Here is a 288358-nt window from a genome sequence, read left to right as displayed (position 1 = left end):
AAAAATTAGTTTTCTGTCCGTTAAATGACATAATTTCTCTTATTTTTCGCTTAACAAAGGTGAAGATGCTCTCGTTCGGTATTTGGACATCTAAAAGAAATTATAGTTATTAATTTGGAGTGCTATATGCTTAAATATTCAGTATACTGTATTGGTATGCTTTGTGCTTATTGCTGTTATGTGTATTATAATTAACATATTTGTTGAGTACTATGTCTTTTAGATATTCCAAATACATTATGACCAGACGTCTATACAATATTTATTAAACCTCATTTTTCAGTGAATTTCACAATTTCGTGTAAGCATATTTTAATGTCTATATTGATGCTTTCCAAGTGACTTCTGAGTGGATCAGATTAATTTTAATAAAATTTACTGTTCGGGTTGTTTACAAATATAAGTCCACTCAATTTTTATTTTTACTCCCAAAATTAACCTATGCTTAGGAATCATTTTATTTTGCAGTTAGTGCTACATTACCCATCAAAATCTTAATACTGACATTTCGTTTTTCTCCCCTCCAAAATCACACATTTTCAGAGTAAATTTTAATGACAACTAGGTGCAATAAAAAGGGGGGGTACTTTTAAACTAAACTTATCTCAGTAAAAGTATTTTTTATTTTAATTAATTTATCAAATCAAAAAAATCAGCTAACGCCTTTTTATTCCCGTATACGGGGAGTAGGCGAGGCCATTTAGCCCTATCTAACTTTTGGAGACTGAGTGGGCAGTTCAATCTCCACTGGTACCAATCAGAGATAGATGGCCCAAGGCTATCACTAATTAAGCGGTACTCAGTGAAGGGAGACAGGCTGAAGAGAGAAATATGCCGCCATCTCGTGGTCCCTAACCCTAACACAATATATTTAATGTCTGAAAATAATGTGGGTTCTACGGTCGATTTTCTTGAGTTTACAGGACGATAAACCTGCTTGCCCGTGCCAGAGATCGACTAACTAGGGAACCGGTCGAAAAAAGGCTTAGAAAAATTTCCTCTAGTCGCCGACTAGACTCGAAACCAAGTCTTCCTTCGTGCGGCCAAGCGCCGTGGTTGGCAAACGCCACATCCACTGAGCTACACAGGCTCCTTAATTTATTATTATTATTATTATTATTATTATTATTTATTATTATTATTATTTATTTATTTATTTATTTATTTATTTATTTATTTATTTTTTGCTAAACACAAACATGCAAAGCAATAAGTAGTGTTACCGTTTAAACTGGATATAATATTAGTACATAACAATACAATTTCCATAGATAAACCCTGGTTTATCTATGGAAATTGTGTACCAGTGTGGTTAGCAAGAGTGTTAGGACTAGACTTTTTGCTTGGAGGTGGTGACTAGATGAAATGGGATGCCAGAGGTGGTTATAAGTGCTTTATCAGTGAATGAGGTTAAGAATAGATATGATAGGTATTGTATTAATAATGGCCTGTGAGTGAATAATGGATCTCTTGCGATGAGTGTTCTGCATCGAGATATCTCCGTAATAAGATTAATTTTGGTGCGGGTTTTATCACCCAGAAACTCGAGTTTGTTTGTCCCATAAACTCAAGAAATTCGGCCGTAGAGCCCACGCTATTTCAGACAATAACATATCATGTTAGGTACCAAGAAATGGAAGCACTTGTTTGTCAGTCTCATTATCGGTTGCTGCTTATATAATTAGTGATAGTCTTGGGCCAGTTATATCTGATTACCTACCAGTGGAAATCGAACTACCCATTCAGTCTCCAAATGCTAGATAGGGTTAAAAAAAAAAGGTCTCACCTACCCCATATAAGAGAATAAAAGTTTCGCCGATTTACTTTATTTTATAATTTGAGTACATATTTCATTAATGGCAGAAAAAAGCCTTTTCGGATTCCATGTTAAATGGTGCTCTACCCCCCCACCCCATTTTATCTCCAAAAAATTTACTTTTTTAGCCATATACTCTAGAATTTGAGTTTTTATGGGGAAAGAACAGTTAAGTCTTCATTAATTGACTTGGGTTTATATTTTAATAATTACAATATGTTGTGGTGTTGTAGCTATAAAATGTAGGACGGCATGTACTTCCATCCACAATGACCAGCAGAATTTGAGAAATAAGCTTTTATATGGTGACAAAAATCCAGCAGGGGATGCACTTTCGCTACCCTTTGTGCTTCTTTCTTCCTGATCCTTATCTAAGCTGCAGTCTGTATATGCGTTATCTCATCTAGCGATTTTGCAGAAATATTATTTTTCAACAAACATGCTTAATTTCGCTTGAGATTTAAGATATTAATATTCCCATGCTCGATGTCTTTCAAAGATTTCACATTTCCAGTAATGTCTTGAACCTAATGGGGTTGTTATGTTAAGACGAATTGTATTCGTTTATACTTTCAGAGGACTGTAATTATCACAAAGGGAGAACCTTCTGCGTTTTATTTTATTTGTGTGTATGTGTCAGCCGGTTGTTAAAAATTTACAACCCAGTTGTTGAGTGTTGCGTCTTGTTTTAGTGGAAAATATATCATTGCCATCACACATTGTTTATATAAAACTCTCGCTAGCAGAAAAAAATATTTCATAAAATTTCTATTTTTATTCTATTTTAATTTTTAACTAATACAGCATTTTTACTTTAATATAACCACAGATACAAACTTACAATATTGAAGATAACAAAATGATTTTTTTTTTTTTTTTGTATATTGATCGAATGCAGCCCTTGTAAATGTGTCGCCTCAAAGCATGTACTTGATTCCTCATGCCTAGAACCGGTCCTCTGATATCATTTCTCTACAAGAGAGAGAGATTATACATCCTACAGAATATTAGCACCATGTTTGGGTGAGAAGAGAGAGAGAAGAAATTAGTCGATGTTCTTTTTGCGTTTAGCCATCTGAAAGCTACCTTGTGAAATATTAAGTGAGAAAAGTGAGAATACAAGCGAATGATACGAAAAAAAGAGGCGAAACAACTGATTTAATGAGTTTGCATTTGTACTGTATGAAAGATGGCTCACCGTCACTAGCGTTTTTATATGCTCACTAAAGAACCTTTATAATGAGAATAAGCTAGAAACACATCCACTGGAATATGACATGGTATTGTGGCGGCTACTCCGAAGGAATCCTATTGGATGTTAATTAACAATGGAAGAATTATTAGAATTGGTGGATATAGTCAGAAAATCTCACTTTAAAGGATGTGACTCAAAGTATGTTGCATCAGCTTTCATTATTATTTCATTTACAAATTATTTTTTTTTAAGCCGTTCATCATGCACAAAGTTTCCTCCGAAGAATTTCCGTGTTTTAAATGCAAATATTCGAAACAAATCAGCTAGAGCCTTTTATTCCCTTAAAGGGAGTAGGCAAGAACTTTTAACCCTTTTGCAGACTGAGTGGACAGTTCAAACTCCACCAATAGACAATTGGAGATGGCTGGCTCAAGACTATCACTAATTATAAGCGCCAACCGATGAAGAGACTAGCAAACAAGTGTTACTTACCATTTCTTGGAACGTAATTCTAACAGGATATGTTATTGTCTGAAATAGAGCGAATTATACGGTCGATTTTCGTGGGTTTCCAGGACGAAAAATTGCCGAGTTTCCGGAGAGAAAACTCTCTTGTTCGTGTTATAGATTGAATAACTCGGGAACCGATCGAAGAAAGGCTTAGAAAAAGTTCCTCCGGTTGGTGACTAGACTTGGAAATAAGTCTATCTTCCTGTGGTCAAGTGCAGAGGACAACACTACTTCCACTGAAGACTTTCAGTGCAAATATTTATTGACATAAACTTAGATACAGGACTAACTAATGTTGAAAGTGAATCAGTGTGAAATATGTTTTTTTTTTTTTTGGTGGGGGGGATCAAAAGTTCGCATAGCTTGGTACACATTCAACCATGAACTCAGCTATGATATGTACATTCCAATATTTCCAAAGTAGCTAAGAAATCTCTGATTTTGTCGATTTTCTCTTACAATCTACTCACCTATGAAATGTATACACTTATCTTTTAGTAACCTGACTGAAACAAAATTTAAGCATATAATTATTGGACTGAAAAATAGCTAGGAATTCGAACCTTTTCCCTAACTACCCATTCAAGAAAGAAGCAACAACGTTCTTTGGAGTCTTCATTTGGTTATGTTGTAATTATGGTTGAAGCAGCTATGGCTGGGAGGAGGCGAGGCCAGTATATTGCCCATTTGTTCTGCGACCAGTTTGCCTGTTTTTCTTTCATTTTTTTTATCCAATCTTTCAGTTGCTTTTGCTTTCTTGTTTAGTTGAAAGTTGTTATATACTCGATAGGCAGACTAACGAGATCTCATAGAATGCATTCAAAACCGTTGTGATCGGAGTTTTCAATCCTATAGCTTTTACGACGCCATTTCTTGTGGATGATCTAATTGTAAGTTGAAAAAGCACACGAGTAGATTGTGATAAACTTGTTTTTTTTTAGAATAATCAGTATATGAAGTGAGCAGCTTTTTGTTCTTAAGTAGTGCTTTGAAAAGACTTGAAATTGGGATTTTAGGAATGAGTGAAGTTAGGTGGCCAGGATCAGGCAATATTCATGTTAATGATATGACAATGTATCACTCTGGAAGTAGTGAAAACAACCATCAAAATGCTGTTGGAATAATATTGAACAAAGATGTCAGTAAGTCACTGTTCAGCTTCATCCCTTACTCAGATAGGATGATGTTATTAACACTGAAAAGTCAACCACTAGATGTTAATCTTATATAGGTCTATGCTTCTACTGCTGACAAGAGTGATACCGAGATCGAAGAATTTTATGATATTAAAAGAACTAATGAAAAACACAAAAAAAACATGAAATGACATCGTCATGGGTGATTTCAATGCTAAAGTCGGGAAAGGTAGAAGTGGAGATATAGTTGGCGAACATGGACTGGGAACAAGAAATAAGAGAGGAGACCATCTTATTCAATTCTGCCAAGAAGAGGAGCTAATCACAAACACGTGGTTTAAGCTATCATCCCGAAGTCTATGTACTTTTCATCACTACAGGCTAATAATGGAAATATAGTCCGAAACCAAATTGATTACTTTTCTAATTATTCAACGATTTCGAAGGTCTATGAAGAATACAAAACCTTTCCTAGTGCAGATATTTCTTCTGGTCATAATCTACTGGTGGCAGAGTTATAATGTAGACTGAAAGCTATACTTAAGAAACATAAACAAAAAAAGATTTGATTTAGGAAAATTAAAAAAAACAGGGATAAGAAATAAATTGAGTCAAGTTCTGAATCAAGAACTAGCACCTAACAAGAATGATGACATCATGAGGGTTGACAAATCATGGGGAAAATTAAAATCTGTCTTCATAAAGAAATGTACCAATATCTTGTGTTTTGATAGAGCAGTAAAAAAGAAAGATTGGATAGCTGACGAAATTCTTTCTATCATGGATCAACGCAGATCGTATAAAAATCATACTCCAACAAAATATAAAGAGGTTTAGAAAATTATTGAACGCAAGATCAAAGAAGAAAAAGAAATCTGGATGAATGAAAAATGTAAAAAAATAGAAATTCTACAGGAAAAGCACTGCAATTTTAATCTACACAAAAAGCTGAATGAAATCTCATGTATATTTAAGAAAAAACAACTAAGTATCCTTCGAAACAAAAAGAGAGAAATAATATCCGAAAAGGATGCAAGAATGAGTAAAATATATAGAACTCTTCACTGATAACATACAGAACCCAGAAAATATTTATGAGCTGATGGAAGATCCATGCATTCTAAAATCAGAGGTAAAATGTGCACTGAACTCAGCTAAAAATGGTAAAAGATTATGCCCGAATAGAATACCAGTAGAAATAGTAAAGTTATTAGAAGGTGACAACATTAATATATTAGTAAAGCTATTTAATAAGATCTACGATATAGCCATAATCCCTCAAGACTGGTTGCAGCCGACCTTCATCATGCTACCTAAAAAAGTAAATGCGAAAACTTGTAATGACTATAGAATGATCAGCCTAATGAGTCATGTTCTCAAAATGTTTCTGAAAATAATTTTAAAAAAATATACAGAAAATTTGAAGACACCATCAGTGATACCCAATTCGGCTTTAGAAACGGTTTGGGAACAAGAGAGGCTCTTTTCTGTTCTCAAATCTTATTCCAAAAATTTATTGACCAAAACAAGGAAGTATTCATTTGCTTCATCGACTTTGGGAAAGCATTTGACAAAGCCTAACATGCTAAAATGATTGCAGTATTAAAAAGAATTGGATTAGTTGGTAAAGTCATCAAGATCATTAAAAACTTATATTGGAACCAAAAGCCATCTGTTCAAGTTGATAACATTATCAGACTCCATTAACATCAAACGAGGAGTAAGGCAAGGATGTGTGCTATCACCTTTTCGTTTTAACATCTATTCAGAAGCCATTTTTAAAAAATCTTAAAAGGAAGAAAGGAAGAGATTAATGTAAATGGTGAAATCATCAAGGATATCTGATATGCTAATGACACAGCTCTCCTGGCTGACAATATTCAGGATCTTCAAAATCTTCTGGAACTAGTGAATGAAGAGAGTGAAAAAATGGAATTAAAAATAAATATCACCAAAATTAAACTCATAGTCATAAGAAACCAATTCTTAATTCAGCACTTTCTTTAAATAGGAAACAAATAGAAAGAGTGTAAATATCTCGGAGGTTGGTTTAATGAAGATTGCAATCCAGAAATGGAAATAAAAGTTAGAATTGAAATGGCAAGAAAAATTTTTTTCTTGACGAAATCAACACTATGTGACCGCAGTTTAAATTTAGAGCTTAGAGTATGCCTGGTTAAATGCTATGCATGGTCTGTACTGCTGTACTGTGCAGAAAATTGGACCTTGAAGAAAACATCAATAAAAAGCCTTTGAGATGTGGTTATGCAGACGAATGTTAAAAATCCCATGGACAGCAAAACGTCCAATCAGGAAGTACTGGAACAAATGGGGAAATCACGTGAACTTTTAGATACCATAAAAAGAAAGAAAACTGCATATCCTGGTCACTTACTTCATAATGAAAAATAAAAGATATTTCTTTAAGTTAAGGGATATTGTTTCTTAGCCGAATAAGAAACTCAAAGAGTTACATGCCGAATATAGAAACTATATAAAGTTCGGCAATTCCAAGTGTAAGCAAATACCTGGATAGTGCAGCACCTGACCCATTTGGTAGTGCAAGCTGAGGCAACTCATAGTAAGGGTGGAGCAAGCTCTGATCACTATTCTTGGTATTTACCCATAATGTGAATTTAGCTCCTAGGAGCTGAATTACTGTTCTACATTATGAGAGAAGGTCACCACCCAGACCGGTTTCAACCGTTATTGTGGTCTCATCAGTGAGTAGGTAGACCTAGTTAATACCAAGTTTGTAGCAAACAGAATTTACATCCCTTTATGAGAATTGGCAAGGTGTCCTAAGAGTCCTATAGTGATCGGAGCTTGCTCCACCCTTACTATGAGTTGCCTCAGCTTGCACTACCAAATGGGTCAGGTGCTGCACTATCCAGGTATTTCTATATAAATTTCGACTATTCCAAGCGTAAGCTTGGAATCGCCGAACTTTATATAGTTTCTATATTCGGCATGAAACTGTTTCAATTTCTTATTTGGCTAAGAAACAATATGGGATGTAATATCCCTTAACTTAAATAAGTTCGTGTCGTCGAATTGAAGCCTTGGCTCTTCATATAATTAGTATTTTAATAGGACACCTTCTTGGCAATTCTCATAAAAGGGATGTAAGTTCTGTTCGCTACAAACTTGGTATTAACTAGGTCTACCTACTCACTGATGAGACCTCAATAAATGTTGAAACCGGTGTGGGACGGATCTGGCTTTGAGAGGCTCCGCTTGGAGGTAGGTTTTTGCCTGTCTCTGAGTGGGGCCACCACTGAGATTATGGCTCTGCTTGGTGGTGGGGTGAGCCTGCCACTGGGTAGAGCCAATGCTGAGAAGTTCTTCTCGGTGATAGGGTGAGCCTGTCACTGAGTAGAACAATGCTGAGTTGGGCGATCTTTCGGGATCGTCTTATTTTTAGAGCCCGCTTCACCTATACATAAGGTTGAAACCGGTCTGGGTAGTGACCTCTCATAATGTAGAACAGTAATACAGCTCCTAGGAGCTATGTTCACATTATAGGTAAATACCAAGAATAGTGATCAGAACTTGCGTCACCCTTACTATGAGTTGCCTCAGCTTGCACTACCAAATGGGTCAGGTGCTGCACTATCCAGGTATTTGCTAACGCTTGGAATCGCCGAAATTTATATAGTTTCTATATTCGGCATGAAATTCTTTGAGTTTCTTATTCGGCTAAGAAACAATATGGATGTAATATCCCTTAACTTAAATAAGTTCATGTTGCCGAATTGAAGGCTTTGGCTCTTCATATAATTAGTAATAAGATACTTCAATTGATTATAAAGGGGAAGATAAATGGAAGAAGAGGACAAGGAAGATGAAGAAAATCGTGACTGGCAGTGGACTGGCATGAGCTTTGAGAGACTGCTCAGAGTAGCTAAAGATCGCTCAAAAATTACCAAAGTGGTCGCTGACATACGATAGGAGAAGGCACTCAAAGAAGAACAAGAAGTAGTAGTAGTGCCTAGGCCTAAAAAAATTATAAGCTGATTTCATTAAATATTTATGAATCATTGATTATAATTTCTAAATTCTGTGGATATTATTCAAATATGTTTAACTTAATTAAACACGATTCATAATTTTACCTTCGTGCTTCTGTCTGTTTTCTGCTTCTATCTTCACTAAAAATATAAACACTATACCCAGCAGTAGTAGGCACGTCACTTTCGGGCCAACCTGACTGATTTCTACCATTATGACAAGGAAATAAACCCTGATTTGTTAATGAAACATGAACTCCACAGAACACGTGAGTTTGTTTTTTTGCATGTCAGTTCTGCTTTTCTCAAAGTGCCACTGTTTTTATCTCAGTGTAGCATTAATAACAAAAAATATAGGCAGAACCTATTGCGCTCATTAATTACTTACATAGCCGATCACTTAAACAGTAGTTTTCCAGTATCTGTTATTCAACAATGATCCTCATAGTTGTATTGTGTCAATAATCCAACAGGAAAGAATAGCTTCTTGAAAATTATAACAATAATAATTCAAACTATATTTTTGTTTGTATTTGGTCACTTAAACATTAAAACTTGAGCTTTTTCTTGGTTTTATTCGTTGACTAGATATTAATCAATGATATACACAAATTGTCAACAAGTTTCTCCAGCTATTTGGTCTGGCCTCTTCAGCACAAGTATAACGGTTCATACTAACGTTTGCTAGTAAAAATGAAGAATGGAGTAACACAGTTAGATAAATTATAAATGACGCGTAACATCATAAGCATGGAGAGTGGTGTCTCAGTCATTGTTTATTGAGCGCGTTATATAGCTTAAAAACAGACATCCTTGCAAGCTTAGACGTGATTTCGTTATTCACCAACGTGCCTGTTGAAGAAGTTATCAAGATCATAGACAATCTCTATCCACATGACACAGCTCAGCTTTTTCGCCATTGCCTCAAATCTAATTATTTCAAAGTGAATAACACAATTTATGAACAACTTGATGGCTTAACAATTGGCAGTCCCTTATCACCTTCCTGCGTTGATCTGTTCGTGGAAAAACTAGAAGCTGAGATCCTTTCCAAAGTAAATCCAAAGCTGTTGGTTTGGTGGAGATACGTAGATGATGTTTTCATAATTTGGAAATGCACAGAAACTACCATATTTGATTTACTTGCAAACATAAATTCCTTTCATCAAAAAAACAAAGTTCACGTTAGAACTTGAAAAGAATAACCAATTGCCTTTTCTAGATACACTAATAAAAAAACTAGAGAATGGACAAATCGAGCTCACAATCTATCGAGCCAATAGTTCGTCTCACCATATTGCCCAAAAACTCGTCATAATACATATGCTTAAAAATAGAGCGACCAATATTATCTCAGAAGAAAAAGATATTCTTGATGAACTCACTCTCATATCTCAAACACTAGTAAACAACGTTACCCAAAAAATATAATCAAAAAGATTCTTCATAGAAACCTTCCACAGCCACAACCTCCTGAAGCGCAATATACATCGTCCATCGTCATCTCTTATGCAGGCTCAGTTTCAACAAAAATAGCCAAACTCCTGAAGTCTTTCAACGTCAGAGTTGCTCTCAAACCTATCAAAACTATATGCCACATTTTAAGATCTCCTAAGCACATTAATGTTTTCTTCGAATACGTAGGTGTATACAACATCCCGTGTTCCTGTGAATTAAATTGCATAGGCCAATCATCAAGAAACCTGAAAATTCGAAAAAAAAGAACACATAGGGGACCTGAATAACAACAGAACAGATACCTTAGGATTAGCTCATGAGTTCTCGATTTCTAACCATCGATGGATAACAGATCCATGCCTTATATAGAAGAAGATTTTCGATGTATAAACTTCAAAGAAGCCGCCGTTGTACTCCTTTCGGGAGAAAATCTAAACAGAAATCAAGGAATGATTCTGAAAGACATCTGGAAAAGCATAATAAATTCATCAGCTTACCAACGCTCCATGCTTATGATGTTGCAGGTCAGTTTTAATTTATTTGAGTGTGTTACTCCATTCTTCTTTTTTACTAGCAAACGTTAGTGTGTACCGTTTGTCCTGAAGAAGCCAGACAGAACAGCTGCTGAAACTTGTTCACAATTTGTGTATACCATTGATTAACATCTGGTCAACGAATAAAACCAAGAAAAATCTCAAGTTTTAATTCAAACTATATTTATTGTTACTCGTTGCTTAGGCTTGTGTGAGAACATATGCAAGGAATATAATTTTCTGTATTACTCCACAAAAATAAAATATCACATAGAATAAGAAACAATTTTTATTATTTTCTTTACTAGATTCGTGATTTTTTTTATTTCACATAATCAGGATCAGGGCGGTTTTAAGGTAACGGCGAACCCGTCCCCGTTCTTTAGAGGTCCCTATTCTCTTATTTTTTAAACTAGAGAAACCAAACAAGTTTTCAGTGTTCGATATGGGCGGGTTAAAATGTTACATAACCCTAATATAACTTGATGCAAAGTATTTTATGAAAATGCTATGAGGAAAGAACATAGAATTACGTTCAAAAGCTTAATTTAGTTTTGTCGATTGTCGTTTTCAAACTCCGGTTACAAGAAACCAGGAGGATTTTTTCAAGAACGAGTGAATTGTTGTGTTATTTTTGTTTTAAATATCGCTTTCACATCCACCAATTGACTTACTTGGGACTTCAAAATCGATGAGTATATTATTACTGAACATTAGGAAATGTGATAGGGGGCCTCACATTTCTCTCCCCGCCGGAGCACCAAGAAGGTGTTGATCGGCCCTGATCAGGATAATCACTTCAAAAAAAAAAAAAAAAAATCAGCTAACGCCTTGTTATTCCCGTATACTGGGGTAGGCGAGGCCATTTAGCCCTATCTAACTTTTGGAGACTGAGTGGGCAGTTCAATCCCCACTGGTACCAATCAGAGATAGATGGCCCAAGGCTATCACTAATTAAGCGGTACACAGTGAAGAGAGACGGCTCGAATGTGCCGCCATCTCGTGGTTCCTAACCCTAACACAATATATTTAATGTCTGAAATAATGTGGGTTCTACGGTCGATTTTCTTGAGTTTACGGGACGAAAAACCCGAGTTTCCGGGAGGAAAAACCCGCTTGCCCGTGCCAGAGATCGACTAACTCGGGAACCGGTCGAAAAAAGGCTTAGAAAAATTTCCTCTAGTCGCCGACTAGACTCGAAACCAAGTCTTCCTTCGTGCGGCCAAGCGCGGCGGTGTGCAAACGCCACATCCGCTGAGCTAGACAGGCTCCTGTGTATAATTACTGGATAATTACTTGGATAAATTAAAAATCTATGAACAGGAAATAACACTTTAAAACATAGAAAAAATATTTCAGCATAATTAACAATGGAAAGTGTGCATATGCTATGATTGTTTGCTCGTTCGTGGACTGCTGTATAATACTGCTAAATGCGAGTGTGTCGTGATGAATTAGTGAAGATCAAACCTGAAGTAAAATTATCCCTTTTTGCACTCTAGAGGGCGTTTCATCATTTCAGCTGATTCTTTGAACACTCTTTAGAAAACACGGTAATCTATTATTGTTATTTTACGGACACCTCCATGGAGTCCGAAGACTCATCGCAGGAGATTCAATTTATCCGCACAATATATATCATACCTTTCCTGGAACCCATTAACAGACAAAGGGCTAATAACTGACTCTGGCAACCCATCCCATTTGTTCACAACTCTACAAGTGACAAATATAGTTTTCATTCCCATACTAACAACACTTTTACTAAACATCTAGAGTGACCTCCTGTTCTGCCCACTCTAGCTAAGGCTAAAACATGTCCTGCATCAGTCGTATAAAAGTCTTTAAATAACTTAAATATTTCTACCATATCCTCCTATTTTGCCTATCAACCAGCTTCTGCAACCCACGAATCAAATCTATCCTCATAGGGAGCATTCCACAGACTATTCACCATCTTGGTCACTCTCTTCTAGATTTTCTCAACCAATACTCTTGCACCTCGGGTCACCTCTATCACATGCTCCTTCAAGTAATTCCCCCATAATAATTACTCGACCTGCACTCATTGTACTAATTTACTGATGCATGTCTTGCAGATCATCTGTAGAACACTGTGGCTTATAGCAGCAACCAACTGCATATCTTGTTTTATTGGCGATGTGGAGAGTTTGCAGAATGATTTATATAGGGTGTCAGAATGGGTAAAATTTAATGGGTACCAAATTTGGTGAAATATAGTTACGCCTTTTGGGATAAATAGATCACAAGCTCGGTGCCATATTGTTTTAAATGAACAGCGAATCTCCCCATATCTCATTATTTTTGGCGGCAATTCATTTGCTATCATCAGCAGTACTCCTCCCCATTCTATCTTCTCTGAAAACACTGAATCCTTCACATTCTATCGTAACTACATCATCTGCTGTTAGCCAAGTCTCACTAATGCCTATACCATTTGGTGAGGATGCAGTAACACCCAAAACTCTTCCCTCTTTTTCTTGATATGCCTGGCATTAATATATAGAAACTACAGCATCCCTTTAGGCCCCTAACCACCTTTATGTCCTTGGTCATTCTCACACTGAATTGCCTCATGGGTGCTTTCACACACATATTCACTTCCGTCCACCCTAATTGCTTAAGTTTTCCCGAATTTGCGCTTGAGCATGCTTAGTGAACAAATTTCTTTCTATACACTGTCAGATTTAATAAAATTCTTCTTTCCATCAAACAACGATGTCCATGAGATGCATATCATTCCTTCTGCACAATCGGTCTATTGATTTGTCTTATTTCAACGCCCTTCTCCTTCTCAATTCGCCTCTATCATTGCATGGCAGGAGATTTGAAATTTTTTCCTTCTGGCTCGTCATTTTTGTTTCGTCCAAAAACTCTTTCAAATTCTCCCTCATAGAATGGCCCTCACCTCTCAAATCATTAGCATGAACCAATACAGGTAGTTCTTTCTTTCACCTTAACTTTTTTGTATCCGGAGGACATGACTAATATCATTAATTTTTGCCTCAGGGTAAACATGATTTTGTTATATGGTCTTAAGTACTCCTGTGATAATTGAGTTCCTGTACATACTTTTCTTCTTAGTATGTTTTCTTCCATTGTCGACAGGATCTCAATTTTTACCTCGGACCATCTGCTTTTTTCTCTAAGCCTTAATAATCTCTTATCGCTTCTGCAACTTTTCGATTTCGTGCCCAGTCCTGTGAAGGACTGGGCGCGAAATTCATGCGCGCAATTTCTTTATTTATGTAAATTTCGTTATTAATTCCTACTTAACTGTTTTCCGTTTTATCGGCGATATTATATGCTCCACCAACATTCTTTTCGTTCTTGCAACCTAAGCTGTTATTATTATTATTATTTTTTTTTTTTAAAAAAAAAACCTTTTATTTCTTTTTTTTTTTTTTTTTGGAGTAGGCGAGACCGCTTTATTTTTATGTCGCTTTTGGAGGCTACTCCCAAGGAATCCTATCGGGTATTAATTTAACAATGGAAGAATTATTGGAATTGGTGGATATAGTCCGAAAATCCCACTTTAAAGGGGTGATTCAAAATCATTTACAAATGAATTTTTTTTAAAACTCTCCATCATATTACAAGGTTACCTCAAAAGAATTGCTGTATTTTAAATGCAAATATTTAGGGGGAAAAAATTCAGCTAATGCCTTTTATTCTCTTATAGGGAGTAGGCTAGAACTTTTAACACTATCTTGTTGCTTTTGGAAGCTAAGTATAGCTGGAACCGAAGAAGAGACTGGCAAACAAGTGCTGTCATCTCATGGTTCCTACCTAACAGGATATGTTTTCTGAAAATGGCTCTCGTCTGAGAATATGACCTTCCACTTCTCAACAGTCCAATCTTTGTACACTTTTGCCCACTGGAGCCTCCTTTCTGCATAGCCTTCACCAACTGTTGTTTCTCTTTTGGTCTATGGGCAGTCCTTCCTGCTTCCAACAATCTTCGATGGCTGCCATGTCAAAAACATTAATCCCACCACCTGGCAGGTCTCTATTTAAGTCTACAGCAGACTTTGTGTGATTCATTTTGCTTTACCTAACTAGTAAATGATCTTGAATAAGTGTAGTTTTCTTTTTTGGCCCCACATGATCTGATCCTCTGTGAATTCAAGCTTTGGGTATTTCTCAAAGGAGTTCATCGGATCATTCTTATGAATTTCCAGCACTGAAAGACAGCATAACGCAGCAAATGCGCGACATCAGGCCCGACCAGGTGCGTTGTGGCGTTGAACACACTATGCAAAGAATACAGTTTGTGACATACCGGAAAGGGCAGCACAGCCAATGAATACATAATGGAAGTGAATAAAAATGGATTATTTATGCCTGTGTCGTTTTGTTTCCTTCTCACACACAGAAAACTTACTATATCTGCATTCGGTACATCACACAGCTCCACCTGGTGGTGTAATGCGAAAGTACAACTCTCCCCCCTCTCCGATATCGCTTTCACAAGATGCGCAACGTATTCCTGCAAAGTTTCGCAACATTTGGATCACTTCACAAAGTTTTAAACACGAATACTGTAATTTTGATAACCCTGTACAGCTGAAACAAAGCATCAAGTAGTATGATAACAAGCAAAATTGCTCTAATGCTACAAAAAACAAGGGAGATAGTTTTATATTTGGTTTCGTCTTCGCTAATACGCTCGTATTTACCAGTAATATACAGCAGTCTACGAACAAGCAAAACTATCATAACAAATGCACCCTTTCCATTGTTAATTTAGGTACGAGTACAAATATTTTCACTCTGGTTATTAACTGCTATATCCCGTTTATAGTTGTTGTTTTCTTTTAGTTTATTCAGTTAGTTATCCTGATGATGTGGAACAAAAGAATTTCACGAAACTAGTCGAGAAATGTTGGCTCTTTATATTAATATAAAAAATAGTTTATTATTCCGTGTGATACTTTATTTTTGTGGAATAATACCGGAACTCATAGTCCTAGCATTTATTGTTACTGTTCAATTATTTTATTTTCCTGCCATCTATTGTCGTGAGTTGTTAAAATGTTTCCCATAATGCATAACTAGTGCAGCCACGTCATTTTCGCTAAACGCCGGGAATACGTGTAGTAAGTTGGGTGGCACTTGAACCGGGCTGGAAAATGAACGTATTCCGGTTAGCCGGGGATTTATCACATCTCTTGGCTATCATCATACTTCTGGTAAAAATATGGAAAACAAGATCATGTGCAGGTAATAATCACATGATACCTTTTAAGATGTTTTTTTTTTCTAAACTCGAATGTAGCATGCCTTCCTATACCAATAACCCTTCTGAATGATATGCTCTTTACTGTAGTCTGTTAATGTGAAGTAATATTTTACCTAGAATACTTTCTTGGAGATGCAGTTTTGAATTCTCGTGGTGATGTTTTCCTTTCTTAAACATATATTTACTTTTTTTTTTTTTTTGCTGGATTCTGATAATTAAAGTTCTTTCTTTATTATTTTTTTTAAAGGAAATTATATGAGAACACCATCGTACCAGATTGCTTTCCTGATGTTTACTCTTTCATTCCAGTTGGGTTCAACACTGCTTAGAGGATTTTCGACCTGTTTGTTTATTTTACCATCCCCCTACTTTTAATTTGCAACTTTTACATTAAACATTTTCTAGCAGATGAAAATTTGTCATGTTAAGAATTAACAAACTTGTTACCTGAGACAGGTAATTGTTTTGAATTGGTATTTAAAAATACATGTTTGTTCATGTTTAAATGAACAAACATGGATTTTTAATTGCCTTTAATTTTAAAATCATGGATTCTGTAATTGCCTTTAAGGAATTCATGAAATTGAATGAGGTCTATTAAAAAAAAAATGGTATCCAAATATGATGCCATGAGGCAAGGATATCCCATCATTTTATATAAAAACGTTTGCCCAAATTTCCTTGAATATTTTCATGAAAAAATATCAGAACATATATAATACAAATCTATGAAAACTTGCACATCTGATTCAGTATATTAGTTCAGTTTCATAAGTAAGCCCAGGGTTAGATGATCCAGAACATTTCTTGAAAGACCAAGCATGGTCTCTTTCCCAGTCATTTCAGGCCATCAATTTAATTTACCATATGAAATCCTGTTATTTGAACTGAGTCTTGTTTGTTAGAAATTGAACTGTCCACTCTCAGTAAAGTTGGTTAACTTGTTGAATGTACAATTTTCAGACATACATTAACTAACAGAAATGCAGTGGTAAAACATAGATCTGAAGACGGAAAAAGATAATGAATACCAGAACACATTTTGCATGATAAACAAAACATATGAGGTTAATAACATTTTAGGAGAGAGAGGTGGGGGGGGATAAGTAATATTTCAGATTCAGTATGCTTACAGGATTCATTTCCTGCTGATAAAATCTATGTCAGCAAAGAAATTACTTTGGTGGAAAGTGTAAGAAATGTAAAAATCTCAAATATTAAATAAAAATCAAAAAATTCAGAACCAAGAAACTTAACATTTTGATACAATAATGCAGTGGCTGTTTATATATCATGCAACATCTATTTCTGTTGTTCAAAACATGAAATATAAATGCTTGAAAGCTATCAGTTTAAGAAATTTTTCATTCCTTTTTTTTTTTTTTTGGCTATCAGAATAAGTACCAAAATGCAGTGGCCAAATTGACGAAACACTTGAGGGGTAGTTGCAATGAAGTGAGCAACACAGATTTATCATTCCTCAAGTAAAGCCATAATATTTAATGTATTGTCAGAGTGTTGTGAATACATAATATTTAATGTTTTACCAGCCATTGTGAGAGTCCAGAAGTTCAGTAAAAATTCCTTGACAATTATTCATATTGTTTAGATGAGAATACTATCCAGTAGGTGTTATTTGTGCATAATACTCTAGGATATTATGCACAAATTTGGTCATTCAGTTTTCATAGTGATGGGGAAATTAGAGCCGAAGATGAATAGCTAAGGCAATATCAGGATACTACAAATATCGATTATGATGAGAGGTTTGCAGGATATAGATGAAGTTTATGTGGTTGAAGATGACATGATACTTTTAGGTCATATAGATTAGTTGGAGATTTTTGCCAGATTAATATAAAATGGATTATTTATAGCATGAGGAGATACAAGGAAAGACGACAGGCTGTTCCTGGAAATGTTATACAAGTTGAGTAAAGCAGTGAGGAATGCATTTACTGTACGGTGAGTGGGAGATGAGTAGAATATATTGTCGGTGTGTCGGAATGTAGAAAATGTGAATGAGTTCAATATACATGACAGATGCTAGTGGATATTTCTCCCTTGACTGATATCTGTTCCATGGTGGTTGGTTACTAATATACCTATTTCAGAATTTCATTAGCACAGCTTCAGTAAGATTTATTTTCATTTATATGAAAATAGGTTAGTGTACAGTTTCTTTTTGTTTCATTTAAGGAAATTGTTCCACCAATTTCTTTTTTTTTGATAATATAGATTGTTTCTAAAATATGAGAATCTTTAGAGATTAAGTGTATACAAAACATGAGATCAGAAAGTAGGAATTGGATGGAAAGACATATCATTGAGGAGGAGGAAAAACTTGGTATTACAGATTTCATTAATTATACTTCAGAGACAAGATCTTCAATTTATAACTGTTGATCTTTGACTATTTCCAGAAAATCGAGCCTGGTGTAAGCAGAGAAAAATTGATATTGTCAAAAATTTCAGCATCATTATAGACGATGTGCATCTGATTATTACTCTTAAGAGATTAAAGTGCTTCTTTTTTAACTATTGAATAGATTTTTAATTGTTACATCTCTCTCTCTCTCTCTCTCTCCTACATGCAAGCCCTTGGATTGTAAAGATTATTATTACAGGCGACTCCAGGGAGTCCTTAGACTCATCGAGGGAGGTCCTAAACATCATGTCCACACAACTATACGACATTCTCACAGTATCTATCATACCTTGCCTTGAACTCGCTCACCGTCATAGCACCCACAACAGACTCTGGCAGCTTATTCCACTCATTTACCACTCTGAAAGTAAAGAACCCAGCTCTAACACCCCTGCTAACCACGCTCTTGCCCAGCTTCCATAGGTGTCTCCTAGTTCTCCTACCACCAGTCCTGATCTCAAAAATATCCTCTGAATTAATCCTATAGAAACCCTTTAGCAATTTGAATGTCTCAATCATATCTCCCCTTTTCTGCCTATCAACTAATTTCTGCAACCGACAAATCTTCAACCTGTACTCATATGGTTCATTCCATAGACCCGCTATCATCTTAGTCACTTGTCTCTGGATCCTCTCCACCTCCTCCCCATCAAAAAGGAACCTAGGTGACCAAATCTGGGCACAGTAGTCGAGATGAGGTCTTATCAAGGCTCGGTTCAGAGGTACAATAACTTGCTTGTCTCTGCTCATCAAGGTATTTTTCAACAACCAAGTGAGTTGATGAGCTGATTTAGCTACTTTTTGCAATGTGCCCGCTAAACTTCATCTCCCTATCCACCAACACTCCCAAGTCCCTGGCCTGATCAATCTCCTGGAGTACAGTTCCACCAATGTGGTATACTGCTCCTAATCTTTTCACACCAAAATGCATAACCTTACATTTTGTCACATTAAATTGACATCCATTCTCCTTAGCCCAGAACTCCAATCTATCAGTCATCCTGCAAGATTTTGACATCTAATGCATTCACTATCACCCTACCCAACTTTGCATCATCAGCAAACAAATGAACTGTTCCTCATAGATCCTTCCCTATATCGTTAATGAACAAATTAAACAGCAGTGGTCCAAGAACAGAACCCTGCGGCACACCACTAGTCACAGGCCATCTTTTGGACTCTACTCCTGAATAAGCTACTATCTCTCCATCAACCACCCACCTATCCATCTCACCAACCCTGTATCCATTCCCATATTTTGTAGTTTTGTAGTTTACGGATTAGAATTCCATGTGGTATCCTGTCAAATGCCTTTGCCAGGTCCAGCAATATCACTGTAAACCCATTACCCTTACCCAGTTCAGCTGTCACCTTGTTATAAAACTTGAGCAAGTTACTGAGGCATGATCTACCCTTCACAAAGCCATGCCCTCCACCGTACTGTATCTCATTTTCATCAATCCATTCCTGTATTTTCCCTTGACTACTTTCTCCAAAACCTTGACAACGACTTCTGATATGCTGATTGGTCGGTAATTTGCAACATTAGTCTTGGATCCTCCTTTATGCAGTGAAACCATTTTCCCCTCTTTCCACACCTTCGGGACTAAACCAGACCCGAGATTCAGATTAAACAACATGGTCAAGGGCACTGATATTCCTTAGCCGCTTCACGCAAGACCCGTGCCGGTATACCATCCAATCCCACAGATGTATTCACATTAAGGTTTTGTAATAGATAGACTATTCACCTCCACTTCATTCATCACAATTCCCGTATAAACTAATGGTTCCTTCATTTTTTCAGTGTCACCACCTGGATGATATACTTTTGCAAAGTGCTCGCTCAGTAACTCCACTATATTGACTGATTCATTGACCTCCTTACTATTGTCATTCCTTAAAATCATTTTGTCGTGTACAGTTTTTTCTTGCTTGCAGCATGTTGAAAGAACTGTTTGGGATTCTCTTTAACTTGCATAGCTAGTTTCCTTTCATAATCAGCTTTTGCTTTTTTTTACCACACTTGTTACCCTTCTGGCCTGCACTTTATACTGTTCGTGTGCCTGCAGGTCACCCCTTTCTTTAAATTCCCTCCACAGTTGTTTCTTTTTTTGCAGCTCAAGCTTAATGATGTTATTCATCCATTTAACCCCTACTTGTTTTACTATTCGGACCCTAGGTATACAATCAGCCATAACCTCCTGTAAATGCTCCTGGACCACTTCCCATGCTCTATCGACATCCAGCCCTTGCAGTTGTACATGCCATGGCACTGATCCAAGCAATCTCCTAAGCTTGTCATACTTGCCAGCACGGTAATTCCACATATACCCTGTCTTAATCGAAAATTCCACACCTTTAGCCACCTCCCAGGTCAAGACCTTATGATCACTCTCACCAATAGGTAACGTGGTCATATTCATTACAGTCAAATTCTGAGATGCTATTACCAGGTCAAGCACTCTCACACCCCTAGTATTTTCAATTAAATGCTGTCTCAGATAGTTATCTCTTAATAATTGAATAAAATCCATTTCCTTCCTCACATGTGGCCTCTCCTCCTTCCAATCAATGTTACCATAGTTGAAATCCCCCATAATAATTACCCTCCTTCCACTCATTTCATCAATTTGTTTATGCATACTGTCTCCACCATCTATTCCATCACCTAGTCTATAGCAGCACCCAACTGTATATTTTATTCTGCCAGTCTCAATCTCAAACCAAATAGCCTCAAATGAGCTCTTTTCAACTATCCTGCGATACAACTTCAATTCTCCTTGACCGCAGTTCATCAGCTATCATCAATAACACCCCTCCCCCATTTTATTCTCTCTGTCCCTCCTAAACACACTATAACCTACACATTCTATCACACTAACTATACCATCTTCCGTCAGCCATGTTTCACTAATGGTAATAACCCGTGGCCAGGAAGAGCCGATGAAGGCCAATAAGTCTTCCTTCTTGTTCCTAATACTCCTGGTATTAGTATACATGAAATGCAGTGATCCCTTTGTCCCACCCCTATCTTGATGCGTTATTCTAAATATCCCATTCCCATTTTTTGTTCTTAGTGCTGGCTCGGATACATTCTTACACTCAACTCTCTCACTGATGTCTGCATATCCATTTCCCCCCCCCCCCTCCTTGGTAGTTCTTGTTTCCCTGGTTCTGCACATCCATTTTCACTTCATTCAGCAAATTCAATTCAAATGCAGGCCATCCATCTTGTATAAATCCTTTTGCCCATCAAACTCATTCCACACCGTCTGCATAACCTGCGCAAGATGCCACAAACTATTCCAGAGAAATTAAAGAAATATATATGATTAAAGGATGCCTACATAGAACAGTATTTTTAATTAATCTTTAATAAAACTCAGTTTTCTGCGTGAAGGAGAGAGGATGCGAGATAATAAGAACTTATTAAATATTATTGATAATCAGCCAAACTTAGGACATTTTATTGAAACATAGGCATAAATGTCTCGTGGTCTGGCACTTTCGTTAAGTCAGTGAGCTAATTTCACTAGAATTTGTGAATGATGACAAATCAAACAAGTCATTAGTATCTACAATTGCAAGTAATCAGCAAATTAGTTGAGCCACTACAGCAGTTGAATGAATTTGGCAAATTCGTCTGGTTAACTTTCCAAATTGCCATTTTAGGATTTGATTTTGATAAAGGATCAGAAAAATTTTGACAACATAGTAAACTGAACTTGAAGTATGTGATAGGTATGTTAAGATACCAAGTTATTTTAAATATAAACCTGGTTTTTTTACTCCATTTTCCAAGTAAGCAAACAGACAAGTCAGTCAAGTTTGCACCTGTAAATGTTGCAAGTCTAGCTGACCCTGACGTAGTGCAAGTCCAAGGCAACTCGTGGAAAAGGTAGAATAAACTCTGATCAGTATGCTTAATATTTACCCTTAACGCAAAGCACATTTCCTGGAGGAGATGTATGATGCTATGTATTAAAGGCAAGGGGCCACTACCCAGACCGGTTTTGACCTTGATTGAGGTCTCATCAGTGGGAGACAGGCTAAGAAATACTAAGTTTTTAAGTAATACAGAGCGTATTTATATTTTACCAACACAAGTTACCATAAGGTGCTTTGACCTTATTAAATAAAAATCTCAGAATGAGAGATAGATGTAGAAAGTTTTTTACTTGGGTATAATATATGTTAAAGATACCAAGTTATTTTAAATATAAACTTGGTTTTTTAATTCCATTTCCCAAGTAAGCAAACAGACAAGTCAGTCAAGTTTGCGCCTGCAAGTGTTGCAAGTCTAGCTGACCCTGTATGTAGTGCAAATCCAAGGCAACTCGTGGTAAAGGTAGAATAAGCTCTGATCACTATTCTTAATATTTACCCTTAATGCAAAGCACATCTCCTGGAGATGTATGATGCTATGTATTAAAGGCAAGGGGCCACTACCCAGTGGCCCCTTGCTTTTATAATATATATGTGATAGGTAGTTAACACTTTTAATTTTTATGTAAGAGTTATTTATTTTTTGCACTTTAGAAAAGTTACATTGTACACAGTCTTGCACTTCAGTGGTCCTAAATGCTAAACAGGCATGGGCAACCTTTCCTAGTTCGGGGACCAAATTATCATTCTGTCTCCAAGTCAAGGGCTGGACCAAATTATTAAATAAAATAAATTAATACTAAATGAATTAAAACAAGTTGCTACTTCATATTTCATTTATTTATAATACAATGCTTTAGTATAAAGCTCTACATAAATTTTATATAATGAACAACATAACAATTTAATATGAAGATTGGCCTTGTACTTCAACTACGAGACTATCAATATTGACGTTAATATTACTTAAGGATAATCGCATAGAATTTTTGAGGTTTTCATCAGTTATTCTTGTCCGAATTTTTGATTTATTGTATTTCATTCTCGAAAAAAACTGTTCACACATATATGTGCTGCCGAAAAGAGAATTTTTCTTGAAAAGGCGCGTAAATTTTTATATTTTTCCTGCACCAAATAAAATTTATAAAAATCCGTCAAAGCATTGTTATTAAATTGTGATTTTAGCACTAAATCCGCCTGAATCTTAATAAATTCCATCTGTAAGTTTTCTGGCATATTATTTACATCAGCATCCATCGGATGAGCAAATATAGCGAATGTGGAGTCTTTGTTTTTGAAGTCGGCAAACCTTGTATCAAATTGCTCTATTAGTGCCTTCAGTTCATCTCCATAACAATTATAAGGGATATTTTTATAAGTTGCTAGAGTAGGAAAATGATAACAATTTTTAGCTCTTATCTGATTTTCCAACAATCTTAGTTTATTACAAAAAGCTTTGACATATCCATGCAGTTCATGAACCAATTGTCTTTGTTTATGCAAGTTCGTTTAGGTATCCGGTGACATCTACAAGGAATGCTAAATCACACACACCCACTCATCTTTTACTTGATTAATTGTGTTTCCTTTTATATCCATAAAATCTGCAATGTCTTGTCTCAGATCATAAAATCGTTTTAAAATTTTACCTTTACTCAATCACCTCACTTCACAATAATAAGACACATCTTCATAATCCAAAAATAGGTCTGCGAAATACTCCTTAAATTTGCGGCGATTAAGTGCACGTGACTTAATAAAGTTAATACTGGCTACTACAACTTCCATAACATTTGTGAATTTAATCGATTTTGCACACAGATTTTGTTGGTGGATAATGCAGTGAAAATTCGTTAAAATTTCCAGATGGATCTGTAGTTCTTTGCTCTTTCATGAACTATTCCAAGAAATCCCTTTTGTGCACCAACCATTGCAGCGGCTCCATCAGTGCATATGCTAGATAGTGAACTCCATTTAAGCCCAAATCTCTCGAAGACTGTGTTGACTGTTTCAAATATATCTTCACCGTTAGTTGTTCCTTTTAACAGCCGAAGTGCCAATAATTCTTCTGTGATGTTGAAATTCACATCAACTCCGCGAATAAATATTGTTAGTAGTTGTGCTGTATCGGAGGCATCGGTGCTGTCATCCAAAGCAATTGAAAATGCTTCCAATCTAGCAATCTTCTCTTTTAAACTTTTTTTGATATCATCAGCCATAATTTCTATCCGTCGGACAAAAGTACGTCTCGACAAACGAATATTCTCGAAGTCTTTTTTTCTTTTCAGGACATATTATACTTGCAACATCCAGCAGACATTCTTTGATAAATTTTCCTTCACCAAATGACTTAGAATGCTTAGCGATTTTTTTGCTTACCACAAAGCTGCCTTTGACAATGCTGTGGTGCTGCGTTCTTTGCTTGTTGAACATTTGCTGCTGGGTATCCAAGTTCTTCTTCAACTTCTGTATTTCATCTTTTCGTAGTTGTCCATCAATTTTTGGGTGATCCGCATGTCTCGAAGTAAAGTGTCTCTTTAAGTTGTATTCTTTGTTGATGGATACGTTGCATAGCAAACATACAGGCAAACCTTTATTCAGAATAAAATAATAATTCTCCGTCCAGTTGTCTTGAAATTGATGATTCTCTGCATCTACTTTTCTTTTTTTTGCAATAACCTGACATTGTCTCAAATTTATAAGCGATATTCAGAACTGTCAAACAAAACTGTCTTCTACTCCGCAGGCACTGAACAGAACACAACATCAACACAGGCACCGAACAGAGCATAACATCAATGCAGGCATTGAACTAAGCACAACACCAATGCAAGTACCGAACTGACACGTTCACACACGCTGCTAGTCAAAGTGAGAAAGAGACCTTGGTTGGAGAAAACAGTGTGTTTTGTGCAAGTCATGTGACGTCAGCTTAATGTGAGTTAGTAGAACACACCATGTTTTCTCCCACCATGAATCAGACAAACTTCGCTGAAATAGATTAGGGCCGGATCAAAAGAAGTAGAGGACTGGATCTGGGCCGGGGGTTGCCCATGTGTGTGCTAAACCTTGCATTTATCTGTGTGTCATCAGCAGCACTCTTTATAATTGTTTCCAGCTATGCATTATCAAACAGAATATCCCTTTTCATTGTGCATGAAATATTGTTCACAAGTATTTTGAACAGTAGTGGTTCAAAAACAACCTCTAGCATTTCACTTGGTTGCGTTGCTTTTCTGAAATGTTCCTTCCCCATATGCAACTTGCATGTATCTTTAGGATCAATCTCTTGTCCATCTTGCTAATCTCCTTCAGTTTGCCATATGGCAGTCTGTCACATGCCTTTGTGAAGTCTAACGATAACACCATATTGGTGTCCTTTATACAGCACATTTGTCACCTTTTGTATTAAATGAGTTGATTGCTGAAGCAAGATCCACCTTTTGTCTTTTACAAATCCATTCTGGTTTTAATGACAATCTTGTATTCTAGTTCTAACCTATCTCATATCTTAGATCTGTCTGTATGTGTGTACAGTTGTTTATAAATGCAAACCTGTCTTAGCTTGTTTAGTGGCACTATTAGGTTTATGAACATGTACTATACTCCTCAGTTGGTCATTTCCTGCTTTGTAGTTTAGCATGTAACCTTTTCTGAATGGAACATTCATAAACCTAGTCACTTTCCAATGAGTACTGCATGATCACTGTCACCATTTGGAGGCAGAATAGTTACATCTTTAACTTAAATGCCCTCTGACACTAGAATGAAATCTAACACTCTTCGACCTACAGTTCCTTCTGTCACTTGCTACCTGAAGTTGTCCTGCAGCAGCTCAATAAATGCACTTTCATTGCATTCATTGCACCTATCGCACAGCTAATCCTGAATCCAGTTGACCAATCTGCACTATTACTAATAACCCTTCCCAGCTTCGCATCATCTGCAAACAACTGAATATCCCCTTGCAATCCACGGACAATATCATTGGTAAAGGTTAAACAATATAGGTCCCAGTACTGAGCCCTGTGGAACCCCACTTGTAACCTTCTGCCTCTTTGATATTACTCCACCATACACAACTCTCTGATACCTATTGGACAGCTAATCCTGAATCCAGTTGACCAATCTGACATCCAGACCCATGTGCTGCAACTTGAATATCAGCTTGTCATGTGGCACCCTGTCAAATGCCTTTGCTAAGTCTAGGAAAATGGCAGTATATGCCTTTCCCTTTTTCTTAATTCATTTTTATCATATCGAGATAAAATACTTATTTTTACTTATTATAAACCTATTTATTTATATTTTCTTTTTAATAATATATTTTGGGACAGATTTGTCCAGATGGTGATGTACTGTAATTTCTGGATTTACACATTTTTGTCAGCCAGGTGGAAGAATTAATAACATATCTATCAGCTTATAAAAATATCTTGAGCACTGACTTATTAGGGCTGATAGTCTGATGTGAAGAATAAAACATGGAAGACATATATAATGAAATTACTTGAATTTGGCAGCGACATTTATAAGCTACTAGGAGACAAAAAATGATTTCCAGCACAGCTCCGTGCCATTTGAAAGTACTAGGTGTTTCAATTAATACACATTGAAAAAAAAAAAAAAAAAAAAAAGAAAGAAAGAATGCCAGTCATATGATCTTATGCAATAATGTTTATGTCTAGTTATTTTTCTAGCCTTAACAGTGGTTACTTGGCATCTTGATGGGTTCGAACTGGACGAACACAAACTTGAAATCGTTGAAAACTTAAAAACTTCCCTGCTTCACTTTTAGCTCTGATTCACCATTCCAAAGTCTGAGTAAGGATGGAATAAAATATCATAAAATGCCTTAAGGAAATGCTCATTAAATATGACAGCTATATCTCCCATAGTGACTGCTATTTCTATATACTTTTTTATGATAGCTGTACTTTTTTTCTCCTCCTTCCTAGTGGCCATGTCCTGGAAAGTTTTTTTTTTCTTAACCTAATTGGCTGGGGGCATCATATTGCACTTTGGTTCCTTACATACATGTCACCTTTGTAGTCGTTCTTTCTCTTCATCCAGCAAACTACTTCATGCTTTTGATAATGGGATGAGTAGAGATAACGGCTATCAGGCATGGGCAGGTATGAAGAAATTGCATCTGATAGGTGGCATCAATAGGATTATAGACCAAGAAATGAATCTGCTCTGCTTATTGAAAAATGGCAGGAGCATTAGAAGTAAGGGTGATAAATTATTTCACTGATTGAGATTATTCACCCAAAAATTGTTGGGTGAATAATCTCAATCAGTGAATTATGGTTGGATGAGGATGATATCCTAATAGAAATGAGAGAGTTCAATTTTTTTTTTTTTTTTCAAGAATAGAAAGAAAAAATGGGGTGAAGTGCTGTTGTGAAGACAGCAGAGAAATTATGTGCACACATGGTGGAGATGAATAAATGGTGGCAGTGGTTGTCATTATGATCTGAAGTGGAGATTGGCAGGAAGTGATGTTTACTTGGATATTACTGTAGACCAGAGACTGGATGGTGGTGGAATGAAGAAATGTACATGCAGCTTAGGTTAATGAACAAAGAAAGGGCGATCATTATAGGTAATTTTTATGGTAATACTGATTGGAATGAAAAGACAGAGCATCTAGAGTACAGAAAATGAATTTTTTGTTCTTGAAAGAGAACTGTTGTAAGCATTATGTAATGATGGACACACAAGGATTGATAGTCTTAAATCTGATTATTATTTTTATTTTATCTGATATATATTTTTTACAGCATCTCCATGGAATCCGGATACTCATCGACAGAGACCCAAATCAACCATCATACACACAAATCCTATCATACCCCATCCTTGAACCCATTCACTGTCAGATAACTGACAATTCTGGCAACCCATTCCACTGACTCGCCACTCTCCATGCAAAAATCTGGTCTGCACACTCCTGTTAACCACGCTCTTACACAACTTCCATGGATGTTGTGTAACTTCCAGGGAGTATTCCACAGACTTGTCACTATCTTGGTCACTCTTCTCTGAACCCTTTCTACCATCTCCTGGTCCCCAAGAAACCTAGATGACCAAATCTGTGTGTAGTAGTCAAGATGTGGCTGAATCATAGCCCTTATAAAGAGGGATAATAACTTCCTTATGTTTACTCATTAGTGTGTTTTTCATCATTCCAGTAATTCGTTGAGCTATTTTACCAATGTTTGCAATATGCCCTCTGAACTTCAACTGTTTGTCCACTATTATCCCCAAGTCCCTAGCCTCATCAATTTCCTGCAATCCATTTCAACCCAAAGTGCATGATCTTGCATTTCACAACATTAAATTGACAAAAATTATCCTTTGCCCACAATGGCAATTTATTTAAATCATCCTGCAGAATATTTGAATATTCCCTCTTAAATCCTTTCAAGTGTCATATTGATATACAAATTAAAGAGTAGAGATCCTAGTATTGAGCCTTGAGATACTCCACTAGTCACCATCATTCTCCTAGACTCCACTTCACCATATACTGCTGTTTGGCTGTTTGTCAGCCCCCCCCTCCCTGAATCCATGCTACTGGCCTCATATCCATTTCCATCCTCTCCAGTTTTTGTAATAGTTTTCCATATAGTATTGTGTCAAATGTCTTGGCAAAGTCGAGCAGTATCATGATGTAGTCATTACCTTTATCCAGTTCTGCTGTCACTTTATTATGAACTGTGAATAAGTTACTAAGACAGGACTACACTTTATAAAGCAATGCTGCTTTATAAAGTGTAGAGTATTGTATCTCTATCCACCCACTGTTGTATTTTACCTTTTACCAACTATTCCAATACTGTAATAGCCACTCCTAATATTTTAATTGATCTGTAGTGTGCTACCTTTGTCTTGGTAGCACACTACAGATCAATTTGCCTTGGTAGCACACTACAGACCTAGATTGAACAACTTTGTCAGAGGCAATGCCAATTCTCTTTGCACATTCACATAGTACACTAGCTGATATGCTATCCAGTCCCACTGCTGTGTTTACATTCATATTTTTTAATATGCTGAACACCTGTTCATCTTCCTCAATGTTGATATGCATCTTCGTAACATCAGCCACTCTCTAATCACCACCTGGATGATACACCTTTGCAAAATGCTCACTCAGCAACTCAGTTATTTCTTTTGGTTCAGTCGCCTTCGTATATTGTTTAAAGCCATTCTACTGTAGTCATTTTCCCCTCTTACTTGCTACATAACAACAAAAAAATTCTTTTGGGTTTACTTTGACATGTTTGGCTAATTCTCTCTCATAGTCTGATTTGGCCTTCCTTACCATACTAGTCACCCTTCTTGCTTGCGGTTTGTACTGCTCAGTGAGTATACTGATCACTTTTTTCTTTATATTTCCTCCACAGTGGTTCTTTTTTTTGCAGCTCTTGCTTTATATTCCTACTCATCTACTTAATCCCATCAGAGACTATGATTGTGAATGGATTGTTGCATTTCCTTCCAGTTGGTGAGAGTGATCATGATGTGATCACCTAGATAGTGCCCAGCCATAAGAAGACCTCTGTGAGGAAAAGGTATATGTGAATTTGCAATACTGGTGATTATGAAAAGCTTAGGCGATGGTTTGAAGCTTTATATATCATGAAATGAGGAGTTAAGTGGAAAGAAAATAAATGCTCTTCTGCACTGACTGAGAACTGATTAATAGCATTGATGTGTATTCTGTGTATTATATTTAGCTATTCAACTATTCAGCCTTTTGATCTTCAAAATGTATTCTGAAGATCAGAAGGTTGAAAAAGGTAATGTAGCATGAATGCAGATATTAATTAAATCTAGAAGAAGGCATTGTGGAGGTAACACAAAATGAATTTATCCACATTAAACTGATACTCATTATCTTTTGCCCACACTGACAGCCTATTTAAATTGCCCTGCTTCCTCTCCACATTGCTTTATTACTCTGACTGAGAACTGATTAATAGCATTGATGTGTATTCTATGTATTATATTTAGCTATTCAACTATTCAGCCTTTTGATCTTCAAAATGTATTCTGAAGATCAGAAGGTTGAAAAAGGTAATGTAGCATGATTTTGATATTTGTCCAGCAGCCACTCTCTTATCCATATAACCAATGTCATATTCATCCTCATTTGTTCTAATTTACGTAACAAGAGTTCCACATGGTATTCTGTCAGATGCCTTTGCAAAATCTAATTTCACATCATCAGCAAACAACTGAATATTTCCTTTCAGGTTATTTCCTGTATCAGTGCTGGGACTACTATAAACAGTAGTAGTCCCAGCACTGAACCTTGTGACAGACCACTAGTGTCCTGTTTTTGGCTTGATTTTGCACATCGCTATACACTTTTTGATATTTGTCCAGCAGCCACCCTCTTATCCATATAGCCAATGTCATATTCATCCTCATTTGTTCTAATTTACGTAACAAGAGTTCCACATGGTATTCTGTCAGATGCCTTTGCAAAATCTAGTAGAACCAATTAATCAATTGTTACTCTATTATAAAAAAAAAAAAGTTAGTAAATTACTAAGGCATGACTGACCCTACACAAAGCCTTGTTTCCCCTAATGCATTATCATATTCCTATCCACCCATTCTGAAATTCTCTTTTTTGACCAATTTTTCCATTATTTTTACTGCCATTTTCTACTGCAGTCTTAGAACCTCCCTTATGCAAGATAGTAATTATTTTGTCCTCTTTCTACTCCCTTAGAACTCTACCAGAGCTGAGGCTTAAAGCCATATATATCATGAAAGCTATATATATCATGAAATGAGGAGTTAAGTGGATGGCCTAGTCAAAGATATTTCCAGTTCCCTTGCACATTCATGCAAAACCTGAGTTAATATCCCATCTAATCCCACAGCTGTATTTACATCATGATTTGCAGTATCCTAAGAACCTCTAGTTTATCCACCTTTGTTCCCACATCAGTGTTACATATGTTACAGCAGTAACCTCATAGGATGATACATCCTTGCAAAGTGATCACTAAGTAACTGAACTATTTTATCTGCTTATATCAGCATTTTTACCATCAGCACTCATTAAGGCTAATCTTGCATAGACTTTCTTCCTCTTACTTGCCGCGTAATAAAAAACAAAAAACTATTATTTTTAACGCTATTTTGCCTGCTTTCATTAAAAAAAAAAAAAACCGTGATTTTTTTGACCTGCTCAACTAGATTCTTCTTGTAATCTGATTTTGTCTTCCTTACCATGCTGGTCACCTTTCTTGCTTGAGCCTTGTATTGTTCATGAGTTTGCTGGTCACCTTTCTCCTTATATACCCTTCACAGCATTTTCTTCTGCAGCTCATGCTCAATGATATTACTCATCCATCTCACTCCTACCTGATTAACCCTCCTTACCTTAGGTATACAATTTAATACTGCTTTTTTTTGGATGCTCCTTAACTATTTCCCGTGTACTACTAACATGCTTCCCTTGCAGAGTTTTATGCCATGGCACAGCTTCCTAAGCTTGTGATAATTGACTACCTTGTAATTCCACAAATACTCCTCAGAATATTCATGTTTTGCAATCTTCCATGTCAAGACTGCATGGCCACTCTTTCCAGTGAATATCTCTCTGATCCTGTGACCAGTTCCAATACTCTTGCACCTCAAGTCCCCTCTGTCACATGCTGCCTCAAGTAAACATCCTTAGTAGGTGTATAAATTCCATTTCCTTTCTGTCATGTGATCTTTCTTCATTCCAGTCTATATCTCCATAGTTGGAGTCCCCCATAATAATCACTTGATCTGCACTCATTGTGCTAGTTTACTGATCCATGTCTTTCAGATCATCCGTGGAACCCCCTGGCTTATAGGTACAACCAACTGTATATTTTGTCTTACTAGCCTTGATCTCACACTAGACATTGAAGTAAAGTTTCACACGTTTCTTTATAAAGATGTTCTATGAGGAAATGACTTATGAAAGACTTGTCTTGTTCCAATGAACTCTGTTTAGCGTCGATAGCATACTTCACAAGTCCATTCTGTTCAGGCTCGTGATATTTAATATACGACTGTTCTTCAAGACAGATAATAGCACATATTTCTGTTTGTCCAAAATAAGATAACCCACAAGAGCAAGGAATCTGGTATGAGTGTGGTCTGAAAAGTTCTTGGCCTTGACCATAGATAGAAACACTATCGGCACGATTTTTTATTTTTTTTCTAAGTTGGTACATCTGTCATAAGCATCCATGTGAAATTGCAAGTCATTCTATCAAGTAGTTTGTTTTATACAGCTGTCTGAAGCAAAAGTGTTGTCTGTATCTCTTGAAATTAATAAAATTGAGTATCCTGCGGTTATAAAATTCTTTGCAAAAGGTTTAATGCGAAAAGAAATTCATTTAAAGTTCATAAAAGTTTATGGCACTTTTCTCCTTCATTTTAGACAAATAAGAAATAGGCTGCCGAGTTTGATCATGGTCGTACCAGCTTTCAAGATGATCCAAGTGAAGGATGTCCAAAAAAGTGTAACAACACCAGAAATCATTGATCAAGTGCACGATATGGTACTGGGTGACCGGTGAGTCAAAGTGCATGAAATTGCTGAGACCATAGGCATTTCAAAAGAATGTGTAGGATATATTTTGCATAACGAATTGCAAATGAAAAAGCTTTGCGCAAGATGGGTGCTGCGCTTTCTCCCAGAAGACCAAAAACGCCCTCACATGAAAATCTCTGAACAGTGCTTGGAGTGTTTTAACAAGAATAAAACTAATTTTGTGCATCAATTTATTACTATGGATGAAACTTGGATTCACCATTACACACCAGAATCCAAATAGCAGTCAAAACAGTGGATAGAAGCCGGTTGTTCAAAAAGAAGACAAAGTTGGTTCCATCAGCAGGAATGGTCATGGCATCGGTGTTTTGGGATACTAAAGGCATTTTGTTGATTAATTATCTTGAAAAGGGTAAAACAATAACCAGGGAACAGTATTCCGATCTTTTAACCAGACTGGACGAAAAAATTTGTGAGAAAAGACCCGGTTTGCAGAAGAAAAAATCATCTTTCATCAGGATAATGCACCTGCCCATAAAGGTGTTTTGGCAATTGGAAAATTAAGGGCTCTGCACTTTGAATTGTTGGAACATCCACCTTATTCCTCAAATTTGACTCCCTCTGACTTCTATCGCTTCCCAAAACTCTTCTTTGCTGTTCAGCATTTTTCTTCGAATCAAGAAGTGATTGCAGCTGTAGAGGGGTATTTTGCAGATCTTACTGAGAACAACTACAGGAACGGGATAATGGCACTGGAGCTTTGCTGGAATAAATGTATTAGTCTTGGTGTAAAGTTTTTTTAAAACACCCAATCACTTCTTGATCCATGGGTTGGATCAGTGACGTCGTGTTTGGAGGCAAGAACTGGACTTGGATGAAGTCAAAGTCAATTTCAAGAATGTCCTCTAAATCTTGACAGTGGGCACTGGCATTGTCAAGGATCAGCAGTGCTTTCAAAGGCAAATTGTTGTCAGTGAGGAACTTCTTCATGCTCAGGGCAAATACCTCAAAAATCCAATCTTTTAAAACTTGGTTTACCCAGGCTTTTGCATTTGATTTCCACATCACTGGCAGTTTGGACTTAATGATTTTCTTCCCAAAACACTGAGGATTTTCTGAGTGGTAGACCAGAAGTGGCTTTAGTTTAAAGTCTCCACTTGCATTTGCTGCCAAGAGATAGTTGCTAGAGGGCTACATGGTGTGTAGTGTTTGTAGAGAACTCCTGAACAAATAAGTGTTATTTTAAGTAATAATTGGTAAATTTGCTTGAATCTTATGTAGTATTATTTACTTTTCATATCTTAGCATGCCTGGGTGATTTTTGTGTATTTTCTGAGTTTCCAATTAGTAATTTGATAGATACGATTATTTGTGCACTTGGTGCCAATAAGGAGGAATACAATGGCGTCCAGGTCGCCATCTTTGTCTAAAAATTTTAATTTAAAGGATTTTATTCAGTGTACTGTTTGTGAAATGTATGCTTTGAGGAGAGCGGTTGGTGTCTGGTTAGACAATGATAGTGGAGTGAATGTGTGCAGAAAATGTAAGGAATGTGAAGATTTAAAGAGTGTTTCGGGTCGTGAGAGTGATATTGTTGTTGAAAGTGAGAATGTAGAAAATAGTGATATGCGAGGTATGAATAGTGATATTTGCGAGGTAGTACCAGATAGTTGTGAGAGTGGCGTTGAAAGTGAGAATGAAGGTAAACATACAGAATGAATGAACGAATTAACAGATAATAAAAATGATGAGACAGATGCAGTGAGTGAGATCGCACGGTTATGTGGAGCGATACACGACAAATCGGCAGCTGGAGCGTTGGCAAAAATGTTTACCAAGCGTACCAACTAATAAACGGCAAAAGTATGATAAGAAAAATAAGAGTATGATAGTGAGCGTAAACAAAATGAAAGAGCGAGTGTTGTATGGAGATTCTTTAGTAAGAGGTGTGATAGATGAGAGTTTAACAAAATCGTACTAACCTGGTGCGAATGTTAAGGATGTAAGGGAGTCAGTTAGAATGCAAAAACAGAGGGTGAAAGAATTGATAGTAGTAGCAAGAATGAATGATTTGAAAGAAGACAAAATGGCTGTGAGAGAGGATTTGAAGGAATTGCTTGAGGTAGCAAAAGAGAAGAGTGAGAGAGTCAGGATGGTGAGTCTGTTGCTGCGCTATGACAGTGAAGAGTATAGGAGGAGGGCCAAAATTGCTAATGACTTTATGTGCGGATTATGCAGGAGGAGTGGTGTGGAATTTGTGGATGTGTGGAGTGAGTTCGTTGGGCGAAAGAATTTATATAAGATGGATGGTTTACATTTGAATGGATTTGGTGTACAGAGACTTGAAAAGGTGTTGTTGAATGAAGTGGAAGTGGATGTGTAGAATCAGGGAAACTAGAGTTATTAAGGGGGGGGGAGGTAGATATGCAGACTTTAGGGAGACAGTTGAGTGCATGAATGTGTGTAATATGCCTGAGCGAGTATGAAGGACAACAAATCAGAATGGAATAGTTAGTATAAGGCATCAAAATAGGGATGGGACAAATGGGCTTCTGCAAATCATGTATACTAATGCCAGAAGTATTAGGAACAAGAAGAAAGTATTTTTGGCCTTGGTTAGCACTTCCAGGCCACAGGTTATTGGCATTAGTGAAACATGGCTGACAGAAGATGATATAGCTAGTGGGATTGAATGTGAGGGGTATGGTGTGTTCAGGAGTGACAGAGAGAATAAAATTGGGGGAGGAGTGTTATTGATGATAGCTGATGAGCTACAGCCAAGGAGAATAGAAGTGGAACTGCACGATAAAGAAAAGAGCACATTTGAGGCTATTTGGTGCGAGATTGAGGCTAGCAGAACAAAATATACAGTTGGGTGCTGGTATAGACTAGGTGATGAAATAGATGGTGGAGATAGTATGCATAAGCAAATAGAAGAAATGAGTGGAAGGAAGGTAATTATTATGGGAGATTTCAACTATGGTAACATTGATTGGAAGGAGGAGAGGACACATGGGAGGAAGGAATTGGATTTTATGCGGTTATTAAGGGATAACTATCTGCGACAGCGTGTAATGGAAAATACTAGGGGTCAGAGAGTGCTTGACCTAGTAATTGTATCTGAGAATATGACCACGTTGCCACTAATTGGTGAGAGTGATCATAGGGTCTTGACTTGGGAGGTGGCTAAAGGTGTGGAATTTACAATTAAGACAGGATATGTGTGAAATTATCGGGCTGGTAAGTATGACAAGCTTAGGAGTTTGATTGGTTCAGTGCCATGGCATGTGAAACTGCAAGGGCTGGATGTTGATAGTGCATGGGAGGCAGTTAAGAAGTGTTTGCATGAGGCAATGGCTGACTGTATACCTAGAGTCCGAATAATAAATCAAGTAGGGGTTAAATGGATGAATAACACCATTAAGCTTGAGCTGCAAAAAAAGAAACAACTGTGGAGGGAATTTAAGGAGAAAGGTGACCGGCAGGCACATGAACGGTATAAAGTGCAGGCCAGGAAGGTAACGAGTGTGGTAAGAAAAGCAAAAGCGGATTATGAAAGAACATTAGCCATGCAGGCTAAAGAGAATTCCAAACAGTTTTTTCAATATTTTGCAAGTAAAAGAAAAAATGTATATGGCAGAATGATTTTAAAGAATGCTGATGGTAGAGAGGTAACCAAATCAGTTGATATAGTTGAATTACTGAGCGAGCACTTTGCAAGAGTATATCATCCAGGTGGTGTCATTACAGGAATGAATAAACCAATAGCTTATATGGGAATTGTGGTGAATGAAGTCGAGGTGAATAGTCTATTACAAAACCTCAATGTCGATACATCTGTGGGATTGGATGGTATAGCAGCTCGTGTCGTATGTTAAGCGGTTAGAGAATTGTCAGTGTCCTTGACCATTTTGTTTAATTTGAGTCTCGGGTCTGGGTTAGTCCCGAGGGGATGGAAAAAGGGGAAAATAGTTCCACTGCATAACGGAGGTTACAAGACTGCTTTGTAAATTACCGACCGATCAGCATATCAGGAATCGTTGTCAAGGTCTTGGAGAAAATACTCGAGAAAAATACAGGAATGGATACATGAAAATTGGATACTGTATGGGGGGACACACATGGTTTTGTGAAGGGTAGATCATGCCTCAGTAACTTGCTCATGTTTTATAAAACAGTGACGGCTGAACTGGATAAGGGTAATGGGTTTACAGTGATTCTACTGGACCTTGCTAAAGCCTTTGACAGTATACTACATGGAATTCTAATCAGTAAACTGCAGCATATGGGGATGGATATAGGGTTGGTGAGATGGATAGGAGGGTGGTTCATGGAGAGATATCAGAGAGTGATTTATTCAGGAGTAGAGTCCAAAAGACGGCCTGACTAGTGGTGTGCCACAGGGTTCTGTTCTTGGACCACTACTTTTCAATTTGTTCATTAACAATATAGGAAAGGATCTGAGAGGAAGTGTTCATTTGTTTGCTGATGATACAAAGTTGGGTAGAGCAATAGTGAGTGCATGGGATGTCAAAATTTTGCAAGATGATTTGGATAGTTTGGAGGACTGGGCTAAGGCGAATGGATGTCATTTTAATGTGGTAAAGTGTAAGGTTATGCATTTTTGGGGTGAAAAGATTAGCAGCAGTATATCATATTGGTGGAACCGTACTCCAGGAGATTGACGAGGCCAGGGGAGTGTTGGTAGATAGGCAGTTGAAGTTTAGGGGGCATATCGCAAAAGTGGCTAAATTAGCTCATCAAATCACTTGGTTGCTGAAAAAATACTTTAACAAGCAGAGACAAACAGGTTATTGTTCCTCTGTATCGAGCCTTGATAAAACCCCATCTAGACTACTGTGCCTAGATATGGGCACCAAGGTTTCTTCTTGATGGGGAGGAGGTGGAGAGGATCCAGAGACGAGTGACTAAGATGATAGCAGGTCTATGGAATGAACCTTATGAGAACAGGTTGAAGATTTGTGGGTTGCAGAAATTGGTTGATAGGCAGAAAAGGGATGATTTGATTGAGACATTCAAATTACTGAAGGGTTTCTATAAGATTAATTCAGAAGATATTTTTGAGAATAGGACTGGTGATGGGAGGACTTGGGGCCATACATGGAAGCTGGACAAGAGTGTGGTTAGCAAGGGTGTTAGAGCTAGGTTTTTTACTTGGAGAGTGGTGAATGAGTGGAATAAGCTGCCAGAGTCTGTTGTGGGTGCCATGACTGTGAATGAGTTCACGGCGAGGTATGATAGATACTGTGTGAATGTCGAATAGTTGTTCTTGACATCATATCTGACGACGTCAAGAATATTGACTGATGATATATTAGGGCCTCTCTCGATGAGTCTGTTGACTCCTTGGAGTTGCCCATAATAATAATAAGATAAGCCTATTACTGAAATAAGAGCCAACAGGCTTCACTTCGGCGAAGTAAAATTATTCAAAATTAAGTGGATATTGAATACCACATTATTTCTTAGCCGAATAAGAAACTCAAAGATAGGAAATCTAATCTAAGAGTTTCATGCTGAATATAGAAAACTGTATAAAGTTCGCTGAGTCCAAACATAAGCCAACACCTGAATGTGGTATTCAATATCCACTTAATTTTGAATAAGGTAAGCCTATCTTTCATAGGCTTATGTCTGGAGCTTCACTTCTTCTTGCGTGATGTAAGTTCAATTTGGCAAACGCTTCCAAAATAACCCAGTTTCATCCGTTAAAAATTTGCTGTAGCAGGTAGCTTTCCTTCCTTCCTGATTAAATCTTCAAATTTTTTCACAAACTTTTCTGCAGCCTCTTTATCTGCACTCTTTAGCAGCTTCCCCCTGTCTGAGAACACTATGGATGCCTGCTCTACCTTGGAATCTGTGAAACCAGCCTCAACTTGCTTTGAATTCCTCAGTTTGATGTGAGGTACGTCCTGGAGTTTTCTTTTGCAATTCGTCAAAAATTAACCTAGCCTTCTCACAGATCGTTGCCTGATGGATCTCCCTTCATCTGTCTTTCTCTAATCCAGGTAATAAGCATCTTTTTCATCCCTTCATTGATTGAAGATCTATTCTTGTCAGAAATCTTCATTGCACCAGCAGACACCCTAGCATCCATAATCTTCTCTCTCTCTCTCTCTCTCTGTTGCCACAGTTGACCTAGGAACTCCCTACTCTCGAGCTACATCTGTAATTGTTCTACCTTTCTGCACTTTATCTACAATTTCTTTCTTCTTCTCTATGCTCAACCAAGTGTGCTTCTTTCCTGAATTATTCCTCTGTTCACTTCTCTTTGAACCCATTCTTAAATTTCACTCAAAAAAATAACTGCAGATGCACAAAATTTTTACTTTCTGAAAAATGCAGAATTGAAAATTAGCACAAACAATATGAGCAAACACCAACGCAGCCCAACAAGAAATAACATCGCACAATTCCATGCACGTGCTGGCCTGCGAAATTCAACTGCCGAATTGCAGGATGTTGAATTGTGAGGCGCACAATTTACAAACAGAACTTTGGTTAGGCCATTTGGTGTATATTCAGACAAGCATTCCACTTCTGATGACATATCAGAAGTGGAATATACAAAGATTAGTTAGTGAATCCACAAACACTTCAAGATCAATTGTCAAAAATCTGAGATACTTGGAACTTAGGTGTTGTCAATTTCCAATTTTTTTGAGTAATAATTGTCTCTACTAATCAGTTTTATGCTGTGTAGAAGGGGGACTGGTCTAGTTGGTCAAAGGTAACATGTTTGTTCTTTAATCAACAAGCCATCGGTACAAATTCCATTACAGAGGGGGGGGGATGTTTGTGAATGCTTTTAGATGTTAGATTAATTTCATCATCCAATATAAACTCATTTCCCTTGCTTAATATCTTTCATGGGTGTGATTCATGTTAAAATATGTTTAGTGCTACAAATAAAAATATTTATTATTAATATTGAATTCTGTAGTAGTTAATTCAGTCTGAAGAGCTTCAAAAATGAGGGAGGGGAATTCATTTGGTGGATATGAAATCTGCTAATTTTAAATACCTTATTTCAGCTGTATAAAATTATGTAAATCGAATTCGTATATTTAGAATGATCTTAATCTGCAGAGTGTGGAAGAGAGATATAAGTGCCAGAAATAGGGCATGGGTAAAGGCTGCTTGAGCAATGAACAAAAGCTTTTTCAACAGCATCGTGGTCTGCATATTCTAAAGGTCAGAAGGCTAAATAAGGTATGTTTAAAATGGATGAATGAAGAGATTAAGCATACAGTCTGTAAAACAAAGATATTATGTCAGCAGCAGTAGGAAGGGTAATAATCAGTTGCATGAGGAGTACTAAGAACAGCAAAAGCACAGTATGAGCAGATATTTTTCAATCAGGCCATGAAAAATCCTCAAGAGCTCATTCAATATGTGACACGTAGAAGTAAGTATGAAGTAGATGAAAATGGATTGGCAACTTATTCAAGTAATATGAGCAGTTCAAGTTATTTCATCCTCATAAGTGTGATACATCATGAGGAGCCTGAGTGTCGAAGTTTATGCCATAGAAAAGACTGATGGTGAGTGAGCAGGAGATAGGAGGAATTAAGTGAACTTCAAGTTAATAAAACAGTAGGACTCAATGATACTACAACTTGATGATTCTGGATGCTGGCCTAGCTCTCACCAAAAATACAACTGGTATCCACAATTCCAGCATGGTAAATACTGCTAATAATGTTGGAAATAGTTTAACTGGATATATGCAGTTTTATATTGCTCTCACACATAGAATATTGCAAGGCCTATAATAAATGCTGTATATGGGCTGGCATCAAGAACAAAATGTTTGTTCTTTCTGAAGAACTGAAAGTAGTAGTATTTGGGATATACCTCATGGAGAAGGCGCTTCCACGGAACTGAGATAGATCAGATGGAAATGAATGGGAGTAGTAGGTTTGGTGACAGCAGTTCAACAGTGAAAGGATGCTGAGTGACTGTTGCTCCTGTTACTTCGCTGGCCTGGTTGGCCAAGTGATTAGTGTACCCACTTTTTAACCAACAGGTTGCAGGTTCGAATCCTGTTGTGGGCATGGATGTTTGCGATTTGTCTTACCTTGTGTACTGCTATAACCTTTGATATGGTGCAGTATGACCTTTGTTGTCCTCACACCATTAAAACCATAAATCATCATCATCAGCTCCTGTTACTTCGGGTTTAGCAGAAATGGAGGGTACGATGGATGCCATTTCTGTTGAACAGTGTTCATGGAAATGTCTAGAAGAGACACAGTGTGAAAATTGACAATCTCTGAGATAGTGGCAGAACAGTGAGAGGGGTCATCATACAACCAAACTATCCTCTTAGTGAGATTTTAGATACACCACTCCAAATGATATACAAAATAATTTGCATGGAAATATTCAGTTTTGCTGATAATGCAAAATTGGGTCGTGTAGAGAACTTGCAGGATGATTTAAATAGAATGAGGAAATATTATAGGCAAATGATTCTAATGGATGGCAGCTTAATTTGGAAATGGTAAAGTTATGCATTTTGGGTTCAAAAGATTCCAAGCTGTATGTGATGTTGATGGAATTGTACTCTAGGAAATTGATGAAGTTAAGGATTTTGAGTTGTTAGTAGATAGGGAGTTGAATTTAAGAGGCCGTATTACAAAACTGGCCAAGGTAGTACCTTATAGGATTGCTTTTTGAAGAGCAAAGAACACTCAAGCAGATATATGATTATCATTCCTCCTTATAAGGCTTTGATATATTGTCATATCTGGATACTGTGCTCTGGTCTGCTCACCTGAGTTTTTTAGGAGATGAAGTAGTGGAGATGGATCAAAGACAAATGATCTAGATAAGGAGCACTCCAAGAAGATTCACTATGAGGATAGTTTGGGAGTTTGTGGATTGCAAGGGTTGGTTGATAAAGGCAGGAAAGTGGAAGATTTGAAAACATTAAAAGGGTTTTATAGGATTAATGCAGAGGAAATTTTTCAGCACTTGGCTACTAGGTTTTTTTTTTTTTTTGCTTGAGAGTGGGAATGGGTTACCAGAATATTGAGTGCTTCGTTGATGGCATATTCAGGGAGAGGTACAATAGCTATTGTTGTGGGTGTGGGTCTCTTGCAAAGAGTCTTTGGACCCCATGGAGGTTTCTGTGCAATAATCTGAAGTGGATCAAACCATGGCACAAGAAGTTGGAAAATGTTCAGATGGGTGCAGTGAATAGACGGCTGCAACCTTTGATTGCACCTTACTGTTTTCAAATTTGCAGTACTACATTGCATTTACACTGATGTGACACTATGACTATACATTAGTGAGTTCGTAATGCCCTTCTGGTGGTGGCAAATGCTTCGCCCACAGAAATCAATTTATGCTCCACTTTTTTTTCGTAAACAAGTATAGTATTGGTTGTCATGCAAAGTTGATAAATGTTATACATTGACAGAATTGCAACTGAGTTACACCTCTCAGTGACAATTTGTTAGATGAGAAAATAATCAGTATCCTCAGGCTGCATAATTTTTCATTAAAATTATGCACTTCTGGTACACTTCTGGTGTAAATATTTTTCAGCACTTGGCTTGTCATTATGTACACCTTCTGGCTAATTTATTAGGTATATCCAACTGAGAGCCAGTTTGCACCCTTTTTAGTACTCGATCCTTTTTTTGGGGTGAAGTTGGGTTCATGAAACATTACAAGCAGGTTGGTCGATTGGTAGAGCCTCTGCTACTAATGGCTCAGTTAAGTAAGTTTGAGTGCCGTTAGTAGTTGGAAGGGGACCAATCGTTCGGTGTTGTTGGCACACTCTCCCTCGATGAGTCTTTGGACTCCCTGGAGGTGTCAAATAATAATAATAATAATAATAATAAATTGTGGCTCACAGTTCTGCCTCATTCGAAATTATCAGATGGATTGAGATCTGACTGAGAATTTAGGATGAATATGATTTACTCATCCTCATGATCTGGAACACGTTTCAAATAGTCTCTGCTCTGTACGATGCTGTTATACTGCTGGATACATGTTCATGAGAGTACATTGCTTAAAGCTTATCAACTTGATAAACTATGGGCATGAAAGGCTTTCACCTGATTGGCAGTTATGTTCAAGTAAGCTGTGCCATTCTGGTTGCTTCATCTTATCATGGGACTTGATGTGGTAAGAAAAGGCTATTGGGCATTGCAACCTGATTTTTCTGTCAATGATTCATTGGACCAAGTAACCTTTTATTCTCTTCTCCCCCTCCCTCCCCCCATGCTCTATATATCCATTGTCTGTGTTGTTGTATCACTTCTAGCTTCAATGGAAAAGGGATGGAACTAGCAGAATTGGATAAGTACCAGATTGACATAATACGTGTTACCAAAACAAACAAGACAGAACAGGCGGGATTTTTCTAAGCAAATACAAGACAATTGGGAAAAGGAGTACAATAGCATTCAGTGCTACATCGGAGGATAATCTTCATGAATGGCAGGCAGTATCAAGAAGAGTGACGTGAGAAAATATCAGAACTGGGAACTGGAAAATTAGAATTATTTGTGCCTATGGCCACACAGAAGGTTGCACCAAGGAAGACGTAGAGCAATTTTTTTTTAAGACATTAGAAAGTCATCTGACAAAAAAATATTTCATCATCCCAAAACATTTCTGTGTCTTGTAAAATCAGAGAAAAGAGCAAAGCTAATAAGTACCTATTGGATTTCTGTTGAGGATATGAACTAGTTATTACTAATGTCAAAATATCTGTTGGATTTCTGCTCAGGACATGGACTAGTTATTACTAACATCATGTTCCATCATAAAAATGTGCACAAATTCACATGGAGAGAAGAGGCTAGGAATAAGAAAAGTCTCATTGACTATATTATTGATAGTGATGTTTTCTACCTGGTGCAGGACACCAGAGTGTACAGAGGATTTGAAATTGGAAGTGATCACTATTTAGTCTTGAGCAGGATAAAATTGAATTTCATATTGAAAAGAATAACATGTTAGAAAGTGTTAAAGCGAATAAAAGTTGAGCAGCCCTCAGATGTGAACTGTAGACTAAAATACACAAAAAAAAGATTATTGAAGAAAAAATGAAAGAGTTTGAGAACAGGAATCAGACCTTGGAGATTCAGTGGCAAACTCTGAAGAAAACATTGATTGATTCTGCCAGAGAGGCATGTGGTGAGGTCTGTAAGGATAAAAAATCAGAACTCCCTGGTGGACACAGGAAGTTATGGAGGCAGTGAAGGAAAAGAAGAAAGCATATCAAAAGTTCCTGTCAAATAAGTCAGCTTGTGCTCTTAGGGAATATAGAGACAAATGCAAGAATATAGAAAATAAATATCAAGAAGGTGGCAAAATATTCTGGAGGTTGTTGAAGAAGCTTAAGAATGGAGGAAAGCGTGCTGTAAAAGGAATTAGAGATGATAAAGGTGACATGAAAACGGGAGAAAAAGATATCCTTGAAGTATGGAGTAATTACTTTGAAAAACTGCTAAATGACACAAGCAATGATGACAGCACAGTGGTAAAAAACACTGACCAAGCATGCAGTCAGGAATACATATCTATACTTGAAGTAGAAAAAGCCATCAAAGGCTTGAAATGTGGAAAGGCAGCAGGAGTAGATGATATTCGACCAGAAATGCTGAAGTATGGTGGTATAAGAGTCTTACAGTGGCTGCACTGCATAGTTCAGAAGGCCTGGACAGAGGGACGAATTCCCGATGATTGGAGTAGAGCTCTCATAGTACCCATATATAAAAAGGGAAATAAAACTGCATGTTAGAATTACAGAGGTATTTCCCTACTGAGTGTTCCTGGCAAGATCTATGCAAGTATACTTGAGAAACGGTTGAGAAGAATTGTGGAAGAAAAACTTGGTGAAGAACACGCTGGATTCAGGCCAAATAGAGGCTGTCAGGATCAGATTTTCACTTTATGACAAATAGTCGAGAAAGCATGGGAATATAACAAAGATCTGTATTTAAGTTTTGTCGATTTGGAAAAGGCATATGACAAGGTGCCAAGAGAGAAGCTATTCGATACGCTGCAGTTATATGGTGTCAGTGGGACATTATATCAAGCAATACTTAGTCTTTATTTGAGTTGTAAGTCAGCGGTTAGAATTTAAGGAAGTACAGGAAGATAGTTTAATGTTAAATCTGGTGTGAGACAAGGATGTGCATTATCCCCTCTGTTATTCATTATCTATATGGATCACATTGTGAAGGAAAGTGGTATTAAACATGATATCAAAATTGGAGATGTTAATGTCAGCTCTTTGCTTTATGCAGATGATATTATACTTCTAAATAAATCCGCTACAAGTCTGCATGATTCTCTGACTAAATTGAATAGCTGTTGTAATAAATATGGTATGAAGGTAAGCAATAAAAAGACAAAGACAATGAAAATAGGCAGAATCATTGAAAATGTCAATTGTGTTGTGAATGGAGAACCTGTGGAACAAGTAAAACATTTCGGCTATTTAGGCACGATTTTTACTGAAGATGGTAAATTAAATATAGAAATAGACAACAGAATCAGAAAAACTGGTATGGTGGGAAGTCAACTGAATAATTTCATATGGAATAAGAGAGAAATTAGTCGGGACACTAAATTAGCTGTATACAAGACAGTGTTCAAACCAGTTTTAACTTATGGATCTGAGAGCTGGGTCAGAAGTAAAACACTTGACCAAAGACTAGAGACCACAGATATGAGAGTCCTGAGACAGATTATAGGAGTGAACAGATGGCATCAGTGGCAATATCATATTAAAAACGAGGATATTAGGAAAGAACTTGACATTGTCAGCATCCAGGAATGTGTTAGCGGAGCTAATCTCAGGTGGTATGGTCACTTAAACAGAATGGGCGAGGAAAGATTAGCAAAACAAGTGTTCTCTGCCAGGTTGGCAGCAAAACGACCCAGAGGAAGACCAAGAAATAGGTGGATTGATATGGTACAAAGTGCTTTAGACAATAGAAATATAAGATCTGATAATGTTGGAGTCTTGACAAGTAACAGACTGATTTGGAGGAAAATTGTAGATAGGAAATTAATAATTATGTAATTTTTTTCATGTAGTACTATCATATCCTGTACATCCCTTGAGGGTACATGGCAAGAATTTGATGATTATGATGATGATGATATTCCATCATAAAGATGTACACATGAAGAGATGACACAAATATCTCACTGATTGTTATAATTGATAATAATATCTTCGTGTTTGTTCAGGACACAAGAGGATACATAGGATTTGAAATAAGAAGAGATCACCATTTAGTTTTAAGAAGGATAAAATTGAATATCATATCATGAGAAAGTTATAAAAAGAATCAAAATTGAATAGCTTTCAGAGGAGAACTGTAGACTCAAACACAAATATTCAAAAAAATTAAGTTTGAAAACAAGAACCAAACCTGGTTTAGAGTCAAACTCTAAAGAAAACATTGAGTCAACTATCAGTATTTCACAACTTCATGGTGGATTCAGGAAGTTAGAGCTACAAAGGAAAAGAAGAAAGCTTATTGAAAGTTCCTAGCAAGACAGTCAGTATATGCCCTAAAAGAGTACAGAGAAAAATATAAATAAGCTAAGCTATGTGTAAAAGAAGCTAAACAAAAGTCATGAGTAAGACTTGAGTAAGAATATAGCAAACAAATGTCATGAATGTGACAAAATGTTCTGGAAGCTATCAAAAAATCTTTGAAATAGAAAAAAAAAAAGTATACTGTAAAAGAAATCAGATGATAAAGGCAACATGAAAACTGAAAATAAAGATATTCTGAATGTCTGGAGTAATTAATTTATTTTGAAAATTGCTAAATGAAACAAGCAGTGATAGCACGGTGGTAGAAAAATTCAAGAGTAATGCTATCATTAGTATATATGAATACTTGGGTAGAAAAATCCATCAAAAATCTGAAATATGGAAAGACAGCTGGAATAGATGAAATTTGAAATAATGGGAATATAACAGGGATATGTATACACATTGTAGATATGGAAAAGGCATATGACAAGAGTGCCAAGAGAAAAGCTGTTGAAAACTACAGTTGTATGGTGTAAATGGAGCATTATATTGAACAATGTATAGTCCATATTTAAGTTGCAAGTCAGCAGTTACAATTAAAGGTACAGGAAGATGGTTAAATGTTAAATCAGATGTGAGACAAAGGTACCACATTATCTCCACTGTTATTCATCATCTATATGGATCACATTATGAAGGAAACTGGCATTAAACCTGATATCAAAACTGGAGGTGTTAATCTCAGTTACTTTATGCAGATGATATTATACTCATAAATAAATCCACTAGATTTTCTAACTAAATTTCATAACTGTAATAAGTCATTTTCCTGATATGTCTTGCATGGATGTCCTGCTTACTGTGAGCAGTACATGATTAGTTTTACATTATTAACTATCTCTTATCAACAATTTTCCTCCAAATCATTCAGTTACTTGAGCACTCTGGTATTCCAACATTTTTTACTTTAAAGGCACTTCTGACTGAATCAATCTACCTGGACCTTGGTATTTCTCTGGGTCTTTTTCCTGCCACCTTTGTATCAAACACTAGTTTTGCTAATCTTTCCTATCCCATTCTATTTAAGTGGCAATGTTGCCTTAGATTAGCCCTGCTAATCTAAGTTTACATTCTTGAATGTAAACAATGTCAAGTTGCATTCTAATAGCTTCATTTTTAATATGATTCTGCCATTCATACTATCTGTTCACTCCCTGATTTTTCTTGGACCTCTCATATCTGTGGTCTCTAATCTTTGATCACATGCGTTATTTATAACCCAATTTTCCAATCCATAACTGAAAACTGGTTTGAACACTGTCTTGTATACTGTTAGTTTAGTTTTGGCTAATTTCTCTTTTAGTTCATATAAATATTCATCTGGCTCTGTACCTTACCAGCTTTGTTTATTCTGTTTATTTCCAGATTTAACTTGGTATCTGCACTAAAAACTGTGCCTAAATAGTTGAAATATTTTACTTGTTCTATAGATTCTCCATTCAAATTACAGCTGAAGTTTTCTATGTTCCTGCCTAGTTTCATAGTTTCTCATTTTCATGCGAAATTCATTACAGCTGTTATTCACTTTAGTTAGATAATTCTGGAAACTTGCACTTGATGTGTTTAGGAGTACATCATGTGTATAAAGCCAAAAGCTAAGTTTGATATTGCCAATTCTAATATCAAGTTTAATGCCACTTTCTTTCATTTTATGTGATCCATATAGATGATGAATAAGAGTGGAGATAATGTACATCCTTGTCTTACACCTGATTTTACACCAAACTATCTTCCTGTATTTCCTTCAATTCTAACTGCTGACTTACCCCTTAAATATAGACTATGTATTGCTCTTTACAGTACTCTTTCCTCCATTTCTAAGCTTTTTCAATAGCCTCCAGAATATTTTGCTTCCTGATAATTTTCCTACCTCACAATTTATTGCGAATTCATTTTGTTTATTAAATCCAAAATTATTCTGTATATTTTTTATAATTTAAAATAAGTTCCATTAATATTTTTGTTATTTGAAGAAATAAGTGCAATATTGTTCTGATTTGTTTTTTGAAATACTATGTTCTCTATGAAATTAAATGATGGTTTTATTATATTGAAATGGAGGATATTATGGTTCAATCTATATTGTTTAGTCAGAATTTACCAGTTAGCTTACGAGAACAAGACCAGGATTTTATGCATTGGTTGCACTATTTAAAAACATGAACTCTACCCACAATCCTTATATTCACCTTTTATTAATGCATTGAATAAGTTTCACCAGCCTGGAGTTCAAAAAAATAACAAGTGGAAGTGAAGATAAAAGCTCATTAAACACAGTAAATAAGCTATGTTAAAAAAAAAAAATTCATAAGTGATCTCTAGGTGGGTGCATAATAAAATATTAAACTATAGAGCTTAGAAGCTTATATTTGTCTTACATACATACTATAATAGACAGTATTACAGATTCGTCTTTATTTTATAGCAAAATGTGGAAACGAGAAAGTAAGAAATCTACAAAAAGTTTCCTACTTTTTGATATTTTTATAGGAAGCTTATGAGAAGGGTATGTTCACAAACTCTCTGGTAAATTTTTGATAATTAAGTTTCTTTCTACATTTGGCTATAAAATATGGATGAATCTGCAATATCCTCCATTATAATATCTTATTTCAAATTGAAGAATCCCAGCTTTATACTTAAAACTTGACAGTTATTATATTTATCATTATCAAATTCCTGCCATATACCCTCAAGGGTGTACAGGATATGATAGTACTACATGAAAAATTTACATCATTACTAACTTCCTATCTACAATTTTCCTCCAAATCAATCTGTTACTTGTCAAGACTCCAACATTATCAGATCTTATATTTCTATTGTCTAAGTTACTTTGTTATTATATTTAAGGAAAGCAAAATTTTATTTTCCCTTTTTATTAAAGAAATTCTAAAAATCTTCATTTTGGCTATGTAAAATAAACAAATAGGAGATATTAAAAATGCATTCTTATTTCATAACAGAATATATATATGTTACATTTAAAGTGATAAATTCAGTTATTATTAATAATTACCAGTTAAAGTGAATAATTCCTAGAGGAGTCTGGTACATGTAATAAAACATGTCTATAGGTTTTATATATAGGTTTTCATTCTCAGTAGAAATTATAACAGCTTAGTTTACGTTAGTTTATAATGAAAAAAGTAAGGAAAGTACTTCTTTTGCACTCAATAAAATCAGAAATCATTATAAACTAACCTAACCTAAACTAACCTGGATGTCGCATGTTGAACCAGAGTGTAGTCGTAGTTTGTCGTGGGCATATTAATGAGGATAAAAGATAAACGTTGTTGTGGGCCGAGCTTAATAATTGTGGTCAGATAAATGGGAATAACAAATAAAAGTTGTTGTGAGCAGATGAATGGAGATAATAGATAAATCAGAGAGGAACTGATCAGTGTTTTTCTCCATTGATGAGGAAAGAGGTACAGCAACGACGTTTATCTATTATCCCCATTCATCTGCCCACAACAACTTTTATTTGTTATTCCCATTTATCTGCCCGCAATCATTAAGCTCGGCCCACAACAAACTACGACTACACTCTGATTCGACATGCGGCATCCAGGTTAGTTTAGGTTATAATGATTTCTGATTTCATTGAGTGCAAAAGAAGTACTTTCCTTTCTTTTTTCATTATAAACTAACCTAAGCTGTTATAATTTCTGTTGAGAATGAATGCCTATATGCAGGACCAGTGCCTAGTATTTTTCTTGTGCATGCGATTAATGTTTGGCGCTTTACCAAAAACGTTTTTTTTTTTTAAATCAAGTGTGAATAAAATGAACAGCAAATGAAAACTGCTTTACAGTATAATGTTGCCTACGGATTAGTCCTGCTTGTACAAATTTTTTTTTACACGGAACTCAACAATTAATCATAAGTTGATTTATGATACATCAAAAAATAAAGAACTATTTTAGGTATATTTTCGTAAATTTTAATCAAAAATTATAGTGATATAATCGGGTCCAGGATACAATTCCAGAATTTATTTGTTCGTTTCCGGGAAGATCTGAAGGGGCCCAAACGGAAGATGACGTACATTCATAATTATATGTACCATTCGTTGTTCATTTAAACTCTTATCTCATATTTTTTTGACATCTTTTAGGCACCTTTTCTTCTGCAGCGCCTGTGTATATTGCACACTTCGCAAATGCCACCAGCCGGGCCTGCCTATACACAAAACCTATAAACATGTTTTTATTACATTTACCAGACTCCTCTAGAAATTATTCACTTTAACTGGTTAGAGTGATTAATTCTAATTATTCACTTTAACCGGTTATTATTAATAATAACCGGATTTATCACTTTAACCGTAACATATATACTGCTCAAAACAGTTAGGGGATATTTTGGTTTTCTTGTAAATTATAAAGTTATAAAAATAATTTACAAATGTAACACATTTATTTAAAAATCTTAATCTACAACAGTAGAACATGCAACTGCATACAAAATCATGTTAAGACTTGTCGAAATGTGTCTTAGCTGTATTAGCATGTGGGGGTATAAAAGCATGACTTATTGCCCTCACTTTCACAGTCCATAATTAAGACTTCAGTTGTAAACTTGCGTCACCTACTACCCATTATTTTGTTTAAAATGGCAGAGCAACATAATATCCCGGAATCCATGGCTTGGAGAGCCATTGGTCGATTAGAAGCTAGACAAACTCAGCGAGTTGTTGCTGAAGCATGTTGTGTATCTCAAAGTGTAATTTCACGACTTTGGAATCACTTTCTGGAGATGGGAAATGTTTGCCAAAGACAAGGTCACTCAACAACTCCAAGAGACGATCAGTATTTGTCATTACTTGCCAGAAGAAATCGAACATTTAATGCAACACAATTTCGAAGCGAACTTGCCGCAGCAACAGGAAAGCTGGTATCAATACAGACAGTACGAAATCATCTTCATGCCATGCTCGAAGACCAATGGTTTGCATTCCACTTACTGCAAATCACAAAAGAGCTCGAAGAATTTGGGCACAGGAACACTGCAATTGGACAAATGAGGATTGAGCTCATATACTTTTTAGTGATGAGTCCAGGTTCAGTCTGCAACCAGATGACTGACAATTATCTTGATATGGCCTGAAATTGGAACAAGAAATAATCCACAGTTTGTTCGTGAAAGACCCTAACATCAATGTGGGAGTTTGATGGTATGGGCTGGAATAAGTATAGGTGGCCATACTGATCTGTATTTTATCAAAAATGGTTTGTTAACAGCCTAAAGGTATCGCAATGAGATTTTGGAACCTATAGTTCGTCCATATGCTGCTGCAATTGGCCAAGAATTCATTTTTATGGATGGCAGTGCTCGTCCACACTATGCATATTTGGTACAAGAGTGGCTCGAGGAAGAAGGTATTGAACGAACGGACTGGCCTGCCTATTCACCAGATTGTAATCCAATCGAACATGCCTAGGATGCTTTAGGTAGGTGCGTTTCTGCTCGACTGGTGCCACCACGATCGCTTCAAGAGCTCGAAATTGCTTTCACAGAAGAGTGGGGAAATATCCCATAAGAACTGTTTGATCATCTTATCTGGTCCATGCAATCAAGATGTACCTCTGTTTTTGCTATTCCTGTTGTTATTCTTGTGAAAATTATTATTATTACGGGCAACTCCAAGGAGTCGACAGACTCATTGAGGGAGACCCTAACAGCATGTCAAGAACAACTATTCGTCTTTCACACAGTATCTATCATACCTCGCCTTAAACTCATTCACGGTCATAGCACCCACAACAGACTCTGGCAGCTTATTCCACTCATTTACCCCTCTCCAAGTAAAGAACCTAGCTCTAACACCCCTGTTAACCAAGTTTTTTTGCCCAGCTTCCATGTATGGCCCCTAGTCCTCTCACCACCAGCCCTATTCTCAAAAATATCTTCGGGATTAATCTTATAGAAACCCTTCAGTAATTTGAATGTCTCAATCAAATCACCCCTTTTCTGCCTATCAACCAATTTTTGCAACCCACAAATCTTCAGTCTGTTCTCATAAGGTTCATTCCACAGACCTGCCACCATCTTGGTCACTCGTCTCTGGATCATCTCCACCTCCTCCCCATCAAGAAGAAACTCTGGCGCCCATATTACGCTAAAATGTATAATTTGTTAAATTTGTAATAAATATCGATATTTTAAACAATATGTCATCAATTACACCCTATCCATAAATAAGAAATATTTATTCATGTATAAAATACCCAATAGTTATAATTATTTGCAGAAATTTATAATTATCCAACAGAAACTAAAATATCCCTTAATTGTTTTGAGCAGTGTGTGTGTGTGTGTGTGTGTGTGTGTGTGTGTGTATGTACACAAGGGCTCACTCTAGTGAGTATGGGAATGCAAACCCGAGGTACCTGATGCTGGACCATGCCTTACTTCATGTAATGTACGTCTGTTATATTATCTGTAGACTGGTTCCTATCTTCTTTGTTTATACTTCCTCTCTTCTTCTTGTTCCTTCCCAATGCTATTAGAGTAATTCGAGGGCTAGGGGTGAATCTTTTCTATTTACTTTATTTTCTACCTTTAGTAGTGAGAGGAGTAGCCTATTTTAAGCAGTGGGAGTCTGCTGCTCTCCCAGGTTTGAAACCATACCATAATGGTTTCCTGAGGAAGGCAACAGGAAACCACCTCAGTATTATTTCCAAGAAAATATGGTGAACTCGGCAAATTTAGTTTCCACAACTGGCAAAAATTGGGTCTATCGGCAAACGATGGATGTCATGCCTGGCAGAAGAAGAAATGAGGCTTCTCAGGTCGTTAACCTACGAAATCCTCAAATGGACAATGAGGATGGGATCCCAAGTATTGAGGAAAATAGGAAGAAAATGAGACATACAAGAGAGAATGAGATAGAAACTATACATGTTGCAACTTGGAATATAAGAACAATGTTAAGAGCTGGTAAATTAGAGAACTTGAAGAAAGAAATGGAGAGGAATAAATTGGATGTGGTTGGTCTAAATGAAGTCAGGTGGGAAGATATAGGAGATTTTGAAAGTGATGGTTATAGAATTATATATTCCTGTAGAACATGGGGGGAAATGGAGTAGCGTTTGTTTTGAATGAAAAGGTTAAAAATTCAGTAGAAAAAATAATATATAAAAGTGACAGGGTGATTGAGATTAAACTGAAAGCAAAGCCTGTGGACATAATGATTATACAGATATATATATGCCCACAAGTGACCATGATGAAAATGAAGTAGAAGAGATAATGGAAGAAGACAGAACTAAAAGGTGTACCATCTGGATGGGAGACTGGAATGCGGTGGTAAGTGAAAAGGTAGAGAAGGGAATAACAGAAAGATATGGCCTTGGAAAAAGGAATGAGAGAGGTGAAAGACTTATAGAGTTTTGTAAAAGACACAAGCTAATCATTGGTAATACTTAGCTTAAACTTCCAAAGAGAAGAAGATATACATGGAAAATGCCAGGTGATATCGCAAGATACCAGATTGATTATATGTTAATACAAAACAGGTACAGAAACAGTGCAAAAAGGATATCAACATATCCAGGAGCTGATATCGACTCAGATCATAATTTGCTTGTTATGGAATTAAGAATACGATATAAGAAAATAAACAAAGGTAAAAACAAGAAAAGGTGGAACCTAGAAAAACTCAAAGGAGATGTAGGTAGGAAATTCAGAGAAGAACCGGAAAATAAAATAAGTAACAAAGAGAATATATCTGAAGAAACTATGGATGTTAATGCAAAATGGAATCAACTGAAAAACTTGATATATGAAACAGCTGCTGAAGAGATAGGTTTTGTGGAAGGGAAAAGAATTAAAAAGCCATGGATTACAAATGAAATAAGAAAAATGGAAGAAAGAAGAAGATGGAAAAATGTAAACACTGAAGAGGGAAGAAGAAAATACAAAGTATTAAATAATGAACTGAGAAGAGAAACTGATAAAGCAAGAGAGGAATGGTTGAAAACAGAATGCAAAGAAATTGAAGAAATGGAAAAAAGGGGGCGATATGATAAAATGTTTGAAAAAGCAAAAGAAATTTCAAATATTAAAAAAAAAAGCATAAGAAATCTATCATCAGAAGATAAGCAAGGAAAACTGATTTATGATATTGAAATGCAGGGTGAAAGATGGAAGGAATACATCGAAGAACTTTACGCAAAAAATTAAAGATCAACAAAAATTGAATTGGAAGAACAAAATGAAATCTCAACAGAAGAAAGAGGTGAAATACTAAAGAGAGAAGTAGAAACAGCAATTAAGGAATTAAAAAGTGGAAAGATGGAAGGAGTGGATGGAAATAAAAGAAAGAGTTAACAAAGGAAAATATGCCTTTTATAGCAAGAAAAATTTGTTTATTAATAAAATGAATAAAAATCTAAAGAAAAGGCTTATTAAGTGCTATATTTGGAGTATGACCTTATATGGGTCAGAAACATGGACAATTAGGAAGAAAGAAGCTAAAATGTTGGAGGCATTTGAAATGTGGTTATGGAGAAAATAAAGTGAACTGAAAAAATCACCAATGAAGAAGTATTACAAAGAGTTGAAGAAGAAAGGAATTTACTAAAGACCATAAGAAGAAGAAAGCATAACTGGATAGGACATGGATAATTTCAGTAGGAAACAGCCTACTGAAAAAAATGATAGAAGAGAAAATTGAAGGAAAGCGACCAAGAGGAAGAAGACGACTAATGATGCTTGATGATATAACGGGAACAAGAAGATATCAGGAAATGAAGGAGGAAGCAAGAGACAGAGGAAATTGGGGGAAGAGAATCTGCTGAGTTATATCATTGGACCTATCAAGAGACAGAACACTAATGATGATGATATATATATATATATATATATATATATACATATACAGGGTGATTATAAAATAACATCAAGTGTTCAGAGCCCTCTAGCGAGTAATGTATTGGATGAAACACACCAATATTTGGTAGACGTACACCGTGGAACATGGGGATTCGATTTAACGAGAAAAAAATAGTACCAAAAGTTGCCAACAGGGGAGATTTTAGCGCATTATCGCATTTCTTGTGAACGATCATGTAATGATCAAGGAAAGCATGTGAGATTTCTTATCGTTTGTAGACGAACTGCTTTTCGATTCCTCTTATCTTATGTGAGTGTGCTTTGTTAGTCTGTTGGTGATTGATTGGTTTGTGTCCTCCTGCCTACCTGCACTGCTAGAGTTCCAGTAGTTTCAAATCGGCGAATCAGTTTTTGTAAGTTTGTTATGCTAATCGGTGCTTTTTGTAAATTTTTCATACGCTGAAAATCATGAAGACAAGCACTGGCATTATTGTTCCGCTGATAATAGAGTTTGACTAACAAAGCACGCTCGCATAAGGTAAGAGGCATCAAAAAGCAGTTCATCTACGAATGATAAGAAATCTCACAGGCTTTCCTTTTATTGCATGATCACTCACGAGAAACGCGATAATGCAAATTAATGCATTTTACTCAGAAAAACAGCGAGTAAAATGTGAGTATATTCCAGGAATATTCCAGATGGGTTAGGTGTGCGGTGTTCATCCACCAAATAGCAATATCACCGATATGATATTTTTACATTTATTCCCGTTAAAGACTCCCCTAATTGTTTCCAGACTGCGTGATCCCCAAAAGTAAACACAACATATTAATGCTTCATAAAGAGGAAACTTTTCTATGCGTAAACACAGTGGTGTAGCTTGAGCTTTTGCCACCCGGGCCTGTCCCTGAGTTTTCCGCCCTCTCAATACACATCGAAAATATTACAGAAAAGTCAAAACGACGTATAGGGAAATAAATTAAAGCACTGTGTTTATTTTTGAAGTAAAACTTTAATTCTAACATTCTAAAATGTTATTTTTCTTGCTTTTCTGTTAGCAAAATCGTCGATGACATTGGCGAAGCCTATTTCATAGTAATGTAGGTAATTCTTAATCAATTTTAATTAGAAAAACTCCTCTCACAACTAGCAACACTTACAGCAATTGTGAGGAAAATTCGCAGTAGTATCACAATATTTGGAAATGAGTTCTCGAGACTGTATTTTAGAATTAACTGCAAAAGTTCAAAAAGGTTCAAAGTGCCGCCTGGGGTGGACCACCCCCTCTAGCTACGTCTCTGCTTAAACATTGCATTATGTTCCCGTTCATAGCCCGGATGTGCATTCAAAATACATACATACGTACACCTTTGAAAAGATATATAGATGGTGCAGTGGGTCAAATTTTTAGCATTCTAGCAGTTTTAAACCACTCAGAAGGTGAGGCAGGGTGAGTTCTGAGAAAATAGCACCTAGAGGCTATAATTGGTTAGTGTGAGTCGAAGGAGGTAAGCCTTGTCCTCCTCTTCCAAATTTTACACCTTTGAGTAATTCAAATATACCAACCAAAAATAGCATTCTCCTTCATTATTGTTTTCTAATATGCAGTATCTTAAAACAAACATTGTTCCCCACTCTCTGCAGATTTGGTTACAGTTAATTGACAAATTAAAGTATTCAAAGTTATCCTACAAATAATTGCATTAGACCAATTAAGATGAGCACTGATGCACTATGCACTATTAAAACTTTCATACATCATAAAAGATTTAGAAATGCAATCATACAGTCAAACTGGCATGAATTTTGTAGCATTGGTTGCACAAACCACGACAGCATGCGATGCCACTGAGAATACACTATTGGCCAAGATTGTGGAAACCTTTTGGTAAAAGTGTATTTTTGAGGTTTGATCTCTCATAACCACTTATTTTTGGTGTAATACCATAAAATTATATATCGATTGAAAGATAATTTAATCAAGAATGTAATGCAACAAAGTTGGTTCAATTATCTGTATTCTGTGGAAAGGTATAGCCAAATAACCAGAAAAAAGAAGCACAACTTGCTTAGGTTGACATGAAGTAGCTTTCCTTCATTTGAATGTAGCCAATGATCATGAGTGTTTAGAGGGCCAATCCGGTGTCATCTTGTTTTGGCAATGAGCCAGTAAGGTCACAGTAGGATTCAGCTATTGATGTCATGTATTGGAGCTGAGAGGAGGACATTTGTCAGTGTGTTATGTGATTTTTTTTTGTTTTGTTCTTTCATTTAGTGAGCTTGTAAAACGTAATAAAATTAAAGAAATGGTGCCAAGAGTTGACTGGTCACCCAGAAAGCGATGTAAAATAGTACTATTAAGTGAACAAGGCTACAGTTATGAAGAAATTAGAAGAAAAATTGGTGGAAACTTAACCAAAGGTGGCATTTCTAAATTTTTGAAGTGGTATAAGGAGACTCAGTCACTACAAAACCAGACTGGTAAAGACAGGAAAAGGTGCACAACAGCAACTGCAATTGGACAAATGAGGATTGAGCTCGTATACTTTTTAGTGACAAGTCCATGTTCAGTCTGCAACCAGATGATAGAAGAATTGAGAGACTGTGCCTACGTGTCAGAAGAAAATCATCTGGGTGTATACAAGATGAAATGGCGCAATTCAATGTGAAGTTGAGTGCAAGGACTGTTCGGCGCAGACTGCAGGAATTTGGTCTAAATGCTAGAATTCCATCAAAAAAGACATTTTTATCTCTCAAACAAAGTTTCAAAAGATTAAACTGGGAGCTAAAACCCATGTTAACTGAACAGCGGAACAATGGAACAGTGTTATTTGGAGTGATGAGACCAAAATCTCCCTGTTTGGTAGTGACGGCATAAAATACGTAAGGAGAAGATTTGCATCCTAATTACATTACAACCGTGAAACACCCACTCAGTGTTATGATCTGGGGTTGTATGACATCAAAAGGTGTGGGCAGAATTTGCATGATTAATGGGAATATAAATGCCCAAAAATACATAAATGAAATACTTGAGCCCAAACAGAAGCCTTTCGCACGTGATCTTTTCCAAGATAATGAAGCATTTATATTTCAACAGGATTCAACTCCATGTCATGTTGCTGCTGTGTGCAAAAAGTGGTTTCAAGATAACCATATTCCACTGCTGGAATGGCCTGGGAATAGCCCAGACCCAATCGAAAATCTGTTGAGCCGACTAAAGAAACTTGTTAGTCAGAAGCAACCCACCAATAAAACCCAATTAATAGAAGCAATAATTCAATCTTGGTTTTACGTTATAACAGCTGCAGAACTAAAAAACTTGATTCACTTCAAGGGAAGGCGTTGTAAGGCCGTAATTAACGCTAAAGGTTACCCAACTAAGTATTAACTCACATTGTGAGAATTTTTGTATATCTCATTTTTTCTACATATTTCACTTTTCTTCTTTATAACTGCTGTTCTAATAAAAAAATCTTTCATAAAAGTTACTGCATTACATTCTTCATTAAATTATCTTTCCATTGATATATAAGTTTATGGTATTACTCAAAAAAAAAAGTGCTGCTATGAGCCATCAAACCTCATAAATACACTTTTTCCAAAAGGTTTCCACAATTTTGGCCACTAGTGTACAATCCTCAACATCAGAATTGCCTTAGTTTGTTTTACTTAAGAAACTAAGTTTCTTAAATAGTGCATGAAACAATGGATTGATCTGTGTATTTTACAACTCCAAAATGAATACATTTAAACTCTTCTTTGATAATTACTCTAAAGCATTAACTGCTGTTCACTTACAAAAAATACTGTCCTCTGAAACAGAACTGCTTTGATATTGAATGAGGATTGTTGTAATTTAAAGTTTCTACCTGATCTCCAATGAGAACCAACAGTTCAAAACAGCAGTCAGACCAGTAAAACCTTAATCAAAAGGCCTGGTTGGCCGAGTGGTCAGTGTATCCGCTCTCCAGCCGAAAGGCTGCGGGTTCGAATCTTGCTGTGAGCATGGATGTTTGTGATTGTGAAATTACTAGTGATGATGATGGGTGGTAGTTGGTGGATTGAGCAGTGGAGACAGCATTGTAGAGTGCCCTTCCTCGATATGTTAGATGATAATAATAAAGAACCAATTACAGGCAGATACCTCGGTATTGCACGCCTTAAGTAGTTCAAACTAAGATAACTCCAGTGCCAAAGAATGTATTCTCATAAGCTCTCCAGTCAGTTTTTGAAACTTTCATAGTTTATGTTGCTCCCTCCAATGGGAGGTTATTATCTTTAGCACACCCACAGTACATTTTGTACTGTGGGTGTGCTAAGGATATTCTCCCCCTCCCCCCATTTTTATCAATTATTTGTATTGTATTTTTAATTTATTTTTTACATAGTTCAGAAACCCTGCTTTAAAGACCAAAGAGGAAACTTTTTCAAGCCACTTCAGGCCTGCAATAACCAGGATGATGGTCTCACACTGGTCAATGAAATTCATTTGCCATCTAAAGGCAGTCACAAACATCCATGCCCAAGGTGGGATTCAAAGCCACAGCCTATTGGTTGGAGAGCAGGTACACTAACCACTTGGCCAACCAGGCTGATATATGTATTTATTTATTCAATTATTTTCATGGGATCACATGATTATTACGTGATTTTTATTCTTCCTTCATTCTGCAATTTGGCTGAAGTGCTGAATATTCAGCTGAAGCATAATTAATTAAATTTTAAACATACGAATAAAATTTTATAAACAAATACCTTGGGGGGTGGGAAATGTTTATAAAAGTGCACCTGTGTAGCTCAGTGGAAGTGGTGTATTTCATCCACGCTACTAGATCGTCTGAAGAAAGAGCATCATAGGTCAATTCTGCTTGCTGAGTAGAGGAACTTTTACTAAGCCTTTTTTTTTTTTTTTCACAGATAGAAACTTTTTTTTTTGATTTTGACTTATTGAAAACATCATCTGTATCCTGAATGGAGTATCTATGGAATTAGACATTTCAGCTATTTAGAAAGTTTTTGGTGTAGATGTGATTACAATATGGAAATAAACCGAATTAAGAAAGCCAATATGGGAGAAAGTTAACTGAAGAAATATATATAGGGAAAAAGAGAAAAATTAGTCAAAACATTAAACTTGCTGTATACAAGACAGTGTCCAGTCTTGTAAGCCTATAAAAAGACCATCAGGTAGGAGTTAGATGAATCAGTAGTATCAGCAGGCGTTGCAGAAAAAAATGCTATGGAAGGGTATGTAAAAGGAAAGGTAATCAGCAAACTCATGAGCAATACACAGCAACAAAGGTGACCAGCATGGTACAGAAGGCAAAATCAGATGATGTGGAGAAATTAGCCAGAATAGGCCCAAAGAAATATTTTTGCTGATGTGGCAAATAAAAGGAAGTATGACTTTGAAGGATGAGTGCTCTAATGAGTGCTGATGGTAGCGAGGTGACAGAAGCAAACAAAACAGTTGTCACCTAGTAAACCACTTTGCAAGGATTTATCATCCAAGTGAAGATATAACAGAAAGTAATGTGGGAATAACAGTTGATAAATTGGAAGTACTTAGAGTATTTCTGGATGTCAGTGCAAATATGGCTGTGGAGTTAGGATGGGATATCAGTTCATATATTACAAGAAGGCATTAAGGAAAATTGGTAGTACTTCTGATTAAGTTGTTTATGTTATGTCTAGGCTCTTGTAAAGTCCCAAACTGGGCAGCATAGATTTGTGAAAGAGTTTTGCCCTTAGTAATTTACTTACTTTTTATAATAGTGATAATTGAGTTGATAAAAGGAGTGATATTGCTGGATTTTGTGAAGATGATTGACAGGATACTACATGGAACTGTTACATAAATTCTGGCGGTAAGGCTTATACATTGGCTATTCATTACTGTATTTTTTAAAGGAAATTACAAGTTAGACTAATATTAACGAAAATATATTTAATTAATATTCCAATACTTTGGCAAAGTCAAATTGCCATCTTCACAAAAGAAGATATGTACATGCAGGCACTATGCTAAGTAATGAAGATGAAGCATGTCAAGTGAGAGTAGGCCCAGAGGCGTAGCTTGGGGGTGGTTGGGTGGGAGGGGGCATTTTCAACCTTTTTGAACTTTTGCAGTTAATTCTAAAATACAGTCTCTGGAACTTATTTTCAATTATTGTAATACCACTGCTAATTTTTGTCACAATTGCTGTAAGTGTCGCTATTTTGAGAGGACTTTTTCTAAATAAAATTGATTAAGAATTACCTACATTACTATGAAGGATTATTACATTAGATTCTGCTAACAGAAAAGCAAGAAAAATAACATTCTAGAATTTTGAAATTAAAGTTTTACTTCAAAAATAAACAGTGTTTTAATTTATTTCCCTATATGTCGTTTTGACTTTTTGTGTATTGAAAGGGGCAGCAAAAGCTCTAGCTACACTACTGAGTAGGCCTAAATAGCACACCCTAGTGGGCTAATTTGGACTTTAGACCTACTCTCAATTGACATGCTTCATTACTTAGTGAACTTATATTTTGTTCCCTGACAGTGGCAATTTGACTTTGCCAAAATGGAATATTAATTAAATTTTTTTCAGTTAATATTAGTCTGTTTTCATTTCTTTAAAAAATGCCATTATGTCATAAATTGGAACATAGAAGGATGGATATGAAGCTAGTGATCTGGATATGAGGGTGGATGATGGACAGAAAGCAGTTTGACTAGTGGTATGGTGCAAGGCTATACTTTAACTATACTGTTTTTTTTTAGTTATAGATTGATATAGGAAATATTCAGCGCAAAATTGGATAACATAATATTTAATCAAGGTGATGTGGAGAGCTTGCAGAATGATTTAAATATGCTGACAATATGGCAAAAGATAATAGGTGCCATTTTAATGCAGAAAGGTGTAAAGTTATGCTTTTTGGGATGAAAAGATTACATGATGTGTACAACATTGATGGGACTGTACTCCAAGAAATTGATGAAGCTAAGGATTTGGGAGTGGTGTGGTGGTGGATAAGGAATTGAAGTTCAGAGGGCATATTGCAAAGATGGCCAAGGTAGCTCATAGGATTACTTGGTTATTAAAGAACATACAAGTAGAGATAAGAAGTTGTCATTCCTCTTTATAAGTCCATGATACTGCCAGATCTGAGTTGCTAGCAGGTTTAATTACTTAGGTTTCTTGTGATGAAATGGTGGAGAGAATCTTGAAAGCGCCTGACTAAGATAGTGACGGTGTGTAGAATACTCTCCATGGTAATAGATTGAGGATTTGTGGGTTTCAGAAGTTGGATAGACAGGAGAGGAGGATAATAGCAACATTTAAGCTACTGAAAGAGTTTTATAGGATTGATGCAGAAGAAATTTTTCAGTTCTTGGTTAGCAGAGACAAAACAGTGAGTCATCCCTGGAGTAAGAGTGTGGTTAACATGAGTGTAAGGACTAGATTTTTTGCTTGGTTAGTGGTGAACGAATGCGATTGGGATGCCAGAGTATTGTAACTGCTTTGTCAGTCATTTTGTTCAGGGAGAGGTAGATATTGTGTGGGTAGCAAGGGGAATTTCCTATGTTGTCTTCGGACTCCATGGGGGTTCCTGTGAAGTGGTAATTAGTTTTGTTAGCAAAATAGTAATTTGTTTTGCTTACAAAGTGAAATTTGCAAACAGTGCTATAAATATTTGATCTTGGAAAGTAAAGTAAAATGGAGGGTGAAACATTTTTAATTTTGCATTGAAGCCAAATATCGAGGTAAGAGATGAAAATTCATTTCACTTTTTTCTTTTTTTTGCTAGTTTTATTTTTTACACAAACATAAGTTTGAGTTATTTTCTAAACAAAAGTTAATGTGTAATTTTTTTTCCTCAGGTATATCTGGAAGGAGTCAAATATTATTTGCCTTGGTTTATACCACTCGTTACTTAGACCTTTTAACGAATTTCATATCATTCTATAATTCTTTTATGAAAGTAATTTTCATTGCTACATCATATGCAACAATTTACATGATGTATGTCAAATTTAAGGGGACCTATGACCGTAATCATGATACATTTCGTATCGAGTTTCTTCTCATTCCAGTTTCTCTATTGGGACTTCTTGTAAATCATGACTTTACTCCCCTAGAGGTAAGTAATTTACTTTTTGAATTAAATATCTTTGCATAAGTCAAAATTACAAGTTATGCATAAACTTTTGATTAATTTATGTAACAGCATTAACATGTTCAAGGTTGTCATGTAATTCTCTGTAATCAATATAAATTCTTAACACAGATTCAGCACTATTGTTCAGAGCAACTCTTTTCTTATTACAAATAACTTTAGACTGCACATGATTTAGTAAATAACCTTTTTTGGATGGTTTGTCTAAAACATGCTTTGAATTATACTCTATTTAAAATCGAAGTACAAAGAATATTCTTAGTGAATTATTATAAACACTAGTATTATCAAGAACAGGTTTGCCATTTCCTTGCTGATGACCATGTTTTGCTTATTGACCTTGTATTATAATTTTTGTGACATGTAACATTATAGCAAACTCATAAACATGCATAAAAAAAAAAGATAGCGAATTTGGGCAAAAATATTTTTCTTTAGACTAGTTCTTTGGCATAAATACCCTCAAAACTACTTGCACCTCTGAGATAAAGTATTTTGCTCCCATACAGAACTCTTCAATGTTGACAATTGTGCATATAATACATTAATTTCTGAACATGTAGAGCAGTGTTTCCCAAACTTTTTCTACGACGGAATACTTCACAAATCCTGAAATTTTCATGGAACACCTTGGTTCTTTTGTAATGTATTAATTAATAATTGTTAGTTTATCTGATTTTTATTATTAATTAATAATTGATCATTAATTAATTAAACATCATTTGAATATAAACATCATTAGATTAATTTGTGCTGATTTTCATTGACATATCCCATTCTGATCACCAAAAATTTATAATATTATAAGTACTTACGAGTGAATGCAGACTTTTTCTCCTGTGTGCTGGTAGTTTTCCCCCTCCTTTTGTACATCCTAGAGTGCTTTGTAGGCTGGGTAGTGGATGACTCGCTCTCTGCAACAGAGAGCGAGTCATCCAATTTAAATAGAATAACAGATGTTATTTCTATTTAAATTATTCCTATTTGGTCATGAAGTGTTAAAATATAAGACTTATTATTGTTTATGTGACCATAGGTTTTTTTAATTACTATATATGTTCATATAATAACACCTACCACTTTCGCTAGCAACTATCTAGCTTTCTCATGGCTTGAACGGTAAACACAAAAAAATTATAAATGCACAAAGTATAAAGAATACAAAACGGTTAGTAACTATAAGGTAGCTAAGTTGATATATTCGCATGACAATGTCAGCATGTATTGCGAATCTTTAGTCCGTGTCCTGAACACGCGTTGCATGCGTTATATGATTGTCAGCGTACTGTAGTTCCGTCAAACTGAGTAAATTGATTAAATTTTTCCAAGTCTTATTCAGTATAGCACCTTGATTTCTGTTTAGGTTGCTGCCTGTTCGTAGGGCTATTGTTGCTTCTTAGAATAATCGTTGTCTGAAATCATCATCTATGTAGGGCATAGAACTATTTTTCCAGTCTATAGAATGGTTAGAAGTTGAAAAGTGATGCGCTAAACCAGAGGTGATCGTCCTGTTATGATTGACATCTCCAACATGTTCTTTCTGTCCGATTTCGAGGCTTCTTGAAGTTTGTCCAATGTAGGAGAGGCCACACGTACATGGAATATTATACACACCTGGATATTTGTAAAATGGAACACTATCCTTAGGAGATCTTAACACCTGTCTAATGCTAGTAGTTGGTTTAAATACAACTGTTTATTTAATCTGTAGATACATCCAGTATCTGTAGGCTTTTTGTAAATGGACAGATGGGTTCGGTTTCCACCAATATAGCGAGATTGTTGAGCTTTTAACAATCTCGCTATGTTGGTGGAAACCGAACCCATCTGTCCATTTACAAAAAGCCTACAGATACTGGATGATATCTACATTATTCTTCAAACCATCATACTAATGGCTTTGTATTCTTTATACTTTGTGCATTTATCATTTTTTGTGTTTACTGTTCAAGCCTTGAGAAAGCTAGACAGTTGCTAGCGAAACTGGTAGGCATTATTATATGAACATATATAGTAATTAAAAAAACCTATGGTCACATAAACAATAATCAGTCATATTTTAGATGTTATTTCTTTCAGTTTTGAGAACAGAGCATACGCCGCCCATTGTTGTAATCAGCTTGCAGGCAATTTTTATGATCTATGAAGTAGAGGTCTTTGATTCATGAATACTTGCATGTTTAAAAATACAAGGGGCTTGGTCACTAACATTTGCTACACAGATGTTATTAGGTGTTCTGGCTCTGAGCTTTTCTAATATTATTCTCCTCAGAATATTTCCATTATAAAATATTTATTTTATAGTGGATGACAAATTCGAGAAGAAATTCGAAAATGACAAAGTTAAGGAGAACTTCTCACGGAACACTGGTGTTCCACAGAACACAGTTTGGGAAACCCTGATAGAATCGTCCATAACATCTGGATTATCCACATTAAGAAAGATGTATACTTCTGCCAAAAGAAGTTGAACACTAAAATGGTTTCTTGCTTTGATTTGCATAGTATTGAATTTTAAGAATCAGTGGCATATTTGTAGATAATGGCAGAAAAGTTAATTCATTATTAATAGTTGGATCCACTTATTTAGAAAAATCCTATATAACCTCACCTCATCATTGGAAGAATGATGAGATGTTCACCCTTCAATTGCAAAAACCTGAATTCGATTCTTTTTGTGACGAGAGAATCTCAATGTGTGTTTTTCAGTTGAAGGTGTGTTAACTAATCTCATGGAGGTAGCAGGTTTTTCCTCTTGAAACTGAATTTTTCATCTCGTGTGCAGGCAATTCAGACAGAGAATGCATACAGACAAAAAAAAATATTAGTGAGCAGTAGATGTTTTGTGTATGTGGTGGATAATGGCATTGTGTGTAGATGAACAGTAGTGTGGACACTGTATTAGTGGAGTACAATACTCTCTTGTGATGAGCCCTTGGAGGTGTTTGTAATAATAATAACTTAGAACTGAACTCAAATTCTTTTGCCTTTCATTTATTTAAATAATAAATTTAGAATATGACATTGACAAAGCTTCATTTAAATTAGTAGTTCAGTGCAACCTTTATTACTGGCATTGTTATTCATGTGACATGTAAATATAATTCAGATTGTAGGCTACTGCTTAATTTTATTAACCTGCCATTAGTAAGGTGGGGTGTCACAGACTCCAAAGGTCCTTACTAACCCCACCTTACTGCCACCACCTTACTAACACCAGGATAAATCACTAACAGTAACATTCTGTTGCAGAATCAATTATGTCTCCACCACCGTTCGTGGTAGGTAGGATCCCCCAGTGATGATGCTAGCCATCTTTTTTTTCTGTGTTTTTCACTATATTTCTGAGTCTCTTACTTCCTTGTTCTTGAGACTACTCACTAGGATCCACTGCCCATCATCCTGTTTGCTGTGCATTACATTTCATACATGTTCAGAGAGGTGATCCTGATGCTGTCATGCACAGCTTTGATACTTTAGCAAGAAAGGTGACCCTGGGTGTTCTAGCCTGGATTATTCAGCTAATGGATACCTGTAAGAATTAGAGATTGCAGTAAGTCTCCATCCCCACAGTCCATAGGATTCACATTTTTTTTTTTGCTGCAGTGCAGGCAGACTGACTGGAGTGATCCTGGTGTTCTACTTCCATGCATATTTATTACTGGCCAAATGTCTGCGCGGTTAGCCTAGCAGCTATGTGCTTTGCAACCATATGACTGGGGAAGGAGTGTCCCAGGTTCGATTCCCGTCAAATACACGAGGAATTTGAGAATCTCCCTCAGCCATAGCCAAGTTAGCCGGTCTTGGGCGCGGGCAGTAGGGGTTTTTCCGCCAGTTTATCTGGCATTTTTCATCCCGCAAGCAGGCAAACCGGCCCTGTGAACACACATGGATCTACAGCCATAAATACTTAACCCCCCATGAGGGGTCTCAACTCGCCCCAATAGGGACAGGGAAGAAAAGGGGAGGAAACTCCATAAGAATAAATAAATAAAAATCTGGCCAAATAGTGGGAATCCTTGTTTTCTCTGTGGTGAGTCAGGATTTCTTGTGCTGAGTCTAAAATCCCTTTGAGCATAAATCCTTTATCCTCAAAGTTAACAAGTTATCACAAGTCCCCAACCAACTGCAGAAACCTCATCATCAAATTCTTGACATGTACCCTCAAGGGGGTGTACAGGATATGATAGTACTACATGAAAAATTTACATCCTTACTAACTTCCTATCTACAATTTTCCTCCAAATCAGTCTCTTACTTGTCAAGACTGCAACATTATCAGATTTTATATTTCTATTGTCTAAGGCACTTTGTACCGTATCAATCCACCTATATCTTGGTCTTCCTCTGAGTCGTTTTCCTGCCAACCTGGCAGAGAACACTTGTTTTGCTGAACTTTCCTCACCCATTCCTCAGATTAGCTCTACTAACACATTCCTGGATGCTGACAATGTCAAGTTCTTTCCTAATATCCTCGTTTTAAATATGATATTGCCATTAATGCCATCTGTTCACCCCTCTAATCTTTCTCAGGACTCTCATATCTGCAGTCTTTGGTCAAGTGTTTTACTTCTGACCCAGCTCTCAGATCCATAAGTTAAAACAGATTTGAATACTTACTTGTATACAGCTAATTTAGTATTCTGACTAATTTCTCTCTTATTCCATATGAATTTATTCAATTTACTTCCTACCATACCAGCTTTGTTGATTCTGTTGTCTATTTCCATATTTAATTTACCATCTTCACTAAAAATCGTACCTAAGTAGCTGAAATGTTTTACGTGTTCCACAGGTTCTCCGTTCACAACGCAGTTGACATTTTCAATGATTCTACCTATTTTCATTGTCTTTGTCTTTTTAGTGCTGACCTTCATACCATATCTATTACAACAGTTATTCAATTTAGTCAGGGAATCTTGCAAACTTGTAGCGGATTTATTTAGAAGTATAACATTGTCCACATAAAGCAAAGAGTTGACATTAACATCTCCAATTCTGATATCATGTTTAATACCAGTTTCCTTCATAATGTGATCCATATAGATAATAAATAACAGAGGGGATAATGTGCATCCTTGTCTAACACAGATTTAACATTAAGCCATCTTCCTGTACTTCCTTCAATTCTAACTGCTGACTTACAACTCAAATAAAGACTAAGTATTACTTGATATAATGCCCCATTGACACCATATAACTGTAGCGTATTGAATAGCTTCTCTCGACACCTTGTCATATGCCTTTTCCAAATCGACAAAACTTAAATACAGATCTTTGTTATATTCCCATGATTTCTCGACTATTTGTCATAAAGTGAAAATCTGATCCTGACAGGCTCTATTTGGCCTGAATCCAGCTTGTTCTTCACCAAGCTTTTCTTCCACAATTCTTCTCAACTGTTTCTCAAGTATACTTGCATATATCTTACCAGGAACACTCAATAGGGATATACCTCTGTAATTCTCACATTCAGTTTTATTTCCCTTTTTATATATAGGTACTATGAGAGCTCTACTCCAATCACTGGGAATTCGTCCCTCTGTCCAGGCATTCTGAACTATGCAGTGCAGCCACTGTAAGACTTTTATACCACCATACTTCAGCATTTCTGGTCGAATATCATCTACTCCTGCTGCCTTTCCACATTTCAAGCCTTTGATGGCTTTTTCTACTTCAAGTATGGATATGTATTCCTGACTGTATGCTTGTTGAGTGTTTTTTACCACTGTGCTATCACTGCTTGTTTCATTTAGAAATTTTTCAAAGTAATTACTCTATACTTGAAGGATTTCTTTATCTCCCATTTTCATGTTACCTTTATCGTCTCTAATTCCTTTTACAGCACTCTTTCCTCCATTTCTAATCTTCTTCAACAGCCTCCAGAATATCTTGCCACCTTCGTGATATTTATTTTCTATGTTCTTGCCAAAGCCCTCCCATGACTTTTGTTTACCTAGTTTTAAACAGTGTTTAGATTTCTTACATTTGTCTCTGTATTCTCTAAGAGCACAAGCTGACTTATTTGCCAGGAACTTTTGATATGCTTTCTTCTTTTCCTTCACTGCCTCTTTAACTTCCTGTGTCCACCATGGACTTATGATTTTTCTATCCTTGCGGACAACCTCACCACATGCCTCTCTGGCTGAATCAATCAGGGTTTTCAACTCTTGCCACTGAATCTCCAAGGTTTGGTACCTGTTCTCAAACTCTTTTATTTTTTCTTCAATAATGTTTGTGTATTTTAGTCTACAGTTCACATCTAAGAGCTGCTCAATTTTTATTTGCTGTAAAACTTTCTTACATGTTATTCTTTTCAATATGAAATTCAATTTTATTCTGCTCAAGACTAAATAGTGATCACTTCCAATTTCAAATCTTTTGTACACTCTGGTGTCCTGCACCAGGGAGAAAACATCATTATCAACAATAACATAGTCAATGAGACTTTCCTTATTCCTTGCCTCTTCTCTCCATGTGAATTTGTGCACATTTTTATGTTGGAACATTGTGTTAGTTATAACCAGTCCATGTCCTGAGCAGAAATCCAACAGGTATTTGCAATTATTATTAGCTTTGCACTTTTCTCCAAATTTTCCCAAAATATTTTTGTATATCTCACAATCATATCACATTACGCTATTTAGAGCCCCAATGAGGACCAACTTTTCCTTTTTCATTGTGTCAGTTGCTTTCTCTAAAGCATGAAAAAATTCCTCCGCTTCTACCTTAGTAGAACCTTCGGTGGGATGATAGTCACAAATAAGTCTCATTGTCCAATTCCCCATTCTGATATTTGCCCACATCACTCTACTTGAGACTGCCTGCCTGCCTGCCATTCAATTAGCCTCGTATTCTGTGTTGAGTACTATGACTACCCCTTCTTTTCCTTGATTGTCATTGCCTGAATATAACATTTTGTATTTATTGCTCAGATAGATCTCACCAGTTTTTGTCTTTTTTGTTTGTCACCCCTATTATGTCGATCTGGTACTCATCTAATTCCTCAGCTAGCTCCATTTCTTTGCTCTTCAGGCTTCTTATGTTGATAGTATCAATCATTAATTCCTGTGATGTTGAGTTGGGTGTGCTTTCAGATTTGTTCCAGTAGCTGATTTTTCACTGTTCGCACTTTCCGTGGCAAAAACAACGGGGGGGGGGGGCTTGTTTAACGGGGCAACACCCTAGCTGGTATGAAATTTTGTCATGGTGTACCATCATTTTGTATATTGGTTTAACCAATAAGAATACAATTTGGTCAGCTAAATCCCAAATTGCCAGCCCATCCTCGTTCTTTCAGTATCCAGGTAGATACCCAACAGGGTGCACCACGCGAAGGTAAGGATTGGACATTAGGTCAGAAGCCCTGGTCAGTTTTCTTTATTCCTTTCAAGGCTATGTGGAGGTCTCCTCTCAGTTATACAGCTTTGATCCTTTAACACCTCCTGCAGAAACCTTAGATGCATCATTTATTAACAGAAGATAAACACAAGTGTTTAAAAGAATTTTTGTAATGTGCCTGTTCATTGTAATATATCGGTGTTATTTCTGCAACAAGTGACATCCAATAGGAGAAATGTCACTTATGCAAAAAAAAAAGGTTAAGAAGAATTGGCAAAGGTCTCCCTTCAAAAGTGTGTTTGTGTGTGTGTGTGGGGGGGGTTAGCTACATTTAGAGTAGCTTATCCCCATTTAGTAGTATGGATAAGCATGTCAGCAACCTTCAGAACAAGTGATCTGAGCAACATCCATAGAGGAATACTAATTACAGGAACACCACATAAAACATTTATTATAGTGTAGTCATATCAAATGAGACTTTCTGGATCAGAAGATATGTTCAGAACTTAGACCAACTGTTGACAGCTATTAGTTGTCACTCTTCACAAAGATGAGAAGAGAATTTCAGCCAATTCCTGATTATGTCAAAGGTAGGAGGATGAAAAAGAGACAGAAGATAATGACAGCAGAACTTCTTGTCAGGAGACAAAGGACTTACTACCATGGTATCTACTTGGAAGTCTTCTTGAGTTGAGAAGGTGACAAAGAAAACATCAAAAGAAGGAGACTAATATGCGACTCCCATCTCGCATACCAGAATTCGACAGTTCTCATCTGCTTCACCAAAACAAATGAAAGCCATACAGAGGTAAGCTCTCATGCTTGGGAACTGGGCATCTACAAACCGAGAGATTTGGTAATTTTTTAAAAATTTTTTTTTTATTATTAGAGAACTGTTGTAGATTCTGTCAATTTCAGTATCATGGTCCTTTTACAGAAATATTACTAAATGTTTCATTCTGCAGAGATATTTCTAAAACCTAGTGAGGACTGAGCTTTGAGGTAAATAGTGGACTTGCCATAGAGTGTAGGAGTTGACATACTTGTCAGAAATAAAATCTTATTGAAACAAGTCCCAATTAACCGCCATCCTTGAGGCTGTAGCTGTTCATCTCTATGAGATTCCTTATTGCATTATGTTCCTCCATATGTTTATCACCAAGCCCATGTTAACTCAGCTTACCTTAATAAATTGCAACTACCTCCTCTTATTTTTTGTCTGTCACTTTAATGGATGCAATTCTTTGTGGGAAAGTGGTAGCTAGTGGGATTGGATGATTGAATGAATGCTTGCACTAGGTCTGTTCTGCTCTCCTGCTGTCTTTCCCTGTTTGGGAAGTAGTGAACATATAGCAGTGATCAATCATCTGTTATGTCATCAGATGAACAGTATACACCTTTATGGATGGTACAGTGTAAATTCACCAGACTGACTGGCATACACTTTCATAGTTTGCAGAAGAACAAAAATGATATTAAAGCAAATGATATAACCACAAGAAAGAACATACTAATAGCAGAGTTATGAAGGTAACTTATGTTTGTATATTCTTATATCTTCGTATGTTCTTCCTTGTGGTTATATCAGTTGCTTTAATATCATATTTGTTCTAGGTGTTTATCAGAGTTTTCCTGACCCCCCCCCCCTCTCCCCACATATAAATCATGGGCTGTATTTTGTAGATTTGGAAATTAGCCCACATTCAACCCATCCCTAAAATGGGCAACAAATCTATACCTTCAAACTACCACGCAATTTCTTTCACTCCAATTTTTTTCTAAAGTAATGGAAAGAGCCATTGATGCTCAACTGCTATACTCCCCAAGACTCAACTAATGGAGTCCATTACTGTTTATCAACAGGCAATCTACCTACTTGTGTCACCCATATCTGGACAAATGCCATAGAAATGTTTGGTGAGTCTCAAGTGGTTCCCCTTTGATATCTTCAAGGCTTTTGATTGGGTATGGCACAAAGACCTGTTAACTCCCATCATTTGGTCTGCCCTGTGATTTCTGCAGTTGAACTGCCACCTTTCTGACTGAATGCTTGTTTGCTTGTGATGGTGGATAGTTCCCTAACTTCTAACTATACAGCCAATGCCAGGGTCCCACAAGGCTCTGTTCTCATACCCACCCTTTTTCCTTCTATATATGTAATCTACTCCAGCAGGCGATTGATCCAATACATACAGCCACATAGTTTTACTGATGATAGCACGTTAAATTCCTTCTTCTCATTTGACGAAACAAAATTTGGCAATGCACAAATCACCACAATCTCCAGAGTACCTTAACCACTACCACTTTAAATTCATATCTCCAGTAGGTTTGGATAATCTTGTCAATTTTAATTCTAACAAAACGCAGCTTTTCTTTAATTCCCACCAAAAAGAACCTTATTTTTGATAGCATTAACCGCAAATCTCTCTTGGCACCAACATATTACAAATGTTTTTGTAATATGTTTGTGCTCCAAAGTTAGATGTTAACTCCAAACATCTAACTTTATAGAAATCACAAATCCATCTGACCATTGAATATCACTCTCAAATCTGGGGTGATGCTCCCTAATAGTTCAAGATACTGAATTCTATACAGAATAGGGTGGTCAGATTGTCTCCTTTCTCACTAACACACTCAACTCACTTGCACATAGGTGCTCAATTTCGGCTGCTTGCATCTTCTGCAAATAGTGTTATGGCCATTGTTAAAATTACACAATAATACCTCTCCCACTCAATAAGGGATCTGTACTATGAATTGTTGGAACATCCACCCTATTCCCTAGATTTGGCTCCCTCTGACTTCTATCTCTTCCCAAAACTAAAACTCTTCCTGACTGGTCAGCATTTTCTTCGAATCAAGAGGTGATTGCTGTAGATGGGTATTTTGCAGATCTTACTGAGAACCACTACAGGAACAGGGTAATGGTGCTGGAGCATCGCTGGAATAAATGTGTTAGTCTTAAGGGAGATTATGTTGAAAAATAAAAATAATTTTGAAATTATAAATTAGTTTTTTCTTGTTAGGCCAAGAAATTTTCAGACCACCCTCATACATGTCTGTAAGGATATGTGCATTATGGGATACTAAGGTAATTGATGTGAAGTCATTAGCCTCTATATACAATTAGCCCATTTGTGAAGATACTTCATGTGCAAACTTTATTTGCTTATAATTGGATAAAGGATGAAACCAAAAATATAATTTCTTGAATGAAAGACAGTCTGGATCAAGTTGTCAGATTGAAGACGGATGTGCTTCAGCAGGATGTGGAGCACAGTGATGGTATTGGTGGAATGGCATTGAAAATGGAATTATGTTTGTATACTAATGTAATGAGAAATTAAAAGATGCCATTTTCGATGCCATTCCACAAATACCATCGCTGTGGCCCCGCCTGCTGTAGCACATCTGTCTTCAATCTGACAACTTGATCCTGACTCTCTTTCATTCATATCTACCTCATTCTCACCTTTGCATTATATTCATCTTACCTTTCCAATCTTTACAACCTGCTTTACAATCTTTCTCTCGCTCTTAGCTACTGTTACACTACCTTAAGTGTATCTTGAATCTGCACTCTCAGCAACCAAATGTCCAAAACCAAACCCATTCAAATACAGTTTATTAATCTTAAATAATTCCAACTTCTCTGTTTATTTCATACATTTGAAAACTGAACATTGTTGTGCCTTTCACAACTCAGCCATCTTGCCATTCATTATCTCTGCTCTCCTTCTCAACTGACTGTTGTCGTATCTGCACAGCATAACCACTTTTCTAACAACATTATTATCCTTTACCTCCTGCAACAAAGATAGACGATAGTGATTAGAGAATCTAATCCCCCCCCCCTTTTTTTTTTCACCATCCAATTAATTTTTGAATACAACTATCACTATTTCTGACGTTCATTTCTTCCTTTCGTGTAGAGCGTCAGTTATTTGTTTCAATGTTCCATCTGAAAAACATGTCTTATGTACCATGCTATTCACTAATATCTTTATTGAATCTCTGTATAATGCTACATGATTATCCTTGGACAGTTGCTTCATATACACCAACTTCCTCATTCACATCAGCCAGTGCTTTAGATGTTAAATCTCATCCTCTAGATTCTTCATTGCACTCTTCCTTTTTATCATCTCTTTCCTAAGTGCTTCCAGTATGTTCACCTTGCTATTATCATTACCAGTACTTTTATCACTTTCTTGACATCACTATTCTTCTGTTTGGGAATACTCTTATCATCACACCTCTCATACACATTAATAGTTTCCTTCTTTTCATTCACCTTACACAGTCCACAAACCATTTATCTATTTTTATGCATAATTTTAAGTTTTCCATCCTGAATGTGGAAACGCAGCTGGAGTAGATATTGACCAGAAATGCTCCAGTATGGTGATATAAAAATTTTCTAGTGACAGCATTGCATAATTCAGAGGGTTGAATTCTGAATTATTGGAATAGAGCTCTCATAGTACCCATCTGTGAAAAAGGAAATAAAACTGCTGGCTTGAGAATTAGAATTACAGAGTAGCTTCAGATAAGCCTCATGCAGTCATTCTTGGAGAAAAAAAAAGTTGAAAGAAAAACCTTGGAGTGCATCAAGGATTCAGACCAAATAGGAGAAATGCAAGGATTAAATTTTCACCAAGATAAATAGGTTAGAAAGCACGAGAATATAACAAAGATCTGTATTTAAGTTTTGTGGATCTAGAAAAGTCATATGATAAGGTGTTAAGAGAACAACTGTTCAGAATGCTACAGTTATGTGGTGTAAATGGAATATTATGTTAAGCAGTACATGGTTTGTATTTAAATTAGCAGTTAAAATTAAAGGAGGTACAGGAAGATTTTTTTATTGTAAAAATCAAATGTGCGAGACAAGAGTGAATGCTAATTATTTATCTCTATGGATCACATTATGAAGAAGAATAGCATTAAACCAGATATCAAGATTAGAGATGTTGATCTCTGCATTTTATGCAGATGTGATACTCAAATCCAGTATCAGACTGCAAGATTTGTAATCGAAATTGAGTAATGTAACACATTTGGTATGAAATTATCATAAGTATTGGAGAAAAGAGTCACAAAAGCTTCAACAGATATTTAAAATGATTGAAATAAATAACTATCCATTATTTTATAACCAAGTAATAAGCAATCAGTGTTTGCCTTTTGGAACTTGACATTTTGAAAGTGATCTAGAATTTATGAAGATACAATGGATACATGCTTCAGCATGAGTAGTTACCAATTTAGTATTGTGCTGCTAAAAAGAAGCCTTCATATTTACTATTTATTAGTTCTTTTAAGTTTGCTCTCCTTTATTTATTTATTTGTGTGGGGTTCCTCCTAGTGACTGTAGATCCGTGTGTGTTCACAGGCCGATTTGCCTGTTCTGAGGGACAAAAAACCTGAGTTTCCAGAGGTAGGGGATGAAACCCCACCTCCATATGGATTGGCTAACTCACCTGTAGTTGAAAGAGACCAGATAAAGCTGCCTCATGTCATGGATGGGAATTGAACCCAGGTCTTTCCGACCAAAGGGCTAACTCGTCTATATCAACTGAGCTAGAGGCTCCAATTTGCTCTCCTGACAGCTGTAATGTGTTTTACCTATAGCATGCCACTAGTCACAGGCTTTCTACTTGACTACTCATGAATAAACTACTAGCTGGCATTTCTCCATCAACCACCTTGTTATCAACTTTATATCTATCCCTATGTGCTGCAATTTATTGATTAGAATTCCATGCAATATGTTGTCAAAAGCTTTTGCAAAGTTGCTCACACACTTAGTATCTCATTCCTATATTTTGCTCAACGAACTTCTCCAATACCTTGATTTCAGTCTTGAGATGCTGATCAGTCAAGAATTTGCTACTTTGGTCTCAGATTCTCTCCTCTATGCAATGGAACTATTTCCCTCTTTCCACCCCCTTGGGATCAACCCAGAGGTGAGACTGAAACAATTTGGTGAAAGGCACTGCCAGTTCCCTAGCACCTCGTAAAAACTAGCTGGTATACCATCTAATCCCATAGCTCTATTACATAAAGGTTCTTTAATATCCTATGAACCTCCAGTTCATTCATCTCTAATTCCATAAGTTTTTTCCCTCTCTTGTTACTACAATATCCCTGCCTGGATGATGCACTCCTGCAGTGTTCAGTTAGTAATTCATTTACTTTGTCTGATTCAGTTACCTCTCTACATGCATTTTTAATACATGAATATGCTAATGCTTGTAGAGAAGTAACTGAATCAGACAAAACAAATGAATTATTAACTGAACACTTTGCAAGAGTGCATCATCCAGGAAGGGATATTATAAGGCATATTCCGGTAATTGGACCACATTTTTTTTTTTTTTTATTAAGCTAAAAGCACAATAAAGAAATGAAACCCGACAAGTTTCATATTCCGTTTGACTTACATCTTCAGAGGTAAAAGGTAACTGAAAGTTAAAACAACAAAAAAGAGAAATTAATAGTTCATACTATACAGTTGTAGCCGTTTGACTGTTTATAAAATTAAAAAATCAGAATGCAGATTCAAAGCAGTGCTAAGTTTAAATAATGCTGGATGATGCCACGTTCTGTTATTCACTATCATAATGTCTGAGGTCTGACTGAAGTATATTTTTTATCAAAGCTGACCAAACTTGGTGTAGAATTAAGCCTTGGTTTTTATTGCATTGTGTTGGAATTCTAAGCATGTTTGCAGCTGCTTTAAATTTCCTTATGTAACAGTTTTTTTCTATATAAGACATGTTTGTTTTTCTGCCAGAGTACACTGTGGCCAGTGGAAATGGAAGGGATATTATAGTAACAAGACAAAATCAGAGAGTATGTGAAGAAATTAGCAATACAGGCCAAAGATAATACCAAAGAGTTCTTTCAGTATAAGGCAAGTAAAAGGAAGAATGTTATGGCAGACTAATTCATTAAAATTATTTTGCCATAAACATTCTTCCTTTTACTTGCCGTATACTGAAAGAACTGTTTGGTATTATCTTTGGCCTGTACTGGTAATTTCTTCGCATACTACTGTGATTTTGTCTTTCTGAGGCATGTCCTGCCCTTCACAAAACCAAACCATGTTTCTTCCTCTCCCATATAGTATCCCAATTTTGTCTACCCATCCTTATATTTTGCTCTTAACCAACATCTCTGATACATATTGGCCATCCTTCTGGCCTGTGCTTTGCACTGCTCATGCATGCTGGTCACCTTTCCTTAATGAATTCCCTCCATCAATTTTTCTTTTTTTGATGATGGTTTCATCTATTTAGCTCCCACCTGATTTGTCCTTCTAAATCTTGGTATGTATTCTGCTATTACTTCTCTCAAATATCCCTTTACCATCTCCCATCACCATCCAGGCCTTTCAGTTTCCCATGCCATGACACTGCTCCAAGCAGTTGCCCAAGTTAGTCATACTTATCAGTCCTTTAATCCCACATCCCTCTCTCTTAACTGCTACTTCCACACATTTAGCCACCTCCCAGGTCAAGACCATATGATCACTTTCATTAGCTGGTGGCAGTGTGGTCATCTTGGTTATATTTCTCTGATGCAATTACTAGATCTAGCACTCTCAAATCCCTAGTACATTCCATCACATGGTGCCTCCATTTCCTTCCTCTTCCTAATCTATGTTCCCATAGTTGAAATCTCCCATAATAATTACCTGCCCTCCATTCATTGAGCTTATTTGTTAATGCATACCATCCACATCATCTGGTAAATATATCCTAATTTCATGGAATTACGCATGCTTTTAAGTATAACTGCAGCACTTTTTAAAAAATTTTTTTTTATTATTATTGATGTGCAGTTTCACTAATTCACTACAAACAAGATACTTTGTAAGGATACTTAGACTCCTTTAACACCTTTTAACAGCATTAGTCATAGATTTTACAACTGATTTCACATAATTGACAGAAATCTCATGATAATCAAATGATAATCGAATTTTAGGTTTATTTTCAGCTACCTTGACTTGAGGCAAAGATTTTTTCCCTGCTAGTACAGTGAATCAGATGAATTGGTTCGCATGCTGCTGTTCTGGCTATTATTTGAAATATTTTTTTGTGATATCAATGAAGTGATATCTGGAGGATAAAGTGTTTACAGAAATACCATCATCAAATTACTGCCTTGTACCCTCAAGGGGTGTACAGGATATGATAGTACTACATGAAAGATGCCGACAGTGTCAAGTTCTTTTCTAATATCCTCGTTTTTTAATATGATATTGCCATTGATACCATCTGTTCATGCCCCTAATCTTTCTCAGGACTCATATCTGCAGTCTCTAGTCTTTGGTCAAGTGTTTTACTTCTAACCCAGCTCTCAGATCCATAAGTTAAAACTGGTTTGAACATTGTCTTGTTCACAGCTAATTTAGTGTTCCGACTAATTTCTCTCTTATTCCATATGAATTTATTCAGTTGACTTCCTACCATACTAGCTTTGTTGATTCTATTGTCTATTTCCATATTTAATTTGCCATCTTCACTAAAAATCATGCCTAAGTAGCTGAAATGTTTTACTTGTTCCACAGGTTCTCCATTCACAACACACTTGACATTTTCAATGCTTCTGCCTATTTTCATTATCTTTGTCTTGTTATTTCTGACCATACCATATCTATTACAACAGTTATTCAGTTTAGTGAGGGAATCTTGCAGACTTGTAGCGGATTTATTTAGAAGTATAACATCGTCTACATAAAGCAAAGAGCTGACATTAACATCTCCAATTTTGATATCAGGTTTAATACCACTTTCCTTCATAATGTGATCCATATAGATAATGAATAACAGAGGGGATAATTGTCTGACACCAGATTTAACATTAAACCATCTTCCTTCAATTCTAGCTGCTGACTTACAACTCAAATAAAGACTAAGTATTGCTTGATATAATACCCCATTGACATCATATAACTGTAGCGTATTGAATAGTTTCTCTCTTAGATCTGCAAAACTTAAATACAGATCTTTTTTATATTCCCATGATTTCTCAACTATTTGTTGTAAAGTGAAAATCTGATCCTGACACCCTCTATTTGGCCTGAATCCAGCTTGCTCTTCACCAAGCTTTTCTTCCACAATTCTTCTCAACCCATTTCTCAAGTATACTTGCATAAATCTTACCAGGAACTCAGTAGAGAAATACCTCTGTAATTCTCACATTTACACCCTCTGTCCAAAAAGAAACCGAACGTTTCGAAAATAGAGGAAACTAGTAGCTTCACCTGTTGTATCTTTTTGTTGTCGAAAGTGGTAAATTCATTAGTGTTGTGTCAACTGTTTATGACATTTGTTTCATTAGAATCTGAGTTATAGTGCCAAGAGTGACAGTGTGTTTTGACAAACAGTCAGAAAATGAGTTTCAAACAGAGAGCTGCGATTGACTTTTGTGTTAAACTTGGTAAACATTTTGCTGAAACGCATCAAATGCTTCAAAAAGCATACGGTGATGAATGCTTATCCAGTATTCAATTTTACGAGTGGTTTAAGCGATTTCAAAGTGGTCGTGAGATGCTTGAGGACGAAGAAAAGCTGGGCCATCCAAAAACTGGACAAAGTTAACATCCAAAAAGTGCGTAATTTCATCAAAGAAAACCCGAAATCGTCCGTGAGATTGATTGAAGATGAATTGAGGATTCCAAAATGAACTGTGCACCTCATTTTGACCGAGTGTTTGGGCCTTCGTAAATTGAATTTGCAATTTGTTCCCCACAAGTTGACTGACACAAGTATCGAATTGAACACTGCGAGGACCTCATTAAAACCACTCAAACTTCCTTGAAATGATCGTTACTGGTGACGAAACATAGTGTTTTGAGTATGAGCCCGAAACAAAGCGCAGGAGTGCTGACTGGAGACCACCATAAGAGGGACATTAGAAAAAAAGTCGCTTGGGGAAGTCAAAAGTAAAGACAATGCTGATTTGTTTCTACAATTCCAAGGACATTATCTATAAAGAATTTATTTTGCCTGGCCAAATGGTGAATGGTGAGTCTTATCTCTAAGTTTTGAAGCGATTGATAGCGAGAATTTGTCGCGTACAGCATGAATATCGTGATGACCGACTGTTCGTCAAAACACAATGTCACTCTAACTCTGCTTCTAATGAAACAAATGTCATAAACAGTTGACACAACATTAATGAAGGTTGCTGCTTTAAACAACAAAAAGATAAAACAGGTTTCGCCTTCAGTTTTATTTACCTTTTTATATATATATAGGTACTATAAGAGCTCTGCTCCAATCATCTGGAATTCGTCCCTCTGTCCAGGCCTTCTGAACTATGCAGTGCAGCCACTGTAAGACTTTTATACCTCCATACTCGTGCATTTCTGGTCAAATATCACCTGCAGCCTTTCCACATTTCAGGCCTTTGATAGCTTTTTCTACTTCAAGTATGTATATGTATTCCTGACTGCATCTCTGTTAGTGTTTTTTACCTCTGTGCTATCACTGCTTGTTTCATTTAGCAATTTTTCTAAGTAATTACTCCATACTTCAATGATATCTTTTTTTCTCATTTTCATGTCATCTCTAATTCCTTTTACATCATTCTTTCCTCCATTTTTGAGCTTCAACAAATTCCAGAATATCTTGCCACCTTGATATTTATTTTCTATGTTCTTACCCAAGTATTCCCATGACTTTTGTTTACCTAGTTTTACATAGTGTTTAGCTTTCTGACATTTGTCTCTGTACTCTCTAAGAACACAAGCTGACTTATATGCCAAGAACTTTTGATATTCTTTCTTCTTTTTCTTCACTACCTGTTTAACTTCCCGTGTCCATGAGTTCCGATTTTTCTATCCTTGCAGACAACTTCTCCACATTGCCCCTCTGGCTGAATCAATCAGTGTTATTGAACCACCTTATTGATTCTCCAAGGTTTGGTTCCTGTTCTCAAACTGTTTCATTTTTTCTTGAATAATGTTTGTGTATTTTAGTCTACAGTTCACATCTGAGAGCTGCTCAACTTTTATTCACTTTAAAACTTTCTTACATGTTATTCTTTTCAATATGAAATTCAGTTTTATCCTGCTTAAGACTAAGTAGTGATCAATTCCAATTTTAAATCCTCTGTACACTCTGGTGTCTTGCACCAGAGAGAAAACATCACTATCAACATAGTCAATGAGACTTGTCTTATTCCTTGCCTCTTCTCTCCATGTGAATTTGTGCACATTTTTATGTTGGAACATGGTATTAGTAATAACCAGTCCATGTCCTGAGCAGAAGTCCAACAAGTATTTGCCATTATTATTAGCTTTGCTCTTTTCTCCAAATTTTTCCCAAATATTTTTGTATGTTTGACAATCATTTTTCACTCCATTGTTGGGGATCTAAATAGATCCCCAACAAGGACCAACTTTTCCTTTTTCATTGTGTCAGTTGCTTTCTCTAAAGCATGAAAAAATTCCTCCACTTCTACCTTAGTAGAACCTTCTGTGGGACCATAGGCACAAATAAGTCTCGTTGTCCAACTCCCCATTCTGATATTTGCCCACATCACTCTAATTGAGACTGTCTGCCATTCAAGTTGATTAGCTTTTTCTCATATTTAGTGTTGAATACTATGACTACTCCTTCTTTTCCTTGATTGTCATTGCCTGAATATAACATTTTGTAATTATTGCTTAGAAAGATATCACCAGTTTGTCTTTTTTGTTTCAGTCATCCCTATTATGTCTGGTACTTATCTAATTCCTCAGCTAGCTCTATTTCTTTGGCATTCAGGCTGTTGATAGTACTGATCTTGGACTCTGGTGATGTTGAGTTGGGGTGGATTTACCATCATTAGGAAAAAATTGTTCTCAGAAAATTAAACACTCAACTGTGCAGTCTAGTATCATTGCTTCATTAGTCATATGAACCCAGAATCTTCTATCTGCATTAAACTTGGACTTATCTTAAAATTACATTAGTCTCCAATGAACATGGTATTTGCTAGTCCAATCTAGTCTTTGTGAAGAGTTGGACTTGCCAAATTTTTCTGAATAGATTTATGTTGCATTCCTTGAAGTTGTACCTGGCGAATCTTACCACTGTATCTGTTTTGATTATATGAATTAGGTTAGTTTTTTGTAGTATTCCCATGGACAGTGGGAATATCATAAAATTGTTCAGGCTATAGTAAATTAGTACTATGTATGCACAGTAAGTCAGGGGGAAAAAAAAGAACATTGGGATTTGAAGACCTCATGCCTGTTAGACTCCTTTGGACCTGTTCCAAAAGACATGAAAAGAGAGAATGAAGAGGTTGAAAATTTGTTCTATGAGTTTGGAGTTGAACTGTGAAAGGGTTCAATAACTGCTGCATGTGTATTAACAGACTCAGAGGAGACCGGGAGAATTTTACACCAATTCTATTAACCAGTGTCGATGGAAATTTGAAGAAAATGCAGGCAGCAGAAACTGAACATCTGAAAGACACTAGAGTGGATGAGTTTAGCAGCATGTCATTACCTAATTACTTTTTACTGATCAAATATTTTTAGGCCACTCTTAGGGGATACCATCCTGGAATTTGTATAGTGTTAACAGGTATCCAGAAGTAAAATATTGCATTGATGTGAAAGAGATCTGATCTCTTGGATTCTGAAGAAATGATATGTTTCCATGCCAAGAAAGATTGAAGATTAGTTATCCCAAGAAAAGAGATTTGAGTGTTGTCATAAGTAACACTGACGAAAAGAGCTCTTTATGCAAGAAATAAGACAGATTTAAGTTAAGTTTTGTTGGCATTGAAGCTAACAAGGTTATCAAAATCCAACTAAGAATGGTTTTAGAGATAAGAATTTTATCATAGAAGTTTGTTGATGCATGGTAGATTGTCACTTGAGAATTTTAATGATGAATAGCCATTTGAAGGTAAATATCTTTTGCCCTTCTTAGGAGTGAGTTGAATATGGGCTAATTTCCAAGCTGCAGAATCGATACCATTGTAGCAGAAGAGAAAAAAGTGACATAGAACACCAGAGTCTACTCTGGAGCATGAAGCTCCAGAGGTCAGCTGGGATTGATGAGTATTATCAAGAAAGGTGCAAAGTTTTCCTAGTTAGTTTACTATGAAGCTGACCTCTTATAATAGAAAACTAAAACAGAAAATTGAGTATCATGTATTAAATAAAAAGCAAAAAAAAAATTCAAATAGACAGACACATAAACACAGTTTAAAAATGATGTTTTTTTATTAAGTTTTTTAGTCATTCTAACACAAATGAAAAAGTTTAATATGTTCGATTGCTTAAAGAAATTTATCTTTTTAGATACTGTGGACATTTTCTATATATTTGGAGTCTGTTGCCATTTTGCCTCAGCTCTTCATGGTATCAAAAACTGGAGAAGCAGAAACTATAACTTCCCATTATCTTTTCTGTTTGGGTTTATACCGAGCACTTTATATCCTTAACTGGATGTATCGCTATTATCTTGAAGGATTCTATGATCTTATTGCTATTATAGCTGGAGTGGTACAGACTGTATTGTATTGCGACTTTTTCTATTTATATGTTACCAAAGGTAAGTTTTTTTTTTTTCCCTAGTATTTTATTGGAAGTATAATAACATTAGACAGCAGTTTCATCTCCTTCCCTGGATGATATAAGATTATGGTGTATAAATTCTATTAACTCAGAACTCTCCTCCAGTTGAATAGAAATGGATGTGGAAATGAAAACATTTGGGATTTGTGTAGAGTTAGAGCTGGAGAAATGAAAAGTAACACCTTGTGTGAAAAAGGATGATTGCAATTTTTTTTTTTTTGGTAGAGTCAGTCCAAGAAGAGAGAAATCTGGTCTTGGTTGGTCAGCTAAGCATTAACAAAAATAAGAAGAGTACCACGGCCTTTTTTGCAAGAAAATGACAAAATTGTGTTTTGAAAGCACAAAAGATGACTAGGTTTTTATCCTCCCATTGAAGAATGATATAGATAAATGTTATAGTAATGAGGAATGTATATAATGTAGTAGAAAGTTTTTTATCTTGGGTATATTATGTTAAAGATTCCAAGCAATTTTATAAGCTAGGTTTTTTAATCCTTTTTCCCAAGTAAGCAAACAGACAAGTAAGTCAAGTTTGCGGCTGCACATAGTACAACTCGTTGTAAAGGTGGAGTAAGCTCTGATCACTTTCCTTAGAATTTTCCCTAATGCAAAGCACATTTCCTTGCTGAGATGTATGATGCTATTAAGGTAATGGTCACTACCCAGACCAGTTTCTACCTTTATTGAGGTTTTGTCAGTGGGAGCCAGACCTAAAAAAATGCCAAGGGCAAAGTAATACAGAGCTTATAAATTTTACCTAAACAAGTTGCCATAAGGTGATCTGACCTCATTAAATAAAAATCTCAGGATGAGAGTAAGATGTAGAAAGTTTCTTACCTTGGATCACTTTATATACATTCCTTTAATATATTATGTAAAAGATACCAAGCAATTTTATAAGCTAGGTTTTTTAATCCTTTTTCCCAAGTAAGCAAACAGACAAGTAAGTCAAGTTTGCGGCTGCAAGTAGTGCAACACTAGATAACTCGTTGTAAAGGTAGAGTAAGCTCTGATCACTTTCCTTAGAATTTTCCCTAATGCAAAGCACATTTCCTTGCAGAGATGTATGATGCTATGCATTAAGAGGTAATGGTCACTACACAGACCGGTTTCAACCTTTATTGTAATATATAATATATACCCAAGGTAAAAATCTTTCTACGTCTTACTCTCTCCTGAGATTTTTATTTAATGAGGTCAAAGCACCTTATGGCAACTTGTTTAGGTAAAATTTGTAATCTCTGTATTACTTCACCCTTGGCATTTTTTAGGTCTAGCTCCCACTGACGAGACCTCAATAAAGGTCGAAACCGGTCTGGATAGTGACCACTTCCTTAATGCAAAGCATCATACATCTCTGCATCGAAATGTGCTCTACATTAGGGAAAATTCTGAGAAAGTGAACAGAGCTTACTCCACCTTTACAACGAGTTGCCTAGTGTTACACTACGTGCAGCCACAAACTTGACTTACTTGGGAAAAAGGATTAAAAAAACCTAGTTTATAAAATTGCTTGGTATATCTTTAACATAGTATATAATGTAGGTATGCATGTAATGTGTGTGTTATGTATGTATGTAATGTACACTGCTTGGAAAGAAGTCAATTGTGACACCCCCATAGGCAAGGTGCATTGTGTCATGTAACATGTCATATGTTTGTAGCTGATATAAATTGGAGGAATATGATGCATCCAAGTCAGTGCAACTGTGTCTGGGTGAAATGGCTGATGTATGGTGGATGCCCAGTTAACGTATCTTAACGGAGCATGTAACCCCACCATTGAAATTCGGAGGTGGTGGTTGATGGTATGGTCCTATTTTTCCTGGTTTGGCCTCAAACCTTTGTTTGTGATGTCACAAACATTGAACTCAGAGAGGTGTCTGAATATTCTGGACAGTGCAGTACTTCCTACTTTGTGTGTTTCTACGGAACTGACCATTGTCTCAGCAAGACATGTCATAAGGCTGCTGCTGTAACTGCATCGTTTGTGGGCGTGAACATCACCACACTTGACTTGCCTTCACAGACCCCTGATCTCAACCCCATTGAACATCTGTTTGATGGACTGGAGCATCAGGTGAGGTCAAGTGATGTCTGCTCCACAACATTCCAGGACCTCATTACATGTCTACAGGTAGAATGATCCAAAATTCCCTGAGGATTGCTGCAGTCATTGCAGCTAAAGGAGATCCCACATCTTATTAAGGTGGGCATCATGACTGTTTGTTCCTCATGCTATATAATGTACATATGCATGTAGTGTGGGTGGGTGTATATGTAATGTATATATTGATGAGGAATGGTGTGGTTCAATGAAGAATGGTATAGATCAAAGCCACTGGTTGCATAAATTCTTGAAGCTTGAGATATTTGCGCACCGCAAAGGTTTATCATATGAGTAAGAGGAATGGAGAGTGTTCTCATTAACAAAATTATGGATAGGTTTCAGATAGTTAGAAGGTTATGTACAGTTGACTCATTGCAGCAAACTTGTAGGATTAGAGGAATAGTGCTATATGAACTTTTTTAGCCTAGTCTAAGGCACTTTGGTTGGGACTTCTTGGTAGTTATTGTGAATTATTTATTTCTATTATGTCCTCGTTCCACAGACTTCTGTGAAATGAGAACATCTTCTTCTTCCTATCATGGAATATAGGCCATGTGGCCTGTTCCGGTCTCATGCCATCTCTTTCTTGGTCTTCCGATTCTTCTTTTTCCACTTATTTTGTATCTGTATAATATTTTTGGTAGTCTGCTGTTGTCCATTCGATTTAAATGTTCTAGCCATTTTTGTTTATACTGTCTTATGTAGTAATTAATTGGTTTAATTTTTAGGGATTGTAAGATTTCTTCATTTGTTTTGTGGTCCCACTTGGTATATCCAGCTGTTTTTCTGAGGAACTTCATTTCTGCTGTTTGAATTCGTTTTTCATCTTTCCTTTTCATGGTCTATGTTTCGCTTCCGTATAGTAGAGTTGGTTTTGACAAGACATTATATAGTCTGATTCTAGTGTGTTTTTGTACCAGGGATGGCTTAAATATACTATTTATTATGCCATTTACTTTGACAAAGTTTGATATTTTAGTGTCTGTCTTTTTCTTCTTCGTATGATAGATCACATCCCAAGTATCTGAAAGTGTTTACTTGTTCTAGTATTGTATTATCTATCACTATTTTACTTCTTATTGGGTTTTCTCCTTTGAATGCCATTATTTTTGTTTTTTCTTTGGATATTGTCATATTATATTGCTTTGAGATATCATTTAATGATTTTAATGATCTTTGTAAGTCATCTTCTGATGTAGCTAATACTATTTGATCATCTGCAAATAGTAGTGTATCTATCTTCATTTGCGGGGTCATTTGTATACCAAATGGGTTATGCTGTTTCCAGATTGTTAATATTTCATTTATATATATATTGAAAAGCAGAGGTGAGAGGGTACATCCTTGTCATACTCCTTGATATATCTTTCCATTCTGAGGTGTGTTCTAATTTAACTGCTATTTTATTTCCTGTATATATTTCTTGAATAGATTGTAAAAGTTGGTTTGGTATGTTTAAATTGGTTAATATTTTAAACAATTTTTGTCGACTAATTTTGTCAAATGCTTTTTCATAATCAATAAATGCCACATGTGTTTCTTTTTGAAATTCTCTTCTCTTTTCTATTAATAATTTTAAAGTAAAAATTGGATCTATGCAGGATCGGCCTTTTCGGAAGCCATTTTGTTCTTCTAGTAATTTGTTTTCTACGATGCTGCTTAGTTTCTCTTTTAATATTCCTGCATATATTTTATATCCTGTATTCAGCAGGCTAATTCCCCTATAATTATTGCAATTGTCTTTATTTCCTTTTTTATAGATTGGGATGACCAGTGCTTTTTTCCAAGAGTTAGGGGTTTTTCCGGACATCCAAACCATATTAAAAAATTTCAAAAGTCTTTCATTAAATTTTTCACCTGCATTTTTGTATAGTTCTATATTTATATTGTCTTCTCCTGGCATTTTCCTATTTTTCATCTTCTTTATTATATTTTTCAGTTCTAACATTGTGATATTTTCTATTAGGTCATTCTTTGTCTTATAAAATTTTAATTCATTGTTCTCATCTGTCCAGAGATTTTGGAAATAGGTCACCCATTTTTCTAAATCTATTGTTTGTATTTTTATCTTTTCTTTTATTTCTTTATTCATGTATTTTATTACTTTATAGGTTTTGGGTTGTGGCTTAAATAAATCCTTTTCTAGTTCTGTTATTACGAAATTGTTCCATCTTTCTCTATGTTTTTTCCTTACTTCTCGTTTTGCAATTGCACTGTTTCTTTTATACTCTATTTCTGCTTGTATTGTTTTGGAATTTAGCCATTTCTGGTAACTGTCCTTTTTGGTTTTTATTATATTTTCTATTTCTTTGTTCCAGTCTCGTAGTCCTCTTTTTCTAATCCATTTGTGCTTTATTCCTAAGGTTTCTGTTGCTGCTTTTGTGAGAATTTGTTTCAAATTTTCCCATTCATCTTCTATGTCACTTAATTCATGTGTGGTTTCTGTTTTTAAGTTTGTGCATTTTTGATATTGTAGTCTAACTTGAGGATCCTGTAATGAAGAAATTTTGTAGCTCGGCTGGTAAGAATTTTCAATTCTATGTGTTTTTAGCTACTTTGGTTTAAAATGAATTTTTGCTGATACCATATAATGATCAGAGTTTAATTCAAAGCCTCGATATGCTCTTACGTCTAAAATTAACTCCGCTAATTTAAAATTTGTGATAACGTAGTCAATTACTGATTTGTATCTTCTGGCTGACCAAGTATATTTATGTATTTCCTTGTGTTTAAACATTGAATTCATTATTCTCATATTATTATAAATGACAAAATCGCGCAATCTGCGACCATTTTGATTACATGTATCTTTGCCAAATTTACCTATGTTTGTTTTGTATTTTTTGTTTCCTATTCTGCCATTTAAATCTCCTGCTAGCAGTAAATAGTCAGTTTTGTTTGTTTTATCTATGGCATTCTGTAATTCTTTATAAAATATATTACTGTCTTCTTCTTTTCCCTCTTCTGGTGCATATGCACCAATTATTGTTATGTGGCCTCTTAATGTCTTGAGTCTAATTTCTATTAGTCTTTCATTCAAATAGTTGTAATATACAATATTGTTCTTTAGGGATTTATGTACCATAATCATTATACCTGCTTTTGCTCTTTCTTCTTTTTTTACCCCACTGTAGATTTATATATAGTTGTTTGTTTCTTTTTTACCTTTTTGTTTTTTCTTTGTTTCTGTTACTATACATATCTTTATGTTAGCTTGGTTTAGTTGTTTATCAAGTTCTTCTTTGTGTGCAATGCTTCTCACATTCCATGTTGCAATCTTCATTATGTGTTCCTTTTTCCAATTTCGTTTACCGTTTCCTGGGTTGTGGTCTTTTCCCTGACAGTCTGTCCGGCTTTTCTTTGCATGAAACTTGAAAGTATTTTGAATTTCCCCAGGGCAGGTTACTAACCTGTCGCTGGGTAAGTCCAGTGGTAGGGCTGCTACCTAACGCCTCTGGACAGGCAGATCTAACAGCATTTACTCTGTTAGGGTGTTAAGGTTATACCGCCCATACTCGGTCGCCAGTGCCTCGTTTGTACTTTTAGAACAGGATGGACCACGGGAAGGTGAGGTTGACATTTGAGTGGGAGAGGCTATGTATTGCGCTTCACCACCCCTTCCACCCCGAAATGAGAACATAATAGAAATAATTTGATTACCCACCTAGTTTTGTGAAATTCATGTCTCATTCATCAGGAGAAATAAGCAAATAAATTAAAAAATCAGATTACAAGCAGGTAATGTACAGAATGAAATATTCTAAAACAGGAATAACAATTGGAAGTGCACATTTACTATGAATGTATATGCTGGTTTGTGGTCTGCTGTCATGTTAACTGAAATCATCCCTTTTTGTTGCACTGTTAGGGTGTTTAATTATTTCAGCTGACTCCTTGAATGCTCTTAAGAAAAATCTATAAAGGAAAAAAAATGCATATTCTACTGAGTAATCTTATATTAAACTTGATCATGACTGAATGGGTGATTCTCTTCTTAAGACAATTACCATATTTTTTCGTCTATAAGACGGTACTTTTTTCTAAAATTTTTAGACCAAAAATTGGGGGTCGTCTTATACACACGGGGATAACCGGTTGAGAGACCTGCAGTTGCTGTAGTGAAACTGCCGGTACCATGTCTCTGCAAACAGGCTTCCTCCAGTCACTAGCCTTTGTTAACTCTGTCGATTGACATCATTAACGCCTGTGAATAAACCAATCAGAACTCTGAAAGTATTCATATGTCTGCAACTCATTGGTGGAGTAAGTTAATGCATTAACAATATTTTGAGCACTAGCCCATCATCTGGACAAAATATGAACAAACCAAAATGCTCTACATAGATTAATTACAGATTTTTCTGAAGCTCGTTCAAGTAGTCATCTGAAATGATTAAACATCCTCAACAGTGCAGCAAAAAACAAGGGGTGATTTTACATTAAATCTGGTCTTCTCGAGTTAAATACATGCAGTTACCATCATAGCAGAAGTGCGATTTTCATTGTCATTGCTGTTTTCAAATATTTCATTGTATACATTACCTGTTTTGTAATCTGATTTGTAATCTTTTTTTTTTTTTTTTTAGTTTATTCACTTCTCTGTGTGACACTTGAATTTCCCAAAACTAGTCTGAGTAATCATAAATTATTTCTATCCCATCTGTTTTGTGGTAAAAATACTGTATCACATTTCTATTATATGCACCACAAAGTTTAACAAATGAAGAAGAGCAATGTAGTGTATTGTCATTAGCAAAGATATGCGTTCAATTTGTGGTTACTAAAAGAAAGAATGAATGTGGAAGAATAACTTTACTGAATGTAGGTGGTACTCTGTCAAAAGCTAATGAGATTGTTCAGTTAATTAGTGTGCTCACTTTGCTAAGATATCTCAAATAGGTGTATATAAATTGGTGCACAGTGTTACTGCTGCATTGGATGAACATGAGAATGAGGTCGAAGAGCTATTGCATAACCTGGATAAGAATTTATCAATAGGGACAGATGGAATATCAGCACATTTGCTAAAGGAATGTTCAGCCGAATTGGCTAGGCATCTCAAGTTATACCTAAGCATTTCACGTGTTGGTATAACTTGAGTTTCAGCTCAATAATGATACCACATGAATGGAAGGAATGTATGATAGTTCTGTTGTACAAGGGTGGTTCAATAATGGATGTCTGACTACCGACCTATTAATATCTCTGTGCTGAAGATTTTAGAGAAATTGGTAAGAACTAAAGGAAAGTCCTGTTTTTTCAATTTGCTGATATTTTATTACAATGTTATGGCAAGTTGGATAAAGGGAATGAATACACTATGATAATGTTGAATTTTGGTAAAGCATTTGATAGAATAACACATGAAAGACTGTTGCATAAACTGGAGAATATGAGATTGGAATATAAACTCTTGACTTGGATAAGTGGATGGTGGTTGACAGACAGATTTCAAAAAGAAAGAATGAAGAATGATGTGGAAGAAAAACTTTACTGAATGCAAGTGAGTTTGAACGTGCCAGATTTTAGATGACCAAATGTACCTTAGGGTTCATTCCTTGAGCCTTTGTTGTTAAATTTATACATTAATGACATTAGGAAGGGTCTAACAGGATATGTGCAATTGTTTACTGAGGATGCAAAGCAATCAGGAATGCTACTGATATTCAGCACTTACAGAATGATTTGAATAGGCAAATGAAATTTGAATTTGGGCAAATGAAAATATCTATCAGTCTTTAATTAGCAGGGTTGTGCAAGACTAGAGTGGCTTAAGGATGTTCCATAGGAAAGAAAAACTCAGACAAAGTTATGGTGTGAGTTTCCTAGAGGAGAGCTGACATCCACAGTAAATTAGCAAAAAGAACTAGTTAACCTCAGGAGTGTTGTGAGAATAATTGAGAGTTGTCAGGTATGTGGTGGGTAGTAGTTAAACAATTAGTGTTAGATCATAGCTAACAGCAAATACTCTGACACTTCTTCCATCTTGATTGTGGGATTGAAGAATATAATTCAATTTGAGTTGTGGACATTGTACTTTCCAAGGAAGATGATCCCACTCTGAGCTTTTAGACTGCAAAATATGATTCATAATAATCAGAGAAAGAATAGTGATTATCAACATCAGCAAATGAATGTAACATAATGCAAGAACGTTTTGAACCAGAGTAAATCAAAATGAGAGATTTCTAAGTTTAGTATTTTCTGATATTAGATGTCAGATTTGATGAATATCACCTTTGTTCCAGGAGGAATCATGCAGAAAGTTGGAGCAGAGGTGGGAATTGATTATTTCAGATTCTCATAGAAGTTACAGATGGGGTTTAGATTTAGATTGTTATACAAATCATTTGTTGGTGTTAAGATCATGAATCTGGGAATTTTTTTTTGTATCGATGTTTTTATATTTTGGTGGTATTTTTTGTGGGAGTTTTTTTTATCTGCAATGTCACTATATATATTTATGCCTTTCATGGTTGGTGATGGCAGAGAATGAGAGTAGAACCATGGAGTTCAGTGGCAATTTTTTCCACACAAAGCAAGTCTCCTGTCCATTTCCTTGTTTTACCAGTGCTCTTAGTGTTACAGTTCTGGATGTGATTCCAGTGTATCTGAATGGGGTCACTTGAATGGTTGTTGCCATCCACAGTAAATGTAAGAAAAAAGTAGGGACAGAAACCAGAAGTGATATTGGTATCATACCAGGTGAAGGTAATCTGCAACCTTAGAGGTATAGTTTGCATTTCTTCCAACTAGTGTACTACTACTAGTATACTAGTTGGAACTAGGGAAAGTTCCAACTAGTATACTAGTAGTAGTACACTTAATTCATCAAGAAGTAGTTGATAAATGCAGTATGATAAATATAGATGCAAACTGAAGTGTTTTACTATTCAAGAAATATTAATATAAAGTAGTATTAATAAAAACAAATTCAAATTGCTATTATGTTATAGTAGTTATTCATTTTCATTTATTTTTCTTTCAGTGATCAAGGGGAAAGCTCTGAAGTTGCCAGCATGAACATATTCAACAGTTGGTCTTTTCTTCTGACTGCTTTATATATACATATATACAAACATACACACAGTTGGATTTTAAAATAACAAAACTGTGCAATGTTATTTACATTGGTGAAAAAAGGAATATATGAAATATATCACATACTATCATGTGTGGTGAACTGTTAACAGTGTTCCAGCATTTGCATGTGTATGCTCAATACACGGCAACTAACTTCCATCAGTGCTGGCTAATCTTTTATGAAAACTGGTTTGAATTTGAGGAAGTTTATTATGTAAATTGTCTTATAATGCCTAAATTTTGTGCTGTTGAAGTTTTGTGTGAAACTTTTGTTATCCAACTGCATAGATAACTTCGAACACTTTTATATGTAATTTTCATAAGCAGTTTTTTTTTTCCTTAATGATAGAAGAAGAGATTTACTGAATTATATGAGAACATGCATTCATTAAGGGTGGGATATCTTTTATGACATGGTAGCTACTGGTTAGTCAGAAGCATACAGCCATTTTCATTGTCATTTTTGTGTAATAGCTTAATGTTCTTTTTATGATATTTATAATATGTTCTTAAAGTAAATGGATTATTTTCAAATTTTTATTTATGCTTTAATTTAAATGAGAAGCATGATAAATTTTACATTTATTCTAGAGAATAAATGTAATATGTAGAATTTATTTTAAAATAAAACTGAAAAAATATGTATGGTGCACTGCTTCAGATCTTTCAGATTTAAAAAAAGTTCCAAAAAAATTTTTTTTTCCAGTTCATTCAGCATAAGTGTATTTCAAAATTTCCAGCTCTAGTGGTGGCCATGGTGGTGAAATTAATATTTTCTTTCTTTTTTGATCTCTTGCTGAAAATTTTCATTATACTGAGAAAGAATTTAAAAAAAAGTAATTTCATTAAAATGGTGAGTGATGAACATTATTGAATTTCAGTAGGTAGAAATTTCATATTCACACTTCATTTCAAAACACAAATAATTAAAACAAATTAACATGTGAAATTCAAATAAGGAATATATTATAAATAAGTAATATTGAACTACATAAAGGAAGATGAAAACATGTTATGGTTACTGAGAAAGCTGGAGAAAGATATAAATTAATCCAAAAGATCAAAAGTTGAATTGACTGTTAATATATATATAGATATATAAAACCAGTGCAGTGTGAAAAATGTTGCCTAAGAAATCTTTTAACAGTTTGAAGTTGAGTTTTGTTTTGACATTCTATCTATTAACAATAAATGATTTTTTTAATCAAATAATTGTTTTTATTTTCTCATCGTCAAATTCCTGACATGTACCCTCAAGGGGTGTACAGGATATTATGATAGTACTATATGAAGAAATTTCATCATTACTAACTTCCTATCAACAATTTTCCTCCAAATCAGTCTGTTATCTATTAAGACTTCAACATTATCAGATCTTATATTTCTGTCTTCTAAGGCACTTTTTACTGTATCAATCCACATACATCTTGGTCTTCCTCTGTGTCTTTTCCTGGTAAAGAACACTTGTTTTGCTTTTCTCTCCCATTCTGTTTAAGTGAGCATTTTTTTTTTCTACTTATGCTGTATACACACCAATTGGATTTTAAATATATATATATATATATATATATATATATATATATATATATATATATATATATTGTGCCTTTATTAAATTTGGTTAATGCCAGCACAAAAATTTGTGTACTTATTGTGTAGCAATATTCATTATTACTAAGGTGTGGATTTTTATATGGTGTACAGTTAACAACCATCAAGTCATGTCATCCTGTTGTATTTTTTTAAATTAAATATTTGTTTGGATTATATTGGCATGTGTGTTTTTTATACCTTAACAATTGACTTGTGTTGGATGCATAATTTATTATATCATTTAGCTATCTTGTGTTCAAATAGTTTTACTGATAGCACACTAATAACTGTCATTATATATGGAACAGATATAAATAAAGAAAAATAAATCAGGAATGACTGTATTTGATAGCCATTCTGTGTATAGCTATGTATATGCTGGTTTTACAGTGGGATTCACCAGTAATATTTTACTAATTTTGATATTAAAGAACTTTGGAAATTCATTTTGCTGATATTTCTCCTCCCTTATGTACATTATCTACATAAGCTAATAATAAAACAAAATGTTTTTTTTTTTCTTTTCCCTTTCTTTAATTACCTAGTCTACAGATTATTTCTGGATATAAAAAAGAGTGATATGGAATCTATAATTTTAACAACTGATTGCTTGTAAACTTGATATATTTATTCAGCAATAGCATTTATTTGTTGCTAAAATGTGGATAGTGATTTTGAGTGTTTGCAAATTAGATAATTGCTCTCTCTTTCTCTCTCTCTATATATAACTATTTATCACATATCATATTCATTTTGATACTGAATATTATATTATTAACTGAGGAAGCAATTGTTTTTTGTGTTAGTAGTTATAATAAGGTAACTGGAGTAATCAAAAATTTGTTCATAATTTCATGGATTATATCAGCTTAATTCTGTAATCTTCAGAATTTCTTACTTTTGCAATGGCAAGGTAGTTCTTTCTTTTCTCCAAAAAAAGTCTTAGATATGTGTTTAATGTTATATGCAAATCATCAAAAAAACTTGTTCTTGAAATTCAGTTATTATTTATTTCATTATTTTTCAGCTGTGTTTATGGTTATTATAATATAATCCCATTTAACATTTGGTATTCAGGATTTAAAATTTGTCTCATTTCCTTTAAAAAAACAAATTCAGTAACTGCTAAGGTATAAACCATAAGCTTTTTATTATGTGTATTGATTTCAAGTTAATTTAGCACATTATAAAATTATGCTTTATACATTTCCAATTTTTAAATTATAATGCTAAATGTAATTTTTTGAAACTCGCACTTAGTGTAAAGAGCCTTCATCTGATTGACTTTTAAAAATATGGGATGAGTTCTTTATATTCAAGTTTCATGATAACATGTATATCATTATTAATGTAGGTAGAGTTTCAGTAGAATTTTGCAAATTAAAAATTGTATGGTTCTAAATATATAAGGAAAGAATCCTTAAATTGTTTTGAAACATTTTGCATAGTTTTATATGAAGAGCAATAAAAATGCATTTTGATAATTTCAATTTATGACTTTTTTGAAGATCTTTATTGCTTTCTTTAATTTAAAGAATAATATTAAGAAGAATGAGTCACAATATTTTATTGATAAGAATGCAAAATGAAAATCAAATAGTTAAATACTTTGATAAAGGGATGGAATAATGTCTGCATATAGTGTATTAAAACAAAAAGTTTGCAATTCTTTCATTGTAACATAATTATTTCTGATTTTCTTAAAAATGATGTCTGTTATTATTGTATGATGAATATGGTGCTAAAAAGATTATTAGAAGATGGTAGAAAGAGGGCTTAATTATATTGTCCGTCTTAAAAGTCCAGCCTGATTGGCTGAGTGGTTAGCATAACCACTCTCACTCTCTAACCAACAGGTTGTGGATTCAAATTCCACTGTGGACATGGATGTTTGTAAAAGCATGCTCTGGATGAACTTGTATGGCTCTTTGAATTTATAAGGCTTTTTTTTAACTCTTTCAAGGTATTGAAAGGTATATATTTTAGGTAGGTGTCACTTAAGGTCAGAGCTAGATAACTGGAGGAGACCTCCATATAGGAATATGGACAGCCCTTTTGTTTTCTACATTCCTTTTTAATTAATGTTCAATAACAGTCGGAGCTTCTTATCTAGTCTTCACCTTCTTGTGATGCACCTCATTAGTTGGTATCTACCTGAATACCAGGAACGAATATTCCGGGTGTGCTAGGTGTGCGATGCTCATCAACGAAATATCAGTATCACCCATATTATATTTTTGCATTTATTCCTGTTAAAGACTCTCCCAGTTGTTTGCAGACTTCGCGCAATTCCTAAAATTGAACACAATATACTGTACTAATGCTTCATTGTCCTCTTCAGGAGGATAATAAAGCATTAGTGCTTCATGAAGAAGGCACTTTTCACCATGTAACCGTTGCATCACATTCACGTTAATAGCCTGGGTGTGCTTTCGAAATGCACACACCTTTGAGCTATTCGAAAAGATGTAAAGAAGGTGCAGCGGGTCAAATTCTTAGCTTTCTAATATTTTTAAACCACTGAGAAGGTGAGCTAAAATTTTGAGCTCGCTCAGCACCTAGCATCTGATTGGTTATTGTGTCAACCAATCCAATTGAACATTGTCACTTGTCATGAGTTAAGTGCTTTTTGTATCCAATGTATATTGCAAACAATTGTTATGCATGTTTTCTGAAACTGAAAATTTGAAAGTGGATGTTAGGAGAAAAATGCTAATTGTGTTTTCTTTTGCTTGTGCAGTATAGCATCTGTTGAGGTTGCAAAGATTTTTAATGTTATATAGAGACATTTTTTATTATAGTCTTCAGAAACAACAGACAGTAAAAAATATCTATTCCTGAATCATCATCATCATCATGCATATCAAGGATTTAGGCCTAGCATGGCCTGTTCCGGCCTTAGAAGTCATTGAATCTTTTAAGAGGATATCCTGGTTTTCTTTTTCCTAATGGCTTGTTTTGGTAATCTTTCTGTTTTCATTCTTTGAACATGTTCCATCCATTTATGTTGATATTTTTTAATTTTTTCTATTACTGGTTCTTGGTTTAATTCTTTCATAATTTCTTCATTTCTTTTGTGATCAAATAGAGTATACTTTGTTTTCATCTTCCGGCCTTAGAAGTCATTGAATCTTTTAAGAGGATATCCTGGTTTTCTTTTTCCTAATGGCTTGTTTTGGTAATCTTTCTGTTTTCATTCTTTAAACATGTTCCATCCATTTATGTTGATATTTTTTAATTTTTTCTATTACTGGTTCTTGGTTTAATTCTTTCATAATTTCTTCATTTCTTTTGTGATCAAATAGAGTATACTTTGCAGTTTTTCTCATAAACTTCATGAATTTATTCTGTGTGTTATAAAACGTTGATCTACAACAAAATACCAGCATATGTGAGATTGATAAGACAGAAGAACCGCTGATACTAAAAAAAAAAAAAAACTAATGAATTTAGGATTCCCGAAAGTGTGGATAATTCCGATAATGATATGTATACTGAGTCTCAGTAACAAAATAAAATTCTTGGAAAATGGAGCGAAATATACATAAACCATCTCATAAAATTTGTTACACATAATATGTGCAACAAATTTTATGAGATGATTTGCTGCTCCATCAAACCATATTTATTCCTGCAATACTCTCCCTCTCTTCATAAGTTTTTTTTTTAATTATGCCATCATAAATTCACTTATTCATGTTTCGAATTTATAGGATCGTGCTATTCGCTCTACCCAGCAACTTATAGGACACACATATCACAAATGATAATTATTAATTATTCTTTACCATTAATGAAAGTGGTTCTACTCACTTATTCTTGCCTATTCTCACATGTCTTATAAATAATGGTTCACATGTTTTCATCTTTGAGTATTTCAAATATATCAACCAAACATAGCATTTTCCTTCATTGTTGTTTTCTAATAAATCCTAAAACAGATTGTTCCCCCACTCTACGCAGAAGTATTTCAAGTTATCCTGCAATTAATTGCATTGGACCAATTAAGATGAGCACTGATGTGCTATGACCTCTCAAAACTTTCATGCATCGATAAAATGCAATCACATGGTCATGGGAGGAGGGATTTCCCCCGGGATCGATTAAAAAAATTCCACAAATTATAATTGTAAAATTGATTGAGATATATAATCTTACACCTTCGACCCTGGGAACGCTTTGTCAGTCTTAAAATTTTATTATGGATTGGCCTATTTCGGCCCACGGCAGGGAGCCATAGTACATGTTTTATTGCAGCAATAAAATATGTTCCTGTTTTTGGTTCATTGTTTTCGAATTTGTGAACTAGTGAGTTAGTGAGTTACTGAGTGAAGTGTGAATTGTAAATTTATAGTGAAACAAATTTAAACAAAAATACATTTTTAAAAGGTAAGTGTATGTAAATTAATATTATTTTATTTGTTAGTTATGATTGTTTTGCTTTTAAACTGAAATAATTTAATTTAGGATAAATTAGTTCATTTTTAATAAAATATGATGGTCAATTTTTTTTATATGAAATTGTGCTAAAAACTATTAATTCTGAATACCTTTTTTTTCCCAAGAATTAAAGATCAGTAAACTCAATACAAAACGAAAATAATATATTTATATTAATTAAATTAAGGGGATATTAGATCCCACATTGTTTTAAAACCGAATAAGAAACTCAAGGATTGGAATCAGAGAGTTTCATGCTGAATATAGTATAAAAAAACTATAAAAGTATCAGCGAATACTAGTGTGAGCTGAATGCAAGTAGTCCTAGAACGTAGTACAAACATGGGCAACTTGTTGCAAAGGTGGGGAAAGTTCTGATCGCTAATCTTGGTATTTTCCATAATGTAAAAACACATTTCCTAGGAAATGTATGCTGTTATTACATTATGGTAGGGAGGTCACTACCCAGACCAGTTTCAGCCTTTTTTGAGGCTTCATCAGTGAGTAGCTAGACCAAATTAATACCAAAGGGTATAGCAAAAAGAACTTATATACTCTGCTATACGAGTTGTCCAAAAAGGTGCCCCCATTAAGTTACTTAAAATATAAAGAGCCAACAGGCTTCATTTTGGCGATATAAACATTAATTAAATTAAGGGGATATTAGATCCCACATTGTTTTAAAACAGAATAAGAAACTCAAGGATTGGAATCAGAGTTTCATGCCGAATATAGTATAAAAAAAACTAGTTGCAACGAGTTGCCCGTGTTTGGACTACGTTCTAGGACTACTTGCATTCAGCTCACGCTGGTATTCGCCGATACTTTTATAGTTTTTTATACTATATTCGGCATGAAACTCTCTGATTCCAATCCTTAAGTTTCTTATTTGGTTTTAAAACAATGTGGGATCTAATATCCCTTAATTTAATTAATGTTTATATCGCCGAAATGAAGCCTGTTGGCTCTTTATATTTAAGTAAACAATTTATAGTTTACATCGACAAATAATAATTACATCAAAAAAAAGCTAAAAGACATTTATTGATGTAATTATTTGTCTCCAAGCTTTGCCCTCCCCCCTTGGAACATGTTTTGTGGACGCACGCCCATGCATACGGTCAAATTCACGTGAAGTTTGTAGCGTGTGTTGCATAACCCACATGACAGCACACCCAACCAAAATGAGCACTCGATGCCACTGCTGAATACATAATGAATGAGGATAGGTTGGGATTTAAGATTGGAGATGGGGCATTGCTTGGTTAAACAAGGAAACCAAGGCAATCAGGAAAAAATGAGCTACTGGAACAAACCTAACATCAGCACAAAGATATGCACATCTTTCTATTGGAAAGATTTTAATGAGTAACCTTTAGAGATGAATTGTAACTTCACATAGGAAAATATTATTCAAGAAGAAATGAAAGTTTGAAAAGAAAATCAAACATTACTCATTGCAAATTGAATTCCTTGGTTGACTTGGGGAGTTAGAGGCAATCATGATATGCATTATGGGAAAAGCCACTGTCCAGATTGATTTTGATCTTTATTGAAGTCTCATCAGTGAATGATGAGAAGTGATATCACACCCAGAAGTGATACTAAGGTTAAAGTAAGTCATATTTCCATATACACGTAGCCAAAGGTATCGCACTTTATGATTAAAATACTCTGGATTAGAGGTAGATGTCGAAAGTTTTTCCATTTGGTGATATTATAAATTAAAGATGCCAAGAAATTATATTCTTCGTTGCATCCTTTATCCAAGTGTAAGCAAACAAAGTTTGTGCATGAAGTAAGTTCGTGACAGGGCAACTCATACATAGACTAATGATGTGAAATCAACTCACAAGGGGGACCGAAAAGTAATCAATTATTTTTAATAGTTCATTTTTAGCCGATTTTTATTTAAATATCAGAATTACTTTTTTATTTAAAAAAAATTTTTTTTTTTATTTCAGATTATTTTTTTTAATATGGCTGACTTGAAAGTTGAAGAGCAGCTTATGTCATTGTATGCTGTTTTTGTTTCACCAAGGAAAGAATGCTACTGGGGCTACCAAAATCATTTGCTTAACTTATGGAGATGTATTGAAGGTTAACAAATGTCAGCAATGGTTTAGGAGATTTGCAGGAAAAAATTTTGATCTCTCTGATCGTCCTCGATCTGGAAGACCTCTTACTCTAGATGACGATGCTCTTAAGACTCTCGTTGAATCAGATCCAAAACAAACCATACAAGAATTAGCAGAGAAACTTAATTCATCATGGTCAACTGTCCAAGAGCACTTACATAAGCATGGCAGGGTTCTTAAACAGGGTGTACGGGTACCACATGAACTGTCAGACAACAATAAAGCACAGAGACGGACGATTTGCAATTCATTGTTGACCAGACAACAAAATGACCTCTTTTTTGGAACAAGTCATAACTGGTGACGAAAAATGGGTGCTGTATAAGAATATTAAATGCAAAAAACAGTTCATTCTCTAAATCAAACTCCAATTCCAACACCTAAAGATGGACTTCATCCACAAAAGGTTCTGTTTTACGTTTGGTGGGGATATTCATTGAATTATTCATTACGAACTCGTGGAACAAGGTAAGACTATCACAGCAGCCATCTACTGTGAACAATTAGAGCAACTACATCAAGCATTGTTAATCAAACGTCCTGTGCTTGTCAATCAAAAAGGGGTAATTTTGCAGCAAGATAATGCAAAACCACATTCTGCAAGAATGACTCAAGAAAAAATTAGGCAGTTAGGATTGGAACTTCTACCACATCCTCCATATTTGCCGGATATTGCCCCTAGTGACTATCACTTATTCAGGTCCTTAGAACACAACATAAGAAATAAAACCTTCCGTTCGCAAGATGATGTCCAAAGGAGTTTGATATCATTTTTTGCCTCCAAAGAAAAAACTTTTTTCAAAAAAGGAATTCTAAACTTAGTAGATCGTTGGAATAATGTTATAATTAACGTTGCCGATTATGTAATTGAATAATGTTAATTTTTTCTTTAATAAAATTTATATTAAAAATGTAGTTCAAAAAAGTGATTACTTTCTGGTCCCCCTTATATATAGAGGCTAATGATGTGAAGTCATTAGCCTCTATATACAAGTTAGCTCATTCATGAAGTTACTTCATGTGCAAACTTTGTTTGCTTCCACTTGGATAAAGGATGCAACCAAGATTATAATTTCTTGGCATCTTTAATTTATAATATAACCAGTGGAAAAACTTGCAAAAGTGAAGCAAAAAAAAAATGTGTAAAAGTAGCTAAACAAGTCATGGAAGGACTGGTAACAATATAGAAGATAAGTATTAGGAAGTTAGCAAAATGATCTGGAGGATATTGAAAAAGATTAGAAATTGAGGGAAACATAGTAGTATAAATGGAATCTGAAGATAAAGATTTATCATTAGTATCAAAGGCATTCTTTCAAAATAATTACCACAAATGTCTGGAGTAATTATTTTGTAAGATATTAAATGAAACAAGTGAGAGAATGGTGGTAGAAAAATGTTTGAGAAATTAAGTCAGTGTAGATGATATTCAACCTGATATGCTCAAATATGGAGATATAGAAGTTTACAGTGTAATTCAGAAAGCCTGGCAGAAGGTCAAATTTCAGGGCATTTCTGCTTTCTGGTCTGCATTAATCTGTATCTCTTGGTCTTCCACTGGATATTTTCTCTGCCAGTTTTGCTTCCAACACCTGTTCTGGTAATCTTTTGTTTCCTATTCTGTTTGCTGATATTAATTTTATGGGTTTTGATAAAATGTTAGCAACATTCATATTGTGAGTTGTGTGATTTCAGAGCAAATTATTATAATTTTTATGTTTCAGATATTATGCAAGGAGTGTGAATAACAGCTAAATAAGTGAGATGTCACATTACCCTGTGTAAGCGATTAGGAAGTGGATAGTAAATATGAAAAGCAAACTCCCCAATATCTATCAGTTTTAAAGTGAATCTACTGTTTGGTTCTGTACCATCTCCAAAGTGTAGCCTGAATTAAGGCCTCATCAAAAGGTAGTGGAGTAATATTATGGAATAATATTACTGGAATAATATTCCAGTAATGTGACATATTATTACTGGAATAATATTCCAGTAATAATATTACTGGAATAGTAATAACATGGAAGAACCCATAGAAGATTCCCTAGAATCTTTGAGCTGACTCATTTATGAAACATAAAGAATTTATAACAGAACATAGTTCCAAGATACATGACTTACTTCTTTAGTACAGTACAGTGTAGGAAATTGCTCATTATAACAGACTATTGAAAAGTTCACATTAAGTCCCATAGCATTAATGTTCTAAAGATTTATTATAGCAATAATAGACTTTAGTATACTCACTATTTCTCATCTAAAAGTAGATGAGAAAGTAAATCTGTATCTTTCAGTATGTTTCTAGATAGTTTAAAATTGCTAATTAAAATATTTCTTTAACTATGTAGCAAGTATAGCCTCTTTTATGGATTGGGAAATCACAGCCACAAATAGTTGAAAACCTATAACATATTAGTACTGAGGATGGGCTTAGGTAATAGGAATCCTCTGAGTTTTTTAATACCACTTCAGGCCTCCATTATAAGTAGGTGATCTAACACTGTCTTACTTCCCTTCCATTTGGGGCACTTATTTGTGGTGGTGACCTTCCAGTGAATAGTACTGGCCCTTTTCATGTTTTCTCTTCTACACTTTTCTTCTTGTATTTTTCTTTACCTTTTTCAAGTCTTGTTTTACTTTCCTGTTTCCTTTTCTAGAATCCACTCACTGGAATCCAATGCCCTGTCACCATGTTTGCGGTGGAGTGTGACCTGTGGATGTCTAGAAACAGTGATCTGGTAGTTTTGCATTACTTTGTCCTGGATGTCTGCCCAGATCATTTGGCTAGTGGGCTTGTTTGCAGAAGGTCAGCAATGTTGCAGTAAGTCTCCTTCCCCAGGGACAGTACCTGATACTTTCTTTCAATTTCAATAATGCCATTCTTCTGGGCTGTTGAAGAGAACATATGTTTATAAGTGATTTCCCTGTGAACACACTACATCCTCACAGGGCCCATGCTCTTCAGCACAGCCAAACATAACCTATCAGTGAACTGGTGATGTATGTATATAACAATGTATTGTCCAGATAGCAACAACTACACTTTCAGAAACATCTTGATTTCCACTTGGTCCAAAGACATCGTGGAACCCTGAGTGTTGAGCAGCCAAAAAAATATCGACCAAACATGGTGGTATATATGTTGGAGACATCCTATCACATCAAATCCCACAGCTTTTAAACATACTTGGGCCAAAGCATATTATATTATGTGTCAGGTTGTCATCTCAATTATGCAACTAGTGCAAAAGTTGAATTGGATAAAATCCCATACAATCCAGAAAAAATGGAGTATAAATATAGAACATACCATTTGCCTACCCTGGAATATAATGGATGTATAGTTGCTGAACCCAAAGCAATTGCAGACACTATTCAAGACCTTTGCTAGAATCTCAGCATCAGCTTTGTGTCTTCCTGTGAGAAACAAGAAGCAGCAGCTTTAACTACTCTACAAATGGAATAGAGCTATATAATCAGCCATTCATTGAGGAGGAACTAAAAGATCTTTTATTTTAATGCTAGTGATGCAGGGCCTGATGACATCCATTATGAGATAAAATATCTCTCCCACATCTGTACATCTCCTTTTCTTATTATACAAGAATACTTACTGAGAAGGAATAGCTGTTTAATTCCCACAAAGCACTCTTATTTCTTGTTTGTCTATACTGACAGTTTGAGATCTGAGACCTCTATTCATTATGCTGCTGTTTTTCTCAGCTGCTTTGTATCCAGTCCGATTCCACTTGAATACAATAATTGTGCTGTTGCTCTTTAGCTGCATCCATTTAGCTTGCAGTTGTGGTACAGAATAAACCGCTATCAAAAATTAGTTATACAGACTTCAGTCCTTTATAGGCCAATTCTTTTCATGTCCACATCCACTGCTTGGTTACACACTTGTATAAAATGAATACCAATTTTAATCTTCAGTTTTGTCGGATTCCCAGCCATGTTGACATCAAGGGAAATGAAAATGAGACTAGTTGCAGCTGCTAATCAGTTCATACTTTCTCCATGTATAAAGACTACAGACAGTTAATAAGAGCAAAGTTAATCACTGGCAGTCATGGTGGCAGGAATCACTAACAAATAAATTGCATGAGATTAAGCTTCGGCAGTCTAGTCAACATGAAGTTGTTCTTGCTAGGCCCCACGTAGGTTAGTCACTTTACTGTTGAGGACTGATGACCCACTTATCTGTGAACAATGTAGCACTCATCTTTCCATTTGCCATATTATGGTGGAGTGCCAGAATTTCACTCAAGAAATGAATGCAATTTTTACTAAACTGGCTAAGCCACAGTTGTATACATGCTCTTGCAGATCTTTCCAGACTGCATGATTTTTTTTTTTTAATTTAAAAAAATTATTTTATGCAGAAACATTTGATTAGAAATGTGATTTATATGCAGATATGGTAACAGAATTTTATTACCTTATGTATTGGTGTAACTTTTGCAATGGTGCACTATGACCTTTGCTTTTCTTACACCATAAACCTCAAACCATCACCATCTTACTTATTGGACCAAATTAAGCCTCCAATATGAAGCTTTGTTAATTAAACATCAGCCCAATAATGTGTATTTCCATATATAGTACTACCATTCTTTACACAAGTGTACTCTGCACCACTGATTGCTGTAGTTGATATTTGGCTTGTGTTGTAGCTAGCTCCTCCCTTAGAACCAAGATCATGCAGCTCTTTATATGATATCCTACTATTAACTTGAACCCCTATAGACTTCTTGAATTTCTGGTTTGTTTACACATTGCACTGCCAAGATTTCCATACCATCATTCCAAGCTAAGCAGCAACCTTCAGACTCTGAGTGTTGGCTTCATGAATCTTTCTGTGCAATTTATGGTTGGTGAGGCACTCTTACATTTTCATCGGCTGATTGATTTGTCTGCTATTGGTTTGAATGATTGATAAGTCCTTGTGACACCACCTCTTTCAAAATCTGAGTTCTCTGTGTACTATTGACTTATAGATGTACAGTTGATTCTGGGAGTGTATCTTTTGCCTTTATATAGGTGACATGATATGAACATATATCAGTTTTTCATTTAAAAATGGAATTGCCACTGTACATTTTTCAACATTGACATTTCTTTTGCCTTTATATATGTGATATGACTTGAACATGTCAGTTTTTTATTTTAAAATGGAGAGGTGAATTGCTGCTTTACATTTTTCAACATTGTGCATATGCAGTATTGAAGTATGTATTGCAGTGAGATTGCTATCAATACACAGTTTACTACTGCAGAAAATGGAAAATCCTAGTATATGATGTATACCTTATTTCTGGAATGTTGTTATTTGCAGGAATTTCATGTTCCTCATCTACTTTGAATATTGGCATAAACAGACAAGGCTGTGTGGTGGTTTAGATTATCCAAAAGTCAGATTCTAATGTGAGTATATTAATATGTCATGTTCTCTTTCCACTTTGCATGTCACATATGTGGGTGGTCTGAAAAGTTCTCAGACTAACAATGAAAAAACGAATTTATAATTTCAAAATTATTTTTATTTTTCAACATAATCTCCCTTAAGACTAATTTATTTATTCCAGCGATGCTCCAGTGCCATTATCCCGTCCCTGTAGTGGGTCTCAGTAAAATCTGCAAAATACACCTCTACACCTGCAATCACCTCTTGATTCGAAGAAAAACGCTGACCAACGAAGAACAGTTTTAGTTTTGGGAAGAGATAGAAGTCAGAGGGAGCCAAATCTGGGGAATAGCGTGGATGCTCCAACAATGCCAAAACATCCTTGTGGGCAGGTGCATTGTCCTGATGAAAAATGATTTTTTTCTTCTGCAAACCAGGTCTTTTCTCATGAATTTTTTCATCTAGTCTGGTTAAAAGATCGGAATAATATTCCTCGGTTATTCATTTACCCTTTTCAAGATAATTAATAAACAAAATGCCTTTAGCATCCCAAAACACTGATGCCATGACCATTCCTACTGATGGAACCAACTTTCTCTTCTTTGGCATTGAACAACCAGCTTCTGTCCATTGTTTTGACTGCTGTTTGGATTCTGTCTAATGGTGAATCCAAGTCTCATCCATAGTAATGAATCGATGCACAAAATCAGTTTTATTCGTGTTAAAATGCTCCGAGCACTGTTCAGAGATTTTCATGAGAGTGTGTTTTTGATCAGTGCGGCACCCATCTTGTGCAAAGCTTTTTCATTTGCAATTCTTCATACAAAATGTATCCTACCCGTTCTTTTGAAATGCCTATAGTCTCAGCAATTTCATGCACTTTGATTTGCCGGTCACTCAATACCACATCGTTCACTGATTAATGATTTCTGGTGTTGTTCCACTTTTTGGACATCCTTAATGTGGATCATCTTCAAGTCTGGTATGGCCACATTTAAAATCGGCAGCCCATTTCTTAATTGTTGAAAACGAAGGAGAAGAGTGGCAATAAACTTTTATGATCTTCGAATGAATTTCTTTTGGTGTTAAACCTTCTTTTACAAAGAATTTTATAACTGCACAATACTCAGTTTTATCCATTTCAAGGGATATGGACGACACTTTGGCTTCCGACAGCTGTATAAAAAAGACTACTTGATAGAATGACTTGCAATTTTACTTAGAAAAAACAAATCGTGCCGATAGTGTTGCCATTAATGGTCGAGGCCGAGAACTTTTCAGCCCACCTATGTAGTTTGAAAAACTCTGTCATCTCTTCACAAGCAAAATATACATTGAAAACAAAATATTTAGAGGATTAAGGTGTATTGTAGAGTTCAACTAGTGAGTGCCTCTATAAGCACAATTGAAAAAATGTGATTCCTAATTATGAATGGCTTAAATTTGTATCTTGTATCGTGAGTGGGCTAAGATATTTTTTTAAATTTCTTTTTTGTGTTTTTTCATACTCTCAAAATTATGATCTAGAGGACAGATATTAGACTTTATGCCACTTCAGGCATCCACTGGGGTTGTGGTCTCTCACCTTAAGACATTCACAACTATCCTTGCCTACAACAGGATCCGATCGTACACCTTTTGAGTTGAAGAGTGTGTATGTATACTTGTGTGTATATATTTTATGTAACTGCAAAATACTATAAACCTATGTTACATTACTACTTTGGGTGGAATAAGGATTTTTTTTACCTCCCAGTGTTTTATTATATGTATAAAAGGCTCCAGAAATCCCCTTGCCACAGGCGAGTTATCAGAAATAAGTGGTATGAATTTTCAACATCATTTTAAATGCATTCAAAATATTTTTTTCATGTTGTTTACATTTTTTTATTTTATTTTAAGCATCTTTCACTGTGAAGTTATTTTATCATGGTGGGAAATAAAACTTCTAGATCTGAAATCCTTAATTTGAATGCTACAGCATTCCCTTTCAAAGAAAAAAAAATTAATTTTTCTTTTTTTACCTCCCAGTGTTTCATTATATGTATAAAAATCCTCATAATTTCTCTCACAATAGTATCATTCAGTGTACACACTCCACACATGCTCCACTGTGCATCATACTTTTGGTTTTCATTTCAGTCATGAAGTGAGAAAAATGAGCTGCCATTACATGCTATCATTATGGTGCTTTACTTTAAAACAGTAAATGTCACACACTTCAAGTCAGTTTTTAATATCATTAATACGTTTAGATTAAATTACAGTGATCAATGAATTTGATTATAAATAGGTTTTATAATCAAATTCATTCATCAGTTCCATATTAACCTTACACATATACGAGGTGCTATCAAAAAAGAAACTGGACTGTGTTGGATACTCGGTGACAGATCGCGTTAGTCTTGTGCTGCCAGGTGTCAGTGGCATAGACATTTTTGAGTCCGTCTGTCTCAATTCTTATGTGTTTGTGCTGTTCTGCAATTTTGCCACGAAACCTAAACAATTTAATTAACTGGGGAAATCTTCCACAGAAACACTTGAATTACTTAAGGCATATGAAAATGAAGCCATCAGCCAAACTCAGTGTTTTGAGTGGCACTTGTGTTTTAAGAAGGGCAGAACCACCTTGGAGGATGACAAGAAGCTGGGATGACTGTTTAACTAGCACAACCCATGAAAATGTTGAAAAAATTTGACAGATGATCCATGCAGATTGATGCATCACCATTCCAGAAAGTTGCTGACAGAGTTGGGATTTCATATGGAGCAACTCAAGTGATCACGACAGATTTGAACGTGTAAAGCTTCGCTGCCAAATTTATTCCCCATCTCTTGACCAGAAGGAACATTGTGTGAACATTCGTCAAGATCTTTGTCAAAAGGCCATTGATGACCCAACCTCCATCTCACGGCTCATCACCAGGGACAAGGTTTGAGTTTAAGCTATGACCCAGAGACAAAACAGTAATCGTCACAGTGGAAGAGTCTACATTCCCCAAGACTGAAGAAGGCAAGGCAAGCCAGGAGTGTAACAAAGAGCATGTTGATCATCTTTTTTGATATTAAGGGATTGTACACTGAGAATTTGTCCAAGACAGTGGCAGAATTCTACTGCAACATTTTAAGGTGGTTGAGAGAAAACATTTGTCACAAAAGACCAGAACTGTGGTGAAGTTGCAACTGACTCTTCCACCATGACAGTTCTCCCCTCTTCTTTTTGACTTCTCCAAAAATGAAATTGAAGCCGAAGGGGCAACAGTTTGACACTGTTAAGGAGATCCAAGACAAATTGCAAGCAATGCATGATGTGCTTCGACAAAAATACTTCCAGGAAGCATTTGGAGAATGGCAAAAGCAGTGGGATTGCTTCATGAGAGTTCAAATTTAAATTGGGTTGTAAAGGTTTTATTAGCCTAGTTCAATTTCTTTTTGATAGCACACCTTGTATACAGTATGCCTGGCCTATGTAATAGACAATTGTTAAAAAAAAATTAATTGTGCTTTTCTCACAATTTAATGTGACAAAAGAAACAGATAATTATAAACAAATTAAAATTGACACAATTTGATTAAATACTGTGGTCCTTTAAGTAGGCTTGCAGTTTTAATATACTTTTGTCCTAAGCTTATTTTCACAGCCCATAACAAGAATTAGCTTAGTAGAATTAAATACTTGAACATTTTACATAACGAAAAGGCTTTAAAATTATCTTGCAAAGACAAGTTAAAAGTGAGTCTGGCTCCACAGCAAGTGCTACCTACTGTCTTGCTATTTTTGTAAATTTTATTATTTCTCTTCATAACATTTAGTCTTTTAACGCATCACCTATAATGATAGTTATATAAAGTAGACTTTGGGCAAGTAAAATGTTTTTGTGGCTAGTAGATTTGTTATATTTCTATAATACTCTGTGTACATTTTCTCTCTCTCTCTATATATATATATATATATAGACTTTTTTTTATACAATCAGGAAATCAAACATTGAACTTTTTCAAGCCACTTCAGGCCTCCAATAAGTGGTACAGTTGCTCATACCAGGCAAAACAATTATTAGAATGTTTACAGTCGATGGTGACTTATGTGACCTTATGTGGAGTATACATTTTCCTCCTGAAAATCCATGTTTCCAAACTAAACATATGCTACTCAGCTGTTTTGGTGGAGTCCTAAACAAAGAGTAATAACAGCAGCCTTTGCAAAATATTTTTTGTTTTAAGTGCAAAATAAATTGATGTTTCCCCAACACTCTTTACTGTGTTGTAATCTTCACTCTATATTTAAGATGTTACGTTTGACATGTATAATGTTTCTAGGTTACTAATAAAAACTACATTAAATTATTTACTTCAGCAAATGATGCATAAATTGAATTACCATCTCATTAACAATCTAGAACTTAGCAGATGGGAATCATGTTCTGTTATTTTTAAAATTAATTAAAACACTAAAGTGCCCAACACCTTTAACTATTAGTGAAATAATATTAGAAATTCTAGTGGGATAATAATTTTGATGTTAGTGGAATAATGCTAGAAATACTATGAGTGAATAAAGCTTAAGTAGCCTGATTCTGGATCAGGTTGACTATTTTTTCCCTCTAAACAAATCTTATTTTATACGTACCTGACCACTGTTGATCTAGTACCGATGAGAAAATAAAGTACTTTTTTGGTTAAGGGATATTAATGTTTATCATAGGTAGACCAGATCTAATTATTATTATTATTATTATTATATCACACCTCCAGGGAGTCCAAAGACTCATCGAGCGAGGGCATCTACTCTACAACTCTTCGTGTTACTACTCCTTCAACCTTCATCACCTAACACAAACTTTTTCTTTGTTTATAATTTTTTGGGATATCTGCTATGAAAGCCAAAAGTTATTTATAAATACCAAATAGCATATAACTAATTATAATTCAGTATAATTTCATCCACAAAAGCTTGGAAACCTGTATCATACTACAGTAATGGTTCTAAGAATTAACTAATGCAGTTCTACTCTACAAAGTAATTTTTTTTAGTCACTTGAAGTCACTAATAAGCAGAAGGATGTTGATCTCACACTGGGTGATTAAAATCATCTGTTTTTATCACATAAAAGTTAAAAATTTACTGCAATGTAATTAAAAATTATTTTATATTTTAATAAAACATGAACCTCTCTACCTCTTCAGTAATATCCTTTGCAGTAAAGAGTTGGATTTGAATCTCATCTAGGATATGGTTTTATGGACTTATAGTTTTATTTTAAAGACTATTATATGGTTTTCAAACTAAAGGTATGTTAGCCAATCTTATATGAAGATTGCAGGGTTTTCCCTCCCAAAAAGTGGGTTTTTTCATCCTGCAAGATAGACAGATCAGCCATATCAGAGCATTAATTAGGTCCATGTGAGCTGTGATAGGTCATTGACAACTTATGGTTAAGTCCTCAAAGAAGTTAAATAAAGATGCATTCCATTTGCTTAGGAGTAGGTGTTGTTTAGCTATTTTTTTTACTTCAAAACACTCATCTAGTCTCTTGTCTTCTGGTGTCTTAAAAAATTCCCCATATTTATTTATTTTAAGCATTAGCAAATCCAAGGTGTCTTTGTGTTTCAGAGAACGGCAAGACTAGTCTATGTAATCTGGTAGAGTTAGAAAAAGCTGAAGCTTGATGCTTATGATGCAGGACAGTCTGAAACCTAGTCAAATAGAAAACTAATTCCATGTGTCTTAAATATTTTGCCAGCCTTGAAGTCAAGATTGGTATATCAACAGAGTTATAAAAAGGAAAAAAAATCTAATACATTTTAATTCTCTGAGGGAGTAGGTGGCACTGTTTTAGTCATAATTTTTGAGAAATTCATAGATAGCCAGTCTCTTATTTTCATCATTGCTTGTAGCTGATCTCATTTCTGTGGCATGATACTTTATTCCACTAATGAAAGGCTGTAAACGTACTGCACATTAGCATGACGGGTTGACCAAGGGTTGAAACTAAAATTTTTGCACAACTTCAGGTCTCCAGTAGTTGTGGTTGCATACCATGTTGATAATTGGATGCTGAATTTTTAGCAATGAAATTCATTTTCTACTTAAAAACAAACATTAGTTTCACAATAGGATTCAAACTAGCATCCTGAACAGACTTTAACTAATTTTGACTTATTGCTGATATTTTGCTGCTGTTATAACCAGCATCTTCAAAGCACAAAAACACAGTTTGTCACAGTATGCAAGACTACAACAACATGGTGTAACAAAGGGACTAGTTTAACAAAATTGTAGCAACGACACAAAGACTAAAGTCCTAATTAGGCACCCTTTATCTTAAAAAAAAAAAAAAAAAATATATATATATATATATATATATATATATATATATATATATATATATATATATATATATATATATAGCAATAATACAAAGACTAAAGTCCTAAAAAACAGAGAGAGAAAGCAGGTACTAGTTATGTCTCAAGTCAGTGGTCTCAAATTTGAATTGCATGTGGGCCGAATGCACGATGTGAAAGCAGCTGACAGGCCGGAATTTTTTTTTTAACATGAGAGTGAATATATATATTGAACCGTACTTACCCCTAATGTATGGATACCACCTCTTTATAACTTGAGAATAAATAATGACAACCTATTCTCTTTCTTTTATTTATTAAATTTTTCTTCACCACATACAGAAAAAATACATACGTTGGTATGTAAATAATTAAACTTCTTTATTTCTTACTGCAACTTGACACTTGACGGCGTTTCGATTCTGATAAAGTTGGAGAAAAATTACTAGAAACTATCTTCATCACGGATTCTAGAAGCTCATCGGTCAATCGGGTTCTTTTCTTAGACTTATTCATTTTCAACTGTGAAAAAACTGTTCACATATAAATGTACTCCCAAACAAAGCGATTATTCTTATTGCAAAAATTCGTAACTGAGGGTATTTATCTACAAGTACGAATAAAAGTTAATCAAATCTGCATCTTCAAATCTTACCATAACAGCTGCACCATCACTTGCAAATCCAACCATTTTATCCCAACTTAATTTATATTTATCTATTACAGTTTTTATTTCAGAAAAAATATCCTGTGCACCAGTTTTTCCTTTCATAGGAATTATTTCCAATAATTACTCAATTACTTCAAATTCATCAGTATCACCTCATACAAAAACGGCAAGTTGTGCTATATCTGTGATGTCAGTACTCTCATCAACTGCTATTGAGAATGCTGCAAAATCTATACTTTTTTCTTTTAACTGACATCGTAAATCACTAGCGATTTCGTTAATATGTTCCGTTACCGTGTTGGCTGACAAACTAATATTTTTAAATAATTGTTGTTGTCAGGACAAAGAAGTTCAGTAGACTTAATCAAACAATCTTTAAGGAATTCGCCATCAGTAAATGGTTTCGATTGTTTTGCAATGATGTGCGTGAGAGCAAAACTTGCGTGAACTGTTGCTTCACTGGATTTATTTGCTTCAGTAAAAAAAATTTGTTGTCGTTGTAAGCCAGATTTCAGAAACTGTAACTTTTCTTCCCTCAATTTGCCTTCCAACATTACTAATTTTTCTTCATGATTCGTTTTGTAATGGCGACGTAAATTGTATTCTTTTCGAACTGATATTCCCTTATTACAAATAAAACATACAATTTTATTGCACACAACACCACAAAAGTATATAATTTCCCATTTATCTTGAAAAACGTCCTTCTTCATCCACTTTTCTTTTACTCTTTGTTAAAGACATGGCTTGCAGTTTAATCTCTTAATTAAAATCACTATTATAATTTTATTTACAACTTTAATTCAACAAGATGAATTTTTGTATGAAAACTACACTCAAAAGTTATGCACAATTCTGAACGATAGGTGTTGATGTTGAAAGTTTATTTTTCACTTGGTTAGACTATAATAAATTTAGTTTAATCCTTTATCCAAGTGTGAGCAAATAAAGTTAGCGCCTGAAAGTATCTTCAGGACTGGGGTAAGGTGGTACAACACCGGACAACTTGTTGCAAAGGTGGAGCAAGCTAACATCTCTCCTATCTCAGTATCTCCCATAATGCAAAACACATCTTACTGATATGTCTAATGTTATGCATTAAGGGAAGGGCCACTACCCAGACTCGTTTTGACCTTTATTGAGGTCTCTTCAGTGGGAGCCAGGCCCAAGTGGAGATACCAGGCAGAAGCATTAGCAAGGTCATCTCTACCTATAGGAGTTGCCAAACAGTGTGCCACATTTTTAATAAATTACTCTGGATTTAGAGAGAGATGATGAAAGTTTATTTTTCACTTGGTTAGACTATAATAAATTTAGTTTAATCCTTTATCCAAGTGTGAGCAAACAAAGTTTGCGCCTGAAGATACTTTCGGGTGCAAACTTTGTTTGCTCACACTTGGATAAATGGTGTTACTGTAATATTCCATTGTTCTGAATAGAGCCTGATCTGTTGTAGTCTTCCTGCAATCTGTGTTATAAATTGTGAGTTGTGTATACCCACTGATTTTCAAGCAGTCACTGTCCATATAATCTTGTTTATTTTTTAGTGAGGTTTTAGGGTTTTAAGATTATCCCCATTTAGAGGTTGTTAAGCAAATAGTATTGTGGATGGGTAGAAAGATGAGGAAAAAAGAAGAAACTTTGTTTACATTGGATTTGATGACCTATATAGGAAGACTTTAAAAAAAAAAAAAAAACAGGAATGAATGAAGATGAAGAGAAATTTGCTCTGTAAGTTTCACGTTGAACCGAAATGGTGTTGAATAGTTGCTTGTGTTTATGGTTTTAAGATAATTCCATTTAGAGGTTGTTAAGCAAATAGTATTGTGGATGGGTAGAAAGATGAGGAAAAAAGAAGAAACTTTGTTTACATTGGATTTGATGACCTATGTAGGAAGACTTAAAAAAAAAAAAAAAAAAACAGGAATGAATGAAGATGAAGAGAAATTTGCTTTGTAAGTTTCAAGTTGAACCGAAATGGTGTTGAATAGTTGCTTGTGTTTTAACAGATTTAGAAGAGAGTTGGAGAATTTTTGGTAATTCTGATAGTGTTTATGGAAACATTTGTAGCAATTGTAAACAGCAGAAATTGTGTAAAAGAGATTATTCATTAATCAACGTAATTGCTTTCTTCTGCACTGAATCAATCTCTTAGAGGTACCCCAAATATGAGAGCAGTATTCAGTTGGACAGATTTGCAATTCATACAGTTAAGCTGTTCAGTGGTAAGTAAAAGAGAGTACTAATCTCAGAAAAACTGTGTATTGGATTTTTGGTTGGGGAATCCTGTTACTATTCACTGTCTATTCACTTACTATTCACTATACCAAGTAGTAATATTGAGACTGATAAGTTAAAGAAAAGATCTTGAAATAAAGAATAGAAATAGATCAGAAGGAACTGTAGGGACATAAACCTGTATCCAGGTTTATACCCTTTCAATGATCACAATGATGAAGAAATAGATTTTTATAATAACTTACAAAATCTATAGAATATGTAAAATGTGTAATCATGGGCAATAGCCATCTAGTTAGTAGTAAAATATAAATATAGGCAATACAATCACTACAAAATGAAATGACTGTTTGTGAGGCACAACATGTATTTGAGATAGAATATTATTATTATTATTATATTAAATTAGCCTCAAAGCCTTTGAGCATCATAATTATCCAGGTTTATGCCCCTACAATGACTCACAATGATGAAGAAATAGAAGATTTTTATAATAACTTACAAAAATCTATAGAATATGTAAAATCAAATGAGATAATAATAGTGATGGATGACTTGAATGCAAAGGTTGGAGAAGGGGAAGAAAATCCAGTTGTTGGAAAATTTGGATTGGGCAAAAGAAATGAAAGAGGCAAGAGATTGATACAATTCTGCATTCAAAACAACTTACGTATAATGAATACTTTCTTTCTACATCCAAAGCGCAGACTATATATACTTGGACAAACCCAGATAACTCTATAAGAAACCAAATAGATTTCACAATGATAAATAATAGATACAAAAATAATATAACCAACATTAAAACATACCCAGTTGCTGATATAGGTTCAGACCATAACCCTGTTTGTGTCTACTTTAAAAATTAAACTAAAAATCATTTCTAAAAACAATCATACTCAAAGACTTGACAGCTCTGAATATACCTGACAACATAATGGTGTATTATTCAGAAATTAAGAAAAATTTAGATCATCATCATAAATTCCTGACATGTACCCTCAAGGGGTGTATAGGATATGATAGTACTACATGAAAAATTTACATCATTACTAACTTCCTATCTATAATTTTCCTCCAAATCAGTCTCTTACTTGTCAAGACTCCAACATTATCAGATTTTATATTTCTATTGTCTAAGGCACTTGGTACCGTATCAATCCACCTATATCTTGGTCTTCCTCTGGGTCGTTTTCCTGCCAACCTGGCAGAGAACACTTGTTTTGCTAATCTTTCCTTGCCCATTCTGTTTAAGTGACCATACCACCTGAGATTACTCTGCTAATGCATTCCTGGATGCTAACAGTGTCAAGTTCTTTCCTAATAACCTCTTTTTTTAATATGATATTGCCATTGATGCATCTGTTCACACCTCTAATCTTTCTCAGGACTCTCATATCTGCGGTCTCTAGTCTTTGGTCAAGTGTTTTACTTCTGACCCAGCTCTCCGATCCATAAGTTAAAACTGGTTTGAACACTGTATACAGCTAATTTAGTGTTCCGACTAATTTCTCTCTTATTCCATATGAATTTATTCAATTGACTTCTTACCATACCAGCTTTATTGATTCTGTTGTCTATTTCCATATTTAATTTACCATCTTCAGTAAAAATCGTGCCTAAGTAGCTGAAATGTTTTACTTGTTCCACAGGTTCCCCGTTCACAACACAGTTGACATTTTCAACGATCCTACCTATTTTCATTGTCTTTGTCTTTTTAGTGCTGACCTTCATACAAAATCTATTACAACAGTTATTCAATTTAGTCAGGGAATCTTGCAGACTTGAAGCGGATTTATTTAGAAGTATAACATCATCTGCATAAAGCAAAGAGCTGACATTAACATCTCCAATTCTGATATCATGTTTAATACCACTTTCCTTCATAATGTGATCCATATAGATAATGAATAACACAGGGGATAATATCTCACACCAGATTTAACATTAAACCATCTTCCTGTACTTCAATTCTAACTGCTGACTTGCAACTCAAATAAAGACTAAGTATTGCTTGATATAATGTCCCATTGACACCATACAACTGTAGCGTATTGAATAGCTTCTCTCTTGGAACCTTGTCATATGCCTTTTCCAGGTCGACAAAACTTAAATACAGATCTTTGTTATATTCCCATGATTTCTCAACTTTGTTGTAAAGTGAAGATCTGATCCTGACAGTCTCTATTTGGCCTGAATCCAGCTTGTTCTTCACCAAGCTTTTCTTCCACAATTCTTCTCAACCGTTTCTCAAGTATACTTGCATAGATCTTGCCAGGAACACTAAGTAGGGAAATACCTCTGTAATTCTCACATTCAGTTTTATTTCCCTTTTTATATATGGGTACTATTAGAGCTCTACTCCAATCATCAGGAATTAGTCCCTCTGTCCAGGCATTCTGAACTATGCAGTGCAGCCACTGTAAGACTTTTATACCACCATACTTCAGCATTTCTGGTTGAATATCATCTACTCCTGCTGCTTTTCCACATTTCAAGCCTTTGATGGCTTTTTCTACTTCACGTATTGATATGTATTCCTGACTATATGCCTGTTGAGTGTTTTTTACCACTGTGCTATCACTGCTTGTTTCATTTAGAAATTTTTCGAAGTAATTGCTCCATACCTCAAGGATATCTTTTTCTCCTGTTTTCATGTCACGTTTATCATCTCTAACTCCTTTTACAGCACTCTTTCCTCCATTTCTAAGCTTCTTCAACAACTTCCAGAATATCTTACCACCTTCTTGATATTTATTTTCTATGTTCTTGTCAAAGTCCTCCCATGACTTTTGTTTAGCTAGTTTTACACAGTTTTTTGCTAGTTTTGCTTTCTTACATTTGTCTCTGTATTCTCTAAGAGCAAAAGGTGACTTATTTGTCAGGAACTTTTGATGTGCTTTCTTCTTTTCCTTCATTGCCTCTTTAACTTCCTGTGTCCACCATGGCATTCTGATTTTTCTATCCTTGCAGACAACCTCACCACATGCCTCTCTGGCTGAATCAGTCAGGGTTTTCTTCAAGGCTTGCCACTGAATCTCCAAGGTTTGGTTCCTGTTCTCAAACTCTTTCATTTTTTCTTCAATAATATTTGTGTATTTTAATCCACAGTTCACATCTGAGAGCTGCTCAACTTTTATTTGCTTTAAAACTTTCTTACATGTTATTCTTTTCAATATGAAATTCAGTTTTATCCTGCTTAAGACTAAATAGTGATCGCTTCCAATTTCAAATCCTCTGTACACTCTGGTGTCCTGCACCAGGGAGAAAAACATCACTATCAACAATAACATAGTCAATGAGACTTTTCTTATTTCTTGCCTCTTCTCTCCATATGAATTTGTGCACATTTTTATGTTGGAACATGGTGTTAGTAATAATCAGTCCATGTCCTGAGCAGAAATCCAACAGGTATTTGCCATTATTATTAGCTTTGCTCTTTTCTACAAATTTCCCCAAAATATTTTTGTATGTCTGACAGTCATTTCCTACTCTGCTATTTAGATCCCCAACAAGGACCAACTTTTCATTTTTCATTGTGTCAGTTGCTTCTCTAAAGCATCAAAAAATTCCTCCACTTCTACCTTAGTAGAACCTTCTGTGGGACCATGGGCACAAATAAGTCTCATTGTCCAATTCCCCATTCTGATATTTGCCCACATCACTCTACTTGAGACTGCCTGCCATTCAAGAAGATTAGCCTCGTATTTAGTGTTGAATACTATAACTACTTCTTCTTTTCCTTGATTGTCATTTCCTGAATATAACATTTTGTATTTATTGCTCAGAAAGATCTCACCATTTTTTGTCTTTTTTGTTTCAGTCACCGCTATTATGTCGATCTGGTACTTATCTAATTCTTCAGCTAGCTGCATTTCTTTGCCATTCTGGCTTCTTATGTTGATAGTTCCGATCTTTAACTCTGGTGATGTTGAGTTGGAGTGTGCTTTCAGATTTGTTCCAGTAGCTGACTTTTCGCTGTTCACCCTGGCTCCCTGGCAAAAACAACGGGGGCCTTGTTTAACCGGGCGATGTCCCAGCCGGCATGAAATTTTGTCATGTTGTACCATCATTTTCTATATTGGTTTAAGCCAATAAGAATACAATTTGGTCTGCTAAATCCCAAATTGCCAGCCCATCCTCGTTCGTTCAGTATCCAGGTAGATACCCAATAGGGCGCACCCTGAGAAGGTGAGGATTGGACATTAGGTCAGAAGCCCTGGTCGGGTCTCCGCATTCCTTTAAAGGCTATGTGGAGGTCTCCTCTCAGTTATACAGCTTTGACCCTTAAGCACCCCAAAATTAGATCATGTAGGATATAAAACAGAAGATAATATACTTTGCAACACAGAGAAAATTGAAAACAGATGGTCAAATTTTAGAAGTGCAATATATAAGATCAGGTAGCAAGATTATTCCAAAAATGAAATACAGTCATACCCTAAAGTTACGCGGTAGGTGGGACCAACAAAAAAGCACGTAACTCGGGTATAATTTTGCATACAAACATACAAAATATTAGTTAATTGGGACCAAAGGTATACAAAAACATCTATATTTTTTAAGAAACAATCATAATTGTAGTTTTGTGTACATAAAAATAGAAGAAAGTTATTTCAAAGTCAGTGGTTTCATAAAATCTAATAGATTCGTCTGACGGCATAATGTCTTTTTCTTGTTACGCAAAATTTCTTCATAGCCAGCTAATGATTTTTTTATTCCTTGCCTTCTGGCTACAGTTCATTCCTCGTTAGAATCTATGTTCTCCAAAATCTGTAAACCTTTATTTTATGATTGTTCTTACTGTGGATTCCTGTAGATCAAACTTCTTTGCTAGCTCACAAAATTTCATTCCGCCTTCAAAATCCTTAATAATGTTAAGTTTTGTTTCCAAAGTTAATGTTTTTCTTTTCTTGCTAGCTGTAGAAGATTCGGACTTGCTTCCTTTGGACGACATTATTATTTTTTATGTGATAAAATTTTTATCAAGTACATAACATTAAACAATCGCAAGGTTTGTAAACTATAAAAATCGTGTATGAATGGAGACCGCGCCAAACACGTCAGTGCTTGTTCACAACAGCATGTGCGACACTGGCGAATGCAGTCTGTGCCAGAAAGATACGACTAGTGGTGAAGCGGGACGGGAATACATACATATATGAAACTGCGTAAATTGGGGCTATGTACAATAAGAAAAAACACTGGATGACAGAATCAATATTATAACTTATGAATGAAAGATGAAAAAATAAAAGTACATAACAGTATAGAATACTCAGTAAAATTATATAAAATGAATGCAGGAAGGCTAAAGACAAGTGGCTAAATGAAAAATGTGAAGAAATAGAGGAATTGGACAACAAACACAATACTAAAGAAATGCATAAGTCAATCTAAGCTCTGACAAATAAAAAGAAAAATTTCAATCATAATCTTTGTATAAAAGATCAATGAAAAAATGCTACTAGAGACACAAGATATCTTAAAAAGATGAAAAGAATATGGAAAAAAAACTTTTCAACTCTGATCACACAGATGCACCAGATATACAAAGTATGGATGGTGAACCAATTACATAAGAAGAAATAGAATATGCTCTAAGTCAAATGAAAACAGGTAAAACACCAGGCCCTGATCAGATCCCTATCGAATTGTTAAAGAAATTAAACGAAAACACAATTAATGACCTAAAGGTTATTTTTAATAACATCTATGATACAGGATACATCCCTGATGATCTAAGGAAATCCATCTTTGTCACTATTCCCAAAATTCCAAGAAGTGAATATTCACTAATAAGTTTAACAAGCCATGTTGCAAAATTACTACTGAGAATAATCCTAGAAAGAATAAAAGGCACTTTGTCAATAGAAATAGAAGACACTCAATCAGGTTTTCAAAAAGACAATGGTACAAGAGAAGGAATTTTCAATTTGAAAATATTGTGAAAGAAGTCTCGATAATCAGAAAAGCATATGTCTTTGTTTTATTGATACACCCAAGCATTTGATTCAATAGATCACAAGAAATTAATACGCATCCTACAGAATAATGGGTTAAAAGGAAAAGATCTATGTATAATTACAAATATATGCTGGAATCAAATGGCCTCAATAAGATATAAAAATGCATATTCTGACAACTTTGAAATCAAAAAGGAGTAAGACAAGGATGTGTCTTATCACCCTTACTGTATAATATATATAGTGAGCAAGTTTTTAAAGATTGAAGATCTGAATTTCAGAATTGATTGGTGGTGGTAGGAACTTCGGGTATTTCAGATGACACAGTCCTTATAGCTGAATCTGAAGATGATCTTTCAGAACTTAGTCACAGAAATTTACAACAGAAGCTCAGACAGGGTCTTAATTAATAATTATTAATCTAAAAAAAAAGTGCATGATTATATCAAAAGAACCAATAAATAGGAAATTAAACATAACTGCTAACAAAAAGAACAGATTGTCTTATATATTTGTGACAAATGTTTACAGATGGAGGAAATTCCCTTAGAGAAATAAAAAGAAGAATAGAGAGAGCAAAAAAATTCTTTATTGCTTTATTGATATGAAAACTGTTCTAACATCCAGAGACATTAACATAGACACAAGAAAAAGATTAATAAAATACTATATCTGATCAAGTCTTCTCTACAGTGAAACATGTTCTCTAATTAAAGAAGCAGAGAAAATTAGAACAGGCGTTCCCAACATTTTTGTTTCCTAGAGCACATTGTAAAATACCGATAGGGTGACGGGCACCATCTATTTTTTCAAGCAGATTTTTTGAATTCTTTTGTTAAATGAATACATACAAAGTTTACATTATAATCAAATGTTTTATTACTTAAAAGTTTACATTATATAAAAATTTAAATATATGTAAGTTAGTGTGATCTTTGGCATTGCATTTCATTGGCCAGTGCTTCATAATTAGGAGAATATGATGATATTCCAGTTCTTAAACTGGAATGAACAACTTCGAATGCGCATCTACTTTATATTGTATGCGTTTAATACTCATGTGTCATTAACGCATGCGTCATATAGCATGGCATGAATTGTTGCGTGATTATTTCAAACTATATGGCACACGGTTGAACAGCGGCAGGCACACACACAAATTGGTCGACGGGTGCCATGGTGCTCGCGGGCATAGGATTGGGAACCCCTGAATTAGAAGCTTTCAAAATGTGGACTATCAGAAGAATGTTGAAAATATCATGGACAAAGAAAATGAAAAATGAAGATGTTTTAAAGAAAGCAAAAATGAAAAGAACATTAATGAAAATAATTAAAGAATGAAAACTTAAATATTTTGGACATCTAACTAGACAAGAAGGCATTCAGAAATTAATATTAGAAGGGAAACTGGATGGAAAAAGAGGAGAGGTAGACCCAGGAGAATGTGGTTTGAAGACATTAAGTATTGGACTGGCTTGAATTACCATAAATGTTCCAGAGCAGCAAAAGAAAGAAAATAGTTCCATGACATGATTGCCAACCTCCTTCTAGGAGATGACACTTGAAGGATACCTCCAGGGAGTCCAAAGACTCATCGAGTGGGGCACCTACTCTTAGTAGGTCCCCCTCCCCTCGATGTAAGTCTCCACCAACTACAACAAACTGCAACTACCATCATCATCACCACCACCACCACCTAGTATTTTCACAGACAAACACATGTTGTGATACGTAGCCCATGTTGGGATATGAACCTGCAGCCTTTTGGCTGGAGAGCAGATATGCTAACCACTTGGCCAACCAAGCCAACATTATATAACAGTTAAGTGGTGCCTCTTATAATACACCTTTAAAATAAGGAACATTATTTTTAAGGGATTGGATTTTAAATTAGAATGGGGAATAAATGCTTCCATACCAATAATTGTTTTAGTAATGTGTTCAAGTCAGATATTTGGAAACTGAATGGAAAAAGAGGAGAGGTAGACCAGGAGAATGTGGTTAATATTGTTTTAAGAAATTAGTTAAAAGAATGGTATAAACATAAAATTTGAAAAATCTCGCTTATAATTAAGTTTATTTTTATTGTGTAGAATTTCGAATTGTATAGAAGTTATATTGAAATTTCCCATACAAAAAAAGAGTCAGCTAGTTAATAAATATTTATATTATATATTTTTGTTTATATCATATCAAAATTTGTAGGATCGTTTAAGAAAGAAATGGTTAAAAAGAGTGGTCCGAAAATGATTTAAAAATGAAAAGGTATAATTGCACAGTATTAAAATAAAGAAAAAATATAGTTTTTAAAAATTTATTTATTAATATTATTTTGTAATTAATCAACATATTTACAAATATTACATATATACACTAAAACAAAAAAGTATATGAAATTCAAGACAATTTTTTTGAATTTATTAATTCATATTATAGTTATATGCAATACCACGTAAATATTCTATTATATTTTCCCTATCATAATTAAGAACTTTTTCAAAATTCTTTGGTCAGCTTCATCGTAAAGTCTACGTTTGTGCTCATGTTGAAAACCTGCTACTGCTCTTTCATAATCAACATATGTTTTTTGAATTTTTTGTAGTCCATTTATAAAAATCCATAAATTTGGATGACGTGCTGCTGCTGCCAAAGCTCAATTACAGTTTTCGATGACAGGCTTCCGCAAAATTATTTGTCCTATCGCTTCTATTTATCGTTCTTTGGTACGCAGACCAAACGTTTGAGGGAAAAATCGGTGGAGCCCTGGTTCTGTTATTCCTTAGACGACCTATGTATGTGTTCGTAAACCATTCTAAAATTGGTTCAAATTCATTGGATAAATGATTCTCAAGTTCAGAAATAGCGTAAATAATATCTTGTTCTGGAACGAAAGCAAGCGAAGTGATCATTTTTGAATTTAAAGCGAATTGCGCATCAGAATTATATCTGGTTAAAAGACTGCATGAAGCTAAATGCTTATGAAGATTTTGTACGAGATGAAAAAAGCAACCATTTATGTTAGCATGTGTAAATACTATATGTAATGTTTGATGAATGACAATTTCAAAATCAACATTTATATTTTCAGGATCTAGTAATGGCCACATTTCATGTATCATATAAAATAATTTTGTGTATGTTTCAAGAGTCTTATTAGGTAATAAACAATATAAAAGAGGGAAAACAGGACCTCCATCCTTTCTAGCCAAAATAACAAAAATTTAGCAAAAAGAGGGGGAGAAAGTAAAAATGTACCATCCATAAATAATTCATTCATGCTTTGGCTCCATACTGCATGGCTTTCATGGCCAAAAATTAATATTCTCATGGGGTCGACCTGTTCTGATCCAGAATCAGCCAATAAAAAATGTTCAAATTGTGATGAACTGAATTCATAATTTAAGTATTCTTCAGGAATAAATATTGTTTCTCTAGAATCAGGATTAATTGAATTTTTTAATCTTCTTCTTTGAATATTTCTTCACAGACTGCTATGATTTGGAAGCATTCCTTCTACCATAGAAGAAACATTTTATAGAACTTGAGTTCTGATTTGTGATGGGTTGTTCATTGTCGTATCCACTAATTTTTTGGCTGTTGTACTAACTTCTTGCATTATTACTCTGGCCGCATTTCCAGAACTGCTACATGTGTGTTCCTGTTTTTCAGAAATTAGTGATCCATCACTGACACTTGTCCAGCTTTGCATCCTTTGTTTTTATTTTCACGTCGCCAAAATTGAATTGAACCCTTCTTATCAGTCTTGTCTTTAACATAAAGATATCCATTCCAAGTATATTTTTCCTTGTCTCTTTGACTTAATATTAAGTCATATTCAAGAATATTCTTGAATTATCCATTTCTGAAGAATTGAAACAAGAAATATAAATATAAAAATAAAATTTAAAAAAAATTTCACTATTGATATAATTAAGAATTTTTTCAGTACTATTTGAAAAATAGTACTGAAAAAATTCATATCAATAGTGAAATATTTCTATACTTCTATATAATTGTACTTAGCAATTTGTTTCATTTGAGAGATGATCAAGAGTTTGAAATTTATTTAAATTAATTTAGATGTCATGTATACAATTTAGTATATGATTAAGATTATAAATTTTGAATACATACCTTTTATTTACTGAAACTTGTTCTTTGCACGTGGTAACTGTAACGTTGATACAAATATCGGAAACAATGTAATAAACAAACAACTAGTCTTACTGTTTAATAGAAGTCAAAATATCTTGCGAATGCGTATTAAACTAAATAACCGCACACAAAACACCCAAATAACTTGTTCCTTGCACGTGGTAACTGTAACGTTGATACAAATATCGGAAATGTAATAAACAACTAGTCTTACTGTTGAAAGTTTTTCACTTGGTTAGACTATAATAAATTTAGTTTAATCCTTTATCCAAGTGTGAGCAAATAAAGTTAGCGCCTGAAAGTATCTTCAGGACTGGGGTAAGGTGGTACAACACCGGACAACTTGTTGCAAAGGTGGAGCAAGCTAACATCTCTCCTATCTCAGTATCTTCCATAATGCAAAACACATCTTACGGATATGTCTAATGTTATGCATTAAGGGAATGGCCACTACCCAGACTAGTTTTGACCTTTATTGAGGTCTCTTCAGTGGGAGCCAGGCCCAAGTGGAGATATCAGGCAGAAACAACTTTCAACATCTTTCTCTAAATCCAGAGTAATTTAATAAAAAGGTGGCACACCGTTTGGCAGCTCCTATAGGTGGAGATGACCTTGCTAATGCTTCTGCCTGGTATCTCCACTTGGGCCTGGCTCCCACTGAAGAGACCTCAATAAAGGTTGAAACTAGTCTGGGTAGTGGCCCTTCCCTTAATGCATAACATTATACATCTCCGCAAGGAGATGTGTTTTGCATTATGGGAGATACTGAGATAGGAGTGATGTTAGCTTGCTCCACCTTTGCAACGAGTTGCCAGTTTCAGCCGCAAACTTTGTTTGCTCACACTTGGATATAGGAATAAACTAAATTTAAAACTAGTCTTACTGTTTAATAGAATTCAAAATATCTTGCCAATGCGTATTAAACTAAATAACTGCACACAAAACGCCCAAAGGATAAATTGCCAAACAAGACACCTTACACAGTGAAGCTCAGAAATACTTCTTCAGACAATAAAAATAAAGTTAATTATAAGCGAGATTTTTCAAATTTTATGTTTGTACCGTAATTCTATGAGAAATTTCAATACAATTCGTAATTCTACACAATAAAAAATAAACTTAATTATAAGCAAGATTTTTCAATTTTTTTGTTTATACCGTTCTTTTAACTCATTAGCTGGTAATAGATCAACAGAATAGAATTGCATATTTCATCTTTTATTCCGTCGCCCACTTGGTCATCGCCCAGTTGACTGAGTCCCCCATTAGGAGAATGATAGAATGAACCTGTTTTAGCAAAAGAGGAAATTCTAAGTGAGGAACTCTGACATGGTTTATCCAGTGAACATATGCATAAATATCACCTTTGAGATGAAAAGAATCGAGAGTAATTTGCTAGCATAGTTTACTGAATTGGATGTTTGTGATCGTCATTAGGTGGAAGATCAATTTCATTCCCAGGTGTGAGACCACCACTTTGCTTATTGGATGCCTGAAGTGGCTTGAAATAATTCCATGTTTGGTCTCTAGAGCAGGGTTTCTGGACTATATAAAATATGAATTTTAAACAATACAAATATGTAACAGTAGTAGAAAAATTGAAGAAAAATCCTTACCCACCCATGGCACAAAATGAACTATAAGTTTGCAAAAAACTTTCGTGGGTGGGGACAGCATAAAATTATACTTTGAAATGAATATATTTGTCAAAAATGCATCATATTTAAGCACTATTTGACTTGCATGGAAACCTTTATAAGGAATTAACCACATAAGTGGGACTTACTAAGGATTTTTCTTATTTTAAAAATAAGAAAAATCCTTAGCTCACCCATGACACTAATATGCTATAGGTTTAACCTTAATGGTGGGAATAATAACAAAAAAAAAAAAAAAGAAGCAAAATCGAGGTGACTAGTGCCTGCAGAATCTCAGATTTGAGATTGTTAGGAAAACTATGTTTTCCAGAATGGAGGTAACAATGAACATCATTGAGGTTGGAGCTTAGACTATATTTATGAAGTGAATCTGGAAGGTTTTGGGAGATTTGCCTTAATCTGCATGTAAACTGTTTCTCTTTGCTTGACCTTTTATAGTTGTTTTTAGATAAGTTGTAGGAGACGTGGAATATACATTCATTAGGTTCCTTACTAAGCCTTACACATGGAGAATTTCATCCAACTCTCTTGCAAATCTTGGTCTTTGCAGTGTTCCACATACTACTACATGAGACCTCTGTTAGATGTGCCTAGTGGCCAATCTATGGAATGACCATTTTGAAGCTGTACCTTTGAGAAGAAGAAGAGAATGATTCCTCTTGTCAAAGCTAGATATTCCCAACTCTTGTAAGGTGAAGGTGGCTATCTACTTGATCTTCAGATGCTAATGGTAAGAACTCCATTCACCCACCTTCTTTCAAGCTTAATCCTGAATGAAGTCTGTGATTGCTTACTTGCCTATTTGATGATAATTAGATAATAAGGTTTCCTTTTCTCAGATTAATTTTTGCAAGAATAGTCATTAAATATCTCACACAAAGTGCAATTATAACTGTTCTTTATTCCTTTTGAACTCAGTTGTTTATGCTGACTAAGCTTCCTCCTACTTTGCGACGCATATATTGTGTAACATTTTTTTTATACATTTATTCTATTTGTTACTTTTTTTAGCATTAGCAATTAAGACAGTCATGAAACTCAGCTGAGAATTTTAAGTAAAACTTTGTGTTTGCCCTTGCACTTTATTCATAGGTTTCAAACTTAACTCTGTAAAATTTTAATATCTCATTGTATATTTCTTATTATCTTTTATTATCTACTCTCTTAATTATACTTATTGTACTTATCTCTAACACTTAATTTATCCTATAAGTATCAACATTCTCACTGGGCTGATCTTTAACTATAAGAACGATGCTAGTGGTTTTGGGGGACAAAGGGAATTCTAATGGCCAATACCAATTCCTTTGTCTCAACACTGGTTCTAATTCCTTTTTCAGATTCAGGAAAAATTTATTTGTTCTGCTGCACCACCCTGAATCCTAGATTATCCAAGAGTGTAGAATCAAGGAACCAGAACTCAGTTTAGCATGCAATCTTACTTCACTATAAATTACTATTGCAGTCGTAGCCTCTCTATAAATTAATCTCCTGCTGTGGTCCGTATTTTATGAGAGAGTGCAATAGAGAAGAAAATCAAGCAAGTCATCAGTTAAACTTAAAAAGCAAAGCATTTAATTCAATTGAAACATCTTACACATTATGGTTCTACACAGAATTAAGTAATCTGTTATTTCTAAGGAATAAGTATTAATTATTCAATTCTCTATCATAGTATGCACAACAAAGAACTTCATACATAGTTAACAAATTCTACTTGATAGATCCAACTCATTCTCCAATACTAAGGACATTTGTTAATTGAATTACTAAGATAATTCAATTAACAAATTGAATTACCACGTGCTCTCACACTATTTCATTTACAAAATTCTCAAGCTTTCTTTATCATTAAAAGAAACAATCTCTTGGCTCCACGTGCTCTCGCACTAATTCATTCACAAAGTTCTCATAATTACTCTATCATTAAAAGAAACAATCTCTAGAGTCCTTCCTAAAGTTACAGACATTCTTCTTATTACAATTTACTATAAAAAAAAACAACATAGACTGTATGTTACCAACTGCTGGGGAATCGTTTGGCCACATCACATATCTCGTCTGGACAATCACTTTCGACTCCAAGTTCATTCTGCTTTTTTTTCTGAGGCATTCTTCAAGATTTTGAACTGTACTTATCTCTGCCGTCTAAATTAGGTAGATGTTGTTCTCTGGTGAACTGGCTTAACATCACAGTGATATTTCCATAAGCATCAGTGACAATCTTCTGCTGAGCTGATTGCCGACCGGTAAACTTTCCAGAATTTCACGGCATAGTTCCTCAGTCATTGTCTCGAATCCGCGTCGAAAACGGGGAACTAAAAGTTGCCACGAGGAGGTTCCACACACAACAGCATAACTGCAGGAAGGCACGAGATCCCAAGCAAAAAGCGAGCATAAGAGAATTCTTCTAGGCGCGACCTATTTAAATTGTGCGCCACATGTTCACTCCTATGTCATCGATTTCTCCCCCACAATTTCCATGTCACTCTACGTCACCCAGTACTCAGCGCCACACATGGAATCCTAACGCATTCTTCGGAGTGTATGAGTGGGGGGAAGCTTGCTTACCAAAAGGGTGCACGTGTACTACTTGTTGCATGTGTTTAGATTCCGGCTACTTTTACCTAATCGGATTATCTTTTTCTCCCAGCAATTTATAAGTACTTACACAAAAGCAGTAATCTTTAAGCAATTTACAATACTTTACATTATAACATAATCAAATAAAAGATTCTCAGTTTAGTACTATTTTGGTAAATTACAAGAATTTAGTATATCTGATATATCAATAATTGATTCAAATTACAAGCCCATGTTAAGTCTGTATGAAACATGAATTAATTTAATTTAAGTTTCATTCAGAACTTAACAACTCTGAAGTTATTTATCAAAAGAATTTTTACATTGTAGGGGAACAAAACCCAAAGTATCATTGTGTGCAAAGATCTTTTAAAAATAATGAGTTACTAGATTGATGGTTATTATGAGAACTCTTCCAGCAGTTATGTCAATAACTGAACAGCTCTTGATGTTTCTTGAAATTTTTTCTCCTCAAATTCATTCTAATTTTGATTTTTATTTCTGAAATTTTGATACAGATCAGAAGCATTTTTTAAACTAGTAAAATTACATTTATTCTGATAACACTAACAGCTCGTAAAAGATAATTATTGTTCTTTATTAATGAGGAAGCGGTGTATGGTGTGAAGAAGTAAGTCTGAATTTTACTAAGGATATATATGGTGTACAAAGAAACTTACATGATAGAAATATTTTATTTATAATACATTAATGCCTGTATATAAGCAATATTATTGATGTTGCTCATATTCATTACCATCCCTAATACTGATGTTGCCATACATTGCTGATCCTTACTGAATCAATAAAGTCTACTGTTAACCCTATTTGTTTGCCTTGCACCTTGATTTAGAAAAGTGAATGCTGGTCAGATATGAATTGCAATCACTGAATTCAAATGCCATTATCAGCTGATATTAGTGGAATGCATGGTATTCATACATTTTCACCCATGTCACTAGTTGCTTCATTTATATTTTGCATAGTTGCTTAATATATAACATTGCCCAATCCCTTTGCATCTGGAGAGCTTCATATTCAATAAAATCTAAAAGAACAAATTTTTATTAAAAACGAATTGTAGTAAAGCTTGCATTTGAAGTTTTTTTACTTCATAGGTGTGGGATTTTGTGTTTTATTACTGTATTATATATCGGGAGTAACTCCAGTGACCATTATGATTACATGTGATAGATATGCAGATATATAAGCTACTCATTCTATCAATGTTTTATACACGGATATATAATAGCTTTCTATGAGTATAAAATATTTCTTTAAGTATAAAACATGTTTGCAATCTGTAAAGAAAGTCCTCTGAAATTTTGTTATTCAGGAAGTGCACTGAGACTGGTTTGCATATGAGAAAAGACTGCAGCAATGTAGGTTTTTCAGAGATACTGTTTTATACATTTTGGCCTCTGCACAGTAAGTTTTACATACATTCAAGTATTTGACAATCAGAGTGCCAAGAGTCAATACAGGTTGAAAGGAATAAGGGATATACAAGGTCATCACCAACACATGAAATCACATACTTTCTTGTTCGTTGCTGTACTAGCTTGATTATCGCTTTCTTGCATTGAATCATATGTTTAGTTGTATGGTAAATCCAGTACCGTCAACAAGTTCTAGTGTTAAATCTTTTAGTAACACTTGCAAAAGAATATTGCATAATGTGTTGACATTCTGCAAAAAAGAATATTTAGAAAGCAGTTTCCTTGTTCCAGTTTCTCAGGCCTCATGCGAGTGAAATTGTGGGTATATCATAGTCGACTGTTAAAAGAATTCATAGGGAACTGGAAATAAGAATTTTTTATTATTATGCACTGCTTGTATAACAACTGTTATACAAGCAAAATAGTTATTACTTTAAAAACTAGAATGTTCATAAAAGAAAAGCTAATTTTCTGACGTGTAATAATAAACTCATCCCATGAGACAGATTGATTACCATTTATTATCGGAATGGATTCACCTTCTGCCATGCAAAGAAGTGTCGAGGGTTCTCTTATCTGTGGTCAAACAGTATATTACTTTATCAAAATGAAAATGACTCTTATGTGTAAGGTGTTTAAAATTCAAAAATAGGTTTATTTGAATTTACTAAGATAACTGGAGGGCGAAGTTTATCATGCCAGATGATAAATGCAAAAGAAATCTTCACATTTTCTAATCCTCATAAGCTTTATATACTTGATGTACCTTATTATCAACAAACACAGTGTTATGGAATCTACATATACACACACTTATATACATGTGACACAATGTATAGTTAACAAAGACTGTTCATATTAATTGTCCACAGGTTCATTAATTGTAGCACAGTTGAAGCAGAAGTCAGCTGGTTGATATCGTTAAAAAGATAGAAATATGGAAAGAGGTAGTGAGGCGTATCACATCAACTGGCAGGAAAAGATAGTTCTCAAAAAGGTTGTTTTTTGTGAATCCATCAAAGAAAGGTTGTAATCCTATATTACATTAGTCTAAGGGCAAGTAGATGTACATTAGACAAAAGAATATTTTTTATTTAATAAAACATCTCCAAATATAGTACAATACTATTAAATATTTTGTGGTACTCCTATTCACTTATTGGAACACATTAAAAAACACAGCAAGGAGAGAATCTTGGGCAAGTAGGGTTTTTGCATAATTTGTTGAGCCCTTGGTTAGTTAATTCAGGAATACAGCGGTGCCTTGGTTAACGACAGTAATCCGTTCCAGGATTACCGTCGTTATCCAAGGCGCGATTCCCCATAAGATTTAATTGAAAATCGATTAATTTGTTCCGGCTCCATCCCACAACCATAGTACATATTAAAAATGCAGATAAAACTCATTTAAAATGTCATAAAAATATGTTAATTTTAACATTTATTTATTACACAGTACTGTATATGTATTTGATAAAAAAAAATTAACATTAATAAAATGAATTGTTCATAAAAACATTTTTTAATTATCAATCTTCACCAGAAGGACAATTGGGCTCACTTTGGAGTTTTTTGACAAATGGACCTGTAAAAAACATGTCTAGGGTTGTTTGCTTCTGCCTCTTTTTTAAAATGTTTCTGAAAAACTGCATAGACTTTTTATTAAATAGATCTGCAGTTCTGATAACCTCAGATTTGTTTGGATTCCATTTCATAGCAACATTTTGAACTTCCTCCCACTTTTCCAAAACATTTTTGATTTCAGCAGTCATAATTTGATCTTTCTCTTCATCCTCATCTTCAGAATGAAATTTCCATTTCCTTTTCTTCACATTACTGCTTGAAAAGTTCTTTTAGCTCGTCAGTAGTCAGTTCTCAGTCATACACCTCCAATAATTCTTCAACATCTTCCTCTACTTCCAAATTAAGATCATGAGCAGTTGCCACAATATCCTTTCCCAATTTGTGTCCTTCATCTGAAGTTTCTTCATTACCAAAGGAAGGACACAGTTTCCTCCATGCTGCTTTGAGACATTTCATTGTTACTTCTTGCCAAGCCTTTACAATTAGCCTAATTGCTATGACAATGTTGAATTCTTCCTTCCAAAATTTTCTTGGGGTTATGTTGATAGCCTCACACATTTCAAAGCACCTGGTAAAAAGTGCCCTTGTGTAAAGTTTTTTAAAATTTGCAATTATCAGCTGATCCATAGGTTGAATCAGAGATGTAGTCTTGGGTGGAAGAAAAATCACCTTGATAAAATCTAATTCCTCTGGTAGCTCTTCTTGGATGGCCAGGTGTGTTATCCAAGGTTAAAATGGCTTTTAGAGGCAGATTGTTTTGCTCAAGATGGACTTTGACAGTTGGTCTGAACACTTTGCTAATCCAGTCTCTAAATTCTATTCTTGTGACCCAGGCTTTACTGTTAGACTTCCACAAAACACAGATTGGATTTAGAGACATTGAACTTTTTGAATGCTCTGGGATTCTCTGAGTGGTAGATTAACATTGGTTTTACCTTGCAGTCTCCACTTGCATTTGCTGCTAAAAGCAATGTTAACCTATCATTCATTGGTTTATGCCCAGGAAGTGTTTTTTCTTCTTTTGTGATAAATGTCCTGTTGGGCATTTTCTTCCCAAATAACCCAGTCTCATCGCAATTGAAGACTTGTTGAGGTAGGTATTCTCCTTCTATAATTCTTGTAAAGCTATTGACAAATTTATCTGCTGCTGCTTTGTCAGCACTAGCTGCCTCTCCGTGTCTGACCACACTATGAATTCGTGTTCTTTTTTTAAAGTGGTCAAGCCAACCTCTGCTACCTTTGAAATCATCATCTACCTCAGAACTTCATCCCGAAGTCTTCTTTTTCAAATCTTGATAAATCTGTTTAGCTTTCTGACAGATTACATTTTGGGATGTAGTATCACCTGCCATTTTTCTCTTTCTTTGATCCAAATTAGTAATAGATTTTCTATTTGCTCAAATGTCAGAGGGCTTCTTTGACAAAAAGAAGCCCTCTGACATTCAACCTTGAAGTTCCCTTAGCAACGTTAGTTACCATAAGTTCTTTCTTAGCCAAAATGGTTGATATTGTAGAATGACTGGTTTCATATATTCGTGCTAGCTGCATAACTTTCACACCTTCATGATGTTTTGCTATTATTTCTTTCTTCTGTTCAATAGAGAAAATTTATCTGTTTTTTTTTTTCCCTCACTAACTTTCTTTTTGGGACCCATTTTGTAAAAGTATAAAAAATTCACTCTAAAAAAAAAAGACACGCAAAATACGGTATTATTACAAATTGCACACTAAGACAAGGGATACAAAGAACATATCGTCACCCGAAAATAAAAGTAAAAGTTCAAAAAAAAAAAACTTTGAAATAAAAGTTAACAGTTAAATTCGAAACCTGCAATTTTTGACTTAGTACATTTTGCTTGTAAGGTGACGATATTAGATACAGCACTTACCGTAACATACACTGATTAGCAGCTTATAGATACAACGATTATTATACAGATGAGATATTTGATTTTGCCTTTTGAGGGCAGTGAGACGCACCCGCCGATTTATTGTCTATATGAACCAACACACAAAAAATAAATGCTTCAATACTCATTTTCGTCATAAAACGCATTTATAACCACAAATTTTAAAATAAAGCACAGTACACTACAAGAAAAGAAACAATAAACGGAAAACGTAAACAGCTGGCTATGATGGGTCAAATATATCTGAGTTTCACAGCTATGCCGTGTGGCTGTTCTCTATTCCAGTGCTTCCCAAACTTCTGGATGTCAGGGCCCCCTTTGCAAAAATTAAAATATTTCCCGGCCCCCCTCGAAAAAAATCGTAATAGAGATATATTATAATATTTATTGTATTTATATTCAATACAAAACATACACAGCGAATATTGCAAAAATCAAATGCATATATTACATTTTTTGCCTCATCGTTTCGTTCTGAAGACGATGCGGGCTATTCTGATAAAATATGAAATGCTGTCCTTTTTTTTTTTTTTTTTTTTTTTTTTTTTTTTTTTTTTTTTTTTAAGTCTGCTTCTGATTGTTCGCGGGAATTTTTTTTTTATTTTTGATCAGCCACTTATCCATCTCAGGGTTAAATTTTTTTAACGTAATATATCAAATAATATCACCACTTACCGATACTGGCACACCACAGACTGATAACATGAAATTAGTGAATATTACCTGAATAAGGGAATCCCCGGACCAGGAACATTTTTCTCTTTTGTGACTTTTGTCCCTTTAAAGTAATTAAGCCTAACGCGAAACAGACAGCAAAGGCAGGTTATTAAAACATGCATCTGATTGGTGTGGTATTAACAAAAGATCGCGCAACCGAAAGATAAAAGCATAGCTGACAATTGAGTTGAAATGCTAACTCTCTTCAACCGAATTCCATATGTGAAACTGCCATAATATTCATTATATATATATATATATATATATATATATATATATATATATATATATATATATATATATACACACACATATATTAGTTAGTTTTAACACTTTTACTAAGTTTAACACGTTCGGTTGAATTTTATTGCTGCCTTGGGAAATCGAACTCACACACATCTAATTAATAACAATAGTTTTTAGTTAGATACTGTGTTTGCCCATGCAACATATGGTTTTGTTTCAGTCTATACAGCATAGTTTCTGTATGAAGGGACATGTGATTCATTAATTAGTGTTTTTTTATCCCAGTTGCCTCTAATTGCACTATTTGTTGAGAAATATATTACACAGACTCCTCATACCTTATTCACTGGCATAATAAAAGTACTCGTTTTTATTGCCTCTGCAGTATAGTGGCTGTTAGGGAGGGCGTGTTGTTTACCATTGCAAGCGAGTTACTATCTCCCCACACGAACTTGTTTAAGCTTTTTTTCATATGAAGTATATGCGAAACTTTTATTGGTAACAGAAAACTAGCTCGGATGACAGTGATAATATAAAACGAGTTTTGATATGTATATAAAGTCAATATCAACAGTCCCTAATTACGAACACGTGATGAAAGGGACAGGAAGATTTGGAGCTTCCCTGGAGAGCATTCGAAGTAAATACAATTAACCACTGCTTTGAAATGAAACATGAATAAGTGATATTTACTAATAGTCATTAAGCGTCGAAATATGCAGGAAGCAAAGTTTGTGAACCAATACCAATGTGCACATTTTTCCATTAAAATATAAAAAATAACAAAAAATAAAAGTTAAATACGTTTCTTTTAAAATAAAAAAATCTACTTAATCTTAAAACATTTTAAATTTGTTTTCATTATTTCACGGCCACCCTAAACAAAACCTACGGCTCCCAAGGGGGCCGTGGCCCACAGTTTCGGAAGCGCTGCTCTATTCGACAATGCCTTCCTGCTGGCTGAGTGCGATCGGAAAATTACGGTTTTTTAGATCGGATAGAGGTTCACATAATCGAGAGTCGTTAACCAAGAGATTTTTTTTCTTACAGCTACTCGTCGTTATCTGAGGCCGTTGTTAACCAAGGCACCACTGTACTGCTTTATAGATCAAACATGATACTTTATTTTGCAAACCACTTCAATCTCCATTAAGCAGGGTGGAAATCTCATGTTTCACATTGAATTTCATGTTAAATATGCATATCTCCCTTGCATGTATTTGTGGATTCTCTCATGTAGCAGTTCAGGAACTCCATATGGCCACAGAGGTTTGACAGAATATTATATCATGCTTATTAGAAATGTTATAAGTGACAGTTGCTGTTTAGAAACCAAACACAGTCCCCAAATAATGCTTGAGTTCATTGAAAATGTTGTGCTATAGAGTGACAAATTGAAAGTTGTTCTCTTGTACATCTGATGTATGAGGTGTGACTATTAAATAACGAGACTGGTTGCAAAAATGTTGTTTATTATTACAATTGTACAACTTAATTGTTATCCCCTTGAACATACTCCCCTACTCTATCACCGTTGCATATGAATTTTCCATTGTTGGAAGCAGTGCTGCAAGTCATCAGGTGTTATCTGCTTCAGTAGCACTGCCGTTTTCTCTTTACCTCATCCATTGACTGAAAATTGATGCCCTTCGGTGCGGATTTCAACTTTGGAAAAAGGGAAAAGTCGCATGGGATCTTATCAGCCAGATACTGCTTTACAGACAGTGGGCTGGAGCGTTATCCTGATGGAGGATCAAAGCGTTGTTCTTCTGCAGATCAGGTCTCTTCTTCCTCACTCGTTCTCTCAGCTTGGCCAAAACCTCAAGGTAACAATGTTGGGTAACTGTCTGACCTTCTGGTACCCATTCAACCATTACCACGCCATTGATATATATATATAGCCTTTAGTTTTGACTTGCTTTTTCCCTTCTCGGTGACGGAGTTTTCCAGTGCATCAATGGTCTCTTTCTTTCTGGATCATACTGGAAAATCCATGTCTCATCACATGTGATGATCTTCTGCAAGTCTGGCTCCGCTGTCAGCCGTTCCATGATGTCAGTGCAGATTTGTTTCTGGACGTCTTTCTGCTCCTGACACAAGTTTTTGGGAACCATTTTGGTGCAGACTTTGTTCATGTTCAATTGCGCATGCAAAATTTGTTATACAGTCTCGTTATCAATGTGCACCATGTCTACTATCATCCGAATGCTTAATCGGCGATCGTTGCAGACAGCATTAATTTTCATTGTTCGGTTGCTGCTGTGACAGGGCGACCTGGTCGTTCATCATCTTCAATGTTTTCACGACCTTCAGCAAAGCATTTGTGCGACTCAAACATTTGCGCACGTGACATTACATTATTCCCTACACCTGCAACAGTTTCACACATTCGGTCAGCGATTTCTTCAATTTCACATGGAATTTGAGATTAATGTGTTGCAAAGCAACTTCACACGTGTTTGTTTTATTACTGCCTACAGACTAACTACAAGCGACAGCGAACAATGCTCATCTCTGCTTCTTGAACCTTCAAAGTCATTCACGGCGCAAGTGCATCCCGCTGCTATGAGTACATGATTCACAGTGCACCTTGTCTCGTTATTTAATAGCCACACCTCGTACATGTTCGGGTTTTATATTTATATATTTTATATTTATATATATATATATATATATCGTAGCTGGTGCCTGGATGGGGATGTCCCCCATAACCAGTATACTGCTGTGGATGCGGTTGGGCTATTTGTTCATTGTCTTCTTGCCTTGTATGTCTCTCAGAATGGGGCCAACTGTAGTTCAGGAAAATGCTTTTTATGCATTTTTGTTTAAAATGCTTAAATGTACAATCTGGTCTTCAAAATGATTTATTAAAATAATCTTTTGTTATTCCCACCTTGAAGGGATGTTGCATTATACATTAGTACTGTCAGCAGGCTAAAGGTTTTCTCTTTTTCTCAATCCACTTCAAATCTAATAAGCAGTGGCGGCTTATGGCTTGAAATCGTGGGGGTGCTTCAACTTTCGAAATATACATATACACTAAGTATAGTGTATACGTTTGGATAAAATATCAAAATTATGGTCAAAATTAAACATGAAAAAATATTGTTTATTATTGATAAAATTGTACAGTTTGGTATAATTTAAAATTATTTACAAATAAAATATATAATCGATAATGTTCTAAAATAAAAACAATAACAAATGGTATGTCTTTAATTGTAATGTCCAAATATTTAAAGAGACGGAGTAAACACGATAAGCGCACTATGAACACTCCTATTAGCGCAAACTGCATATAAACAACAGTGGAACTTGCCGACGAACAGTGCTGCACTACGCTAATAGCTTGCATCTTACTATGACATATATATGCTTGCGTGCATAGCAATATGACACTGGTAAACAGTGCTGCTAGCGTCCTTCGCCCTTCTAAGTGCTACAAGATGGATTTTTATTATTTTTTATACAAAATAAGATAATTGTATAGGTTTGTCGATTAAATTAAATATTACAAGCAAATATAAATAAGTTAATATATTTATATATCAAGAAAAATTGGGGGTGCTGTATTTCCGCAGTGCCTATGCACGAGCCGTCCCGTCCTTGCTAATAAGCATGTAATCTTACACACACCAGACTAATTCATGTACTGGCAAACATCCTTACATACACTGGAATTTGAAACAACAGTTGGAGATAAGTAAGAGCACATCCACTGGGCCAGCAAACTAGTGATCTCACTAACTGTCTGTTTTATTTGTTTTTTCACTTTTATTACAGATTTGATTACTGAAACATTTTCCTCAAGTGGAATTGATGGCACTTTAGTTGATTTATATCCTTTATTATGCTACATTAGGAATAATGCCATAATCTGAAATATCCGAGTTTGCATACCCAAAATGTTTCAGGAAAATTCAATACTTTACACACTGGAACATCCACATCCATTATAGAGCACAAAATGGTGCGTTATTGGTATATGTTAGCAACTAGAAATGAAAAGTAAGTGATGACACTAGTAAGAAAAAAAAAATTCTTACTAGTGTCAGAAATCAACTAACTTGAGGAACCAGGTGAAAAATGACCCAAAAAGTTACTTGAGATTGTTCTGATGATGTATTATCATATTACTACAAAGAGCCGAGAGCACACCTATGCTTTATAAATGTCTCTCCAAATTAATTGTCACTGAAAGTACAGGGAGTGCACTCAACTGCTTGTAATACATATGATGCATGAATTTTAAATTATCTATATAATTTTAATTATTTTATTTTTATATTTTTATATATTATATTTTAAATCTATATAATTATAAAAAATCTCTAACTTTATGCACATGTTGCAACTATAATATAGATTTTGAACTGTTATCATAGCTGCATAGTTTGATCTAAATAAATTTTGGATAATGTGCATATTGCTAAATGAGGAATGACTTGGAGATTGCAGCTGAAGGCTTCGGGGCCCTATTGGGCCCCGAAGCCTTCAGCTCAATAATCACACGATGTAATACATCGTGTGATTATGAACCACTTGTTAAAAAAATAATTGGCTATTCTCTGAATCTTGACTTCAGTAAGTGGTAGGAAGTATATGTACGAGGTGGTATCAAAAAGTTTCAAGACCAGCTCTTTTTTTAAGAAATTACTTTATTTATCTACGTTTACACACTATCACCTTCAAAATAGTCCTCTTGCATAGCAATACAGCGTTCCTGTCACTTCTGGAATGTGTTCTGGAAGTCTTCTTTTCGAAGCTTATCAAGCACCTTCTGCAATTCGCGCTGGATCTCCGCATTGGTGTCAAAACGGCGACCTTTGAGATGGATCTTCATCTTTGGGAAGAGGGCGAAGTCCGCAGGAGCCAAATCTGGCGGGTGCGGAAGTGAGATCATGTTGTTTCCAGAGAGAAACGTGTGAGGAGAGCTCGGTGACGGGGTGCATTGTCGGCGTGGAGTATCCAGTTTTTCGCGCAACACAGATCCGGTCGCTTTTGCCGAATGTCCTCCCTCGCACTTCTTAAAACCTGGCACTAGAACTCACTATTGACGGTCTGGCCCCTGCGGACGAATTCTCGATTCACAATGCCCAAAAAGGCAATGAGCATGCTTGGTTGAGCTGCTGACCTGCCTCGCCTTTTTAGGTCATGGAGATGGGCTCTTCCACTGTGAAGACTTACTTCATCTCAGCATCGTACCCATACACCCAAGTTTCGGCACTTGTAATGATCCTCGACATAAAGGACGGGTCACCCACGGCACACTGACGGAGTTCTTGGCAGACTTCGACATGGTGTTCCTTCTGCTCCTGAGGACGAACTTGTCAGCAACACGGCGCATGTTCAAATCACACGTGAGGATCGCCTAGACTGTTGCGTATGACACCGCCAATGGCAGCAATGCTGTGGAGTGTTCTCCGACGATCCTCATGCACAAGTTACCGAATGGTTTCGACATTTTGGGGGTTGAGCTCGTTGAAGGTCTTCCAGTGATGTTCTTCCGCTCTTGAAGCACGCGTACCGCAAAACACTTCGAACGACTCATTACAGCATCGCTCTAAACTTGCCGAATCATGTCAAACGTCTCTGTGGCAGATTAGCCCAGTTTCACGCAGAATTTCACGTTTGCTCTTTGTTCTAACTTGCTGTCCATGATAAAATCGCAGACGTGGTCAGAATAGCACCAGTTGCACAGCTCCCGATGTACACAGGATGATGTCTTTTGGCACACTGACTTATTAAGGTCGGTGCTCCCTGTGACTGCGTGCAGCCTTGTGCTGCCATCTATTAGCGTGTTACAAAACTAGTCTCGAACCTTTTTGATACCACATCGTACATATGCAAAGGCATGTATATGTGAATTATAATTCTGAAAAAAATTTATTTTAAAATTAATTTTAATGGCTGTAGAATTCTGCGTGCAGCTTTTTTTTATTGGTCATTGAAATTGTTAGCTAATAAAGGCATTTGTTCCCCAATGTGTTCATTTATCACCTATTTAGTGCATATGTATCCGTAATGGTGGCAAAATAAAACTCTGAATCCTTTTATTCAGAGGAGTTTTATTTCAAAACTCAGTCAGCTTATTTCATTTCAAATGAAACTTTTATTTCAAAAATCAGTCAATCAGCTTAACATGGGATGTTGTGATTATTTTCTTACATCTCCGATGCAAGAAAATAACTACGACATCGTACATGTTTTCTTATAGTTTTGTATAGTAAATGCTTCCACAATATTACAGTAACTTCAATCTTTGGAAATTTTTAATAATTTATTTTATTAAGTTACTTTTAGGAGGAAAATGAATTTCATCGTCCGGTTTGAGAAGACTACTTCACCCGCACTCGAAAAAAGTTTTCTAAGTATAGTCTGGAAGGAAGGATTTCTTGACTGTAAAAATTAATAATATATATATATACAGTATATACAGTATAATAAGTGAACATTAATTAACAAACCCTTAACTCGCACAAATGTGTTGGAATCTCGCAAACTTTGAGGGGTGACAAAAAAATTAAAAAAAATTTGCTCTGACAAAAATGTTATTTCTTATATTTTTGTTTTTATTGTCATGTTTTAACTTATTGTGAGAATGACGAATTTGCATGACTGGAACAATTTGAAATTCTAGTTGTATAATTATTGAAAATAATCCGTGTGGTATACTGTATATACCTGACCAAGCTAACTAAGGCGGCAGAGAGCCGAAATACTCGTATGAAAGATTTTCCCATTCGTCCACTGCTATTTCATTCTTGTGGAGGTTTCTTTTTCCCTCTCTCATACTGCAGCTTAACATTGGAATCTTGCAACGAAGAAATTTTGTAACTTTGTAGTAGCATTTTTCATTTTACTTGTTATTGTAAGCCATCTTGGTTTAAATTGGATTCTTACCATCGATATGCTCGTACATCTAGGATTAACTCAGACAGTTTAAAATTTCCGATAATGTAATCAATAATTATTTATATCTTCTACTTTAGTAGAGATATACAGTAGACACCCCCCCCGTATCCGCGGTTCGAAAAAAGCGCGCGAAACGGTCGAGCGCCAGGCCGTTTGCAACATGTATATCCGCATGCTGAAAACTTGTCGAACACGCTTGTTTTGCTAGGCGCGTGGACTTAAACGTGCGTGTTCATGTTTAGTTTTACTCGAATTGTCGAAGAAAGCAGTCAATTGTCTGTCATTGCAATTAAAAAATGCGTTTAAATTCAAGAAAATAAATTGTGAAAAATTTAAAAGTGGTTTCAAAACCGAAGAGAAGACGTGAAGTGCTCAGTATTAGTGAAAAATCAAAGATTATCAATATGATTGAAGTAGAAAAAAGTCAATTGCAACCCTTGCCAAGATATATAATAAAAGCGAATCTTCGATACGTGAAGTCTTCAAGATCAAAGAAACAATTCGTATCGTCTTTCCATTGCGCCCAAATCTGCCAAAGTTACGGGTACAGTGCGTGATAAGGCGTTACTCAAGGTCGAGAAAGCTTTGAATTTGTGGGTGGAAGACATGCCAAGGAAAAGGATTCCTATTGACGGTAACACGTTACGACAAAAAGCATTGATCCTATATGAAGGCATGCTGCCGCAAGATATGATTCGTTGAGGATTCTGCTGATACCGGAGTCATGGAATGCTGGAAATCATTGACAAATGCAGATGCAATTGTATTCATCAAGGGAGCAATGGACAAATTGAAACTAGACGCGGTAACTGCATGCTGGAAGAATTTGTGGGGTGATCCCGTTCATTATTCCCAAGACGCCCCTAATATTAACTCAGAGATAACAACGATAATTAACACAGCACGGAAAATAGGTGGAGAGGAATTTGACGATACGACAGAAGAATTGAATGATTACATAGATGGACATCGTGAGGTGCTCACTAACAAGGAGTTGAAAGATATCTTGCCAAATCTTCTACAAAAGAAGATGAGGATGAAAGTGAACAAGAACCACCAGCGTGGACACTCGAAAAATTTGCGACGATATTTCGAACGGCTCAAACATTAAAGGAACAGATGGATTATGATTCAATGATGAAGCGCAGCATAAAAATCACTCGCACAATAACAGAAGCTTTGGAACCCTTGCAGAACCTGTTTACTGAACTGAAGAGACAAAAACGGCAGCTTCCAATAATGTTTTTTTTAAAAAAGTCGACAAAGCTTCTACTATCGATGATCCTCAGCCGTCCACATCATTTGCTCAGTAGGCAAGCAAACAGCCGACTGCCAAAGATTCGGAAGATGAATAAATATTGGCTGAATACAACGAGGTGTTCTGATCTCAGTTGATTCCTCGTAATAAGAATAAAAATGTTAAGATTTTATTAACAATTACATTTCATTAGCATATTTTCTCTTCGTTCTACATAATTATGTGAGTTAAATTTTATTTGTCTAAAGACGAAGTTTTATTGAATGAGGCGATGGTTTGCCACTTCACCCGTACTACTTAGGGGTGCTTTCTACCGCATTTGGACACACATTCCATTGCTCCTCGTAGATTCTAAAGACGTAAAAATTGTTTCATGATAATTATAAATATGTAATATTATTATCGAGGAGCAATGGAATGTGTATCCAAATGCGGTAGATAGCATCCCTGAATAGTACAGGTGAAGTGGTAGTCTAGAAATTACCTCATTTAATAAAAATATAACTCTTTTTATTATTTATTTAGCCATACAATTTAGTGTATATATTATATATTAACTACATAACATACTCACTAAAGAACCCTACAGTCCTAGCGCGTGAGACAGTCAATTTTGCTAATAATTTCCTGCTTCAATTTTGCTATATATATGCAAAAATCTGGGTCTCACTAGTGGTTTGCTACCATCTGCGGTTTCAGGTATCAGCGGAAGACGATGGAACCAAACCCCGCGGATACGGGGGGGGGGCTGCTGTATTTGTATATATATTTCTTTATGTTCATCATCTGAGATCATAAATCACAAAATCTCTTAGCATCAAACGCCTTCATTACTAATACCGAAATCTTCAGCAAATATACCTAGTTTGATTTGAATTTTCTGTTTCCTAATGTAAGCACGTAAATCTACCGCAAGTAATAAATCTGTTTTTGTTCGTTTTAAATATTACATTTTGTATTTCTTTATAAAATGTATCGTTTTCATCTTCTTTCCTCTCTTCTGCTGCAGAAACAACGAATATTGTTTTCAGTGTAACTTTAACTTCTATGAATTTTCCGTGCAGTATATTTTTCTCACAAATGTATCTATCATAAACATGTTCTCTCTTTTTAACTGCACTTATAGATTTGTATAAAGTTATTCGTTGTTTGTAACTTTATTTCTTTGCTTACGCTGATAGACATACTTTTTGTTTCTTGGTTTAGTCAATCATCAGGTTCAACTCAGTTGTGCAATACTTCTCATATTCCATGTTGCAAGTTTCAATATGTTATTTTTTTTCCGGTGTCATAAGCTTTTCACTGAAAATCATCAGCATTTCTTTCACTCAGATCAAATTTCCCCAAGACATCTTTAATAGCCACTCATTGGGTAGGTCCAGATGTACGGTTGCTACGAACAGTTTCTGGCCAGCGTATTTGTTAGAATTTTCTCTCATTCGCGCGGAGGGGGGGGGGGGGTGCATGAGAGTTTTACTACTTAATCGGTTATATATGTACGTCGATTCGTATTTTAGGAGAAGGTGTAAGATTCATTTCAGATTTATAACAGATATACACTGTACATTTGCAGATATAATTGCTAGCACATGCACGAATTATGAACTCGAAGTAAAATACACAGTGTACCCATTAAGTAACGAGATTGATTTTTTTTACAGGACAGTCCTTTGAATAAAAGTAACAAACGTGTTTATAGTTTTGACCGCTAGAGTGTGTTGTAATCTCAGGTACGACTTTCGAGTCGGGTGACGCAGTGTCAGAAGAAGTTGGGTTATGGTTCCTGTAAATTAGGAAAAACTGCTACAGAAGTGTACCAAGACCTAAAAAGAGTTTAAGGCAATGAGTGTCTGAGCCGTGCACAGGTGATAAAAGTTGATTATTTCAATCTGATGCGGAAACGAAACGCCAGAGCATGGAATGACAGGGAACGTCATCTCCTCGGCAGAAGAAAGTCAGGTTGCAAAAGTCACTTGTCGAGACAGTGGTCATTGTTTTTTCAATGGTGCTGGAATTATCCACCGCGAATTTGTTCCTGAGGGCACCAAGTGTCAGTATTATTTAGGGGTAATGCAACGTCTGTACGCCCGCATGCGATGTGTCAGGAAAGAACTGTTGCATGACAACGCGCTCGTGCACTATGCACTGTTGCCTGTGAAGCAGTTTCTGGCTTCTAAGTCGATCTTTATGCTCGAACATTCCCCTCCCCCCCTTCTCCAAATTTGGCTCTCGCAAACTTTTCTTCTTCCCAAAGATGAAGTGTACCTCGAAAGAGAAATGCTTCTCTTTCAAGCACTTCTCTTTCAAGGTACACTTGAAAGAGAAGTGCTTCAGCGACATTGAGGACATCCAACGCGGTGTGAACCACTGGAGGAGGTTTACACAGGTGTTCGAAGGAACTACCGTGCCTTCGAACACCTGTGTGACAGATGTAAACGTTGGAGTTGGAGGGAGATCATTTTGAATCTGTGTAATTCACAATTCCGAATATAGTTCTTTGTTTTGATATAATTGTCTCATTACTTAACAGACACACTCATTTTACTATATATATATATATATATATATATATATATTAAAGATACCAAGCTATTTCGAACCTGGATTTAATCCATTTCCTATGGAAGCAAACAGACAAGTAAGCCAAGTTTGCGCCTGCAAGTATTGCAAGTGTGGGTGACCCGTACGTTGTGCAAGTCTTAGGCAACTCGTGGTAAAGGTGGAATAAGCTCTGATCACTATTCTTAATATTTACCCTTAATGCAAAGCACATCTCCTTGAGGAGATGTCTGTTTGCTTACTTGGGAAATGGATTAAAACCAGGTTTAAAATAGCTTGGTATCTTTAACGTATATTATCTTCTTCTTCTTCTACGCGTTATTCCCGCTTCCTATGCAGGGTCCGCGTGTTACTTTTAGATGCGACTTCTTGTTAGTACTACTCCCAACCGACCCGTCGCCTGGTCTGCCGCTGGGGGGAAGGATATATTTTTTGACTGTAGAGGCGTATGTTCACGGGACCGGTTTGCCTGTTTGCGGGATGAAAAACGCCAGATAAACTGGCGGAAAAAACCCTACTGACCACGCCCAAGACCGGCTAACTTGGTTATGCCGGAGGAAGATCCTCATCCTCAAATTCCTCACGTCTACAACGGGAATCGAACCTGGGACACTCCTTCCCTAGGCATATGGTTGCGAAGCGCAAAGCCACTAGGCTAACCGCGCGGTATCTTTAACGTATATTATACCCAAGGTAAAAAACTTTCTACATCTATCTCTCATCCTGAGATCTTTATTCAATAAGGTCAAAGCACCTTATGGTAACTTGTTTTGGTAAAATACTTATAAACTCTGTATTACTTAAACCTTGGTATTTCTAAGCCTGGCTCCCACTGATGAGACCTCAATAAAGGTCGAAACCGGTCTGGGTAGTGGCCCCTTGCCTTTAGTGCATAGCATCATATATCTCTTCAAGGAGACGTGCTTTGCATTAAGGGTAAATATTAAGAATAGTGATCAGAGCTTATTCCACCTTTACCACGAGTTGCCTAAGACTTGCACTACGTGCAAGCAAAAACTTGACTTAGTTCTGTTTGCTTACTTGGGAAATGGATTAAAACCAGGTTTAAAATAGCTTGGTATCTATAACGTATATTATACCCGAGGTAAAAAAACTTTCTACACACACACACACACACACACATATATGATGAACAGCCTATTTTTTCTACCCACTGAAGGCCTCTCCCATTGAGGGAGATTTGGGTCTACTACTCCCATGGTGACGGCATACATATATATGTTGCCGCTAAAGTGCAGAAATCAGTTATTCTACAGATTATCTAGGTATTGTGCAGATTAACTAGGGTGACCCGTTAACGTGCAGAAAAGTGTTTCATTTCTCAAATTACCTAGGTAATCTGCACATTACCTACTAGGCACTCGTTAAAGTGAAAATAAGATCTTTGCTGGAACAACAGCAATTAAAAAACTATAATACAAGGAATCAAACGGTTTAAAATATTATTGCAATTAAGGAAATGAATTTGCAAAACATATAAAATGATGTTTACTTATTAGTGCAATCTAAAGATCGGTGACACTTTGAATTACATAGCAATTGGTTTTTGCGCCAAGCACACCTATTTGTGGTACATTTAGATTTACAGTCACATTTTCTGAAACCCTGCTCAGTACCAAGGGATTGTTTTATTGCTGTTTGACGTAAAGATATTTCTACACCAGGGCCATCTTCTTTCGACGACAAGACACTGGCGAAACCAAACTAAAAGTGGGGGGAAGGAGTAGGGAAAGGAAATGAGAGAAACAAACTTTTGAACTTTAACGATATGGAAGCCATTAATCTGCACATTACCTAGGTAAAATGCGGAAAACTCTTGATTCCGCACGTTAACGGAACAAATCAGTTAATCTGCAGATTATCTAGGTAATGTGCACATTAACGGCTTTCGAGCTTTAGCGGTAACATATATATGAAGTAAAGGGCAAGTAGTAAATACGCACAGATAAAAGGACAACGTATCATGCAAAAGGCTGAGTGAGTATATCTTATTATCAAGTTATTTATAAGATGCCATGTAAACGTCTGCTGATATATAGTAATAACATTGTACACATAACCAGTATAAGATTTTTAGGATAAATATATATATATTTAGTTATATTTATCATAATATGTATTTGGAAAGAAGTCAACGGGTAAGGTGCATGGTGCCATGTAACGAGTCACGTTTTTTTTTTTTTTCTTGTTGTTGTTATACTAAGCTGCTGGTACAACGTTCCGCGCTACGAGATTACAAGAGTCGCACGACTCTTAGTTTCTTTCTTTTTGCAGACGTAGAGATACAGGAATGAGCAACATGATCCCTGTCCCACCTAGTCCTCGGTGGGACGGGGATCAATATGAAACCAGTATGAAAAACATCGCTTCGAGAGAGAAACTTTTAGAGGGTTCCCCTGTCCAGGGGAAGCAAATAACACCTGAATGAGCAAATAATGCTCATTCAAACTTTCAGCAAATGGGGAAAAGTGAGCAACATTAAAAAGAGCGTCTCGAAGGAAGACCCCGCGTGGTGCTCCGGTGAATGCACCACCCGGAGCAATCTTGTTAACATGGGCACGTCGCTGGTAATGGTGAACTATCCCTGGGTACAAAGACTGTTTGCGTTGCAGCTCAACTGAACATCTGGGTAGTGACTGACCCCGAGCCAAGTGCTCGTAATTGCGTAGGAGTTGGGTACATCTCCAGCCAGTACCCACACCCCTGCCGAAAATGCTCCAGCACTGAGCACAAGATCACATCAAGTCTTCTGCGTATATTTGCAGGCAGGGACACCGATTGAACCACTCAACCCGCAATCTGTCCAAGATGCCGGTGAATTTCCGAAACTGTAACAGATGAAGACGACAAAGTCAGCAACATAAGCGAAAACCACATCTATTACTGAAGATCCCAAGACCCTCCTTGCGGTAGCTTGCGTCCGCCCTGCACAAGAAATTCAAGTTGAGGAGGGGGAAAAACAACTGCCACCCCCATGGAACCACCAAAGAAAAGAAAGGAGGAGGCTTCTAAAACGGAGAAAAACCGTCACAGCCACTTCAAAAAATCAGAAACAACATCGGAATCTGAAATGGAGGTTGAAAACCCTTCTTACAGACAGGAAAGCATCAACAGCAAGATAAAAAAAAATACTCTGGTTCCCAGTTTAACGGATACGGCAACAAATAATCAGACAGCAAGATCACCAGTTTTAAAATAAAAAATGGTCGTCACGAGTTCGAGGGTTCTCTCGAGTTCGTATTCAAAGCTGGAAGCCAGTCTGCACGGCGCTGGATATTTTGCTTCCCCCTACGGATTGACTCTCTAATAAATTACGTAAAACAACTGAAAATTTAAAGACCTAGGTCGGGTGTAACATCCAACATCATAATGCCGTCACCTACCCCCTTTCTGTGTTTCCTCCCTTAATATCGGAGGGCTTCGTTCGATATCAAAAAAAGAGGTGTGGAAGCTAATGCTAGCTTTTAACATCTGGTTCTTGTTCCTGCAAGAAACGCATTTCTTTCATTACAGAGATATGCAGGAACTGAGCCAAAAGTACCCCTTAACATCATTTTAGAGCTTCGGAAACAGGGCCGAGTCCGGGGACTTATACTAGCCTTCCATAACATTCAGAAGGATGCAGAAGGGAGAGTTCTAGCCATTGACTGGAAGTACGGGGGGTTGTACCACTAGGTTAATCAACATCTACTCCCCGGTAGATTCAAGATCAAGACTCTTCCAGTCACTCGATACCTACATGTATGGAGCCCATCATGATGGGGGAGGGGTGGAACTCAACTGTGTGTGGCTTACACGGCCTGGGATAAAGTAGGGGGTAATCCCAACTTGCTGGCTACAGGCACCTGGAAGTTTGCTTAAGGAATCTCCATTTTACTGACATCTGGAGAGCTCACAATCACTACTGTCGGGATTACACATGAAATGGCCAAGGAATCGGCACAAGACTCAACTGCTTCTATCTGTCACCATCCCTTGTCTCCAAAGTCGAGACCATAAAGGACGTTAACATCAGTACTACCATCTCGGACCACACAATGGTTGTGCTCACCTACCAGCATTTAGAAACAGAAGTTGGCCCAGGCCCCTGGAAGTTACCACCAAACTTCCTGTATCTGTTCTCTGCCAAGCTTCACCGAATGTGCTCCACTTGAGGCACTGCTTGCTGGGACAAGTGGGCAGAACTAAAAATCACCATCAAAGAAAACATGATCAAATGGGGCCAAGAACGTGCCTTCCTTAGAAGATCTCGGCTCTGTGATCTTTACAAGGAGAGAAGCTGGTTCGTGGCCAGCCAACGACAAGGCTTTTCATGTCAGAATATCATCCGTGACATTAATCTCGACATCGAAATGGAGAAACAGCAACAAGTGAAACGAAAAGAGTATCAAGATCAGACTTCACCTGAGCTAGGAAGATAGACAGTTGGCTGCATTCTACAACATGCGAGACGTCGATTTTCGACAGCAGCGAACCATCACCACCATCACTGAAGGCAGGTGTGTAAACACCACAACACCTGAAAGCCTTCTGTGGCTACTACTCAACTCTATCAAGACGACAGTATCCTCCAGGATTACTCCTGTTGGAACATTGACTCCCTCCCTCCCCACATCGAAGCAGGGTTAGATCGACTAATAACAGCAGCTGAAGTATTTAGCAACTTCCTCAACACTGGAAATATGCCGCTGGAATTTGTGGAATGCCATATGGTCTTCATCCACATGTAAGTAAAACGGAAAGAAGAACTAAATAAAAACCTTGAGGAGAAGCAGAAAAATTTTAAATAAATCTAAGAAAAAAAAGAGCAAGTAAAAAATCTAAAACAAGAGGAACACAAGTCATATGATGAAGACTCACCCTATTCTGCAGAGGGAATGGAATTAGAAGAGATGTCCGCACAGGTGGAAATACCAGCAGACTCAACTACTGCAAAGATCAAAGAATACACCGAGGAACAATTTAACAGCTACTTCTATACAACAGAAGGAGAGGACATAACCATCTTCTAAATTTTAAATGCAAAACATCAATTCGAAATAAAGAAAATAGTACCTACGCAAAGCTACAACAGGACTTGCAAAAGGCTAGCTATGTGGCTTCCCTCCCTGCATATTGAAGCTTTAATAAGACTAATAAAGAACCTGGAAGTTAAAGATCTTTCTTGCTGCTAAGCGAAACATGCAGCTCCCTTTCGGTATTGCCACATTGAACGTAAAAGGATTTCGCAACTCCCAAAAACAGCATGCTGTATGGGAATTGATGCTAAAACATAACATCCGTTTCTGCTTCCTGCAAGAAACACATTTCTGCAATTTCCGAGACATTATGAGACTAGAGAGCAAACATTCGCTCATTTCCTTTTGGAGTTTCGGAAAGCGTGACCTGGCCGGAGTAGGGATTTTAATTTTCACCTCCTATTCTAGGAACCTTCCGTAACGTCCAGAAGGACATGGCAAGAAGAGTGCCAAGCATCGATTGGGAAAGCCAGGACACTACCACCACCACCACCAGGCTCATGAATGTCTATGCACCGGCCGTCACGTTGGAAAGATCAGGGTTTTTCCCAACCCTGCAGCCCTATTTGCAATGTGCTCACCATGCAGTCGTCGGGGGGATTGGAATTGTATGTAAAACCCACACGTTGGCAAGGTTGCGGGTAATCCACAAAAAGGAACTAACGGATATTATCATTTGGCCAAGTGTCTGAAAGTGTTTCAGCTGACTGACACCTGGCGCGAGAGATACCCAAACACCTGCGCCTACATTTGGTCGACAGGAACCTGCAAGAGGTATTGAAATGCCTCTTGCAGGTCCCATTTCAACCTATTTCAAAGATTGCAAGAGGCATTGAAATTGCACTTGGACCATGGAGGCTCGCACCAAACCTTCTGACAATCCTCTCTGACAAACTATAAGCCCATTGTGACGATTGGAAAACAACTCTATTGGTTAGTGTTTTAATTATACCATTTTGTTGAAGGTGGGGGTGATGAGAAAGTTTGTGAATGTATCTACCTTTGTGGATAGGCTTCCTGTATATACTGAAGAGGGCAAGTTACCATTGGGCAGACGTGTTACCTAGGTGTCTAGAAAGGCTAAATTATTATTAGTTTCTTTTTTTCTAAGTAAACTGACTGGATTCTAGGGTGAAGGCAAATAGAGGTGAGAGAGGAAAGAGTTTAACGTGTCTGGGCCATGATAATCAGCATACCCTATGATGATAATCAACATAGGGCATGTTGATTATACTCAACATACCCTATGTTGAAAATAGTATTTGGGCACCTTACATGCAATGCTAATTTCGGATCTTACCACATGCAGATATGTAGGGAGAGTCTGGTATTAAAAGGTGGACGGTGCGGTATGTCATCATGCACTGTACTCAATGTCAAGATGCCACGTTCAGCTGAATTGACAGACTTCCGGCATGTAATGGTAGTTTGGTGACTACAGCGAGAAACCACCCTGGGAGTCCACCGACGAACTCACTGACCGAGATCGAGCAGCTCTCTCTCTCGGAATGTTTGAGCACCCCGCACGTCATGACTTGCGGATCTCGCAGTCAACCTGAAAAATGTTGCAGGGACATCAGCCAGCAATAGAACTGTCTACAAAACGTTGAATGCCTTAGGTTAGGTTACCACGGCAGAGATGCTGCAAACAAGTCACACATACCCCCCCCCCCCTCAACGCCAGACAACGTTTGGATATATGTCCTTCATATCGTTTCTGGACCATAGATGATGGAGAAAAGAGTTCTGTGGAGAGAGACGAATCACACGTCCGGATATTTAACTTTGATGGTCGTGTTTGGATCTGGACATTATCCGGGAAGCGGATAAGCTACCTGGACACGATAGTGCTCCATGCTATGCCATACCATATTGCACCGGGTGTCCGAGACTGGCTTCCACAATACAACATTGAAGTGTTTGGCTGACTGAAAGTCCAGACCTCAATCTAATCGAACATCTTTGTCACAAATTAAAACGCCGAATTTGCTCCCGACCACAGCTGCCGTCATGGGCATCAGCAACTGGGTAGCTTTGCACGAGGAATGGAAGAATATTCGTATTGTGCGTATCAGACATTGGTTGAAAGCGAGGCCCGAAGAGTAGTCCCTGTCATCTAGGCCAAAGGTAGTCCCACTCGGTCCTAGAAATGTTTTTTTTTTACCACAACTAGGTGCCCAAATGCTTTTTGTCAAACATAGTGTATCTTAAAAGGTTTGAGAGGGTCGAGTCAACAAGAGCTTGTTTTTCAAAAAATTCCATAAAATATTGGCAAGGGGAGGGGAGGACCCATAGATGTGCCCTCTATCTGTTTATGAGTTTTGTGCTTCCAAGAGAAATATCGAGAACTGATATCAGAGGAAATCAGATCGGTAATATCAAGAGGAAAAACTATTTTTTTTTTTATAAGTGATAAGTGGCATTTAAGGGAGTATTTGCGAACAATGAGGTGATATCAAAGCTAACTAAAATACTTATATTATTTAGCGTTAAATTTTCATAGGGTAGTTTTAAAATTGATAGTTTTTTTTATATAGGAAGTGATATGACCAGTGGAAGTGGGGGGGAGTGAGAGAGCTTGCTAACTGTTTTGCTAATTTACGGCATGGGAAATCTGTTGCATCTGCTATAGGTCTTGGAGAGAATTGAATTTGTGTAACTTTGATAATCTGTATATTCTGGGAGGGGGGGGGGGGAAACCGAAACTGAAGGATTGGAGAGTTTTTTTTTGTGTGTGTGATATTAGGAGGCCAAGAAGAAACTTTTTTGAGCAGACTTTTAATATTTTTTTTATCTGAGATTTAGTGGGATCATAATCTAAAGGTATGGTAGGTGAAGGGGTCTCTGAGAATGATGTCGATATTTTTATTGTATTCACTGGCAGTAAGAACGGTAGCACTCTCCCTTATCAGCTCTGGTGATGACCATGCGGGGTATCTTTGCGTTGTTTCTCGAGGGCACCAAATTGACAAGAAGATAGATTTCCTTCAGGAGGCGAAAATCGAGAAAGAATGCTGGCGACGTCAAGCCTAATGTTGTTAGCTATTTCCACAGCTAAGTTACAGATACCGCATTCAATGTTGAACATTAGGTCTATTGCCGGTACAGTTACACCCCCGACTTACGTAACAGGCGACCTACGTAAATTCGCAGTTACATAATAAATCTACTAGTGCGTATGAACACGTTTGCGGCTTTGCGCGAGTGTGTCTTTGACAGCCTTATTGCAATACAGTAGTAGATGCCTCACGCGGTTAGCTCAGTCAGTCGTTATCACTGCTCGTTTCGGTTTTGTTGTTTTTTACCCTTGAAATGGAATGCAAACACAAAACCGAATGCACTTGTAATAAATCTAGAAAAACAAAGGTCTGCAATTACTTTAGAAGGAAAGAGTTGAAAATAATTCGTATGTATGAAGGCGGGAAAATTCTATCAACAATAGCTCGGGAAATAAATCGACCTATTTCGACAGTGAATACAATAGTGAAGGATAAAGTTCGCATTGCTGAAAGCACGAGAGGTGCGGTAGCGTTGAAGGGCACAATTATTGGAGGCTGGGCCTGATATCAGACATGGAGAAATTGTTGTCTCACTGGATCGATGATCTGACACAGAAGTAGATACCGTTGAGTTTACTGATTATTGAGGAGAAGGCTATGTCCATATATAAGGATTTAAAAGAGCAGGCCGGTATCATGGATGCGGAGACTACATTTAAAGCTATTGCTGGATGGTTCGAACGAATTGCAAGTAACGTACAAATCTGCCCAGCATCAATTGAGGAGGGGAAATATTTGCCTGAGCAAATATTTAATGTCGACGAAACGGCTCTGTTTTGTAAGAGGGTGCCAACACGGACATTTATTGTAAAAGAGGACAAATCTATGATTGGATTCAAGGTCTCAAAAGATCGGATCACTTTTATGATTGGCGGCAAAATTTCAGGGGACTTAAAACTTAAACTGCTTACAGTGTACCATTCCCAGAGACCGCGCGTCTTTAAGACCATAAACGCGAGTGCTTCCCATAATCTGGAAATCCAACACCAAGACTTGGGTTACACGTGCGCTGTTCGGAACTGGTTCAATAACCATTTCGTTCACCAGGTGATGGAATATTGTGCCGAGAAAGAAATCCCGTTTAAAGTGCTTCTCGTCCTGGACAATGTCCCCGGTCACCGAGATTCAGTTCAATTCATTCTAAATTCAACTAAATTCAAATCCAGAAAAATTCACTTATGCATTTTTTTATAATTGAATTTTTTTTAATCACCCCAATAATGGAAAATATCTGATTAATGGCAAAAAAAATTAATGTAAGACAGCGGTATGAGTAGCCAGTGGACATTTTATTGTATGTATGTAATTTACAAATTCGACTTACGTAAAATCCGAGTTACGTAAAGGCTTACGGAAGGCATTTCTTACGTATCTGTGACTGACTTGTTTATGATCAATGGGAAAATTATGGACGAGACCAACTAAGGGCGCACTGACGGCAGCATCGTTCAACCTCTTCAAACATGTCGTCAAAAAAGACTTAGCAATGTTGCCGTTAGTAGAAATTAGTTTCATTTGAGTTTTTTTTATTATTATTATTATTTTAAATCAGGACAAATCATAAAACGGTATTAACTGTGTGACACGTGCTCGCTCTTATTAGAACTACTGTACTTTAATTACAAATGACAGCGTACAGTACCGTTTGCTTCTTGAGTTGTTAGGATTTTTTTTTTTTTTTTTTTTTGTTAGAAACCCAATTCTAAAATTTCTCCTTATCGTTCTTTCAGATGATGATGATATAACTCTTCAGTCGTGTCCAATTCTTGGTAACTTTGTTGTAAGTGTTTCTGCTGAGATTTTTACTGGGTAGTTCACCATTGCTTTCCCCCATTTTTATCCGGTCTTGGGACCGGCATATAACTAACGAATCTGTCCTATGGCTGGCTCGTAAGTATTCATTGCTGTAAATCAGCTTGTGTTCACGTGGCTGGTTTGCCTGTTCTGGGGAACGAAAAACCCGAGTTTCCGGGTGAAAAATCCTCTACCTCCGTATGAGACCAGCTAACTCGCCTTTAGTTGAAAGAGACCAGATAAAGGTTCCTCACGTCATGGACGGGAATATAATCCAGGTCTTTCCGACCAAAGGGCTTCGTCTATACTGACTGAGCTACGGAGGCTCTCTTCCTTCAGAAAAACGTAACAGAAAGAATAATGAAGTTCTGTTTTATTCCACATTTGGAATTTTGTGGAATAGTTAGGTTACTGCCCGCATTACTGGATTTTAAAGATGCCATTTCAAGATCGGCTAAGAAGGAGGCAATTTCTATGCTTTTTCCAATCTAGGCTGAGATAACAGAATTACAGGAGCATATTGCAGGGATTTTCTTCCCGCAAAACAGACCAACTTCTCTTAAAACACCATTGACTGATATAATGCAGAAAACAGCCATATTCAGGTGTTTTCTTTCAAATTCCTTGTCAATGATGTATGCTATTGGAATCCTGTTAGTCTCTGCAAGAAACTAGATGAAATAAGTAGCGGACGAAATCTGAGATTGAAAATCCAAACGAACGATAACAACTGTAGAGATTTGCTTCTTACTGATTTCTAATGCAGCGTAACTATACGTATAATTCTCAACTCAAAGGACAATATGTGTCACTATGTGCATTCAAATGTTTGTTTACTTAGTAAGCGAAATATTTAAACAAATAGGTGATGCTCTTTTATCGCTCATCTCTAACGGGTCACTGTGAATAGGTCACATGCCATAATCACTAAGACTTAGGATTTCTGTCCTGGGAATTCCCAAGATAAAATTCCCGGAAAATTTTATAATCTTTCTTGTTTTGAGTTCCGGAAAAAACAACTCGAAATTCGAGAACTATCATAAGTTTAAAATTTATAAATCTGAAACAGAAAAGTCTAATTTATTATAATTTTAAGTTTTAAGTAAAATGAGTATTGTATCATATAGATTATGGAAGTTGATTAAAATTCTATTAATGTAATGAAACTGGAATGAATGTAATGTCACCCTTTATTTTATACTTCGGTTTATTACTATTATTATTATTCGTGACACCTCCAAGGAGTCCGAAGACTCATCGTGGGAGGACACCCAATTTTTATGTTTCCTTTCAATAAAATACAATAATTATTTAGGACTATAAACCAAGTGCAACGAAATAGGCACACTTAATAGATGTTTCCATTATACTTAGCCGCTCCGAGTAGGTTCTTTCGCAACGGTACTCCTATCAGGTGGTTATTTGTTAGTTAAACGGAAAGAAAAAAAAATCACTACCAGTAGCCAACAGAGTTTTATGCTGTAATGTATAATGAAGTTATTATTCTTAATTTTTTTCTTTTAAAATTTTATAATTTTAATATTTGTAAATGGAGGATATTATGGATCCATCCATATTTTATAGTAAAATATAAAAAGACGCTTTAAAAAAGTTCCGAAGATTTACAGAAGAGTTTATGAGAATATAACTTAAGGATAGGAGTTGACTTAGTTTGCACTACTTAAAAGTTACAAACTATCCAAGAGCACTTATGTTTGTCTTTTATTAGTACTTAAATTAGGTTTCACTGGCCTGGGAGCTGTTTCGAGCTGTTGATTCCCATCAGAAATGAGGAGAGAGCAAAAATCCTCAGTACATAGTAATCTTACGTCAGAAAGTTAAATTTCATCACCAGTGAACTCCCGGCAGGTGCATAAACAGTTACCGAAACAAAGAATCGAAAGGCTACAATTTAACTTTCTGATAGGATTGCTACTGTATTGTAAGTTTCGGCCTGGTCTCTGATGAAATAGTTCTAAACCAGTCTGGCCAGTCACATATACAAAAAATAAAAATGAAAAATTAACAGAATTGGATCACTGTTTCAGTCTTACTGTAGATAAGTGGACTGGTATTTGAAATAAAATACATTTCAGTTTTGTTGTTCATTCAGATGACGCCAAAATTTTAATTTAAGAACGAATGCAAGCATTTGGAATAATGTGGAAAAAAGATGCTGTGGCTATGCCGACAGATGAATTCAGAAATACAGATGGATGTGGAAAGCTGAGATGAAAATTTACCCTGGCTTAATCATGCAATTGTCATTTAATAAAAATGCGTTTGCAATTCATGTTTTAAAATTTTAAATATAACATTATATTAAACATATAAAAATATTTATATGTTTAATATAATGTTATTAGAAATTTAAATATATTTAAAAATAATATTTTTCATGAGCGAAATTGTATAGTCTCAGTAATTCCCGGGATTGGGGAGGGGAATAAATAAAAATGTCTCGAGTCTCAGAAATAGGAAAATAGCCGAGACTCAGAAACCCTAGCCTGGAACGTATCTACGATCCATGCCATGACGAGAGGAATCCTTATACAAGCTTGACCTTTTTTTTTTTTTCTTTTCTTTATTTCAGTGTTCTCATATGGAATAGAAGGAACGTTTCTCCGGCAGACTAGGCATTTTTCGTCCCTCAAAATGCAGATTCAGCCAAACAACGCATGCAGTTAAACAGACAAAAGTGCTAAATACAGTGTAGTGGATGGTGTGAGGCACAGTGGCGTCCCGTGATGAGTTCTATCATATAATAATATTGGATATCTGCGCGTTCCATTAATGAGATGAAACACCTTTCTGAGCTCGTTTTAATTATATGTTAAGGCCAATTGTTAAAGTTTCATTATGGTTTGATTCAGAAACAAACCTAAAACTTTATGTAACTAGGCTCGAGTTTACAATAATTTAAAAGTAGACTAAAGGTTCCGAGACCTGGCTTCAGGGATTTGCGTAGATAAGACCCGTACTTGGAGACCGTAAAAATTGTTCTAGGTACTAAAAATATTGACAATTTGAATTTAAGGAAAGTGAATTATCAGTCTTTAATAGAAAGATGCCTGCAAGTGAAACTGAAGACTGATATATCATTGGGATAAGTACTCTCTACGCCTTGTTTAAGTAATAACTAAATAAACTGTTTGATTAATTATTACATTCCCAAACCACTTAACTGACTTCTGTTTTCGTATGCCATTCACATTAAACTTTATGCAGAATTCAATATTAAGAGTTCAGTGAAATACAACAGCGAATACCACTGTCTTGTAAAATTGATTACTACATAACAAAAGAAGAAAAAAACTGAAGAATATACTTAAAATATTGACGTATATAAATAAAATAAACATTTTGAAGTCTTTTATTTGTAGTAGGCAAAGCTCTTTTAGCCCTAACCAACTTTTTTTTTTTTTTTGGAAGATAAGTTGCCGGCAAGTCTTGACTGTTAGTTCTCACTGATGGCTGAGCCGAAGGTTAACGACAATTTCATAGGCATCGGGCGTGAAGAGTATCGTCAAACAACTGCTACCACCTCGTGGTCATAAATCCTAACAGGTGTATATTATCTGAAAAAAAAAGAGTTCTAAGATTTTTTTTTTTTTTTTTGAGTTATGAACTTAAAACAATTACAGGGAGGGAACCTTACTTGTCTCTAAAATGATCAAGCTCGGATCTTGCTGAAAAGAAGCCTAGAGAAAGTCGTCTATTCGGAGACTAGAATTGAACTTACAACGGTATTTTAATTTTATTTTATTTTTCTAGTGCTTAGTAGACAGATGCTATTTCCACAGGATTGCACAGGCACTGCTGACAAATGAAACAAGCCGGCTCCAGTAGGACTTTCGGGCTTAAGTAGTGTTTGGACAAAGAAGTGAGAATCTCTTTGTGGAAACTTTATATATGCATGCACACAGCGTTACCATTTGCTGGATGCTATAGCTGTCAATATCGCTGGTCTTTCGAGTACCCAGACTAATATTTGTTCAGAAATTTTCACGAAAAGAAAATTATACTCTTTGGTTTTGATTTGAGTTCAAATTCTGTCTAGTATACGAGAAAATTAAAAAAAAAAAAAAAAAACCAGAAAATCGAATTTTTCATCCCGCAAATTGGCAGACCAACTCTGGAATATGCTCATTTAACAAACATACACGGAATACATAGCTTTGGTCTGAATTACGTCAGAAACAACCAATGTTCCCCCTCTCTCCAAAATGTAATAATGGTTTTATTCACACAAGATATTAGCTTATCTCTCTCTTACTATGAAAACTTGTTTCACAAAGAATGTATTCTGAAAGATAAATTCTTTCAGCACATTCTAGCGTTTAAAAATCATCGGTGAATAAAAGGCGCCAGGGAATTTATTTCATTTACAAAGGGAATTATTCACTGCATTCCATCTCTCTTTTGTTACTCTGGATTCAGCGTATTATAGATTGTGGTGCCATTTAACGTTCTTTTATTTCAGCATCCCCACTTCTGAGCAGTGTTGAGTTTGATTTTGCATAAAGCGGTTGTTAACTTTCTTCACTTCCCCATTCGGATCTCAGATGCCTCAAACTGTGCTGAATTCGTACGAATTGATCGATGTCTAATTTAGCAGCCTATGATAACACCTCGCCATTTTGTTTGTAAACCATAAACTATTACTTTCCAGCTGTAAAGACACGGGTCGTGATAAAGTGTCATTTAGCATGCGCTCTTGCCTTTTGTACCACGTCATTCATGACTAATATGCAGTATTTTCTCTAGAAAATGGGAGTGTCTGTATAACAGTTATAATTTAATATATACTGTGTATATTAAATTAAAGAAAATAACTACTCGTGGCTTTTTATTCTTCAAAAGGGAGTTAACATTACTGATTTAGCATTTAACTTTTTCGAAATCGGTGATAAATGATTTCCACATTTCATTCTATCTCTTACTCTGCTAGACGGAATGCGAAGTTCTTATCAATAAACACATGATCTAAGAAATAGGCCATTACTACTTCATAAAGAGTCTTGTATAGAATGTTTACTCTTCTATCATGTACTCCTATGCTGTACGCTTATAATGGATTATACTGAATCAGTATCGCACTCAGGATCAGGGACGCGCCGACACAGTGTGCAGTGTGTGCAACGCACACAGGCGCCAAAGAGGAGGAAATATTTTTTAAAAAAAAAAACGTTTTTTAAAAGTGATTTATTCATTGGGCTGGGGAATAGGGGGCGCCAACTTAAGTTTTGCACACAGGCGCCGGACACTACTGGCGCCCCCTGCTCAGGATTTAATCTTTTTTTGGGGGGGGGGGAGAGTTGAGTAGACGATTTGAGAATACACACTACGCATCGCATACGACCTATGAATGAGCATCTGCGATGATCGCCAATTCATAAGTAGTATAGAAATAGAAGACACGACACAACATAAATAAAAAAAATGAATTTTAATTAGGAAAAGATTTTTGGAAATTTTTCTAGTGTTTTTTTTTCCTTTTTCTTTGGGGGGCCAGGGTCCCTTGTCCCCAATTTGGATGCGCCACTATACTGAATCAAATTCTGAATCAGTGGTGAAGGCAGTTGGGTGGGCTTTTACTTTTATGATGAAAGTAACTGCATCAAACTCTCACTCCTTTGGACAGATTTAAGTTGATAGTATTGGGGATAGCAGCGCTAAAAGTTATTTTAACAAAGTTGGGCCTTCTTAGGAAACTCGGACCAGCCCATTCCCTTCTTTTTATGAGAATCCTGTGATTTTCCTAAAGAGAAAGGGGGGCGGGAGCTTCTATTGCTAAGAATGGTGTGCAATTGAAAGCATTCGTTGATAGTAAGAAAGATTATATTTCTGGATCAACCTGGAAGTCTATTATAGTGACTCATACCGCAGGAGTAAAGTAGTAAAAATTGAGTAAGATTCCCACCTTTTGCATATTATTAGCTCGTGTGGCAATTGACCTAGTAGGCAGTGATGAAAGATGGAGGTTAACCTTCTGTGCATTTTGTGTTTAGCACACGTGATTCGATTTGTTCCTCTAAAAATTGATATTCGCAACGTCAGGATTCAATAACATAAGCTGACGCCCTGTTACTGTTTGCCGTTCTCTCATGCGAGTCTCAGTAAACGAATAATAATCCTTCCGCCACATTTAGTAAAAAGGGTGTAGTCAGTCGCTTGCAAAGGCGTCCACCATTTTAATACATCTGACAAGACTTCGTTTTGGCTCGGGATGTGAAGGTTACAGTCGAACAGCCAACTTCTCACTTATACGCTTACTTCATCATTCTCGTTTGCGAAGGTCAGCAACTATACATACATCTCATAATTACGCCCTAAGGTCGCTGACAATTCTAACGATGGCCAAGTAACGCCGCAGGTATAGGCGTGTCCTTCAGTGTAATAATGTTTCGTTTTTAGACTATTTGCATCCTTTCACGAAGTCGAGTTACCACTTCCCAGTGGAAGTTAATTCTCTCTGAGATGGCACTTACCAAACCGATTTTTGCGTTGTCAAGATGGTAGAGGGAAGATAAAAGTACAGCTTGAATCCCTTCATCAAGCTTGAACGCGTATAAATCAAACTTAGACTTTTAAGGGGCATATTAATGGTTACGTGGGGATTTAATGCTGTTTTTTATTTTATATATAAAGGATCTTTAGGCTCATTATACTAAATATTTTAATATACTCTAGTTTGTTTGCCTTTCCCTCAGTAATGCATTCGCGAGAACGAGACCTGGCAGAAGAATTTACTCACAACTTGCAGACAGCAATACTTAACCGCAGTTGCTTCGGCCGTAAATCCAAAACAATCTTCCGGTCGGTATTAAATAAAATGTCTAATTAATAAGCAGCTAATATTCTTTCGACATTCGCTATTTTAATAAGCTTTGATTCATTTTTTAATTCAAAATTTAAGTTTTATAAATTCAGTCATAGGCAAGATGGAGTAATGAAAAATCTCAGTCAAAATGCGATAATATTACGTTTATGAAAATTCCTTCGAAAAGATCGAAACCGGTAGCAACATATTAATATCTTAGATGGGTTGAAGGATTAGTTAAAACCGGCGGTCTGCTGTAGAGGCCAGTCGTGGTACTTTTAAAAATCACTTCAGGTTTATTTATAATAAATCAACTTCACTTATAAGATATATATATATGCTGATATATTTATAAGCATTGGTATTGTTTAAAAAAAGTTTAGTAGCGCTACTAACCATAAAAAATTCGTTGTACGATTTTTTATAGTTAGTAGCGTTACCCCCCCCCCCCTTATTCAAAAAATCAAAGAAAAGAGAATTTTTAGTCAAGTAATAAAAAATCTTTCGGCACTTTTTTATTATTATAAAGGAAATTTTTAAAATAAATATTAGGGAAAAGTTGAAATATGTTAAGCAAACAAGGAACGGTAAGGCTTTTTTATTTTTATTTATTTATTTTTTTGTTTTCTGCAACTAACATCTGAATATTTCATTGTGAGCAGAGATATCGTTTACAGTTACACCATATCGGTAAATTCAGTGTGAGTAGAATTATCAACTTCAGTATCAAATAATAATTTAGTGATTATCAAATGAATGTAATATTAAATTGCCAAATAACTTCAAATATAAATCAAACAAGCCTATGCATTCCCGCATCACACAACTGCTAGTAGTAACTTGTTTTCGTTTTATTTTAACTACTTGAACAGATTTAGAGAAGAAGGTAGGGCGAAGGGGAATTACCATCAACTTCCTATAAAATGCTTGTCGCAAAAATTTAACGTATGTATGAAAGAAAGAAGAATGAATTGGTGAGCGATGATCCATTGCTTAACCGAATAGCCCTTTTCCCCTAATTCGATAATCTTTAGGCAGCTCTCAGGAACGCCGCTCCAAATGTTAGAATGGAAAGCAATAGTTTGGACGCATTTTTGATTTGTGCTGTTAAGTTAATAGTCAAGAAAGACTGAAGGATAGAGCAAGACATTTCTTGTTTAAAGATTCGGTATTGTCCGAGGGGAGCGAATTTCTTAGCTGTAGATGACAGCCATATTAACAAACAAACAAAACACGTGGCACTAATTTCTCAGATGGACGGCGGGGTATCATAGAAATTAAACGAAGATGCAATAAAAAATAAAAATAGTAACTTGTTTATTCACTGATCTATAAAAAAGAGTGGCATGTAGCAAAGAGAGAGAGAGAGTGAGAGTGTGTGTTCTTGTCGACCAATAAATAGACTCTCGCTCTCCATCTGTTTTGTGGTGTAGCAGTGTCAGAAAATTTGGTTCACAAAAGAATCGCGAAATCACCGTTCATGATTAATGTAGTATATTTCATAATAACCGAGAGAGAGAGAGAATTATCAATTCTACCTCTCTGTAATTATAAACGAGTAAATACCTGACAGGATCAGACAGCAAATACACTAATTTTGTTTCATAAATACTTCTCATTTATCAATAGCAGTTTACAGTCGATTGTTTAAAGCTGTGGAAGTTCCTACTTCGAAAGTAATGTGAACATTTGGAACAAACAAATCATACACAAGAGTGCATGTGCACAAAAGTGAAAAAAACAGCAGTTGGGTATATTATGCACAATATGGATCCCCTATAGCTCAGTCAGTATCGACGATGCCCTTTGGTTGGAAAGACTTCGGTTCGACTGCCATTTCTAGGATATGAAAGTACCTTCTTTAAGGACTTTTCAACTGAAGTGTGTTAGCCGGTTATTATAGGATGCGGAGGTCTTTCTTTCTCTCTCTCTCTCTCTCTCTCTCTCTCTCTCGGGAAGCTCGGGTTTTTCATCTGCAAAACAAACTTGCTGCACACATGCAGTTTACATGCAGACATAATACGTTGGCTTTATAGTATTAAGTTGATACCTTCGACTGATACTCCAAAATACCAACAACTCATTCCAGTATTTTATATATATATCACTCAACAGTTATTTCATACAACACATTACACTAACAGAGAATCCATTCATTATAGAGATATTTCGATAGCGCAATGTGACAAATACAATGTGTTAAACCGAAAGACCACTCTGAAATAAACATATTATGAACGATTAAATGCACTGATTGCAAGTGAGATTAAGGGAAGGAGGAGGCATGCGTTCTTTCGTGTTAATTTTGTTATCAATAAATAGCAGTACTCCGACGAACGATTACGCTGCATTGGCAGAGATATTATTCACCGAGCTATTAAAAAACAACAACCAAAGTGCTGGACGGAACAAAAAATAATTAAGTTCTCGTATAACCAGAAAATACCCCGTGTTCAACATTACTACATCTTGTTTGTCATCTCGTTGCACGAGACTTACTTTACGATCGAACATTCGTTACCATGGAAACTTGATCCAACTAAGTGTTGACCTTTTTCTTTATATCTGGACTTATCTTAACGCAATGATAATAGTTCTTGCACGTGTCTAATGCAAAGCTGCAAGGCTTAAGCAGTATCTACATAACGACCTACCTTAATTGTCATTTTTTAATGTCTTGCACTCACACGATGTTGTAAGCCTACATTAGTACGGTGGGTGGGCTAAGGATTTTTTTCTATGATTTAAATTAATTTTATAATTTATTGCATTTTTATTGCTTTTTGTATAGCATAAACCCTGCTCTGGAGACCAAACATGGAACTTTTTCAAGCCACTTCAGGCCTTCAATATGCAGAGAGATAGTCTCACACCGGGAGACGAAATTCATCTAATTTAGGATACCCGAGCGTTGCTTTCATCTGAATCCCTTGGAAAATCCCGAGTTTTAGTATAATAGTTTGTATCCCGTAAATATTATACAGTCAAAGGTTATGATAATAAAAGTTCCAATACCTGATCTAGTGAAAAAAATAGCTGAAAAGAATAGAAAATTATTATTTTTCCATAAAGGATATTTCTTCTTAGTCTTTATGTTCGGCATTTCTGAATAAACTTCGGATCTCAAACTCCTGTCAGTTATTGGGTAGTCATTAGATGTGTTGGTCGCAGTCAGAATTTTTATAGTGAATGTCCCCGACTTTTTTTTTTTTTTTTCAGTAAAATGTTCCATTGTCTTGAAGAAAGTTTTCAGTGAAAAGAGGGCATAACTACCATAGCCGAGGCAAGAGTTTTAGTGGATGAGATCGACAACAGTTCTCTTTTCAAAAACATCTGTGAAAAGTTTATTGCGAGGAAACCAACAGTTTTAGTTATGGCTGCGCCATGAAAAACCAGTATATAATGGGAGTGGAGAATATAATAATTCCTCGATGTTACATTTTTTTTTCTGATGCGCTAGCTGAAAGAAATTTCCATAAACTAATTATTCGTAGCTTTTCAGTTTAATTAATTATTACAGCGCTTGCACTGATGCTTTCATTTTATGTAACCTCATTCCAGAAAATCTGATATATTTAGGTGAACGAGCAGCAGACTGTGCTACGTTCATAAGCGGCTAGTCCTCAATCCAATAAACGCCCATTTATAGAAAGAGGCAAAACTGAAGTTTTGGGACAATAAAGAAGGAGAGGTTAATGTCATTGCTAGAGGTATTTTCTGATGAAGACGAGGGTGACTTTGGTTTGTTTTCGACGTAGAAACATCCAAGACAGAGGGAAGAGCAAATGTCAGTAGGTCTGTAGGTCGGGGTTACGTTGTACCATTCACCTCCGCTTAGCCCTACTTTATTTCCGAAACAGTGCTGCATGTTTATCGGGAAGTAAAATATTGCACGGGATGGGAGGAGTTTCAGTTGCTTTACGGTTTAGCTCATAAATTTCAGGGGAACATTTGGTTTCCTAAACTTTTATCGGTATAGCTACGCACATGCTCCTTATTATTTACGAAGTAGTTAAAAGTGTAACAAATTCAATTATTATTTTTGTTTAATTAAAAGAATGAATATGAAAAAGAGGCCTCAATGAAATGAACACCTGAGATGAGGAAGAAAATCTCTTTTAAAGCAACAGAAAAATATTTCTTTATAAAACTAATATTGTACAGGTCATCTGTTATCTGCACAAAAAATACATCGAAGATTTTGGTGATGTAATGAGGCCCTATATGCAGGGCCGACGACATGGATCCAATCTTCCGTGAAAAAAGAAAAAAAAACTTCCCAGCAATGGCGTACCGACTAATGATCCAACTGAGAAAGACAAAACAATATGCCGCATAGTCGGGCCCACGCTTTTTAATCCCCCACCTTGTTGATGGCCTTGGAGACAGTTATGCCATTGTAGGTATGCCATTCGCTGAATCGGGGCAGGGCGAGGGACAAGATTGTCTCATTCTCCGTAGTTTCTTCAGTGGGTTCAAGGTTAAAATGTTGAATACATAAACACGAACAGCATCAAGAATTTTAGGGAGGTTTTTGGTGACGCATCCCAAATATGACAACAATATTCTAAAGCTGTGCGGATCTGGGATTTGTATCCGCTGTCCAATCCACAGGCTGTGGGATCGAATCCCACCTTGGGCATGGATATTTGTGATCGTCTTACTAATTTTGTGTGGAAAGGACATCTTCGACCCTACCACTTCTTCATTCAGCAGAGAGTTCACTCCCCAAACTGTATAATGCACAGATTTAACTATACGACAAATAATAAACGACATTAGTTGTATAAAAAAAAAGCAGCTGGACAGGTGAAAAGTATCTTCTTAATCTGAAAAAGTCAGCAACTTGTTTAAAGGATGGAGGTAAAGACGTCATCATAAATTCATTGCACGTTTTTGCAGATTTAAATGAAAAATATTTTTTAAATATTAATGACTGAAGAATCTCCATCATTTTATTTCTTATTCTGCAACAGTAATAATTACTAAAATTAATTTGCCCACTGTTTGCAATTAATTAACCACGGGACAGGTGTGCCAGAAATTATAAAGTTAATGGGTTTATAATCAGCAATCAAGATTTGGAGGGAGAGGCTATTCAATCTCTGTCCTCCGATGGCTTCATGCGTTGTGGAAGATTTACTTGTTAATGGCTTCACTGATTCCGATATTCTCTCGAACTCAAGGCTATTTGCCTGCTTGCTCTTGAATAGCTTACTGAGTACTCTCTCTATCTCTCTCTCTCTCTCTCTCTCTCTCATATCACATATATTTCCTAATAGCGTGGTAGTTATTGGATTCTTAAAGAGCCCGTTTGAAACAATCTCCATGTTACATTCTTGTTTTGAGAAAGATTCCGCAATCGTGGTATCTGCCTCTTCAGGATAAGGTGGAGACTGTAAGGGAGATATTTTAAACCCTCAGCACTGTTTTTTTTTTTAATCTCGATACCAGCTGCGAGATGAGATGTTACACAAGACATTAAAAATGGATGATTAAGCTGCAGGTGTAAATTTTAATTCTCAGCAGTCGTCGCCGACAAGGAGGACGGGTTGTGGACGCTTAGGATTTTACTTGTCGCCATTTCCTCTTGTTTCTCACAAGCTGGTAAGGGCGATAAGGTGAACAACTGTTTCTTGGAAAAACTTGAGGTGAAGAAACAGGCTCTTTCTCTCTAACAGGAATTGATTTTTTTATGTCATTTTCTTAAAAATGAATTGTTAGATATACACTCCCATATCCGATTCTTGTCTGTTGTGTGTTTGTAAATAGTTATTATATATTTCCATAAGTGTGTAAGTTATTTATTAATTTCGTTGTCTCTCACCTGTCGTATGTATTTTCATTTAAAAAAGGGTGATACTAGAAGTTTCAGTAGAAGTACTTGCTTTTGTAGAAGGGAAAAGAAAAAAAGAAGATAAACCGGTGTTCATTCGGGAGTGGGGATCGGATATTTCAGGTGATGATCGGGACCATTTCATCCACATCCAAAACTGGGGATGGGAAGAGAAGTATTCTAAGAAAATTAGTATTAAAATGCACATAAATAGGTAAAAAAACACTCAGCATATTCTTGGTTGATTTTTTTTAAATGTCAAATTGTGACAGAACGCACTTTGTATAAAATGCTTCCATCAGTGGGATGTTTGCAGTTGGATATTCGCGACTTTTTTTTTTTTTTTTTTAATATAAACTGGGATTATAAAGACGTGTATCCTGTTACTTTCTGCTTTTCGATTTCCTCAGTTTCACGTGAAAAAAAAATTCTTTGAAGATATAATTTGGCGCTGTAGTAGTCGAAATACATTTTCGTCTAAAATAGAAATAACAAACAATTCAGTTGTTGGTATTAAATATCTGTGTGTGGGGGGGACGGGGAACCATAATAAAAATCCATGCCTTTCAACTGTATCTGTGCATAATTATAGATGCCATCAAACCAATTTCTCAATATATTCTCGTAGTCTATAATTATGCACAGATACTCTTATCCTCCTGGGAAAAGAACCAGGAGGATAAGGAGTAAGTTTAATGTTCAATTTTTTTCGGTTATTTATCGTTCCCCAACCCGAAGTACTGAACGTAACTATACAGTTAAATATTATTCGTTCTTAACGTAATACATTGCAGATTACATGTGTCTGAGTGAAGAAGTGGCTAAAACTTTGCATTTTAGGATGGGATGTCGATTCATGTAACTTTAACAAATCAGAAACTGAAATTGCTGCAAATCAAAGTAAATATCGTCTTGACATCGAGTCATTATTGGACCCCGAGAAGAAAACTCATCGTGTTAAACCTTAACGGTCACATTAACCTTGAAATGAGATAGAGATAAAACGACGCTGTAGGACAGTAGCAAAATACCCGTTCTTCCTTCAGTCAGCGCAGGTGGAAAATGCTAATTGCGACCTACTGAAGGTTATTCACATTACTAGCACAGAATAATTTTGACTAAGCGAAGAACGAGTATTTTATAGATTAGTCAGCTTCGGTTATTATAGATGCTTGGTAAGGAAATTATGACCACCAGGAGGCATGCCTTTCGTAACCTCCCTGGTATATTCTTTAGCAATTTTTTTCATATCATAAAACTGCTTTATATTCTCTATTAACTCTGCGGTCGGTAAGTTCTAAGTGGATGCTATTTGCGAGATTTAGGTAAAGTCTTATGAAACTTAACCTACCAACCTTTTGGATAAACTTTCATAATAAGGAAACACATCTCAGTGACTTGAAATTTCACTTCACAGCTACTCATCATGTTTATCACGCTAAACATTGCGAACAGCTTGATGATGATTTTCTATAAATCTGATGATTTGCTAACACAGTGCGAGAAAACTGAGCTGAGATACAAAGACAGTTAGTGCGAGTATCCTGATCAGGAGAGATTCTAATCACAAATGACACAAAAGAGGAAAATGGGTAAGTGGAGTATTTTGCAAAAAAAAAAAAAAAATAAAAAAAAATAGGAAGAAGGACATCAGTTACATACTTGACACACACACACACACACACACACACACACACACACACACACACACACACACACACACACACACACACACACACACACACACAGAGAGAGAGAGAGAGAGAGAGAGAGAGAGAGATAACCGAAAACAGCACGTCATCCATTTAATAAGAAAGATGAACGCTATATTTCCTGAGACGTACTCGTAGAACAAAAAGATTAAATTATGGCTGCCGTCACACTCTGATTTCTACCTTTCTTTCTGATCACTCTTTTTAACATTTCTGTAAAGAAGGAATGTAAACAGAGAGTCTGAAACACATTTCTACTAGTGGGTGTGTCGGGATCGACTTAGCCTACTTTTAGATAGTTCTGTTCTTGGCCAACGAAGACCTTCTTATCCCCCCCCCCTTCCATGATGACCCATATACAACTGCCTTCAGCGCTGAAAGCATTCTGATGCTTTGCATTAAAAACTCTTAGCAGATAGGAAACTATACACACACACACACACACACACGCACAACTATGCTTTCTCTTCCGTGACTTATTGCCAACGACATCAACTGGCCAAATAAGCGTCGCTAATCACTGAAGTGTTCACTCCTTTGCAGTCCATGCACACTTGAGAAGTGTTAGTGATCTGAATAGAGGAAATTACTCTGCATTTATTCGATATTCACGCTTCATTACAAAAAGTATAATGAGTTTATTATTTCTTCTGTGGGATTAGTCTTCTTGACTGAAGAAACTTGGAAAAAGCGTCACTTCTTATCCCCCCCCACACACTTTTTGTTCGCATAAACACAGGTAATATTATTTGACTAATATTATCGATAGCTAGTATGAAACAAATAGTATATACCGTATGTATACAGTAGTGAACAAATTAATCTGGATACTCACATTTTACAGAAAAATTTTAAAAGAAAATAAGTAGAAAAATTTAACTCCAACTTTACCTAATAATTTATATGTGCTCCTCTGTTCTTAATAAGTTCAATTCGCTTAGACATGGATTGCCAGCGTAGAACAGATTTTTCTTATTTCTGTATCTCTAATTCGTACTTTTAGAATAGACCGCATTGAGTTATCCTTTGTATCGCAATTTAATTTTCCAAGTCTCCTTTTCACTATGGCCACAGATTTTCTATTCGGTTAATGTCAAAAGAATTACCTGGCCACTGAAGCAACTGGATGTTGTGATTTTTGAGGGACTCTTACACTTTTTTTTTTTTTTTTTTTTTGAAGTGTGGCATGGAGCGAGATTCTGTTGGAAGATGAGTTCTTTGTGTTTCTGGATCTGTGAGACCACTCTTTAGAGACAAGTGATCCTGGACCATCATGTGTAAAACAACCCGAGAACATCTTTTTCGTCCTCCCTGCTTCCAACAGTCTTCGATGGACTGTCATGTCAGAAACATTAATCCCACTATCTGCCAAGTCTCTATTTAAGTCAACAGTAAACAACCTTGAATTGCATTTCTTCACTTCGACTGGACTTGAAACCATTCTTATGTCATTGAAAAATTCCAAGACGTTCCATTCTTGTGTATCCTTTATGATCCTTTATGTATCCTAGAGATTCTCGGAGAAATTTTGTGAATTTTAGACATGTTTTTTCATCCGTTTTAAACCAAATGTTCCTTGGAAATCCTCGGTATTTTTCGCGTGGTTCTGCTGCACTACTAATACGATTTTTTGATGGAATAATAGAAGTTCACACTTCATGAGACCATTTTGTTTGACACAAAGCCGACATTCCCCCTCTCCGCCATCCCCCCCCCCCATAATTTGTTGAAAAGGAATATAATACTATAATTTTAGTTGTACAATAATATTTACTTAAAAATCAATAATTCTACAGTGGTTTAACTTAAAGACATATTTTAATTTAAAATATGAAAATTATTATTAATTTATAAAAACATCAACTCGAATATATTAATCATGTAATGCGTATAAAAATTAACAGTTCTAATTACTGTACTCGTTAGACAAGAACTTCTTCACTAAATCTGGGCGATCCTTTTAAAATTTATGAAATTCAAGCACGAAAAATTGAAATTAAATTTGACAACTAGATTTTTCCTGTAACTCAGTATGAGAAGTACACTTTTGTTTTTGTATAATTATTTTTATAATAAACATTTTAGCATTCTGCTTATTAGGTGAGAACTAAACGAACTTCCCTGAGAAACTGACAAAGAGGAAGTTGGCGTATAAATTTCCTCAATTCAACGAATCTTGTTACATTTTTGAAAAATCTCTTTGCCTGCGTACCTCAAAACCATTTCGCATATCCCCAGTTGAAAACTTCTGCTCCACAGGAAACATATTTTCTCATACCAATGCTTAGAATTCAGTTGGTTGCTCTGAATTTGAGACGAAGTCACTTAAGGCCGCAAGGCACGAGTGTGCTACATCTGTCAATTGCATTAAGCTGGTTTATGTAATCGGAGGAAGAAAAGCTGAATTTTCTAGTGAAAAACTGTGCCGTCTTCAGCTGTGATAGGCTCGCTCAGCTTAGATTGAACAAGCGTCTAGAAATAATGCGCGTCTACTGATAGGATTGAATCCAAATTTTATTTACCAAGTGGTGTGCGTCCTCCTGGGGGGGGGGGGCGGGGAGGAGTCACCTCTTACCAACATTATGCATAATAACTACTACTTAGTTTTTCTCCGAAATACATTCTGCTTTTCTTCTATGCGTATCCACACCCATGAAAACGCTCGAAGCTTACGGATCGGTATTAGTACTGTGGGTGGGCAAAGCGTTGGACAATCTAGGAGCTCTGTTCTAGAGACCAAATATGGAACTTTTTTCAAGCTTTTCAGGCTTCCAATAAGCAAGTCACAATATTACAGCAGCACCACCACCCAAAGACATTCGCAACAATCCATGCCCACGGCAAGGTCTGTTAGAGTTGTGTTTCTTAAGCTGTGTTCCACGAAAACTTGTAAAGGGTTCTGAGAACCTACAGACATAACTTTTATTAGATGTAGTTCTGAAAGAAACCTTCTGCCAACATATAAAAAAATACCAATTTTTATTAAACTGACTTATTTCCAGAACAGTTATGATACTTAGTTATTTGGGATATTGTGTATGGCATTTTCTTGATTAAAAGTTTTTTTTTTTTTTTTTCTGATAACCGTGTATCGATGTAATGCCATTTGAATAATTGATGAAAATTTTCATTGGGGTTTCGAAAAAGAAGTATATTTATGTGGGATACCGCGGTCTCAAAACGTTTAAGAAACACTGGGTTAGAGAGTAGGTATGCTAACCTGGCTGGCGATTTAATATAAAGAGATTTTCACAATTTCAAATCGATACAAGGCAAATGTTCCATATTAATTGCTTCGGTGTTTGGGAATTATAAATCCTCTAGCTACAGAAGTTGCAAATTATAATACCCCCCCCCCCCTAAAAAATAAAACAGTGATTTATAATTAAAGTTGCGGTCTTCCGTATGAAGACATATTAGGGTTGTATGAGTTTACAAAGAAATTTGTAAGCAATCTTAATACTGGTTATTGTAATGTAGCACTGGAAAGAAGGAATGAAGATAAATTATGAAAAGGTGTAGAAAATGAAAGATATTTTGAATATTATGTAAAACCAAATTATAACCAGACACTTCATCCAATTAATAGACGTATCTTAAGTTGCCTCCGTCGCAATTCCAACCAATCCCACATCTTGTGTGATGTTATGGTATTAACCCCAATTTGCATTCGTTTCATTTCTTCACTGTGTGTGAAACAAATACGAGAGAGGGGAAGGAGGAGCGTTTTTATCCTTCGGTATGTACACGTGCTGGTGTCTGCTTTTTCCCATGTCGGAAAACTTGCCTTGTACGTTAATAACGGACTTATTGGAGCATAACAGAAACTCAGAAGATATAGGATAAGACGGCCTACGAAGGAAGGAATAATCTTCGCTGTGCTTAAAAGAGATGGCGGTTCAAGGGCAAAATAGATCTTTGTGAGACCGTTTGGTTCATAGGAAACTCAGTGCTGATCATTAAGTTTCCGTTTTATTTTCTTCATTTTATCCTTCTCTAATATACTTAGAGAACTTAAGTAATGTTTTCTAAAAATAAAAGCTGAAAAGGAGCTCCTCAGGAGTTTTTTCAGAATTAATAATTATGAGAGTATTTTAACCTTTTTGGGTGGGAGGAGGAGATGAATTCCGAAAGTGTGTTAGCCTCTGGAAAAGGTCTCTGAACATAACGAAGGATAATCGGCACTGTTCTTTTCGAATTATAAAAAGATTTTGTGTAAAATGACTGGTACTTGACGGTGAAAGGAAGAATTTGATATTATTGAAATGCATTTTACAAGTAAAGGTTTAATAGAAACAGAGGTCCAGTGGTACTCTCAGTCTTACCCACATCAACGGTCGAATATGTAAGTGCCTTATTATGTAAAGGGTCCAGTAACACCCGGTTTATTGTTTTCAGTAATTTCAATAATAATAATCTTCTTCTTATTATTATTATTAATTATTATTAATTTATTATTATAAAAAAGTATTATTAATATTAATCATTGGTCTGTTTATCATCGAATATTCGCCATTCTTCTGTTTTTCTGTAAAGAAGAATGTTAAATACCCTTCTCACTACAATAAAAGTGAATACTCATTACGTAATAAGATACTAATTTTTTATTAATCACGTATAAAAAGGTGAGACGCTAAAAGAAACAATAAGATGCACTTCACTTCCATTTCTGTTTACTAGTTACTGAACTCGAGAAAGAAAAGATCTTTATTAAAACTTTTATTACCATTTTTATTAAACTTTCTCCATTCTAAGAGTCAGTAAAACAGTTTTTTTTTTCAAAGTAATTTAGCTGGAAGGCCCCAAGACAAAAATTACTTTACGAGTCTATTGTGACCTTGTCATTTCCTTTTGACATTTTATTTTTATTTAATTCGTTAAAATTAATTAAATAAAATATTTTTATTTAATTCGTTTCTCCCCATTGTTCCAGCCAAGGTTGATTGGTTGTCGGACAAGATGATGAGTGAAACACCTAGAAGTGAACTCTCATCCACATTTGCTGGCAGGATATTATCAGAAGTTTCTATCAGCAAATGAGTTTCTATAGCAAAAGTTTATACTCGTAAAATCTTCATTATGTATTGCAAAATAAGTAATTATCATGTACAAACTCAAGTTTATAAAGTAATATCGTTTATTACTTAATAAACGAAGTATATTGACAAAATATCGCCAGTTGGTGGGCGTGTAATGTTTGAACCAATCTCCTGTATTTCCGTGACTACATTTATATCAATAATTTGATAATTATTGCAACAGTACTGACTGAAGCACATTTTATTGCTTTGTCCAGCTTATTAGTTTAAGCTACTTTTAAGAACCAGTACTTTTATTCAATTGAATTTTAATAATCCTCTGACTTACTATGGTTCAATATTATAAAGAGTTAAATAGAAAGGAGGTTTTAATTTTTTATTTTTTTTTTTAAATTGAAAGTACAGGCTATAGTTCAAGAAACCGTAGACTGTAATTTCTTGAACATACTTTAGAGAAGTTTTCGGTATTGAGACCACATTATGATGTAAATAAAGAGTTTAATAATAATAAAAAAAAAAATAAGCAATTAAAACCCGACAAGTTTGGTAAGTCGTAAGACTTACATCATTAGGGGTAGTGGTACATAAAAGTTTTACACAACAAAAGTCTATTAACAATTAGTTACACATATTAGATTAGATGTTTTTGATAACTTCAAAACTGTTACATATAACTACCAGTTTATCAATTATATGTAATAGTTGTAATATCAAACAGCTAGCCGAGTGGTTAGCGTATCCTCTCTCCCGCAAAAAGGCTGCGGGTTCGAATCCCGCCCTGGGCATGGATGTTTGTGAGTGCCTTTGAAATACCAGCGGTAGATGGCGTTGGTGTAGTTGCTGTCAGTTGGTTGATTGAGTAGCGGAGACAAGACTTGTAGAGCAAGTTCCCCCTCCCTTGATCAGTCTTTGGACTCCCAGGAGGTGTCTAATAATAAAAACATCTAATATGTGCAGTTAATTGTTATTATACTTTTGTTGTGTAAAACTTTTATGTACTACTACCTTTGATGATGTAGATCTTAAAACTGTCAGGTTTTAATTGCTTATTTTTTTTATTAAACTCTTTATTACATCGTAATGTAGTTTCAATACCCAAAAACTTCCCACAGAACTGCTAAACCACAGAAACTTACTTTTGCATACTTCTAGAGAGTTTTTACCAAACGACAGAGGCAGCAAGGATGAATAAAGGGTACGAGTAAGTAGCACGAAGAGTGTAAAGCTGAATTGTAAATTGATTGATTGGTCAATGCTCTGCAATTTATAAAGCATCCAATTTCTACCAAAATCCTCATAAACGATTCTGGGTAGAGTGGAGAAATTATAGGATATGTTACAATGACGATCATACAAGTAACATCATGATCATTCATTTCTTCTTGAAAATTTACAATTATAGGAACATGACTAGGTATCGCTCCCACTCCTTTCCAAGACGATCACAACACGCAGTCACTTGCATTTGTGCTGACATTTCTACAGAACCTATAAAAATACTGAGATGAATATAAGCCGCGATTGAAAAACCCCCTAAGCTAGTCAGTATGAATAAAAGTCCCTACGAACATTTTCGACATTTGGTATTGTTATTACCCTCTCAGGATATACAAAGAAAACACGAGTCCTTAAACTGTTTTTCAACATACATTCCAACTGACACATTTGTTTCGTGTTCTTTCACGAACCTAATTTAAATGTCATAAAATTCGACGGTCTGGCAAGGAAGTTGGACTATCCCTTTCTTGTAAATGAAAGTTGTGGATGATACCGTAAATGGCTCCGTACAAAATGGGAGACTCGCCAGCGGTATTCTCGATTTTCCCAAGTCTGTCTGGACTGGATTCAGCCCTGGACGCTGGATCAATCCAGCGTCCAGGGCTGAAATGTTGACCGGAGTGGCTAAAATTTTACGCCCGCCAGACCTTTCCTCATCATCGATATCGGTGTGACCAGGTTTCAACTTCTGGTGTTGCTGATTTATTATTCGGCGTAATAGATATTTCTCTCCGCATACAAGGATTATCTGCTGATAAATATAATTCAGCGTAACATTCCAGGACAGCAGAAATAAAAAAAAAAATGCTGTTTGTCTGGCCTGTACATGATAAGAAGATATGTCTTGTTTGGAATGTTGTAGCAACCATCCAGTGCACTGTTGCCAATAGGAAATTTTAAAAAAAAAATAATAAAAAAATAAAGATTGATATTTTATTTATATTCTGAGGTGTTCGTAATTATAATATGTGAAATAAGAATGGCGAATAAGATTTTCTACTCCTTTGTACATATGCTGTACAAAGGACTAGAAAGTCCTTGTACAGCATAAAATATGTGCATGTACAAATGAGAAGCCACTTCAAGCATATTATTATAACTGTAATGAGCATGCAAATATTAACTGTGTTAAAAGGGCATTGTTAATTTTATCAAACTCATGGTTCAATATTTTAATTAAAATGATTACATTTTTTCCCTTTACAGAAAGTGAATGCATCCACTTTATCTTGAATCGCCGCGCGTTCCCGTAGTTGTTGCATTTCTTTAGATAGACAGTAGAGTAGTTGGTAAAGACAAAGAATTGCCTTTCGATTAATTGCTTTTCCGATTAATTATTGTTCGATAAATTGTCTTTCGGTAAATTGTTTTCGGTGAACTTCCAGATACCAGTGAGAATGGGGTTCATCAATCTCAAGTCCAAATGTGAGAATGAGATCAGATGATAAGGAGAGTCATCCACTATGGTAGAGTGATGTCACGTTCCCATACATATTTTCGAACGATGTGCCCTTTGACATGACACGATTCGAAGTGTCCATCATATGCAGAGTAGTCATTATGATAAGGTCAGCAGCGATATTCAGGTAGGCAGCGCATTTTTCTTTCTCCTTCTTTTGCTTTACAGGTATCAAGAAGCCAAAGTATACCAGGAGAATATACCGCAGACTATCATGTCATCTACTTACATTGTTGTTCCAAGCATCATAAGTTATTGGCTTCGTTTTGTCATAATTTAATCTATTCACTGGACATCATCTGATGTAGCATGGTCACTCTGTTGCTCGGTGATGTCCTACACCAGTTCTTGCCAGGTGGTTTTGTCGTATGCTTTTCTGGAGGCTTCAATTCTCTGAAGATCAGTCACTCCAGAAGAATCAATCCATTTCATCGGTGGTCAACTCGTAACTTTATCTTCTGTTACTTTTCTGGAAAGTCTTCCTTTAATCCTTTCAATGTGTCGAAAGTATTTCAACTGTCTTCTGTCAATATCCTTAAGGAGCCTTAAAGAAGTTCTACCGATCCTTTCTAGCACCCATCCGTTTGTCTGACTTTCAGTATATGATATCCTCAACAGCCTTATCGTCTTATTATTATTGCTGTTGTTGTACGGGCACCTCCATGGAGTCCGAAGATTCATCGTGGGAGACCCAAACTATCAACACAATATATATATATATATATATATATATATATATATATATATATATATATATATATAATTAATTGGATTAATTATTCAATTAATTAATCCCCAAAGCAAAATCTAGTCCTCACGCCCTTGCCAACCACACTCTTACCCAACTTCCATGGATGACCTGGAAGTTGGGTAAGTTGGGAAAGAAATCAATACAGATATCTGTATTGATTTCCTCAAGAAAGAGAGATTGATTAATATAACTTTGTGTATAATTCTTTGTTCTTTATTAATATGACTTCATTAAAACTCAAAAGATTTTTAAGTATTTATCCATCCAAGAAATCTATACTTGCAGTAGCAGCAGCGGCAGCAGCAGCACCACCACCACCACCACCACCACCAATAATAATAATAATAATAATAATAATAATAATAATAATAATAATCGGCTATACTTACAGGCCTTTAAGACCCATGGCCTGTCCTCCAGGAAACTCAGGATACTCAAGTTTTTCATCCCCAAAACAGGCAAACTGGACGGAAGAACACACGCCATTTACAGACATAATACGCTATACCCCATAGCTGTTGCTGTTGTTGATTCGGCCGTAAAACAAACAAACAAACATGCCCACGAATTTCCAGATTGCCATTCGTAATGTGGGATAAAGGTGATTAGTCACTTAATATATTCGTGTAAATTGCGCATGTTTTCCTAGCTGCCTGCTTACGGAATGAAAAACTCGACTTTCTAGAAGGAAGAAACCCTTTTACCCCCGTAGGAGACCAACTAATTCAGCTTCAGCTGAATAGCCCTAATAAAAGTTCTCATCCCAATTCAAACCTAATCTTTCAAAACCTTCATCGGCTTCATCGAAACCGATTGAGCTGTGGAGGCTGTGAGACTGTAATACATTAGTAACATATGCGGGCAATTGTTAGATAGTCCGGAAACCCTGATCTAGAGATCAAACATGGAACTTTTCAAGCTACTTATTATTATTATTATTATATCAAATTCTATATCAAAGCCCAACACGAAGTCATTTCTGAAATCTCGCTAAACGATCGTGTTGCATAATCATAAATGCCGAACGAAGGATGTCAGGGATACTTTTAATGATCGATTTTATGACGTTTAATGATAAATAATTAAAGGAACGCATTGATAGATGTAAATTGACCCAAATATTCTAAACACGCACATGCCTGCTGAAAATGGACTTTTTAGTCATCTTTTTTTAGTCGTTTTTGTCCATTTTGGGAAATAAGAATTGTTTGTCATAATGGAGTATTTATTATATATTCTATTATTTATAGTGTTTAACAACCACGAGAACTTTTTATTAACTATATAAATAATTAGAACTGGTTAAACTCGTAGATTTTTAAACTAAATATTTCTTCTGCGTGTTTCGATATGTTTCACCGACCGACACATCTTCAGGAAGATTTACACGGAACATACAAAAGATCTAAAACGCTTCAAGTAACTCTTATTTTACAAATTGAAAGTAGCGTACCCAGTCAGTCAGTCAGGCGTATCATTAGGCATATCACGCGTAGTCTATATTGTTGTGTAAACGTTCTCTATCTTTCAGTTTGTAAAATAACGGCTGGTTGAAGCCTTTTAGATCTTTTGTATGTGCCTTGTAAATCTTCCTGAAGATGTGTCAGCTAGTGCAATACGTAGAGAAATATTTAGTTTAAAAATCTGCAAGTTTAACGTTATGATTATTCTAGTATTTATATTTGTTTATATGTTCTAGTGTTATGCTTAGTGAGAAAATACAGTGCTTGTTTTAGCAACCGTATACTTTTACAGTTATTCTATTTTATACTGTTTATAAAAATGCATTTATGAAAATGTTAATAAATGCATTGGGAAATCAAAGAATTTTGAATTGATCACTAAGATAAACACTGTCTCATCTTACCACCATCATGTATTGGGTTTTTTTATACATAACAAACCACCTGTTACGTGTATCTAACACAACCACATTGAGCATGTTGTTACCTTTTATCACGAACAGCTGTAAATTTAAAACACTTTTTTTTTTTTTTTTAGTGTGCAGCTTTTACTGAAAGAATCTTATGATGTAATTATGCCAACAAAGTCTTCAACGTGAGCCAGAGGACCAGTAAATAACTAGTTCTGCAGCTAGCAGACGACTTGACTTGGACTACTCCTCGATTTGTTCATTGTGGCGTGTCCTCGTAACGGTGCCTTTGCATGCTCCATTTGACATGCGCACACGATGACAGCTAGTCTTGTAAGATGAGGAACGTGCCTCCGGCTCACTTCTGGGACGTATAAGAATGCTGGTCGAAGCTTGCTGCTGTTTGTTACCCATTTGTTTCGTGTGCTTGTCCATCTTTACAACTGTGGACTGTGCAGTTCAACTGCGTCGACTGTGCCAGGAGCACCTTTTTTCCTAAACGGATCATCTTTAGACAGGAAAGGAGATTAGCACAAGGTAAGTTTTGTATCTTATATCCTGCCTTGTAAACGATATTATTTTCCCTCATTTTAAACACGTCGAAATAAAAAAAAAAATTGTAAGTTTTAACGAAGACCACTTATTTTGTAGGGATGATATATCATACGTATTGTGGCGTTGTAGTAGTTATTTCGTCTGGAAGTTTCCACATTGAGGAGCACAGTCCTTCCAGATTAATCTAGGACACTTCGTTATTATTTGAATTTTTAAGGATATGAGTGTGGGGTGGGAGTGTGGTTCAAGTTCCATCGGTAACTCGAACTGTTTCTGATATTTTTATTTTTTTTTTTTTTCATCCCAGTATCACACTACTCGATCTGTAGTTTCGGCTGTAGGTGTCCCCTTCGCAGTCACACATCGCATGTTTTCTAGGGTTTAATATCATTTTGCCTCCCCGCAAAAGAGACGAATCTCTGGCACATGCATGGATTACCAACGCAGTGCACAAGGACTTGTGCGCAAGGACTTGTCCACTTGAATTGCCAGCTAATTCAAATGGACAAGAATCGAATCAACACCCATATTCATGCAACGTTGCATAAATCAGTCATGCAAATATCATGGAAGGGTATTTATTTTCTTGTTGATAATTTTCTGTTGGTCGATTTCTTCTCAAAATGTTCCTGCGAACTATAAAGTTGAATTGTCTGTTTAACTGATATTAACTCCTGTTTATCCAACGAAACAACTATGGGCACACCTTGCTTTAGTTTTTCTGAGTTAACTTTAATATATTCGTATATTAATATCTACAGTTTTGAATTGTACAGCAACTTCGCAATATCTATTTAATGAATATTTTGAGACATCTAAATATAAACTTGTCAAAGACAACTCGTTACATTTCTGTTGCTAATCATTAGGTAAAGAACATAAATATCAAATAAGTATATTTAAATGAAAGTAGCGGATTTATTTTCCGTCCTCAATTTCCTTCTTGTGGCGGTGTCTCAACGTGAGAGTCAGTGCTCGTGGCTGTTTTCCTTGAAACCCGATTCATTTAAGGCAAACTTTTATTTTTACCTTTAATGAAGGTGTTTGTTTGTCACGTATTCTCATGCATTCGCTTTCCGGTGTGTGTTGATACATTTAAGTAACGTGCAACCTCCATGGTTACTTCAATTAACTCGCAGTTTCTTGCCATTTTTTCCCTCCGAGTCTGAAAAGGATATTTGAAGTAAATGGAAGTGTGTCATCCCACACTTTATGACGATAGTCGGCACAGATCCGACGAGAACGGGTCGTGTCCTATATTTTTATTGCTGAAAGTCGATCAGAAAGGAAAATAAATTCTTTCCATAATGCGAGCTCCGAGCAAGTAATTGCTGACTGTGTAAGTTGGTGACATGCCTTTTATTGATGGTTGGAAAGAGAGATGGAAACATTCCATAATTTAGTGATTTTAACTTTACTCCTTTTTCATTCTATGAGTGAATACAGCTAACATAAAGAGGTTAGATATCTGGAACGTGGTCCTTAACCTGTTTATATTAAACTCTATGGTTACGAATAACGATAGGAGCGTATTATTCGTTTTCTTTGCGGCGTTGTGAATTCTGGGAATATTTAGAGGGCGGTGTGAAGGGCAACTTCTAATGATAGAAGTTATGAGGTATTGGAATGTACGGCACTTTATCCCCGGATTACCTGATAAAGTAGATAATCCTGGAATCCTAAGAGATCAAATGTGACAATTCTCCTCATTTATTTCAAGATCCACAATGTGTGTGATTGATGATATCGCACTGACAATCATCGACTATTTTAAGATATTCGCAAATATCCATCCCACTGTGAAATCTGTAACCTGTTCATTGGAGAGCGGAACCGCCATGCACTTGGAGAAGCACGTTCTGGGGGGGGGGGGAGAAATTGTTCATCTTCTGTTAACGAATAAAGCATTCGCTGACTCTAGATCGGGTTAGTTTGCTGACAGCCATAGCAGATCGTCTTTTCTTTCACTTTTTTTTTTATTTATTTTTTTTTAATCCTTGCGATGGTTCTAAATGAGCCATCTGTGCTCTTTGTTTTTTCTGGTCCTGTTTTTAATCATTGGAAGTGTGAGAGGTGTTCATTTTTCAGAAGCACGAGCTATAAATTTCAAGGGCTTTATGGCTTTATTAATAACCTTCCATTATTATAGCGTTCTTTGCTAGCAATGCACGATTATCTTCAATAAGCAGGTAATTTTGTTCGTTTATTATCCTTGATGCAATATCACGTGACTACTGCAGTTCGAATGTTATTATTTTAATGATCTGGTATTGATAACGTGTTCTTACAGGATAATGCCAAACCAGTTATCCAACTTTGGACATTCAGGCTCGGTTTAATAATAGCGGCAACTGTGCACCGCTGCCTCTCTGAGATTGACTACCGTATGTATTCACAAGAAACCGCAGACGGGTGAGAATGTCTCTTTTGGTTCGTAGTGTTCTTCAGTTTTACTTGCAGAATATTCCTATTTTTCAAGAAAACCAGAGTATCCTTCTGGTGAAGTTTTAGACTAATTCTGTTGACTGATATAAAATATGTGCTGGAAGAATTTTTTATATTTTTTCACTAACTCGTGTGAGACGTGTACGGGATGCCTGAAGTGGCTGGAAAGTACTGTTATTGTTTTTCTACAGTATGGGTTCCGAATTATTTAATCTTAGTTCACCCACGGTACTACTTGGCGCACCCAGGGAGGGGGCCAAAGGGCCCTGCCCCCCCCCCCCCCCCAAAAAAAAGAAAAAGGAAAAACACTAGAAAATTTTCCAAAAATCTTTTCCAAATTAAAATTCATTTTTTTAATTTATGTTGCGTCGTGTCTTCTATTTCTATACTACTTATGAATTAGCGATCATTGTATATGCCCAGTCATTGGTCGTATGCAATGCTTAGTGTGTATTCTCAAATCGTCTACTCAACTCGACCCTCCCCCCCCAAGATTAAATCTTGAGTGCTCGGCCCCCTCCAAGATTAAATCCTGAGTGCGCCACTGGTACTACTACTAATATACTACAGGCACCTAACCGGCCAAGACGTCTGTAGACGTCAAAGTTACCATGGATGCGAAGTGCATATTAAAATTGCAATACTATTGATATTACATTGAAATATATGATGGATACGAAGTGTATGAGGAGTGTGTGTTGTATTTTATCCATATGGCCGGTTGTGTGGTTAAAACCGCTCATCGTAAGATTGCTAAATATTAAAAAAAAAGTCTTAATAAGCATTCTAATAGAATGAGAGAGTAAATGTGATCAGCGCCCATTTTACAAAAATTTGCTGCTATGATGCATTAGGCCAGAAAAGGGGGAAAAGGACACTCAACTTGAAATAGGCTAACTAAATAAAACACGAATGCCTTGCATTACTTTTCGCAAGAAACTGTTATAATAGATAGTGTAGGACAATACCAGTCTATGAACGTAAGAAACCACAAAAATCACGGGGGGAAAAAAAAGCTCGCGAAATTTATTTGTTGATCTGAAATGCTAGCAATGCCAAACCTACATTCTCAGTGCGATAGTCGCCATTCTAGAACCAAAGTAATCAGGAAATCAACGAAAATGAAAGTTTCTCAAGCAAATCAATACGTAAATATCAAGACTAAGTGCTATTTCCTACTTTGAAATCAGAAGGAAAAGGCTTAGTCATCAAAAATAATACAAGTATGCACTGTTAAAGTGCAATTAGGAAAGAACTTGATGGATTGAATGTTTTTGACTTGAATAAAAATAAAACACTTTTGTAATAACTTCCGTACGATCCTTTGACTCAAAAGAACTATGCGGAATACACGAATGAGCTCACGATAAAAAGATTGAGAAAACACATTCTCATTGTTTTCAGATAAGGCAGATACCTAAATAGAAACTACAGACCGTCCATTGAATAACTGCACGTTTGTCTGCGTTATCCCTAAGACAAGAATTAAACGTACGTACCAGACGCATAATCGTCTCACCCCCCGCGTTTCTTTTCCTCTTTCTGCATACTTTACAGAGACAAACATTAGGTCATTAGCATCATGGTCGGAAAACCAGTTTCGCTTATCTCCAAATGCCTTGAAAACATTCGTCTGTCTTGTCTCCCACTTCGTGTGATTGACCGACAAAGTTGTAAACGCCCTCTGTATATTGAACGCTTCATTACTTAAGTCGAACCCGCCACTTTTGATTCTTTCTAGTGTTCGTTTTAGTCACTCTGATCCTTCTTCCTATCTCGGAGATAAAGGGTGTATCACAAATAGTTGACACTGAGAAAAGTTATGAATCATTTTATTGGCGATGGAGGTAGAAGTGAACAATGGGACACCCACACAACCAACATATCAAGGACTTCCATGTATTATCGTATACACACTTGACAGAATATTTTTAGGTAAAGTAACCATTTGCTTACTTTACCTAAAAGCAACTTTCTTCAGACTGGTATAAAGAAGCGATTGTAGCGGTCCATTACAATATTTATCTTCACAGTTCTAGCAAAACTGAGAATTTATTTGGAAATATCAGCAAAAGTGTAATGAGTTTTTAGGTATACGCAAAATTGGTAGCATCTATTAGTGCAGATCTCGGTGTCAGGAATGATACTCGAGAAGATCAATGGGACAAATGTTATTTGGCTTGCTAACAGCAAATTTAAAACGCACTGATTAGCAACTTTTTTGTAATCCTAGATTCTTTAGATCTAATATCTGTAGGAGTCTCAGATTTATTATTGAAAAATGTTGGAGGATAGATCTACGAATCTCTGAAAGTGGGGTACTTTTTTACACCAATCATGAGATCAAAGCTGCAGATGTCAGCATTTACGGACGAGATTGCCCGTATGTGTTCACTGTAAGTGTAGTTGAACTGAGTTTGATTTCATCATGCAGTTGCTTACAACTTCTTCAGCTATTTTGTGTCCACTGCTGGATGAAGTCCTCCTTTCAGTTCTTCCTTGAGCTTTTTTGCCACTTAGTTCCAGCCATCTCTTTAATCTCATCCTATCACTGTCATTTCGTCTTCCTGTAGCTCTTTTTCTTGGAGAGTGTCTCAACACCATAATTCCTATCTTTTTAGACATCTCACAACAGAAACAACAAAACAGGTGGAGGAATGGGTTTGTGCAACGCAAGGTTCAGATCCTGTCAACATTGGTTGCGAGAATGGAGAGAACTCCACGATACTTAATAGCAGACGCATTACCTAAACACTCCAATTTAGATGTGCATTTGTGCAGGCACTGTTTGTTTCAGATGGAACTAATGGTCCATTTCCAATCGCGGAAGATGAACAGATAAAACTAGGCCTAAAATACATTTTTGAAACGTTTCTTACAACTTGGCATTCCGAAGTCCCTCCTGATCTGAATATCAGGAGGGACTTGGGATGAGGTCGAGCAGAATTCATACCAAGAAACGGTCGCACTTCGACTGTTCTCATAGTGATAAGAGTAGAAGAAAGAATGGCATAATATTTAAACCGCCTTTTGTCAAGAATTTATGAAAAATGGTCACGAGGGCTCACCAGATTCTTTCAGTCCAAGCGCGTGCTCTCACATAATTTTTTTTAAAATAAATTATTTTTGAAAAATGTGATTCTCATACATTGATATGAGATCTAAGGAAGGTTTATTTCTCTTCTTGATATGAACCTGAACAAGCATTTTCTTAGATTTATTCATATGGCTACATATGATGTACTAATTAAGGATCGTGACATGGTAAGAAAACGAATTTTTTATTTTTCTCGTAGAAAATAATTTTTCGTCACGAAAAAAAAAGTTTCATAAATGTTTTGATTTTATCTCCAGCGCATTTTAATGACAAGCATATTTGAAACCAAGTTAGATGTGTAGTTCTAAACTAGTGACGCAGCAAAGCAATCGAACTTGCTTCTCCTGATATTCGTAACAGTACCCATCTCAAGAGCTTCCTTACATAAGTCTGTATCGACGATCTACATTGGAAGGCCTGGGTTAGAATTCCGTTTTTAGGACTAGGGTTTTTCGTCCCGTAAAACAGGCAAACTGACCAGAAGGTCACACGCACTTTACCGACAGAATACACTGACCTCATAGCCTTAGTTGCTTCGGATGTAATTACAACCACCCACCCATTCGTAGAAGGCAATGTGCATAACGTACCATCAGGCGACTTGTCGCATCGAGACTGTGCTCAGTCCAGTCGCCCTTCACGCAGACTTCAAAGCCTCGACCACAGCTCAAAGATTGTTATTTAAACAAGCTAACAGAAGCGCGTATTTAAAAACTAGATTTCTATTTGCCTTGCAGCGGCGTCTTCAACAGGCGTAACTATGAGACAGACCTACGCAGCGCGTGGGGGATAAGCCATGTAGAAATAAACCTCAACCAAAATTATTTAAGGGCTTTTAAAGGAAGAAGCGCGATTGTTTTTATTTTGGATCCCGTCCTTTCGTTAGACTACTTTCATAGCGACCTGACGATAAGAAATGATTGGAATAACATTTTTAAAAAAACTCTTTTTTATTTATGTACTGATGTGCGTAACTGACGAGGTAAAACAATATTCCGAAATATTTTCGTTTAGTGTAACTCAGGGCTGTCCAACGTTAGGTGATCCGAAGGCCGCATTAAAAAAAAAGGAAAAAAAAAGAAAAAGATTTATCCGAGGGCCGCATCACAATGCGTATCTGGTAATTTGGTGAGCAGCAGCAACACAACTTCGAAAGCTGAACAAAAGAATACTAATCGAATAATAAAAATACGATTGGAACAAAACGGTGTAAGAACGCTTCTTTGACACATCTAATTTTTGAAAAACACGTGGGTATATAGTGATGTAAAAACACCAAATAAAATTGCAAACATCGAAATTATCGATTACTGATAGAATTAAAATATTTAATACACATTCGATTTAAACTGGTATTTTATTTTTTCGCTCGTGAAAATCAAAACCCACAGGCGGGCCGCACGAAACCTCACTGCGGGCGCATCCGGTCTGCTGGCGGTGCTTTGGACAGCCCTGGTCTAACTTACTCAGATCTTTCTGTAGGTTGTTTCGAAATTCGATGAGTTCCAAATGTTTGGAAGAGAGTAAGGTTTTTGAACTGGAAGCGGACAATATTGCGCTATAACTCAAAAATACTGGACAGTTCATATTTCGTATCATCGCCCAACGGGGATTGAAATGACTACGAAAGATGACAGTTTATATTAGCTCACTCACGAACTGAGTTATGAAAGCATATTATTCCCTCCATCTTATCTGTGAAAAGAATTACGTTCCGTTGCAAAAGACTTACGTTGCACGAAGCAGACAATCGGAGAACGCGTTGGTCGATTCGGGACATTCAAGTGGTTTTCATTTTAAAAACGTCGGCGAAATGCTGAATTGCATTCTCTGACGCGGAACATGGAGATATGCACGGGAATTTGAAACACCACTTTGTAAGTTGAAATAGAAACGCTGCATACAGGAGGGAGGATCGTAATTGGAAAGGATATGAGTCGTGAATTAAGACAACTTTGACACGAGGGTCATTTCAAAAGTTATATACACAGCGCATGCTTGGCAAGTGGGATGATGTGATAGTTTCCATTCGACATCAGTGGAATGCCAGAGCAAATAGGGGAAAGAGGGGCGATATGACTGACAAACTTCTGAAAGGATCATACAGGATTTTAATTGATGGAATTTTTCAATTTATGGAGGGCGAGGAAAGGACGAGAGGGCATCCTTGGAAGTTAAGAATGAAGGCCACTAAGAAGTGGGGATGAGAGCTAGGTTTTTCTCACATAGTGTGGCGCGTGATTGGAATGGAATGTCATTGAGTGCTGCGAGTGCAAGCAGTGTGAATGAATTCAAGAATAAGTATGATAGCTGGTGCATGTAGTATGTGGCCTCCCTTGATGAGTCCCTGACTCCCTGGAGGTCTCTCTTAATAATAAAAAATAACCCGAAGAAACTTTAATGTGCTTTGGCTTCACTTATACATATATATAAAAAGGGCAGAGAGAGAGAGAGAGAGAAGAAATCTGTGATGTTTTTCATCAGTCCTATGTTTACACATAAACACTAAAAAATGGTAAACAGTATTAACTTCATTCAAAACTAGTACATTTATTATCGCTGATGTCCTTAATTGACTTTGCAAACGTCTTCTAGTTCATTTGTTTAGCATTCGTTTCATAAACATTTGTGAAATAAAATACATTATACACTTATTTACATTATATTTTACACAATACATTATACACTTAATAAAATACATTTACAGGCTTCATTTTAATCTTTAATCTGCTTTATCAATGCTGCTCAACTGTTGGGAAAGTCTCGTAATCCTGTTAGTAAACGTTTGCTTAATGTTGAGTCGTTCCAGGACAAACCTCGTCAATGATAAAGAGTTTCCCACATTTTGGTCATTTAAACGAGGAAAGCTAGAAGTTAGGAAGGCTTATGTTAGGACCGAACCTGGATAGCCAAATTATGAGCAAAAGCAAATAATTTTACTCAGAAGCTGGCTTACAGCCTGCTAGTCTGACACTGGCATTCCACTGATGTCAAATGGAAACAATTACATCATTCCACTGGATTGATGTAATTGTTTCCATTTGACATTTGACATGCGCTAAGTGCATAACTTTTGAAATGACCGTCGTGTCATAAGTTGTCTTGATTCACGACCTGATATTCAATGGATTTCTGTTTGAATTCATTGCAAGTTATTCACTTCGATTCAGTCTTTTCGTTATACAGTTCATTTTTGTTTCATATCTCTTATTCCTTTGTATTATTCATAAGTTTCCAATCACGACATCTCCAAATTACTTTTGAAAAGAGGCCTTGGGAAGGTCTTGTGAGAAACTCGTGTGGTTACTTTCGATGTTTCCAGTGGGCTTTACGCGGAGACTTTCTTACCAAACTACCACCTTACGGTCTGCCTTCCATCTTTTGTATTTGTAATAAGTTTCCTCTTTGGTGTTTCACTGCGTGTCGTTGTTTTCTTCTCAGATTTTCCACCAATGTCACACCGTGGGACCCTGTGTCCTCTCGCATGCTTTTCCTCCGGGACTTCACTCATTAACCCATACTTCACTAAGTTTTGTTGATGATAGTGCAGTCCATTTATCTTTCTCACAACTTGTGAATACCGGCATTTCGTTGTTAATAGGTTTCCATGGATTTTTTCAACACTGGTCTCTTTATCATTCTCTAGTTGGGACGAGAGCAACATAACTTTAGATCTGTCTTCACTTTCGTTTCTCAAAGAAGGGATATCTCACTTCCTCTCCCCTTATCGTTTATAACTAGATCTCTCTGGGGTTGGGATATTTTTAATTATAGCTGAAGTTTTTGTAAATCACTAAATTTACCCAACTCATATGAGAATATTGTTTTCACATTTAGAGTATGGAATGGAACAAGACTACTTTTAACAAAGGGTGGAATTACAAAAGAACTGCTACTATTAAGGCAGATAAAAATAGATAAATAAATAACATAGAATTATGAAAATAAATGAAGCATCTCCCCTAAACAAAAAAATAAACGAATGAATAAAATGAAATAAACTTTTTTTGTAAAAAAAAGAAAAGAAAAGTATTCTTCGTTACATCGGGTATTAGAAAATTTTTGCTATAACTGTTCGAAAAGTAAATTTTAATCTTACATTGAAAATTTTCAGCCCTCATTTGGACTTGCTATCTCATTCCATATAAACTTTTTGTGCGTTTGTTAGATAAGCATTCTTTTTTAGAAAGGGATGATATACAACAGCTGATGAATTATTTGAAATTTGGAGGGCATTTATTTAAATTTTTTCGAACTAGAGAAGCTTTAAAATAAAATGAACGTTTAAGTAAACTAATTGATTTTAAGAACGTATTATCTTTTTAGGAAAAAATGTCACTCACTTTATCCTTTGTATTCACCCATGGCACACCCACGATACTGATGTATCACAGGTTTCCAACCCTTTGTAGGTGGCATACCTATTTATATAGCAATCCCACACACAGTCCCACTTGAGACATTTTTTCCCCCGTCGCCTTTGCGCGATCATACCATACAGCATGAACAGATTCTACACTCGTTCATGCGGCTTTCTTGTTATGGCAAAAAAGCACAGCAGTCTCACGAGTATAATCCGTGCGTTTTTTTAATTCTCCTGGCTAGGTTGCAGTTCATCCCAACATTTCGAGCAGCCATTTAATTCTTTTCCCATTCACTTATTCTTGGAATTGTAAGTAATCTTTTGGATTAAGTTAACTTTTTCTGATTTGTGTAATTTTTTTTAGCAAACAGTATTTTACATGTAAATTGAAATCATTCAGACGATGTTCCCCAAACTCATGAATTCTGTACTTACCGAGAATTCAATTTTGTAGGCTTAAATTTTCTGACATTGAAGTCTTCAGTTTTAAGAGGATTTTTGTCCTCTTAAGGACAAAAATCCTCTCCTTAATACCGACAGTTTGTTGCCTTTTAAATAGCGCGGTACTAAATTAACTCTGCCAAAACTGTTATTGCAAGCTGTTGTGCAATGTTGAAACTCTTAAGTTTCAATTGGAACTTGTTTTTCAAATGTCTGTGAAGGAATGACGGATATTTACTCTCCAGTGATCTTTGATAACCAGTTTTGCTGAATAAGTACACCTTACTTTGTCACAGATGTTCGGTTGCTGTTTATTTACAGATGAGAGCAAACACGTAATTCTCAGTAGTAATCTTCGTTAACCTTAATGATTTTTTTATTTATATTTTCTTGCACTTATATATTTCATGTTTGCAAGTATATTTTACTGTAGTCAGCATTACACGGATAAATTAGGCATTACCAATCATCTGTTCGTCTATTGTTATTCTTAGAAGTAAAATTGAATTCGGGAGACCCAAAGTTTGCAATCCGACACAGCAAATGATGTGTGAAGTAGTCATATTTGCTTCGTCACGGTGAAGCACCCAGTAGTTATTGAGAGGAAAACGATTCATCTAATATTGCGTAGATTAAGCTTTTTAATTTGGATAAATAAGCTGTTTGAAAGAGTTCGGTTATGAAGGCAGTGTTAATTGCGTGTCCTTTTGGCAAGTTCATCTGTTTTGAGGCCTCGAAGTAGTATTTTTCAGATTAGTAGAACACATACTTACCATTTCATGGGAAAATTCTCGTAAAATTTAATTTAAATATGCAAATGAGATGTTGAAGTATCCCCCCCCTGCCCCCCATCGTCATCATTCCTTCTGAAAAAAAAAATTCCCTTTAGGTTCCATTGTTCTGATTCGCTATTGTATTCCGCCCGGCCTACTGTCTGACAGAATTTTCGTTTCGAGGAGAGATTCTGTTATGAATGTTCTGTAGAGGGAAAATATTTCGGTCATGGTCGAAGGGGCAAAGGATCAAGAAATGAGCATCATCCATAGCTCAAGACTGACCTTCATACAGCACGCCACTGGTTCTGCAAGGTTAGTCAAATGTGAACCTGCGTTGAAGACTATTCCGCGTTAGAAAAGAGAAGACGCCATTCCTGAAGTCGTCCTTAATTGATTTCGATTCCACATGCGTTTGGCTATGAAATTAACTTGACGCATTTCGCTCTGTAATTGGCGCTTCTGAGCGTACTAATCAGAGGTGTCAGTCTGTGTGTGTGTGTGTGTGTGTATGTGTGTGTGATATAATTTCTGCTTGCTCTATTTAATACAGTTAAACTACTGGTTCTGAATGAATTTGTGTAGTCTGAAATATTAACGTACAGAGTTTTCTGAAAAGAATGCAGTTATTTTAACTGCAAATATTTAAGGACTTTTTTTGGGGGGGGGGTTGACAAAGTTTCGTTTTTAGCTCACCCGTAACTCGGCTCTTGTCATCACAACCGAGCATTTCTGGAGTAATTGTAGTATCTCAAATTTTGTCTTTGAAATTTGCTGGAAATTGGTAATGGATGCCAACGGAAAAGATGTTTGCAGATGATTTTTGGACTTTGTTATTTTTAAAGTGCTTTAGGATTTTTTTTTAAATTGGAATTAACGCTCCAACTTTGGCAGGCTGTGTCCTAAATACCTTCTGTTGAATAAAAGTAGCATACTGATGATATAACACGTGAAACTGGGGGGTTACAAGAGTGAAAGTAAAGGAAAATAACAGTTATTAAAAATTGAGGAGTTCATCGAGAATGATTACAGTTGAAAATGAAAGTCATAATAACGTATTGTTACTTCATCATTGCTGTCACAATATGGAAAAAAATGCTTGCCTTGCAAAGGAAAAGCTCCAAATATATTTGTGCAACGGAAAGCTTATAGGAATGACTGAATCGTGCATAACATTTTTTCAGTGTATATATTAGTTTCAACAACAATATTGAGTTAATTTTGGTCACCAGAGTTGTTTTCCATGGAATGTGCTCAGTGCCTGCATTAACATTAGAGGAAACAATTGTCATTTGATTATTGCTGTCATTGTTTTGACACTCAATGCAGTAAAATGTTTTTTTGATTATTTCGTTTAGAAATTTCTTCACGAATTTGCTATTAAAATTATTAAGATTATCCATTATTTCACTCAAGAGTCCCATGCTTAGATTGTTCGTGTACGTTACACAAATCAAAGATGATATAGCTCCTTATTTACATCACATTTTTTTTTACCAGATCCACCTGCGCACATTCATGCTGCAAAATATAGGGATCGTATAAGGAAATAAAGAATATCAGTTTTTTTGTGGGTCGTAATAAATATCTGTATTATACATCAAATGAAAGAGTTTCCTCTTTCAAGCAAACTGAAACATTAATTACGTATAAATAAAATAAGTCTTCTAACATCTTTGATTCTGTAATAGGATTTCTATAATCGGAGAAACAAACGCCGTTTCCATAGGGTTACATAGTCACCTAGTTATGTATAATTGTTCAGTATTTTTTTTTTTTTTTTTTGACTATTTAGAATGAGTGGTTAAAATTGTCAAATTTGACCATTTCTCTTTTAGAGACTTAGACACTTACTGCAGCCAAAATAGTTCAGATCAGCTTCAAGTCCTAAAGACCAGAATGCATTTCATGACTCTTTCCTTATCTCAAAGAGTTCAAAGCCTGTCACATCACTCTCCAAGACCAACATAGTTCTGGACGGAAGTCTGAATCGATTCTAAGGCGCGTCGAAGGTGATATTTCGTCTCACACACTTATTCTTATATTTCCAGCCAAACTGGATGCTTTAAAGGAGACTGTGCGAAGTCTTTATCAGGAAACAAAGTTAAATAGAAATTCTCTATGTGCAAATCGACACCAGACATGTGAAGCGAACTTCTCCCAAGTCTGTGATGTGAACATTTCATCAAATACGTTGCTACTCCTCACGATTCAAAATGGATGTTTCGTAATCTAAACTCACAAACCAGTGAATCAAGATGGGTCCGGCAACATTTCAGTTGCGATAAGAGGTGTACTCGAGAACAGGTCATCTTATGTGTGTGTGGTAGCATTTTGCGGTTTAAGCCACTATGAGCTGGTTCCAGAACTGTATAACCATCAACTCTAAACCACATCTCTCAACAAACAACTGCGCTGAATTAACGGTATTCCACGACAGTAGTACTACCTGTCACTATTGCAGAGAAACATCGGTGCCTCAACAACGCGTCAGAATGCACCCAGCAAATCTGAAGCTGCTTTACTCAGCATAAGAGCCATCAGATCGATGTTTTCTTATGACTGATGGTTGATTTACTGCACAGCCAGCTTTCGTCAATGTTGTGGAAATCGTCAACACATGTCGAATATTTCTTTCCCTAACTTATCGCAGGGAATAAATTACTCACAAAGAGAGGATCAAGACCATAGAACATAGGAAGACCTTGATTTTACTGAATAACTTTTTCATTTGTAATTTTGGTGTTCGAAATATTAATATTCAGCATGCTTTCTTAGTTTAATTGGTACGAGTAAAAATCATTTAGTTATTTGCTGGTAGGTCGATCCCCGTAAGCCACGGATATCTGTAAGAGCTTTCCTTGAATAAGCTACAACTCCTTAAGTTTATAAGCTTTTTTTTTTTTTTTTGCTGAAAAAATTAAGGTCGCCCTTATTTGAAATTAAAGCACTAAATATACGATTCTATTCATTGAGTTCAATTTTTCACATATTTGGCAACTCATATACTCAAACTGAGCCCCCCCCTATTTTTTTTATGAAATATTTCAACTTGCCGTGAAAGTTTGTCCTCATAAATTGATTAAAAAAACTGCACAACAAAGCCTGTTGTGGAGGTGGCTCAGGTTATAACAAACATGCCAGATGATTTAGAAGAAAATGATTTTTTTTTTTTTTTCAATTCAAGTTGATTAATGAAAGTATGATATATAGAAATACTGTGCTTTATCAGGATTGATACAATAAACTAAATTAAACGTTTGTTTACGCATGCATTTTATTTTAATTAAGCCTGTGGCATGGCAATGTAATTCAGAGAGAGAGAGAGAGTAAAAACATTAAACATAGTAAATAACTTCAATGAAATTAGCACAATTATTTCGCATTGACACGTAGATCATCAGAAGCAATTCAAAGAGACAGATTGCCGTATATTCTGCAAGGCAAGTACAACAGTCGGTTACCTCATAACAGCAAGCCTCGCACGTTAGAAGCATCACATCAAATATATAATAAATCATTTCAGATATTTACATAGGAGGAGACTCTCCCTAACTTTCGGGGAGAGGGGAAATCATTCAGGTTCAAATTAAGGGCGTAACAGGGTTGACTTTCTTTGAAGAAACATCACACTTAAAATTACTCCTATGGAGAATACAATCCTCCATTCACTGTAGTAATATTGTTTGCTAATCCTATTTTCCACAAAAACGGAGCTCTGTTTGTACAAGTATGTCAGATTGCATCCACAAGGAATCTAGTAAATACAAGATAGACGGAGGCGAAGTTTTGTCTTTTGTAGTTGGTAAGATACTAGGAATTTGTTGATAAGGAACTTAGGTATTAGGTGAAACTTAAAGATTCTTCTAATAGTTTTGTATGTCTGTATCTATCTAGTCCATGTTGTGCAAGATCAGATTTCTTAGATTTTCTAATAATGTAAGACTAGTATTATTGCATTCCGCTGAACGTCCAGTTTGCTTGAAGTAAAAAGGGTGACAGTCATATGGAAGTTGGTAGACGCCAGGAAGAGCAAGAAGGGAGCGTTTATCTTTAGAAGACGGAAATCATGATGATAGTTTATTAAACAGAATAAATGTAGTCACAAGATTATACTTGTTAAGAATTCTAGAGATTGTTCCGAGATGACAGAAATGTACCGGACTTTTCGTGGTGTTTCCATGTTATTTGAGCTAAGATTGTAGGAATCAAAATGGCTGCTCTGAAAAGCCATTGCAATTCGTATGTCGTTGATGTTTATTAGTTCTTGCTGTAGTTGTTTCGGTGTAGAGCATATAATGTAAGCACGATGTAATAAAGTTTTAATAATTTAAATCTTCTGAGATAGCAGACTGCTCACCATCCCTCTCAGAATGTAGTGTCCGTAAAAGCATCGAAGCCTTATTCCACCCTCAATCTGAATGACTCCCTCTCACTATCGAAGATATGGGAGAGCCTTATTCTAATCACATATCACTAATGTTGGTTTTAACAATACTGTTTTCTTCGGTTATTCCTTGCCTTGTATAACATCACACGGCTCTCGATGTTTTGAATGCAGTTTTTCGAATTCTACTGTCTCTGATGATGACATCTCTAATTAATTTTCAGGTCGAAATATATGGCATTCGAATAAATATGCTCCTTTCCTTGTATACGTGTTTCTATGTAATTAATAACAGCAAGTGCTGCACGCTAGAAACATATGATATCAAATATATAATAAATCATTTTTTATATTTATATAAAATGAGAATTTCCTAAATTTTGTGTAGAGCGAGAGTCATACCGATTCAGAGTTTGTCGTTTTCATAGACCTTCAGAACTTTCTTTATGAGATTCCATTTTTAAAACTTTCTATGGAAAAGGCGATGCGCCTTTCAAAGGATACTTTTTGTGTTGGGTTCAATATCATGTTGTTTAAGACCAGACTTTGGCATTTAAGGTGTTCAGTGTGGTACTGATAATCGTAATAGTTTTTCTGTCTTTCTTTTTTATTCTCCATTATTGAAAACGAACTTTTCACGGAATCAAATGACTGCAACCTTCGTCCCATTCAACATATATCTCGATACCGAAGGATACCGTAATAGAACGCATGGTTCCAATTCCGTATATTTCTGGCATTTCATATAGGCAGAATCTTGAGGTTTTTACCCGATACCTACATTTTCCAATGAACAAAATGTTCTAATCTCTTACCAGCCAGAAAGACGAATTTTTCCCTTTGACTGTAAACTGGTGTTTACCAAATTCCTTGTGAATGTAATCTGACATACGGAGAGAGACAGGCCGTTCTGTGTGAAACAAAAATCAACAATACATCGAATACATTTAAACTTCTTGTACAAGATGATATTAAAACTCATCACATTATCCTTTGGAACGAGGATTGTTTCAGAGGTAGAAACAGGCAATTGAAAATTGCTTGCTTGCTCCAAAGTGATGTGTTATTAGTTTCGGTAGAAATGTTCCCTAATTTCATTAGTTATTTACCGTCTTTAATTTTCTCTGTTGGCATACATTTTATATGAATTCACGAAAGGTAATCGAAGAATAATAATACCGTGGATTGGATAATAGTTAGGACGAGAGAGACCAGACTGAATTTAAGTGGCTTCAGATCTTTAATTAGCAGATTGGGAGGGGGGGGGGGGAAGGAGCTCACATCCGGGGATGAAATTCATTTACCCAAAGATTTGCAAACATTCTTGTCCAGGCTGCGATCGAACTCACAGCCTGTTGGTCGAAAAGTGAATCCCTTATCCATTCGGCCGCCCAAGCCATCAATTTGAATACATCTCGCATGTAGCAATTATATTAATCTTCGAAATATATGACATTTACTTTTTGCTGTTTTTCAAAAAATAAGTCGTTTTGTAGGTCGTCCTGGAGCCCAGTTATCCTAATCCGTTATGATTGTCAAAGACGGTAATCATCCTTGACGACTAATGCTTCCTATAGATTACGTGTGCAATAAAAGCATGAACACTAATTAAAAAACGCAAATTTGACTTAAAATTGTTTTACTGTTTGCATATATTAATTTATCTTGGTCAGTATTTTAGCAGTTATTTATTATTTGGAGTCAACTATGCCTCAAAAATTATTTGCAAAATAAAATATGTAGGTGACCGAATATGAAGTGTATATATCTGATGAAACGGTCCATGTGTATGCGCAAAAGCCAGGGGATTTCGAAAAGACTTCATTCTTGAGGGAAATGATATTAGAGGAGATTCTGGATTTTTGGAAAGGAAAGGGTTCAGGCTTCCAGAGAAAACAAAATAATATCGGAGATGTGGATTTTTTTAAATAATAAAAAAAAAGTATTGTCTTACAAAGACATAAACTATTTCAAGTCAATACCGAGATACTGGCCATTAAGATAGCATAGAGACTGATACAGATGTTTAAGCTACTAAAGTGTGTTAAACGCTTCTTTTCTAAGTCACCAATTTAAGCATATTAATTCCAAGAATTGTGATCCTTTTAAATGTCATTTTTCTCCAGCACGCACTATTTGAACACGGGAAGTCGACAGTCTGCTAGTAGTAGATATTAATTATTAAGAGATTTCTCTATCAGGACCGGTTGACTATCTTCAGGGTAAACGAACACTCGGTTGCTTCCTTATTTCGCTGCTATAAGAATGCTGTAAGCAATCAACGTGAACGACCTGAAGAAGATAAACACACTGACCGATATAATTATAACGTAATAAATATGGAGAGAGCAAAATCTGTGCCGCATGCAGGCAAGTAAAGAATTGGAAAGAAGGTCAGTGTAATCTGCCCAAAAATCTACTTACAGAATAGTTATTAGCATAAGTTAACTGTTCACTTTGTCAAGAAAAAAAAAAAAATTTAGTTTTGCAAATATGCCTCCTTGGGGATACCAGAAAAAAGGTTGATGTTAATGGTAGGGTGGAATCTTTAAGACATAAAATCTAATACTGACAATGAGCATGTGTGGGAATCCTTGAAGAACAGAACATATGCTTCACTTTGAAGACGTGCCAATGAGGTCATTTTCTTGAAATTGAAAAGAACTGACAAGAGTGAAAAATTAGTCCTACTTAGCGGCAGACACCGTGCAGAATTATTACGTAGAACTGGCACAAAATTAATTTTAGATTATTGGCATTGTGATTGTGCGACTGTTTTTGTATTTACTAAGGTTGTGCTTTTGTCTGTTTTCAAAATTGTTCAAGTGTATGGTGTCCTAGTTGTGAATAAAGCTAATTTCAGTGTCAACCGTTAACATCATATAGTCTGTTTGCTATATAAAAGCCATTATGACTGCGCAAAGGATTAAAAGGAGTGCAACTTAGTTTGTACTGAAGGATGCTATTCATGAATATTTTAAATGCTCTGTGTGCAGCTGTGAATTCCTGTTGGCATTCACCGAGTTCTCTATCTGGTTATTCAAGTGTCCACAGAGACATGTTTAGAGATTTTTTTTTTTTTTTTTTTGTATGTTAGTTGTTCAGAGCAGAGATGCTGTGCTTTAAAATTATCTACTTCATAATCTGTTCCTCTGCAGTTTCTTCTTTATGTAATGGGTGGGAGGTTCGCCCAACTGTTAATCATGTGCGCCCTGCTGGGCTTTAATTTTTATCTTCCGGAATTCAAATGGCACCTCCTTGCTGGGTGCTTCCAGGGCTAGTGGAGCTTGTCTTTATTGCAGACACGAACGTCCCTCCGACTATAAATGCTATTTTTATTCGAATATTTTGGGATTTCGTGCCTTTGAAAACAGAACTAAAATGAAATGAACAATTCATTCTTTACCAGCCAGTGAAAACAACGACTACGCAAAGAAATTCACTAGTATGAAAAACTGTAATAGATGAGCGTAATATAATGCCATGCGATATAAAATCCATTAATTAATAACCAAGCTAGTAGAAGTACATTTGATATAAGTACTGGTAGTAATGAATAAAAAAAACCCCGAAGAAATTAAGATTATAATTAGAAATTAAAATGCGGCTTACCTTAGATGTAGGAAAGAAACAACTTGGTAGCAGGAACACTATACGTCATAATTCCGAGGTCAAGTAAAGAAGAAAGAAGTGAAAGGTTTAATTTTTATTTACTATTTTTAAATTTGCATAAATTCATTTCACTCCACGTATTTTAATTTCTATTACTTCTAACCTTATTCTGGATCAATGAATAGACCATTTGAATGAATGATGTTTCCTAAGAAGAAATAACACAAACATCTTGTTCATTAGAAATGAGTTTTATTGCAAATCAAAAAAAAAATTTCAAGGATGCCATTAAATCAACTGGAACCTTCACATAAATGTCTGAGGTGTGGCTTTATGAGGAACTCTTCATAAAGCACTTTATGCTAAGAGTAGAGAAAGATAGATGAACAAAGAGCTTAATCTTTCTTGCAGATCAGCTGTATCGTTCTTACCACCAACATTAAAATTTTATAATATTGCACCTCTTAAGAAATATTTACGACTTGGAGTTTAAAAGAGACACTGCTGTTGCGATCCTTCTGAAACTTGTTCTCCGAATTTCGAGAATGCTTAAATGCGCATCCCCAATGAGTAAGTCCGAATGCAGGTGCATAACATTTAACACCAAAATTATGATAGTTGGTGCCTAAATCTCCTGCCGGTATTTTTTTAATTTTTTTGTTTAACTGGAAGTTAATTTCTTAATTCAGCTAATTTTTCCACTGAAGAGAATTATATTTCTACTGGTTTTCTTTGATATATTGATCAAGGTAGGGATTTTAATAAGGTGGTCGGTTATGCAATGATCAAGGCCATATAGAACATCAGTGTTTCGCAGGGTATACTCTAAGCGGCTGGTAATTGCAACCGGATTAAAAGTAAACAAACAGTTTAAAATACAGCTACAATGATAAATTAGGGCTTCCGTATGCCGCCTGTTGGTCGTCGTGTGCTCTGAGAAAAAAAAAATTAAGACCAGCCCGTGGAAAAAACCAACTAGGTTTTTTCCACGGGCTGATCTTAGACCTAGAAGTTAAAGGAAAAAAAGATTAAAACAATTTTTTATTGAAAAATCAAGAAAAATAAGGATATTTGTATACGTTTTATAGAACACTTGAAAAAGGATATGGCAAGGTATCATTGAAAACGCTGTTTGAAATATATATGGTGTAATATTTAACTTCATAGCGATATTTAAGAAGTTAAATGAATGAATAGGATGATAGTTTAAGTAAGACAGATTTGTTTTTGAAACAATGATGAAGCCATTCTCTTAAATCAGTTCGGTCAAGTCTTCTAGATTTATTAATCCAAATAAGTGACTGCTTTAATAAATGTGACATGAAAAGCAGCAACAAGATACTAAAACTTTGAAAATACAAGGAAACAAAACGAGAGAGGGGATGCGTATGTATATATGACAAGCGAAATCTTTCTACCAATTTGGGCAGGATTTTTCTGAATAGAAAAAAATTATTTCCTAAACCATGCGGTAATAAAGTATAAGATAATCTGGTAAAACAGGATGCCTGTTGAATAACATTATTTCTAACGAGAGAAATCAGACAACACACCAAGATTGCAATATACGAAAAAAGGTTTCTTGTAAGTTTCAGCATGGGGAATCTAAATTTTGGGTTCGAATTAAAACAGTTAATCAAGTCTGTTGTCCCAAGATATACCAAGCAGTTGATTTCATATATCTGTAGACCACAGATGTGCAAAATTAGAGAAAATTAAGAACAGATGACATTGCTTTGATAGCAATATTAAAAATGAAGATATTAAAAAAAAAGAACTCACCATTACTTCACTCAATATTCAAGGATGCATAAATACAGATAATCTAAGATGACCTCGTTGCTTGAATAGAAAGGGGAACGGTGGAATCAATTATTAGAGAAAGCAAGTATTTGAAGCAAAAAAAGACATGAAAAAGACTTAGCAGATCAAGATATAAATGAATTGATGCAGTTGGTGCTTTAAAAAAAAGCTCAGCTGCAGCACCCGATTTATACTGTATCTGAAAAACTATACGTCTAGAAGGAACTGTTGATAGGAAGCTAGTCAAGAAATACAATAAGGAATCGAGTACATTGGAGGAAATAAATGTTTTAGTATTCTGCCTGGTTACCACCCCCACCCCCTCTCCTTTACTCGTGTTTGCATCATTCCATATCACTATTGTGTCATATTATGTATATATTATGTCACTTTGAATAGACAGGACGAAAGACCATGAAATGTATACGGTTTGTTTAATCCAATTAGCATCCAAGTCTCACTTCAAATCGTAATGTCTGTTTGAGGAAGCGGATGAAGCCTTACGTAACTCAGATAATAGCAACAATATCGATGGTTTAATTTTAAAGAAGTTTGGTGCTCCACTTTATATTTCCGTCAGTCCAAAAGCACGAATTCAGAACATCGCCATGAGGAGTGCAACTGTCGCTTCTGGCGCCAAGCACGTGACTTCACTTGTTAAGAAGTCCATCGCTTCCCGAAGCGCGGTTCTCATTAATATATAAAAATTCAAATAAGGGAAATGAGCAGTTGATAGCGAAAATCAAGCTATAAATGACAAAATTAAACTGATCAGTAATGTGTAAACCATCCAAGTTTAATAGCATGCACAGGCACAGAGAATTCATACTTATTTCGAGTCCGTTTGCCTTTTTATATAGATATCTGATCCACACACGAAAGGCCACATGGCCTATAGCGTATTAGTGCTGCGTGTGGGCAAGTTGAATAGAAGATAGGAGGAATCGGTTCAAAAATTTTGTTTGAACAGCTGAGGGTTGTAATCTTTTGGGGAAGGCAGAGTGGGGGGAGACTATTCCAAAGGACAGAAGTAGATGGAATAAAAGAGGAGGCAGTGAAGTTGGTTCGGTGAGTTTCAAGATGGACTGTAAAAAGGGTGTTGATTGGCAGTGGCTCTTGTTATAATGATTTTTAGAGGAGAGTGGGGGAATAACAGTGGCCAATTCACAGCAGGCACTGTCTATGAAAAAGTATCTGTAGAAGAGGCACAAGCTGGGCGGATTTGGGCTGCGGATAGTTAGCAGCTGTGAAGGTGTGAAATAGTGTCTTGTGCGAAAAAGTACACAAAGTTTTTTGGCGGCTGCAGAAGCTATAGTTGAAATGTGGTTGTTCTAGGAAAGAACTGAGGTGCAGGTCAGTCCAAGAAGAGAAATCTGATCATGTTTGGATATCTCAGTATTACTGATGGTAAGGGAAAGGCATGCAAGTTCTTTCTTGCGAGAAATCACACAGACTTGGTTTTGGTGGCATTGAAGTTTACGAAGTTGTCCTTGCCCCACTGAGATATATCTATATCTATGAGATCTGAGTTCAGGTCGCTGGTAAATCTTGATGATTGTAATACTTGGAAATTACAAGGTTTGTCGAATGAAAAGAATGAATGGAGTGTACTGTCGTCAGCAAAGCTATGGATAGGATTGGACGTCTGAGAGAGCAGGTCATTTATATACAAGAGTGGGTGAAAGAACAGAATCCTCTGGTATTCCTGCATTGGTGGGTAAGAATTAATGTTGTGGGGTTGTTTGATTTGATTTCTGTTTATTTTATGGTTCTTTTGGTTGCATTTTTGATGTTTTTATGTTTTTTTGAGTTTTTTGAACTATGTTTTTGTGGGAAAATTTTTGGGATCAGCAGTGAAATCGCATTTTAAATCAACTAATCGATATCAGTAAAAAATAATCAAATATTTTACTGATATTGCAAATCTACTTATTTAATTTAGCAAACTAAATGCATGTATAAGTGATGATCCTATAAAAAAAGTCTCCAATTATTTTGAATTTTGGAAACGCAGCTCTAGGTAATTTTCAGCATTCGTCTTCTTTGGCGTGTAAATATTTATTTCAATATTATATTTATTTCATTGGGGCTCCACGTAGTCATTTTTCTGGAAAATTTGATGATGATGATAATATAGTTGCAAATGGCTTGTTTTTCATCACATAGTTCTTATAAACGAGAGATAAAACAGTGACGAAATATTACTTTCTTGTCATTAAAACCTGATTTAAATACATATATAGATATACTACTTAACGATGGATTGTTTCGTTCTTTCCAAAGTCAGTCTCCAAGCTGCAGTTGTGAAAGCGGATTTTCCTGATATCTTGGTAGCTGGTTTGATTATTTTTTGATTACAGTATACATACCATACGTTTTCAGGCTAGATTTTGAGTAGATATATTTAGAAATTCCTGCAGACATACTAATGCTACATTAGACAAGTTTTATTTGTCTAATGTAGCATCAGTGAGACATTCTGCGATATTTTCATTATAAATATTAAAATTATATATTTAAATAAAGAAAAGATTTGAAAAATATAATGGGAGCAAAGCCCTTCAGGTATTTGACTTTTTAATTAAAATTTTTTGTTTATTTCGGATATAATTATAACTTGAATCAGACAAGAGCATTGGCAATTTCGAATATTATGCTGGTTTGTAAACCGACTGAAAATGCACTTACTTTTTAACAGCTTTTTTTAAACCTGAACCTTGAGAAAATACAGGTGAAGTTATTTGACCATAGGATAAATAATGTAAGATTTAATGTAATATTTTTCATTAAAAAGATTACATTTATTAATTTTAAAATTTTATTTACTTTATTCAGGTTTAAGTTATATCATCCAACGTGTTTATAATTTATTTTTTTTATAGCAGCACAGTAAACACTGGGTAGCAAATAGCAATAAAAAAAAAAGAATCCCGGGAGGGAAAAAGTTTGCGTCGACAGTATTGAAAAGGCCTCAACTTCTGCGTGCTGTTAGCGAATGGCCTTTCCCTTTCTCCAGAATATTTTAGCTTTCATAATACTTGCATGAGCACTACTGACTTAAATCTTGGTGCATGTTTTGTCTTTTGATATGCTAAATTCGAATTAAGGCATGCGAGCATAGCTATTGATGCACAAAGCGATATTTTGAATTATTTCTACTGCTTAATTATTTTATTTTATTATTTTTTTTATTGGGTAAATAGGAGTAACGAGCGCGGTAGACAAAGCTATTATTTCCAGTAATGTCATTTAGTTCATCAGCTACACGTGACGAAGAAGTTAATTGGCTTAATGGTTTCAGACCACCCTTTGGTCGATGGCAGCGGCTGATTATGAAGTATTAATTTTCAGATTAAGAACCGCTGCTTTTAAACACTACCTACAGAAACACCGAGGCAATGAAAGAAGGAAGAACGAACGCACTTATTGCTGGTTCATAATAAGTTTAATTAACTAAAAAACTGGAACACACTTAGTGAAGTGTTATTTTCTTCTCGGATCAAGAAAATAGACCTAATCACTTCCGTAATTAGCGTACACGGGAACTCTTAAATCTTGTGTTGATTGGAATTGGCATTTGAACCTAGGAAGAAGAGAAATTAGATGTTCTGCAGAGCCTGAATTGCAATTTATTTCTACGATACCAAATTCGCTTTTCAGTAAGTGTTCCTGCATATACATTTATTACCCGTGAGGGTGTATTTTTACTTGACAGTCCCTCCAAGCCATTCATTATTCTGTCTTTTCCTATTTGCATAAATCTCCATCAAATAAGGAAATAAAAAAAGTGCAAAATGACTAAAGCTACGTTAAGTAATCGAGTAAAAATTTGTGTGCGAAGCGGGGAGGGAAGCAGCATCATAAAGGAACTTGAATGACGAGTTATTTGCGTCAAAGAAAATCTTCTCAGGCGAGTAATTTCGCAATTCTAAAAATAGAATCATTAAAAACGAAAACTTTATGTGAAATCCAAAACCTCTTATGTATAATAGAAGATCAACGAAGCCTGACTCACTTTTTTTCTGCAGGTATGTGTTGCAATGTTGATTCTTAAATGCCCATAGGATGACGACGTGGTATACTAATTCAAAACCGAGGTCATTCTCCTGCCTGGCCTAAGGATTCATAAGGTTCTGTTAGCTTGACTTCTCTTTTTTGAGGAAAATAATAACCAACGGTGCTTGGTCTGATTTTATATTTAAATTGTTGATAATTCACCAGAAGGCACTCGCTGCTAGGTAGTTGCCTTTTTCACGCACACACACGTGTGTGTGTGTGTGTAGGTAATTATTGGAAAATCCGGAAATCTTGCTCTTGAGACTAAACATCGTACGTTTGCAAGCCACTTCAGGCCTCCGAGAAGCACGGTGGTGGAGGTCTTGCACCAGACAATGAAAATTATTTACCATCTAAAGACTATCACGAACATAGAATTCGAACCCACATCCTGTTGGAGAGCGGAGACGCTATTGACTAGGACAAGTGGGCTGGCAAAGTTGATTTAACATTAAATTTAATTCCATCTTTGCATGCTTTTTAAGTAGTTAACTTAATGCAGTTTAATTTCTTCAGATGGAGTTTTGATAAAAGTGACCAATCTCGACTTCGTCAACATTCTGGAAGAGTCATCAGTGAAAGAGTTGAGTTAGCTGGTTGAGCAGTTGATAACCAAATGCCACCATTTCTGTGATTGGATTAAGAAACTTCATCTCCTTGATTTTTTTTTTCTTTAATCCGAATTGCTATGTATGGCATTCATTAAAAAAACAACAACATATTAATGGGGGAATTCCAGTCTACAAGTTTGGGGCTATTTGTTTGTGTGTAGTCTTTATGAATGTAGACAATTTCGTCGCCCACCGTAAGACTAACACTGATTTTTTTGGAGTCTTGAAAAGTACCGTGTTTAGCCAGCAGAGTAGTTTCCGGATTATCAATCCTTGGCAAACCAACAGTATAAATATGCTATAGGATTACTTTTCGCAAGTTCAAAATTATCAGGGGGAAAAAATATATGCACAATATTAGTCCTTTAGCTCCCAAGAGGGAAAAAAAAACTTCTCGACTCATACAGTAAGAAGACATTTTTCAAACTTAAGTTATCGAAAATAAAAGCACTGGATAATTGTAATTTAAATTTTCTTGCGTTAATGAAACTCCATTCCTAAAATAATGAATGCCAATTCACAGGAAGTTGCCTCTTCTGCATTTTGCATTCTTTGTGTTTCAAAAAAAAAAAAAAAAAAAAAAAAGAACTTATTTTTAGCTGCTGAAATTTTTTTCTGGGATATTTAACTGTACATTCCACCAGGTGTTGCAAAATGATTATTTCCAAACTTCTGTTAGAGGAAAGCTAAAATTAGTGCAGCAAGTATGGTGTTTGGACTCTGCAACAAGATTTTTAGGTCCTTTAGGGCTTTTTTCTCATTTGGGTCCATCCGATATCCTGTACTCTTCGGTATTGTTGAGTTTCGCAGTATGGTAGTTACACCTCTGCCTGCAATGAAATATTCTCCTGGAAACAAAAACGAGCCGCTTATTCGTAGTAATCTTATCACGAGCGTGAAAACACGAATAACGCAAGAATATTTTTCTTCTTAGTGCGTTGGCTCAGTGAAATATTTAATCCTGAAGTTATTCAGTTGTTTAGAATATTCAAGAAAATACTTTTTTGTATCTAAAGGTAAACTATTTTCTGATTTTTCTCTGTTTGTGAGAGAGACTTCTGTCTGCATCGTTCTTCATATGCCTGCTTAACCTAGGCTTCTTTAAAAAGATCTAAAAAAAATTAAAATGCTTTTTGTGAAGATAGTTTTCTAACCTAGTGTTCTCTTTGGGAACTAAGCGAAGCGTAACAACAACAAAAAGTATCAGTAAAAAAGTATGGCTCTGGTGTGGGAGAATCGCGAACTTTGTGCGTTTGACAAAGGTGAAGTTATTTGTTTTAAGGTAGGGTATCTTATTCTGTAATACAAATGAGCGAACGTACTTCATCATATGCTTTGTTTTTACATAAGAGAGTTTATTTTTTTTACGAACCATGTAAAATGAAAGCTTCTAGTGAATTTAATTATTATCAGACGATTCGCTTATACTTCACACTTGCAAAAGCATACCTCGTTTCTCTTTGTGTAGATTCGAAAATTCAATAGGAAGAACGAGAATTAGGAAACAAGTCACTTGTAACATTAGTAAATGGAGAGGCAGTTGAGAGGGTGAAGAGGCAGTAACTGTAGCTGCTTCTTCACAGTAAAAGTTAAAACAGCGGTCTTGTAAAAAAAAAAAAAAGAAAAAGAAAAAGTAAAGAAATACACAGAAGATGTAAACATTATTCTCTGCACTTGTTATTCTTCTTTAGTAGGGAGACTGATGGTGATTGGATGCTGGGTTGAATGACGTTAGAATCCAGAAGAACGTTGACTGTTTTAATACAAAGAAATAAATTCTCGGATCAGGATCGTGAGATAAATTAATGTTGCTGAGAAGAATTAGAGAAATTTCTAAAATGGGAAGAATCCCCCCCCCAAAAAAAAGAGAGAAAGAGAAATAACCCCAAAACAACTGATATTCTAAATTCAGGACCATCACATGACATTCATAATGTGCAGTAGAAAGCTAGAAGCTGACGCTCTAATTTCTTCCACCTCGCAGTTAGCATCCCTATGTCTGTACGTGGTTTCTTGTTTTGAGAGACAAAAGAATCCCAGTTTCAGGCAGAAAAAAAAAAATTCTCCGCTCCCGTATGAGGCCGGATACCTTTAGAGGTTCCTCGCGTTAGAGACGGGATTCGAACCCACGTTTTTTTCCAACCAAAGGGCTCCGTCGAAACCAACTGAGCTATGGAGGCTCTGAAGACCTACTAGTGAAATATGAGGCAGGAGTTCGAATGTTTTTATTCAGTCAGATAATATTAATAATAATATTATCATATTATTATTATTATCTGAGACCTCCAGGGAGTCGAGGACTCATCGAGGGAGGCTGTAAATTACCCAACCCAGCTATCATACCTTCCCTTAAATTTATTTACACTAGATGCACTCACTACCCCTAAGGGCAAAGTATTCCACTCACTCACTGCTCTCTGAGAGAAAAACCTAGCTCTTACCCCTTTCTTCACTGAGAACAACCTTAACTGCCATGGATGCCCCCATGTTCTCTCCCCACCTTCTGTATAACGAAAATTTTCGTCATTTGAAATGCTATAACGCCCATTCAAAAGTTTATAGACCTCTATCATATCACCCCTCTTTATCCTTTTAACAGAGTCTGTATTTCACATACAATCTGCCCTCATAATCTAAATCCCATAATCCGGATATAATCTTTGTAACTCTTCTTTGCACCCTTTCCACAGCTTCTTTATCCCCTAGGAACCCGGGAGACCAAATCTGAGCACAGTAATCCAAGTGTGGTCTTATCAAAGCCTTATAAAGAGGCAAAATTACTTCCTTATCCTTACATGTCAAGGTTCGCTTCAGCATAGACATTATCCTCTGAGTTGTATTTGCAACTTTTGCTATGTGACCTTTGAACTTTAAATTCTTATCCACCAATACACCAAGATCCCTTGCCTCTTCAGTTTCTTGTAGCATAACTCCGCTAATATAATATGCCGCTGGATCTCTAATCACACCAAAGTGCATAACTTTACACTTACTAACATTAAACTGACAGCCATTTTCGTTTGCCCAGATTTTCAGTCTATTCAAATCATTTTATAATTGCTGAATATCAGTAGAATTCCTGATTGCGTGCATGTAAGTATGTACAGGTGCTAAAAATAAAGGAATACAGATGTAACGGCAATTTGTAGGAAGACATGCAGTAGTCATCAGCAGTCGTCCGACGTACAACAAAATACGATAGATGTGGAATGGTTACTGAATACACTTTAAACTATAAGTTGGGAATACTGTCATTATTTTATCAGAATGCTTATTAAGGAAGATAGAACCTGCTCTTAGAGAAGCCTCTTTAGATAATTTCCCCCAAGTGCTGTTAGGTGCAGATCTGCCGAAAGGAAGACCAACAAGCATAAATATTCCCTTTCTATTTTAAAAACTAACCAAGATTAGACTAGATGATTTTTAACGAGTCTCTTACACACATAAGATGACAAAATCCATCGTCTTGCGTGTCTATCTGTGCGCATACATCTTTGTATGGGTAATTTTACAGAACCTTTCATTTTCGTAATAAATCGCCGAGATTACAGTTTATTAGACTCATATCATACTGTCAGATGTTCATAACAAATAGTGTTGAGCATCTCATCAACGCAACCAACATTACTCCATTGCACGACAGTCTGTTACAAATACGCATTACAGCAATTAATTGCTGGTGTTCCGTTTCGAAGAAGCTCCTTCTTAGACTGACGTCAACTTCAAAAATCCTTCGTGACACATTAGCAATTCTTAACGGACCAAGTGACTTGTGAACCTTTCCCTAACATTGACAATTACATGTTGTTCAAAAGTCACTGAGGTCATTTCTTGCAACAGTGCAAGATCTTTATCACACACTTCTTGGGACATATCTTCTGTATATTTAGAGCAAAAGGAAATCTTCAGAATGATAAACGAGGGTATTTCTTGCGCCAACGGATTGCAACAATTACTTCAAGGTAGAATTCTTGAAGTAAATGCTAGCTTTGTTAATTAATAGTTAGTGAAACTGTTTGGTGGCTAACACGCAATGAATTAGCATTGCCAGTAACGAGGTGCTTCTTGCTGAATCAATTTTGAAATATAACCCGAAATTTCGAAAGCTGTCGTGATGATCCCAATTAGAAGGCTGATTAAATAATAATAACATAGTGGTGAAGAAGTTGAAGACGGAAAAAGAAATCTTTTGGTATGCTTGTGGAAAGACAAGAGTGCCAGAAACGATAAAAATGAAGAAACACGGTGCCAGTTAAATGAATTGAAGATTAATATATACTAAGACTATTCCTTTCTGATCGCTTTGAGATAAAACATTCTCAAATTATGCCAAAGTAACACACGCATGCACAAACAAGGGGTAGGAAGAGATTTAATACTGTTCATTAGTATTTGCATGATTGCATGCAAATTGTACTTTTTATAGGAGATGGTCCAGAGTGAGAGATTATTCCAGAAAGAGTTGAGGGAGGGCGAATGAAGAGCAGTTTTATCCTAGAATCTTAAGTGTAATCAATAACCGATGGTGGATATTGCATTAACAGGTTTCTATGTGTGTTTTCTACAGATATTTCTCGTAGCTTTATTATGAAAAACAGAGGAAAGTTGCTGCTCTGTTTTTCATAATAAAGCTACGAGAAATATCTGTAGAAAACACACATAGCTGAAGGGACTTTGCGATGGGGAGTGGAGTGCGATGAAAGAATGGTCATAATGATCTTAATCGCTCGCTTCGGCACACTCAATTTTAGTCGCCTTTTTACAGATGCATCAGTTATGCGAACATTCTGTTGTTGGACAAATGTATTGCTTGCAGAGTGATTACTTCTGTTTTCCAGAAGTAATCACTTGTAACGAACAGGAAACCTAGTGTGCTGGATGAAAAGGGAGTGATGCGTGTCATATTTATGACAATAATTACTAGATTATTTTTCCTCCAGGAAAGAAATCATTACTAGACAGTTTATTTAATTGAAATTGATGCCATTAGAACTAAATCTGTAAATAAGTATTTATAATAAAAATGCAGTATTAAAACTAATAATCGGGTTTCAGTCTGAACCTTGAATTTGAGTTAATGTGATGGGAAAATGAAGGCAAAGAACTTCGTCGCATCACAAAACATTATGTGGGTTAACCATCCAAGTGCTTCGGAGCTCGAAATATCCGTGAATATAAGTATTCTTTATTATAAGAGAACGCATAAATATCCTCGAGGTGGAGAGCTCGCAATAGGACAGGAAATCTTTGAGATTCACGGCTTCTGAATTGCATGGTTGTAAGCGAAGTCAAGGAAATGGGGAAACTTGTTTGTCGACATTTATTTAGGTCACTGTTCAACTTCCTTTCAACCCACTAACACGGAAGTTGAGGCCAAATACCGCCTATTAAACGACGTTCTTAGGATGCGCTATCGGAACAAGGTTTGGTAGTTCCAGATATGCTAAGTTAAGAAAGTGAAGTCTCGTGCGTCTACTGTAGATCTTGTCCAAAAGGACACGAAGAGCAGTCGACCGCGCTTGTTTCCTCTCATTGTACTCTTTACACACCCGTTATAAAGTTTTAATGTCTCGTTCATTCGACTCCTTACTCGTCCTGTATTTCTACAGCTGTATCCAGTTTGATATATTACCAACTCAGACATGATTTCTTTTTTGACATATTGTCATATCACTGCACAAAGAGAACCCTGAGGTATAATAAAGAATGACACAAAGTGTCAATGCAAATATGTATGCACGAATCACTTTTGCCTTCTGCCGTGTGTGTGTGTGTGTGTGTGCGCGCGCGCATAATGTTTAGCATCTGCGAAACATGCATGCGTATATCAATTTTTATTAAATATTTAGATAGTTTGTCATGTCGTTAATAATGATAAAAAATACCCAAGGAGCGCCGATCCATCTGTGGAAACTGATATATAAGGCAATTCTTCTTCTTCTTCTGCAGCTTCTCCCACTTAAGTGGGGTCACTGTTGATAATGAGTCTCCTCCACACCTTCCTGTCTTGGGCTGTCACCACATCCAAGTTCTTCATCCTCAAGTCCTCTTCTACCAGCTCCCTCCATCTCTTCTTTGGCCGCCCACGCTTCCGCCTTCCTTGCACATCCATCTGCATGACCCTTCTTACCATATATTCGTCCTCCCTCCTCATCACATGACCAAACCATCTCAACCTTGCCTCCTATATTTTCGCTCCTAAGTTCGTAACTTTCACTGTTCCCCTGACATAGTCATTTTTCAGATGATACTTTCTGGTCACACTGCACATCCACCAAAGCATTCTCATCTCTGCTACTTCTATCCTGCTGATGTTATTTTTCCTCAGGGCCACAGTTTCTATAGCATATGTCATAGCTGGCCTCACTACTGTCCTATAAATGTTGCCTTTCAGATTGATCGGCACGCTCTTATCGCATAACACTCCAGCCATCTCCCTCCAGTTCCTCCAATCCGCTTGTATCCTGCATCCCACTTCCTTCTCAGCTCCTCCATCTTCTTCCACTGTTGAACCTAAGTATCTAAAGTCCCTCACCTTCCTGATGGCATTTCCTTCCAGCTCCAGATCTGTCTCCTGGCCGCCGCCGCCCACTGCGCAACACATATACTCTGTCTTACTTCTGCTCAGTCTCATACCTCTCTCTTCCAGTACTTTTCTCCATCTTTCCAGTTTAGTTCCCGTTTCTTCTCTTGAATCTACACACAGCAAGATGTCATCTGCATACAACATTGTCCAAGGCGCATCTTCTCTCACCTCCTCTGTTACTACCTCCATCACAATATTAAACAGAAACGGACTTAATGCTGACCCTTAATGCAAGCCAACTGTTACTTGAAAACTTTCTGTCTGTCCCAAACAGGTCCAAACACCTGTCTTCACATTTCTGTACATTTCCTGCACCAACCTGACATATTTCTCCGGCACCTTCTTCTCCCTCAGACACCTCCAGACTTCTTGCCTTGGCACTCTATCGTATGCTTTCTCCAGATCAATAAATACCAGATGTAGCTCCCTTTGTTTCTCTCGATATTTTTCCATCATCTGTCGTAACCCAAAGATAGCATCTGTTGTTGATCTACCAGGCATGAAGCCAAATTGTTCCTTTGCAATCTCCACCTCCTTCCTCAATCTACGATCAAGAACCTTTTCTAGGATCTGCATTGTGTGGGACATTAACTTTATTCCTCTGTAATTTTTACAGTCTTGTGCATTCCCTTTACCCTTGTAGATGGGGACAAGAGTACTCTCCCTCAATTCCTCGGGTATATTTTCCTGTTGGCAAACTTTCATGAGCAGATCCCACAGCAGGTCAATTCCCTCTTCCCCCAGTGTCTTCCACGCCTCTACTGGAATTCTGTCGGAGCCCACCGATTTTCCATTCCTCATCCTCTTCATGGCCTCCGTCACTTCCACTCTACTGATGTTCTTCACCATCCCCTCAGAAGGCTGCCCATCTCCTCTGTGAGTCCTTGCATTTTCCTCATTCAAAAGTCCCTCAAAGTATATATTTCATCTGTTTCTTATGTCCACATCCCTCCATAATACTCTTCCGTCAGCGTCTTTGATCTGCCTCACATGTAAGATGTCCTTTGCTGCTTTATTTCTACATTTCACTAGTTGATAAATTTTTCTCTGTCCTTCTTTTGTTTCTAATTGATCACACAGATCTTGATATGCCATGGCTTTCGCCTGTGCCACAACTCTCTTGGCTTCTTGCTTTCTCTCTCTGTACATCTCTCTGTCCTCTTCCACTATTGACTCATCCCACTTCTGCTTTGCCTTCCTCTTAGCTGTCACTGCCACTTGTACATTATTATTCCACCACCAACCATCCTTCTGCTCTCTAATATTTCCAGATGTCTCACCAAGCACCTCGATTGCACAGCTCAGGATTACTTTTGAAGTATGTTTCCACCAATCTTGTACACTTTCCACTCCATCCGAAATCCTCTCTAACACCCTCTCCCTAAAACGATTCCTCACACTCTCCTCTTTTAAGCGAAACCACTTAATTGTCTTCATCCCATGGCATCCAGAGGTTCTTATCTTCGATCTTATTTTAAAGTCTGCGCACAGCAGTCGGTGTTGCTGTGCTACTTGATCTGTTGGAATTACTTTACAATTTGTCACAACCTTAAGATGTTTTCTTCTAGTCAAAATGTAGTCAATTTGTGAATTGTTGTTACCACTCCTAAATGTTATCAAATGTTCTTCCCTCTTGTAGAAAAACGAGTTCACAATTGCCAGATCAAACGCTACTGCAAAGTCCACAACCCTCTCTCCTTCCTGGTTCATCATTCCCACTCCGTGGCCATCATGCACCCTTTCACAGTCTCTATTCTGTCTTCCTATGTGTCCGTTGAAGTCTCCTCCGACAATCACCATCTCATTTTCTTCCAACTCCCTCATTTCTTCATCTAACTATTATTGATATATAAGGCAATAATAACAGTAATCCGTGGTACTTGCAGAACTTGAAACCTGTCAGCTATCCTTAGCTTTCAGAACCGTAATTTCAGGATAAGGTGGTTAGTCTTATATATATATCGTGTGTGTGTGTAAATTTAAGTTTTCTCCTGGCCTGGTTGCAGAAGGAAAAAATACGTTTTCGGGGAGAAAAATCTACCATCCCGTATGAGACCGGCTAACTGACCTTCTGTAGGAAAGTCTTTATTCTTTGCGTCGTAGACGGGAGTCGGAACCAGATCTTTTCAACAAAAAGGCATAGTCAAAAAACCAATTGAGCTCCAAAGGCTCTCGATATATAAATGAAATTAGTAAATTCCGGCTTCCGCTGTATAAATAGAAAAAAAAATTTTAAATGGGGATATACCCAATCTACAAATCTTTTTTTAAATCGCATTATCTGCAAAGCGTAAAAGTCAGCACTAAATAAACGGCATCAGTAAGCTATACAAATATATTCCATATATTAATCTCTTATTCTCCGATCCCATCCATTTGATCAGTCTTGAAATAGCTTGAAAAGTTTCATGATTGGACTGTAAAACAGAGCTCCTGAATTCTTATCCAACGTAGTTTCTGACTGTTATTGGTATAAGTTTATACCACTAACATAGTACAATACATTGTAGATGAGACGGACAAAACGCAGTGCTGCCTTCCATAATTATCATAACGTTCGAATGAAGTTAAGTACGAATATTAGTAATGATGACTGAAATATGTGACATTTCTATTGTGCGCAGAAGGCCACAAGAATCGATCCACCACTTCCCGTCATTATATGTACTGTGTTCTGCTGTTCTTAATATACTTTAGCTGCTCAGCTACTAAATAAGGAAGAAAAATAGTTCAATTACCACGATGGGTATAGATTTGCTCATCGGTTGAAAGGAATTGAATTGAAAACCCATCCAGATCCCAAGGAAAATTTAAAAGGCAAACAGCATAGACAATCACATACCGATGTATGGGAGTCTTTCATCCCGTAAACGGTCGCAGAAAGTAATGAATTAGCAGACATTAACACAACTGGCATCTACCCAACAGCATAGAAGCACGCCTGTATTGAGGCCGTTCAAAAAAAGTTATTCAATTATTTACCCACTCTCATCTCGGCCTTCTCTAAAATATTGGAGACGGTGATTAAGTCATCCACATCATCTAGAGGATCACTGGCTAATCTTAGCGACTATTAGTATGGATTCCACTGTTCTATCAACAGCAGATCTGAATGACCAAACGTCTCTGGATATGTGATGAAAGCACATTTCTTTAAAAATTAGTACAGTTACTCTTGACGTATTAAGGGCATTTGTTCAGGTCTGACATGTGAGTGAGGTCAATGAACTGTTGTTCTGTGGTCTTCCTTACATCCTTTATAATTTGGAATGCCAGTTTCTTCCTATCCATCCGTTTATTTTGCACCTTGATTGGTGGCTTCTTCAAAATTTCCTACCGATGTAGAAAAATATGAAAAGATTTGAGGTTCTTTTCTTTCGATCATCATTCTCTCTCTCTTTCCCCTTAAATTGTATGAATATTAATAAATTACACACATACACACATGATCTCACCGATCTGCATTCTTACGTGCACTTCATCTCTCCTGAGAAAGTTGCGGTGATCAAACATCGCACACACGTCGATATCTGAGTCCTTGAAGCCTGACTTTCATAATCATTCTTACATGTAAGAACAACTTAATTAGTTTCAGTGCTGCAGAAACAGTTTTTTTTTGGTATCCTTATTCTCAAAAAATCTCTTTAACCCCATAATTAATAAATTCGTATTTTTTAACAAAATGAAACCTCTCTGTCTCACCTCGCGAGACATTTGACTCGAGTTTTGCTTGGCTCAAACCCATCGCATTCATATCATTCTCAACCTCCAAAAAACTTGGGTGTTTTTTTTCTACTTAAGTCAAGACTTCTCATCAACTTTGGAAAAATTCCAAATCCGCCAAACTTAGAGTATTGTTCTCACATTTGTAGCTAGCGGTCGAAATCATCCCTTAAATTTTTATGTTAGTCAATGTCCCCCCCCCCCTACTTTTTCACACTCACGCCACCCTCTTTCGTACGGATAACTTGCATTTATATCTTTAATTATACTTCCGTTGGCGACATTCCACTGAACTGGCATACACTGTTTTGCCTTTCTGCTAAGCTTATAATATCTGGAGCAGGGCTGCTCAACATCCATCCATCCAGAGTACAACTACGAAGCCACAGAACCTGCTTCTCCTATTTCAGTTTCATTCCATCTGTTGCTGTTCTCTACTAGAATGGCCTTCCTCACTAAGTGTTTCTTAATGGGCAACGCATCTGAACTATTTAAAAAGACAGTCAACAGGTTATTTAACTTCTTAGCATCTTGCGTGCTGAGATGCTGCTGTTACTGAAGTGTGTGGTTTTTGGGATTGATGTTAAAACAAAACAACAAAAATCATACCCATTGGTTATTTTCTCTGTTTTTCACACTTTTATATTTTCAAAAATATTTGCTATAAAGTAAATATAACTTTTAACAGTAACTTCCGACCGAACCGGAAACAGTGCAGTGTAGTTGATGCCGTGGCTTTTTCATAAAAGACCACAGGATGTTTTATTACACAATATTACTTAGCATAACATCTTCAACTTGACTGTGAATGTAAAGCCATTAACTGTGTGAAGGGAGAAGATTTTAGTTATTAAAAAGTAGGATTTTTCGATATGACGAAACGACTTCATGGCTGAGCTCCTTGTCTGGTAATATAATTCGGAGTCGTTCAGTGTTCTTCAGTCCCACACTCATATTCATTGCTCTCACCGAAGTTGCATCTTTGACCTTTCATTGCTCGAATGGTCTTTCGCCACTGGATCTATTTCACCACAACTTTCCTCGATCTGTTCTTTTACTTCTAATTTCATAGCTATATAGCTGAAATGCCGTTCGAATTATTCGCACTGTTGGTCTTGACAAAGGCTCATTTACAAGAGTTTTGGAAGTTTTAGTTTTAAGCGTGAACTAACAAAGAAAAAGAGAAAGGGTTAAAACGTGCAACGATGGAATTATATGAATTTCTAGGATAAGAGACCTTCTAATTTATGGCTGTCTGTATTTGAAGACATTAGGAAAATAGGGATAATGTTGTTTCAAATATAACCTTTCTGAGAACTTAAGTTTCTGAAATTTACTTTTCTAAAATCCAAAGCAACAAGAACGAACTGGTTCGTTGGTCATGTTTTCTTATAAAATGCATAAAATAAGATTTCATTTAAATTATTTCTATCTATCCCAATGGCTTTAACAGGCCTTTAAGGCCCACAACCTTCCAAGCATACTTGGATTTCGTAACCGAAATACGAGGATAGAATGGTCACTCCTATGCCTCAAGGTATTCTTGGCTGTATCCCTGTGTGTTCACGGGGCCGGTTTGCCTGCTTGCGGGATGAAAAACACCAGATAAACTGGCGGAAAAAACCCTACTGCCCGCGCCCAAGACCGGCTAACTTGGCTATGGCTGAGGAAGATCCTCCAGCTCCTCACGTCTCCGACGGGAATCGAACCTAGGACACTCCTTCCCCAGGCATATGGTTGCGAAGCGCAAAGCCACTAGGCTAACCGCGCGGACCGGTTTAATTTAAATTATTTGAATTTTGTAATAAAATGCAAGGTATTTCCATTGTAAAGACCGAATCCTGTTAAGAACGCTAATAATAACGATAAACATTTAAGGTCTTTTCATCTAGGGGGGGGGGGGGTGCTTTGGTTTGTTCTCAAACCGGAGAAACGATTTATGCACAAAACCAGAATTATTTTCAATTTATATAATATACTTATCTCGCGTCCTTAAATGCTTCTATATTACCCCCCCCCCCCATCACGCTCACTGCATCCAGTAGAAGTATAAGGAATGCTATTATTCAAATCGTTTTATGCTTTAAACCCCAGGTTCCCAACCCTTGGGTCGCGACTTCCAATGGGGTCGCAAAGTGTTTTCTGGGGGGGGGGGGGGTTGCCGCGGTTATTTTTATTAGCTGCAATTATTTTTATAGGAAATTTCTCTACGAAGATTTCTAACACTAATTTCAATATGGCTCCACTGCAATATGCTACTAGTGGTTGTAACACTGATTTTTGATAAATGAAGGAAAGTGGCTTGAGGTCCACCGCGACGGATGCTTAAAAAATATCAAAGGTCCGCCGTGTTCATACATATTAAACAATTTATATTTTTTTAATTATTTGCTATGGCGGGCCTTTAATATTTTATCAAATTTCCGCCGCGGCGGACCTTGATTAGTTCCCTAAAAATAAAATATACAAATATAATGCCATCATTCGAATAAAATTCTGTTACGAATAGTAAGTGAAAAAAAATTCAAATACAACCATCGCATTAAATATTAGGTTAATTAACTATTAGGTTAGAATTATATTCTGAAAATCTGTTTTAATGTTTACTTTACACTTATTAAAAATGCTTTTTTATGCAAATGTGGCGGGGGTCGCAGGTTACTTAGCTATTATAAAAGGGGATCGCGACTAGAAAAAGATTGGGAAACAGTGCTTTAAAGTAAAACGACATATAAAGAAATGGATTTTATTTCTTCGAAATTCTAACTCATGTTATTGATTTCTGGTTTTAACTTGTGATCTTTTATATCCCCCAGTTATCAAGTGAGATGTTCCCTATCTTTGATTATTGCCGAGTTTGAAGTTTAAATGCAAATGGATAAAACAGCTCATAAGTGCAAAGTCTCCTTATCCAACTCTATCAATGTTTCTTTTTCAGGAATTTATTTTTTGCTAAGCGTTAAATGTTTTGCCGACCTCGTTTCCGATTTAATTCATACTGAAAACGTCCCAAGACGTAACATACGGACAAATGTGAGAATTATCTATAGAGCAAATTCGCCACCCCGCTTTGTGCTGGAATATTGGCAATAACACAGTTGAATTATGTGGGGCACAAATTATTGACGTGGCAAGGGGTTATCCTCAGCAGCAGAGCTTCCGAAAAGCCTCGAGGGCCCAAGCGTGTATGAAACCGTTACTAATAACTCGAGGTTTATGTGTACACTTCACGATTCGTCCAGTTTAAGTATAATGTTAAGCGCATCTCTCGGTAAATTTATGTTTAAAATTTATTTGGCATCAAATTTCCTGTTTTAGTACCGTAATTCTGTAAAATGATCACTCTGTATTTATGTAGAATGAACACTGGTGTGTAAAATACCTCTTAACTAAAATTTACCACCTGATAATGGACCCAAATGTGCATGAACATCACAACACGATTTTAATTACAAAAAACATCCTATCCTATCATTCGCATCCGTCCCTTAGGACTGGTTGAGTCCCCTCCTATGGGGAGGGGGGGGTATTTTGTAGAAAATAGAGAAACATGTATCATTAGTTAAAGAATGTGCCCGAAATGAATTAGTGCAATTCAGAGTGTGAAGAAATAATTAAACTGGCATTAAATTAAGGAAGCAGTCATATGGGACAAAACGAGCTGTCGTTAGTCGGCTGACACAAATATCAAGAAAATGCTATCGATTATTTGAAATTGAAATAAACATACAGAATTGTGCCTATTAGTTCACGAATATTATTAGATTGCAAAGATTTTAGCGTATTTTTACTTACATCAAATAGCACATTGTTGATGATACAGCTGATGTTGAATAAAGTTTTTTTTTTTAAGCAAAAGTTGATTTAATACATTTAGAAACTTCTGCCAGGATTAGCATTTCTTTGGTTTCTGCTTGTGCGTTCTTGTTCTTTTCGTACTGAATTCATAGAAATTAGAAAGACATCGAACATGCATCACAAGATTTTAAATGCAGTGAACAACATTATTCTGTAAAATAAAAATAAAACACTCAATAGGACTAATTTCTAGAAACAAGAGTTGGTTGCTTTCTCTTTCATTGCGAATTACGAATGCAGTCCATTCTTGATCCACTCTGCAGAATAACCTGAGGTTTTTGAAAGAAAAGAATTCTATTTATTGACGCATTTCACGATATTTGAAGACATAAAGCTGAAAGATTCTCGAAATATCAGAATCATTTAAGGCATTCCTTTTCATCCACCTTCATTAGTCATCAAAAGGTACACTCTTCTTCGAATGCATTTTTACAGCCTGTGTATCACTGTAAAACCTTTGCCGCTGCAATTGCAGAGAAGGTCAGCATGCATCGGCGATACGATTGATGGAGCCTAATAAAAAGGCATTTCAGAATTGAACCAGTTTGAATTTTAGCAGAAAATTGAGATGATTATTTGGATTTATTACTGAAGCCAAAATGTGGAGAGCATTCTCTCTGTCAAGTACATGTGGAGTTTTGTAGAGGGAATTTTTATTCCCTGCCGGTTTAAATTTGTAGAGGGAATTTTGTAGAGAGAGAGAAAAACCTCTACAAGTTTTGTAGAGGGAATTAACAATGAAAACTCGATAGAATAAGTGGCATCTGATATACAGAGAAGTTCTTTTGGTACCGTGAATGTAACTACAATCATCTGTTATTGGCCCGTGTTCTCAAGACAGTTAATGTGTGCTAATATTCAAACTGTGGCCGATATTTTGGTTTCTTATGTGCGCATCTAAAAAAGGCTTGGAAATGAAAAGGCAAACCCCAGTTATACATTTCATCCCTGCTTAGGTCTTAGCTCAATAACTTTGCCCTATTTCTTTCCTGAACTGCTAATTCTCGGTACTGAAAACCTTGTTAACTTTTGGTAAGAATCCTCATCTGTTCCAACTTTCATAATATTCCAGTCTAAAACGCTGTTCTCTCATGAAATACATTGTCTCATATTTCAAAGGTGTTCTAGAAACTTCCTTAACATTAACTTCCCCAGTGTTTTAGATGTGCGCTAAGTAGTTTTGCTGATTATAATCGATTCATTGAATTTGTGTATTTCTGCCGAACGCGTGTTCGCAAATTCAAGATAAAACTTGGTTTTTTATTCCCTAATTCTTTCATCCACAGCTATGACAGCATGAGATCGTTTTAGAATAATAATAATTTAAAGATTTCCCATGAAATATATATAAACAAACTGTCCAATGCTTTTCATTCTTCAGAGGTGGAACTTAGTTTTTTAAGTTTTGGAAATCTGTGCTATTATTGAGTTGAGTTTACCAATGAACCATTTGTAAACTTAGGGAAGCAAAAACATGAGAGACAACTACCGTCATCCCGTGTTTCGGACAATAATACTAATTAGTGGTAAAGTTTTAAAGTATGCCCGGTTAATGGAGTGAATACCATACCTTGCTCTCCAACCAAAAGGTTCTGGCTTCGGATTCCATTCTGGACGAGCTTGTAGGCTCCTTGAGTTGATGAAGTTTGGCTTAAAAAACGAGTTCTATAGACAATTTTTTTCTCAGTTGCAGCGCAAAAATTCAAGCTTTCTGGGAAAATCCCTGTCCCAAAGATGGCCTTACTCGGAATGGATTGAAAAAAGAATAAAAAAAAGCTTCTATTCGGCGAATAGAATCAGACTTAGAACGGTCTTTCTGCCAATCTACTGTTGTGGAAGTTAACGGGGTTAGACCGGCACTTCTTATTTCATTACAATTTTCCCCCGGTATTGTACCAGGGAAAAACAATCTGGAATTAAAAATGGTTTTGCAAGATGAGAGAACTTAATTCTGCATAATGAAGGAATTTAAACACAAACAGACTAAAAAAAACACAGAACAAACAGAGAATAAAAAAACAAACAAACAAACAAAAAAAAACACGCAGACTTCCTTTCTTCACTTATCAGTTACGAAAGAAAGTCTGTGGTTTTTTGTCGTCATCGCATAATATGCATTTTCGATCCTGAGTACAGCAATGGCAGTCTCACTAATCGTGAACATTTTCAGAATGAAATTACGAAATGCATTAATAGGGATCATAGGAATGGAAATGCATAAGTTCCTGATGATTTGCTCTGATTTATAAAATATCAAGGAGTGGCAGAGGTAAGAAAAATGATCACTCGCAGCAATAGCATCCTCGGGGCGAACAGGATATCATTCTTACATTTTACATTTAAGACCCCGTAACCCTTAACATCAGTGAATGCAGATTATCTCAATTGCCATATTATGCTCTACATCCTCAACTCTTTGCGCTGCGTTAATTATCAGAAACATCGGACTTCCCGTTCTTTGTCTCGATGTGGCAGTAGTGAATATGAAAATAAAGGATGTTGGTGCGAAAGAACCAAATGCGCTAATTGTAAAGGAGAACATCCAGCCTACGTTCAACAGTACCAAAGGTGAACGGATTATAAGGGGATTCAGAAGATTAAGACCGAGCAGGACATACGGTATCGTGAGGCGAACTGGGAGTTTACCACCACCAAATCAAGTGAAAAAAATCCTCTTGGGATGGTAAGACAATTATCAAATTATCTAAGGGATAATTAACACTCATGACTTTCCCACCTTCTCACAGTTATATCAACCATGAATAGTATAATTTACTCACAATCTCAATTGAGTAGATCAATTGATCAGAGGAAAAAAAGAACAAATACGGTCTCACCCTTGAAGACAAACCAAAATCATTCTACTACACCAAAACGAGCTAGTTAGAAAAATTATGGATCTTGTATTCCCAAAAGTAAAGAACATACTTTCAGATCCACTAATAGATGGATACCTCTCTGCTTTAGAAGAAAATATCTATTATACGGGCGGAGTAAAATTTTATACCATTTTAGATTTTTTTCTGGGGATGCTCCCCAGCAAAGAGATGGGTGAAGTCAATCTAGAATACAGTAAAAAAATGGAAAAATTCAAGACCTATAATAAGAAATCATTCTCATACTGAAATGAATCCACCAAACATAAATCGCTACACTGGAACTGTCTCTGATTTCGCCAAAATACGGATGAATATCAAGTTTTTCTTACAAAAATATAGCCAGGATGTTTCTATCTGCTAGAAGTGTATTTTAAATCTGAGTGGAAATACCGCTGTATCCACAAGGAAGGGTGGACCTTCCCATGAAGGAATAGCCATCCCTGTAGGGAAGCATAACCCTTTCTGAAAATCCTTATTAATTCTGACAGCCAGTTGCCATTTGCGTTTAAGTAGAATTTCTTATTAGAGTATGCTTCATCTATTTAACCGAGCCTTCAAAGTCTCTAAGTGGGATAAACCCTGTCTCAACCCTTTCTCTAAAAGGAGGGAGTCCGATTAGTTTCTGTGTTAAGTATCATGCTGTTAAAGTTAACTCGATAACAGAACAACTTGTGGATGATTTTGCCGTGTTTTGTTCTTGTAACATGGGTGCTTGTCAACGGGTTCGGATTTTTGGCACAGAAATTACTGTTCGCCTTCATTTTTGCTGCCACTATAGGGTTCATCCTGACCAAGAACTGAGACCAGAACAAATGATAATCTCAGTTACAATTTAATCAAGGTTTTAACTATTCATTAAGTGTAATTAGACACTGACTTAAAATAATGAATCAACAAAAAGCTTCTAATAAGGTATTGTATATTATAAATAAAGTGGCATCGCAGAACTATAGATTTATAGCCTGACCCACTAAAGAGCACCGATCTTTAGTGGATGGGCTAAAGATTAGATAAACGAAATCTAGGTTTAGGGCCAAGCACGGAACTTTTTTTCAAGTCGCCATTTCTTCGTGCCTCCATTAAACAGGGTGGTAGTCTCTCATCATCAGGCAGGGTAGTCTTCTCTCACACGGCGATGAAAAATGATAAAATATAAATTGTGAAATATAAACATAAATTGAAATCGAAGAAAATGCTTTGGTTCATTTGTTCAGGATTAAGTTTGATGCTTTATTGTTAATTAGTGGACACGTTTTACAATTACATCGTCACTATAATGAAACTCATGACTATTTGTATCTATTATCACGAGGGTTAAAGAAAAAGCCCGTTTCCAGTAGAAAATACTGCTATCCTCTTTCTTTTGAGCAATTTAAATGAACGTAGAAAACGTTTCTCGAGAGCCTGATTGATAGGATTTGAGCCAAGGTCTTTCTAAAGGATTCGTGTCACTTTTTTTTAACAACTTCAAGTAATTTAATTCGGAAGTATATAATATTTCTAAGTGCAGTTAAGATTTTTAATTAAGAAACATTCTTACGGTTTCAACAAGTCACCCAAAACATACAAAGAGAAATTAGTAGGCGAGTCGACAATTACTACTCCATTCGTTGACGTCCAAGCAGGTGTGATGCGAGCCGGCTTTAGGGTCAAATCATCCCGGTTTTGAAGCGTGGAGAGTGTGCATTTCGGAATTCCCAATTTATCAGTCCCAATGACCTACATATTTCAACGTAGAGCATCATAAAAACTGGTCCTAGAAAGAACGCCAACAAGGTGGGCCAGCACGTCACATCTTCGTACAGGTAGTTGAACGCCTGACTGCCGAGTCTGTCGAGAGGAAGTCATGTAGGCCTTGTGCTCGTAGTAATCTGGGAAAGTCGAGTTTAGGGGAGGCTAACACACAAGTCGGGTAACTCGGTGCGAACAGAAGAAGCGACTTTCGTTAATTATCCGCCAATGCCTGAAGCTAGCGAATCGTTCGCTCTTCGAGATGTAAGTATCTTGATCTTTACCCTTCTAGTGTGGTTGTTTCACCCCTTCTCTCAAGAGAGTGTTGGCTCGCTCGGTTCCCTGGAAGCCGATGGTCTGCGTTCTACTTAAACCTCCTCTTTAGTAGCATCGTGTTTCGCAAGAATAACAAAAACAACTTATCGCGTGCGTGTATTAGACTCGTAATGGATTTGCTATTATAAACCCTATAGTTGTTAAACATATTTTAACGAAATACTATCTGTCATAATATTTACCTCTCGATTCGTACAATAACCGGCAAAGTATATTCCCATTTAATTATATTCACTTTTATTACTCGCTTAGAATATAACCTTTAGTTAATGGACGTGTGCACACATACAAACAAGCAGCCAAAAATTTATATCTCGCCGATGAGTTTGGACTCTTACAATTTAAACAAATTTAGAACGGGTCAATATAGAGGAGCGACTTGATGTCATATTGCTTTGGATTCATGTGCTCGTTCAAAAAATGATCTTTTGACTGCGTTTTCCAGTGTCATAATTTGAATCTTTTGTTCACTAGAATTGTTTCGAATAACTTATAAAACACCTGACTTCTTTCAATAAACAAGTCTGACTACTTTTAATCTCTAATTTCACTTTTTATGTCAGTCTTACACAAGATTTTTTGTATCACTATCTGAAGGTTACAAAACTTGAAATACGTTGTACTATATGTGAGTTTTAGTAGACCTGATTATAATAGACACCTAAGAAATATTTATACTTATGAAATGTCAGTTCTGAGATATAATCCATTATGGTACGTAAGAATATTGAATAGAACATTTCACGATATGATTTTTTTCAGGATTACCTTTAATAAAAGATATGTTGAGGATTTATATTCCACGTTGTGATTCACGACATTTAGTGAACTGGTAGTGGACGATAGTTAACTACTACGTCGGTTTCATCGTACTACTTTTACGAATGTTTCCAAGTTGGTTCGTCTGACCTGGCAGTAAACGTTAACTTTACTAATATTTTGATATCTTCTGATTACGTTTTTCTCGCAAACAAAATGATTTGTTAATTTCTACCAATTAACTGTTCGCTTTCACACGTAAATGGATTTAGCACCATGTGTAGAAGAAATAACGGCTTGTGTAATTTGATGCTAAACGTAATGTATTCCATTAAAAAATATATAAAAAAAATCAATTGACGGTCTTATAACCTGAAAGTTATAATTTACAACCGTTTTTCTATTTTTTATAAAGTATTTTTATAATATATTTGTAGTTAACTATGATGAACAAGTGGAAACGCCCATTGAGAACGTAAACCTGTTATATGAATTTTCCCCAACATTCATCTCAACACACTTGCAGGTTGATTTAAAAAAATACTCACTACAAAAATCGCACTGCACGTTTTTCCCGAGGTCTTTTTTTATAAACTTTGACCAAGTTCATAGTTCATTTATTGAGTGCGTTTTCTTGAGTATTAAAATTATAAATTCGCTTCGTATATATGTTAGAATGATATTTTTAATACTCAATATAAATTTATTGAGTATTAAAATTATAAATTCGCTATAAAATCTTTAGAAAATATTCTGCTAATTACCTTCCAGAAATAACTGAAAAATGCTTCTTAAAATATACTTATTTGACAGGTCCTAAGGAAATGGAAATATTTGCGACATTTACTTACATTAATGATTTTATTCAAATACTTATGTGAATCCAACAAAAAGGTACCGACCTTAATTAGTACCTTAGTATCAGTACGTACTGTGGGGGAAAACCTTAATTCAGAAGTCTTTTGTAACCTAAACATAGTATTTGTTTCCAAGCCATTTTAGACCTAAAATGGCTTGGAGTGTTCGAACTTGAAGCGGCCTGAATAGTATCTCGCACTTTGAAGTAAATTAATTTCATGTGTATTTTAAAGGTGTATCCTTGTAAACTGTAAACTGATTCTAAGTATTTCTTTCGGTCTGCCATACAGTTTTTTCTTCTGTACACGTCACTGAAACCTTCTGAGAGAGAGAGAGAGAGAGCGACAAATTTATTACCCACTTAAAACTGCCAGCATCAGTTTAAAACTAATATGTTGAAAGAATGAAAGAATGATTGATTCTTATGAAAACAAGCTGATGTTTTCAGACCTAAATTACTGGAGGAAATCTTCCTGAAAACATCATCTCAGGACAGATTTCCTGAGATCACATGATCTCAGGAAATCTTTCACAGATGATAGATCACATGATCGGTAATCGTGAAACTTATCCAGAGATGGTAACTCAGTAGCAAAGCGATAGTTGCTACTTTTAGATTTTGTTACGTTTACAATTGAAGAAAATTTGTTCTCAATATTTCATTTTCAAATATAAATAAATCCACTTACTTTTATTTATTCTCAAAGGAGCTCCCTCTCTTTTTCATCCTCAACTTTTTTTGAGATCAATAAGGTAGGTTTGCATCTCTCTTTATTGCCAAGCACACTCACAGCGTTCTTTTCTAATCCCAAGTACTATTTTGTAGTGTTCATCCGTGTTCTACGGTAGACTTCGCTAAGCTGCAGAAATTTTGCTTGCTTATGCCAAAGATCGCTAAATTTCGAATCGGCAGAAAAACGTTCTTCTAGTCTGGAATCGAACCAATAGCGATCTTCTTCTTCTGTACCCTTAAAATCGCAGAACTTTCTAGAAAGTTTCCATATGGGCCTAAGAGACAGAAGCCATGGCGTCAAATTTAAAGAAACTAAAAATGTAAATATAATCGTTGTAATTCATGACCATAGAATATAGTTTTTTTGTTAAGTAGGGATGCCAAATAACCGTTCTCTCCCCCCCCAAACAAAATCATTAAGATTGATCTTGAATCGTTGCAAGTAATATTTTCGACGCATGGGGCATGTCAGGCGTGTTTAATTTGATTTTCCTTGTCTCATTCGATCTGTACGTAATTGATATACCTCCTCGGGTTAAAGTTCTGCATTTTTTAATGCGTTGGGTTTATTTTACCTGTTTTTCAACTATAAAAATTGGTTGTGTGCAGGGCACATAAGAATGCTTAAGTTGGGTAGGGAAGCGGGCATGAAAATAATTAACATTGTTGTTCCCTACCATGGGAACATAATTATCCTTAATTATCCATTCTAACGTATATACGATGCCTGCATATTTCATTCTAAGTATCTTGCCTAATCTTGAATACGTTTCCGTATATACGTTGGAAAAGATTTTATTTATACCTTAAAGAAAAGTATGTTTTTTTTTTTTTAGGTCAGTAGAGACTGAAGTCATCTTGATGCGATTTTTGCATTAAGTTACAGACGTAACTTAATGCAAAAGTAGTGTTGTGGAATATATATATATATATATATATATATATATATATATATATATATATATATATCGTGTTCTCCAGATTAGTAATTATTACGCTGTTCACTTCTCTTTGATTCGTAAATTGTCACTTTCAAGGTGAGAAAATCTAAAAAAAGGTGCATCATCGGGACGCTTCTCGTTAAGTAGTACCCAATGGAGAGTCTTCTGGAAGAGTAGGCAGCAAGGTGTCTTGTGGAACCGGTAATTCCGAGGTAACGATGTCGGAATGACAAGAAATCCCTGCCGGTTTTTTTTTTTTTTTTTTTTGTTAAGCAATGAGGGCACTAACAGAGTAAATGGGGAACACTCGTATCTAAATCGGGAAATAAAATTATGGTTCGAAAAAAAAAAAAAAGGACATTCCTAGCAGAGTTCACATAACTTCCACCTACACAGCAACGCTTTACCAAAATCTTGAATACAGTGAACCACGTGCTTTAAATGACTTTTATTTATTCTGGGGTTCAATGTTTACAAAGAACGCTGCGATAAACATCTTGTATACTAGAATATGCACTTCCGTTTTCAAAAGAATTTCAGTTATTTAAAATAATTTGCAAACTAAATTATTTAAAGGCTAATTTAATACTTCAGTTAGTGGTTCGTCGAAGTAGGCTGAATTAAATGTTCTCTCTCTCTCTCTCTCTCTCTCTCTCTCTTCAACCCTTTTCCTTTTCGCCATTTCCTTTCTCTCCCTTTTTTTTTTAAGGATTGGGATTTGTGGAATTGTTACATTGCAGATTAGTGTTGCAATTATAAAATTGAATAAAACATCGAAAAGACATTTCATATGAAATATCCGTCCCTTGAGGTGTATGTTGCTATGCTATTCTTAAAGAATGGTACCTATACTTAAGAAAACACACCGTCATTCAAATCTCTCATTAGGAATTCACTGTATCTGAAATTATGATGTCCGCCATTTTTAAAAATTAAACCATAAAATATACATACAGATTTTTGAATCTCCATAATCAGAATAAGTTAGTCGATAACCGGCTTTACATCCTATCTTTAATTATACATATTTTTGGTCGTAAAATGTTAAAAAAAAATATATATGACTTATAAATAAACTGACCATAGATTTTTAATTCGTACGTATGTTCGTACAATATTGCCTACCGGTTTCGCTAGTAACTGACTAGCTTTTTTCAAGGCTTGCACAGTACAAAAAAATTATAAATGCAAAAAAGGTTTAAGAATACAAAAAACGTTAGTACCCGTTAGGTAGCTAAGGTAACACGTTCGCGTGACATGTCTGTATGAATTGTGACTTTCTACTAAGTATCATGAACACGCGTTACATGCAAACGCGTAATATGATTATTCGCGTACTGTAGTTCTCTTGAACTGAGGGAATTAATTAGATTTTTCTAATTAATTCGTTCAGTTTGGCCCCTTGATTTCTGTTTAGGTTGCTGCCTGTAATTTTAAGATCCTATCTTAAGTCAAATTCCTTCCCCTCTCCTCTCAAATTATTTTTTCAACATTTAATATGACACATTTTACTCGGAACGGCCCCGATATAAGCAGCTTATTGCTACAATTTAATAAATATAGTAATCGACTCTCCTTTATGTTGTATCTATAAATCAATATTTTGTTAAGTTTTAAAAGAGGTATACCGTGAGTAGACATATCGATACAAAATTAATAACGGAAAAAACTCGCGTACAAAGATTTAATAGTATAAAGTATAAGCGCCTCCGTAGCGCAATTGGAAGAACAACGGTACATTGCGCCCTTCGATCGGAATAGGCTTAAGTTCGATTCTCGTCGCGACGGGAGGAATCTTTATCTGGACGATTTTCAATCGAAGGTGAGTTAGCCGATCTCCTACGGAGGTAGCAGGGTTTTTTCTCCCGGAAACGCGGGTTTTTCATCCCGTATGCGGACAAATTGTCCCTTCAGAACACACGCAATTTACAGACATAGAATACCAGTTGTGGGCGGTAGATGGCGTTGATGGAGATGATTTGTAGTAGAGGTTCGGTGTAGTGGTTGAGACAGTTGTATCAGTTGAGACAGTAGTAGGTGTCCTCCCGCGAGGAGTCTTTGGACTCCTTGGAGTTGTCAGGAATAATAATAATATAATTTTCGCCTGTGTGTCACAGGCATCTTCAGTACATTAAACTCAAATTAAACAACAACTGATAATTCCAAAAAAGCGCCACCTAAGTAGCTGGTGTAAGATAACTAAAAAGGTCAATAACTTTCCTAAAAATAAAAATAAAATAAAAATCTTTGTATGTGAGTTTTTTCCGTTATTAATTTTATATCAATATTTTGTTAATATATATATTACAAATCAACAAATATTGGCGATTCATTTTTGAGTCAAAATCCATATGCAGTAGACAAGTAGGTTATTTTTAGTCTAAATGCTTTCATCTTCTCATAAAATTTGGTTACAACATGAAATTCACATTCATTCTGAAAACGTTTCCCACAACGACAATGTCGTGTATTATTAATAGGATACGCAAATAAAATAGCAGAACTGTGTCACCCAAATGGTTAAGCATATCTCTACCTTTTAAAAGTATAAAATTTCTCTATCAGCAAGAGAAAATAGCGCACTAAAGAATATTTTTATAAAATCCAAATACCATGTCGTATTATACTGCTAATAAAAAAAAATTAAATACTCGGGATTCCATCCTTTCTCTCACCCAAATGCAAGTTGTTCACTACAACAGTGTTGTTTTCAGATAGACTCAGTTGTGATGCTAGGTACACCGGATAATTGAAGATCTGTGCAATTACGAATCAGGAGAAACTTCTGAGATCGCAATGTCCCTACTGCTGACACTTTTATACTTGTAAAATAAAGCAGTATAAATGCTTAAAGATGAAAAGACCGCTAAGGAACATCGCAATTTTTAAGTTATAAGGTGTGACTGTGTTCAAGACTACGAAACATTTTGAAGAAATAAAAAATTTAGTAATGAAGATCACGGGCGAATCAAAAGAAATCCACCATATCATCCTGCCAGAGAAATAACCCGTTGAAAGAGACCTCCCTTAAAATATCTGCCATTTAGTGTTCAATCAAGAATTTTCTTGACCCCCCCCTCCCCTCTCTTTCTCTACAGTTAGGATATTCCATATTTTAGACAAATTGTAAAGCTCTGTATTGGAACTAAACAGCCTTCAGCAAGCATCCATAGATCCGCATTTAAAGTTGAGATTAAAATTTTCAGAAGTCATATGGATGTTCTTATTTCAACTATAATAATCTGCTAAGCAGGATTTGGTCACTTCTCACTGCGCTGAAGCAGAAAGTTTAGCTAAGCCATAACTGCATGCTGTGCGTTGCTTCCGTATATTGTCGCCATTTTTCATGGTGTAATGATGTGCTGTGTGTTTGCATAGTTATTTGCATAATCAGGACGTTATAAAGAATGGAAGAAAGTAAACATTTTAATAAATATATTTTATTATCCATTTGAATGTTGTTTTTCCAGAAAAAAATTATTCCTGTTCCATCCCGAGTGAAACTTCATAAAGTCGCGTTCTATTCCAAGGCATCATAAAAGTCATAATCACCTTGCCTACTTACTAAGTTAAGATGGATTTCCGGAAATCCGGCTCTTTGTTTTTAAGAGCAGAATTTCCGGATCATTTAACTCTTACTATAACAGGTTTACATTGCATTTGTTCATGGGCAGGAATATTGTAAAGTTGTTTTTACATAAATTTTGTAATCTATTTGTATACGTAGGACATCTCTAACCGTATAGTTGTTTCTGTCTAAAAAGAGAGATTAGGGAAAAAGGACTCCATTTCAGGACTTTATTGTGATAAGCATTTCTAATTGAACAATTACCAATTTTTAATCGAAAAACACGAAAGCTCATAAAAATGGACGGTTTTCAGTATGCCCTCATCTAACCATTATAGGAGAACAGTTATTAATACATCGTGAATTGAACACCGCGGATGTGGAAGAGCAAATATATCAAACTATTGTTACAGTTCTTTTATTTTGAAACACTTTCAAAGAAACTTTCATTGAAGAAATCTTTTCTACTAATTTCGACTGTGTATTCTGCATAGGAGATTTAACTCAATCTCGCTTTTCGAGTTGCAAGCACGTATATTCGTTTCGTACGCTTTGAGATCTTCATACTTCCCAAATGTTTAACCACCTCCTCTCTTTACCTTCTGATTTTAAATAGTTCCCTTTTCAGCTTAAGGATACCACATGGAAACCTTGTTACTACATTTTAGATCTCTGCATTAAAGCATAACTTATATTACCAACTGTGCCAACATAACCGAGTGGACCACCTTGCGTTTCCCGAGTGCCACTTCGCCATTTTTGGGTCAATTTTCTCTCACAATTGGTTATTGGAGTACAAAGCGCAGTAAAAGTGAGAATTGCATAACAGGAGTCCGCGCGGTTAGTCTAGTGGCTTTGCGCTTCGCAACCATTTGCCTGGGGAAGGGGTGTCCTAGGTTCGATTCCCGTCGACGATGCGAGGAGCTTAAGGATCTTTCTCACCCATAGCCAAGTTAGCCGGTTTTGGGCTTGGACAGCAGGGTTTTTTCCGCCAGGTTTTTCATCCCGCAAGCAGGCAAATCGGTCCCGTGAACACTCGCGGATTACAGTCAGGAATACTGACCGAGCCATAGGTCTGATTCGTCAGCTATGCCGGTTCCGAGCCTGGATAAAATATGGGAGAAGGGACTGAGATGGTGCCGTACCTCCCCGTAAAAGGGGACTCACGGCCGAGTATCATCATACGATAATTATTAATTGTAGAAGAGGACTTGTGGTAGCAGTACTTTTTGTTGCTTTCCCACCTTTTATTAGCATTCCTAACATATTCGTTTTTAGAAGTTTCGAGAGATTTCTTGATTTGTTTAAGAAGTGCATCTGTACAGCCTCACGATGTCTAACGAATATCTTGTAAATCGATTCGGGAAGAAAGTATGGATGAATCTATTCATGAAGATATTCGAGTGTCAGGTTTTAAAGGTCTTCAGATCATTAACTAATAATCACCCACTTTTTGCAATGGAGGATTCCTATCTTTGCCATTTGGGCGGTATATTTTCAGTGTATTAACTGCGTGATACCCCCATTTCAGGGTCATTCAAGGATGCAGTAATATACTAGTATTCAGTTATTTGGAGTTCTCACATGAGGAGGCGGAGGGATCCAAGCGCAAATTCCCTTCAGGTTGAGTGTAGATATTGTCTTTAAATTTAAAGAAACGTTCGAAGAGACAGTTTGAAACATAAATAACATTGGGTATTTTTTGAATTCTAAAATTCAAATTGTTTTGAATATAAAAGCCTATGACATTCTTCCTTGAGACTCGAATCATCCATTGATAGATATCATGTTGAAGTGCAGTCTTGTGATATTGTTTGTATGCTATCTGATACTGATATTGGAACTGATATTTGATACTGGGAGATAAAAGCTTAGTCAATATCGCTCGTTGATTTTTTTTTTTAATTAAAAAAAAAAAACGTATATATGTCTGTATAAGATGTTTGCCGAGATACTATAATGCAATGCGCACTGAGATGTTATTTTTTGCTAAAAATAGCATCTCAGTTATTTTTAGCATTTATCTCAGTTACTTGACCATATCACAACGTCTGACAGTTCCACTGAGCTGATCGTTAGAAAGTTTAAATTTTCTACTCAATCTAAAATTTATGCTATAAGCATGTTTACTAGGTGGTAGCAAACGCAGGAAGGTCATGTACAAGAGTTCCTTAAAACACCGAGCTTGTTACATATATATATTTTAACGAAGTGTTTGAAATCTGTGTTGCTTCTCAAACAACCATGTGTAAAACAATGGGTCTGTTCAGTAGCACCTTTAAGGGATAAAATGCGCAGTGCTGCTTTCACTTTTTAATAAAAGTATACACCAAACAGTGCATTACAAATCTAAGCATTTCTCGTTTTAATACATACCCTACACTACTGTTACAAATCGTTGCTCCTACCCCAGGATATTTTAACATATACATTAAAATAAGTTTATATACGTTTTGAAAGAAAAAAAATATTTTGTGGTTGAATTAGTGCTTAAATGAAAAAAAAAATGTTAATATGGTTATACAGAGACATATACAGGACTATACAGAGACAAAAAGGTTAATATCTAAAAATGCGTGTCACCCTTTCACGCTACATCCAGTTTGCAAAACACCAGTTTAACAGATTACAGTTAGACAGACCTTGGTTGAATTGTACTGGTGATGAAGTCCGTTAGATATGTGTGTGTTATAGGGGAAAGGAGGTAATTATAGTGCCATCGGAAAATGAATATAGTTGAAATGAATAAACGAAGAACTTTTTTAATTCGTAATTCAAGATGTGCTGTAAATCTTGAGTTGACACCCGATTTTCGTATTCTTATCATTAAAATACGATCTCGTGTCATGCATTCGCACGAGTTGATTTAATTTTTTACTCAAGCTGTTTGTGATAAATATTCAGGTTATGACGAATTTGAGTTAGCATTTACTGAAAATACCGGATCGTTTTCAGGCCAGTCGTTGAAGGTAAATTTAAAGGAAGAAAAAGGAAAGAACAATACGCAAAATAGAAGAAAAAATAAATAGGTTTTAAGTCTGAGAGTAATTTTTCCTTCCTATCTTTTTTCCATTGGTAGGAATATATTTTATCATAACAAAAATTGAGAATCAACACATACGATTTAAAAAAAAAAAAATCTTCGCTCGATTAGCTGAGTTACTACAAAGGCCTCGAATGTTGCCTAAGCCACAGATGCGAAAAGCCTCTCCTGTACGAGCTAAGCCAATTTATCTCCTCGAGTTTACACTTTTTATTTTATTTAAAATGAAGCATTTTATCTTCCACTGGCGACATTTAGCAGTGTCTGTTCACATTTTATTTTTTTTTTTTAAATAAAATGCTTTCTTTCCATATTCCGTTATCCGTTTCTCTTAGAAAGTTATCTGGTGATTATCTATTCTGCCCTAAGAATGGCTTCTTTCAGTCTGAATTAGAAAACGTCGTTTGTCTACTGCATAATTGGAAAGTAAACCGTTTTAGTCTCCAAGTTGTTGCTGCTTTCCAAGTTCCACGGCGTACAAAGGTCGCATTGTTTCAGAAAACGACATTTGTTCTACCTCGTTTATTTTAATCGGAATTGAAAGGAAATGGGGGTAGCAAAATTTAACTATTGTGACCTTCTGTTTTCAGAAAGCCCTAGTTGTTTTCAAAGTATGAAACAATAATTGCACACCTCACAAGGTTCAAATGCCTTTCATGGGCTTTGAATATTCTAGACATAGCTGTCACATATGCACGAATAAAACACGTTTCCCATTATTGATTTTAAAACTGGATAATTTTATTTCTTCGTATTGCTTTTTAAAATTAAAGAATGTTTTTTTTTTTTTCCGAATTAAAATGGGAAATAACACCTTTATTCTCAAAGCCTCATTTATACGGCATTTTTGATCAGCGTAGCTCTATACGTACGAATGCTTTATGGTCATTAACTTCCGGTAATCTTGCCCTTCCTCTTTCGATAAAATCTTTAAAACTTAAGAAAAATAAACCCAATTGAAAGACTCATTATAAGGGCTCACTGAATTCTCTCTCTCTCCTGGATACTGCTTTAAGAGGCCAAATATTAAATCTTGTTTTCCGACTTGTAATCGGGTTCCTCTCACTTTGGAGAAGTGCACCAAAATTATAAGACGCATTTTTTAAATCTTAATATGCATATCACATGTTGATTAAAAGGCCGTATTCTCTATACTTTTCAATTCATTTCTTTATATAAGTACATTTTTGTAAACATTGAATAATCCATTATTCTGTCTTCCATCGCTTGTACAAAAAAAAAAAAAAAAAGATAGCCAAATACTGATAAAATAATTTTTCTTACTTTATTAACTCAAGGAAACCTTTTGGTTCCACGCTCTGACGGCTTTCTAATGAAGCACTCTCGTTATGTTATGCTAATCAACTGAATTCTGTCCAAGACTGTGCTGGATCTCCTTTTGACTTGATCACACTCTGCAAACGTTATGTCATTGATTCCACTAGATTACGTTGGGCTTGGTGTGATGTTTCTTGGTGTGAATTTACAATGAATTAATTGAAGTTCCTTCAATTAATTCATTGAAGTGCGTTATCGTCTTAGAACACTACAAAAGTTGATACAGCTTAATTAGTTTATAATTTATAAAGTTTATATACATGAAATGAGATGAAATGAAAATAGATGGAGGTGAAAATGCTTGTTTCTGTTAAAGAAACAAACCAGTTGGAGAATACACTAAGTGACACGCATAAAAGATTTCCTCGTGGTCTGAGAGCTGTTTTGGCATAATCCTAAACAACAAACTCAATTCTTCTTAGTACATTATGTTATGCCACTATTCTTTCCCTCTTTAACTCGTCCATCTTTTTGATTTTTGTAGCTTTTGAAAAAAAAAGTCGTTAAAATTAGTTATTAATAAGTTTTAAGAAATCCCAAATTCAACGCACCAAATATATAACTTTGCAGCATATTCATTTAAGATTACTAGCAGAACGCATGCATGAAAGAATGCGTGAGAAAGCTCGAGTTTTATAAATTTGACAAAACAATTAGAACTGATTAATAATTTCATACAGGTTGATGGAAGTTTGGTATTTAGGTTCTGTATAAATTTGTGGAGTCGTTTGTTTTGACTTGGAACAGACAATTTGTAATTGCAAAAAAGTAAAAATCGATGTAATAAATCTTGTGACACACTGGTTGGACTCTTTTTGCAAACGGTTATCCATTGGATAACCCTTTTCGAATACCGTGAATGTGTAGCAGACATCGTGATAGTAGTCATGGAAATTATGAAAATATCAGCAATCGAAATCGATCTGATGATCTTGGGAGAAATATATTATTCAGTTCATTTGAGAAAAATTATAGAGCGAAAAAATGCTTGCACCATTCTTTGTTGAACAGAATAATCATTCACAGTTAAAATTAATAATTCTCCTTCCCCTTTTTTATTGTATGTTAAACATTTAGAGAAGCTGCTTCTAATGTTTCTCTTCAAGAATGGATGATCGTTTTCACTGAAAAATAAATTCCTCCACAAGGTAGTGGAATTTATCGAAATTTATTATTTAGGATCACTTAAAGTTTAAGTCGTTTCACTCATCAGCAGTCGTTTAAAACAACAAACAGCATATGAAGCACTGGGACAGAAAAAAATACAAAGATGGACTCCGGGCTAAACTTGAAGAAATAAAAGCACTATCAGAAACCAAGAAAATTGCATTTAATAAACATTTACAAGATAAAACTAATATAATCAAATATGAAGAATATAAAATAATAAGAAATGAAATAACAATATAAGACTCATAACGCTCCCAATGAATCCCAAAGATCCCAATGAATGGAGAATGAATATTACAATAATAATACTATATAATAATAATAATAATAATATATTTAAAAAAAGGAACAAAATCTGAACCCACAAACTATCGAGACTACCCAAAGAAGAATTAGAACCAAAGAACCAAGACTAAATTATAATGATGAAAGCCAAGGATTCCCCTAGGGAAGATTGTATACTGATGCTATATTTATTATAAAGTAAATGGCAGAAAATGTAACAGAATTTAATAAAACAACATTTATCTGTCTGAACGAATTAGAGAAGACTCGACAGAATCAGATTGCGGATGTCCGGAAAGTACTAGCATTACGAAAGATGTACACAAAAAAAAGGAATGAAAGATATTAGAACAAAAATACACAAAAAACCCATATAAGAAAAGGGGTCACGCAAGGTAATTCTCTAAGTCCAAGTTTATTTAACACACTCATGAACGAAATGATAACAGAAATTAAGAAACAAATAAAAAAAGGAAATTTAAATTCGCTTGGATATGTAGATGATTTAGCATTACTTGTAAAAAAAAAATTATATATATATATATATATATATGAAGATAATCTCGAAAAGCAATTATACATACTTCAACAGATATGCAGCATGTTTAATTATGCAAATATCAACAGAGAAATCAAAAACAGTGGTAATTGCAAAAGAACCAATCAGATGTAAATTAGAACTAAATGGAAAAATACCGGAACAAGTAATGAAATTTAAATATGTAGGAATAACTGAAAATGCGATACATAATGAAGTAAAAGAACAATCTCCGAAGGCTAATAAAATATCAGGATATCTGTGAAAAAACTAAAGAACTAACAATAGAAACAAATATAAGAATCTACATATCAGTAGTCAGACCAATACTGAAGTATGCGTGTGAAACAAGATAGAAATACAACATGTGAAATGAAAACATAAGGTTATATTTTATTAAACTCGTTATCTTAAGACATGTGGTCTCCTGAATACCAGAAGTTGTCTACATAACTGCTAAACCACAGAAACTTACGCATTCAACATCAATTACGACCCATAAAAGCATGGATTAAAAAAAAAAAAAAAAGATAGGAACCCGAAAAGAAACTAGCAAGAGACTGGAAACCGAATGTAAAGGCCAGCTTTCAACATTCGGTTTCCATCGCTTTCTTGGTAGTCCAAGAAAACGATGGACAGGCTGCCTGCATCGAAGTATTGGAGACAAGCTCAAAGCAAGAAGAAGAAATTTCGCTCGGACCATTTCGACGTAAAAAATCAGGCAACACCAAATTATGCCAACACTATACATGGTCGAAAACGGCTCTAAACTGAATGAACTCTAGACTATACAGAAATAAATGCCGTTTTAAAGGTGCATAATTTTTATTATTGTATGGGATCATTACAGTCATTTCTTTACTTTGTTAGCTTATGCTGTAGACATTTTTGCCTCCATAATGTTGATCCAAATGAAACTAAACGGAACGAAGGGAATACATTTTAGCAGAGACTATGATACTAAATTTTATTAAATTGCTTCCAGGGAGACAGGAATTATTTCTTTGTGTAATATCGAAATGCTTTACACATTTTGCGCCTACAAATGGTCCAACTTGAAACGAGAACTGAAATGGATTGAGAAATTTTTTTATGGTTTCCAGATACGAAATTTGTATAAAATCTGTCTCGTCAAAACTAAAGAATATTGACCCACAGATAAAACAAATCGAACTTAGAAAACCCCGACTAAAAATTAACTTTCGGTTTTTTCAATTGTAATTTGTCTAGTACTAACAAGGTTCGAAGGACTAATTTCCAGGATAACAATAGTCATAGCAAGATATGTAATGAAGCGTTTTTGGAAAGCGCTGTGTATCCTTTTTTTTAATGGAATACATATATATATATATATATATTTTAAGAAGAAACATAACCAGTGTTTATCTGTGATTTATTTTTTTATTATCAATTAATTTTAACACTGTGTGCGAGTTGGCTTTTTTTTTTTTTTTTGACGACCCGAGATTTATACTGTTCCCAATCTCGTATTGGGTGTTAGTGTGATTGTTACTTTGACTCCTTACCGTTATTCGGATAGTTTACACCCGATAAATTGACTACCCAGTTGAGTACTGGCTTAAGGAAGAGATATTCCTTTTCAAGTTATTGTCATGATATCGCCGGACAGTAATTCTTGTTAGTTAATTAACACATTATCTCAAATGTTTGAATCTTACCTGAGAACATTATTATGCAAGTCATGGAAAAAGAAAAAACCTCCAGGTAATAACACACCATTTTGGTTCATATCGTTGTAATAGTTTATGTAGTTAACTTTCTTATTTCTGAAGGAATTATTTATTCAAACAATAAGAAGCCTCCATAATGTTAGAGAAAAGTCATAGTGAATAGCTAACGAGATAATCCGTCTTGAATTGCAAATCAGACAACGGAACTTTGAGAGAGCGCTTCCTGCTTTGTTGACCCCTGGTTAGCCTTGACATAAACCGATCCCCCTCTGCGACGCGCATAAATATGACTTCATGATTAATATATGCTTAAATAAATGGTAAATCTCATGTTGGGTGGAAAAAAAAGCAAAATATGCATAACATCTCAAATTTCCCTCGGAATAAAATTTTAGCCATCGGAAATATTCACAGTAAAATTACTGTGAATATTTCAAATACAGTATGGAACAATATCCTATTGACGCACAAGATTTGAAATGGACACATTCAAATATAATTTTATTGCACCTCAGTGATGCTGATGTTATACCCTTGCAAGACTAACTAAATTATATTACTGCTATAACAAATTTGGTATAAAAATTAGAAATAAAAAAATAAAACAACGTTACCAGGAAATTAAAAAACAAAACTAGATTTCCAGTAATGAATCTGCAGCATAATTAAACACCTCCCCTGTGTATAATTTTTAGTGAAGGTAACAAATTAAAAACAGATAACAGAATAAGGAAAATGATAGTTCATATGGAGAAGAGAGAAATGAGCCAAAGCATCAACGAAGCAAAATACAAGTCGGTGTTCAAACTAGTTTTATCGTATAGATATGCGAGTTGCGTCAGAAATAAAAACAGTTGATCAAAGACTTAAAATGGCTGATAGAGTTCTTAGAATAATTAGGGGTAAACTGGTAAAATCATTAAAAAAAATATGAAGATATCAGATACGAACTTGACATTAGCTCATGAACATTCCTAAATATCAGTAATCTAAGGTGGCATAGTCACTTATAAGTAGGTTGACGAAAGTAGAATAGAATAAGAGATGATTCGATCAAAGCTAACAAATAATACCATTCTGGAAAAGAATTGCTGATAGAAAACTTGTGAATATTAATTGTGGTTTCATCAAATATCCTGTGCGTGTCCTTTGTATCCTCGGTGGTACCTGCAAAGAAATAATGATACATATATTCACAAAGATTATCTACACATCACTTTATTACCAGAAGCATCAAAAGATGGATAAATTTTGCATGGATTGATTTAAAGTGATTTTGCGAAAGCAGAGACTAATGAAGAATAATAGAAGAGTATTTTCCCGCCTACTGAAAGTAAATTTATAGCAATAGTAAAGAATTGATTGTCAATCTTAACCCTTTATTTTTGCGAAAATAATTTTCTTTCATGTTTTTACAATCCTTCCTACAAAACATATCGTTGTAATCATCCAGGATGTATTAAGAAACTTAATAGTAAATAATGTATGAGTTTATATACAATATCTGCATGATTAGTCATTAACGTATAGCGATGAAAATATCATCGGTATTTAAATACAATTTAAATACAATTTAAATACAAAGGCTTATTTAAATACAATTTGGTATTTAAATAAGCCTTTTTTTTGGATCATAATCTATTTTTTTCCCCTGACTATTCCATTAAATGCTAGCAATTGTGTTTGACTTGTAAATCTTATTAAATTAACAGATTACGTCCCTTGAAATGCTGTTGAAAGAACGGTATTGGACAATCACCATTAGCAAAGGATTGCATGGTTCAATGAATCCTGTTGTTTCATAATGATGATAAATCAGGAGTGTGCAGACAATCTGAACGTCTTCAACCTGAATAGTTCAAACATGAAACGGAGACTCAGTGATCTCATTGCATCCCTGAAGGATATGTTGTGGTTGAAGCTGTTGAAGGTCGTTTAACACGTCATTTATAATGGAATAATCTGTCCGGCATATAATGATGTCATCCGAAATGAATACATGTCTGCTATTGTTTCTGGCTTTTTAAAAGCTAATCAAATGAGACTTAATCCTATGTTCTTATCTCATTAGATACGTATAGGATATAATTAAGGAAAACGGAGATTAATTCACCTAGTGGTTTGCTAGCACCACTTTGATGACGCAGTCAAAATGCTTCTGAACAGCATCTGAGAGAAACATTGGTTCATTAATATAACAAGCATCAGTACAAGTTAGGAAAGGCCAATTTGTTGATTATCACGTGTCCTGTTATATACTCACTCATAGGTCAGTTCATGCGTCAAAGAATGTGTAGTAGCTGCTTTTTTTATCATTAGATCGAAGGTACTTAAAAAGAATGCGAAAGAGCAATAGCAAATTTGTCAAAATAAATTGAAACTCACGACAAAGTAATTTTTTTCGCAAGTGTTTGACTGAGATCAGTCATCAAATTACATTACTTTAATACCATTTGGTGATTTTGTGAAATTGCATAAGTGATTTTGGTAATTGAAGTAAATTTATCGCATTTGTGAGGAATTTATTGATAATACTTTTCCTCTATTTTCATAAAAAGATTAATTTTTTTTTTTTACTGTTTTGAAGAAGAAGCAAACTAGAAGAGCCAAACGCTGGCACGATATTCTTTCCATGCGGACATGACGATATCACCCTACACGAATCCTTATGATAAGGAATTTGTAAATTGTCTAGTGATTAGTTCCATATTGAACTGCCAAGCGAAATGCTTGGGTTATTGACCAAAATCCACTTGCAAACTGGTCGTGAGTGATCCTTGAACTGGGAGTGAAGCCAGCGGTATCATTTCTGAAACCTTTAATCGCACCCACGGAGTAAAAGGGAAGGGACGCGACATCCCGGAAACATACTGAGTAACCTTAACAGGGAAGTCAAGTCAGTTTCGTTAACCTTAATTATGTTAACATTATAAAGCTTGGTGCTCCTGATAGAGGACACTAGCTTCGTTCATGACCTGTTTTTTTGTGACCATATCTTGTGTTTTGAAGGCGGGTGACCTATACCCTCTGGCCTCGTAGGTACCACTTACTAACATGCTTTTTGTTTCTTGCAGATGCGGTGCGTGGCTGTGTGCTTTGCTTTTTCCCTCCTGGTGACATCACAAGCAGGTAAATAGACCAGTTTTATCTCTAAACTTTTCCTGTGTGTAGTTCTGTTGTAAGGAAAATAATGGACTAACCTAGGCAGGTGTTCCTCTTCATTCACACAAACTTGCAGATTTTCTGGGCCTGAACCTCGGAATGAAATGGTGTTCTGTATTCAAAAACTGTATTCAAAATATGTAAACAAAAACTGTGTTCACGTGAATGCTTTCTGAAAGAGAGAAACAATTTAATAAGATTCCAACTTCTAGAGAAGTTAGACAGTAACATCAGGTGACATTTAGATAATTTGTTTTTTAAGAATCTGAATCAAAATGAGTACGATGGCATTAAAAGAGAGTAACGTGATTTAATGTCACGACAGGCCCAATTAGACGGTATTTACTATAGCTGACGTTACAGGAAGTGACGAATGCAAAGGGTGTTTATTAGGGCAGCAAAATCCTGTTCTCGTTAAGAAGAAGTCTTGTTGAAAATTTTCGATGAGGTCATAAGCATTAACCTTGGACTCTTTTTGCTCGTCTCGTTTTGGAAAAGTTGGATGTGTTTTCTGGAAACGCACTTATTCGTGTGCATTCTGTTAAGTATTCGCGAAATATATTGAGAATATTTCAGCATTTCGTTACATTGAGACTAAAGGGCAGTAGTGGAAAACTCTAGACTCCGTACATAAATAGATCGGAGATAATCCAAATACGGAAGCTAGACGATTTCTTATGTAATTCAATGTTTATTATTATTATTTTGTTAGGGTAAATATCACTATATTATGCACAAATAATATTCTTTATACACGTACAGTTAAGTATGCCAAATATGGTCTGGTTTATTCGTATTTATGAAAATAATATGGTTTGTTCCTAAATCATATTATTTCAAAACGATTTCGTTTACTGGTATTGTTCTAACTTTGAACTATAGGGATTAGTGACTTTTGGATTAGTTTAAATTTCGGGAGGAAAAAAAAACTTAAGCGAAGGCAAACAGCGCTTTATGTGCTAGAGATTTATTAATACTAACCGAGATTTATTAATCGAGAAACTTGTGCAGTGAAGCTGGATCATAACTATTTGTGGTCAGGTTCTGGAGAGGAACCACCGTAACTCAGTATCTACAATTTTTTTCGTTGGAAAGAGAGTTAGGAGGTTTGATATACTCCTACACTTCGTAGAATTTCCTTTCGCAAAGAAAATCGTCCAGAAGAACACGTGTAGTCAGCAGTCTAATATTAATGTATTGACTTCGTAGAATTAGTTGTTTTCGCTGTAATTATAGCCAGATCAAACTAGGCCTATTTGCTAAATAGGAGGAGATAGAAAAAATAGTGCGCATGTACGTTTGACAAAATTGTTACATTGTTAGCGTTTCAGCCTTCTAACACAGCAGGAGATGAAAGGCACGAAAAATACTTGATTTTAGGCATAATTTCAAATTTGTCTTGATGCAGAGTAAGATGTTTCTAGAACATTGATGAGCGATCCACTGACTTTAGAGCAAAAAATGAAACATATTAATGAAAATATTTGATTCAAGAGAGATTTATTTATTTATAATGATTCAAATAAAATTTGATCCTATAAAACACTGAAGGGATAAATTAAAAAACAGTAACATTACAATCTCTTATTTCTATCCAGTATTGTACCAAAGTGATTTCACGTGTCTGAATATACAGTTGAATGAGTTCTTGAGTGATATGGAGTACATACAGATATCCACAAATATGAAGAAGTTCGTTAGCTTCATTAACGGGGGGGGGATATCTACAAACATTTATGATTAAGTCAGAAAGTTTGTTAATTAAAAGATTAGTAAAAAATATTTCACATTAATGATTGCGATTGGATTAATGTAAAACTTTAGCGGCTGCTTTACATCCTGTTTCACTGCTCTAACCGATTTTGGATCTCAGCAGTAGCATTCACCAAGTCAGACTTTCTGAAAACTTGAACAGTTAATAAAATTAGCGAATTGCTAATAGCTTAATAACTCTTGAGTCAAGATGCCTATTGTCATTCTTATATCTTTGGTTGGAAATACCAAATCCGTATAAATCAAAACTCTTTATAAAACGTCATTAAGACTCTTAAAGTTTACAACTTTAAGAGTCTTAATGACGTTTCACGTAAAAATTAGTTAGCCGGCCTCAGCCGTAGGTGGATGATTCGATTCCTACCAGCAGGGCGGGATTTAAGGTTATTGTGATCCTAAGTTATAACATAATCTATACTGAGGCAGAGGCTGCTTGAGGCTCTAAGCTTGTCTACTTTATGTGTAAATCCAGGCTCTGCTTACCAGAAACTCGGGTTTGTCATCCTTCAAGTAAACGGCTCGCCTCATAGCTTTAGTGACTCTGGCCGTTATTTCGAACAACAGCAAACATAATTCTTCTATCCATTAGATTAATAATGCAAATCATAGGAACACACGGAACACTAATTTTTAATGTTTTGATCATTTTTTAGTTGAAAACTAAACGTTATTCAATGAAATACAAATCGAAAATTTATATAATTGTGACTCGTTCAGGGTTTTTGCTTTATTTATTTATTTTTTTTTTATACTGGCCTTTTAACAAAATAAATATAAAATAAAAGCAGCTGCTTGGACATTTACAAATTACTGGGACAAGAAAAGATGCCCTTACTTTTCTAGAACATTTTATCAGATAAACCATAGCTTAGCATTGCCAATGGCTGTTTACTATAACATGTACCGTTCAGAAAAAAACAAATTCGATACGCAAAACTTTTATACACAAGTAATGGGTTTTCCTCTCGGAAAGCTCTTTCTTACCACAAACCAGACAGACAGAAATAAACTCTCATGAAATTAGTTGCCTCTGCATTCCGACCAACTGTTTTCTAGTGGTGCGTGTTACATTTTTTGAACATAATTACCAAAAGGATTAAAAAAAGAATGCCTGCTGGATTCTCAACCAACTATTTCTTCACACGCGATAATTACATCGCAAAACCCTGAATAGCACCGGGGGGTATACACATCACTTCCGTATTTCAGCACTGCGTGCTGTGTTTCAGATGAAGTATTTGGACGCGCTTGTAAAGCTTTTATTTATTTTGAATATTACATAAACAATGAATTAGCGCTTTAAATCAATTTCGATGAACCATTATGAAGAGTTCCTTTGTTCCGTCCATAAACAGTGAAGAACAGCGCTGTACACAAAAATCACATGATTCCCTATCCTGCATGCGTTTCAGTCAGCTCAAAATTTGAAACCCATGGAGGATAGGAAACTCCTGTTTAAAAAAAATGGATAGTTTTTCACATGCATTTCTTACGAATCATTATTTTTTGATAAACATTGTACGTATCTGGTACAGGACGTATCGCCTATTTCATGAAGTGGCAACATTACGCACGACACGCACTCTGGCATGAAACGTCTCTGTCCTTCCATCCATTATCATTAGCATTTTGAATACTCACCGTTTTCCTATTTTTTTTTTTAAAGCTCTTCTCACTTCCGTAAATTGAGAGGAAATTTTCAGTTTATATTAAAAATATATAACTGAGAGAAAGTAAGATAAATTACTATTCCTTATTTCCATTCATGTGGCGTTTCCTTGCATTTCAAATGGCACGCAAGCAATTTTAGATCCTTTCCCGATTAGCGGGTCAATGAAGGTATCCGTAGACATCATTACGTGAATCAAACCGAAACACCAAAGAAACCCCATTTTCTTGGCTAGCACTACTGTGAAATGTTGCTGATATTCTATTACGTGTAACCAGGAAGTATTGCTTACCTTGACGGAACAAATGATCAACCATTATACGAATATTGGGGTAATGTTCTTAAAGGCCTCGGTCGGATTGCTGGTAATAGAATCAGGTGACTAATTTTCTTTTTATTTATTAATTTTTTTTATTGTCATGGGAGCAACTTAAACTTTAACATAAAATGTTCGTGTGGTAATGGCAACTGTATTGATTGATATAAGAGATGCTATTTTGCTACTTTTAGTATTGCATGTTCAATATTCTGAACTCATATTTTTGACAACAATTTATTAGTTTTGAAAACATTTATACATAGTGATTTTCGTTGCTTTTATTTAAAAAAAAGCAAGTGCTCTTCAGATTTAACACGTTGCTTGGCGCCAAACTGCTGAAATGTCGACTTACCCAAGTGGTATCGCCCAAAGGACTCTATTAATCTTTAGAAAATTCTTTCTCTCCCTACCCTCTCGTTTATGCTGCTATATATATATACACACACACACACACACATATATATATATATATATATATATTTTTTTTTTTTTTTGCGAAATTAAATAAATAAATAAACAAAAAAAACTCCAATTATTTATCCGGTTGAATCATTGCTCGCGAGGTGATTATTAATAAATTCGTTCGGAGAGTCGAACGTGTTGGGATCAACAATTTTGCTGAATAGTGTACGCTACAATTTTTATTTAAATAAGTGAACAATTTCATGTGGTAGATCATTCTTCGCCAGGTTGAGTTGTGCAAAGCCATTGTATTGTTAGTTAGTAAAAAGTTAACGAATATAAAAAAGGAAAAATTCTAAGATTTCACATCGTTATCAGATATTTCGGTATTTTTATTTAATTTTGTCACTGATAGTATGCAGGCTGCGAGAAATTCAATAAAGAATATATTTAAAAAGACGGAATAAAGAGCCACTAATGGACGCACGTAACGCTCTTCTGGTCATTAGTCAACCCCTCCTGTTTTGGCTTGGTCCACCAGATCTAGAGGATAATGGGATTCTAGTGAAATAACAAACAATTCCACTGCAAAAATCTCTAGTTCAAGCAAATACCGTCTACACTTATTAGGAGATTGATGACCTTCACTACTAGGGAAACGCCGAGTGATTTGAAGTGGTTGATTTATGTCTGATTTCAAGAACACGGGTTTAATTCCCACCCATTTCTTACATACTGTGTGGTGACTTCAGAACTTATTCCATTGGAGAATAGAGCAGCAAACAGGTTCTGAAGGTCGTGTTTGCTGCTCTATTCTCCAATGGGAGTAAATTTGATGAGATGGCATCAGATATCGCATAATTCTTCTGTCATCTACTCTGAAGGAAGAGTGGTGAGAGATATGTTTGTGGGGAAAGACAGCCTTGGTCATGTTTTCACCTAGTGCACGGGTGAGGAACCCTTGGCACGCGTGCCAAACGTGGCATGCCAACGACTTTTTTCCGGCACACAACCCAGGGGTCATTTTAAAAATAATTAAATAAATAAATACATATCCAACATCTTAACCTAAAGGAACGTCAAGAAATGATGCAAACAGTAACCAAGGTTATTAATTACATTTCTGCACCTGCTTTGAATAAAAGACAATTTCAGAATCTATTGTACTCGTTTGAGGTGGATTCGGTGTACAAAGGACTAATAATTCACAACAATGTTCATTGGCTTAGTCGAGGGCTAGTTCTGAAACGATTTGTTGAATTCCTGGGTGAGATAAGTCTCTTTTTGACTAATCAATAAATGTCCTATAAAGAAATGTATGACATCGTGTGGGTTTGTAAATTGATATTTTTTGCAGATTTTTGCGAACATTTAAATGACTTGAACCTATAGTGCTCTGGTAAGACTCTTGATGTTATGTTTGATGACATAAAGACATTTGAGATGAAAGTAGGAGTTTTTAAGAGGGATGTATACAGTGAGAGATTTAGATATTTTCCAAACCTAAAGGAATACATCAGTGATCTCCAAAAGGGTGACAAAACATACCGCCAATGTCTGCAAAAACTATTTTTAAACGTGATTGTGTTAACTGTTGAGCAGTTCTCTCTAAGGTTTGTTAAATTCAGAGAATTAGAAGAGACTGCAAAATTCATTTTCCAGGCACTATAAAACTGGATGAATTAAACTTGCAAATATTTTCGTGGATAAATATGGATGATTTAGAAGTTCAGTTGATTAATTTTCAAAGTAGATCAATTTGGAGGCAGAAATTTGTTGACCTCAGAGTTGACTTGGAAAATATTGAAAAAAAAAAAGCGAAGCGAATAGAGACGGGAGTAGCAGAGAGAAGTGCGGAAAAAGAGGTACTAAGAACTTGGAATACTACTCCAGAAACTTTTGTATGTTTAGAAACCCTTGTAACAGCATTATTATCTATATTTGCACGTACATATTCTTATGAGGCATTGTTCTCAGTGATGAACTTTGTTAAGTCTCGTAATAGGAGTAGCCTTACAGATGAAACTAGCAGCGCATGCATATCTTTAAAGGTTACAAAATATAAACCTGATATAAATTATCTGTCATCAGTGATGCAGCAGAAGTCTCATTGATGCTAAATAAATAAGATGTCCATTATTTTCCTTTCTCTAGTTTTGATTTCATGTTTTCTGCTAAAAGTGTTAAAGATTAATTTCTGTTTTAATATATTATAATATATTATGTAGGTAAAATAACATTTTATTTTATCTGTAATTTTTATGTATTACTCGTAAGGGATTAAGAATTAATAAAAGAATATCTTTTATTTTATTTTATTGTGCTTTAGAGTCAGGTAAAACGATTGAGATTAAGCACAGTAATATATCGGAAAAACTTGAAAAAACTTGCCCAATTGAATCGTTATAAAAAATAAAAACAAAAAATTCAGAATTATTGTTTACTCTTTTACTGATGTTAAAATTGAGTCTTCAAATTCTGGTTGGCCTAGTGGTTAGCGTATCCGCTCTCCAGCCAAAAGGCTGCGGGTTCAAATCCCGCCGTGGGCATGGATGTTTGTGATTGTCTGAAAATACTAGTGGTGATGATGAGCGTTGGTCTAATTGTAGTTGGTGGATTTGAGTGGTGGAGACGGAGAGTTATGGAGTAGGTGCCCTTCCTCGATGAGTCTTCGGACTCCTTGGAGGTGTCATGTAATAATAAATTGTGTAACTGTATATGACAGCTAGAATTACACTTAAAGGCAAATAATGTTCCCTAAAATTTCTGTTGGCACGTGAGAAAATTTTGGCACGCACACTTTAAAAGGTTGCCCACCCCTGACCTAGTGTCTGAATGCTCGCTGTATGGTAGACATGTAATTTTATCACCGTTTGCCATCGCTTTCTCCAATACTAACCAATGAAAGCAAATCAACCATTGCATTTTAAACCCATTTATAAAAACCTTTCTGAAACACACAAAATTGTAAAATATCGTAAAATATCCAAATAAAAAAACTCTTCACTTTGGAACCAACGCAGCTCATTCAGTGAGTAGGACGATGCCTTTTGGGTGGGAAGACTAGGGTTTGAATCCCCTCCCCAGGAAACGAAAAACAATGAGTCCTTTCAGTTATTCAGTCTCATAGGTACCGGGGTTTTTCATTCAACGAAACAGGCAAACCAGCCAGAAAATTAAATGCAAATAGCAGTGTAATACACTGTCCGCCCTTATTGCTTCAATCGTAATTCAAAATAATCGAAGCTCCCAGCCGGACGCTTCCACTTTACGAACATGGAAGATTTGTATCGCTATGAACACAGTTCTAGACTCGATCTACGATTTTTAACTAAGCTTCAGCGTTAACTCCTGGTAACTACTCTCCAGCTGGACTGTCTGAACTGCACTCTGTGCGATTCTTCCTCTTGCTAGAACAGAATATTGTGTGCGTTCGTGCACTCCGACTTTCCATTCCAGAGAATGCCTAGAGCCCTCTTTTTGATTTTCTCTAGCTCAAGTTTTCCTTCGTGGGAATCATTTTGTCAATAAGAAGAGCAGATAGCTGTCAACTTACACGACACTTAATCTTTTCTTAACAAGTTTTTCCTTCCAAGTTGGGAAGGAGAAGACTATGTTTCCTCACTGAAGTTGCGTTCTTTCAAGGTTCCATTCCAAGGGTAACGAACTCTATTTCTTTTCATGATCAGAACAGTGGTAAATTCTTCTGCTCTACTGATCAAAAGATGCTCTCCGATAAATTCTCCGACTCTTCATAAAAATATCATCGAAATGCTTCAGAGAATTGAAACGAAACAATCAAACAGTGTTTTGTAGGTTCCATTAGACGTGGATTCATTAACATTCATTTACTGCGGGATGTTGCAATCACATTATTGCAGAATTCTTCTCTATTGTAATTTATTTATGTTTTTTTTTGTTTGTTTGTTTGTAAAAGTGGAGATGCAAAGATCTTATTTTGAATATGTTTAGCCTTATTTGTTTAATAGCAACATCTAGATTGTAAGCGAAAGTACTTATATGCCGAAAAATGATTCTTCATTTACATCCTCATCAAAAAAAAAAACAATATATATATATATGTTTTTTTAATTCATGACAGCCCATAAACATGAAACCCAGTACGGATATGATAGTGATAATTGTTTAGGCTGCGATAGCTTGATCTAATATTATGGCCACTTAGAATCTTGGAGATTATAAGATCGTAAGTATAAATTAAAAACCGTTACGCGTTTTAAATATAATAGGTAATAGACGCTACCTAACAAGTTATTGGGAAGTTTCAAAGTACTATTCTTGCTTTAAGGTAGGTAAGAAGGAAAGGAAAACTGGACTTGTTGGTGTGCAAGGTCTTAGCAACCTGTTTGCCAAATAGAATTCGTAATCAATGAGTAATTTTGGGATGAATGAATGACATGGATTTTGTGACTCACAAACGAGTCCCTGTTAAGAATCCGAGTGGGTAGACAACCCACCAATGAGTATGGACAGGAAATAATTTATTTATATTCATCTGTATAATATATCTCTAACCATTGATTAGATAATATAATAATAGACTATTAGCTCGGTAATTCTAGCATATTGCAATAATCTGAAGTCTAGAAGTTTCTGTAAAGTTTCTCTTCTGTAGTTTTAAATGCCCAAATAAGAGCTTTCATAATTCATTCGCTGATGATATCTTTAGTCGTAAAGAACTAGGTTAGAATCTTTTTAAGAACTTTTCATTCGACGGAGTTGGCCGTTCTCATATGAAGGTGGAAAGGTTTTCCTTCCAGAAAATCAGATTTCTTTCTTCTCTCAAATAGGCCAGAGAATGCACGCAATTAAAACAGATTACAAGAGTGAAGAGCGCTCATACGAAGTGGATTAGTTAGTTAGACTATATGGAGATGCTGCTTAATAATAATTTCTAATAATGGATTTCCTACCCCTACTACTCCCTGCATTCCTTATTACAATGACTTGTTATTGGAATATTTCTTATGAGAAGTTCTAAGGGGTATTATGATATTTTCTTATTATAAGTTCACTTCTCACTGAATCTTCCTTGGCGCAAAACATCCAGTTAAGAGATGAAGGACTTATTTTTTTCACATTAACAAACTATTTAGGTAAGGATTTGGATTGTCGACAGTGAGATGCTTCTAAATATGACCCACCATAAGTTCTCTCTGTCTGGAAAGCTTCTGTTCGACATCTCAAATTTTAAAGTAAACTTCGTAGTCTTTAAAGACTACGAAGTTTACTCTTGGACAGCTTGCCTCACATGCACCGCGATTACCAAGGTTACTATAATCGGTCGCACAACTTTGAAATGTTTTCACAAAAAGCAAAACTTGAATTTCCTTAATTGTAGCTGAGGTTGAATGCGGCAAAGCTATAAGACCAGTCTAATTAATTGCGTGTTCTGGAGAAGCAGGCAAATCCAGTTTGCATGTTCTGCAGGATAAAAAGCCTGCATTTCGTATGAGACCAGTTAACTCACTTTCAATTGAAAGAGCCATTATAAAAACCCTTAAGGTTCTTGATGGGATTCGAACCAAGGTCTTCCCAGTGAAAGGAAAGCAAAAGCAATGTTACTAAAATAAGATGCACTGCATTGTGATTATGATAAAAATTACGATTATGATTATATCGCGTTTATATAACTGACCTGATATTATTATATATGTTTAAGCTAACAATACACTTATTTATTCATAAAAAGCAATATTTGTTTATAGTTTGATTTATTCCACTAAGAAGTTCAATTTGCTTGTAATGTGTAACTGACTGTATGCGAATGAGTTTGCGCACTTACTCTCACTGTTATATTTTGCAGGTAGCGTCACAAAGAGAGATGCAGCAGACCTGAAGATCGTTTGCTACTATTCTAATTGGGCAGTTTATCGTCCCGGATTAGCAAAATTCACGCCACAAAACATCAATCCGTACCTCTGTACGCATCTTATTTACGCCTTTGCTGGACTATCGAGTGAATTTGAAATGAAGCCATTTGATCCGTACAATGACATGGAACAAGGTAAGCAGCACTTTTTAAAACTTACGATGTTATGAAAATGAATTTGTATTTTGAATACGTGCATCATATTTTCATATATAATACTCTTTCTGCCGTTGGTAGCGATGTGACGGCGGCGAAAGCATACACATCCATGTATCCGAAAGTATCTGATGAAAAGTCTCCAGTTTGGCGAGTGGTACTAATTTATTGAACTCAAGCGGATAAATTAAATTTATATTTTTTTAATCAATTGAAGACGAACTGCTTTTACATTAGTTGATTAAGAAATGTGAATACCGTACTCTGCTTAGAACAAATAATATTCATTTAAGAAATCGAATTTTCTGACAGTGATGGTGCTGTTAGAAATAAGAGTGGGTCCATTTTCCTCCACAAGTTCTCTCCACAAAGAGAAATGCGTTGCAATTTGGAGGTTATGGAAGAATCGACTAAGGTGCTGTGATCAGTGTATTTATGTCTGTTCACCGTATTCTTTTGGCCGGTTTATCGGTTTGCGAGAAGAAAAATCCACCCACATCCGTATGACACCGGATAACTCACCAAAAGTTAAAAATCCTTTAGGATTCTTCGTCATAGGCGGAATTCAGACATAGGTTAATTAACATATCATCATACGTTGCTATAATACACGAGCGTCTCTTGAAAATGAGATGTAAAATAATAAAACGAGAACAACCTCTTAAACTTCTTCATATCGAACAAGAGACATGTAATAGTATGTAAGGCAGTAAAGAGCAGAAATAAAATATGTAAATAAAGAGCAGAAATTAAAAGAAAATTGTTTTTGGAGGCAAATAAATATGGCTGCTCATTACGAACAATACCCTGCCGAATAACAATTTCCTCCGCAAGAAAGATTTGAAACAAACTACTCACCCTGGTCAAGCCAATCATTATATAAGTCGAGAATTTATATATATATATATATATATATATATATATATATATATATATATATATATATATATATATATATATATATATATATATATATATCTTTTGGTAGCCGATATCTTTCCATCCTAAATACATGCTCTTACCATTTCTCTCTATATTCCTCGATCTTTCCATTTACGTCGTAAATATCTAGCTCTCTTCTGATGTCTTCATTTTTTATATAGTCTAATTTTGTGCATCCTTTAATTGTTCTTAAAAATCTTATTTCTGCATCTTGTATTTTACTTTCATCTTTTTTTTTTTTTGAAATGTTTTTGAACCATATAACAGAGTGGCAGTGGACATTACTTTATAAAGTTTTAGTTGAGTTTCACGTCCTGTTTTTTTTTTTTTTTTTTTTTTCAATATCCTTTTCATTGTTCCACAGATTTTTAAAAATTTTTTCGTCTATATCTTTATTTTTAGATTATGTTATTATACAGCCTAAATTAGACTGTGTCACCTGTTCTAATATTTTATTTTCTACGACTATTTTTATTCTAACATGATCCTGACTTTTAAATGCCATGACTTTTATTTTCTTTTGTGAAATTTTTAAATTGTATTGCTGGTTTATTTTGTTCAGTTCATAAACTGAAGGTCATTTTCGTTGTCTTGTAATGCAATCTGATCACAATACAGCACTGTATTGATTAACTTCATTTTATTGTCGTTTTCCACACACACACACACATGGGCTTCCACATAGGGGGACAAACGGGGCACTTGGTTCCCTCTGGGATGTACTTGTGAAAAAAAAACCCAAAAAAATTAAATAAAAATTTATTCATGTAATTGTTTATCTCCAAGCTTTGCCTTCCTCCCCAGAAAATATTACTTTGTCCCCCCCCCGGATATTTTTCTGCGGACGCCCATGTGTGTGTGTGTGTGTGTGTGTGTATGTATGTATATATATATATATATATATATATAGAAAGTTTTTCACCTTGGGTGTAATATGCTTTAAAGATACCAAGAAATTTTATATACTTGGTTTTAATCCTTTCCCGAAGTAAGCAAAATAAAGTTTCATATTTAAAACAAAAAGGTTTTCAAATAAAGTTTTATTTATATTTAAGTTTTATACGTGAATATATTTAACGCAAAAAACTTTGTTTTGCCTACTTGGGAAAAGGATTAAAACCAAGTATATAAAATTTCTTGGTATTTTTAACATATACTGAATAGTTGAAAACAAACTACATCCCTTTGGTAAACCTTAATTCACTTCAATCTCTTCTGCTAGTTGTATAAAATGTAAGGGTCATCCTTGTTTTTTTATTCTTCGTGAGTGCGTCAACCCGAAAATTAGATGGTGCCAGCAGTAAGTCATAGCGTTCTGTCTTGTCGTGTGCTCTCCTTTTTATTTTCATAGCGTTTAGCTCCAGTTATTGCTATGGCTTTTTCATTATATTCCACAGTTTTTCTCTGTGTATTTTATCAACAGTTTTCTCATGGCCTATAAAGGCTAAATGCGTCTCCAAATTGAGTTTGTCTTTTTTTTTTTTTTTTCGATAATTTGTTTTAACACATAAATATTGTCTATACACATCTTCCATGTCTGAAACTATTTTTGCTCTTCTGAGAGTACATTTTTTTGCATTATTTCTGTCTTTCTTTCAAAATATTAATGTAAATTTTGTAACTTGTATTTAATGAACGTATTCTCTGTTTATTTCCACAATATCCATCTCCTTTCTTTAAATATAGATACAGTGTTACCTTCTGGCCAATCTGTCAAAATTCACCGGACAGATATAATGCACTTTGCATGTTGCATAAAACTCAATATCACTTAGCATGTGATTAAATTTTTAAGATGGCTGAACTCTCCTGTCTCTTAAGAAGTCTATTCTAATTTCTTTGTTTATAGTTAAAAAAAAACAACTAAATATTTAAAAGATATCAAAGGTTACACTATACCACAATTTATGGAGTTCTTATTGACCTTCAAAATGATGTTATAAAAAGTGCCGATATCTTAAAATAAAGGTTTTCCACAAATAAATGCAGTATTTTAAATGTAAATATTTATTAAAAATAAAGTGCTGTAACGAATATTGTAAATGGCAGTTTAGCATGTAAAGTTTTTATATTTGAGGTAAAAAAAAAACTTTAATGCGAACTCGTTTGGTTAGCACACATCCAATCTGTAAGTATGCACTCCTACATTCAGATTAACTACATTCTCTCTGTGTTTAAACTCATGTTTTTATAAAGTCAACCCACAAGAGGTTGTAAACCTGTAGTTCATCAGTGCAGAACCATTGGTGTTGTAAGGTTGAGTAATTCGGAGACATTACACAGAAGAAAAAACAAGGCTGTTTCAAGCCACTATCGGTTTTCAGTGAGGGTTTTGGTGGCAAAAATGAAATCGTCCATCATTTCAAGACCATCACGCCATGTGTACATGGAGATTGGAACCCCCAGTTTATTAGTTGGAAAAATGGAAATGCTACTAATTAATTACCATGGCGAAAGATTGATTATACTGCTCTTCATTACATTCATCAAGAGGGGAGGGGAGGGATTAGCCTGAGAAATTTCGTTAAATTTTCGTTATCGACTAAAATTTTGCATATCATAAAACACTAGATTTTGTTAAGCTTTCGCCATTCTGTACACCGACCGATTACAATGGAATGTGATGGACACTCATATGAACAGAACTGCGAGCTGGCTGAAAAATATGGTTTAGATAACTATGAGCAGTTTGGTTTCTATTTAAAATATCGGCATTCTTCTGTGGGAAGAGCTTTTTTCTTCCTAGCATATAGATAGATAATATCTGCCAGAAAAAAAGGTTATGAGTATACATAAGCGTAAACAATTGCTTTATGAACACTTGTCTTTCTTTTTTTTTTTTTTTTTTTTTCAGGGAATTATAAAAAGTTTGTTGGCTTAAAGACTTACAACTCTCAACTGAAGACACTGATCGCTGTAGGCGGTTGGAACGAAGGATCAAAAAGGTAAATTTAACCGAATCCTTTTTCAGTTTACAAACATTGAAGGTTTAAAGTATTCCATTAAATTAATTTCACAGTGAAGTTTAAAAAATAAAGTAAATAAAAAATGCTCACTTATCATAATTATCCATTCCGGCACACCAGGGTTGAGTCGAGTCTGTTCTTTCCACTATTTCCTATCCGTCTGTGACTTCTTACTAGCCCGATTCTCTATTGTCATATTTCGAGTTGGCTTTTGTATTTTTCAAGCCTCCTTCCACCGTTTTTCTTTTAATTTTCTGTTCGAAATCTCTCCGCAAGTTTATTACTTATTCTCTCACGATCAACCCATTCATCGTATCGACTTATTCAAGGATGTTTCCAAAGATTTCTTTTGCATTTTAATTTTAACTTTTTGTTCTAACAGTGCCTAATTGGCTCAGTGGATAGTTTATTCTTCAACCATAGGTTCGAATCAGACGGTACATGAATGTTTGTTGAACGTCATAAATTGGTAGTGGATACGTTTCATGTTCGGTTTCACCACTACGCTGATTATTAGATGAAGTAGTTTGAAAGGATTCCAAATTTGGTATAGACAATCCTGATTTAGAAAGCAGCGTGCTCGGATTATTTAACTTAGCTTTGACCATCTCATTCTTCTTGTGTCTTCCTGATCGCATCGTTCATCTTGTAGAAAGCTTTCAAAATTTGAATATTTTTGAATGCGATTAGTTTCCTTGCTGTTGTCAGAACCTCGGGTGAGAGATCTTTGCTTATCCTGGGAATTTCTTATCCGTTTCATTGGAACCACCACTTTTCTTAAAATATTTCATAAGTTTTTTTTTCCGTTAGTGTTACTTGTCTGACGACATCCATTATACCCAGATTCATTAATGTTTAAATTGGCTCATATAAATTAGCATAATCGTCTCAGCTGTTTCAGGAAGCTCTCCTCATTGAAATATTCTTCGTTATGTTTTTATTACCGTGATTCTTTTTTTTTTCCAGTTCATTTCGTATCTTTCTGTAAAAGTCTTTTTCACTAAAAAAAAAAAATAAATAAAAGCAACAAAGGCGATCACTAGAAAACACGAAGGCATCTTTCCTTCTCAAAAGATTGCTGTGTTTGCTTATTCCATTTTACCATCAGTACGATTTCATTTCAACAGAATGAAATACATTTTTATCGCCGGAATCATCCATGGTGTCTTTTTCCGTACAGAGTAACATTTATTCTCATTCCGTATGCTATACCAAATGGTGCCAGGAACACTCATAACGCATTTCAGTTTGAAGGCGAATTTAGGTCTGAATACAGAAGGGAGAGAGCAGGATTTTCCTTCCTGCTGCACACTTCGTTTCTCACCACAAAACAAAACTGCCCAGTGGTAGTCTGGATGGTTTTCGATAAGCTTTAACAAATATTATATTTGTTCCTGGTTTCATGGCCTTAGTTGCTTCTGCTATAATTAAAACCATTCGAGTTTAACGCACTCTGATTAACAAGGTTATAATCCATATATTAATCCTAACGAGTGGGTGATTGGCTGAAAGATCAACGCGTTTCTCCACTTCCTATGGAAATAGAAAAGTGAAGTTTTCACCAGGTGCATCTTTTTGTATACAGCCAATGCGGGAAAAAAAATCTGAAAAAATAAAATTTTCAGTTTGAAGAGTCAGATTTTTCTTCTCCCTTTCCCTGTTGCGTAAGGCTTAGAGACTATCGAATAAACGCCTCGTACGCCTTTCTGCGTGTGTCGTAATTTTGAGAAAATTTGAAAAGAAAAAAATTGACATCCCGTTGTCTCAAAGTTCTGTGGAATCTCATATTAGAAGTGCACGCATAAAAAAATAGACCAACAGAGTCCGCATTCCTTACTGAAAGCATGTTTTTTATCGGCTAAACCAAATCAGAAAATTTCGAATTTAAAAACATTACAAAACCGTTGCCCTTTTGCACACATTCTCCCAAACCATTTCAGTTTCTCACCATGTCATGTCTAGTCTTCTGAGTTTGCATATCTTCGTGCAAACTCAGAAGACTTCGTGCTCGTTAAGCTTGGTCGATGGTCGAAAGTAGCAAAGGCGGAGCTCATTATACAGAGCTCATTATATATTAGACAGGAGCTCCGCCTTAAATCGGTCTTAAAACAATTTTGGTAAGCTTCCATGGGCTCCACAAAATTTTGGATTGCACTCCTCAAGTGTCCTATACAGGAAATCGTAAGAAATTCCTGGCTTCATTAAATTTGATAGAGGTGGATTTCTGTCACTACCATCGCCTTCTACTCCATCACGAAGATATTCAATGAGACTGAGGTTGGCACCAGATATATCTTTTTTTGTGAAAAGCCAATGTGGAAAAAAAAAAGAAACGTTAAGAAACGTGTTCCGTGATGGATATGGCAATATTTCCTGTTGTAAATGCCCACCAGATGCAGGGTAGATTTATGAAATACTGAAATAAGACAGGGAGATCAATTCTACTGCTACAAGCGACAATCAATTAATAGAAGCCATGGATAGCACAAGACTACAATGACATTTGCAATGGAACTTGATCAAATAAATGCAGTAATTTCCTATCAGTCGACAAAAGCTTTGTAAATAAGTTTTTTTTTTTTCTTGCAGAATAAATGCGATTCGTTTAGGATTAAAAATTATTTGCAAACTAAGTTGGAAATAATATTAGAGAATATTATTTCCAACAATTCTTAACAGGATAACTGACAATGTTAAGAACATTAAATTTCTCATGCATGCATGACAAGCTATTTCATGGTACGGTATGCTTAGCTAGGGAAGTAACCGACCACACCATTCTGACAGTTGGCCAGGAACCCATTCACCATTTCCTTCTTGCATTGTTGTAGCTGATCATGGTGTTTTGTGTTGTCACTGCCAAATCTAGTTCATATTAAATAAGAGAAAATGCGACATTTCTCCAGTGATCCGAGTTTGATGTTTTTTCCTCTCACCATGACATGCCGGCTTTTTGCTGACCAGGTGGTGCGATGTGCTGTTCTCAGTAGTGTCCTGTTAAGTGTTCCCGGCTTCTGTTGGATTTCATTCCCATCGATTCATTGTTTGTGGTATCAAGAAAACTGCTTCCGGCAACATTGCCCACCTTCACTTAATGCCTGTTTGTAGCCCGATTCGGCATGAGAGAAAAACTGTTGAATGCGACCTTAATTGGGCATTGACTTCCCCAATACTGTTAACTAGCCCATCCCCCTTTCTCTTTTCGAAGTCACTCGATTTCGAGAGATGAAATTAGAAGCCCATCGTCGTCCTCATGCCTGGGTCTGAACGCAGTGATTCTCCGCGGGAAAATCCCTCATACATATACGATTACAGTGCGTACCATCTATTGTTAGTCGAGTTTTTGTTTATTACGTTTAGTATGGGAATATTTTTGCCACACTACTGATTGTTATTTTACTTTATAGTTTACGCTTTTTAATTTTTTAAATTTCTTTGTCTGTCTTCATACATCTATATACGAAAGTTATTTTGAAAGCAATATTCTTTATTCCCTAGGAGGAAAAAAATCGCAAAAAGCTAGGAATATCGGATTCCTCCTCCCCCCCAATTTCGAAGTAATTCTTTTTCAATTATTAGACAATGCAGGCTGCACTGCAGTCTATCCAAACCTTCCAGTTTAATGGACATTTCTGTGATTTCTGTGATAATAATAAACAGCCTATTTTTCTACCCACCGCAGGGTGAATGCCCCTCCCATTGCGGGAGGTTTGGGTCTACTATTCCCATGGTGGCCCAGTCCATATTGGAGAGTGTATCTAATCTATACTTGGGTGAATGAAGGTGAAAGACGATCACAAACATCCATGCCTACGCGGGATTTTTTTTTTTTTTGAACATTTCTGTATTTTGGATTAATCCCAGTCTATTCTTTAGTTTCCACTCGATGAGTTATCTTCGTTCATTTAATTGGACTGTGGCATTCTGTTTCCTTTCTTTATGTCTTCCTCATCTTGAGGGTCACCCATATCAAATGCTTTCCTAAATACTCCTTATCAGTCTTTCATACATGCCCTCCCCATCTAAGATGAGTTTTTTAAGTACCCGACTGTGTTCGTACATACACTGATTTTGGATATCATCTTTCTCCCTCTGTGTGTCAACTATGCTTTCCGTTATGTTTTTGTTTTTCATGGTTTTTTATTCCCCAGAATAGACATTGACTCCAAGAACATATGCAATTTGCATGACAAACTTGTTTTCATAAGTGCAATTAAAGATTCTTTCAAACGTTGATTTAAGTGTACGTTTTATAAGCACAGTAAAATGGCAAATATATTTCTAACCTCCGACAGAATTCATAAATTAGTTGTCAAAGTAAACAATTCATTTAATAGGTCGAAGTTAGCGCAGCTGTTGTTTGAGTACTTACTCAAACTAGCTAAACAGTGAAGAGTACTGGTTCTACCCGGCGGTGCGTACGCTTTGTAGGTAGCGTCCTCTTTTCATTCCTGTTTCGGTCGCACCTACGTTTTTATTTCTGTATTTGCACATACACACAGACTGGTTCCATTTCATTAGAAGCTAGTCGTATATTCTAACAACGTTAGCATGTAAAATGAAAACAAGGTCAGTAGAAGTACCACAAATATATTTAATTTAAGCATGAGTACTTCATCCCCAGGTTCTTAAGGGTACTAGTGAGGTTCACTCGCACCAGAGGATGAATGACATCCATCTTCTGTATTCTGCAAACTACTGCTTACCGTATGATCAATTAACTCTCATAATACATATATAACACCTGGTAAATCATTTACTGAATTTCTTTTCTAAGCCGTGTGTTTTTTATAATATTTTTTATAATCCTAAAACTGGAAGATTTGATTTCTGGAATGTATTTACAGACTTGACCACTAACGGACACATTTACCACTTCGACATCGCCCAATCTAGCTACACGAATTAGGCTTAAATGCTCCATTACGAACCCACCATCTAAAGATGAATCGAAGAATAGCAGTAACACCAATTTATTACTATTGAAAATGTATATTTTAGGCACAAACACATTTAAGTAACACACGAGAAACGATGCCAATAATTTCAAGTAACTACTGGAGATGAAATCATGAAAGGGCAGATAGAGTTGGAATGATGCATAAAAATCTAAGATAACAATCGCCAAAATTAAATTCTACATTAAGTAGAATAATACATTTGAAAGTGAGGAATGGGAGAAATTAGATATGTAATTCACAATAAACCAGAACTAGAACAATTTCAGGAAAATTAACAAAAATAAAATACAAAATAAAAAAAAAGAATATAATAATAATAATAATAATTGGAGATTTAAATGGGATTTTTAAATAATTTAAATTGGAGATTTAATATTGGCAATATTAAATGCGTTCATTATTTCATTATTAAATCTTTGGCATATACCTGGAATGTAACTGTTCCAGATATATGCCAAAGATTTAATAAAGAAATAATGAACGCAGAATAAATCTGTTACAGTTTTGCGCAAATAATGAGTTAGAGTAAATAATACATTCCTTGAACTTCCATTCTGTGTTCAACACTTTGCATAGCATCCATTTAAGGGATGTTATAGGCAGAAACGCTTCTCAGTTATTAATTTTAATAACAAGATATGAAATTAAAATTAATAACTGCTAAAATTAATATTTTAATATGCATTTATAATAACTTAATAAATTAATAATATAATTGTAGTAGGGAAGTATTCAGTAATATGAGTATACTATTTTAGCATCACTACAGATCTCCGCAGTAGTAAAAAGACGTTCAATATAGTAAACCTTTTATAGTGTCATAACATGTTTTCAATTCATTCACATCTTTGGCATTGACCACATCCTCAGGCAATACATTCCTCCACGGCTCTCCATGTAAATATTCGTTTACATGTAAATTTAAATGTAAATAATTCTATCACAATGAATTCAGTATATGTCTCCTGACTCTCTTCCCCAGATTTTATATGATTTTAACCCGTATATTCCATCTTTTTTTTCAAGCGTTTTCTCATCATCCTGAATATCACATACCCAAATCTGCATTCAGCGTGTCAGACTTGGCCTAATCAATGATATTTCGCATTTATGAGTTATCAAAGTTAAGTACAAGATATGTGAAATGCACCGAGTGATTCCTGTTTCTGGCATTCAGTTATTGGTGGCCCTTTTTTGCTTCAGACATCGATATTCAACTTAAGTCTCCTACCTAAGAATATTGATATGCTTGAGAAAGTGTTCAGGAAGCCGACCGGAGTGATGACTTTTGTGAGCGGCTATTCTTATGAGAAAAAAACTATTATAGATTTCCGACGCTAGAGATAAGAAATGCGAAGAAAGTTTATTCAAGTTTATAAACCTTGTTAGGGAAATGAATAATTAGAAGAGTTTCTTTCCCGAGCAGTCCTAGAGGACATAGTTTTCCACCGGTGAAAAAAAGAGCTCTAGGTTAGTCTTGAGAAAAAAAAAATCTTTTAGTAGTAGGAGTAGGTTCCTTTAAAAAATGAAACCATATAAATATTTAGAGGGCATCCGTTTGCATTAGTATAAGCGATACGCAGTTTGTGCTTACTGCAGTTACAATACTTTTATCGCGAATAGTTAGAGGAAGGTGAGTGTCGTGCTCTTAAATCTGATGTCAGTTTTGTATTCTGTTTAATTCCTTACATCCTAATAATATTCCATACTATTTACTATATAATACTGACGATACATTTAAGCACTTTTTTTTTTTTCAGATATTCTCATAATCATTTACTACTTCCATCCTTTATGAAAAGTTCATTCTTCATTTCGGTTCAGTACCCAATAAAACTGGCAAACAACATTAACTAGTTATGTAAAAATGTTTTATTTTCTCTACCTATTTGCTGTTGCAGTAGGTTTTTCGTTAAAAGATGGACGCATTCGGAATATTTTTCTTTGATTTACTAAAATTGACCGCCTAATTCCATTCATGATTTATTTTTCAGCACAATCTCTTGTAAAATTATCTCTCCGAAGGGGATGAATTATTTATTATAATAGATTAGAACATACTACGTCCTGTTCTTACATTTCCACATGTCATATTCTTAATTATTATCTTCGTTAGTAACAATTTCAGATTGTGCGATAGCTTCATCACTTTTATAACTGAACAGTTATATCAATCTGAATCAGACTTATGACAACGAATTTAGCCGTGATTAATGGCTGAGTGAACGGGCTTGGCTTATTATTATTTTTTTTTTCTTTTAAAGCGCTGTTAAGAGTAGAACAATACACGTGACTGACCTACACGTAAAGCCAGTGAGGCCGGTATATGTGTCCGCGACCTTTCGTGAAATAGTGATTTAAAGATTACACTACAAACTTCAACTGATTTCAGGATAACCTACTGAACTGCTTTCAACGGAGAGGGGGGGGTGGCAGGAACGAAAGGAATCTCTGTACAAATGCAGGAAGAAGAGGGGGGGGGGAATGTTCAGACAAATCATTCAGTCGGAAAGGGCTCATGTTACGTAAATCGAAGCATAAAGAACTCAAGATTTCATTGAAAACAACAACGAGTGACTGGGATAATTAATGATCATCTTGTCTACAAAATTTTGTTGTTCCTCAAAATATGCAGTAGTCCGTTAATATCCTCGTGCACTTATTGCCACATGTCTACATTTTTTTACAAGTTTTGTCTTTCATTTGTTATGCGTGATATGGATCTCTCTCGACTTCCATGTTTTCTTTAACTTCTGTAGTTGGAGATTGAATGATGAGAGAGCATTCTTCTGTATATTTTTTCATTCTTTCAAACACATGCTTAATCAGACTGTCTAGTTTATGATACTGCGATGTATGGTTAATTTTTAAAATTGGTTTGTAATTTTGTTTAGCTATTATCAGATGCATCTGAAATAGATACCCACTGAACAAACCTTATAAGTGTTCGGAACACTTATAAGGTTCCCCTCTAAGGGAACACTCATAAGGTTTCCTTCTGTGAAGGTGTCGCTAATTGATATTAACTGGTTGTTTTACATCTGTTGATTATTGAGTTGATTACATGGTGTATTTTAGAATAGTTCAGTATTTGAAGTTTCATTTCCCCACAGGTTCTCTAAATTAGTAGAATCTTATACTAATCGGCAGAGGTTTGTTCGGAGTGCGGTGAGATTTTTACGAGAACATGGATTTGATGGTCTCGACCTCGATTGGGAGTACCCTGGGTTCCGAGATGGTGGCACCACCGATGATAAACTGGGATATGCACAGCTCGTGAGGGTATGTATTTTACTTAATATATCAAATTGACTATTTTCAGATTATTCGATTCAATTTTTTCTTCTATTATATACGAGGTTAATTAAGATTTTTAATTGAGTAATAATTGGGTGAAAGGTTCAATAACTGATAATTTTAATAATTAATATTTTATAACATTTAAGGTTTTCCTTGAAAATTACCGTACTCTGAAGTTTTGTTCAGAAGAGTGGTCCAACGATCGTTTTTTTAATTTTTTATTTTAAACCAATTAACTATTCCTAACTAATTGAACGTTTAGCCAAATTTACAGAATTCTCATTTCCTACCAATGTTTCTATTAGTTGATGAGCCTGGCTGTGCCTAGGCAGCTGTCTGTCTTGTTAAAAAAAAAAAAAAAAAAAAACCTCAACTTTAAATAAATTTTCGTTATTTATGATATTTTGAAGGCAATATTTCTTAAATGGCAACATTATATAATAAGCAATGTTATTTTACGATGCGCAATTAACTTGTAAATGTGAAACCATTTTGCATATTCAAGCCTGAAACAACAAATCATGTTTATTTAGACTTGAAGGAAGGGTTCAGGTTTATCCACTTAGTTCACTCATGAGCGTAACACTTTAGTATTGATTGACGTTTACAAACTACTGTCACTAAATTTTAATCGTAAAATTTAATGACGGAAATAACCTCGAAATTAAGTAAACAGGAGAAAGAAAAAAAAATATAGAACGATTCTAGGTTCTCAAGATATTTTGGTACTCAAGACTCTTAAAGACCATCCTATTACTGATCACTTAAGGTGTGCTATCTACTTATTCACTTTAAACCGGGTGATCGTAGTGCGAAGGTCTTCAGATAAATAAGGTTAAACCTCGAGGCTATAAATGTTTGATATTTTGTAAAGATATAAATTCAGAGAACTTGAGTAATATCAAGTGTTTTTTAATCACGAAAGGAATACAAAATCTTTAATTTGTTTTAGGAACTGCGAGAGGCATTCGACGTGGAACGTGTGCCAACAGGGAAGGATAAGTTACTGCTTTCTATTGCCGTCCCTGCTGGCCAGGAATACATTGATAAAGGCTTTGACATTCCAGCCATAGCCAAGTAAGTGATCCGCACACATTTCGATATCACGCATTTTTCTTAGTTTACTATGATTTGTATTATGAACAAAATCTTTTCTATTCATACACGCTCTTAGATTGCATTTCTTTCCCTTTTTCAGACACGTGGATTTTATGAATGCTCTTACTTACGATTATCACACTGCGTATGAGTCAGAAACTCACCACCATGCGCCGCTCTCCAAGAGACCAGAGTTCGGTGAACTTGACGAAAGAAATAAGTTTAATGTGGTAAGTAAACAGTTATTACGTAACATCTCCAAGTAGTTCAAAGACTCATTGCAGGAAGGACACTCTACACCAGGAGTGTGTCAAACTCAAATTGGACTGCGGGACATTTGCTATAAAACTGTATCTCAAGTGGGCCGCAAAAAAATTTCGACTAAAAAAACCTACACTAATTAGAATCGAAGGGAAGTGAAAAAATGAGTATAAATAAATTGGAAAATTAATAACAAAAATTTTATTTATTCTAAGCATTACAAGACATAAAATAATATTATAATGATTATGACAACTAAAAAAATAATGTAAAGAATATTTTTATTACATTAATATTTACAATAGATAGCATCTAATCCAAATTAAAACGAAATTAAATTTTATTTAAATAAATCAAATATTTATATATTTATACATTCTAAAAAAAGTATAAACTCTCATTAATAACCATCACAAAAATTTACTGAGCGTCCTATTAGTTTGAAATTTTTTGTTTGCGTTGAAATCATATATATATTTGCATAATATAATTATAATAATTTAATTCCAGTTATTTTTTCCCCGACACTTGACAACGTTTATTAACCAGCCTGTCAAAATGTAGACTCAAAGATTGTTATCATATGACCTTCATTATGGCAGAAAGGTTGACGTCGGTTAATCTTGATCGGTGGGCTGTTTTGTTACCTTTCATACATGAGAATAATTGTTCACATAAATGGGTGCTTCCAAAATAACATAGAATATTTTCTGCAAACGTTTTTATTTCCGGATATTTTTGACCAAAATAACTGTATATTTTTGGTACACCAACTTCTTGGTATTTCGCTTTTAGAATGGAATCATTTTGGAAATCAATAAGTTCCATTTGAATACAAATAGGAGCTTTTTCGAAATTAAAGGAAAGAGGATCCGTAAAAAGCGAAAAAACTTCTTCTTTCTCCTTGAAATCTTTAAATCGCCTATCAAATTCTTCTTTTATCTTTTCTAGTTTGGGACAATATTGAGAAAAGGTAAAACGTTGATTCTTATTGTTCAACTGTTCACACATAGGAAAGTAATTTAGAATATTCTCTTTTAAATGATTTCGAAACAAAACTAATTTACATCTAAAAACTTGCCAGTGCATCAAGTATGTGTGTTATTAACTGATCTTTCCCCTGAACTTTGACATTTAAATCATTCAAATGTCCTGTAATATCAATTAAGAATGCCAGATCTTGTACCCATGTCTGATCATTAAGAAATGCAACATCATGATTTTTCATTTCTAGGAACAATTTGATCGCCTCTAAAAGTAAAAAAAAAAATGCTTTTTAGAACCTTATGACAAGATAACCAACGAATCTCTGTGTAATAAGGTAGCCCTTCAAATTCACTCTCCAAGTCTTTTAGAAATTGTGCAAACTGGCGGTGATTGAGGTATCTGAATCCGATGAAGTTCACGGTATTTGTCACAGGCTTAAGTACGCTGCTCATTTCCGACATTTTGGAACACAGGACCTGTTGATGAATAATGCAGTGGAAAGATTGCAGTTTTGGAATGTCTGGATACATTTCATTTAACTTTGCAAGTCTTGACACAAAATCTTTATTTTTGCCTGTCGTTGCTGGATCACCATCGGTTGTCACTGCTACGAGCCTATTCAGAGGAAGTTGATATTTTTCAAAAATGCCCCACACGGCGTCAAAAATGTCTTCCCCTGTAGTGGTTCCATGGATGGGAATCATTTCCAAGAACTATTCAGTAATATTCATATTGTCGTCGCAAGCCCGAAGAAACAAAGCAACTTGAGCCACGTCATGAATATCGAAACTTTCGTCAAGTACAATTGAAAAGCACTGTACGTTTGCGGATATTTCTTGCAACTGGTCACGCAGATTATCTGCCATTTCGGTTATTCTTTCGATCACAGTATTTTTTGGACAAAGAGATATTGCGAAATACTTGCACATTTTTGGGTCATACGTTTTCGGTTGCTTTTATCATACACTCCTTAACCAAGGAACCGTCACTAAAAGGTTTGGAATGTTTCGCCAATAAATAGCTGATTTCATAACTGGCTCTCACTGCTGATTCATTATCTTTCATAATTTTTGAAAATACTTGTTGACTTTTAAGTGAATTTTTCATACTTCTTAATTTTTTTTCTCTCAGTTTACCCTCAAAGCGTGAATATTGTTCTTTGTGAATTTTATCGTAGTGCCTTTTTATATTATATTCTTTGGCGACACTAATTGTTTCGTTACAAATAATGCACACAATTTTGTCCTTTGTTTCAGTGCAGAAGTAATTTAATTCCCATTTTTCTTGAAATTTTTTCCCCTCATCAGCAATTTTTCTTTTTCTTGTTGGCTTGGAAAGCGACATTGCCTCGGTGAATAAATATGGTATTAATATTATTAACAATTTTTATAAAAATGTTTGAATAAAATCGCACAAAACTGTAGACCAGTGCACGATACTATTTCAAATAAAAATAAAAAATAATAAAAGGGATTCTCTCACTGCTAGATTGTCGTTGAATCGCGTTCCGCGCACTGACTTCCAAGATCACTGATTGACTGTAGCAGGCAATTATAAACTCATAGCTAAATTCCTATGAGTGCGTAGGCTGCGTGAACAGCTGGTAGCCAATAGAATTCAACTTTTTCAGTACGCTACCAGCAGCGTGTTGTAAATTAACAATGAAAGCATAAATATAGTTTACGACTGATTAGGATCGGATCTAACATTGAAATTGATATAAATTTTTATTACTGCAATTATATTATAGCAAGTCGTTGCATCTATGTTGTAACTATAAATGTCATATGAAAACGAATAAATCGATACCGTATTTACTCGAATATAACTCGCACTTTTCCCCAAAAAAAATTAAAGCTAAAAAATCATGGTGCGGGATATATGCAGGGATTTTTAGAAACTAAAGTTTTAAGAAAAAAAAAACTGAAAATGGGGATGACTTACCAAGAATCTCCTCTTCGTTATAGCTACTTCCGGCCTCCAGAGCGGTTTCCTTGTGTGCATTGTCAAAGTCATCTATCCAAATAGCGTCATCTTCTTTCCCATTATTCCGAGTAAAAATTACAAGTAATTTACAAGATTTTAGATACGTAATGAATACCCTCCACGAATGTCTGAGAAGTGAAAGCAGAACGTGAAATAGGCAGCAATGGTAGGCCAATAGAGATAAAACAGCTATGAAGATGTGAATGTGATTGGTGCGGTATTAACAAAAGATCGCGTTACCAAAACACAAAGTCAAGCCGACATCTTTGAGCTGAAACGCTAATTCTCTTCAACCAAATTCCATAATATCTGAAACTGTCTTAACAACATTCACTCTATATGTAATAGTTTTAACGTTTACGAATTTTATTGCAGCTTTGTGTTTGAGTTATTGGGGCACTCACACACATCTAACTAAAAACAATAGATTTTAGTTAGATACTGTGTTTGCAGGTGAAACATATGGTTTTGCTTAAGACTAAACAGCATGGTTAATGTGGGAGGGGACATGTGATTCATTAGTTAGTGCCGTTTTTATACCAGTTGTCTCTAATTGCAGCTGGGGAAGGCATGTTGTTTACCGCTGGTAGCTAGTTATTGTTCTGACGTGAAAGTGGTTAAACTTTATTTTCGTGTGCGATGTACAGTACATGCGAAACTTTTTAATTTCTTTTTTCATAAAGTAAAATCAGGATACAGGGGTGTGAGTCACATGCGAGGGCGAGTTATATTCGAGTAAATACGGTATTTCTGTTTTATTATAAAAAGCAATCATCCTTTTTTATAAAAAAATCATTCCTTGAGGCGTCGGGGGCCGCACGAAATTGCTTTGGGGGCCGCCAGTTTGATACCCCCCCTGTTCTACACTGTACAACCCACAGTCTATCTACACTACTTTATCCAACCAGCTACATACTACTAATCCACAATCCACACTACTTTGTCGTTCTCTAAGATTTTTTTTGTCTGTTAATTGAGCGTATTCTCTGTCCATTTTTCCTCTATGCGGGATAAAAATCCTAATTTTCTGCCATTTCCATATCGGACCGGCAAACTTACCTTATGTAGTACAGAGGATGGATCAGTCGATCGGTAGTTTAGTCTAAGACGACCTTCCGTGATGTGAATCCTCGCATTCCATGGAGGCGTCATGTTAAGAATAGAAATAATAATCATTCTAGTTATATTAATTTTTATATTACGTTTCTTTGGAATGCCTTCATTTTATCTGATCTATTTCCAGACAATAAAGCGTTTGACATGTCCACCGCGCGTGTAATGTTTTATGTGATGGTTCAGTTTTTACTTCATAATTGGTCTAATTAGTTAATTCATATCTATTGAAATTGATTTTAATGCTTAACTGTGTTAAAGTTGCTTTCAATAAATGTGACCTTACTTTTTTTAGGTTCCTATAAAGTTCAGTGTAATTTCCAGAATCAGAATTCCATTATCTGTCGTCTTGTTCAATCTTCATTTACCAGGATTGAACAAGACGTGTGTGTACATAGCTGGTTTTGAAATTTTCATAATTTCGATATACTGACAGAATACATTTTTTCCCGCCTAACGAAATTTTATCGGAATTCAAGAATGTTTGTAAACTTTCTTCATGTTCTGTTAGGAGCACTACTTTACTACGCGCAATATCATTTTCTACATAATGGTATTAAATACTACAAAACTTAATGGGTCGCTGTATTATATCCTGTTACGTATTTTCTTCCCGTCACCATTATGTCATGTTTTTGTTAACGCACAGTGGTTATTATATTTCTTTATTGTGTTAGATTATTCTCCGTACCACTGACCTGAATTACGGAATTTTTTAGGTCTTTATCTCAAAATTAGATAAAGTTTCTTATCGATTACCTGAAGACAAATACACAGAATCGTTAGGCGATCATCTATTAAGCAAACCTTGCTCTTCATTGACTAAATCTATCAACCCAAATTGCTTGTGCGCAATAAATTTAATGTCGTGAATAAAATATAAATTTTTAGCATACGTAACGAATTTTCTTTTGTATTTTGTAATATCCTTTTATCATTCATCTTGGATCTTAGTTAATATATTTTAAGTTTAAAATGTTTTAAATAAATTTTAATGCAGTAGATACTGCTGTTTCTTTCTCCCATTTATTCCTGCGACTTTTGATTTATATAACTTTTTCATTTCACCTAGTAACAGCTGTTTTTATATGAATTTTTCACTGCAGGATTCTGTGAAATAATCAGTAACTTCTGTGTCGTCTATTTTTAATCTGATTTCCATCTTTGGTGTTTTAATAGCTCTTTACTAGTGTCAAAATGTGTTTGCATTCCATAGAACCAACTTAATATGTCTGAGAAGTCTAGTTGGTATCTATTCTGAATAACGGACGATCAACTTCTTTTCGTTTTTTTTTTTTTTTTTCATTCGTTTTATTTTATATATTTATTTAAGTTTTATTATTTGGGTACTTGAAATATGTCTATTCGTCAGTTTTTCAATTTCTCGTTAAAACACGGAGCCATCGTTTTTGAATATTTAGTAGCAACTTTTTTTTTTTTTTTTATTCTGAAGTAAAGACCTGCGCATCTTTCTCCCTCCAAGTTATATTTTTGTTTTACTGTATGGTTTATTAATGATTGCTATCCTCGATATTTATTCCTCTTATTTTACGTTTTCTAAATTGTTAAAAAGACCAAATTTTTACATTTTATGTTGATGCAAGGCAAACGCATCTTGCATTGAAATCTCCAAGAGCCAGATTTTTTTCCCCTACTTTTTATTTCTATTTTATTTTCTATTTTCCTACTTTTCCCCCTACTTTTTAATTCTTTTGTTTATCCTATTCTTGTGGAGAGCATACACATTAATGACAATTACGATTTATTTTTTGTTTTTATTATTATGTGAACTTTTCGAACACTAATATATTAGTTTTATATTTCATTTACATTTTCCGCGGATCATTATTCCAATTCCAGGCTCCATCCCCTGTTCTCGTTATGGTCGACTATGGTGATTAAAATCCCCCAGGAGTGAAATGAAGTTTTCTTGACTGTACAGGGGATGGTGGTGATTTATATGTATGTATGCGTGTATGCATGTAATATAATTTGAAAAACATGTACTTCATTAGACTGATTGTCGATAACACGAATCAAAATAATGGCGAGTAGTTTCACTACATAAATATCTGGACGCTTCATCGGACCTACAGGAGAATGGTATAAAAACAAATAACACAGTTTTAAAGAAGATTAACATATACAAAGATTTACAATGAAAATGTTGCATTACAGTTTATATTATATAAACCTTAGAAATTATCTCGTTCTGAAAAAGCTATTTTCGCAATCTGTTTTTTGGACAGTTTTAAACTGTAAACAACCATAACATAAAATATTGTAATAAAATTATGAGTTGTATAAATTCTATGGTAGAGAGATAACCTCTGTGTCTAACGTGTCTGTATGTGTTTGGTGGCAGCGGTGGTGGCGACTTCTCTCTCTATATAATAAACTGCTCAGAAACGCCTTTGTTAGGATTGAGGTATGAAGGTTCTAGCTCTTTCCGTGACACTGAATCTACTGTAGGTAATGACAACACTTATAAATGTTATTTTGAATCATTGTTACAATAAACCCTCGTCGAGTACAGTGTTTAGATCTCGGTCTTAAAAATTTATATAGGCTAGTTGTTAATTTACATACACAAAATTGTAGAAAGTTGTAATCGGCATATCAGAAACTGAAAGCTTAGAAATTAAAACTAGCTACTGTTCAGATGTTTTAATTTCTGATATTGTTTATGTAAGTAGGATGGTTAGAAGATTTTAATCCATGGATCCTCCTTTCTTAGCCGTAGGTCATTGGTAGTGTTTGATCACTCAGAATTTGAGATAAATTCTCAGTTTTTCTTTGCTTAAATTATATCCGTCTTGTGTGAGCAATTTGTCTGGTTTTAAGGTACATTTCGCAAAAATAATGAAGCACTTAGAATCCTTTCCCCCTATCGTTCGTCTTTACCACTATAATAATTTGGTTCTGACTGCAAGTTTTAATAAAATTTTAGATTTGTAGTCCCACAAAAATCTGTTCAGAATTTTGGTTTAACTTAAACCATTTAGAAGAGAAAAATGATTTGCATCCATATTAATCCACATTTTACAGTGACATTGGGGGAAAAATAAAGTATATTATTTAAGCTTAGCCGAATAAGAAACTCAAATGTGAATAAGAAACTCAAATTAGCCGAATAAGAAACAATATGGGATGCAATAGCTCTTAACTTAAATAAGTTCATGTCGCCGAATTGAAGCCTTTGGCTCTTCATATAATTAGTAAAGTTTATTATTTAGCTCTAGATTAATTTTTTATGCAAACTGCAGCCATGAAGGATTGAAATTTATGGCATATCATATCAGGGCAACGGATGGATTATCGGAAAATCTACCTCGTGATCAAGCAAGGTACCATTTCAGGCCTCAACTCCAGATGAATTATATCCTCAATGCTCTTTGGAAAGACATTGTTTATGATTTCCTCCAGATCCTGTCATCAGCGTGTGTTATAACCATATAGCTAATCTTAAATAATAATTGTTATCGTTAATGAACTGATCCGTGCTGCCTTTTTCTTGAAATCGTACTTTATGGGATCTATGATCATTGGAATCTTGTAGTTATCTATCGTTACTTGTGGCCTCTTTTACGCTAATTAGTCCTTAGTTCTTTAAGGATTAATCGGGAACTTATTTTTCCTAATACAGACATTTTATATTGCATCTGACAAAATGCGTGTGAAATTTTATATTGTATATGACTTCCTACTAATTTCTGTCGAAAAGAAGTGTTATTACTTACTAAATTAACTAAAATCCATTATTGAAGACGGACGTCCTGGTGGTTCCCAAATTTTGCATTGTTTCATCCCGCAGATTTTCTCTGATTCATTTTCCGGATCTGTGCTGGCTAGTGCAATGTCCATGTGGTATACTTTAAAATTGCCAGAATGTTGAACATGCATAATTGTCCAGAACATCAACGTAAGACATGCAGCTACTCATTGACATTTCTTGCAATACGACGAATAGCTCTAATTCATATCGAAAGATGCAACCACACATTCTGATACTGCCGTCTACAAATATCATCACTGGGTAAAAAGCGTTCTCCAGGCATCCTTTATAGCGTGAGAATGCCTGGAGATAACGTGACTCGTCACTTTACATGACCTATTTTCATTGCTTTCGTTATTTTAGCAAAAGCCTGTGAACTGCGGTAACTTCCTTTAAATTCTACGGCATGCAGTTCTGTGTGTCATGAAAACACATACGGGATTAATTGTGGTGGTTTGCATCTCATAACTCAGATTATCTAGGGTCTGACAGCAATTTGAAGTAGCAAATCTCCTCAATCACTATTTTAGACCTAACTACTGTAGTCTTATGTGTGGTTTATTATCGTCTAGACTTGTATCTGTTCATCACATTACCAGCTTAAAATATGAGAACGCGTAACAGCTGGTAGTTGTACGTTCAGATATCTTTTTATCAAACGGCATCCAGTTATTTCGCTTTGAAACCCTGTTACTTCTGTTAGTGTACTCATCGTTCAGCATACAAGAATGAAATGAGGTTTGTGAGATCCTACTATTATGGGCCAAAAAAGTTTGTATAATCAATGAAATGTCTGCACTTAGAGGCGTGTTTCTCCGACTTTTGGTAGGATAAAACATATCAGCATCATTCTCTAAATATATGGAAATTAATTAACAACCCATCACTTATGAAGAATATTTATTATTCTTCATAAGCTGGACATTTTTTCAAATAACTATTTCTCAAGCTAAAAAGCTCTTTAAGTCTCTACTGAATTAGTAATAAGTGCTATAACTTGTTTTGTTATACTTTCAGGAATGGCAAATTTTAATTTCATGTTATTGTACGTATAATAATAAAAAAACAACTAATTTCTCTCGTGAGTTCGACTAAACTGTTTTCGACAGTAGCAGTTTACATCCTCTTGGTCGGTGACAAATCATTGCACTTCACTCAATTTGACAAACTTATTTTAATATTTTCACAGATTTTACTTCCAATTTTCATCAAAATGATGACTTATTCGAGGGAATGGACTGATTTTTCCAAGCTAACTAAAATGAACTTTTCCGTGAGTGGTTCATAACTAATTATTACATATCCAGACCTCTTGATTGAGACGTAATTAACGTTAATTTAACGTATCATCTGTTTCGTTTAATTAGTGCTTCTCTATTCTGTGTAAGTTTAAAATCAAATTCTTTCCGTTATTATAGGAATGGACAATCGATTATTACATCCAACTAGGAGCTCCTAAAGAAAAATTAATCGTAGGCATTCCAACATATGGACGGTCATACACTTTACTTGACCCTAAGAGAAATGGACTAGAAGCACCAACAGATGGTCCAGGCGAGGAGGGACCAGCCACTAGAGAAAAGGGATACTTAGCCTTCTATGAAGTAGGTTCTTATTACTTTGTTAGTAGTAAGTACATTTTTATGTAAGCTTTCTTATTTGTTTATCGACATCAGCCTACAAATGCACAAACAATGATTGGTAATTGTGATGGTGTTAGTGTTATTTCTCTTTAAAATTTCATGATTATCAAAACAGGAAAATGAAGAGTTTCATTGCTGCATTAATTAACCTAAAATAATTGTATGTTTCGTCGAGATCTCACTAAGTATGAATATAAAATTAAAACAATAAAGACCAAAATCGCCACCGGAATTTTATAAAGTGTGCTGTTAAGCCCAACAACTATTTTACCAAACTGTTGTTGCGTAACAGCACACTGTCTTTGTATTTTGAGAAAAGGAAAAGTTAATACTGAGGTCAGTATGCGGTTTTAAAAATCGGAGACTGAGAAATTATCCCCGCATTTAAGAACAATTTTCTGTGTAGGGCGGACTGGAGAATTTGACAGTTCTCTAGTTGCTCCCAATGAACTTCATTTCGAAGGTTAAATAATACTAATTTGAGAGTTTAATTCATTATATACGGTATAGGAATCTCGAATTCCAGTATTTTTTAAACAAAAAAATATTTTTATTGCCATTTCCGAATGAAGAATTATAGAGGAAATTGCGATAAGTGGTATGCATTTCTATAATTATCCTCATAGCTAGTAAATGTTTAATATTAAAATAGGCTCACTCTCTATTCTCCCATAATTTAGCGAATTTCTTTTCAACGGAGACTATTTTTTGCAGATTTGATTTATTTTTGGTAATCTTATCCTTCAGAGGTTGTTCAAACCGTAGTGCATTAGTACTATGGATGGGCAGAAAGGTGAGAAAAACAGAAACTTAACATTGGATTTCTAGGTCTGTAGATTTCATTTTTTAGGAAATGCACAAGGAGGGGAAACTGTGTTCAAAGACAGCAGCGAAAGGAATGAAGGAACGTGAATTAACATTTGTTCGGTGAGTTTACAGTTGAACAGCGAAGGGATGTTGAATAGCTGCTACACGTGCTGCTTAAGATTTATAAGAAGGACCTATTCTCAATTCCAATACTGATGTCCATCGAAACGTCGAGAAAATGCAGACAGAAGCTGGCATCTGTATGAAACAGTGTGGAGAGAATTAGTGATAGATGGACCATTAAAAAACCGAACTACTCTTCTGTACTAAGTCAAGTATTTTTAGGGAACTCTTCGAGACATGAAATGTAAGGACAGTATTCAGTGGTTATTAGACGGATTTGTGATTCATATTGGATTAATCAATATGAATCACATGTGATTCATAACAAAATTCAAAACAAAGATGAAGTTAACACTGCAAATTCAAGAAAAAAACAAAAACAACTAATCATAAATTGTAACTTATTTGTTGCATACGGGACTTTTTAATTACATAATTGGTAAGCCACTTACTGTTAATTGCAACTTGCCTATAAAAAATCTAATAACAAATCACCGTCACTAATTCTTATTTTGTAAGGAATTTTCTATTGTGTGGAAATACATTAGTAGTGCTGCAGTTTCCAAATATTATCTTTCACTGATGAGCTAAAATTCATATCACAATGCAAATATTTTTGACATGCATTTAAATTTGACTGCTTGCACATATTAGAAACAGAACGAGATTTTAAAATATCAAGATAGAGATGCTTGCGATTATTCTGAACATCGAGTTATCTGCTGTTACATGACTTAAATCATCAGACCTGAGTTTGGTGATTACCTTCTAGTTACTTTTTTACGTCTTATGCTACTATGAAGTATCGCAAAGTATACTGGAACTATGCTTTCATTTGGATACTTTTAATTTTTGCTTATTACCATGTATTCTTTCAAAATTCCTTATACCCCCCCCCCAACCCCAGTTGCAATGCAGTTCTTAACCCACTGAATACTCAACATATATTCCCGTGTGTATTTATCAAATCAAGAGTTAGGAAAACATATTTATTTCAAGCTTTTTTTTAATACATCAATCAGCATTTTATTTCCTTCAGGTGTAAAGGGCAATGTGGTAAATATTGTGATATTGCGTAATGTCGATCACGTTTAAGAAGCTACATCTGTTTCATTTAGTAAATGCAAAACGATAATTTTGGATACTTTGAAAACTACACCTCTCTCTCTCTCCCCCAAGGAAGGGGGGGGGAAAAATCATACCAGTTATGAACCAGTGCAGACTCGGAGGTATTTTGAAAGCTTACATTTTCTTCTTATTTAGCTTTTTTTTTCTTTTTATTTCTTCTTGGTTCCTAAACTTTTGTGGGGAAATGTTTTCTTTTAGAACATTTTGAAGCGTATTACTTTTAATACATATTCTCATCATCAAAACCGATGTAAAATCAATTTTGGTTTTTTTTCTATCTTTGTTATCCTTGCAACCCAGTTTCAGTAGAAAACAACAAATTATTAACGTCTTTCGACCGATACAGAAGCATGCATTAATTAATGTTAGCAAACAGAGTTCATTTTTATCATGGCCAAGTGGATAGTACCTCTGCTGCAGGCTTTGAGTCTGAATTCCACTAAGACATGAACGTTTGTTAAGTATCTTAAAGTAAAGGATGAATTTCCTCTCCAGATGTTCAATTGAAGGAAGTGTAATGAATATACTTAAAAAATTATAACAAAGTGATGTAGCATAATTCATTAAAACTTTACTACGCATTTAGTCTGAGAATCATTCTGAACTCTTTGACTAATTATCCTGGAAGCTTGATTTCCAGCAATTCAACTGCCCTAATCATAAGATTATCTTCCTTGATGACTTTACCCATCCCCAACTATTTCCATTTACCATTTCCACTGGCTAAACCGGAATAGAACCTCAGGTATCTGCTGTAAGCAATAACCTAAAGTAAACTGCTTTCTCCAAACCGGAATTCCTGACAATCCCCTCTACTAACCCAACACCCAGGATCATTTCTTGACTTGCTCTTCAGGTAAACTGTTCAGGCTACCGCTCCAATTGGTAATTCAAATCACAATCTCATCCAAGTTGTTGGAAGTTATTCCACTTGGTTGTACTATAAATTAAAGATACCAAGAAATTATATACTTGGTTTAATCCTTTATCCAAGTGTAAGCAAACAAGTTTGTGCCTGAACTATTTTCAAGACTGGGACAACTCGTATTCAGAAGCTAATGACCTCATATCACTTGCCATAGTATCCCATAGTGCAAAGCACATCTCCTTGCTGACATGTATAATGCTATGCATTGTCACTACCCAGATCGGTTTCGACCTTTATTGAAGGTCGAAACCGTGGGAGTCTCATCGGCTCCCAAGATGAGACCTCAATATGATGATACGTTAGGGTCTGGCTCCAACTGATGAAACCTGTCTGGGTAGTGGCCCTTCCCATAATGCATAGTATTATACATGTCCGCAAGGAGATGTGTTTTGTATTATGGGACACTAGGGCAGGTGATCTGAAGTTATTAGCTTCTGTATACGAGTTGTCCCAGTCCTGAAAATAGTTCAGGCGCAAACGTGTTTGCTTACGCTTGGATAAAGGATTAATCCAAGTATATAATTTCTTGGTATCTTTAATTTACAATCTCATCCAAGGTTCATCTCTGAAATATCAATTCCTTCAAGCATTCACAACATCATGTCATTTGGTACTACAGCAACGCCAAGTGTGAAATATCGTCGGGATTTACTTCTTCTTCGACGGTCAGACTACTGTTTCTGGATCCAGATATTTGTTGTGATCTTGTTGACATAAATAATCCATGTTGGAATGACGACCTTTCCTCCACACTCGTTTCAAATTCTTGCTCAATAGTCATGATTTTCCGAAAAAAACTTAGAGCGATAAAAAGAAATAAATAAATACCTTATCGTTAGTGGCTTTAGACAAATACTCTAGCAGCTTCATTGGGTTTTGAAGCCCACACCACTCTCAAAATCATCATTATTATTATTACGTGACACCTCCAGGGAGTCTAAAGACTCATCGAGGGAGAGTACCAACTCTACAGCTCTCTGTCTCCACCACTACAATTAATAGCTCTAAGTTTTAAATGGTTGTAAAAAAAAAAAAATAACTTGTTGCGACGCGCCCTCTGATCCTTCGTAAAAGCTGTTTTTGTGTAATTTCTTTCCAGTTCTGCTCTCAGTTCTCTGTCACCAGATGGAAGTATTGTTCTCATACAATTCGTGAAAATCAGCAAAACACCCCCCCCCACACACACACACATACACAATTTACCTGAACAATTGTACCATATGCCTGCTGTATTCTTCCGCCAGAAAGACAGAATAATCTCGAACAATCTCGATACCAAAAAAGGTCTTCTGATCATGATGGTATCCCACCAACTGTGCTCACCGAACTAACACCTATTCTTTATAATTTCTTCTCTATTTTTAGTCAGCTGGCATCCGTCCTACGTCTACCATCACACTATCGACAGTGTCGGCTAAAGTAACAGAAGGGCATCAAAAATCAACCGTCAACGAATCAGTGACCACCAATATGGATTCTTCCAGTCAATTTTGCTCTCCTCTTGCATTTTGGCAATGCTCAACTTATCTCTCTCTCTCTCTTGTCATGCCGACAAGAGAAATTTTTATTTTCTTATTTTTTGGCATAATCATAAATTTCTGTAATATCTGTGCATTTCAAATAAATAAACAAAAATGAAAACGTGGTCCTCATTTGCTTAAAACATTACTTTTTATGATGCTTCCTCTGTACATGTCTCAAATCCGTCTAACATAGCCTTGGAATACTGCTCTCACATTTGGGATGGCGCACATAAACTTCACTAAAAATTCTTGATGCTCTACGCTCCCCTTTTCTCTTACATTTTTTCCCGTACGTTTCTCTTAAATTTATAGTTATGTGAGCAAAAGTACCCAACATCTTTTTACAGTTGAACTGATGACTCTTCGAACCTGTTACTCCCATTTATCTTTCATTCCATCTTCATCATCCTTTCTCATCAAATATTCCTCAAAGACTACAACCTCCAGCTCTTCAAAAAGATCATCAACAGATTATTTGCTCTTGACCTCAGCCCACACACACGGCATTTACTTGCTACAGGCCTGCAAGGAAACTATACAATAATGTCAGATGATATTAGGAATACGGAATGGTGGCAGTTGTCAGTCGAATCATCTTTAGAGCGTCGGAAGTCGAGGCGTCCCCTCCCCCACAGCCTCTGGATATGACGAACTGCTGATTTACTACCAATTTCCAAAAGTTAGGACTAAAATAGTGTCCCTTGTTTCCTTTTACGAAACTTTTTTTTTTCTTGTTTAGGATAAACATGCTACACTATAAGGTACAGTTATCTAACTACATGTATCACTTTGTTTTCTATGTTTACAACATAGACTAGGTGATTCTGCCTTTACTAGTACTTTTTGGAACTCTTTATCTGCTGGGTTTCCGACAAAAGTAATCATAAATTAAAAATCAAATAATTACAGATTAATTACTTTTAATTTATTACTTTTATGATTTCTAAGCAGTTATAATGTAATTTGTTTTAGATATGCCAGAGAGTAAAAGATGAAAGCTGGGACGTCGAAGCACCGTATCCGAAACTGCTAGGACCGTATGCATATAAAGGAAATCAGTGGGTTGGTTTCGATGACCAGGAAATGATTATTGAAAAGGTCAGTAAATTCTATTAATGACTTCGTTTTATTTTTATGACTTGTATAGATTTAAAATAAAATTAATTTTCTCTATTATATTTTATATGCTATCGATCCTGATCGATAGCTTATTCCAAAATAATCAGTTTGTCATTCGCTAATTTTATGATGATTTTTATGATTTTTAAGATGATTTCTTGATCATGATATATTTGCAGGTGCTACGATATCAGTAGTTAAGTAAGACTAGTACGTAAGCAGAGAACTTATTTTCGAGCCGATCTGTCTGTTCTGTGAGAAAACCCGACTCACCGGATTAAAAAAAAAAAACAAAAAAAAACCAGTAACAGTAGCTCTCTCTCTCTCTCAGTTCTAGATTTGCGAAATCATTCAGAATTTACAGATACAAGCTAATTTAGTATGTTATTTCTTTACGAGTGTGAGGAACTTGTGACTTCTAAATTCAAATAATACTTAACGAAATCACATTCATACCGAAACATAATACAACAATAAACATTCGCTACCAGGTTTGCTGCTTCACAGGCTTTTTTTTTTAGGGGGGGGGGAGAAACTACCGAATGATGATGAGCAAGAAATAACTTGATTCAGACATACGTTATCTAGGAACTGACAAGTTTTCAGTCAATCATGGGTTTATATAATAAGGCTTTACTTCATTAAAACTCCGGTTGAAATGCGCATAATGACATCCTTTAAAACAAATGACATGAGTTGCTTTCGCTTTAAAATAGTTGGCTCTCTTTGCATGATCAACGATAACAGAAGAAACTGTAAATATGAGCTGCAATGAAATATTGGGATAGCCACTGTGTATTATAAATTCACTCAGAAAGAGCTATCTACTATATTAAATGTTTCCATAACATTAACAGCTCAGAAAGTTAAGCATGTTCGATACTGTCGTGTTAGACTCATTCTCAGCAACTGATCTCTAATGGTATGTATGCAGACTGTAATGTATGACATTATATATTTTAAATATATAATTTATCTGAAGCAGCGAAATTGTGCAGTTGTCTTGCAATAATTTTTGTATAATTGTCTTTCAGACTCGTTACATCTTGGATCGTGGTTTAGGAGGTGCCATGGTGTGGACTCTTGATAATGACGATTTCCGAGGAATTTGCACTGGTGAGCAAAGTCCTTTGGTAAATACACTTCGTACGGCTTTATTTTCAAATGTCATCGAAGGCAGTTCTAGTCGTCGATCAGTTGCTCGATCCGTTGCTTCGGATTTCAATGGGAAAACTTATGTGTCACCGCAGCCCGTGCAGTTTGATGATGAAGAGAGCAGCGTTGCTGAAGTGGCCGCCACCCCACGAAGAAGAACTAGTCTCAGACGCCTTGCTACCCGAAACCGCACCTCATCCGCTCAACATCCAACAAGTAATTTACAAACGCCGGCTCCACCTCCCACACCAGATCCCGGTCCTGCATTTGAATGCCCGGATGAAGGCTTTTATAATAATCCGAAAGATTGCCGGAAATACTTCTGGTGTTTAGACAGTGGTCCCGCCAATCTCGGCATCGTGCCACATGCTTTTACCTGCCCGTCTGGACTTTATTTCAATTCCAATATGGAAGCTTGTGACTATCCAGAAAATGTTGTGTGCGATACAAAGCCGCCACCGGAAGCTCCATCTTCCCCCGCTAGACCAGCACCTCGTCTAGCTCGTCCCCGTGCACGTTCTAAGACAGTCACTCCTTCAGCAGATGATGCACCTGTTACCACCGCCAACACTAGTATTGCATCTTCCACCGCGGCCACACCCGTAAGTGTTGTTGACGAAGTGAGCAACGCACTGACGAATTATCAGAATCCCAATCGAGCCCCTGGTGGGAGTGAAAATATAGCGGAGCTATTACGACTCCTGCAGTCTATTGGAGGAGTTGAACGTCTACAGAGCATATTAGGGACGCAAGATGGAGATAAAGAAAGTTCTCGTCAAGACGCAGCTACCCAGACTCAGCAGGTATCAAAGTTACAAACCATTCCGGATTACGTGACACCGACTCGAACAACTGATATTACACCACGTACCGAACAGCAGCCATTAACATACACTACTACAACCACAAGCCCTGTTCCTAAACCTGCTACTCATACTCGCCGGCAGCCGTATGCGCCAGATCCATATAAACCAGCAACACTAGAGGACGTTAAGCCAACGGCATCTCAGGAAGCAATACAACAACAACAGGTCCCACGAAGGCCTCAGTTTGTAACGCCTCCTGCTGAACTGTTTCAATACGTGCAACCTGACAGGTCACGGACATCAACTGCCACGGAAGGGACACCAGTTCAAAATGCACCTGATTATCCTTTTGTATATCACACTCCTGATCGATCGCGTGAGGATGACTCCGAATTGCCATCGACGAACAGAGACTTTCCCGGAGGAAATGAAGATTCAAACTCGGCGTTTTCCTACCAAATTTCCGACCATACTACTGTAACAAATTCTCCCACGCCCGATATAATAACTGCTCCTGATGAGCCAGTAAAGAAAAACCAGTCAAACGGTGACAATCAGAATGGACAGAGGACACCTGTTCGGGTACAAGTAGGTCGAGTGGTTCGTGTCCAAAATGGTGAAGGTGGACGACGCAGAACCCGAGTAAGAGTGAGACCAGTAGCAGCCGGAACGAGAGTAGCAGAATCTGGGTATGGAGGACGAACAACTGGAGATATTCAAGTAGTTCAGGAAGTGAGCGAAGACGCAGGGCCCTTAGCAACTCCATTACCTGTGACTGTATTGGTCACAAATGGAGGAGGAGGAAGAGTGGGAGTTCGTCGACGTCCAGTTTTTGCTGCTAATGGTTATGAGAATGCACCTTCAACGGGAGTACGTCTGGTTGCTCGACCTCGAAGACCTGATGCAGTCCGACAACAGGAATTAAATGGACAAAGAAAGGGTCATCAACAATACGATTACGTAGCAGTTCGAAGAATTCCTATTGCTGCAGTATCACCTGTCGAAGAAACATCACCAACGACATTAGAGACCACCACATCACGACCTATAACGACCTATCAACCTATTGTATCAACGACAGTAGCTCTTACTCCGACCACGGAGCTACTCACAACGAGGTCATCTATTCGTCGATATAGACCAGGTTATCAACCACCCATCTTTCAGCCACCGCGTTCATTGGACGAAGACGACGTAGATAGTGATTATCCTTTAGAGGATGAAGAGGAAATTCCGGAAGTTGAAACGAGTCCTCCAGTTACAGAACCCCCTACTACTACTACTACTACTACTACTACTACCACATCTCGTCGTCCTCGTAGAAGGAAAACAACCACTACCACAACTTCTACCACTACTACAACTCGAAGTCCATCAACAACCACACCGCGACCGAGTCGTCGTTCTACTACGAGTACAACTACAACCCAAAGGCCCAGATCTCGTCAAACGACTGCCAGACCTGTTTCTTCTGGGAAAGAGGACGAAGAAGATAGTTTGCCTTTAATTATTAGGTCAGATAACGACGTTGATTGCTTCAGAAGAGGAGTTTATCGACATCCTGACGAGTGTGGCAAATTTGTAGTTTGTGCACCCTCCTCACGCTACAGTGCATCACTTCGTGGTCGTGTTCTTCATTGCCCGGCAGGTCAGATCTTTCTCGAAGACATTGGAAGATGCATGCGTGGAGACAGAGAAAAGTGCGTGTCATCAAAGTGAACACATGGAACAATGAATTGTGATATTTTACCTTTCGTGCAGCGAATCCAAGAAGGATTAACCCAAATGAGGCCTTTACATAGTATGCTGGACAAACGTTTAGGACCTTAAAAATCAAGAATAGAAAAATCTTCCTGAAATGACACCTTATTAAGATGTGTGAACACATTGACTTAATTGAACACGAAACCGAAGCGTTAGTTGGCATAGCCGTGAAGTAAATGCCATTGCGAGTAATTTTGTATCACACAACTTGCTTGCATGTGATTTGCGTGACATAATGTGTGAGCGTGCGTGTAAGAGCTACGAATCAAATGATTAGTCACACTTCCCATCAGGAGGGAATTACTGGTCAGGATGTCTTCACAGTAAACAGCAGATAAGCTATATCAGTTAGCAGAGAATTTGTATGTCATGAAAAT

At 35.7% G+C, this 288358-nt stretch overlaps 2 protein-coding genes across 2 annotated transcripts; both read left to right on the top strand.

Moving 5' to 3' along the window:
* Positions 1 to 15760: 15760 nt before the first annotated feature.
* On the top strand, positions 15761 to 96638 carry LOC150102956 (ER lumen protein-retaining receptor 2-like). Its single transcript, XM_090398521.1, has 4 exons — positions 15761 to 15902; positions 63126 to 63385; positions 84087 to 84339; positions 93461 to 96638. Exons 1-4 carry the CDS (start codon positions 15812 to 15814, stop codon positions 93493 to 93495), a joined length of 639 nt encoding a protein of 212 aa, XP_090254647.1. The 5' UTR covers positions 15761 to 15811; the 3' UTR covers positions 93496 to 96638.
* A 47648-nt stretch (positions 96639 to 144286) lies between these two features.
* LOC150102955 (uncharacterized) lies at positions 144287 to 287936 on the top strand. The gene is made up of 11 exons (XM_090398021.1): positions 144287 to 144533; positions 255375 to 255575; positions 259393 to 259483; positions 267579 to 267747; positions 268718 to 268842; positions 268964 to 269093; positions 278404 to 278589; positions 284110 to 284235; positions 285291 to 285452; positions 285516 to 286013; positions 286059 to 287936. Exons 1-11 carry the CDS (start codon positions 144287 to 144289, stop codon positions 287934 to 287936), a joined length of 3813 nt encoding a protein of 1270 aa, XP_090254147.1.
* The last annotated feature ends 422 nt before the right edge of the window (positions 287937 to 288358 follow it).

The sequence above is a fragment of the Typopeltis vanoorti genome, chromosome 9 (assembly GCF_054136105.1).
Source record: "Typopeltis vanoorti isolate ZY-2024b chromosome 9, IOZ_Tvanoo_1.0, whole genome shotgun sequence".
Classification (NCBI taxonomy): Eukaryota; Metazoa; Arthropoda; class Arachnida; order Uropygi; family Thelyphonidae; genus Typopeltis; species Typopeltis vanoorti.
Note: the sequence above shows the minus strand (reverse complement) of the source record. Positions and strands in the feature narration are given on the sequence as shown.

Bases quoted from the DNA above. Each gene is read 5' to 3' on its own strand.
- LOC150102956 (XM_090398521.1), top strand. From the start codon at position 15,812: ATGAACGTATTCCGGTTAGCCGGGGATTTATCACATCTCTTGGCTATC. The intron at 63,386-84,086 runs GTAAGTAATTTA...TTATCTTTTTAG, and splicing joins ATGACTTTACTCCCCTAGAG to ATACTGTGGACATTTTCTAT. The intron at 84,340-93,460 runs GTAAGTTTTTTT...TTTTTCTTTCAG, and splicing joins CTATTTATATGTTACCAAAG to TGATCAAGGGGAAAGCTCTG.
- LOC150102955 (XM_090398021.1), top strand. From the start codon at position 144,287: ATGGAATGCTGGAAATCATTGACAAATGCAGATGCAATTGTATTCATC. The intron at 259,484-267,578 runs GTAAATTTAACC...ATTTCCCCACAG, and splicing joins TGGAACGAAGGATCAAAAAG to GTTCTCTAAATTAGTAGAAT. The intron at 286,014-286,058 runs GTAAGTGTTGTT...ACGAATTATCAG, and splicing joins CTTCCACCGCGGCCACACCC to AATCCCAATCGAGCCCCTGG.